The sequence below is a fragment of the Choloepus didactylus genome, chromosome 4, assembly GCF_015220235.1.
Source record: "Choloepus didactylus isolate mChoDid1 chromosome 4, mChoDid1.pri, whole genome shotgun sequence".
NCBI classification, from domain to species: Eukaryota; Metazoa; Chordata; class Mammalia; order Pilosa; family Megalonychidae; genus Choloepus; species Choloepus didactylus.
The window spans coordinates 111,696,023-111,984,380 of record NC_051310.1 but is presented as its reverse complement, the minus strand read 5'-3'; the positions used below and the strand labels follow the sequence as shown (position 1 = coordinate 111,984,380).

The 288,358-nt window shown below is 44.8% G+C and overlaps 1 protein-coding gene, 3 long non-coding RNA genes and 1 pseudogene across 9 annotated transcripts in view; 2 read left to right on the top strand and 3 right to left on the bottom strand.

Annotated features, from left to right (window-relative positions):
* Nucleotides 1–34,785: 34,785 nt before the first annotated feature.
* Nucleotides 34,786–35,632, bottom strand: LOC119532765 (annotated as a pseudogene).
* Nucleotides 35,633–71,322: 35,690 nt separating this feature from the next.
* LOC119531857 lies at nucleotides 71,323–115,083 on the top strand. Of its 4 annotated transcripts, XR_005216432.1 has the most exons (6): nucleotides 83,598–84,007; nucleotides 90,769–90,996; nucleotides 92,151–92,367; nucleotides 92,787–92,865; nucleotides 99,466–99,595; nucleotides 112,680–115,083. It is a non-coding gene; the product is annotated as an uncharacterized LOC119531857 (long non-coding RNA). The 4 variants fall into 4 exon arrangements; XR_005216430.1 differs by lacking the exons at nucleotides 83,598–84,007; nucleotides 99,466–99,595 and adding an exon at nucleotides 71,323–71,610; XR_005216429.1 differs by lacking the exon at nucleotides 99,466–99,595.
* On the bottom strand, nucleotides 86,983–190,825 carry LOC119531858. The gene is made up of 3 exons (XR_005216433.1): nucleotides 190,737–190,825; nucleotides 188,767–188,887; nucleotides 86,983–87,182 (listed from the first exon to the last, which is right to left on the bottom strand). It is a non-coding gene; the product is annotated as an uncharacterized LOC119531858 (long non-coding RNA).
* LOC119531859 lies at nucleotides 170,864–187,486 on the bottom strand. 2 transcript variants are annotated; one of them, XR_005216435.1, is made up of 3 exons: nucleotides 187,390–187,486; nucleotides 185,191–185,295; nucleotides 170,864–172,242 (listed from the first exon to the last, which is right to left on the bottom strand). It is a non-coding gene; the product is annotated as an uncharacterized LOC119531859 (long non-coding RNA). The 2 variants fall into 2 exon arrangements; XR_005216434.1 differs by lacking the exon at nucleotides 187,390–187,486 and adding an exon at nucleotides 186,087–186,138.
* Nucleotides 190,826–268,124: 77,299 nt separating the features above from the next.
* The window catches only part of SMAD3 (SMAD family member 3), a 119,065-nt gene continuing 98,831 nt past the window's right edge, over nucleotides 268,125–288,358 (top strand). The window contains exons 1-2 of one of the 2 annotated variants that reach the window (XM_037833611.1): nucleotides 268,307–268,856; nucleotides 274,744–274,808. Coding sequence is in view for 1 of the 2 variants with exons in the window: in XM_037833610.1 (XP_037689538.1) it covers nucleotides 268,651–268,856 (206 nt within the window). In the remaining variant the exon portion in view is untranslated. Of the gene's footprint in view, nucleotides 268,857–274,743; nucleotides 274,809–288,358 lie in introns of both variants that reach the window. The other variant, XM_037833610.1, reaches the window with a different exon arrangement.

Genomic DNA, 288,358 nt, shown 5'->3' with positions numbered 1-288,358 from the left:
TCTCAATTGCAAGCGCTTAGCTCTGCCGTTGTAGCACAAAGGCAGCCATGGGCAGGTGTAGCTGAATGGGCATGGCTGTGTTCCAATGGAACTTGGCTTACAAAAACAGGCTGCAGGCCAGACTTGACTTGAGGGCTGTTATTTGCAGGGAAGGAGCACACAATTCATATTCAAATTTGTGCAATTGTCCCAATAATGTTCTTGTAGAGGAATATTTTTTCCTGATCTCTGTATAGATTTTAAATGTTTACTTTCAATATATTTATGCTCTTACTCTCCTAATACAATGGAAAATTGTGCTATTCATGAGGCCATCACGGGGTTTACAAACATTTAAATTCATGATGTAACACAAGAGATATGGTCCTTGATGGATGCAGGTTTCATGTTGTGTGCTGTCCCCTTCATCTATTTTTTTAACTTTGTATTTTGAAATAATTTCAAACTAACAGGATAGCTGCAAAAACAATACAAACCCCATACATCCCTATACTCCCAGATACCCAGATGCAGCAATTTTAAAATTTTGATACCTATGCCTTATCATTCTATCTAATCTCTCTCTCATGTCCGTCTGTCTGTCCATCTGTCTCCCTCCCTCCCTATCTACCTATTTATCCATCCATCCATCCATCCATCCATCCATCCATCCATTTTCTGAACACTTGGGAGCAAATTGCATATGTCATGCTCCTTGAACACATAATAATGCCATGTACATTTCCTAAGTATAGTTATCAAGCTCAAGAAATTCAATATTGATATAAAGGTTACAGTCTATATTCCGTTTTTTATATGTCTCAATAATGTTCTTTTGAGCCTTTTTTCCTCCATTCTTAGATCCCATTGAGGATCATGTACTGCATTTAATTGTAATTATCTTTTTAGTTTCACTTTCATTTTCTTTAATTGTGGACACACATAAACAACAGAAATCTTCCCATCCCAACTCTTCCCAAGCACACCACTCAGCAGGAATGTTGCAACACACTTGCCACCATCTATTTCTGGAACTTTTATTTCACCCCAAACAGAAATCCTACACTCAGTTTGCATTACCTCCCCATTACCCCTGCCCCCCATCCCTGGCAACCTGTACTCTACTTCCTGTCTCTATAAGTCTGCACACTCTCTGATATTTTTGAAAGACAATTTTGCTGGATATAGAATTCCTATTTGGCAGCTTTTGGTTCTTGGTACTGTAAATGTGTCATCCCACTGCATTCTTGCTTCCATGGTTTCTGATGAGAAGTCAGTTTTTAATCTTTTTGAGGTTAATTGTACATGACATGTTGCTTCTCTCTTGCAGCTTTCAGAATTCTCTCTATCTTTTGACAGTTTGATTATAATATCCTGTGATGTGGGTCTATTTGGGTTTATCCTGTTTGGAGTTCGTTGAGTATCTTGGGTGTGTATATTCATTCATATCTTTCATTAAATTTGGGAAACTTTTCAGTTATTATTTCTTTGAATATTCTCTCTCCCCTTTATCTTTTTCTTCTCCTGGGATTCCGCAGTGCGTATATTGATATGTTTGATGGGTTCCACAGGTTCCTCAGGCTTTGTTCATTTTTCTGTTCAGTCTTTCTTCCTTCTTCTCCTCAGACTGGATGATTTCAGTTGCTTTATCTTCAAGTTCATGGATTCTTTCTTTTGCCAGCTCCAATCTGCTATTAAATCCCTCTAAGGAATTTTAAATTTCTATTACTGTGGTCTTCAGCTCTGTTTGATTTCTTTTCATAATTTCCAGCTCTCTATTGCTATTCTCTTTGTGTTCATCTGTTGATTTCCTGACTTTCTTAAGTTCTTTGTCCATGTTTTCCTTTAGCTCTTTGAGCATATTTAGGACTATTTTGTAAAAACTCTTTGTCTGGTATGCCCAGGTCTGATCCTCCTCATTGATGTTTCTAATGCTCTAAGTTTCTCCTTTGCCTTGGCTACCACTTCTTGCTTCTTTGTATATTTTGTAATTGTTTTTTGTTGAAACCTGGTCATTTGGATATTTTAATGTGTTATCACTGGAATTTAGACTCAGTGAGCCATCTGTTCCTTAAGCTTGATTCTAACTAGTGTTATGATAGCACCTTCCTGGAATGCCAGGAGCTAATGAAGTAGAGGAAGGAGAAGAAGGAGGAGGAGAAAGAGAAGAGGGGGAGGAGGAGGCAAAAAAGAAAACAACTTTCCTAGTCTTTGCAGATTGACCTGTGCCAGTGGTTTCCTTCAGGGCTTATCCATACAATGAGCTAAGAGAATAGCTCCAGGCCAAAGTGTAGGGGACTCCCTAATTCTTTCTGCACATGTGTCTTGTCTTGGGCATGCATGCGGCCCTAGGAATTCCCCTGTTTACACGTGTGAATGTGCCGTCTTCCCTAGGAATGCACTGTATGTCCTACAGCCAGTGATCCCTTGCCCCAGGCATCCACAACTTGATTGCTGTCCAACAGCCTTCTGTAGGGAAGCTCTGTGAATTGCCTCCTACACCACGCAGGGCAAGTGCTGAGATGGCAAGCCTGTGACGAGTGTTCTTGTTTAGTCCCTCAGGCCACTACCAGGGAGACTGGGCCAGACATCCAGGCTCCTGGTATGTGCATGAAGGTTACTCTTCTTCCTGTGGAACTGGGACCAGGGACCCCCACTGGGAGCATGGGCTGGCTGCACACTCAGCTGGTGAGGGGGTGATGGTGGGGCCAGCCAGAGCACAAGATCCTGCTGCTTTTAAGTTGCCTTTTTCTTGATTCAGTGTTCACCCTGTTACTGCAATCCTTTTACTGTTTTTTGCATCAGTAGAAACTGTTTTATCTTTTTAAGAGAGATGTTTCTGCCAGTTCTTGCTGTTTCCAAAGCTTCTGTGAGGGAACAGAGTCCTGAAGCTTCTAACTCTGCCATCTTGATTGGGGTGGGGAGCCTTTATCTCTTCTTAGATGCTCATTTGAAGGCTACAGCAAAAGCCTAAATTGGAGGTCCTTTGTGGAGGTGACCCCTCCACCGAATGGGTCTGCTGGCCTTCCCTGTGACCCAGGTCTTCTCCCTCACCGAGCCTTGTCCTAAGGCCTGGTCCAGTGGGACAGACAGACCTGGGTCTGGCTCACTGTGTGGCAAATCATTTCTCCTCTCTGGGCTCCATTCCCTCTTGTTTGTGAGGCTCTCACACCCTGGGGCACAACAGCAGAGGTAAAAAAAGAAAAAAAAATTGTTTGCAAAGAACCAGGGGGCAGAGCCAGTTGAATCAAGGGCCACATGACAGTTCGCTCCAAAAGCCCCAGAAGCTGAGCAGATTCAACAAAGAGAACTGGAGAAGGCAGGAACCACACACTAAGAATTCCAGCCCCCCTGGCCTTTCTCAGACCAAAGGCCTCACTGCTGTCCAAGACTTTTGCTTTTTCTCTCTTTGTGTTGGAACAAAGGGCTGCTGGCCACAAGTATGTGCTCCCCTTTAACTACCTCTGAGAGCTCCCCACAAGTAACAGTAGGAATGTTATGCCTCCTGGGACCCCTATGCTGGGGAAGGGATTGGAACTTTACATATATATATATAATAGGATGCATGTTATGGAATCTCTGAAAAATTCCCCTTTTTACCAGTAAGGAAACGGAGTCTCAGAGATACAGTCACTTGCCTGAGCTCTGCTTTCTACAGCCCCAAGGCTCTGGCCGTATCTGTCCCCTGCCCACAAGCTGTGGATAAAGGACCTGGGCTTCAGCCCCGGCTTTGCCACTAACTCATTGCTCTGTGATTCTGGTTACGTCTGGCCTACCCTGGGCCTCTCAGTGCCATGGGAGTCCTCTGGCCAGTCCATGGGGGCTCAGGGCTCAGCTGGGTGGTCCAGGCCTGGGATTGCAAGGCAGTAATTAGCTGAGAGCAGACCAAGCTCCTCTGGAATGTTAAGTACCCAGCGCTGGAATGCAGCTCTTGTGGGCTGCAAATTCCCTCACCATCAACCAGACTTTGCAGTGGAGATAAAGATCAGGCAGGGTGGGCAGACTCTGGGGGCCTTGTCCTAGGAGCCCACCACCGGGCAACACATTTATCTGGCCTCACCCCAGGGTTTCCCTCCATTTCCATCCGTGCTTACAGTTTTCTCAGAAGAGGCTTGGCTCATGTGGCGAGGAGCTTCTAAGATGGCTGCCAGGGACCCTGCCTTGTGGTATTAAAATACCTGCAGGTAAGCCCCTTCCCTGAGTGTGGACTGACTTAGTGACTCGCCTCTAATATCTGAACACAGCAAAGGTGATGGAACGCCACTTCTCTTGCTAGTTACAAACACACCAGGGCTTCTGCCTCGGGCACCCTCCCTTGCTCTCTCTGAAGCCGCCGGCCATGTTGTGAGCCGCCCTACGGAGCGTCCCATGTGGCAAGGAGCTGAGGGCGGCCTCTGGGGCCCTCAGTCCCACAGCCCACAAGGAAACGAATCCTGCCAGCAGCCACGCACGTGAGTTTGGAAGCCACACACCCTCAGCTGAGTCATCAGATGCCGACAGCCTTGGGCTGTGAAAGACCCTGAGACAGACTTCAGCTCAGCCAGGCCTGGATTCTTGACCCACAGAAACTGTGTAACAACAGATGTTTGTTGTTTTAGGCTGTAACTTTGGGGGTAATCTGTTAGGCAACAATAGATAATTAATACAGCATGTATCAGTCAAGCACCTACAGTGCACCCAACCCCTTTCCGATCATTTTTCCCCCTGCCATCCCTGGGAGATCAGCCCATTTCATGGACATGGAAAGTGAGGCTCAGCAGGTCCTGTGACTTGCCCAAGGTCACGTAGCTGGAGAGCAGTGAAGCCAGAATATAAACGCAGGCTCAGGCTCTTTAACCTCAACCTCCTTGGGAAACTGGGGGCATCTTACCTCAAAGTTGGCAAGGCATTTTAACCTGCCTCAGTCCCCTTGAGCTTCAAAGTCAGGAAGATATTATGATCCCATTGGCCAGATGAGGAAACTGAAGCCCAGAGAGGGAACTGATTTGTCCAAAATCTTACTGTGTATTAGCTATGAAATTGTGGCTGGAACCTGAGGTCCTGAGTTCAGGGCTCAGGAGCTTTACCTCACACAGGCTTCCTCCCCAGCCCAGATTTGCTGGGACAGAATCCTGTGGAATGCAGATCAAAAAAGGGACACGTTAGGGATTCTGAGATCCACCGTCTGGTTTCCTTAGGGCTCGGAACAGGGGAAGCACCCTTAGGGAGGGCAGAGTTTTCATCTGAGGCCTGTTCTTTGTAGTCTGAAACCTTGAGCCTGGGCCCAGCCCCTATAGAAGCCTCAGCAGTCTTGGGGTCAAGAGAGGGAGGTTATGGCTCCTATTATTCCTGGCTGGCTGAGCTGGTTGACCCCAAGGCCCTCATCCTCAGGCCAGAGGAGGACACAGCCTGGCTGTTCTCAGACATCCCAGATGAAGGAGCAGGGGATCCTGGCCAAAATGAGACGGCAGAGACAGGACAGATTTGGTGCCCTGCTATCCCTTCTTCCCAGGGGTGGGGCCTGGGACTGACAGATTTGGGAGCTTGGGCCTAGGCAGAAAGATGGGTGATGTAAACAGCCTTGCAGGGAACCCACCAGACAAATCCAGATGTGCACGAAAACTCCTCCATCCTTCTCTGACCATACAGCATCCTTGTAAGGGCAGGTCTGCACGAATTCTGCTGTGGGGAGAGAGTTCCTGTCCTCGCCCAAGGCTAAGAAACTTAAGTGGACCTTAATGTGACACCACTTTCCACATTCCAGTCATGGGAATGCTTTGGAGCAAGAGCCTCTCCTTCCAAAAAGGGCACCATTCCCTGTTTCAAGGCTCAGGTCCCACTCCCAACACACAGGTCAAGAGATCACTGACTGTCCCAGCTGGGAAAGACCATAAGGAGCCTCCAGCCCACACACAAGCTCCCAGCCTCTACCCCACTGGTTTACAACTAAGTGCGCAGAGGCCCAGGGAGGGGTGGACTTGCCCAAGGTCAGTGCCAGGTCTGGGGGTAGAACCAAGGTTTTCTGACTCTTAGCCCAGTGCCCAGTGCCCTGGACTAGTGGTTCTCAAACTTCAGTTTGCATGGGAATCATCTGGAGGGCTTGGTAAAACACTTATGGCTTGGCCTCACACCCAGCATTCCTGTTTCTGGAGAATTGAGGTGGGGCCTGAGAATTTGCATTTCTGACATGTTCCAGGGTGATGCTGATGCTACTGGTCAAGAAGCACACTTTGAGAACCACTGCTCTCGACTACCTTTCTCCCAAACCTCAATCCTAATGGTGTCCAAAGCACAGACCAAGGAAAATTTGCAGGGTTCCAAAGTGCCTGTCTAGACATCAACTCCTTTGAAGGAGTGGAGTGTGGGTGAGCCACGGCAGACAGTGTCTTATTCACTTTTGTCTCCACCAAATGCCTCATGCATAGTAGGTGTGGAAAACCTGTACAGAGGAACCAGAAGGTTGGAATGGAGGAAGGGCAATGTTCAGGAGAGAGGAAAGTGGTGGGCAAATAATACCAGAGAGTACCCTAAAAGGCCCAGCTTGGCCCACCTGCTCTGGAAGCCCTCTTGGACCTTCTCCAGCTCCCAGGGAGTTCTCTTGATTCAGAATCTCTAATTGCTTGCTCATTTGGAACTAGCATGTGCGTGCTGCTTCAATTTGCTTCAATTTAGCAACTACTTACCAAGCAGCTGCCATATTTGCTCATCCATATGACCCATAGTTATAAATGATACACCCTGATTTTATAAGGAAACATTTTTGAAACAAATTCATTCCATTTCTTTTTTTAATAAGCATAATGAAAGTAACTTAACAGTATTTTTGTAGATGAAATATTTTATTTTGTTCAGGTAAATCAAGTATGATATACAGGAATATTTTTTGTTAAGAAAACTATCAACAGACTATCAACAAGAGTGAATGAGTATCTCTGCTGAAATGGTTTCTGTTTTCCATGCTCTGCCCAGTGTATTTTACCTTTTTGGCACCAAGCTTCTTTCCTTAAAGCTGATACTTTGGATACTGCACAATTGGTGCTCTGTCTGTATAGATAAAGATGCAGATGCACATGTAGATGCAGATATAGAAAGGAATATGGATACAGCTACAGATGTAGATGTAGATACAGTTGTTTGGGGGTGGGGGGGATGGGTATTACATGCTAGCATATAGGGAATTTCTTCCCCCAGGGCTTCATGCTGCTCACAGTGAGAGATGTTTCTGCCAGTTCTTGCTGTTTCCAAAGCTTCTGTGGGGGAACAGAGTCCTGAAGCTTCTCACTCTGCCATCTTGATTGGGGTGGGGGCCTTTATGCCCCCTTCCCTCCAAGAGTTTATAAACCTAGCAAAGTGTAGGTGGAGAGGGGCTGCCTGACCTAAGGCCCACAGGGATCTCCGCTATAAGCAAGTTACCAAGGGCTCCAGATAGGGAGAGACGGGTTTTGACTAAGAGGATCACAGCCAACTTCTTGGAGGAAAGGAGCCATATAGAATGACTCAAAATGAATTTCAGAGAGCCCAGCCCTGATCACATCATCTCCTATCTCTCCTTTGCCCATAGAAAATGAAAAGTCTGCAGCCTGAAAAGCCTAAAATATTTACCATCTGGCCTTTCATGGAAAAAGTTTGCTGACCCCGTTCTTTAGTGTTAGAGAGTTTCGTTTTGTTTTGATTTTGCTCATCACATGGGCTGCCTAGTTAAAGACGACGTTTCCGAGTTCCCTCGTTCCTAAGTGTGACCCTGTGATGGAGCTGTGCCAACGGGGTGTGAGCAGAAGGGAGGTTCCCTAAGGAGAAAGGACGGGCTCTATACCTCTCCTTCCCTCCACCTAGAATGTGGATGTGGAGGGGAGCCAAACTGGACACCCCAAGATGGCAGAGCAACAAGATGGAAGGAGTCTGGGTGCTGGACAAGCTCATGGGCAATCTACTTCTAGCTTGTCATAAGAGAAGTAAATTCCACTGTAATACGACTAATTAACCATATTAATTAACTAATTTCATTAATTACACTAATACATCACACACATCTTCCCAAAGGGATAGCAAGCTCCTTGAGGGTAGAGACAGAATGTCCCCCTCTCTCTCCAGAGCTTCCAGAACAGGGGCGTTTGAGATCTGGCTCTGCTCCTTATTAGCCTGTGACCTGGGGCAAATGACATCCTGGGCTGTTTATGGGATTAGTAAAACTAATAAGTAGTCAAAAGATTGTTGTGAAACTTAGTGAGAAGTTACATGTGAAAAGCTCAGCCCTGGTCCTGACACATACTGGGAGCTAATACTTGATGGCTTCAATCAGCTATTAGTTTTCGGAAATCTGATTGTGTCACCTCCCATTCTGCTTTATACCCTTTAGTAGCTCTGGATTTCCCTCATGATAAAGTCTAAACCTCCAACTGTGAGCTCTAAGACCCTTTTATGCTCCAACCCTTGCCCCCACCTCCTCAGCCTCATCGTTCATACTTTGTACAGGGCAGACAAATGCGGAGCTGCCTTAGCATCCAGTCTTTCACTAGGGTTGTCCTGAGGTCAGAGTGAAAGGTGAGACATGTGCTGAGCCCAAATGATGCTTGGAAATTACCCAAATCCCCCAAACCCAGTGCCTCTCATTAAATCCAACACAGTATTCCCACTGAAACTCCCCTGTCCCAGCAGCTGTCCTCCCACTGTGGATCGGCTGGTTGCTTGTCCTTTTTAAAAAATCAGGCCCTTAGTTCTCTTTTATTCACTGCTGAGTCCCCAGCATTAGCACAGAATTTGGCGCCCAAGAGGTGCCCCCAATCAATGCTTTGGAATGAATGGACCCATGAGTGGACGGTGGGAATGGCCAGTGATACCTCTTCTGCCGTCGGCGAGCACCCTGGGGGAGGACGAGGGAACGTTGTGGGGGCCTCCCCTTCCCCATCGGCCTCCCAGACCCTTTCCCTGCCCAACAGGGCGCCACTGGCCTGGCCCACACCCTCTCTGCCGCCTGCCCAGTGACCTAATTATTGTTTTTTCTTCCAGCCCTGCGGAGGGGAAAACAGAAATTCCTGGTGGATGACACAGGCTCGGCGGCCGCCTGAGAGCCGAGCACGGGACCGGCCGGGCCGGCTTCGCCCGCCCTGAACCCGCCGCCCGCCCCGCCATTAGGGCCGCGGGAACCCGTCATCAGGCTAAGTACAGAGCGGGCGGGCCCGGGGAAATTGCCGGTTCCCGCCGACCCGCGGGGCCTGCGGGCGCCTCGGGTCTGGGGGCCCGGGGAGGGCGGCCCGGGGTCCGGGGGAGCCGGGGAGGCCGCGCGCAGCCTCCCGCCCCAGGCTTCGCCTGTCATTAGCGCTGAGGGCTCCGCGGGGGAACGAGCCCTTGGCAGCGCCGCGCCCGCTCCCGCGCAGTCGGAGGCGGAGGCCGGGCGGGGAGGCGCCAGGCCCGCGGGGGTGGGGAGGGAAGGAATTCCGACCCGGCTCTGCCGAGGGTGTGGCCAGCGCGGGGGAGGGCCCGCTGCGGCAGGGCTCAGAATGTGCCCAAAGGGGTCGGGGTGGGGGCTCGGGGCCCAGTGCCCTCTCTGCCCGCTGCACTTCTGCTGAATCGGCTGCTTACCATCCTTGGGCCCTTGTTGCTGGACGGAGCCTCAGTTCCCCATCTGTGAAATGGGCTGACCACAGAGGCGGACGAAGTGAGATGTGCATGGGTCCACCTTCTCCAGGCCTAGCAGATCACAGATGCTCCATTATCTTTCACTCTGTCGGGGAAAAGGCAGTCAGTCATTTCATGCCTTCAGTCAACAAATTCCTACTAAGCAGGTACTATGTATCAGACATTGCTCTAAGCCCTGGGTTACATTCTTACTACCGGAGACAGACAGGAAAATAAATGCACACGTCAGATAGTGAGTCCCACAGTGATAGGTGTTATGGGGAAAAATAAAGCAGTAAGGGGGGAAAAGTGGGGGTGGCAGTCGGCTAGGGAGCTCTGTTTTAGATTCGGGGGTTCCTGGAACAGAAGGCCTTGGTGGTCAAGCACCCTTTAAGCTGAGACTGGAGTGAAGTGTGAGGGCCAGTGAGGTGATTTTCTAGGGAAAGGCATTTTGAATAAAGCAAACAGCAGGTACAAAGGCCCTGGTTCCCCTTCTGACCACTTTCTGGCAGAATTAATGGCTCCTGGGCTCTCAACACAAGGTAGCTCCCCTTTCTCTACCTATCCCAGAGGAAGGAAGTATGCAAAGCACTAAATAGCAGATCTGGAGTCAGACAGACCTGGTTTTAAATCCTGGCCCTGCTACACACTAGCTGTGTGAACTTGTACAAGTCCCTTCCTTTCTGAGTCTTAGGTCCTGCATCTGTCAAATGGGGAGAATGATAGTATATCCCTTACAGGTTTGTGTGAGGAGCAAATGGGGTAACACTGACATGTTACAAGCACATACCGGAGCACATAGTATGTGCTCAAAGGAATGGACTATGGGGTCCCTAAGAAGACCTCAGTTTCTTCATCTTCATCTGAGGGGCCTGCTTTTTTCCTGTGACTGGGAGACAAGTAGGGGTGGAACTGTGAGCAGCCTGGGCAAACTCCAGCAGAGGGGTCCCAGCTGGAATCTAGTGTTGGTCACCCTCTGGAGCTCAGAGCCCATTTACAGGAGGAGCTCCTGCAGATTATCTGGAGTCCCTGCCAGGCATTCAGTGAGGCACAGAGAGGAAATTTCCAGCAGGTCCAGGTCAGGGCCAAGCTGTGATACTAGTGAAGTTTGTCTTCCATGTCTTCACCCTCTTCCCTCGGCTCCCTCTCTCCTGGCTAAATTTGCCCTTTCTTGGGAAAGGACAGGAGGTCAGTCACTCGCACAGTGGGAGAGTTCCTGAGGGACAATTTCAGTTCTTGGAGATCGTCCTGCCACAGCCCTTTATTTGACACATGGGAAATCTGAAGCCCACAAAGGGTGAGGCTTTGCCAGAGGCCCCACAGATTTCCTGGGGGATGAAAATTCATGCCAGCAGACCCCTTGATCTATGCCTAGTCCTCCACTGTACTTCATGGCCAAGTTCCACCCATTTTACAGAAGGAAGAAACTGAGGCCCATAGCTATAAGTGAGTTAGCAAAGGCTACTGGCTATGGGGAACAGAAAATTGTTTTAGGCAGGGGTGAGGGGGAGGTAGTAACCTTCCTGGACCCCTAAAATCATTTCCAGTCCCACCTGTTGCGAAGATGAGCCCCAAACAGGAGGAAAGGTATTTGGGGAGGTGTGTGCTCATTGGCTCCCCTTTGCTACCCAGAAATGCCAAGTTCTCCTCATCTTGCCTGGTGCCTTTTGTCTGCCTGACTCCCATGAGAGCTGGTCTTTGTTGCCCAGCTGCGGCAGTGCCTGGGGGCCACCAGGATCAGGCTGGGCACTGCCTCAGCCCTGTACCACCTCGCCCCACCTGGGCCAATGCCCTGGCTGGAACTTTGTCTTCAAACTTGGACATCAGCAGCCAGGTTTGGTACCAAAAACCTCTCCCCATCCTGCTCCAAAGGGTTGTTTTTCATGTGTTCATTCATTTATTCATTCAACAAATAGTTCTGGAGAGCCTACTAGGTGCCAGGCAGTGTCCCACACATTGGGGTTGGAGCAGCAAACAAGACAGGTGAGGCCCTGCCCTCTGGAGCTGATTTTCTAGGCAGTAAGCGCACATATGCAAAGTATAAGATCCGTGGGAGGTATGGGCCATGAAGAAGTTCTTAGTAAAGTGAGGGGACACTGCAAGATGGGGGGATGCTGTTTTAAATTAGGTGATTGAGCAGAGGCAACAAAGTGGGGGATGTTTCATGCAAATATCTGGGGCAGGAGAAGTTCAGAAAGAGGGAGCTGCAGGTACAAAGACAGTGAGGCAGGAACAGTGCTCGGCACAGCACGATGGGACCAGCAAGGACAGCAGTGAGGCTGGGGGGAGCGATGGGGAGAGAGGTCGGAAATGAGACTGCAGAGTGGAGGGGCCAGACTAGGGCCTTTTTGGTTCAGCTATGCCTTCCTGGGCAGCCTGGATGTCCCCAAGGAACAAATTACAGTGCACACTGTCAGGTTGCCCATTTGCTTCTCTCTTCTGGCTCCCTTCACCCTTGCACCCCCTTTACCTGTTCTAAATAAAGCAGGATTAAAAAGAGCAATGAGAAAGCTGGTTTTCCCTGAAAAGACTTTGGAATCAGTAGTCCCTGATTCCAGAGCAGCCTCCACTATTTGGCAGCTATATGAGTTGGATGAGCTATTTAAACTCTCTGAGCCTCCACTTCCATATCTGTAAAATGGGGCTGACCATGCCTACTGCTTAAGTACCTACAAAAGCTAAGCATGAGCCCTCCTTCTGACCCAGCAGTTACACTCCTAGATGATACCCAAGAGAAACATTGTCCAAAAGACACGGACAATGGTGTTAAAGGGGGTTGTTCATAGTGGCCCCAAACTGGGATCAACTCAAATGTCCATCAAAAGGAGAATAGCTAAATAAGCTAAGGTATATAATCATGCAGTGGAATATTACACACACACACACAAAAGAAATGACCACAGATGCATGCAACAACGTGGATGAGTATCACATGTTATTGAGCAGAAGAAGCTGGACACAAAAGTGTAGGTACTGTGTGATACCATCAATAAAAAATTCAAGAGCAGGTAAAGCCAATCCCAGGTGAGAGAGAGCAGGATAGTGGTCACTCTTGGAGGGTGCTGACTGGGAGGGGACTTGAGGGAAACTGCTGGGCTGTTGGAAATGTTTTATATGTTGATCTGGATGGTGTCCCATGGATTTATACATATGTAAAAACTCACTGACCTCTAACACTTGAGATTCTTGTACTTTATAGTTCAACGAAAAGGTTAAAAAAAAAAGCCTACTGCCTAGAGAGTTAGTGAAGAGTAAAAGAGATCCAGAATACAGATGTGCCTGCCCCCTAGTCAGCACCGGTGAACGTCCCCTGCCCACCCTGTCACTGTCAGCAGCCAGGCCTTTGCCCAGCTAGGGCTCTTCATTGACCACCATCAACTGAGCATCAGCTAGAGTCAAATGATTCTGTGCTGTTGGAATTGAGCAGTGGGACAGGCTGGGTTTGTTTTGTTTGTTGCTTTTGGTTTGTTTTATTTTTTTTTCATTTGCTTTGCTTCATGATGAGAAAGTTATAGTCTTTACCATCATTTAATGCGGCAACTCTCTGGCGTTCAGTTCCCCAGCCAGGTGTGTGGTGGAGACCCATGGAGTGGGATCTGGGGCCTGTAGAAATAGCATTAATGTGCCCCCCTCCCTTTGCAGATGGGCAGGATTCCCCAGAGAGGGGGCTTGAGGGCTGCAGGCTCACCTACCTCCCATTGGCCTACCTCCCAAATCTCCCCAAGATCAGCTGACCTGGGCTCTGATTGTTCTGCTTTCACCCCTCCACCTGCTCCAGAGTGACTGTACTAATAAACCCAGAACAGGAAAGTGACTTCCCCAAGTCCACACAGGAAGTCTGCAGCAGAGCCAGGCAAGGCCAGGGACTGTGGAGAGGGCGAGAACCTGAAGAGCTGGCTGCCTGGCACACCAACCAAGCGTTCTCCCTCATGCTCATGGGGGCCAGCCCCTTCCTGAGCAAAGGCTGGGGTGTCTGTGTGCCCCTCCTGCTCTGAAGACAGAGGACACCTGTGGTGTTAATGGGGTGGGGAGGGAGGACTTTTCTAATTAGTTTTGGCAAAGAGATTGGGCTTCTCCACCAGGCAATTTGCAGTCGAACCACCCCATCACCTTAGCCCCTCCTGCCACGGGATCCTAGTCTAGGTGGGCCTCCCCTTTTCATTACTCCTCCTGCCCCGAACAGAAATAGCACAGACTGCCCCTGTTTTCAATCTGGGTGATCTCATTTAAAGATGCCTAGCAGTGTGCTAGGTATGACGTGGTGGTGGCCTGAGGGAGAGATCCAGAAATATGAGGGAGACATCCAGAAACATGACTGAGCCCGGAAATTGAGTAAGAGTTGAGTACAGGAATTAATCCTCCCCCCCCTTCACCTGCCTCGGGGTCAGCTTCAATGTCACCTCAGAAAGGTCTCCTCTGGCTGACCTGACCTTACCCACCCTGGGGCTCTCTTCTATATCTTGTTCTGTTTCTTCATCCTCAGCCCTTACGTGTACTTATCTTTTTGTTCATGTGATACTTTGATTACAGTCTGCCTTTTCCCGCAAGATTATAAGCTCCATGAGGGCAGGAGCTGTGTCTGTTTTACTCACCACTGGACCCCTGGTACACAATAGCTGTTTGAGGAATGAACAAATGAACCAATTAGGAGGTTTTCGAGGTAACTGACTGGGGTGCGGTTTGCAGGGGAGGGCAGAAGAGCCTGGGGCCCGTCTGGTGAAACCCTAACACTTGGGGACTCCAGACCTTCCTTTATCAGCCAGAGGCCCATGTGAGAGGCCTGACTGAGACTGTGTGAGCCCCGTAGGTGAGGGAAATGGCAGCCCCGGTGCCCACAGATGCAGGAAACCTAGGTCTCCACTCTCCATCCTCCATAGGACCCTGAGCTGGAGAGATGCTCTGATGTTCTTCCTCCTTGGGGAGGGGAAACAGCCCAAGCCTTGTCCTCCAGGCCCATTGCTCCCCCCTCCCCCAACTGGGATTCTCCCTTGGGACTTCTATCCCCGGGAGGCCCCAGAGATCCTCTAGCCCGCCCCTCAGAGAGGGCCAGCAGCCTGCCTGGGTCACACAGCAAGGCAGAGGCAGAGCTGGGATTCACCCCAGGCCACGAACTTCCTGCTCCCACTGTCTGCCACAGGGCATGCAGCCCCAACCCTGGATCTCACTCTCTCTGTGGGTAAACTGGCAGCCCAGTGTCCCCACACAGTCCAGGGAAGTAGGGGCACTACTGTCAGGAGGCATCTTCCCACAGCCCACACTTGACCACAGGAACTGTGTTCAGGACACTGTGGGGCCTGGCTTCAGAAATGCCTTCTTTCTGGGTCTTTGCAAAAGTGTCTTCTGATTCCCCCATCAGACTGGATCTTCCCCTGGGCAAGACCTGTGCCTCCTCCATCAGACTGCAGACTCCTTGGATCTCAGCTCTCCAGTCCTTTGGCACTGACCCCCACCCCAGGACCCCCCAACACCCCCAAGGCTGGCTGACTACTCCTCATACATCTCTGTATGAGGTCACTCTGTAGGCTTGGCCTGGGCAGAGGAGATCTTCTAGCCCTTTCCCCAATGTTTCCCCCACCCCACCCATCCAAGCTCCTTGTGGTTATGGACCATGTCCTATTTTTCTGGTGTCCCCTGCTCCTACCACAGGACTTAGGACAGCTTGGGCTCCTGTGACATGAATGAGATGTGTGGAAGGTGCCTCGGGTGTCATTTGAGGGACCCCAGGAAGAGGCTGCAGGACACCCAAATCTCCCCACCCCACCCCCCACCAACTCCCCAGGAGCCAGAGTCTGGAATTCCACTGAAAGAGACACATTCCTTTACATTCTCTTCACAGAAATAATTCAAAGGAGTAGTTTATTCCACTCTTGGGCCTAGAGGCCTTAGGAACTTTTGAGAGCCCAGATACTGGGGTGGGGGTGGGGAGTTGCTGGGCGGGGGTCTGCAGCCTGTTCCTCAGGCTTAGTCGGAAAAGGACTGAGACCCCCCACCCCCACCTCCCAGGGAGCGGCTGACCTCTGGAGACAGGCCTGGGCGGCAGGGGCCCCTGGGACCTGTGGGAACAGAGGGCCTGTCTGGGAGGGAGTCTCTGACAGACGCTTTATCAGGCTCTGTCGCCGGTGTTATCTGTGGCTTCTCAGCAAAGGAGCCACAGTCCTCAGCCGCCCGCTCAGAGCACTCCAGGCCGGAACAAAGCGGCCGAGTCAGCTGGCGGCCCCGTGGCCCCGCGTCAGCCTCGTGGGCCTCGTGGCCCACGCAGGGTGTTGAAGGGACCCAGCCCGGCCCGGCGGCGGCGAGCACTCAGCGGGGGAGACCCAGCAGACGGGCCGTCGCCAGGACCACCTCCCTCGGGCCTGTATTCAGAATGGGGACAGGGCACAGAGTCACCCCAGCCCCTTCAGGGCCCAGCTGAAATGTCAGCCACAAAGGACGGGACACAGAGGGGCCTGTCCGGGAACAAGGGCCAAGTGTTGGTGTGGGATGAGGGCTGGGGCTGGGCTGGTCAAATGTTTACTTGGAATGGTTCGATTGTGCACCCTCAGGCCATGGGGGCAACTGGCGCCTGGCACGGGGCCCCTCCACCCACCACCACGGGGCACTGTAAGGATGCAGGCTCATCCCAGATTGGGCCTGAATTCACAGGCCCTGGAGGGGACTGCCAGCCGAGACCTTAGCGTCGATGCTACCATTCCTGCCTGCTGTTGGAACCCACTGGGGGAGCTAGGAGGGCTGCCTTGGCCCCTTATTCAGAAGGCGTCTGTTTCTTCGGTCTCCTGCAGGGCTGCCATGAATGGCTGGGCAGATTGTGTACTACCAAAATGGCACCTTGCCACTAAAGCTATTGGGCATGGGGCTGCATGGGCCTGCATTAGCCCTGGGTGGTGGTGGGGAGACATTTTTTTATCTGTCTGCTAGGAGTGGACATCTTTGTGTGCTGGGGATTGGGTAAATTAAGATGACTGTAGGGTCCTATCCATAGGCTCTCACAGTCTGTTAGGGGTAGGGTTGCCAGATAAAATACAGGCTATCCAGTTAAATTTGAATTTCAGAAAAACAACTAATAATTATTTTTTAGCGTAAGTATTTCCCATGCAGTTTTATAATGTCTGAAGTGTCCTGTTTTAGGCCTTCCCTCTGCCCCTCAACGTGTAGGGCCCTGGGATCATAGAGAAGATGGAGAAGACTGCAGAAGGACCAGGCTGGGAGGCAGAACAGGTAGGCTGGTGTGGCCAGAAAAGAGCCAGAGGGGTAACGGTGTGCAACAGAGCAGCTCTTGAAGGCTGCGGTAAGGACCCTGGCTTGTACCCTGAGTGTTTTGAGCAGGGGACTCACATTGTCACAGGCTCCCTCTGGTGGCTGCGTTGAGAATAGGCTGGAGGGGACATGGGCAGAACTGGGGAGACCTGTGAGGAGGCTGCTGCGCTGAGAGGTGATGGTGGCTGGGAAGGGTGGTGAGCGTGGCACTGAGAGAAACGGCTGATTCTGGACATATAAACCTTTTTTTTTTTTTTAATTAGAGAAAAATCATGCATGAAATACAGAGTTCCCATATACCACCTTATTAACACTGTGTATTGGTGTGGTACATTTGTTATAATTAACGAAAGCACATTTTTATACTTGTACTATTAACTATAAAGACCATGATTTAGCTTAGGAGTCACTTTTTGTATTGTAAGGTTCTACAGATTTTTTAAAAAAAATTTTATTCTAGTACCATATATACAACCTAATTTCCCATTTTATCCATATTCAAATATACAATTCAATGCTGTTAATTATGTTCATGATGTTGTGCTAACTTTTTTAATGGAATGGAAAATGTCAGACATATACTAAAGTAGAATGGTATAAAGAATTCCCATGTCCCCATCACCCACTTCCACAATCATCAATTCATGGCCCATTTTGTTTCATTTAAATCCCTCTTCCCTCCTTGCAACTGGATTATTTTGAAGCAAATCCCAGATATCATATTATTTCATCCATAAATACGTCAGTATGTATCACTGAAAGATAAGACCTGGATTTATTTTGAAGCTGGAGCCACCAGGAATTTGCTCAAAGACCTCCAGCAGCTATTAAGAAGGAGGCCCTGCGGAGCCGGGTTCCTCAGGCTTACGACTATCTCTCCTAAAGCTTTAGTTTTTCCCCTCCCTGGGATGAATCTTCCCAGGCCTCAGAGTCCTCTCCCACCCCCCCATCTGTGCCCACTGAGAGTCAGCAGGCTCACTCCCAGCCTGTGGTTTTTGGAAACTGAAAGCTGCTCCCTTCTCCAGGAGCTCACAGCAGGAAGAGACTTCTCCTCTTCCTGGTCCCTTTATAAAAGTCTTGTCCAATTTCTGGCATAAAGGCTCCCGAGGCCTTTAAAGACAACCGGAAAATGAAGGAGCTCCCATTGAAGGTAAGGGAAGCATGCAGAAAGTCACAGAACGAGGTAAACAGGACACAGATTCAGACATTGAAGCCTCAGTAAGTGCAGGGGAAGCTCTTTGCTTTCCAGAAGGCCACTGCCTCCAGGAAGCAGCCTGGCTCTGCCTCCAATTTGCTGTGAGACCTTGGGTAGGTCATTTTCCCTCTCTGGGTTGAGAGAGGAGTGGGGCAGGCAGGGCATCCTCTCAGCATCCCCCAAGCCATTCAGCCATTTCAGGTTCATGATTTGGCTACGGTCTGAGGGACCACTAATCCACCCCAGTGTCGGAGAACAAAGAACAGGCTCCCATTTCCTCTTCCCTTGGCTCTAGTCCAGGTTTTGGCAAGCAGTTCTCTTAACCTCTCCTCCTTGCCACTATTTCCCATGTCCAACCCAAGGCCAGAAATTTTTCTGGGTTGCTGGGTCACAGAGACAAAAAGATGATGATGACAGCAAATACTACTTGACTGAGTGCTGGCTTTTGCAGGGGCTATGCAGATAAGTGTAACCTCCAGGAACCCCAGGCCTGCAGGGTTCTGGTTTACAGAATCACAGGCAAAGAAGCTCACCACAATCCAAAATAATCCAAAATAATCACTTTAAGAAATGTATTACAGTAAAACTCATTTTTTGTAGACATATGTGAATTTTGACGTATGCATAGAGTTGTGTAACTACCAGTGCAATTAGGATACAAAATGGTTCTGTCACCCGCAAAAAAAAAAAAAAAAAAAAAAAAAAAAAAATTCCCTTTTGCTGCCCCTTTGTAGTCAAACTCTCTCCCAATCCCTAATGGCTGGCAACCACTGATGTGTTCTTCATCCCTATCGTTTTTTTTTTTTTTTCCCAGACTGTCGTATAAATGAAGTTATACAGTATGTAGCCTTTTAAATCTGGCTTCTTTCACTTAACACAATGCTTTTGAGAGTCACCCTTATTGTTGAATGTATCAGTAGTTTGTTCCTTTTTATTGCTGAGCAGTATTCCATTGGTGCGGGTACTATACTTTGTTTATCCATTCATCAGTTGAAGGACATCTGGGTTGTTTTCAGTTTTTGACAATTATGAATAAAACCGCTAGAAACATTCATGGACAGGTTTTGGGTGAACATAAATTTTCTTTTCTCCAAGATAAATATTCAGGAGTGGGATTGCCGGGTCATATGGCAAGTGTATGTTTATAGTAATCTGCCAAACTGTTATCCCAAATGGTGGTACCATTTCCAAAGTCATAATAACCTTTTTTCAAGTCTACCCTTTAACCTGAATGTCTTGACAAATGCCAGGAGGAATCCCGATCCTCTTCTCCTGCCACTTGCTCTCTTTCCCCATTTTCAACCACCCCACAGCCCCTCCTTCAAGCCTCTCTCTCTCCTCACCTGTCCTCCTTCCCTGCTCTACCAGTTCACCCAGCCGAGCGCCTAGCTTCTCTCCCTCCTCCTCCGATTCTCCATCTCCAAAGTCCCTGGGATGGGAGGGGCCGAGGGGCAAAAATGGACTCGGAGCAAGGCTACTAGGCACGTATTAATTTCTGACCTAGTCACACACACTAAACCGGTGGTGCACTTTGTAGGAGAGGAAGGCCAGGTCCGCACAAAGAAACTTATCTATGATCCCCCAAATTTGCAGGCAGCATATGTAGGATGTGAATCCAAGGCAAAACGCTCTGCTTCTGTGCTGAGGTGCCTTCCAGGTTTCCGAAGCTCCACCCCGGGCGGGACCCGCCGTAGGGGGCGGCACGCAGATTCCAGCCGCTCTGCCGCCAAGGATCCTCCCGAAGCCTGGAGCTCCACCAGCCTCCTCGTGCGGGCACTGGGAGTCGGCTCACCTTAATCGGTTCACTTTCACTCTCTGAGCCCCTCCTGTTAATCGACTGAGGTGTTCCCTCATTTTATAGATATTGAAACCGAAACTCAGAGAGGTGCGGTGACCTGCCCAAGGCCACACAGCTCCGCAGTGGTGGAGACAGGATTTAAACCTAAGTCCTCTGATTCCAGGACGCTCTGCTCTTTCCACCACTTTGCAAGAACTGGCTTAGAACAATAACAATCCAATGCCATTTGGTTTCCTGTCTTCACACACACACCTGTTGCAAGTAACTCTCTTGCCTTGTAGCCCTTACATGATCACACCTGATCTTTCTAATAACCACCGGAGGCAGTTACGATGGTCGTTCAGCTTTTACAGGTGAAGCGCCATAAGACCCGGGTCCGGGTTAGACTGTTTTGATACTTCCCGGATCCTTTCCAATCTTTCCCAAGGCTTCGTGCTGCTCCCGAGCCGCCCGCGGCCGCTGACGTTCTTCAGGCGCCCCCTACAGGCATTAAGTCGCCCTGCTGGGTGACTTAGAAAGTTTTTCGTGAAATTTTCCCCCACCCCACCCCACTTTTTAACCCAATTCCTCACTCAGTTGCCAAATCTGGGCCTTCCTCTCATTTGAACCCACCTTGTCCCTCCTTGCTCCACATGTTTAGCAATATAATCTCAGCTTCAAGAAACTAGGATATAATAAAGTCTCAACAAATTGGGGAGGTTGTCAAGTTTGAGAACCACAGGCATGTGTCTGTCTCCACTATCCTGGGAATTCTTTGGGGTGAGGTCTGTGTCCTCATCGGGTTAGCCTCAGGGCCTCCCAGGGAAAGGACCGTGTCTCCCCCATGGGCCCCCACCTGCTGGGGCCAGGCCTTTCAGAGCAGCGATGTGGCAGTGAGCGTGGAATACAAGAAGGCAGCTCTGGCTTCTGCCCTCCACCACGCAGCTCTGTGCTTGTAGCAGGAGGAAGGGACGCTGTGTTCCCCGATGCCCCCATGGGGTGCTAGCAATGGGCTCCTCTGCACAGACTGGCCTGCCTGGGAGCCCAGAGGAGCTTGGACTTGGGCAGCTGGGAGGCTGAGCCTTCCCGAGGGTGGGCACCTCGGTGTTTCAGGAAGCGGAGCCTAGGACTGGGTGGAGAAGGGGTACAGAGTTGGGAGAGAGGAGAAGGAGAGGCTGGCAGATGTCAAAGCCCTATGATCTCCAGGTTTCTACCCTGAATGTCCCATTGCCCACGGACCACCCCCACTCTGAGGTCCTGCCACAACCTTTTGGGTTCCCTCTCTCTCCATTTATTCACTCATCAAGCAATCAGCTGAGCACATACCATGAGCCAGATTTTTTCTCAGGAGGGGGAGTTTATTGAGGGGTAATTTACACATTATAAAATTCATCCCTTTTTAGTGTACAGTGATATGAGTTTGGACAAATGCATACAGTTAGGTAAACATGATCAGAATCAAGATACAGAATATTTTCATCAGCCTAGAAAATTCCTTCCCGCTCCTTGGTAGTCCACCTTTCCCCCCACCTCCAGCTCCTGACAACCTCTGATCAATTTTTTTGTCCCTATAGATTTGCTTTTCCAGAATATCATGTAAATGGAGCATACAGCATGTGACCTTTTGAGTGTGGCCTCTTTCAGCACAAATGCTTTGGAGAGTTGTCCATGTTGTTGCATGTATTAGTAGTTTGTTCCTTTTGCTTGTATCTCGTTGTGTGGCTCTATCACATTTATATTATCTATTCACCATTGATGGACATCTGCGTGGTCTCTGCTTTTGGGCAATTATGAATAATGCCACTGTAAACATTTGTGTGTAGGTTTTTGTGTGAACCTAAGTTTTCATTTCTCTGGGGTACATACCTAGGAATGGGATGGATCATATAGAAATATAGTTTAACTTAATAGGAATCTGCCAAACTTTTATCCAGGATGATTGTACCATTTCCAAAGTAATAGTAACCTTATAAAATCTAAACTTTAACTTGAGTGTCTTGACAAACACCAGGAGGAATTCTTTTCCTAATTGGAAGTATTACTTTTTGTGCAAACATAAGTTTTAATTTCTCTGGGGTAGGTACTTAGGGGTGGAAATTGCTGGATTGTATGCTAAGTGTATGTTTAATTTTATACAAAACTGCCAAACTGTTTTCCAAAGTGGCTTTACCATTTTGCATTCCCACCAGTAATGCCTGAGTTTAAATTGTTCCATATCCTAGACAAGTGTCAGAACTTTTTGTTTTTAAATGAAAATTTTAAACACCTACAAAAGTAGAGAGAATAGTATAGTAGATTGAATTATGAACCTCAATTTGGACATGTTCTTAATCTTACTCTGCATTCCTGTGGGTATGAGCCCATCGTAAATAGGATCACCTGAAGATGTTACTTTAAATTAGGGTGTGGCCCACCTGAATGTGGTTAGGTCTTAATGCCATCACTGGAGGCCTTATAAAGAGAAAGAAACCGGAAGCCAGAGTGAGGTAAGGTCACAGGAAGAAGCCGGAAGTCTGCGGGAACCAGGAATCCAGAAAAGAATGGAGAGGGCATCACCTTGTGGCGTGAAAGCCAAGGAGCTCCAGGGACTGCCTGCAGCCAGCACCTGGAGAAAGCAAGCCTTACTGATACCTCGATTTTGGACTTCTAGCCTCAAAACCGTGAGTCAGTAAATTCCCATTGTTTAAGCCAACCCATTGTGTGGTATTTGTCATAACGGCCTGGAAAACTAAGACAGTATAGTGAACCTCCATGCACTCATCACTGGCTCGTGGCTTCTCTCATTTTATTCCCCCCATCCCACTCTCTTCACAATGGCCAAATTATTTTTGAGGTAAATCCCAGATGTCATATCATTTCATTCATGGGTATTCCAACATTATCTCTACAAGATAAAGATCTTTAAAAAAACATGATACCATTATCTCACCTAAAATTTGTGCCAACATCATTCTTAATATCAGATATCCAGTCAGTGTTCACACTTCCCCAGTTGTCTCCTAAATGTTGTGTATGTATGGGTGTATCATATATAACAACTTGTTTGTTTGAATCAGTTTCCATATAAGGTCCACACATTGTGACTGGTTGATGAGTCTTTGCGTTATTGTACTTGAAAGTCATTTGGAATAATTCTCTTTGTGGTTGTATCACTAACTCAATGTATACATTTATTTGCTTCAATTTGCTTTGGATTTTTAGGAATTTTAAGAATTTAAAATTTTATTCTTGGTTTCAGAATAAGGTACATTCAGAAAGGTCTAACTTTTATTTGTGTCTCTTTCACCTTATACTCACTCCCCCCTTGATAACTATTAATTTTTTAAAATGTATGGTTTATCCTTATGTTTATATGTGTGTATGTGCACATGTGTATATATATCCATGTATGTATTTATCCCTTTTTAGAAAATATTAGCGTAGAATCCCTGTCATGGCCCAAGAGGGCTTTTTATAGCCGGAGTTCTAAAGAAAGCACCGGACGTGTTCTGAGACATGAGCTTTTATTATGGGGCTTACCTACAGGGTGGGGAAGTTGAGTCACGTTGCCCTGAAATCAGGAGTGTCTCTGAATGGATTCAGGAGCCGCTCTGAATGGCGGCAAGTTCAGAATACAATGAGGAAATAGTGCACACTTTGGGGGACTGAATAAGCTGATTATAAGTGCTCAACATTCCAATGGGTATGAGAGCACAAGGCAGGAAGCGGGGTCGTGCAACGTAGGGAGGGGTTGATTGTAATCAACAGGGAGGAGGGGAGAATTATAGAGATAACAGTATCTCAGGGAGTCTTAGGGAGGAGGTAGTTTCGGTTATAGATTACATTTAGCACCTGATATTACAATGCGAATAGGTCAAACCTTAACTGTCCTTGGTCAAGTAAACTGCTGTGTGCAGTCTTCAAGACACTTGGGGGGCCTGGGGCTCCCACAATCACACTTTCCTCTACGTTGCCTTTTTCACAACGCAGCCCAGCCGACTCTCCATAGCATCACATTGCGCTCCTCCTGGTTCCTTTTCACAGCTGCAGAGTCCTCCGTTGAGTGGAAGAACCCTGATTATTCAATCAGTCCCTACTGATCGATATTTACCCTGTTTCCAGTCTTTTGCTATTACGAATAGAGTTGCAGTAAAAAGCCTTGGGCTTACTTCCTTGGGTATTTTTGTTCGTGCATTTGGCGTGGATTCCAGCAGCAGGATTCCTGAGTGGAAGGTTGAATGCGCAGGCGATTCTGTTAGCTGCTGCCACCCTCCCTGCAGAGGGCTCGTGCTGTTTTGCATTCCCACCAGCAAGGCAGGACAGGGCCTGTTCCCTAAACCTCCGCAGCAGGATGCAGTGTCAAGCTTTTGGATTTTTGCCAATCTGATAGGTGGGAAGTGGTATCTCCCTGTAGTTGTAATTTGCATTTCTTTTGTTGGAGTGATCTTGATCATCTTTTCAAATGACTAAGGGCTATTTGTATTTCTCTTTCTGTGAATCATCGGTTAATATTTTTTGCCCATTTTTCTATGAGATTGTTGGTCTTTCCTTCTCTACTTTTAGAAGCTCTTTATATACTATGGATATTAATCCTTTGTTTGTGATAGAGCTTGCAGTTATTTTTCCCAGTTTGTCATTTGTTTTATTTATTTGTTTATTCATTTATTCATCAGTCTTGAGCCGCTGGACGCAGGGGATTCAGCTGTGAGCAGGGGGCCCTGAACCTTGGATCAGTCCTCCACGCCCCTCCTCCCAACCCTTTCCCCTACTGTCCTTTGTCTCCTGACCCCTCTTCTGTCACCCAGTGACTGCTCTTCCCACGTCCTGCCTTGCTCAGGCCTCAGCACCTCCCAATCTGGGCTCAGTGAGGCCCAGAAACCAGACTGATTGTCTCTGCACCCCATACATGTGCCCGGAATCTGGCCGTGACTCAGTGAAGGAGTGAATGAGTGAATGAATGAACAAATGAATGTTGTGAGGGACAAAAAGCCTCTCAGCCCAGGAAGCCAAGTCAGAGTGGAGCTCAGAGAAGCACCTTAAGGTCAAGGTTTCTTCACCCCTGCAATCTATTTCAAACCTAATTGGATCTGAATTCTTACTCTCAAATTGTTGGCAGACAATGTAGGAGGATGTAAAAGATTGCCTGCTTATTGAAGAAAATGTGGAAAATACACAGAGGTACAATGAAGAAAATAGAAAATAGCCATTAATCCATTATGTAGAGGAAACCACTGTGGACATTTGTTTTGTGTTTTCATTTATTTTTTTTCTGTATATATTCAGCATCCCCCCACCCACCCTCACCCTCACCCCCATCACATTATAACATACACATTTCCCCACGGCATTAAACTTTTACATCACCATAATTTTAAATGATTACATAATATGCCATGAAATGAAAGTAACATTCTAACCCTACCACTTAACCTCTCTGTGCCTCAGTTTCCTCCTCTGTAAAATGGGGATAAAGCTAGCACCTCCTTCATCAGTTTATTGTGAGGGTTAAATGTGATTCTATGCATAAAGCACTGTACATGGTAAACAGTGAGTATTAGACATTGTTATTATTACTGCTATTGTTTCCTAATTGGTGACATTTAAATTCTGATTTTATGTTGTTGCACATAACCCTGTAATGAGCCTTCTGTGCAGGGGAGTTTTGTGGGGCATAGAAAGCATTCTCCACCTCTACTCCAAATTAAGCACAGCCATGGTAGAGTGAGAAGGGAGTCCCTTGGCTGGAGGTTGGGATGATCGGCATTCGCCCGTGGAAGCCCAGGGAAAGGGCAGTGCAGGCGAGGGGAACAGCATCTGCAAAGGCATGAAAGATCAGGGGGGTTTCTAATGGGATTGGTAAAATAGGGCACCCTTGTCTCTATTTTACCAGTGGGGTAATTGAGGCCCAGGGAAGGGAAGCAGCTTGTCTGCTGTGGGAACCAGATCTGAGCCTCCAGGCTGCCCACCCAGTGCTCCCTACACGCCCACGGGCTGTTCTACCCTCCCACGAAATAACATGTGCTTGCTGGGAGGCAGAGGCGGAGGAGGAAAAGAGGGAGGAGGGGGAGGAGTTTGGGGCTTGTGAAGCCTGCAGGCCTGTGAGCCCCTGCCCAGTCAAGGCCCAGCTGTCCCCCAAACAAGCGAATGAGCCCTGAGAGGGTCCCGCCTCAGCTCTGCTCGCCTCCAAATCTTCACCCTGATGCCTTCCCAAATTCAGACCCTACCCTCGCCTCCCACCCATTCAACCCAGTAGCTGGGTTGCAGACAAAGGCTGGAAAGACCTCCCCCATGTCAAGTTTCCATTCTCAGTTCATAATTAGGCTGTCCTGTGGTTATTTAAAGGTGGAGTGTGACCATGGCCCCCAGTGCTTCTGCCAAGAGGGAGGTGTCTGAGAGGGCCCAGAAAGATCTGGGGGCTTGGGCAGTATGGGGATGTAGGGCCTTAAAGGCTAGGCCAGTCTGAGGCGGCACGGGTACTGACAAATGAAGTTTGAGGGTTCTCCAAAATTGTTCCCCTTCTGCTTGTTACATTTCAAGGTCTACCATTAGATCTGATTCTGCAGAATCCCAAAGAAAATGTAAACTAACACTTCTTGGAAGGAGCATCTCAACCTTTTATGGTCCGAATTGTCTGTAATAGCAGCCTCATTGCTGCACTAGTCCAAACACTCCTGTTTAGCACGCTCTCTTCTACATACTGGGGACCTCCTGCCACCACAGTGGCAGATGCTCCACACTCCAGGCCGTGTGAATTATCTACCAAGAGGACCTGACAATTCCAAATGACTGTTATGTGTTAAACCTAAGACTATGAATATAGGGGTGGGAAGGGATCCCCGAAATGGAAAGGGACTTAGCCACACCGGTTGGTGGCAGAGCTGGGCTAGAACATAGGTTTCCTGATTTCAGCCCCAACTCTCTAGGCACTGTTTGCCTCCTTCCATCAAAGAGAGAGAGATGACATTCAGTACCTGCTGTGTGCTGGGCCCTGAGCTGGGCTCCAGGGTGTGGCAGTGAAGAGCTCACAGTTCCTGCCTTTGAGGAGCTCCTGGCAGCCAAGGCCAGGGACAGAGACTCACATGAATGAGTGTGGGTGGAGGGCCATCAGGGATAGATCTCTGTGCAGAGACATCTGGAGAATTTCCAGAAGGAGTGAGCATAGGTGGTTGAAGAATGAACAGGACTTTTTCACCAGGACAGTTTCCAGGAAGAGGCATTGCAGGAAGAGGAAAGAGCAAGGGCAAAGGCAGAGGAGAAGGAGGCTGATAGTTCCTGCTCCCAGGCTGTCAGGAAGCCCCAGGGGCTGACACCAGGATCCCCAGTAACCATCTCAGGGTCCAAGGATACCCTGTAACCTTTATGGGGCATATACGTTTAAAAAGAGATTGGTTGGAGGTTGTGTATTTTAATCAAAAGGAGAGACCCCTTGATGGTGAAGATGCAGGCATTGTGACAGATGGTGAAGCAAATCCCTTTTGGAGCAGCGGTGGTATATAAACACACATGCCTGTGTTGGGGTGGGGCTGCCTCTTGATCAGTCTTGATTTTGTCCACTCAGATTGCAGCTCAGCAGCCATCTGCTCAAGTCTAACTGTTGAGGGGGCACTCCCTGCCTCACCTTGCCAGGTCACTCCCCTTGTCTGAGACTCAGTTTCCCCACATAGAAAACGAGGCGGGTGAACTTGTTTGTCTTTAAGGTCCCTTCTGCATGGGATTGGTTCTAAAGCGTGGGCTCAGGCTCTCCCTTGGCTGGGATGTGGGTGGCGCCATCTGGTGGCCAATGTTGGCCACGCAGCCTGGGAAGGGGCTCCCTGCTTGGCCCTCTGAGCGTGTGTGCGTGTTGAGTATTGGAAGTGATTACACATGACACACAAAATGCTGAGCTTCCCTGTCTCTCAGACCCTGGTGAAAATCAGAGATAGAGGCGGAAGGAACCTTACCACAAAGACAGAAACTGGAAAAATCTTCTTTCTGGGATCTGCCCAAGGTACCCATGACTGCAAAATTCCCTGGGCCACCCATCTTGCTAATATACTTTGAGAGTGTCACTCCTCTGCTCAAAATCTTTCCCTGTCACTCATCTACTGAACAGGGTAAATATCAAACTCCTGGCTGTGGCGTTTAGGGTTCTCCAGAAGCTTACCCCTGCTTAGTAACCCCTATGGCCTCATTTCTCACTCTTTTTCCCTGTTCTACTCCAGGTGAAATATCCCAAGCTCTCCCATCTCCAAGCCTCTGCCCATGCGGCCTCTTTTTCCCAGAGTGCCCTCCCCTCTCCTTTAGTCCTCATAGCATTCTTCAAGGCTTGACTGAAATGCCACCACCAGGAAGACTCCCTGGATTTTTCTAGTTGGGTATGAGTTCTCCTTCCTCTGAACCTCCCAACCCTTTGTCTGTATCTTTCTCCTGGAGTGTAGAGAATTAGTGTTTACCCAGGCCCCTTAGGCCAAAGATTTGTTGTGCCACCTCCCTAAAGACTAGCTCCATGTCTGCTTCCTATCTGGGTCCTTTCCCAAAACACTGAGCCCTCCTCATGGCATTCAGGCTGCCCTCTGCCAGGTCCTACCTCCTACTTCACTCCTCCACCTCCTTCGTGCCCTAAGACTTAGCCACAGGGGCTGCCTCCACGGAACGGGTTTGTGAAATAGAACAGAAAGTCATGAGCCTCGGACCAGACTCCTATTGGACCCTGCCCTTCAGCAGACAATAGCTGTGCAGCACTCAGGCCCCTGCTGCTGAGCTGTGTGTGGGAAACTGGCCTCTAGGTACCCAGAATATGGGGACAGACCCAAGTCACCCCTGGCTCCTTCCTTCAAAAACAGAACGAATAGCTATAGCCCTGGCAGTAATTACCCTAACCATTTGTAGACATCTGCTAGTGTCAACTCATTGTGCTGTATAACATGATTTCCTCACACAACCCATTTATAGAGGCAGAAACAGGGCTCAGAGAGGCCAAGTAACTCACTCAAGGTCACACAGCTCTGAATGTGAATGCTCAAACTCAGCCCTTGCCTTCCAGCTGTCTCCATATCCCGTGCAGTTTCTGTAATGCTCTGCTGTCACCATGTCTTGTACATAACAGGTGCTTGATGAGTTCCTGGATAATAAATACAGACATAAATGAATACCTAACTATCTCTTTCTGCTGGAGATGCTAGAATTCCAGCCTACCTCAGGGTCACACAGCCATCTTTGCATGTGGCAGGAGTCTCAGGACTAGGATTTAAGAGGGAAACAGCTCCGGCCATTGAAGGAGGAGGTGATGGCTGGGTCCTAGAAGGGGTGAATTCCCCGAGTCTGGGTGTTGCGAGGTATTGGGCTCTGGGCATGGCAAGGACCTGCAACCACTGGTGTAATATCCCACCCACGGGTGTCATATATGTGGTGCTGGGGCCCGTGGAAGTCCCACAACTTCAGGGGGGTCCTAGGGCCCGGACTGGCTTGCAAGGTGAGGACCTGTATTAATCGAAACCCCCTGAAAAACAGACACCAAGACAGGATCAGATGTACAAGAGATTTGTTAGGGGGCACATCTATGAGGGAAAATGGAGAAGGAATCGGGGAGGCTGGAGAACCATCAGACCTCAGTGTAAGTCTGACCCAAGTGAAGGAGCAAGGGAAAGAAGGAAGGAAGTTTGCATGGAAGCATCTTAGACTATAGTGCACTTCTCAGAAAGTTCAGCAAGGCCGATGGGGAACCCTTTAGTCACAGATGCCTGCTGGAAGAGTCCTGCATCTTTCAGGCATGGTGCTCCCTGGTATTTCTGCCAGGTGCCATCACTGACTGGAAGGAACCTGTGGGAGCGCAGCCTCTACAGGCACACAGAGGGTGAGGGATTTCAGAGCACGGCCGCTGGAGCCGTGGGTCAACTGTGTTTCCAGTGTCAGAGATCCGAGAGACACATTTTCATGGCCATTGGGAGCCTTCTGCCTCACTGAGCCTCAGCTCACCAGCCTGGCCTGGAGGAAGCCACATATTTCTGAGGTTCTCAAGAGTGTGGCGCCGACAAGGCACAGAGGGCTGAAGGACACAGAGGTGGAGTCCAGTGGGAGGCCCATGAGTGGGGGATGAAGACAAGGCATCCTGGGGGTGGACAGCAAGGCAGACGGTGACACTAAGGACGGATCCTGCTGATGGTCCCCTCTGCACCCTCAGCACCTCCTAATCCCTGCCCCCACCCAAGAACTGAGATGAGGCCCTAAGATGGGGCGTCCCCTGTCCCAGTGAATGGAGCTCAAAATAGAAGTGAAATTCAGTTACAGAAGGACAATTCCGTTTCTCATGCACCTGTTTATGTTCTGAGTGTCATACTGTCACCCTAGGACAGATGGAACATCATCAGGCTGACTCAGGTAAGAAGACGTGGCTTACAAAGGAAAGAGAATTGAAATAACTTTGCTCTTTATATCCGCAGCACTGGAAGCTGAAAGAGAACAAAACATCAATGAACTATTGGGGGAAAGGTTTATGATCCAAGTATCTTCATCCCAGTCAAGATTTCATTAATCCTGTCAGGATTTTGGGGGGGCACACAAAGAGCAAACAAAATACTCAAGGAAATACTCAGTATCAAATGAAAACTGGGTTAGAAGAGACATCTCAAGATATGGGATGAAAAGCACACAGGAAACAGTAGGAAGGAATGGATACACATAGTTAAATCTAAATGAATGATGAAAATGTGATTAACAATTGTGATTTTAAGAGAGATTCTTGAAATGAAGAAAACCACACTAAGAGAAACTTCTTAATAGTCAGAAATGAAAAGATCTAAATCTGCACTGTCCAGTATGGTAGCCCCTAGCCACATGTGGCTATTTAATTAAAACTAAATAAAATGTCCAGTTCAGTTCTTCAGCTGCATGAGCCACATTTCAAGTGCTCAGTGGCCACATGTTGGTGGTGACAACTGTGCTGGACAGAGCAGACACAGAACACTTCCACCATTGTAGAATGTTCTTTTGGACAGTGCTGGTCTAATGTCTGTCAGCAAATCCATGGAGGGAAAAAGGGGTTTTGGAGAGTAGAGAATAAAAGTATTCTAATGGTCTTTGAAAAGGAGAGCAGAGAAGCAAGCAGGCAAAACCAAAATTAAAAAGCATAGTAGAACTTCTAAATAAACAAGTGGTGATGGTGGTGGTGGTGAGATTTGAAATAAGAAGTAAGGACAAACTTGATTAAGCCAGAAAAGGGAAAGGAGAAAAAGAGAGAAAGAAATATAATAAACAATAAATGTGAAATCAGTTGGGAGGAAAAAAAACTACGTTTATCAGCTACCACAATGACTTCCCTATCAAAACTTCCCTATCAAAAGTCAAAGATGCAATTTCCAGCTATACGGTGGAATAGATGTGTACAGAAACCTCTGTGACAGAATACCTAAAAATGTTGGATAAAAAATTTAAAAATTCTTTAAAAAATATAGCTGAGAAGACAGAAAAGTAAGGGAAATATTCAGTGTTCAGAAGCAAAGAAATCACGAGTCCACAGGTGTAAATGCATTTTGGAGCCAGGATACGCCTTAAGGGCATGTGATGATTTGAAGCTGTATGTACCCCAGAAAAGATATGTTTTGGGGTACTTAATGTTCTTAGAGCTAATCCATTCCTGTGGGTGCAGACCAATTGTGGGTGGGATCTTTTGATTAGGTTATTTTAGTTGAGGCATAACCCAGGTGGGTCTTAATCCCTTACTGGAGTCCTTTATAAGAGGATGGAATTCAGAGAAATATACAGAAGCTGAGAAAGAAAGCCACAGATGGAGAAGCCAGAAGCTGAAAGCAACGAAGCCCAGGAGAGAAGGGAGAGACCAGCACACCCACCATGTGCTTTGCCATGTGGCAGAAGAGCCAAGGATCACTGGCAGCCTGTCTTTCAGAGACCAGGTTATCGTCTTGACGATAACTCGATTTGGACATTTTCACAGCCTCAGAACTGTAAGCTTGTCAGTTAATAAATCCCCATTGTAAAAGACAACCCATTTCTGGTATTTTGCATTTTGGCAACTTTAGCAAACTAAAACAGGACATCTGCCCATCCTTGTGACCCAAAGTCTGGGTTTTTACAGGTTGCCCAAGCTTATGGTACAGGAGATAATGCCTGGGGCCCTGGCAAGGTGGGAGATGAGTTAGAAGACCCCTGCCCAAACCAGGAGTCCCAAAGGACTATGCTCTTAGTTGGTAAACTGGAAAAAGAAAATACTCACAGGAGAGATGTCTGCTTCTGTCTTGACTGTTGTTGGAGCAGAGAAAAGAAAGGTCTCCCTTGATGATTTCTAGAACAAGCTCAGTCTCAAGTGGATGTGGGGCCAGAATTCATACCGCCTGTGTTGGTGCCCCTCCTCTGAAAAATTAACGGAAAATGTAGTTTACAGTGTTCCCCAGATGCCTGATGAAGCAATTGCAAATTGTCTCTAGAGGAACACACTTTAAATCGAGGCTTTAAAGAATTCTCACAGATAAATATCCAAGGCGCAGGAGGTCACACTAAAAAAAAAAAAAAATAATAATCATTCAACACAAGAGGAAATAAGCTATGTGAAATGAGAGTCAGCAGAAGCAGCACTGCTGAATCAGATCTATAACAACTAAAAATATTGGAATTATCTCTTATAGAATATGAAATAATTATGTTTATTTTTTAAAGAAATTAAAGAGGTGATTCAATGTATGATAAAAGAGTGAGAGACTATCAAAACTGAGCAGGTGAATTAAAAAGAACCAACTAGAATTTCTAGAGATGAAAGATGACATTGAAATTAAAACCCAGTGGATAAAGTGTTGGTTCTGGGAAAGATTGAGTCAGCTCACTCTATCTTGTATCCTACTGAATGCAATTAGACATCCTGGACTCACTACCTAATTTTAAGATTTACTATAAGGCTACAGTTATCAAGACACTGTGGTGTTAGCAAAGGGATACATACTATAATTATGGAACTGGATAGAGTTCAGAAATGGATGCAAAGACAACAAATGATGTTGAACAACTGCACATCCACATGCGAAGAAACCCATGAACTTCAACCTAAACCTCGTATCTTATATAAAAACTCAAAATGGATCATGGATCTAAATATAAATGTAAAGCGATAAAACTATTAGCAGAAAAGTCAGGAGAACATCTTTATAACCTGAGATTAGGCAGAGTACCTACATCTGATCTCAAAAGCACAATCTATAAAAGAAACAAACTGATAAACTGTGGTGGCTTCATCAATATAAAAAACTTTTGTGCAAGATACTGTTAAGGAAATGAAATGACAAGCTTCAAACTTGGAAAATATTTGTAAATCTATATCCGACAAAATACTTGTGTCCAGGAAATATTAGAAAACAAAACTCTCGATAGTAAAAAAACAAACAACCCAATTAAAAAAAAAAAATGGGTAAAAGACTTGAACATACACTTCACCGAAGAGGATATGCAGATGGCAAGTAAGCACAAGAAAAGATGCTCAACATCATTAGCCATTAGAGAACTGCAAATTGAAGCCATCTATTAGAAGGGCTAAAAAAAAATACTGACAATTCCAAGTGCTGGTGAGGATGTGAAACAACTGGAACTCTCGTCTGTTGCTGTTGGGAATGTAAATAGCATAGCCAGCCTGGAAAACAGTCTGGCGGTTTCTGATAAAGTTAAATACACACTAGGTATATGACCCAGAAATCTCACTCCTGGAGAAAGGAAAACTTAATTCATGTAAAAACCTGTACATGACTTCTCATAGCAGCTCTGTTCATAATTGCCCAAACCTGAAAACTACCTGAATATCCTTTAACCAGGTGAAGAAAGAAACAAACTTGGGGCCAGTCATACAAAGTAATAAAAAGGAACCAACTACCAATACACATAGCAACATGGATGAATATCACAGGCGTTAAACTGAGTGAAAGAAGATGGTTTCAAAAGGATACACAGTGTGTGGTTGAGTCCAAAGATACATTCTGGCAACTGTAAAACCATAGTGACTGAGAAGTAAGTTGCCATGGTTAGCTTAGAAGTAGGGTGTGACTGCACAGGGTGATGGAATTGTTCTGTGTCCTGAATGTTCTGGTGGTTACACAAATCTATGTATTTGTTAAAACTCCTAAAGCTGTACACAAAAAGGAATCAGTTTTTTTTTTTTTTTTTTTTTTTTTTTACACAAAGTCTTGAAGAGTTTTATTGCATTTTCTCCCAAGGCAGCACAGTGAGTTAACTTAAGAATGAACTAAGTGAGCTAACTTGTTTCACAGGTATCTGACCATCCTGTGAATTCAAATCATCCGGGAGCAATCCTGCAGCAGGGATCTGAGGGCAGTGGCCGCAGGCAGGGTTTGTGCCACCCTTCCCACAGCTTGGTTCAAAGGGAATGCCACCGGTTCTCTGTCTCAAGTCAGCAAACTGCAGGCCGTTCTTTACTCTGAGTGAAAGCTAAATTCCTGCTGCCAATAGTCTTGTCATCTGACAATTCAAAGCGAAAAAAGAAGTAGATAGAGGAAAACTTTCTGTATTTTCTAAAATTAATCTCATATTTGTGCCTCTAATCTAGATTGAGGAATTGCAAAGAAAAATAAAACTGTGTCCAAGCAGTTCAAACAGGCAAACGCCTTCTTAAAGTAGAAGGGAACCATAATTTTAGAGCAGAAATGAGGATGGATATGGGATTCTGGGACAGTTCTCTCCACATACAATGATAAGAAGGCTATAAATCCTCGACCCTGGGAAGACATCCCTGGTGTTGCCATGTATGTATGTGCAACCATTTATAGTTCTATTTTCAGAACTCAGATGGTCGCTTATATGGAAATAAGCAAGTTGAGGAAAAGTCTCAAGTGAAAAGCAATATACTTTATATCCATGGTGGGTTTTAGAAGCAACACTGTGGTCAAGAGACCCAAAGCAATCTCCAGGCAACTGGATCTGGAATCATAGAAAAATAAATGCACGTAACTTATAGAAACTGAAGTTCATTTTCCAGCAATCTTATTTCCACTTCTGTTTAAAAGCCATGGAAGAGCATTCACAACCACTTGGTGGTTACTCCTACCCATTCGATGGCCTGAGCAGTGGGAGCTGCAGACAGGCCTTCAGTTGCCGGCTGCGCCCTCCAGTCTTCAGTAGGGAATGGCTGAATGGGTGCAGAGGAGCTTTACGCCAGCCTGCAACCTTGGATTTAGTAGCAGTAAATTCAGGAGCTGGAGCAGTCCATTCACCCTGAAATTCCTCCTTGGTCACAGCCTTGTCAGCAGTGGCCTGCTCTTCCTTTTCAGTCTCTTCAGGATCTCTGTGAAAGTAGAGATCAGGCATCCCAGTTACTCATGCAAAATGGAGCCATGTAAGCACAGCATCTACCACATCAGACTCAGAGTGAGCCCGTTGTTGCATGGGATGGCAATGTCCGCATATTGCAGAGGCAAATCTGTGTTACACAGAGAGCGGTCAGCAGGTAACATAAGACGCCTCTGTAAGACGCTGGTGGTCAACCCTGGGATCAGTCACCACCACAAGATGCAGCTCCCAGAAGGCTGCCTGTAGCTGGTTAGTGAAGGTTCCAGGAGTGAAGCCCCAGCAATAGGAGTGGCTCCAGTGGCAGCAGTAAACTTCAGCGCAGCCTTTTGGCCAGTATTCCTGGAGGGTATGTCACAGACATCAGCTGGGTTTTCAATAGCAACAAAGGCACAAGCTGCCAGCAGAAGCCTCTCCCAGGTCCTCTTCAGATTTATGATGTAGATGCCATCACTTTTCCTTTTGTAGATGTACTCTTCCATTTGGAAGTCAAGATTGGTGCCACCAAAGTGGGCTCCTGCTGCAAGGAATTTGAGGACATCTTCCTTCTTCATCTGCAGGACATCAAGGGCTCCAGACATTGTTTCCGTTTCCCTTTAAGTTATGATGGGAATCCAGGACAATGCACGAGGGTTACTCTGCTTCCTCTGGAACCAGAACCAAGGATCTACACTGGGAGTGCAGGTTGTCTCTGCACCAAGCCAGGGAGGAGTGAGGGAAGGAGGAGCCAGCAGGGCACCAGGAGATCCCACCACTTTTAAGTAGCCTTATCTTTGATTCAGAGCTCGCCCTGTTACTGCAGTCCTTTAACTGTTTTCTGGAACTTTGAGAGAGAAGTTTCTGCCATTTCTTGCTGGTTGTTCAAAGCTTCATGGGGGTAATGGAGTCCTGAAGCATCTCACTCCACCAGCTTGATCCACTATTATTATGATTATTCATAAGGAGATCTGGGTTTTAGTCTTTCCTGGGCCACTGTGTTGTCTGACCTTGGACAAGTCACTTCTTGCTGGACTGGTGACCAAGTCGTCTTTGAAGTTCCTTTTGGCTTTAACCACGTTGGTTTTACTTGGTTTCAGTAAAGATCCTGGGACTGTAAACCTGGTGAAATGGAGTAGAAAGAGCAGGACCCTCTGGTCAGATGGACTTAAAGTCAAATACTCTCTCTGCCCCTTCCATCCATCTGTCCCTTCATCTACTGATTCCCTCACCAAATATTTGAGAAGCCCCTACATGTCAGACACAGCACTAGCTCTGTGGACACAGTGGGGAACTGAGCAGACCCAGTGTCTACCCTCAGGGAGCTGACACTCTAGCAGAAGAGGTAGACTTTCAACTAATAACCACACAATAGTGTTGTTACAAACTGTGGTAAGGGCTTTGAGGAAAGTATGCTGGATGCGCTCAGTGTAGATAGAGTTTGGGAAAGGAAGAAGCCAGGGAAGGTGACATTTGGGCTGAGAACTGAAGGGTGGAAGGAGTTATCCAGGGGCAGATTTGGAGAAGGCATCTGGGCAGAGGGGATATAATGGGCCAAGGAATCTGTGGTCAAAGGAAGCACAAACCTTTGAGGGCAATGTGGCAGGAGCTACATTGTGAGGGAGGTCGGGGCTAGTCCCCTGGTCAGGACTTTGTCTTTCTCTGACAGCAGCAGGAACACGCTGAAGAGTCTGAAACAGAGGCGTGATGATTGGAATCATGTATTAAAAAGATCATCCTGGCTGCACTGGGGAGAATGACTGGAGGGGGCAAGAAGGTATTTGCTGTGTGGCCTTGGATGTCACTCAACTTCTCTGAGCCTTAATCCTCTCCCCTATAAAATAGGGATAATAATATTAACCTACAGGGTCGCCATGATGATAAAGTGAAATCAAGGGTACAAAGTGCCTGACACAGAACAACCACGGTGGCTCCATTTTATTATTAACTTAGACAAGGTGAAGTCTCTAAAAACAGCTTCCAGTGGCCTCTTTTCCTATCCTCTCTCTCTCCCTCTTTGGGCTTTCTCTTCTCCACCCTACTTCAGGAGTGTCTATGATGGGAATTGAATGTAAACTTGAGTTTTAGCATGACAAAGTCACACTCTGGGTCAGAAACACATGCGGAAAGTGTGAGGGCCCTTGAATGGGATAGAAGTGAAATCTCTGGGATCCATGTCCCAATCCCACTGGCTCAGCAGTGTTTTTGAGGCCATAGCTCAGAGTCCAGATCTCTTAGAAGACGAACAAGAATAAAAACTTTCTCTGCAGTACTGTTGCTTTTAAAGGAAGCAATAGGTAATTTACAACAGGGATGCGTCTCTCTTTTTTCTCTCCTTTTTACTGCTTTCCATGCTGTTTCAGGAACATAAACTCATTTGATGCTCCAACTCATCGAGCCCCAAGGCAGTTAGAACCCAGCTTTGAAAAATTTCCCGAGTCTACTCACATTGTGGGAGAATGACAATTGCAACAACCATTCCTCGCATGCAAATAGTCTGCCTGGAATTTTACACAGGCTGAGAGTTTCACAAGCCTATCTTTTTTTAAATTGAGGTTTAATATACAGATGGTAAAGTGTATACCATGTGCTATAATCTTATGTACACAGCTCAATGACACTTTACAAATGTAACCACCATCCTAATCAAAATCTAGCATGTTTCCAGCACTCTAGGTTTCCTTGTGTCCTCTTCCCAGTCACTGTCACCTCTTCCCTGGAGGTCACAACTAGTTTGACTTCTATAACCATTGATTAGCTTTGTCTGTTCTTGAATTTCATATAAAGAGAATTTATAGTATGTATTCTTTAGTGTCTTGCTTCTTTTACTAATGTAATGTCTGTGAAATTCAATCATATTGTTGAATGTACTTGTAGGTTGTTTATCTTCATTGCTGTTTAGCATTCCAGTGTATGAGTATGCCACAATTCATTTATCCATCATCCTGTTGGTGGGTATGTGGGTTGTTTCCAGTTTGGGGCTGTTCGGAATAGTGCTGCTCTTAATACTCTCTAGCACACGTCTTTAGGTGTAACATATGCACATACACCCAGGAATGGAACTGCTGGATCTTAGGGCATGCTTTTTGTTCAGCTTTAGTAGATGCTGCTGAACAGTTTTTCAAAGTGGTTGGACCATATTGCATTCCCACCAGCAGCTAAGTGACAAAATACAATTCAAATGAGTTCAATCAAAAACTGTATAGACTCCCCTTGGGACAAGGGAGGGTGCAGCTGCTTCAGGGGTGGAGGAGCCAGGCCCTCTGTGCTTCTCCGTGCACACTGGCACCATTCTCTCTGACTAAAGACTGGCTTCCTCCATGTGCCAACCTGGCTTCATATCTCACAGCTCCACTATCATAGATACATGCCTCCTCCTCCTTTAATTTCAAAAAGTTCCAGGGAAGGCCACTGATTGGCCCACAGGTATACTATACCAACCTTTGAGGAACTGTGAGTGGTGGCCCCATTAAAACCACAGGGATAGAGGAGGGGAGAAGCAATTCCCCAAAAGGTAGGGAGTTCTGTCCCCCCCCATGCATGGAGCTGTCTACTGCAAAGGGCAGTGCAGTTCAGCTGACTGGTGGAGCCAGATGGTCTGGACTCGATTTCCAGCTCTGTGGTATCCTCCTCCTAGCTGTGTGACCCTGGGCAGGTCACTTAGCCCCTCTGAACCTCAGTGTCCTAATGGATAAAATGGAACAAACACCTACCTCACAAAGTTCTTTGTGTATTTAATAAGTCATTACAACTGAAACCTCATGGCCGGAGTAGATGCTTAATAAACCTCCCTCCCATCCCTGTCCAATTAGAGTAGGAGTTCCCACAGGGTTTAGATGTGAGTCCTCTTTCATCATGATTTCTAGAACTGGGTTCTGTATCTAAGGACTGCTTTTCCTTGCTGCTGGCTGAGAAAACAAATGCCTGGGGATAGAGGGTCACCACCCTGGGCTATACATGAACCTCCTGGCAGCTCTATCAGATTAGACTGCACTGGATTCAGAGGGAAAAGAGATTTGGAAACTGAATCAGGTAGGAATAATATTCTTGGTGATCTCCTAAACAGTGATTTAAACAAATGCGGATTTCTTTTTCCTTCCTTTGAGTAAAAGAAAGCTGGAGGTAGGAGATCTGTTCTGGTACAGTGGATCCTTGATGCCATCAGGAGCTTCAGTGATTTGGAGCTGCACATACCCCAGGAAAACATGTTCTTACATCTAATTCATTTGTATGGGTGTGAAGTAATCTTTTGATGAGGTTACTTCAGTTAAGAATGTGTGGCCCACCTCAATCAGGATGGGACTTAATCTTTTTACTGGAGTCCTTTATAAGTGGAATAAAATTCAGACATACAGAGAGAGAAAGCCACAGGAGACACTGCCGCCATATGCCTTGCCATGTGACAAGCATCGCCAGCAGTCAGCCCCGGAATACTGCAGTCTTCAGGGAGAAAGCATCACCTTGATGATGCCTTGATTTGGACTTTCGTTTAGCCTCAAAACCGTGAGCTATAAATTCCCATCATTTAAGCCCACCCATTTCATAGTATTTGCTTGAGCAGCCCAGGAAACCAAAACAGCAGCCCAGAATCCTTCCTGTTTCTTCTGGACCCAAGGAGGCTACTCTGCCTCTTGCAGTGTACACACAGTGCTAGAGAAGGGGGGTCAAAAGGCTTGTGATTGCTGAGCTTATCTTCTTTTAAGAGGCTTTCCTGGAAGTGTCACCTAACCGTCTCCCCTTGCATCTCACTCACTGTGTCACAGGGGACCCATGTGAAGGCTGCAGGGGGTGCTGGGAAATGTTCTGCAAGGGCTCTATAAATATTAGCTGTTATGGTCTGGAGGTGCTATCAGGACCATGTCAGCAGAGGCTGGCAGTTTCCTCCCAGTAACTTTGGAAATGTCATCTCAGGGTAGAGAAGACCTGATTACTGTGGAGGACACATTTTCCCTTCCAGGAGATCTGGCTCAGTGGACATGGAGAGCAGCTTGCAGTAATGGAGTTGAGGGTTTCGAGGTCAGATAGGCAATCAGTAGAGAGAAGAGCTGCCTGGAGGAAGAGTCACTGACCAGGCCAGGGTCACCAATCAGTGCCTGATGAGACCACACCCACAGCCTCTTCTAAGGGAAATGCCCGTGTGCTCCAGATGGCCATGTTCTGTCCCAAGTGACCCCGTGATCTCAGTTGATTGGACTAAAGGAAAGCACCCAACCCATGGGCAGCCAATCCACAGGCTGGCCAGCCACCCATGACCTGGCTGAAACAGTCATCTAGGATAGTCACATTGCCAGTTTGCAGGAACTTGACCTGACACTATGGAAGAGAACTTGCAGTTGGGAGCAGAACCAAAGGAAGCAGACATCTGGGGAATGTTCTGCCGCTGGATGCCTGAGCTTGCCTTGGATTCTGCGTTGTCTCTGTGTAGTCCAGCTCACGGGGGCTCCATGAGCTTTCCTCCTAGCTCCCAATGGAGTCAGCCCCTCCACAGACTCCCCCGACTTGGGCAGGTTAGAGAGGGTCTCTGTTCTGCAACCAAACATGCAGACCCACAGGACAGTTTGTTTTTTTTTAAATTCAGTTTTATTGAAATATATTCACATACCATACAGTCATCCATGGTGTATAATCAACTGTTCACAGTACCGTCATATAGTTATGCATTCATCACCACAATCTATTTCTGAATATTTTCCCTACATGAGAAAAAAATTTTTTTTTGTCAGAATAAGAACAAAAGATAAAAGTAAAATAGAACACCCAAATCATCCCCCCCATCCCATCCCATCCTTCATCCAGTTTTTGCCCCCATTTTTCCACTCATCCATCCATACACTAGATGAAGGGAGTGTGATCCACAAGGTTTTCACAATCACACTGTCACCCCCTATAATCTACACTCTCATACAGTTGTCTTCAGGAGTCCAGACTACTGGGTTGGAGTTTGATAGTCTCAGGTATTTACTTCTAGCTATTCCAATACATTAAAACCTAAAAGGTGTTATCTATATAGTGCATAAGAATGTCCACCAGAGTGACCTCTTGACTCCATTTGAAATCTCTCAGCCACTGAAACTATTTTGTCTCATTTTGCATCCCCCTTTTGGTCAAGAAGATATTCTCAATCCTACGATGCCAGGTCCATATTCATCCCCGGGAGTCATATCCCCCATAGGACAGTTTTAAATCAAGGTCATCATCATTGCTTCTTGGATTTTTGGCTAAGATCATGCGTGGTATCTGTTCTTACCAGTTTAAATCAAGGTTCATCAGTTGCTTCAAACAGAAAGTTAGCTGATTCCAATAATGGAATTAAAGTCAAGCTTTTGGAACTCAATCCTGATGAGGGTGAAACATCCAACATTGTTGTGAATGTTCTTGCAAGTTCAGTTAAAAAGTTCAACATTGAAGATAGAATTATCTGCATTTGCAGAGATATTATGAATATAAACTTTTGTAGAATGCAGCAGCATGGTAAAAATAATGTTCATACCCAGTTAGGAAACCCACAGAGCAGAAACAAACTTGGAATTGGTGTGCACATATAATTCAAAACTGTAATAAAACAAGATGTGATGGTCTCTCAACTGAAATAGAAATCATAGTTGCCAAGATATAGAGACATACACAGTAACTGTATTGTGATATTTTTGTGACTAAGCTGATGATGAATGTAAAACATATTTTGGTGTGGCTGTAGGGCTAGACCAGGGTGAGGAGGGTGAGGCACTTGCTACAGGTACAAAATGAAATTTAAGGGGCGCGAAAAAACGTAGTAATCAAGATAAATAAAATTTTAATGCAATATTTAAAAAATAAAAATCAATGACAAAATCCATGGTGAGCAAAATATCCAGCTTTTCAATAAAGACTTCAGCGTTATTGATAATTTCTTTACCCTCATGTTCCATCGTAGTTCAGCAGAGCCTTGCATGGCTGTATCAGTTTTCTCTTTTTGCTGTTTGTCATCAGTTGAATTACAATTGTTTTGAACCCTTAAAGAATTCCTTTGTAAATCATTTTAAGTGTCTACAATGGAATTGAACATTTTGCAAATGAGTCTTCCAAATTTTGTTCAAAAGAAATAGAAAAATCTTTAGTTACAGTGTTCCACAAGTGTGCCAAAAAATTAACTTTTGAAGCTTTTCTATAATTTCAGGTGTTGAAAACAAAGCTTTTAGGAACTTGCCATTATTGCACACTGGAAAACAATTACAGGTATCTCTCAAAAGCAAAGGAGTAGCTGAACAGACGAAGTACCATGATTTATCACTGTGATGTTGACCTTGATCACCTGGCTGAGGTAGTGTTTGTCAGCACAAAGTATTTGTTCTCCCTCTTTTGAAACTGTCCTCTTTGGAAGGAAGTCACTATGTGTAGCCCACACTTAAGGAGTGGAGAGTTATGCTCCACCTCCTTGAGGATGGAGCATCTACGTAAGTTGTTTGGAATTCTTCTGCATGGAAGATGTGTCTCTTCTCCACAATTTACTTATTTATTCAATCATTTATATCCATATGGACTCATGGATTTTTTTTATACTTTGGGTTATAATCCTATATAACCTTATTTATTTTGTTGTTCCAATTGATCCAGGTTTGGCCACAGAGAGGTCATTCAGTGGGATTCTGTGCCCCTTTGATGTATCCCTATGGATGTGGGGATTATTTTTGTGTTTTTTTGTGGTTGTTGTTGTGTTTTCTTCTTTTGAGAACTCCCTACTCTCTGGTGCTACAAGATGCTCCAGGTTCATCTTGTCTATTTCCTGCCCCAGTCCTAGAATCAGTCATTTCTCCAAGAAACCCTGGCTCCTTTAATTGGAAAATGGTATTAGAAACCAATATCTGGGTTTCTGCATGTGTTCATTGTTCTGAGGTATCATTGCTTGTAGGCACTCTCAGCTGAGAGAGTAGGGAAATATATGTGTGTATACTAACCTGTGCATATACACCTATCTATAAATATTTCTATAGGTAACCACCTATAATATATATATATATATATATATATATATTAAGCTGAACATGCATTCATACTGATAACTCCAACTCTAATGTTTTACCACATGGATCATTCTAGCTTCCTCCCCCTTGTTTATCTGTAAACTTCCACTCCAACAGTGAGAAATCTGACTCCTACTATCCATCATCCATTTACCCAATCGCTCAGTTTCAGTGTACATGTATAGTAGTGTCAGAATTCTTAACCTAGACCTCCATGGGAAAGCTTTATCAATTACAGTACAAGCTTAGGTGCAGTTCCTTTTGCCTTTAGTCTTGCAGATTCCACTCATTCCCAAAATACTTAGGCCAGCACCTCTTTTCCCCACCTCCCTCAGTGGCTGTTTCATCCATTTTTAATACAGCTATATTCTTTTGTCACAATCTGCATTCCATCCTGGGAATCCCTGATCTCCTAAGTGATTTTTTTAAAATTTGCATATATTAAGTTTCATTCTTTGTGCTAGAATGGTAAGGTCTATGGGTTGAGACAAAGGTGTAGTGTCATGTTTCCTCCCTTACAATACCTTACAGAATAGTTTCATCATCCTAATAATTCCATCCCGTGCTTCACCTATTAAACTCCTTCCCCACAATGCCCTGGCAACCTGTTCACCATGTCTATAGTTTTGCCTCTTCCAGAATATCACATAAATGGAATCATAGCATACATAGCCTTTTCTTTTTAAATTTATTTTTATTAGAGAAGTTATAGATTTACTTAAAAAAAGCATGCAGAAAATACAGAGTTCCCATATACCTCCCTTAAATACAGTTTTTCCTATTATTAATACTTTGCATTCATGTGGTACCTTTGTTACAGCTGATGAAACAATATTATCATAATTGTACTATTAACTATAGTCCATAGATTACATGAGGGTTCACTGTGTTGTACATTCCTATGGTTTTCTACAATTTTTTAAAATCCTAACATATACAAACTAAAATTAATCCTTTAACCACATTCAAATATGTAATTCAGTGGTGTTCATCACATTCACAATGTTGTGCTACCAGCACCACCATCCGTTACCAAAACTTCCATCACCCTGAACAGAAACCCTGTACCAATTAAGCATTAACTCCCTATTCCCTACCCCCAGCCCGACCTCTGGTAACCTGTATTCTAGTTTTGGACTCAATTTGCTTATTCTACTTATATCAGTGAGATCATAAAATATTGGTCCTTTTGTGTCTGGCTAATTTCACTCAACATGATGTCTTCAAGGTTCATCTAGGTTGTTGCATGTATCAGAATTTCATTTATTTTTACGGCTGAATAATATTCCATTTTGGGTATATATCACATTTTGTTTATCCATTTATCTGTTGGTGGACAATTGGGTTGCTTCCATCTTTTGGAAATTGTGAATAATTCCACTATGAACATCGGTGCACAAAATATGTGTTTGGGTCTCTCCTTTCAAATCTTTTGGGTATATACCAAGAAGTGGGATTGCCAAATCATGTGGTAGTTCTGTACTTAACTTCCTGAGGAACTGCCTAACAGACCAGAAGAATGGTGTCTTCACCATTTTATATGCCCACCAACAATGAATGAGTGTTCATATTTCTCCACATCCTTTCTAACACTTGTTATTTACTGCTTTTTAAATAGCTGCCATTCTAGTGGAATGAAATGGTATCTCATTTGTCGTTTTAATCTGTATTTCCCTAATGGCTAATATTGTTGAGCATCTTTTCATGTGCTTTGTGACCATTTGTATATCTTTGGAGAAATGCCTGTTCAAGTCTTTTGCCCATTTTCTAAGTGGGTTGTTTGTCTTTTTGTTGTTGAGTTGTAGGATTTCTTTATATATTCTGGATATTAAACTCTTATTAGATGTGTAGTTTCCAAATATTTCCTTCCATTCTGTAGTTTGTCTTTTTACTTTCATGATAAATGCTTTTGATGCCTCAAATTTTAAAGTTTTGATGAAGTCTCATTTATCAACTTTTTCTTTTGTTGCTTAGACTTTGGGTGTAAAGCCTAAGAAACCATTGTTCAACGGTAGGTCCTGAAGATGCTTCCCTATGTTTTCTTCTAAGAATTTTATAGTTCTGGTTCTTATATTTAGGCCCTTGATCCATTTTGAGTTAATTTCTGTGTCTCTTGTGAGGTAGGAGTCCACCTTTATATTTTTGCATATGGATATCCAGTTTTCCCCAGAACCATTTGTTGAAGAGACTATTCTTTCCCAGTTGGGAAGATATGGCTCCCTTGTCAAAAATCAATTGGCCGTAGATGTGAGGGTTGATGTTCAAACTCTCAATTCAATTCCATTGGTCTGTGTGCTAGTTTGGATATATTATGTCCCCCCAAAAGGCATATTCTTTAATGAAATCTTGTGGGGGCAGACTTATGAATCTTTTTGATTAGGGTGTGACCTCTTGATTGAATGTTTCCATGGATATTTGACCCCGCCCATTCAGGGTAGATCTTGATTGGTTTACTGGAGTCCTTTAAGGGGAGCTCGCACAGAGAGCAGAGAGATGAAAACGCCCCAGGATAGGCTAAGCCGGGAGACCCAGACGCTTCCTGATGCTTTGAGATTCTAGCCCAGAGTTAGCCCCAGAGAAGCTAAGAGAGACCCAGAGACATTTTGGAGAAAGCCATTTTGAAACGCAACCTGGGAGCAAAGGAACAGCAGACACCAGCCACGAGCCTTCCCAGCTGACAGAGGTGTTCTGGACACCCTCGGCCTTCCTTCAGTGAAGGTATCCTCTTGTTGATGCTTTAGTTGGAACAGTTTTATGGCCTTGGAACTGTAAATTTGTAATTTAATAAATCCCCTTTATAAAAGCCAATCCATTTCTGGTATTTTGTATAATGGCAGCATTAGCAAACCAGAACAGTCTATATGCCTGTCCTTATGTTAGTACCATGCTTTTGACATCTTAGCAATATTTAATCTTCCCATCCATGAACACAAAATGTCCTTCCATTTATTTAGGTCTTATTTGATTTCTTTTAGCAATGTTTTTAGTTTTCCATATACAAGTCATTTACATCTGTGGTTAAATTAATTCCTAGATATTTGAGTCTTTCAGGTGAAATTTTAAATGGATTTTTTCTTGATTTCTTCTACAGATTGTTCATTACTGGTGTATAGAAACACTATTGATTTTTGTGTGTTGATCTTGTCCCTTGTCACTTAGAATGTGTGTATTAGCTTTATAGCTTTGTATAGATTTTGGGGGGTGGATTTTTTGAAAAATAGGATCATGTCATCTGCAAATATGGAAAGTTTTACTTCTTCCTTTTCAATTTGGATGCCTGTTATTTCTTTTTCTTGCATAATTGCTCTGGCTAGCAATTACTCAGTGTTGAATTACAGTGGTAATTGTGTGCATTCTTGTCTTATTCCTGATCTTAGGGGGAAAGCTTTCAGCTCCACTAAGTATGATGTTAGCTGCGGGCTTTTCATATATGCTCTTTATCATGTTGAGGAAGTTTCCTTCTATTCCTAGTTTTCTGAGTGTTTTAATCAAGAAGTTGTGCTGGATTTTGTCAAATGCCTTTTCTGAATCAATTGAGAGGATTATGTATTTTTTTTCTTTGTTCTATTAATGTGGGCTATCACATTTATTGATTTTCTTATGTTGAACCACAATTGCATACCTGGGGTAAATCCCATTTTATCATGGTGTATGATTATTTTAATGTGCTCTAGGATTTGGTTTGTTAGTGCTTTGTTGAGGATTTTTGCATCTATATTCATAAGAGATATTGGTCTGTAATTTTCTTTTCTTGTGGTATCTGTATCTGGCTTTGGCATGAGGGTGATGTTGGCCTCACAGAATGAGTTAGGGACTGTTGCCTCTGCTTCAGTTTTTTGGAAGATTTTCAGCAGGATTAGTGTTAGTTGTTTTTGGAATGTTTGGTAAAATTCACCAGTGATGCATTCTGGTCCTGAGTTTTTCTTTGTTGGAAGGTTTTTATTGACTGATTCAATTTCTTTGCTCGTTATTGGTTTGTTTAGCTCTATTGCTTCTTGAGTCAGTGTAGGTAGTTTGCATGTCTAAGAATTTGTCCATTTCATCTAGGTTATCTGATTTGTTGGTGAACAGTTGTCCATAGTATCCCCTTATAGTCCTTTTTGTTTCTGTGAGGTCAGTGGTAATATCCCACCTTTCATTTCTAGATTTTTTTTTGTGTCCTCTTTCTTCTTTGTCAGTCTAGCTAAAGGTTTGTCAGTTTTATTGATCTTTTCAAATAATCAACTTTTAGTTTTGTTGATTCTCTCTATTGTTTTTTGTTCTCTATTTTATTTATCTTTGCTTTAATTTTTGTTGTTTCCTTCTTTCTGCTTGCTTTGGGTTTAGGTTTCTCTTCTTATTCTAGATCCTCCAGGTTTCTGATTTTTTTAAATTTAAGTATTTAGAGCTATAAATTTCCCTCTCATCACTGTTTTTTCTGCATCCCATAAATTTTGGAATATTGTATTTTCATTTTTGTTCCTAATCTCTTTTTATTTCTTCTTTGACCTACTGGTTATTTAAGACTGTGTTGTTTAATTTCCATGTATTTCTGAATTTTTCAGTTCTCCTGCTGTTATTTATTTCTAGCTTCCTTCTGTAGTCAGAGAAGATACATTGCATGATTTCAATATTTTTGAATTTATTGATACTTGTTTTCTGACCTAATATATGTTCTATCCTGGAGAATGACACATGTGCAGTAGAGAAAAATGTGTATCCTGCTGTTCTTAAATGAAGTGTTCTATATACATCTGTTAGTTGTAGTTGGTTTATAGTATCCTTCAAGTCTTTTGTTTCTTTATTGATCTTCTGTCCTGATGTTCTATCCATTATTGATAGTGCTGTATTGAAGTTTTTTACTATTGATGTATGTCCTAGTTTGCTAATGCTGCTGGAATGCAAAACACCAGAAATGGATTGGCTTTTATAAAGGGGGTTTATTTGGTTACAAAGTTACAGTCTTAAGGCCATGAAGTGTCCAATGTAAGTCATCAACAATCGGGTACCTTCACTGGAGGATGGCCAATGGTGTCCGGAAAACCTCTGTTAGCTGGGAGGGCACGTGGCTGGCGTCTGCTCCAAAGTTCTGGTTTCAAAATGGCTTTCTCCCAGGATATTCCTCTCTAGGTTGCAGTCCTCAAAAATGTCACTCTTAGTTGCACTTGGGATATTTGTCCTCTCTCGGCTTCTCCGGAGCAAGAGTCTGCTTTCAACGGCTGTCTTCAAACTGTCTCTCATCTGCAGCTCCTGTGCTTTCTTCAAAGTGTCCCTCTTGGCTGTAGCTCCTCTTCAAAATGTCACTCACAGCTGCACTGAGTTCCCTCTGCCCCTCAGCTCATTTATAGGGCTCCATTGATCAAGGCCCACCCTGAATGGGTGGGGCCACGCCTCCATGGAAATATCCCATCAGAGTTATCACCTACAGTTGGGTGGGGCGCATTTCCATGCAAATCTAATCAGCACCAAAACATCTGCCCCACAAAGCTGCATCAAAGAATATGGCTTTTTCTGGGGGACATAATACATTGAAACCAGCACAATGTAGAACTGTCTGTTTCTCCCTTCAAATCTGACAATATTTGCTTTCTTTTTTTCAGGGTTCTGCTATTAGGTGTATATGTATTTACAATTGCTAAGTTTTCTTGTTGAATTGATCCCTTTATCAGTATCTAGTGACCATATTTATCCCTCAAAACTGTTTGACTCAATGTCTGTTTTATCTGATATTAGTGTAGCTACCTTTTCCAGTTTGCTAATGCTGCCATTATGCAAAACACCAGAAATGGATTGGCTTTTATAAAGGGAGGTTTTTGGTTACAAAGTTACAGTCTTAAGGCTATAAAATTGTCCAAGCTAAGGTGTCAACAATAGGGTACCTTCACAGAAGAATGGCCAATGGCATGTGGAGCACCTCTGTTGTCTGGGGAGTCACATGGCTGGTGTCTTCTTCCTTTGCTCCCAGGTTGTGTTTCAAAATAGCTTTCTCCCAGGATGTTTCTCTCTAGCATATGGGGGTATTCTTTTAGTTTCTTCCAGGCATACTCTGGAGTAGCAAAAGTCTGCTTTCAATGGCTGTCTTCAAAATGTCTCTTTTGGCTGCAGCAGCAAGCTCCTTCTGTCTGAGCTCTTAGATAGGACTCCAATGATTAAATCAAGACCCACACTGAACAGGCAGGGCAACACCTCCATGGAAAATAATATAATCAATGGTGTTACCCATGGTTGGGTGGGTCACATCTCCAGGGAAAAAACCTAATCCAAAGATCCCAACCTAATCAACACTAATACGCCTGCCCCCACAAGATTGCATTAAAGAACACGGCGTTTTGGGGGACATGACACATCCAAACTGGCACACTACTCCGGTTCTCTTTTGGCTACTATTTACGTGGTATATATTTTTCCATCCTTTCATCTTCAACCTACTTGTGTCTTTGAATTTAAGTTGAGTCTCCTATACTCAGCATATAGAAGTTTAATTTTGAAATAAATTCAAACTTATAGGAACAGTTGCAAAAACACTTCAAACCCCATACATAGAACCCCAGCATACCCCAACCCCCCTCCCCTGATACCCCCATCCACCACCTTTAACATCCTGTCACACCACCATTTCTTTCTTTCCCTCCCTCTCTCCCTCCCTCCATCCCTCCCTATCCATCATCCATCATCTATTGCTCTGTCCTCTGAACATATGAGAGCAAGCTGCACATATCTTTGAACAAACACAATAATTCACATATACCTTTCCATGGACAAGAACATTCTTTTATGCAATCCCATTAAGCGCAGCTAAGAAGTTCAAGAAATTCAACATTGATACAAAGCTTACATTCTACATTTCCTTTTTTTTTTCCCTTATGTCCCACCTGTGTCCCTTTCAGCCTCCTCTCTTCCATCCTCAGATCCCATCCAGGATCATCCTTGGCATTTAATTGTCATCTATTTAGACTGTCTTTTTTTTTTTTTTTCCAATTGTGGAAACATATACGCAGCCTAAATCTTCCCATTCCACCCCCTCCCTTGTATTCCATTCGTGGGATTAATCACATTTAGAATATTGCAATGCTACCACCTTCCCACCTTTCATTACTAGAAATTTCCCTTCACTCCAAACAGAAACCCTACACTCATTTCTTTTTTTTTTTACCTGCCTCTCCTTCCCTTCCCTTGCTTTTTTTTTTTATTTTATTGAGATATATTCACATACCACGCAGTCATACAAAACAAATCGTACTTTCGATTGTTTACAGTACCATTACATAGTTGTACATTCATCACCTAAATCAATCCCTGACACCTTCATTAGCACACACACAAAAATAACAAGAATAATAATTAGAGTGAAAAAGAGCAATTGAAGTAAAAAAGAACACTGGGTACCTTTGTCTGTTTGTTTCCTTCCCCTATTTTTCTACTCATCCATCCATAAACTAGACAAAGTGGAGTGTGGTCCTTATGGCTTTCCCAATCCCATTGTCACCCCTCATAAGCTACATTTTTATACAACTGTCTTCGAGATTCATGGGTTCTGGGTTGTAGTTTGATAGTTTCAGGTATCCACCACCAGCTACCCCAATTCTTTAGAACCTAAAAAGGGTTGTCTAAAGTGTGCGTAAGAGTGCCCACCAGAGTGACCTCTTGGCTCCTTTTGGAATCTCTCTGCCACTGAAGCTTATTTCATTTCCTTTCACATCCCCCTTTTGGTCAAGAAGATGTTCTCCATCCCACGATGCCGGGTCTACATTCCTCCCCGGGAGTCATATTCCACGTTGCCAGGGAGATTCACTCCCCTGGGTGTCTGATCCCACGTAGTGGGGAGGGCAGTGATTTCACCTTTCAAGTTGGCTTAGCCAGAGAGAGAGGGCCACATCTGAGCAACAAAGAGGCATTCGGGAGGAGGCTCTTAGGCACAACCATAGGGAGGCCTAGCCTCTCCTTTGCAGCAACCGTCTTCCCAAGGGTAAAACTTATGGTAGAAGGCTCAACCCATCAAACCACCAGTCCCCTATGTCTGTGGTCATGTTAGCAACCATGGAGGTGGGGAAGGCGAATACCCCTGCATTCTCCACAGGCTTCTCAAGGGGGCACTACATCTTTTTTTTTTCCTTGTTTTTCTTTTTCTTTTTTTTTTTTTTTAACTTTCCCTTCTTTTTTAAATCAACTGTATGAAAAAAAAAGTTAAAAAGAAAACAAACATACAATAAAAGAACATTTCAAAGAGACCATAACAAGGGAGTAAGAAAAAGGCAACTAACCTAAGATAACTGCTTAACTTCCAGCATGTTCCTACTTTACCCCAAGAAAGTTACCTAATATAGCAACATTTCTGTGAACTTGTTCCTACTATATCCATCAGAAATTAACAGACCATAGTCATTTCTGGGCATCCCCAGAACGTTAAATAGCTTATCTGTTCTTCTTGGATTATTGTTCCCCCTTCCTTAATTGCTAGTTCCCCTACATTCTACATTATAAACCATTTGTTTTACATTTTTCAAAGTTCACATTAGTGGTAGCATATAATATTTCTCTTTTTGTGCCTGGCTTATTTCGCTCAGCATTATGTCTTCAAGGTTCATCCATGTTGTCATATGAAAAACCCTACACTCATTTCTTAACTCCCCATTGCCCCTTCCCCCACTTCTCGGAACCCCTACTCTACTTTTCATCTCTATGGTCATATTCTCTGATCTTTCTTTGTGTTTACCATGGGGTTTAAATTTAACAATTTAACATCTTAAATCTATAACAATCTTGTTTTTCTTTGATACCAACTTAACTTCAATATGACACATAAACTATGTTCCTTTACTCCCTCATTCCCCCACCTTTATGTAGTTCTTGTCAAAAATTACATATTTTACATTGAGTCCAAAACCACTGATTAATCATTACAGTTTATGTATTTTAGATCCTGTAGGAAGTAAATAGTGGAGTTACAAATCAAAAATACTGTAGTATTGGTATTTATATTTACCATGTGATCTTTACTGGAAATCTTTATTTCTTCATGGGGTTTCAGTCAATTGTTTAGTGACCCTTCCTTTCAGCCTGCTCAGCTCCCTTTAGTTTTCTTATAGGACTGATCTACTGGTGGTGAATTCCCTCAGCTTTTGATTATCTGGGAATGTTTTCATCTACCCCTCATTTTTACCCTCCAGGTGTTTGTGATTTCTCCAAGTCTCTGATGGTTATTGACTTCTATTTGTATTCCACTGTGGTCAGAGAATATGCTTTGAATAAACTCAATTTTTAAAAAAAATTTTATTGAGGCTTGTTTTATGTCCCAGCATATGGTCTATTCTGGAGAAAGATCTGTGATCATAGAAGAATGTGTGTCCTGGTGATTTGGGATGTAATGTTCCATATATGTCTGTCGAATTTCTCTGTATCTCTCTCTCCTTTCTTTGTTTCTCTGTCGATAGGGCTCTCTTTAGTATCGGAAGTAGGGCAGGTCTTTTATTAGCAAAATCTCTCAGCATTTGTTTGTCTGTGAAAAATTTAAGCTCTCCCTCCAATTTGAAGGAGAGTTTTGCTGGATAGAGTATTCTTGGTTGGAAATTTTTCTCTCTCAGAGTTTTAAATATGTCATGCCACTGCCTCCTTACCTCCATGGTGGCCGCTGAGTAGTCACAACTTAGTCTTACGTTGTATCCTTTGTATGTGGTGAATTGCTTTTCTCTTGCTGCTTTCAGAACTTGCTCCTTCTCCTCAGTATTTGACAGTCTGATCAGAATATGTCTTGGAGTGGGTTTATTTGGATTTATTCTATTTGGAGTTCACTGAGCATTTATGCTTTGTGTATTTGTATTGTGTAGAAGGTTTGGGAAGTTTTCCCCAACAATTTCTTTGAATACTCTTTCTAGACCTTTACCCTTCTTTTCCCCTTCTGGGACACCAATGAGTCTTAAATGTGGACATTTTATTTTATCTATCGTATCCCTGAGATCCGTTTCAGTTTTTTTCTCCATTCTTTCCTTTGTTTTTTCATTTTCTGTTCTGTGGACTTCTAGGACACTGAGACATTGTTCAACTTCCTCTAATCTTGTATTATGAGTATCCAGAGTCTTTTTAATTTGGTCAACAGTTTCTTTTATTTCCATAAGATCTTCTATTTTTTTATTTACTCTTGCAATTTCTTCTTTATGCTCTTCTAGGGTCTTTTTTATGTCCTTTATATCCTGAGCCATGCTCTTGCTGCCTGTCTGTAGTTCTTTGATTAATTGTGCCAAATACTGTGTCTTCTGATCTTTTGATTTGGGTGTTTTGGTTTGGGTTCTCCATATCGTCTGGTTTTATCATATGCTTTAAGATTTTCTGTTGTTTTTGGCTTCTTGGCATTTGCTTCACTTGATCCCTAATTTATCAGAACTACAGCTTGTTGGCATACAACCTCTCTAACCAACCAGCAGATGGCGTCTGTGAGTCACCTATTCCCCTCAAGTCAGTTCTCCCCCACTCTGTCTTTGTGGTGTGTGGGGGTCTGATTCTTGTGGGGTCCAATTGGTGCACCAAGTTTGGGTGTGCTGCTGGTGTTGTGCGCCCTGAATGTGGTGTGTGTGGCTGGGTGGTTAGGGAGACAGGGCAGCTTTAATAATCAAACCTCCCAGGTGTTCCCAGAGATTTAAGGCTGTTGCAGGAGCCTAAGACTTCATTTCAGTCTTTCTACCGATTGTCTCTGCCCTGACCCACAAATCCTTGGTATTCGCGTAGGGTCCCTGGGGTTTCCAAGCGGGTCCCCCTTCCCAGCTGTGCTCTTCCAGGACCTCTGCTGAGGGAGGGCTGTGCCACGTCACAAGTGCACGCCAGCCTCCTGGGAAGCCCTTGGTCACTGGGCCATGCAGGGGCATTCCCAGCCCACTTCAAAGATGGTTGAATGGGACGGGTTAACTTCCGCCTTTTCACACAGCTCCACTCTCCCAGCTCCGGGACAATCAGCTGTGGGTGCACTAAAGGCCACTGTACACAGCCGATATTGTGGTGTGTGTGTGGTGCTGTGGGAAAGACTCCCCGTCACACTGGGTTTCTTGGCGTGACTCTGGACTGTGGGTCTGGCCCAAGGCAGGAGTGTCCCCAGCCCACCGGGGAGATGGCTGCAAGGAATGCAGTTTTTTCTCCTTTTGGTTCCCCTTGGCTCCCCTGGTCTTGAGACAATCAGCAGTGGGTGTGGGAAGGGGTATCCTCCAAGCCAGACACTGAGGTGTTAGCCCAGCCCGCTCCTGCCATGCTTCAATGTGCGGCTCTCCCCATCGTATCTGCAGCCGTTCCCGGGCTTTTTTTTTTTAAAGAACTAGTCCATCTCCTAACGCCAGCCCACTGTTTCCCCACAGTGCAGCGTGGCCGCTGGACTTTCAGCCAGCTTACTCACTTGTTTCAGAATGCAGGCTCTTGGTTTCACCAAATGCCCATTCCCTGTGGATTTAGCAGACCTGGTCTGGCTTGTGCTATGCTGGAAGTGGTGTTCTGGGTCACTTTCTGGTTTTTATCTAGTATTTTTCACGGAGGTGTTTTTTTGCCCTGTCTCACCTAGCCGCCATCTTAGGTTCTCCCAGTCTCTGCTTTTTGACTGGAGAGTTTAATCCATTTACAGTTAAAGTAACTACTGAATATGCAGGACTTTCTTCTGCCATTTTGCTATTTGGTCTTTGTAAGTCTTATGCCTCTTTTCCCCTTCAATTCTTCCATTAATGTCTACTTTCATATTTATTTGCTTGTTTTTTGTTTGTTTGTTTTGTTTTGTTTGTAGAGTATCATTTTGAGTCCCTTCTCATTTCCTTCTGTATATATTTTCCAGATATTTTCTTTGTGGTTACTATGGGGCTTAAATTTAATGTTCTAAATCTGTAATAATCACATTTGCTTTGATACCAACTTAACTTCAGTAGAATACACGTACCCTGTTCCTATACCCCTCTGTCCCCCCACCATTAGGTTGTATTTGTTACAAATATCTTTATACTGTGTTTATCAAAACCATTGATTTATCATCACTTTTTATGCATATGTATTTTAGAAACTATAAGAAGTGAAAAGTGGAGTTACATACAAAAACAATACCACAGTCCTGGCATTTGTAGTATCCCATATGGTTACTTTTACCAAAGGTCTTAATTTCTTTTTGCTGCTTCAATCCATTGTCTAGCATTCTTTCCTTTCAGTCTGAAGAACTAAGGAGCATTGCTTGTAGGGAAGATCTAGTGGTGATGAGCTCCCTTAGCTTTTATTTATCTGGGAATGTCTTAATCTCACTCTCATTTTTGAAAGATAATCTTGCCAGATATAAAATTCTTGGCTAGTAATTTTTTTTTCAGCACTGTAAATATTTTGTCCCACTGTCTTCTTGCTTCCATGGTTTCCCATGAGAAATCGGTACTTAATCTTCTTGAGGCTCTTTTGTACATAACATGTTGCTTTTCTCTTACAGCTTCAGAACTCTCTCCTTGTCTTTGGCATTTGACAATTTTATTGCTATGTATCTTGGCTTGTTTCTCTGCAAGTTTATCCTGTTTGGGGTTTGTTGGGATTCTTGAATGTGCATACTCATGTCTTTCGTTAAATTTGGGAAGTTATCTGCCACTATTTTTTTGAATATTCCTTCTGCCCCTTTCTCTCTTTCTTCTCCTTCTGGGCCTCCTATGACATGTATATTGTTATTAATGTCCTAAATCTATAATAATCACAGAAAATTCTGGAAAATATATACAGAGAGAAGTATGCATATACGTATACATTTGATGATGTCCCACAGGTCTGTTATGCTCTGTTCACTTTTTCACTCATTTTTCCTTTTGTTTCTCAGCCTGAATCATTTTAATTGTCTTGTCTTCAAGTTCATTGATTCTTTCTTCTGCCATCTCCAATCTGCTGTTGAAACCCTCTAGGTAATTTTTAATTTCTCTTATTGTGGTCTTCAACTTCAGTATTTCTGATTGGTTCCTTTTTAAAATGTCCATCTCTTTATCAAGATTCTCATATTGTTTATTTATCTTTTTCCTGACATCCTTTGGTTCTTTCTCTGTGTTTCCTTTATCTCCTTGCATATATTGAGGATCTATTTATTTTCTTAAGTCTTTGTCTGCTATGTCTGAAGTCTGGTAGTCTTCATTGATGGTTTCTGAATTTGTATCCATTCCTTTGGATGGACCATCATTTCCGTTTTCTTTGTTGTCTTGTATCTCCTGTTGCAAACTATACATTTTAATATTTTAATGTGTTAACTCTGGGATTTAGTCCCTGAGCTGTCTATTCCTTAAGTTTGTTTCAAGGTAGTGATATGACAGAGATTTCCTTGAGTTCCAGGAGCTAACAAAACAAAGCAATGCAAAAAACACCTTTAAGTCTTTGAAAATTGGCTCTGCTTTGGCTGGTGGTCTCCTTCAGAGGTTAGTCTTCCTATCAGGAAAGTCAGTGTTAGGCTAAAGTGGAGTGCAGGGTCCTCTCTGACTTTTCTGTGCAAGTTTCTTGTCCTGGACTTGCACTGGCTCATGGCCTTAGGAATTCTCCCTTTTAGAGAAATCAGAATGTCCCCTTTACTTCCTGTGAAATAGACATCCCCACCCCAACTGTGTGCTCTATTGTATGTCTTAAAGCTGGTAATCCTTGCCCTAGGCCATTTAGAGTTAATTGTTTGTTACACCACTTGAGCTATCTACAAGCTGTTTCTGACTGCAAGGCAAGTTCTGGGAGGGCAAATCTGAGATGAGTTTCCTGGTTCAGTCTTTTAGGATGCACCAGATAGATTGGGACCGATGCCATACAGCCATCCTAGTGTGCACATAGGCTCTGCTGCCTCCAGAACAGGGCCTGGAATCCACAATGGGAGCTCAGGCTGGTTCCACAAGTGCTTTATTTTGGGGGGTGGGGGTTGGTTGGTGAGGGCACCATGAGCTTCTCGTACTATTTTAAAAACTGCTTCTTCTTGATTCAGCACTTGCTCAATTACTGTAACCCTTTAAATGTTTTCTGGAGCTTTGAGGAAGTTGGCTGGGCCAGATTTTGCTGGTTGTTCAATGATTATGTGAGGAAACAGCTCCCTGTAGCTTTTATGGCATCATCATGGTCAACTGGAACCTCCCATGTGGCCACCAGACTGGCTTCTTTTTTTAGCCATGCGCTTTCAAGATTCATCTGTGTCTTTAATTCATTCCTTTTTACTGCTAATTGGTAGTTCATTATATGGTTGTACCATAGTTTGTTTATTTATGACCTATTGAAGGATATCTTGGTTGCTTCCAGTTTTGGGCAATAATGGATAAAACTGCTACAAAGTTCATGTGCAGGTTTTTGTGCAGACATATGTTTTTTAAACCAGTCAGGTAAATGCTTTGTAGTGCAATTGCTGGATTGTAGGTAAGACTATACTTAACTTTAAGAAGCTGCCAAATGGAAAAAGTGGCAGTGTTATTTTGTAATGAATGAGTTCCTGCTGTTCCATATCATTTCTAGCAATTGGTATTGTCAGTTTTTAAAATTTTAGCCTTTCTAATAGGTGTGTAGTAGTATCTCATTATTCAAATTTGCATTTTCCTAATAACAAATGATGATGAGCATCTTTTTGTATGCTTATTTGCCATCTGTATATATTCTCTGGTGAGGTGTACAGATCTGTTACCCATTTTTTTGGATTGTCTTTTGTTTTCTTATTGTTAAGTTTTTAGAGTTCTTTGTATTTTGGATATAGGTCCTTTATCAGATATGTGTTTTGCAAATATTTTCTCCCATGTGTATCTTAGAGATATATGTTACTTCTTATATTTTAGAAACAATTTATTTTTGAGGATAGGTTCTGAATAGAAATATTTTATAGGTCCACTAATAAAAAATCTTGTCAGTCAATAAGCATATATTTCAAAAATTACATAATTTAAATTATTTTTAGCGTCCTCTGTCACCTCCTAGATTATACAACACATTATATGATCACCCTACTTTGGAGGTAGCAGCCAGGAGTAGGTCTAGCCAGGGCATTTCCTGCACAGCCTGTGGCAGATGACAGGCAGCTAGAAGGGTTGATGGAGTCAAGCATCGATCTGGTGTCAAATGACTGCAGGTTCTCATTTTCTGACTTGTCAGCCCCTGCCCTTCCTGGATAACATGGGACCTAGGTTTGATCTGCTCCCTCCAGCGGATCCCAGGAGCAGAGATGAGAGACCATATCCTCCAGCCTGGTCTCCTGGGCAGGCCTCCCTCTTAGGTCTGTTGACTCTTCCTGCCAAGCAGGCCTTGGTCCTAGTTAAACTTGTAACTCATCCACAGACCTCTACATTCCTATAGGACTTTCACCACCCAGTATCTCACAGGATCCTAAGCCCTGCGGGACAGGGGATGATGGGCCTCTGTAATAATTGCTGTGTCCCCGTGGCACTCCTCATTCTAGTACATGCTGAGAACATCCTGCTGCAAACACCCGTGTCTCCCTGCTTGAGGATTTCTTCAGCCTGTCCTGTGGGCAGGAGAAGTCCCTGAGAGCAGCTCTCACTCAGTGACGAATGGGAAATGGAGGGTAAATCATGCCCCTTCCTCTGTCCTTCAGTGGGACAACTTTGTTCTACAGTCTCCTAGGGCTCCCCAGACAGACCCGGCCCCAGGTACCCACAGCAGTAATCTGTTCATTAATACACATGTGTTGGTTTTCCTTCAGTCCCTGTCTCACTTCCCCACTCCCCTACCAGTGCCTCCTGGGGTCCCTTCCCACATAAACAGCTTGCACTCAAATGCTTGTATCAGGATCTGCTTGCCAGAGAGGAGCCCCTTTTCGCAGATGCTGGGGCGAGATTCAGAGAGGTGAAGGCCTGAGACTAAGTCACATGGCTGAGAGCAAACAGAACTAGACTTTAGGTTTCTCTCTCCTGAACTGATGCAGATATTTGTCCTTTTATATTATAAAGCGGGCTAGCTTTGTCTTGGGCTCCCTTCATTCCCCAGCTCCTAGGAAAGAGCTGAAGCTCACTCACCCTGATACCCAAGGGATCAGGAATAATCAAGATGAGACCTGCCACAGAGGAAGTTGTACTTGATCAGGGGATCTGGGCTTTGCTAAAGCAGGGATTCTCCACTTTTCCACCTGGCAGCATCTGGAGGGGAGATGTAGGCCAGGAGGTGGGGAGGCCCAGCCAAAGCAGCTTAGGAAGCACGAAATTTCTGTGAAGGCTCCTATCTCATCTTAAAAATGCATACGAAGTTTGCATTTCACTCCATAATATATCAGTCTTGAAAATATGAAAATATTTTAAGTTACCTACCAGTGAGTAAATGTGGTCTGCAGGCAAAGGGGCCTGCTTCCTGTGGCTCCACACTCTCTGTGGGAGAGGTTAGAGGTGAAGGGATGGTGTACAGATGGTAAAGGCCATACTGTGTTTATCACACCTCCTTTTCTTCACTTAACTTGCAATAATAATTTTCCCTGTGTCATTAAATATCTTTGGAAACATTTTTTCACAGCTGAACAATGGTCCATCCAGTGGCTATGTCACAGTTTGGTGAACCATTCTTTACTGTAGAACATTTGTTTCATTCCCATTATAAACACACCATGATGAACACCTTTGTATATTGGACTTTACTGAAATCTCAGATTATTATCTTAGGGTGGATTTTAGGAGAGTACAGTGGTTCAAAGCATGGACTCCAGAGCCAGACTCTGCATTTGAACACAAGCTCTGCCAAGCACTACCACCTTTGAGCTGTGTGACTGGCATGCCTTTGGGTAATTTCCCAAAGGAGCTGAGCCTTAATTTTCACTATATGGGAGAAGCCTAGGGTAGGAGACCTGGGTCCTGGGAGAGAGGCTCAGACGAGGGGAACTCAGGTAGAAACAGGAGAAGGAGAGAGAGTGAGACATTGGCTTGCTTCCCTTGGTGTATCCTTCCTTCCCCGTCTGTTTCTTCAGGCGGATGCTGTGTCAGAGGCAGAGAGGGACAGAAACATTAGCCGCTCCAACTTTCTGCTTTTATAGATGAGAAAACCGAGGCTCAAAATGACCCAAGCTAGGTCACACAAAAAGCCAACAGAAAACCCAAGTATGCAGACTCTGCAGCCCAGTCCCCTTGTTACCCTGCAGCCTGAGGACCAAAGTTTGGTCTCACCCCTCATTCTGGTTAGAGGCCTCATCGGCTTCCTTGCCCCAGGATAAAGACTCAAACTCTGGAGCCCTTCCTGATCTGGCTAGGAGATGGGCAGCCCCTGCTGGAACAGCACGTCAGCATGGGTGGAGGAGCTGTTCTCCCAAAACAGGGCAGGCTGCTTCCAGAAGAGAGGCCTCCTCACCCAGGACTGCCCTTGAAGGGGGATTTGAGTCTGGCAGACAGACTTAATGCCCTCTTCAGAAAGCTGTGGGAATGTCTTGATCCCTGGCAGGGGCCCACCCCTGTGCCTGCAGCTTGTGAGCTCCCATCCCAGATAAGATGAGGCTCGGCCCCTGTTCTCAATGATAATCCCACGAAACCTGCACCCACCCCACCCAGCCTAGCTCTACATAAGCACTTTAAACATTTAGGCCTTTCCCTGTCCCTTATCCGCATTTTACAGATGAGGAAACTGCAGCTCAAAGACATCACACAGTTGCCCAACTGTGGCGGATGCTGTTGGTGCCTCACCCACACTCCCTGGGCACTCTCTGTTCCTAAGCACACAGCGGCTTCTACCTGCTAGGAGCTGCAGCTCGGCCTGAGGACTTTCTCCGGCTGTGGGAACTTGTTCAGCCTGAGCTGGCAGCTCTAGAAAGAGCCGTCAATTAATGGAGGTCAAGAGTTGGAGGATGAATTCTCCAGCTTCTCTCCTTTAGGTGGCTGGGGCAACTCTAAGGTGTGTTCTACCCTGTCTCCCAGTGGTCCCCAATAGGACTGGTCAGCACACACCTGTACTGACCGCCTTCCCTTCCCTACCTCACTTCTCCACTCCTCTACCGGGGCTGTGTGGAGCCACCTACCAAATATATTCTTGCTCGCAAATCCTCATCTTGGGGTCTGATTCTGGGGGAGCCCAACCTGAAACACCAAGGTCACCCTACCAGGAAGTGGTGGAACCAGGATTCCAACTCCGATTTGATTTCAATACACATGCTCTTGGAACATAGGAAAGCATTTATGAACCATTTAGTGAAAAAAAGAAGTAGAGCTCTAAATTGCTCATATATTGTAATTACAGCTATGTAAAAATATGTGTTTTGCTTATGGGTGAAGGCGAGAAAACACCTGTGGATGATATTGTTGGGTTTGGGTGGTGGGATTTGGGGTGAGCATCTTCCCCTTCCCTATGAGGTACAGAGTCCTGGATTTGGAGTCATGCTGGCCTGGGCTTGAATCTTGCCTCCACCATTGTGTCCTTACTGGTTATTTTGAGGGTCAAAACATGGCAGAGTGTACAGAGAAAAGCCAGGCAGGAGATAAGTCTGAATTCTCAAGCCCTCTTTCAGCACCAGCTCACTGAGTCAAGTCCTCTTCTGCTCTCTTCCCACCCCCAGCTGCTCCCTGAATCTCTACTAGGTCCCTACCCTGGAGTAGAGGCCATGGGAGCCCAGGTCAGGGAAGGGCCTGGAGGCCTGATGAGCTAGGCTGGACACCAGGGGCTTGATCAGCCCAGGGCCATCACTCAGGGTTGTGGGGGCAGATGCTTGGAACTTAGTACTGCAGCTGCCACTGCCAGACCCTGGGCTCATTCCAGAGCTGGTGCCTGCTCTGGAATCATGAGCAGCGTCCTGCCCTTTAAATTACCCTAATTGGAGGGGGGTGGGAGCAGTGGAATTAGCTGCAGCTTGGATGTTGCCTGGTCCCACACCACTTGACACTGCCAATAATGATGGTGCCTTGTCCTTGAATGGCTCCCAACTAATGAACAAATTCATCAGTGGGACAGATGGGCACAGGAGGGGATGCACCACGTGAAGCTCTGCTTTTGTGCAGGCTCAGGGACACCAGATTCCCAAGAACTGAGGGTTGGGGAGAGGGGGCAGACTGCAGTCCAGAGCTGCCAAACTAAAGGAGGGCTAAAGGAAATGAGGTGACAAGATAGAGGAGGTCAAAGGAAATCTGGCCATGAGTCTGAAAGAAAGCACTTAGAAGTTTAAGAAAAAGTAAATTATAGAAAGACCCTGAAAAGAATTGTGTATGTGTTTTAGGTTTACAGAAAAAATTGGAAGTGAGTATAAGAGAAATAAGGCAAAGGCACTGATCACAGGAAGCCTAGAGCTGACACATAGCAGGTCCTCAAAAATAATTTGTGGAGCTGGACCACTGCTCCCTCATCTTAGAACATTGGTCCTCCCCCATTGTCAGGTGTTCAACACTACGTTTCCATCCAGGTTCTGCTAAATTGCCACCTCCAACATGAAGCCTTCCCCGATGACTATGGTTTGTTTCTTTCTCCTCAGGTTTACACTTGCCCATGTTCATGGCTTGCCTTTTCTCCTAGGCCTCATGCTCCTTATCTATGATGGATTCATCTGGATCTGACTCATTTTTAGCTCTGAACACTGTCTCTGCACATAGTGGGTCCTCAGTTAATGTTAGTTACACAAATAAAGAGAAAATGGAGCTTCACCAGGCCAGACCCACTTGGTTGGGTCCATCCATTTCTTTCTCCCGGGGCTGCTGTGATCAAAAACAGCAAGAAAACCAGAGTACACAGCAGAGCCTCATCAGACTTCTCCAGGTATCCCTAAATTCTGGAAGATAGGATGGACTTTGGTCCTGGAAATCTTCAGCATACCTCAACTTGGTGGTCACGTTTCTGTGGTCACCAACAAGACCACAGATGGGCAGGATGACAGTGGCTGACAACAGATGTTTGGGGTCATGACTGTGAAGGACGGAATCTTTTACTAGCATCCCTGGATAAGAAAGATGCTGTGGGCAAGTTGAGGGGCTGTGGCTATTCATATCTTCTACACCCTTTTACCTTGACTCATTTCTTCTGGTCTCATCCTCATCCCCCATTCTTTACTGTGGCTTCGGCTCTGCCCCCGTGTAGTTCCCAGCAGCTTTTCCTACCCACCCCCCCACAGTGTCTTCTTGACCATCCCTCTAATCCAGCCTCTGACCTCATGCCCTGAGCTCATCAATTCATTCATTGTCCATTTACTAGTCTCCATTTCTGACCTATAGGACTCAATCTCAATACTCTGCTGAGACTTGAAACAAGTTGGTAAGATTGTAACCAGTAAAAATCTAGATGGAGAAACAAGGCATACACAGGTGAAAAAGGAATCAGTGCCACCAGGCTGGTTGAATATAGAGTGGGCACCTTCAGATGATCCATCCAAACCCCAGGGACACCCCTTTCCTGGAAACTGCTTCCCAGTACCACTGAAGAGGGCTAAGGGGCCATACCGTGTTAGTGGTCTCCCTGGATGGCCATAGGTGATGGACGTGTGACCCAAGATGGGCCTATGTGATTACTTCCCAGAGATGAGGTGCTATTGGAGTGATCCTTTGGGTGACTGGGTTGGTCCCGCATAGATTTGGAGACACACTGAATTACCTCTTGAGGCTTCAACCGTTGGAGAAGAACTGCCTGTCTCCATGTAATCAGGAAACTGATAAGGGCTATGGCTAGCCCAGTTGGGGTCAAGTGTCCAGCCCTGGCTCAGTCACCTCTGGCTCGAGTGAGGCATGCAGAGTCGGGTTTTGTGAGCACCGGCAGTTGCTGCATGTTTGATAACAGCCTGAGAACAAGCCTGCCCTTTGAGGGGATGTTACCCTTAGGTTGCTCACTCCCACACAACCTTGAGAAATGGCTTGGGCAAAGAGCAGCAGGGGGCCTTGCATTTTTGGTATAGCCTGTGAGAACACGTGGGGCTGCTCAGATCCTGGGGCAGATTGCCTCTTCCAGCAGCCTTCCTCTATGGTAAAGAATTTGGCCCTACCCAAAGAGAGGTCTGGCCTTTGCCCTCGCCTTCTGGGAGGTGATCTATGTCATACCTGACGGGATGGTTTTGTGTAGAGTCGGGGCTGACCACACTGGAAAGACCAACCCTGTGACTTAGGGTGGAGGCTTTGAGTCATGTGGTATCAGTCGGCCTGGAGACTGTGATCAATCACCTGGGCAATCAATCAATCAATCAATCATGCCTACATAATGGATCCCAGTAAAGCTTCTGGGCACTGAGGCTTCAGTGAGCTTCCCTGGCTGGCCGTGGTCCATGCATATTGTCACACACTGGTGGCCAGGTCGGTAATCCTGGTTCCATGGAAGAGGACCACAGAAGCTTCAAGTTGGACTCCTCCCAGGATCTGTCTTGTGTTTTCCTTTGGCTGATTTTAATTTGTATTCTTGCACTGTAATATACCATAACCTTGAGTATAATAGCTTTCAGTGTGTTCTGTGAGTCCTTCAAGTAAATTATCGAAACTGAGAGTGGTCCTGGGAACCCCCAAACTTGCAGGTGGCATCAGAAGTGAGAGTGGTCTTGTGGAGGATGGTGCAGTTTGGCTAACCCTGGGCACCTCCCAACAACCCTATGAGGTAAGAATTCTGTTCCCTCCATGTTTCAGATCAGGAAGCCAAGGCTCAGAGCCATTAAGTGACTAGCCTGAATGTTCCCATATGGACACTGAGGCAGGAGGCCTGTACACAACTGTATTCTGTGACAAGGTTCTGGGTTGACTATTTTGGAGGTTCAAAGAAAGACCGCTGACAACTGTAGCTCAAAAAGATTTTGTCATTAATAACAAACTACTTAGAGTGTGTGTGCTGGTTTGGAACTGTTATATACCCCCAGGAAATACTATTTTCTTTAATGCAATCTTGTGGGGGCAGACTTATTATGGGTAAGATGTTTTGATTAGATTATTTCGTAACGGGGGAGGTATGACCCATTTAAGGTGGGTCTTATTTAGTTCACAAGTCCTTAAGAGAGCTCAGAGGCTGACACAGACACAGAGGCTTGGAGATGGAGACACAAAGATGTTTGGAGATGCTAAGCTAAGAGATGAAGCCCAGAGTTTGCTCCAGAGAAGGTAAGAGAGAACCACCAGAAGCTAAGAGAAAAAGGCCCTGGGAGAACAAGTGAAGATGCACAGGAGCTGAGAGAGAGAAGCTAAGAGAGACAGAAGCCTAGAGACATTTTGGGGATTTTGAAACCAGAACTCAGGAGCAAAGGACCAGCAGACACCAGCCACATGCCTTCCCAGCTGACAGAAGTGATCTGTATGCCATCAACCTTTCTTCAGTGAAGGTATCCTCTTGTTGATGCCTTAGTTTGGACACTTTCATGGCTTTGGAACTGTAAACTTGTAACCTAATAAATTCCCTTTATAAAAGCCAATCCATTTCTGGTATTTTGTATAATGGCAGCTTTAGCAAACCGGAACAGAATGTCATCTTTTTTCTTATCAGAAAAGTAATATGTGTAACAGAACCACAGGGTCTAATATATCAGACCCACTTCTAATCTTCCTCCCCAGAGATAACCACTCTCTGTGTTCAGGGAGGCCTGTTAAAGAATTTAAAGAGTCTTTAAGCAAGTAGAAATCATAATCCTTGTGTCAGACAAAATGCCAGAAAGACTGCGGAAGCATTTGAATTGTAGCATTTTTAGACAGCTTGGAAATTATTTTATATATATATTTGTTTTTAAGAAAAGAAAATTAGATGCAAGAATCTCTAGCTTGAGATTATCGTTTTTCCTTGAAAGATGGCCCAGAGACCAATCCCTCAGGCTGATTCCCTCCTCAGAGTGTTGGGCCCATGGCCCAAGGAGGGGATAGATGTGACCCCACAGCACCCCTCTAGCTGGCCACAGTCCTGCCGGACCCCTGCAGGCTCAGCCCACTGAGTCTAGCCCCCCCACTTTAGAGTGAAGGTCTGAGGTCCAGAGGGGGGCAAATTGCTTCCTCAGTGTCGCACAGCTGAGGCCCCAAGCACCCGGCCAGGGCTTCCCAAAGCCAACAGCTATGTCAGAAAACGTAACTGAAACTGAAAGACACACAGGTCTTGTTCTGAGCCAAGTAGCTGCTTTTTCTCTCCTTGCTGGTATGAGGGATGGTTTAGAGAAACTCCAGAGAAAGCCAGGTCCAAGCCAGAGGAATGGATCCATGCCATGGGGAGTCCACCCACCCACCCAGTCTCTTCCTGGAAACGTGCCTGGGAGGCCGTGTGGGGTGCCCCTAGGAGGGTTCCAGAGCAGCCAGGTCTGTTCACTCGCTGGCTCCCCTGGGCACTTGCTGCAGGACTTCGGACAAGACCCTAACCTCTCTATGCTTCAGATTCCTCATCTGTGCCATGGGAAGAGTACAAATTCCTCCCTCGTGGAGCTGGTATGAGGGTTAGAAGAGAGAATGTGTGTGAAGGGCTCAGCCCAGTGACATGGAAGTTATGGTGAGGCAATAGTGTGTTGCTACTGTGGTTTATTACTAATGAACTCTTTCCAAGGGGTACCTTGGTTTAGAAAACAAATGATGCAATCATAAAGGCAGATGGATTTGCAGTTTTTAAATCTAGCCAAACCAGAATAGAGAAAGGTTGGTGGTGCCCAGAAATGTGGCCAAATGGCTCCTTGCGAATACAGTGATGAACTTGCCTTAGCGTTATTTGCTGGAGGAGTTCGTAAAAAACCCATTGGACAGCATGATCATCGAGGGTGAGCTGCGGCTGCCTCTCTGCCCGCAGGCCATCCATCTCTCCAGCAGGGGTCCTGGGCACTGCCTGGGCCTGGGCCTGGCCCCAGCGTGGGGATGCCCCACCCTCCCCTCTATCCTGGCCCTAGTGGGGAGGGGGAAAGTGACCTGGCTGGCCGCAGCTGGGCTGTAACGGGACAGCGGCACACGGCAGCCACAAGCTTGGCCATACTGGAACGCTGTGAGTGTGGAGGAGCCTTAGTTACCAAGTAACAGCTCCACATGCTCTGTGCATGTTCATTCAAACACGCTCTCTCACACGAGCACCCATGCACTCGCAACACATTCTGGTTGACGAAATAATGGCCCCTCAAAGATGTCCACACCCTAATCCCCAGAACCTGTGAATATGCTACCTTAGTTGGCAAAAGGGACTTTGCAGGTGTGATTAAATGAAAGATTTTGAGGTGAGGAGAGTAGCCTGAGGTGTCCAGGTAGGCCCAGTGCAATCACAAGGGTCCTTATAAGGAAAAGAGGGAGGCAGGGGAGAGAGGGAGAGAGAGAAAGAGAGAGGGAGAGGGAGAGAGGGAGAAGAGAGCTGAAGATGCTAGGCCATTGGTTTTGAAGATAGAGGAAGGATCTGGGCAGCCTCCGAAAAGTGGAAAAGGCAAGGAAGCTCCTAGAGCTTCTAGAAGGAATGCAACTCTGCCAATCCATTTTGGACTTCTGACCTCCAGAACTGCAAGACGATTCATTTGTGTTGTTTTAAGCCACTAAACTTGCAGTAAATTGTTAGAGCAGCCACAGGAAACGGATACACACATGTACTCCTGTGCACCATGCTCACAAACATGGACACGTTTACATGCTTGCACACAAGCACGGGTGTGCACACCCGTCATAATAAACCTGGGATCACATGCACAGAAGACTGCTTACATGTATAGTTGCAGACCTGCCCATACCTCTGCACACAAGCAGGTACACATACATATTCCAGTATGTTTACATTCTCCCCTCATGTCTACCCAGGCACACACACCCCTTAAAGGAAACATAACCTGCACTAGCTCTGCAGAAAAGCCCCATTATTATTCTATAATTTGCTGGCAATTTATAGGGGACAAATGTTTGCAGGCAGCTGCTGAGTGGGAAAGAAGGGCCTGCTCCTCTGGGTGGAGCAGCTGCTTCCTCCAAAACCCTCTGTCCCTCACAGCATTTGCTAATCATGATTTCAAAATAAGCAGTTGGAAGTTGACCCCATTAAGAACAGAAAAGGGAGCTGTGCTTCAGTTACAACAGGAGGGATAATGGTTAGACATTAAGGTGTCCTGTGACAGGGAGGCTGGCAAGCCCAGAAGCTGTAGTATCTCTGAGCATTCTGGAAGAGAAATGAACCTCTCTCCTATCCTCAGATGCTTGGCATGGTTTTGAGGAGGTGTTTCTAGAGATACCAGAATGGTGATCATGAACTTTTAAGGTTCTTTCCAGGCTTGGTCCCTGGTCCCCTAGGACAGGTGGCCTGGGGAGGTCTGCCCAGATCTTTCCAGGTGAGGGGAGGAGACCTGGATTCTCTGGAGACAGAGGCTGGGGTGGGGAGCAGGGGCTTGGAGTAGGCTTGGAGAATCATATCTAGCACCATAGATTAATTTTGCCTGTTATTGAGCCTTTTTAAATGGAATTATGAAGGTGTCCTCTTGGATCTGTCTTCTCTCACTCAGCATAATGTTTGTGAGAATTATCCACACTGCTGCAGGGGCCAGGCAGGTGAGCAGGCCATGGCAGTCCCGGGGGAGAGGGGTGGGGGTCAGGGAGGCAGAGCAATGGGGGGCACAGCACAGGGGTGCAGAGCCAAGCTTGGGTGAAGGGGAGAGGGGTTTCTCCAAGCACTGATGTCTGAGGTGGGATGGGAGTGGGGGAGGAGCTCATAGCCACTGTAGGAGGGCAGCTCCTGCAAACACACCTGACACAAAGAGCCCCTGGCATATTTTACTCATCAGCATCAATATCTAAACATTTATGCCTATCGCAAATGTCAGCTGTCCCTCCAGCAGGAGGAGCTTCACAGTCCTCTGTTTCCCCTGTCACCATGCCCATCATGGGGGACCGTGTGAGTCCCCCATTCCTGGGGGAAGGAAGCCACGGCCCAGACGGCCCTGCCTTTTCCTTCCAGGGGATCCCAGGAGTACTGAGTACCTAGGACCCCAGGCTGAGTTTGCTCTGGAACACCCATCTGAGGTTGTGGAGAGAAGGGGAGAAGGGAGCACCTGTGTCCTCTGCAGGGGGTATAAGGTCCGAGGGGCTCCCCATTCTGGAGGGAATGGGAAGGCTTCCCAAGAGGAAGGATGGGGCAGAGGGAAGCAGGCAGTATGCATGAGCAGAGGGTGGAGCTGGGACTGTAGTGTGTGTGAAGCAGAGGCCTGGGGGGCAGGGGGCACTGTGGTCCTCAGGTCTGACACCCTGCAGCCGGAGGTGCGAAGGAGGCACCCTGATGGCCTCCTGCACTCACCCGGTGAGGCACCGCACATCCGTGTCCATGACCCTAATGTAAAAATACTTATATCTAGAGAGAGCAAGGCAGAGACAAAGAGAGCAAAGGTGAGTAATGACTTTAGGCACATGGTGCCTTTTGTATGCCTATGGGGGAAGTATTTTTATGCCCATTTCTCAGAGAGATGAAGCCACATGCCTAAGGGCACGCAGCCAAGTTGTCTGCAGAGCCCCCATGTTGCGGTAAAACCACTCAGTCCAGTCCTCATCCTGCCAGCAGAGGGACTGTCTGGATCCCAGGCTGTGTTGCAGAAGGAAGCAAGGCACCTCCGGCAGCAGCCAAGAGAGACGTCCCGGCTCCTGTCTGTTAAAGGCAGCTGCTGTGCTTTACTCCCCAGGTCATCCTTGCAGCAATCCTGGAGTATTAGCCTAACTCTTCACCTCCTTTCCTAGTCTACCCCCCTCGATTTAGCCACTAGTAGTTTACAATGATTCTAGTAAGTGGCGTGGTGTAAAGAGCACCAGTTGGTCAGAAGTCCTCAGGCAATTATGTTGACATGTCTTTTTCTCTGCCCCTACCAGGAAAATTGAGATAAATTAGGTGTTTCAGGACTGAGTCTCTCCCAGAGCAGAGGATCTTGAAATCATTAATTAATATTCTTCTTGTTATTTTTGTGTGTGGGTTAATGAAGGTGTCAGGGATTGATTAGGGTGATGAATGCACAACTGTGTAATGGTACTGTGAACAATCAAATGTACGATTTGTTTTGTATGACTGCATGGTATGTGACTATATCCCAATAAAATGAATTTTAAAAAATCATTAATTAATTAATCCCAAAATACAAAAAAAATGAGCAATTTGATGGAAGAAAATAGGACTACATATCACAGCTGCAGGATATACTGTACCTTAAAATAATGCACATTGAACTTAAAATCAAGGAAATGCCTCCTTTAGTTTTTTCCTATGTAAACTGGGAAAGTCTCTCTGAACGTTGGAAGGACACCCAGGCCCAGCTCATTCCGCAGGTGCCCAGCTTGGGACTGCTGGGCTGGAGATGGGAGACTGGTGTGCTAGTCCCTCTTGGCCACCACCCCACTGGGACGTTGGACAAGTCCCTCACCTGTTCTGGGCTTCCATTCCTCTCTAGATGCATTGGGGTGGGGATGTGGGTGGACTAAACACCTGAGGTCCTATTTAGCTCCAGCCTTCAAGAGTGGGCTCAACTCCTGCATCTCAGCATCACGTTCAGATCCCTCTGGGTGAAGTCATCTTTCCCTCCAGCCCCCATCTGTGCCTACACTCCTGCCCCATGGGAAACCCTACATGGGAGCTCTTGGCCAAGGAAACGCTTCTCCTTCCCCTCGCAAGGGACCCCATCTCCTTCTGGCTCCCCAGGCCTCAGCCTCAAGCCCCCAAACATTTGTCTGAGGGGGATCCAGGCTATTAAAGTAATTTACATGGTAATTAACAAGGTTCCATTAGCTGCCACTTGGAGCCAGAACACGCTGCCTCTATTTCCCTTTAGGGGTCCAGCGTCCCGAGCTGGGTTTGGCTGTTGGAGCGGTGAGGGGAGGAATTTTCCCTGCTCACGTGTCCCGGCTCCAGGCCCAGGGAAGAGAAACAGTGACTGTGGGAGGCCCCAGCTGGCTAGGTAATGAGGTCTGGGGCAAGGAGGCGCCGCTCGAGCACTTGGGCCTGAAACCCCAGCAAGAAATGCATGTGTCTGTTCAGCAGAGCTGGCCCTCGTGCCTCCAAGAACTCCTCTTTCAAGATGACACAGAAATTCTCACGTCCTTCTTGCCCTCCTGGCAATAAATAGTATGTGTGACCATGAGAGGGTACAAAACTATCCAGGTTATTACCTTTGAATCTCTTAGCAGTGCTGGGAAGGAGATATTGTCTTCTTTGTAAGGATGAGGAAATTGAAGCCCAGAGAGGTGAAGTGACTTGTGCAGGGTCACACAGCATGGAAGTAAGATAGTGGAGCTAGAACCTGGGTCCTTAGGCACTATACAGTTTTTTTTTTCCCACTGGGCCAGTTGTTTCTAAACAGCTCCATGGAGCCCCAGGGGACTCTAGGATACAGGATTATTGGGAGGACTGGCAACCTTTTCTCCATACATACACCCCCCACTTCAACCAGAGCCCCAAACAAACATTTGAGTGCAAGTATTTCATTTGGGAGGTGACCCCAGGGAGCACCCGCAGGAAAGTGGAGAAGTGAGATAGGGAAGGAGAGGGAACCACCCAGGCTGTGTCAATGAGCTGGACGCCACTGCGGGCACCTGGGGCTCGGTCCCACTGGGAACAGCTTGGGGGCTGTGTGAAACGCCTTCAGAGCCACCCATTCAAGGGGAGAGGAAGTGGGGTCTTCATCCCCCAACTCCTGTCTGTCTTTTATGGAGGGCTGCTCCTGGGGGTATGAACTAACTCCCCGGCATTTTCTGCCCTGCCAGCCTGTCTGAGCAGCAATCTCCTGCAACCAGAGATGTCTTCAGGCCGAGAGCGGCAGGGCCTTGCAGTAAGAAGCCATCGGCATGCAGGCAACAGTGAGTGTGCAGGGATCGGTACTTCCAAAGGGATGGTGGCGGGGTGTCGACAGAGTATGCTTCAGAAACCCTGTTTCTGGGTGTTTCTGAACTGACTTTTTCTGGGTCACATTGTGAGTCAGCAACAGCCTGAACGGAGAAGCCAGGTCTCCTGACTTGAGCAGTGCTCCTTCTGCCTTCACGCTCCTCACAGCCCCTCACAGCCCCACCGTGTTGTCCTGTCCCCAAATCATCCTCGCCCTACCTCCCTCACATGGTTCAGTAAGAACACGGCAGTAGCAAACACTACTATGTTTGGTTCAAATCTAAAGCCCTTTGCTGTGTGGGATGGGGCAATCCCTACCTCTTTTTGGATCTCAGTTTTTGCATTTGAAAACTAGGCATATAATATCTGCTCTGCCAGCTTCCTTGGGTCGTTGGTATATTTGGCATTATGTCTGGCACCTAGTAGGTGCTCAACAAACCTCTGCACCTATGAAGAGAGTTTGGGGAACTGCCCAGGGCTCTCACCCCAGAGGGAGGGGATGGCCCCCGTGGTGAGCCCACAAGAACACATTGTGAGTCAAAGGAATCCAGCCACCCCATGTCTGAGTTGGGTTTCATCTCACCTCCCCACCCCGCCCCGTACATTCCTGTGCCCCTGAAGTTCATGAGTCAGGTTTCCCGGCTCCTGTGATCTCTCAGCTCCCTGCCAGCCAAGCTGTTTTGCAGACCCAAGTCAATAATGACAGATTCTTCCCTCCTGGCCCTCCACTGGCGAAACCACGGAAAGTATGTGCAACACGCAGCCCAGGAATGTGCAAGCTTCCATTCGCTCGGCTTGGCAGGGACCAGCAATTTTGCAGCCAGCGCTTTTGACTAAGACCTCTCCAGCTCAGCTTTCCAATGAGCTTGTCAGTCAGCTCAGTTTCCTGACAGCCTTCATACCTTTTTTTTCCCCTACAGAAAATCCTAAAGCAAGTTCTGGATCATACAGTCCCCTGAAGCAGGGCTCTCTCTCTGTTAGAGACGTGGTTGCAGATGCACCTCAGGAGAGCTGGCCCTGGCCTGGGAGAGGGTGTGCTCCCCACCAAGGGCCCTGAGGATTCTTAGATGAAAGGGATACCCCTTCGCTGAGAGGTCTTCCGGTCCATCTTCTGCCTCTAGAGAGAACTGATTAACCCATTTCAGGCCTCTGAAACTTCGTCTTAAAAATATCCTCCCATGGGGATGAAAGGAGGGAGGGAAGACAGAAAGACCGTGGGTTTTGGACCCAGATAGCCTAGATGTCAGTTGCACATCTGCTCCGACTCAGTTTCCACATCTGTAAAATGGCAATAATAATGCTTACCTCCAGGTTGTTGTGAGTTTGAAGTGACAACATAGGAAAGTACCTGGTACAGTTCCTGCACACAGTACATGCACAATGGTTTTCTCTCTTCCTTATTTCTTTTTAAAAATTCTTTTTAAAATGCTGTTTTATTGAGATATATTTACATACTGTACCATCCATCCAAAGTGTATAATCAGTGACTTTTAGTATATTCACAGAGTTGGGCATTCATCATCACAATCAATTTTAGAACATTTTCATTATTACAAAAAGAAAAACCCCATACCCTTTAGCAGTTACCTCTATGTATAACCATTAATCTATTTCTGTCTATGGATTTATTTATATTTGCATTTTATGTAAATGGAGTCATACAATGTGTAGAATATTGTGTCTGGTTTCTTTCTCTTAGCATAATGTTTTTAATTTTTAAAATTATTATTGCTATTTAAATTAGAGAAGTTGTAGATCTACAGAAAAGTCATAAAAAATACAGGGTTCCCATATATGCCCCTATTGTTGACCCTTTGCATTAGTGTGGTACTGATGTAAGGATATTAAAACAGTACTATTAACCATAGTCCATAGTTTACTTTAGGTATATTTTCTCCCAAATTAACACCTTATATTAGTGTTATACATTTGTTACAATTTATAAAAGACTATTCTTATATTCTCTTCTGGTTTGCTAAAGCTGCCAAAATGCAATATAGCAGAAATGGATTGGCTTTTACAATGAGGGTTTATTAGTTCAAAAATTTGCAGTTGTGACGTCATGAAAATGTTCCAATTAAGGCATCAACAGGATGATACCTTCTCTGAGGAAAGGCCAATGGCATCTGGGATTCCTCTGTCACATGGAAAGGCACATGGCTGGAGTCTGCTGGTCCTCTCCCAGGTTTAACTTCTGGTTTCTATGGCTTTCTACAAAATGTCTCTGAGCTTCTGTTTTAGCTTCTCTCTTAGCTTCTCCTGGAGGCACACTCTGGATTACATATCTTAGTTTCTCTGAGCTCTCTTCCAAATGTCTCTGCCTTTTATCCTTTTGTAGAGAATTCCAGCAAGGGAATTACAACTCACCTTGAATGGGTGGGGTCACATCTCCATGGAAACAACCTAATCAAAAAGTTCCACCCACAAATGGTCTGCCCCCACAAGATTGGATTAAAAGAACATGGCTTTTTTGGGGTACATCATAAACTCAAACCAGCATGTACTTGTACTATTAACCCCAGTCCATCATCCACAGCAGGGTTCACTGTGTTATACAGTCCCATGTTTTATCTTCTAACTTTCATTCTAGTAACATACATGACCTAAAACTCCCCCTTTCAACCACATTCATATACATAATTCAGTGCTGTTAATTACATTCACAACAATGTGCTATCATCACCACCATCCATTTCCAAGCATTTACAATCTAAATGGAAATTCTGTACATATTAAGCATCAGCTCCCCATTCTCCATCCCTAATCTATCCCCTGATAACCTGTATTCTAGAGTTGGACTCTATGAGTTTGCTTATTATAATTAGTTCTTATCAGTGAGATTATACAATAGTTGTTCTTTTGTGTCTGGCTTATTTCACTCAGCATAATGTCCTTAAGTTTCATCCACGTTGCTGCATGTTTCAGAATTTCATTCCTTTTTTTTCAGCTGAATAATATTTCATCATATGTAAATACCACATTTTGTTTATCCATTCATTGGTTGCTGGACACTTGGGTTGCTTCCATTTTTTGGCAATTGTGAATAATGCTGCTATAAACATTGGTGTGCAAATATCTGTTTGAGTCCCTGCTTTAAAGTCTTTTCGGTATATATCTAGAAGAGGGATTTCTAGGTCATATGGTAATTCTATACTTAACTTTCTGAGGAACTGCCAAACTGTCTTCCACAGCAGCTGCACCATTCTACATTCCCACCAGCAATGAATGAGTTTTCTATTTCTCTACATCCTCACCAAATTTGTAATGTTCTGTTTTTTTAATAGCAACCATTCCAGTGGGTGTGAGATGATATCTCATTATGATTTTGATTTGCATTTCCCTAATAGCTAGTGGTGTTGAGCATCTTTTCATTGGCTTTTTAGCCATTTGTATATCCTCTTTGGAGAAATGTCTATTCAAGTGTTTTGCCCATTTTTAAACTGTCTTTTTATTGTTGAGTTGTAGGATTTCTTTGTACATTCTGCATAGTAAATCCTTATCAGATATGTGGTTTCCAAATATTATCTTCCATTGAGTAAGTTGTTTTTTTCACTTTCATTACAAAGTCCTTTGATGCACAAAAGTTGTTAATGTTGGGGAGATTCCATTTATCTATTTTATCCTTTGTTGCTTTTGCTTTGGGTGTAAAGTCTAAAAAACCATTGCCTAACACAAGATTCTGAAGATGCTTCCCTACATATCTAGGAGTTTTAAAGTCCTGGCTCTTATATTTAGGTCTTTGATCCATTTTCAGTTAATTTTTGTATATGGTGTGTTCTGGTTTGCTAATGCTGCCATTATGCAAAAATACCAGAAATAGATTGGCTTTTATAAAGGGAGGTTATTTGGTTACAAAGTTACCGTCTTACGGCCATAAAGACCATCAACAATAGAGCACCTTCACAGAAGAATGGCCAGTGGCATCAGGAGCACCTTTGTTGTCTGGGAAGACATGTGGCTGGTGTCTTCTTCCTTTGCACCCAGGTTGTGTTTCAAAATGGCGCTCTCCCAGGATGTTTCTCTCTAGGCATTTGGGGGTATTCTCTTAGTTTCTCCCAGGCAAACTCTGGAGTAGCAAAGGTCTACTTTCAATGGCCATCTTTAAAATGTCTCTCTTAGCTAAAGCAGCGAGCTCTTTCTGTCTGAGCACTTATAGGGCTCCAGTGATTTAATTAAGACCGACCCTGAATGGGTGAGGCCACACTCCTCCATGGAAATAGTCTAATCAAAGGAACTACCCACACTTGGGTGGGTCATATCTCCATGGAAACAAACTAACGCAAACATTCCAACCTAATCAACACTAATACCTCTGCCCCCACAAGATTTCATTAAAGAACATGCCACTTTGGGGGACATGATACATCCATACCGGTACATGGTGTGAGATAAGTGTCTTTTTTGCATGCTTTTGCATGTGGATATCCAGTTCTCTCAGCATCATTTGCTGAAGAGACTACTCTTTCCCAATTGAGTGGACCTGGCAGCCTTGTCAAAAATCAATTGGCCATAGGTGTAAGGGTCTATTTCTGAATTCTCAGTTTGATTCCATTGGTTGATGTATCTATCCTTGTGCCAGTACTATGCTGTTTTGACCACTATAGCTTTGTAATGTGTTTTAAAGTCAAGACGTGTGAGTCCTCCAGCTTCCTTATTGTTTTTCAAGATGTTTTTGGCTATTCGGGGCCTGTTACCCTTTCAAATAAATTTGATAACTGGCTTTTCCATTTCTGCAACATGGGCTGTTGGAGTTTTGATTGGGATTGCAATGAATCTGTAAATTGTTTTGGGTGGAACTGACATCTTAACGATATTTAATATTCCAATCTATGAATACAGAATGTCCTTCCATTTATTTAGGTCTTTGATTTCTTTTAGCAATGTTTTGTAGTTTTCTGTGTACAAGTCCTTTACATCCTTGGTTAAATTTATTCCTAAATATTTGATTCTTTTAATTGTTCATGTAAATGAAATTTTTCTTCTTCATTTCCTCCTCAGATTGCTCATTATTAAAGTACAGAAACACTACTGATTTTTGTGTGTTGATCTTTTACCCTGCCACTTGGCTGAAGTAGTTCATTAGCTCTAGTAGCTTTGTTGTTGATTTTTTGGACTTTTTATATATAGAATCATGTCATCTGCAAATAGTGAAAGTTTTATGTCTTCCTTTCCAATCTGGATGCCTTTTATTTCTTTTTCTTGTCTAATTGCTCTGGCTAGAACTTCTAGTACAATGTTGAATAACAGTGGTGACAGTGGGCATCCTTGTCTTGTTCCAGATCTTAGTAGGAAAGTTTTCAGTCTTTCCCCATTGAGTATGATGTTAGCTGTGTGTTTTTTTTTTGTTTGTTTGTTTGTTTTTTGATATATACCATTTATCATGTTGAGGAAGTTTCCTTCTATTTCTATTTTTCTAAGTGTTTTAATCAAGAAAGGATGATGTATTTTGTCAAAAGCCTTTTCTGCATCAATTGAGATCATGTGTTTTTTTTCCCCTTTTGTTTTGTTGATGTGGTATATTAATTGATTTTCCTATGTTGAAACATCCTTGAATACCTGGGATAAAATCCACGTAATCATGGTGTATAATTCTTTTGTTGTGCTGTTGTATTCAATTTGCAAGCATTTTGTTGAGGATTTTTGCATTTATATTCTTAAGAGAATGGATCTGTAATTTCCTTTTCTTGCAGTATTTTTATCTGGCTTTGGTATGAGGGTGATATTGGCTTCATTGAATGAGTGAGGTAGTGTTCCCTCGTCTTCAATTGTTTGGAAGAGTTTGAGCAGGGTTGGTTTTATTCTTCTTGGAATTATTGGCAGAATTTATCTGTGAAGCCATCTGGTCCTGGGCTTTTCTTTGTTGTCAGGTTTTGATGACTGATTCAATGTCTTTACTTGTAATTGGTCTGTTGAGGTCTTCTATTTCTTCTCCAGTCAGTGTAGGTTGTGTGTTTCTAGGAATTTGTTCCTTTCATCTAGGTTGTTTAATTTTTTAGTCTACAGTTGTTCTTAGTATCCTCTTATGATATTTTTTATTTCTGTGGGGTCAGTAGTAATGCCCCCTCCCATTTCTGACTTTATTTATTTGCATTTTCAATTTTTTCTTTGTTGCTCTAGCTAAGTGCCAATTTATTGATCTTTTCAAAGAACCAACTATTGGTTTTGTTAATTCTCTCTATTTTTTTCTTTATTTTCTATTTCATTTAATTCTGCTTTAATCTTTTTTATTTCTTTCCTTCTGCTCACTTTGGGGTTAGTTTTCTGTTCTTTTTCTAGTTCTTCCAGGTGTGCAGTTAAGTCTTTGATTTGAGCTCTTTCTTTTTATTTAATGCAGGTACTTAGGGCTATCAGTTGCCCTCTAGCACTGTCTTTGCTGCATTCTGTACATTTTGATACATCGTGTTCTTGTTTTCATTTGTCTTAAGATATTTACTGATTTCCCTTGCAATTTCTTCTTTGACCCACTGGTTGTTTAAGAGAATGTTATTTAACTTCCATATATTTGTGGATTTTCCAGTTCTTTGCCTGTTATTGATTTCCAGCTTCATTCCATTATGATCAGAGAACATGCTTTATATGATTTCAGTCTTTTAAAATTTATTAAGATTTGTTTTGTGACCCAATATGTGGTCTCTCCTGGAGAATGATCTGTATTTACTTGAGAAGTATTTATATCCTACTGTTTTGGAATGCAATGTTCTGTATATCTCTGTTAGGTCTGGTTCATTTATCATGTTATTCAAGTTCTCTGTTAGCTTATTGATCTTCCATCTTAATGGTCTATCTATTGATGGTAGTGGTGTATTGAAATCTCCAACTATTATTGTAGAGGTGTCTATTTCTTCCTTCAGTTTTGCCTCATGTATTTTGGGACACTTTGGTTAGGTGAATAAATATTTATAATTGCTGTTTCTTCTTGGTGGATTGCCCCTTTTATTAATATATAGTGTGCCGGTTTGGATATATTATGTCACCTCCACCCCAGTCAGGTGCCTCCTCAGTGCCTGACATGTGGTTGGCACTCAGTGAATGGACATTCCATGGGACATTTCTCCATCCACCTATCCATCCATCCATCAGTCCACCCATCCATCCATCCATCCATCCATCCACCCATCCATCCATCCATCCATCCATCCACCCATCCACCCATCCATCCACCCATCCATCCACCCACCCAACCATCCATCCATCCATCCATCCAACCATCCACCCATCCATCCATTCTTCCATCACAGATGCTTCAAGTGTCCACCACATTCTGAGCCCCATGCTAGGCACCACCAATGTGGCAGTGACCAGGCAGGTACAGTGCCTGCCCTCCTGAGGCTTACAGTCTAATGGGATCTTGATAAATATTTGAGAAATTAAGTGGAAGAGCTTATTTTTCATTCTGGTTCCTGGGCTGCCAAGCATCACTACCATCGAATCTTTCTGCCCCTCACTCCCAAGACCCCCACATTGTCCTTCACCTTCTTGGTGACATATTTGGCCACAGGCCACCTTTCTGCTTTTCCTATAATATTTTGAGGTCTGGGGGCTTTGACTGCAGCTACAGACTCAGGGAGATAGAAGAAATCAAAGCTGAGAGAGAAGAGAAGTTGATGAGCTGTTGTCTCCCTGGAGCAGGTGGCCAGGGTGGTAACGCCTACTCTGGCCAGACCCCCAAGGGCACCGTGGCTTATGTCAAGTGGCACAGAGAGAGCAAAGGAATTAATCTCCCTTCCATAGGTAACCTCACAATAACTTGTGGGTAAAGCACTGTTATTATTATCCCCAGTTTAACAGATGATGAACTGAAGCTAAAAAAAGAAAAAATGATGACTAGAGTAGCAGAGTTAGGTCTTGGACTGGTGAATTCCAACACCCAGTCTGTGCCCTTCCCACTATCTCCTCCCCCCCACAATACTTCACAAGCCTGGGACTGTGACTAAGCCCCTCCCCTAACGGTGGAGGCAGCTCCTGCAGATGTCCCTTGCTGAGAGGCTCTGCCCTCCTCTCCCTGCCCTGCCAATTTCAGCCATGTCTTGGTCCAGAATCTTGTTTCTTTAGATCCCCAGAAAGTCTGCATTTTCCTCTGTCAGCTGGAGAAGTGTCTCCTCTGGCCAGTTGCATGCCACCATGAAACCAGAGGGACAGCCTCATGGTCAGAATGGACACTGGACCAGGCATTGGGAGACTGTTTGAAGTCTGGTCTGACTCCAAACCCACTGCTGTCTTCCCAGTGACACATTAGTGGGACACAATACAGCCACATAAGTTTATTTTTGAAAGTAGGAATGGCTGATGTCCAACATTCACTCAGCTTTTACTGAGTGCCAACTCTGTGCCAGGTCCTGGGCTGGGCGCTGAGTACAGAGATGAGTGAGATGCTATCTCAGTCCTTAAGGGCTGGCTGTCTACTGGGATGACAGAGAGGCTGGCATAGAGTTAAACGGGCCGTGCAAGTACTGCAGTGCAGTGTCTATTGAGCAGGGACAGCCTCCTTCCAAAGTGAGTCTGGACAGGGCTGAAGAGAGAGCAGGAGAGAGTTGTGTATTGAAAGAGAAAATGGGGTGTCTCAGTCAGGTCTCTAGAAGAATACAGCCTGAGACTGGGATTTGGATGTGAGTGGTTTATGGGGGGTGTGCTCTCAGAGAAGGGAGTGAGGGAAGCAGGAGAGGGCAGCAAGGATGTCGTCTCAGCTGGGGTCCAGCTTTGGCCTGATCCCACAGGTTGCCCTGGAGCATGAACTGTGAGTTCAACACCCTCCCTTTCCATCAAGTGTGCAGTGTACCCCACTGCCATTTAGTCTGCTGGCAGAGGGGGCAGGCGGGGGTAGCCTCCCAGCTGAGAGAGAGGCTGCGAACTTTAGCAGCCACCTGGCCCTGGCCCTGGCCCTGAGTAGGAGATCCGGGTGGGGCTCCCACAGCATCCACTGCAGGGTCAAAGGAAGATCAGAAAAGAAAGCCAAGACCTTCACCAGACCTCTTCCAAGTTGGTGTACAATGCTCTGTGGATTTGTGCTCCATCTTGCTGTCTTTTGCTGAAAGTGCTCACAGGGAGGGGCAGAGGAGCTCAGCGGAAGCCACCTGCCTGTGGGTGGGAGCAAGGCCAGGTCCCTGCCTGTGGGGTCTGAGCAGGCCTGGATGACCAGGTGTGCTGGTTTAGATGTATTATGTCCCCCAAAACACCATTGTCTTTGCAGTCTTGTGTGGGCAGGAAACGTATTGGTGTTGATTGGGTTGGAGACTTTTGATTGGATGTTTCCATGGAGATATGATCACTCAACTGTGGCCGAGATCTTTCATTGGATAATTTTCATGGAGGTGTGGCCTCACCCATTCAGCATGGGCCTTGATTGGTTTACTGGAGCGCTATATAAGCTCAGACAGAAGGAGCGGGCTTGCTACAGCCCAGAGGGACACTTGTTTTTTCAATTCAATTTTATTAAGATATATTCACATATCATACATACCATGCAGTCATACAAAGTGTATAATCAATTGTTCCCAGTACCATTATACAGTTGTGCGTTCATCACCGAAATTAACTTTTGAACATTTTCATTACCACACACACACAAATAATAAGAATAAAAATTAAAGTGAAAAAGAACAATTAAAGTGAAAAATAACACTGGGTGCCTTTTCTTTTCTTTTTTTTTTTTTTGCCCCCATTTTTCTACTTATCCATCCATACACTGGACAAAGGGGAGTGTGGTCCATATGGCTTTCCCAATCACATTGTCATCCCTCATAAGCTACATTTTTATTCAATCGTCTTCAAGATTCAGGGATTCTGGGTTGTAGTTTGACAGTTTCAGGTATTTACTGTTAGCTGTTCCAATTCATTAGAACCTAAAGAGGGTTGTCTATATTGTGCGTAAGAGTGCCCACCAGAGTGACCTCTCGGCTCCTCTTGGAATCTCTCAGCCACTGAAACTTATTTCATTTCCTTTCACATCCCCCTTTTGGTCAAGAAGATGTTCTCCATCCCACAATGCCGGGTCTACATTCCTCTCGGGGAGTCATATTCCATGTTGCGAGGGGGATTTACACCCCTGGGTGTCAGATCCCCTGTAGTGGGGAGGGCAGTGATTTTACCTGCCAAGTTGGCTTAGCTAGAGAGAGAGGGCCACATCTGAACAACAAAGAGGCATTCAGGAGGAGACACTTAGGCACAATTATAAGCAGGCCTAGCCTCTCCTTAGCAGTAACAGTCTTCAGAGGGACACTTTGAAGAATGCATGTAAGCTGACAGAGGAACTGTAGTTTACAGAAGCATTTTGGAGGTGACCTTTGAAAGCAGACTTTCGCTCTGGAGAAATTAAGAGGGAACACATGCCCCAAGAGCAACTGAAAGTGACATTTTGGAGAAAAGTTGCAACCTAGAGAGGAACACCCTGGGAGAAAGCCATTTTGAAACCAGAACTTGGAGCAGACACCAGCCACGTGCCTTCCCAGCTAACAGAGGTTTTCTGGACACCATTGGCCATTCTCCAGTGAAGGTACCCAATTGCTGATGACTTACCTTGGACACCTTATGGCCTTAAGACTGTAACTGTGTAACCAAATAAACCCCCTTTATAAAAGCCAATCCATTTCTGGTGTTTTGCATTCCGGCAGCATTAGCAAACCAGAACACCAGGTATAGGCCTGAGGGGGCAACAGGCAGAGGGAGGGTGCACTCTTCACCACTAGGCTCCCAGAATGCCCCACCCTCTTTTCTCCACCTGGTGAACTGCTCAGACCACTTCTGAGCCCCCTCCTTTGTGAAGCCCTCTGTGACCCGTCTCCCCTACCCAGGCCCAGCAACCCTTCCCCACCTCTGCGTTCCCTCTGCACTTTGAACCCACAGGTCAACAAAGGTGTGAAGGTTTGCTTTACCTCCCTGACAGACTGTGAACTCTTAAAAGCAAGGCCTTTACGTCATTTTGTTTTCCAAGAGCCTTGGCATTTAATAGGTGTTCAATAAATATTATTGAGTAAATGAAATAATAGATTCTTAATTTATTTATGAAGTAGGGGAAAGGGTCAAGACCCCCTTTGATTTCACCCTTTGCTGAGGGCTGCGCTTGTGTTCAGGTGGGGCTAGGCTGTCCGTGCCCTCCTCACCCCAAGGCCCCCAGCTCCAGCCGGTCAGAGCTGTGTGGCAGCTTCAGGCCAGGGTGGCCAGTGGGACATGCAGGGACGGAGGCTCCTGCTGGCCTGGTGCACCGGCTCCTCGGCCTTAATTTATATGAAATGTGACTACATCACTCAAAGCCTAGCGCCTGGCCTTGGTTGGCGCAGGTAATGATGATATAGGCTCATTTATGCAAGATTATCCTTTTATCACATTTCCAGACTCATTTATGAGGCTCATGTTTCCCCCCGAGGGCATCATCAAGCAAGTTAAGTTGTACTATTTCCCTCCCGCGGTGAACTGGCGGGAGCCTCCCTCGTTGACGGATGAGGCCCGCTGCCTTTGCCAAATAGGGTCGGCGTGATGGATCTTTTACTTGTGAATATTATAGCTGGAAATTAGCATGTTTATTGAGGTAGAATGTGTTTGTTTACATTCCACTACCCATGGCATTACCTCTTATGACCTGACTTATTTAGTTGAGGATAAGCACAAATGATCCGCATTTTGGCACCCACAAAAAATTAATGAACTTCCAGATATAGAATCCAGCCTTAAGTAAACAGGACGGCAAGGTGGGGTGGGGGTAGAGGGGCCCCAGGGGGGTTCTGGGGTTTTGGGTGCACAAGGCAGTAGACTGGCCGGTGCTTTGACCTGACCTGGCAGGGGCAGGAGGTCGGGGGATGGAGGAAGGGCAGGAGCCGCGTGACCTGGCATCCCTGTGCAGGCCAGAAGCAGCACCCAGAGCTTCTGCTGAAGGAAGGAGGCTTCTGGTTGAGGGAGGAGCGGGGAGGGAGAGAGGGGGAGGACCAGGACTGGAAATCATTTTCCCGGGGACTCTCCTGGACTAACCTCTGCATCTTTGACATGGTGGGGGGGGGGGCAATCTGGTCCAGGTGTACAGACACAGGTGGCTAGGGAGGGTGCTCGTGCAGGTGCAGGGATGGTGAGCACCGGTCAGTGATGATGACAGGCCCCGAGAGGCCAAGTCGTCACCCCGGCTGCTCGGTCTCCTAAGCCCTCTCCTCTGCAGCAGCTTTGAAACCCAGCTTTATTCCCCAGCCCGTTTGCTGGTAGATGATGTGACCTTGGGCAAAAACACTCACTAACCCAGATCCTCGTGTTTTAGAGGAAGAAACAGAGGTCCAGAGAAGTGGAGGGTCTTGGCTGAGATCTTGGAGGCAGAGGCAGGACCAGAACCCGGGGCCCTGGACACCCTGGCTGCCTTCCTGGTGGCTTCACATCCGATGCCTGTCTTAGAAGAAGGTACAGGGGGAGGATCCTTTAGGGTGCTGCTTTAGGGACCCGGGAAAGTTGTTCCCAGGCCCACAGCAGAAGCCTGAAACTGCACCCTTAAAGCATGATGCCTTTGTGGTTAATCACCTTTAAAAAACTGATTCCCCTGGAGGGGGCCTAGTTCTCCTTTGCTACCACCTCAGGGTGCAGAAGCTGCCTGGGAGGGTCTGAGGAGAGCACAGGGTTGAGGGTCAAAACCCCCAGAATAGCATGACTGGGAGCTCCAGGACAAACTTGTCCCCCTGCATTAGTTTTCCAAGTGAGCAAACCCATTCTTACTGCCCCCCACTGTGAATCCCTAAACTCAGAGATGGGGGGATATCCTATGGGAACATCGAAATCAGACAGACCTGGGCTCCAATTGTGCTTCCTAACTCTGTGACCACTGCCACCTTGGACAAGTCACTGAAACCCTGCAATTCTGTTTGCCCATCTAGGAAACGGGAGCAGGGGGCATGAAAACACCTGCCACCCAGGTTGTTGTAAGATTAAAGAGGTCTGCATCTAACATGCTCAGCACAATGTGCAGCTCCTGGTAACTGCCCACAGATTAGTGGTCATTAACTTTACTGCTTTTCCTTCCCAAATGAGGTGCCGCAACGTACCCTAGCATTCCGACAAGTGGGAATTGGTGGAGGGAATGGAAAGAGACAGAGAGAGAGGGAGAACCGTCAACACCTCCATGTTTCCCACTGCTTTCCTCACAGTGGGTCTGGATGTGGCCCTGCAGTTCTTTCCCATGGAGCCTGTGGGGGGTCCTGTGAGGTGAAGAGGGACAGAGTGAGGCGCCAGGCCAAGGGTCAGGAGACTGGATTTTAGTCCCTCTCAGCCACAAATCCCTCTGGGATCTGGGGAAGTGCAGCAGTTCTGGACTTCAGGCTCCCAATCTGGCCTCACTGGGAACCTGGGGCGGTGCAGGGCCCTGTCCAATTTGTCTGAGTCAGCAGTGGACAGCACGGTGTCAGGCAGACATGATGATGGACAAATAGATTAGATGCTACATACAGATCAGGGATGTCTAAGCTTTTCTTGTAAAGGGTCAGGTAGTAAATATTTTAAGCTTTGTGAGCCACCTGGTCTCTGGGCAACCACTCAACTCTGCCATTGTAGTGCATAAGCGGCCACATACAGGGCATGAAAGAATAAGTGCGGCCATGGTCCAGTAAGACTTTATTTATGAAATCAGGAGGCAGCTGGAACTAGCACACAGACCATAGTTTCTGACCCCATGAAATATGTGGGTGTTCTGAAAATTTGGCCAGGCTTCTCAAAGCAGAAGCTATAGCTCCTCATCTCTGTACAATGAGGCCATGGTGGGTTCTGGAGTCAGGTTGTAGGGCTTGAATCCCAGCTCCTCCACTCTTTGGCTGTGTGACCTTGGACAAGTGTCTTAACCTCTCTGAGCCTCCATATCCTCATCAGTAAAATGGGGTGGTAATAATAGTGCCTGTTTCATCTGGTTTTGTGGGGATTAAGAAAAATAATACTCATAAAGAGCTTAGCACAAGGCCAGGCAGATAATTAATGTTGGCTATTATTATTATTATTATTTTCAGCAATATAGACCCCTGCAACATACAGTAGGAACTCAGAACATGTTCAGGGAGAAAAGGAGGAAGATGAAGCAGAGGAAGCAAGTGGTAAATAAAGCAAAGACATGATCAGAAAAAACAATATGGATATATGGACCAAGAGAGTGGATATAAACCACATGACTGCAAAGCATGCATGTTTGGGGCTTTGTCTCCAACACCATCCCTTTCCCCCAAAATAGCACTGATCACACCAGCCCTTCCTTACACACACATACCCACCAGGGCATTCCTCTCCTCTGGAGTGAGGGGACTTGGTGGGATTCTTCTGGAAGCACTGTCTCCATGATAAGCAAAATTGCTTTGGGGTCCTGAGCACAACTTGCACAGGTCCTTCCGCCCGCCCTTCTGGGGTGAGGGAAAGAGAACTCAGATGGCTGCAGAAAGTTCTTTCTCCCATCCCCCCAGCCCTAAAGCCTTGGGAGGGGCCCAACTTAGATTCTGAGCTTTGCAGAGAATCTTTTTCTGTACAGCAGAAACTGAAAACGTAATTCAGTTTAGCCTAATTAGGGAGCACCAGCTGTACACACTACTTGACTGTTGAGAATCGTCTTCTTCCGGCTCCTTGAAGGTGGGGACAGTGCCTTCTATTCTTCTGCTGATCCTTTACCATGCCCAGCACAAGTCTTGGCTCAGAGAAGGGGCTCAAGAAAGACTTGCACACTAGCTCAAAAAGGGGTCTTTGACAATAATAACATCCCCTAATGTGTGTACCATGTTTTTCCAGTTACAATGCATTTCACACATCTCAATCAAGCCTTGCCTTTCCTACAGAGTGGATACAGTGTTATTATTATGTAAATCTTCCAGACGAGAAAACCAAGGTCCAGGGAGATATAGAGACTTTCCTAACATCACACAATCGGTAAGGGACAAAACAGGGGGTTAAAATCAGAAATTTCAGCAGCAAAACATCAGATCTGTCTGAAATAAACCTCCTCCCCATCTGTCTGCCCCAACCACAGGCAATCAGCAAACAGAATTGCCGTAAGGGCCTTTGGGAAGTATGGAGGCCAGAAACCTGATCTCTCAGAGAGAAGGGGCTGCTTTTTATCTCTTCAAGTTTTGAGATTTACAGGCTAGAAACATGAGGGTCTTGGATCTGTCTGTGAAGACCTAAGTTGAGTGAGCTGATCGTGGCTGGGGGTGGGGGTGACATTGCTGCAGATTGTGGTCACCCCAGGGGATCCCTCCTGGCACAGAGAGGGGATAGGAGGGCAGTTCTGACCAGTTCAGAGATCAAGATTTCCAGATTCTGATAGAGAAGGAAACCCTGTATCAGTTAGGAATAGCATTTGGCTGCAGGTAACCACACCTGAAAGCCAAGGTTTCACAAAAAAACAGAACAACATATGAAAGATAAGGCCTATTTTTCTTTCATGTACTGTGAAATCAAGGGGTGGCCAGGGCTGTAGAAAAATGTCAAGATGTCATCAAAGATTCTGGCATCTTCTATCTTTCTGTTCTGCCATTCTCGGCAAGCGGTTTCCATTGTCAAAGTCACTTCATGAACGCAAGATAGCTGCTGGAGCTCCACCCATCAGGATCATATTCTAGGCAAAATAAAAGAGGAAAAGGGAAGGTAAGAAAGGGTGCCTGCCAGCTGGGTCAGTTCCCTTTTAAAGGAGAATTTTGGGAACCCCACCCAAGAAGGGAACAACTTCAGCTTCCAAGGCATTGACCAAAATTGATCACAGAGTCAGCCCAACCTGTAAGAGGGATTGGGATATGTATATATATATATACACATACATATATACACACACATATATATACACACACATATATATATTTTTTGAAGCTGGTACACTGCTTCCTCGGTCAGGGTTGTGCTAGTAAGGAAGAAGGAGAGATTGGATATAGAGTAGATAAACTTCAATCTGCTTCTTTCCCCTGATTTTCCAGGTGGATATACTAGGGCCCAAAGAGAGAAGTAATTTGCCCAAGGTTGCACAGCTAGTTAGGAGTATACCTGAGACCAGACCCCAAAGTTTCTGACTCTGAGACTGGTTCTTCTTCCACTGTACTGTACCCCTTTGCTCCATAGACACAAACTCCACCCCACACAATAACATTATTATTTATTAAGCATTAACTATGAGCCAGGTACTATAATAAAGGCTTTCCAAGCTCATTTCATTAATCTCACAACAACCATTTGAGGTAGGCATTACTATTACATCCATTTTACAGAGGAAGAAACTGAGGCTCAGCTAAGTTAAGTAACTACTCCAGGTCACTGACAAGTAAGTGCTGGAGTAGGCTTCAAACCCAGGTTTCTAACCCAGAAGCAGTTTAGTGCCTCCGCTTAAGATGACCCAGGGATGTCCCCAGCAAGTTGCTGAGTTGAGGGAGGTCACACTGACCCTGCGCTTCCAGGAATGCCTTCAGACCACCCAAAATGGACAGGCAGCAAGCCATCCACCAGCCGGGGGGGCTCCCAGCTCCCCACCCACCTGGCCAGCATCTCTCTCTGCGGCAACTCATTCCAGCCAATTATTCCTAATGGAGTGATATGAAATGTAACTAACTTGGGGAAATATCTGTATACTTTAATTAAATCAGTTCGCAATTAGCCATCTGAGTAATGAGTCTAAGGTGTTTTATCTCCTTGGGAGCCAGCGGGCCAGGGGAACTGAAGGCAGAGAGATTTTGTGCAAATAGTGTGGTCCCAATGTCTAAACTCCTCAGGGATGGGGAGGCAGGTGCTGGGAGCCCCAGGAGAGGGTTTGACCGAAATTTACTATGATTAAATAAATACAGCACCTCAGAGAGGAGCCACTAATTTGTGGGACTAAATTTTTAATGGCTACAGCATGTTCTTCTTATTAAAGAAATACCAGGGGCTTTAATCCAAACACCTCATGGAAAAAAGGCTAAAAATTACACATTTCCACTCTGTGACCCCCAAATCTGCAGACATGCAGGGCCGATACTAGGGTGGGAAAGGTGAGGCATTTGCCTCAGGTGCAGAATGTAAGGGGGTACCCCAAACTCAGTGATCAAATCACATTTGAATGCTACATTTGAAAAAAATCAAAATTAGTGCAAAAAACCCATGATGAACAACATTTTGGAATTTAAAAAAAAGGCAGGGATCAGTAACAATGTATGCTGAGCCCTATTGGAGTCTCAAGCAAAAGGAAAAATCAGTGATATTGATCTTGTCTTTATTTGAACTTGTGATATTTTGTTCATTGTGGATTTTTTTTTGCATTATTTTATTCTTTTAAATACTGTATTAAAATATTAATTATTACTGAATTTTTTGGTGCCACCTTGAATGGTATGCCTGAGATAAGGGCCTCTTTCCCTTCGCCCTACTCCCAGCTCTGCCAGCTGGGTTGCCCCTCAGGGTTTGTGACTTCTTTGGTAAAATGACCATCTTGCATGCCCCTCCAAGACTCAGCTGGATTATTAGGAGCTCTAAGAGCTAGACTTCCCAGTGGCTAAGAACTTGGGACCCTTGACCAATAAAGCAGAGAGCAATCTCGTGATTGCTCCAGCAAGACTCAGAGACTGGAAGCAACCGGCTTGAGGTCACATAGCTGCAGGTGGCAGAGCTAGAGCTAGGACTGCAGTCTCCTGAGTCCCTACAGGGTTACTTCTCTTCAGAGGAAAGACCCAGGGTATAAGCCTCCACAGAGCCGCCATGCACACTGGGAGGCCTTAATAAAATGACCCAGGGCAGGTGGTAGAGCCTGGTGGACTCAGCTCCCATACGAACCCACTCTAGCTGGCCGGCTTCCAGTGGTTGTTGCACAGATGACCACGTGGTCCAGTTCTGGCCACTGAGACATAAGCGGAAGTCTCAGGGTGGGGCCACTGGGGACAGGCTTGGCTGACTTCCCTTTTGTTTCCTTGCACTTCCTCTCTCCCCGTATTTCTGCCTTGGGCTCACTCTCCGTGCCCAGATGGGAGCAGCTGCCTCATGACCACAAGGACCCCTAAAATCCCTCTGTCCCAGCCCTGGACTGCCTACCCTGACTTCTTTTCCAGTGAGTTAAATTAACGCTTGCTGTTCACACCACAGTGAGCTGGATTTTCTGGTGCTCACAGCCTGACTGCAACCCCAGCAGCTCCATCACCCCTAGTGACAAGGGCAGGTTTTGGTGAAATTCATTTGGTATATCCACGACTCACTCCCTGCTTTGTTCAGGTCTTTGCTCCCTGTCAGCTCCTCAGAGAAGCCTTCCCTGACCACCCCATCTAAAACAGCAACTCCCTTCACTCTACCTCTTTATCCTGCTTTATTTTTTTTTTATGGCCCGCTTCAATCACTACCTGAGCATATGTGATTCTTTGTTTATTTGCCTCCCCCACTGGAAAGAGCTGTTTGCAGACAGGTTTGTTTCCTGTTTCATGACTGCATCCCCAGGGCTGGGAACACTGTATGACACTTATTACGTCCTCAGTACATATTTGTTGAACGAATGAGCATACTCTGAGCCTGCACTCCTGCCTCCGACTCCCACCAGCTCCTTGTCGTGGAAGTTAACTTTGTCCCTGGAATTAGGATTTCTACTTCTTCTGGCACAGGTTCTTGGTATCTAGTGAATTCCATTATTGACCCCTTTCTCCCATTTAGTGGACACAAATGGACATCCAGATCCCAGCCAGCTTGCCTGTGGGCTCTGCCACTCCCAGCCCTGGCTGACTGGATGTCCACCTCCTGTCCCTCACTAAGCCTGAGTGATTGCTGGACAGTCTCAGTCTGGGACCCCCTTCCCTCTCCTTTATCCTCACTCCCAGCGTCATCATCACTGGGATCCCAGGCTGTGATGACACCGTGTGAGGACTCCCCAGCTTTCCATGGACGATTCATCAAAAGCCATTATCTCCTGGTTCTGATTTCCAAAATGGAGCATGCCTCTAAGAAAACAAAACAAATGGGTTTGGTGTGCCAGACTCCGTTAACTGGCTACCCGAACTAATCAACAGCAGGAATTCAAGGAAATTGCTGGAGCAAATTGAGAAACCAAATTATTTGGGTTTCTTGACTGAGACTGGAAGAATAATTATTTGAGGGTTCCATTTAATAAGCTCTGTTCACTAATCCCAAATCCTGTTTTGATATTTCTGCTTTGATTAGTGGTATGACTCCACTAAAATAAATAATTTTGATGTGATTGCTGATAGGGACATCAGAGCTCATCTACCCCAAGCCTTTCATTTTATGGATGGAGGAAACGAGGACCTGAGAGGGAAAGGAACTTCTCCAAGGCCCACAGGGATTTCAGATTCCCATCCAGGATGCTTCCACTTCTGAGAAAACCAGCAAGAGGGTCGTGGAGCCTCAGAGGACGTCTTCTGAGATGGGGCTTCGGTGCCTTCTGCAGGCACCTAAAACAGTCCACTGCCTCACCAGTTAAGGAGAGGGTCGAACAGATGGGATGGGAGGAGGCAGTGTGCATCTCCAAGTACGGGGTCTTCCTTGGAATGTAAAAATGACTGCCACATAGATGCCCCCTTCTGCTAAGACTCCATCATTACCTTGTGGTTACAGACAAGGCCACAGAGCCAGAGTTTTCCAGAGCATCACCAAGTCTAAGGGATGGACCGGAGACCCTGCTATGGATCCGGAGAGGGAACAGGGATTGTGCAGGTCCCAGCAGCCAGGACTAGAATCTGGATCTCCAGAGTCCCCAGTTGGGGTGCTGTTCCCTACCCCACACTGTCCTGGTCCAGCCAGCATCAGGACGTCGGGCCAGGAGGCAGCGAGGGTAGACCCTGACAGCCGTCCTTGGAGACGCCCCTCTGCCTCTCCAGGGGAATTGGGAAAAGGACATGGAACAGGGGGCAAATTGGGGAACCAGAAGGGGCTGGGGGTATCATGGTGAATGTGGTCAGGGAGGTTTCCAGATGGAAAGGGAGGGGCTGGTGTACTTGAAGTAAGAGTCGAATTTAGTGTGCAGAGGGGTATTTGTAATCAGGGAACCTGAATGGGCAACGAGGTGCAAGAGAGGTGTTCAGAGGAAATTCATTCATTCTACACATTTTGTTGAGCCCTGATCATATGCCAGGTTCCTTACATATGTCATTTGTTCTAATCCTCCAATCCTCTACTCCTCCTATGACGGAGGCAGTAGTTTTATTTCCACTTGGCAGTTAAGGAAAGAGGTTCAGAGAAGTTAGTTATTTGCCCAAGGTCACACAGGAAGTGGGAGAGAAAGGATTTGAACCCGGTAGTGGATGTCTCTTTCCACTACAGGATATGCAAATTACTCAAAGCTCAGTCCCAAGAATGGGCTTTCATGGAAAGTTTCTTGTGTGGACCCACAGGAAGGGGGCTCAGGGTACTAAGGACACTTGAGCCTTCATCACAGTCGTGGCTCCCTTTTTCAAGTGAAAGTCCTTCTCATATTCAAAGAAAGCCTCCTGAGCTTTCATTCTCGCCACAAACATAATCAGCATCATCTCTAAATTAGGTGCCACAGTAGATACTGGTGATACAGAAACAAATGGGATGTGGTCCCTTTCCTCAAAGAGTTCAGTCGAGATCTTTCTGTTTCCTTCTCTAGCTCAAGCACTACTCATATGAATTGACTGCATCATCCCTGACTGTCTTGGTCACTTACCCTGGGCCTTTGGGCTGCAACGCCCCTACCCCAGCTGTGGTTTGGCAGACGCTATTGGCAACGGATCTTTCGCCACCATCTTCACCCTGTTCTTCCATGAATGCAATTAATGGATTCCAGGCTGGCATTATTTCTTTTAGCCACTACAACACATCTTCAGGTAGGAATTAGTTTGTGGATAAATAGGAACCTGCTGTCAAGCCAAGTATCCCCCATTCTATGCTCAGGCAATTGATTGTTTGAACCTAAATGAGGAACTTCACTTTTTTTTTTGTCTGTTAAATTTCATCTTATTGCATTCAGCCTATTTTTTGTAGCCTATTAAACCCTTTCCAATCCAGATTTTGTCACTCAAGTGCTGCTGCCATGCCTGAAAATGCAAGAAATCTGCGCTTAAAGTTTTCATTTGTGGCAATAAAATGCAGAATAGTACAGAGATAAAGATGGGCCCTTTAATGTTTCACCAGAGACCTCCTTCCACTCAATTGCTCCATATTCTTTGTGTGGGGTTGATTAACCAGCTGTGATTCTGTGTATCTGAACTCTCATCTTGCCCCATCTCTCCATTTTGTTCACAAGGCTAACAAGAGAGACTTACAAAATGCTTTGCAGAAATCGAAATACATTGTCTAAAGCATCCCACCAGAAGGGAAGTGAGGTGAGTTTGGCATGAGTTTTCTTAATGAATCCCTACAAATTCCTAGTGGTCGCCATTTCTTTCTTTCTTTTCCGAGCTATTTATAAATTCGGAGAATAATACCAACTGCAAAAGAAAGTTCTATAAAGGGAGGCAACAATTTACATGTCAAGGATGACATGATTCCATTGCAGCACGAGACTCAGCTTCCCCCACTGGCGCAGGAGGAGAAACAGACATGGAAGAAACTAGCAAATAAATTGCATCAGAGAGCATGTACTAGGAGCAAGGCCACACGAGGTTTCCCATGAGGGAACAATTTAAAAGCTGCATCTGGAAAAGATGGTAGACATAGAATTGGCCCTGCCCCATTTTGAGGCCACAGCAGAGAATGGCCCGGCGTCTACTGCTGTGGCTGAAACCTGCAGCCCGGGACTGGAGGCTGGCTATACACAAGACATAATGCAGCATTGGTTCTTGTGGGAGATAAAGGTACAAGAGGGAGCTGTAACAGCAGATAGAGCTGTGGGGCAACTTCAGGAGCCCTTACTCTTGCTGTCACTGAAAGGGGCTGGCATTTTAGGACAGGTGCATCTCTCAAATCCTGGTTAATTGCCCCTCGGTGTCCTGCCTGTAAATCTCACTACAGCCACCAGAGGTGGTCTTTGCCATAAGTGAAACAGGTTGGGTTTACCAAAATCTGCCACCTGGTGGCTGCTATTGGAATCACAGGACCAACAGAGCAGCATTGGGTAGGAGAACTCTGATGGATAATGCTCAGGACAAGTCATTCCATTTGCACGCGAGTGTGCCAATTTATTGTAGGGTTTGTTAAAGTCACAGTAGCCATAAACAATTAACAGTGGCAAGAAAGACACTTATGGAGGGAAAACAAAGAAGAAAGACCAAGGGAAAGAAATTTAATAGGAGTAGTTGTGTTTTGGGGTGGGTGGAGGGGGCATGTCCAGACAAGATAGAAGACTGAAGGCAGATGGAAATGAGATTAACTTAACGAGATCAGGGGAGTACCTGATCTGTGCCTTAGACCCTATCACTCTCAGGGACACCCCCCTCGCTTTAACACCAGCCACTATTGGATACAGAAGTGCTTCATAGGAGGTAGCTAGGCCCGAGCAATCAGGAGCAGCTTTTCTTGCCTCTTCATCAAGCTGCCCAGAGGGTCTTGTCCCTGAATTCTGTAGCCTGCTTGGGGCCTTGTGGAGGCTGTCTTCCTACCTCATGCATTCTTATGAGGAAGTGCCACCCCTCCTTAAGCCAAACACAAAGTCCTCCAAGAAAGGAGCATTGGAGTGTTCCCGAGGAGCAGCCCCAGGTGGGCAGGAAGGGCTTGGATTTTCCCAGTTTGCCCTTTTCCTTTTCTTCCTCGCAGCCCCCACCGTGAATGTGAATAGCACCCAAATATTTAAGCCAAATGTCTCTCTTCCAAGTCCAGAGCAGACAAGAGCCTCAGTTTCCACAGTAGCAGGGATTGGAGGAGGGGGAGGCCCGATAGCAAGTTGGGAGCACTGCTCTCTATCCACATGAAGCTGAATCCTCTTGCCCTGGGGGGATCTGGGGTCCACATTGAGGACCAATTAGATATGAAAGGAGTTGTTCAAGGAAAGACGCATAAAACCATTACCTCCTTCCACCTGACTTCCTCTGCCTTGCTAGAAAGAGGACAGCTCCTCTTGGAGCGAAAAGAATAGAACCCATTTCTGTCATTACTCGATGCCACCTGCAGGGGGCATCCTGGCACAGAGGAAAGTGCAGCTTTGGTATCAGAGAGACCAGGGTTTAAATCCTTCCACCGCTGCTTCCTGGTCATATGACCTTGGATGTGTCCCTCAAGTTCTTTGGGACTTACTTCAAAGTCCACAACCAACCATGATCATGTTGCCTTTTCCACTTATTGTGTAAGGCTCACACGATACAGTAGATGTAGAGTGCCAAGCACAGTGGCCAAAACTCGGTGGAACTTTCTTCCTTTCTCTTTAATCCTTTATGAATTATTGACTTTGACCATACATTCCCCCTTCCTGCCTCACCTTCCAGAGTTTTCATCTCTCCAGCTTGTCAGGTGCAATCTTTGAGGTCTGTTCTCTCCAGCAGTGGCTCCACTTTTGATTATTTTAAGTTGGATTCTTGGTCATCAGACGTAGCTCAGACATGACTTTCTCGGGCCCTCTAATTCAGTAACTGAGTGGGGGGTGGAAACCACCCCCTACTGGGGAAAATTCTGAGGCATGGCCAGTGCTCTTTGCCTTTCCATCTCTTCTGGTTGCGGACCCTGTGTGAGGAGAGGGGGCCAGCCAGGGTGGGCACAACCAGACCAGCCTGGCCTCGTCTGGCTTTTGTTAGATTTTGTCACAACCTTAACGTTACTTAACTGTAGAGGGCTTTGGGATGTGTGTACGTATGTGTGTTTGTGTGTTAATAGCAATTTGTGATAGATTCCTTTGGCGCCCACACGTTTAATAACACCCACACTCACCAAAAAAAAAAAAAAAGAAGGGGGAGGGGAGTCATTTTTATGGGAGATAACATAACTGCTTGCAATTTGGCTATTCATTGTATCTTTGGCATTTTATGTACTGCATTAGCAGAGGCAATTTCATGCATATGGATATAATGCATTAAGTGGAGGCATTTAAATATAGTGAAACTAATTTTATGATGATTAGTTGAAGGAAAACATTGCATTCGTATCATCTATATAGAAGCCAATTTGCATGAAAATGCCCAAAGTTGCTATGCCAACATTTTCTGTGCTGCTGGTCGGGGTCGTCTCTGAGTCAAGACTTTGTATTAAAAATCGGTCTCCAGTGCCCATGTCTTTTAATTCATTGCAAGCTGTAGGCCATTTGCTCACAAAGCGCTCGCAGTAAAACAAATGAATAGCTAAAATACTCATTTGCATGATTCCCATTTGAAAACGATTCCCCTGAAATTAAAAAAGCGTGTTACTCGGTTGTGAAGATGGATGGGCCAGTGAGGCGGGCAATTAATATTTTCGGCGTTCTCTTTAAAGCCCTCCCAAGACTGAGAACAGCACATGCCAGACAAATTGGGCCCCACAACAGTTTCAGGGCCTCGGCGGCAGCAGCTTGCTTCCACTGTCTCCCCTTTATTGTCTCACTTACATTATGCAGTAATTAAAACTATTTACCATTCCTACTTATCCGCCATCTGCTACCATGGAAGGTTCCTCTTCTTTAGAAAGCCTTCTTAAAGAGCAGCAAGGAGAAGAGCAGGCTTGGGGCCGACTGAGGAGGGGGCTTCAGGGGGCTTTCCCCTCCCCCTGCTGTGTCCACCTGTCCTTCCATGAAAGGAACGATGAAGGAGGGCATGGTGTGTAAAGCTGAGTTTCTGGGCAGGAGTTGGTTGTATATGGGGTGGGGGTGTTGGAGTACGGCTTCCTCCATCTTTTGGAAGGAGCCGTGACTTAGATCTGTGGTGATCCGTGTGCCTGTGGGTGCCTAGGCCTGGATCCTCTCACAGACAATGCCTGGAAAGGGTGTGGGGGCTTTGGCCAGGCAGCTGGGGTCTGCAGTAGAGCAACCAAGTATGGTTGTGCATGTTGTTCACTGCACAAGTGGGCCCAGTGCAGGGGGCCTGTGGAGGCCAAAGCCCATCCGCCAGTTTGAGGTCCTGCAAGGGGCTATGTCCATCCCAAGAGGTAACCTTTTTTCTGATTCACACAAAGGCACCCCATGGTCTAAGTGTTGTCTTGTCTGAGGGAAGCCATTTTGAAAGCAACCAACTTGCTTTTCTAAGGCAATTGGTCTCTCTCAGACTGGATCTAGTGGAACCAGCCTTATCCAGGCTTAGCATCTGCTTGCAGACACTAAGCTAGGATGTCCAAAGAACAGCCTCCTCTGTGAACAATTTTACCACCTCCTGAGCCCAGCCCCCAAAGCCAGCACAGACACATGGAAAAAGAAGCCAAACGTGGCGGGAAATGGGAACTACCTCTTTCTCCAGGCTAAGGGTGGGCTGGACCCTGCAGACTTGTGGCAGACGGAAGGCTCTGGGAGCACAGGAACTTTGTCAAGAATGCTATCTGCTTCCTCTTCTCCTCAGAATCCACACTGGTGCCGGGCAACACAGCAGGTTTCTCCAAATACTTGTTGAATTAAATCGATAGTTATACTGTCAGCCTGGAGGTGACTGCCCAGCCACAGTGCCTCCTCTGAAATTTCATCCAGCAGGCTCTCCGCTCACACCTTGCCTTCTCATCTCAATGGTCTTTTCCTGTTCAGGGCTAAAGGGTTGGACTTTGCCTAGAACTGAGCCACTTGGCCATGACTTTTCTGCTCCATTCCTCACCCAGGGCCCCTGCTGTGCCCAGCAGTGCACTGTGTCTGCCCGAGGGCTGGAATTCTCCTTCCTAACTCCTCATCTCCAACAGTGGTCTCCTCTGCCTCCTGCTTGCCCAGGTCCACAGAGACAGTTTCCTGGGCCTTACCTGCCTTGTCTGAGTATGCTTTGGTGCTTGGTGTGGCAATCATGTCCTCTCCCTCACCAGGCCTGGATCCTCCTGGCATCGGGCAGAACGGAGAGGATGCAGGGTGGCTCATCATGAAGAGACAACACTTATTCATTGGGTCCTTGGAGATGTTAAAGGCAAGATGTTAGTTCAACACAAGGGAAGATGAATTTCAAACAAGAGCTTTGTCCCACCATGGCACAGACTGTCTCTGGAGGCAGAGAGTCCTGGATCGTTGTCACCAAAGACACGTGGCATCTGGGAGCAGAATCTCCACCCCCAACACAAAGGCCCCATCCAGGCACCGAGAGCTCTGCTGCTCTCTAGGCTAACCAGGAACGCATTCCCATAGAGGGACAGAGAAGGAAAGTTCATGTACTGTGGAAACTGTGCAATTAAAATACATTCTCACGTGGGGTAAAGGCAATGCTCAATGAGAGGACAGCACTCTCAGGCCTGGCCACACAGGAAGGAATCAATGCATGTGAAGCCTCTCAGTTGCTGTCACATCAACAGTTGCTTACGCATTCCCACCCAGACCTCAGCCACCATTGTCCTGGACTCCTGTGGGCCAGCCAGGATGCCAGAGGTTGCCCGTGTGCTGGAAAATGACTTTGACCTTGGAGTCCGTAGCCCTGGTTTGGAATCTCTCCTCTGCCTTTAACCGTCTGTCTGACCCTACGTCAGTCAAAAGACTCTCTGCTAGCCTTAGTTTCCTCGTCCATTTAATGGGGGTTCATGCCTGCCTGTATCTCAGGCTTGTCATGAGTCCATTAGTTCACAAATAGTATTTCTGTGCCCACCCTGTAACCTCAGTGCAGGCTGCACCCTCCTGAGGTCTCTCTGCACAGAGAGGGGCTCTGAAGCTGTCAGAGTGCACCTGAGCAAAGCCCAGGTTGGCAATTCAGAGGGAGGTGCTTGAAAAACTGGGCAGGGCCTTGCCAATGAAGGGGAATGTGATCATACCCATATCTGACACCAACCGAGTGCCCTCCCTGTGCCAGGCACTGTGCTGAGCCCCTTATATGTGGGACCTCCTGTCACCCCAGCACCGATTCTCTGAGGTGGGCGTTATTATTGTCCTCATTCTATTTATGGAAGAATTGGGGCTTGGAGGATCTGGGTTGAGTCTGAGTCCAGTGCTCTTTTCTTAACTTACTCTGTGAACTTGGGCAAGTCACTTTCTCTCTGTCTGAGCCTTCATCGCCTCCTTTTCACCCCACATCCACTGCAGTCCCCCATTCCTCTCTGCCTTGCAAATCCTCTGCTGGCTGCTAAGGCTGCATCTCTTGGCAAATCATTATTATTATTATTATGAAGCTGTGTTATTAAGATTTGAGTGAGAGAGTCATATTCCTAGTTGCTGAAGGAGACATTAATAAAAGTAAACCAGGAAGGGATAAAAAAAAAAGAGAGAGAAAATGCTAAATCAACGCCATGGAAACCTTCACCTGCTTTGTGCCGGGAGGGATTAGCAAGAGGAAGAGAAGGGGAAAGCCAACTCACCACTTAGTAACCACCACTAAAGATCAATACTGGACCAAAATAGAATCCCAAGCAGGAACCCATTTTGCTTCACAGCCCAGGAAAAAAAAAATTTAACATAGAGAAGCCATTTAAAGCAGAAAAATATTTGTATGTAAAAGGAAATAGGTAGGAGTTGAATACCAAATGATTTTGGGTCTCTGTGGGGAGTAATGAGGCATAGCAAACACACAATTCTATATGCATGTAATATTATCATCCCACGCCTCGGAAAGCTTTTAAATCACAGAAATGCAGTTAGGGACCATTGTACAAAATAAACATCCCACTTGGTGTCTTGCCTGCCCTAAGTTCCTTGATCTAAAGCAGCACTGCCAGATTTTAACAGCTCCGTAAATTAACGTGGCGCTGATTTGATTGAGCTAAATTAATAAGACTTGTGCTTTGTTGCAAAATAACTATTACAGTATGTTGTGGGGACACACTGCCGATAAGGAAATTGCAGCCTTTAACAATCCCAGTGAAGTTTCATGGAGGATTTCAAAACCAATTTTAATTAAAACAAAAGCTGATGTGTGGCAATAATGTGGGTGTTAAGGAGAGAAAATGCAAAATGTCTTTTTAAATCCATTTTAATATGTCTTAAGGACTGGATGATGGATGTGGCAAGAGCCGGTGGCTGACACCGCGCCGGGAGACTGCCTGTGCTCCCTGCTTCAGCATCGCGGGCACGTCGGGCCCAGCCGGCAGGCCTCTGGGCTGGCTCTCGACTTCTGGGTAAGGGGCTGCCTCCCGGGTCAGGGACCCGGTGGGGGAGGCCCTCTTTTCAGGAGCTTTTTAGCCCCAGAGACCGTGGCAGAAGTGGAGACCCCGTTCTCCTGGCCCCTCGGGGTTGCCGCAGTCCCTGATCCTGGCCCCTGAGACTCCCACTCGCCTGTGACCAGCAACCCTGGGATGTCAGGGGTTTTAATTAGAAGCTGCCGGCAGGTGGTGGTGCCCCCAAGCCAGGGAACCTGAAGACAGGGCAACAGAGACCTGAGACTCGCAATGAGGGTTAGCCCTGGGGGATCAAAACTGGAACCACTGGGGGCCTTGGTGCCGAAGGACAGGGTGACCCCAGATCTGAGCAGGGGATGCCACAGGTGTGTCACAGCGTGGGCTTGGTCAGTCGGCCTGCGAGACCTGCTCTCAGTCTCCGTCTCCCACCACCTCAGTTTCCTCTGCTGTAAAATGGGAATAGTGATGGACTTGACCTCACAGAGCTGCTGTGAGGATTAAATGCTAGGTTAGGGTCTGATGCATAAGCAACCAAAAATGTCAGTTACTGTTAAAAACAGTAACAGTAATATCTTCCTTTGCACTTGTCATGTTTGTAATCAGAGACAATTCGCCCTTATGGAGGTCCTGCTAGATAGTATGAAAAATAATAATAAGTATGAACGGTACTGATATTTTGAGTTTCTGTGATGTGCCAGGGCCTGTTCTGAGTGACTGGTTCCAGGCACTGTCTCGTCAGTCCTCACAACAGCCCACAAGGCTCTGAGGGTTTCTCATCTATTAACTGGGGTTGTGTAAATGTGTCCACGTTTACACAGTATAATAAGTGATGGAGCTGGGATTTGTTCTAGACTTGTGTGATGCCAAAGCTCTGCTCTTAACCACCAGGTCAGTGGCCTTCAAACTTCTTTGAACATGACCACAGTAAAAAACAAAAACAAAAACAAAACAAAACAAAACAAAACAAAACAAAAAAACTTTTTTCCACATGACCCAGTATATATGTGTATGTATATATATATACACATGCACAAAAACTTGTAGATAAAGAAGTTTCACAAAACAATACTTACATACAATATCCTCTGATGTTTTTATTTCATTCTATTTCCTTTTTAAAAGACATTGTACATGACCCACTAAATTTTGCATCCATCTGAACCCTCAGTTTGAAAAACACTACATGTACCCACCACCACGATGGATTCTTCCTATGTGCTGTCTAATTCAACCATCTCAACCATCCCATGGGGGGTGGGCATGGGGGGCAGGGATAAAGACCCACATGAGGCAAGGATCTGCCTTCAAGATGCTGAGGGTTCAGGGAGGCAGACAGACAGCGAAGAGCTGGAGAAAGTTCTATTTGTGGATGTGGGCTCATGCTGCAGTGTGTGGCTGGGTGTCTTCCCAGGTGGCCAGCATGGACACTGACGGTCTGGGGACTTGGGGGATGGTAGCACCACACACACATACACACACACACACACACACACACACACACACACACACACACACACACACACACACACACACACACACACACACCCCTCCCTGCTGAACAGCTCTTGTTTTCTGCTTCCTTCTGTGTTCTCAAGCCTTGGAGAACTGAACCCGGCTCTTGGACCTCCAAGTTCACTGTGTCCCCAAAAAGCCACAAAACAAAGCTCCCCATTCCCCTGCTTGTTTCTGATACCTCTTCTTGTCCCAGAACATCAGAGCAGAAGGAACACTGTGGCTATCAACTGGCTCCACTCACCTAATAGAGGAGGACGCTGAGCCCTAATCGGGGAATGGCTTGCCTGCAGTCGGGCCCAGCGGGGACCCAGGAATCTCGATTCCAGCTCGGGCCTTTCCCCACCACCTCGCAGCACACTCCACTGCACCTTCTCTGCTTGCTGCAGCCAGGAGGGCTCCAGAGTGGGAGGGAGAAGGGGGTTCCTGACTCAGGAGCTCTTAGGGCCCATATCTCTAGCCTGAAATTAAATGGATTTTTATATTTTTGTTTCCTAATTTCATCTTTAAATCACCCTCTTCTGCCCCTCATTTTTAGGTTTTTATCATATACCTTATCTTTTCTTATCGCACATCCCTATTTTGACCCTCTTCATCAATCTTCCCATTTTTTTTTGCACTTTAAAAAATTATCAGTACAAGCATAAAAATTTCTTTCATGAGTTATAACAAATGTATCACACTAAAAAATTATTATTTGTTTTATTTGTTTTTTGAAATTGAACAGCTCTCAGTTGCTCTAGGAGAATGCCTCTTACTCATATATTTTTCAGCCTTTTATTTCACAGGCTCTAATCTTTTATTTTTAAAATCCAATTGATTTTATTATTTATTGACTCACTAGTGTTGACTTGAATTATTTTTAAAATTTGTTTTTTGAAAATTTTCTCATCTCAGTTCTCATTCTTAATTTTGACCTTTTATGATTCTCCTACCCTGCCTATCATCTGACTTAATCTTCTTTATTTCCCCTCCTCTTCCCCCTCTTTGAAATTCTCTTTATCTGGAGATGGGTTTTTACCTAGGGAACAGGGTGAATGGGGGAGTCATAATGGAGAAGGCCTCGTCCACCCCGGGGGATGGATGGATGCTTTGGCCCCCCACTGTCTTTGTGGTTGTCAATCTGGCATGAGGAAGGGGCTTCAGATCACTCACCCAGGGAGTCTCACAATCAGCTCTCCCCCAGGGCATATTTCTCAGTGTGGTCATGGGATTGATTCTTTGGAAACAAGATGACTCCAGCCATTCAGTCAACCGAGCCTTAAGAGAGAAGCTGCACCTTCTAAACTCTAGCCAGAGATGGAGACCTGAGGCCAGGCAGGTGCTGGAAGTGGATGTCACATGGCAGCCAAGCCAAGGTGAGTCAGGCCAGGCAAATAGTGGAAGCCAGGAATACCAGGACCATCCTCTCTCAAAAACTCTGATGAATCACTCAGGGGCATGGGCAGGTCCAGTAGATAAGGAACCCCCTTCTCCCTCCCACTCTGGAGCCCTCCTGGTTGCAGCAAGCAGAGAAGGTGCACTGGAGTGTGCTGCGACGTGGTGGGGAAAGGCCTGAGCTGGAATCGAGATTCCTGGGTCCCCGCTGGGCCTGACTGCAGGCAAGCCCTTCCCTGATTAGAGCTCAGCGTCCTTCTCTATTAAGTGAGTGGAGCCAGTTGATAGCCACAGTGTTCCTTCTGCTCTGATGTTCCGGGACAAGAAGAGGTATCAGCAGGATTTTTTGTCTAATAGCCACTACCCATCACCCCCACCATCCACTGGATTGAACTGTCCCACCTCCTCTTTTGGTTTCTCCAAATAAGAAAAGAACACTAATCTGAGGTTGTGAATAAAGCCCAGAGCAGACTTCAGTTTCTAGTTATATGACAGGTTGGGTTATTTAGATCAACCCTCATGGTAGAAACAATGGAAAATGCTGGATAAAATTTAAAATGTGATCTTAAAAGTATTAAAGATCCAACAAAATAGTAAGAAGCTATTAGGCCAGACTAAGTGAAAGCAGGAACTCTGCCACCTGTGCCATGTGGGCATTTGCTCAGCCAGCAAACTTGAGCTTTGGTTTCACATAATTGAGGGGTTTGAGGGACAGAAGATAAAGTCCAGGACCCAATAAAGATGGGGTATCTAATAGAACATCCTCTGTTATAAAGATGGACCCCAAAGGGCAAACCCTCCAAGTGAGTGTGAGCCAGAAGGAAAACTACTTCACCCTTCCCACCCCCAAGGGACGGCAGGAAAGTTGCCTTATTGCTGAGCAGAACAGGAGGGAAAAGATCCATTCATGAAAGGTGGATTTGTACTTTAAATTCACATCACCCAAATGGTCAAAACCTTAAGCATGAATATAATTTAAAGTTCTCTTGGACTGGTGATGCCTTTAGGTACCTGGCAGAAGCAAACACAGATCTTTTTATCCTAGATCTCAAATAATTACCAAAAATAATTTTCCAAGGAAAACAAACAACTCACAGACAAAAAATAACTAAATAGTCAAGGAAATAAGCTACTAAGAGTAAGAGCCAAAAGAAACAATAGCCAGTGAAATAGATCTTCAAGATTTCAGATATTGGAATTATCAGAAACAAGATATAAAACATTGATGCTTACTATTTGAAAGGAGAAAAACAGACAAGATCGATAATATGTACAGGAAACAGAAAATGTTTAAAAAAAAGACAGATTTTAAAAGAATATATTACACCTAGAAATTAAAAATATAACAATTGAAGTAAAAACTCAGTGCATGTGTATACTAGCAGATTAGACATAGTTTGAGACAGAACTGGTGAGCTAGATAAAGGCAGTGCAGAGATAAATGGCGATGGGGAATATGAAAGACAGGTTAAGAGATATGAGGGAATCAAATGAAATGACCTAATATACATCAATGTAGACTGCCAGAAGGAAAAGACAGAGAATTTGGCAGAGGCAGTAATTCAGAAAATAATGGCTAAAAATTTCCAAACCTGAAGAAAGATATTGATCCATAGTTTTAGAAACTCAACAAATACGGTGAAGGTTAAATAAAATGAAATTCACATAGATTCATTGAATCTGAATAGTGAAACTCAATAGTGAAACAGTGAAACTAAAGACAAAGAAAAGCTTTTTAAAACTTCCAGAGAAGGGGAAGAAACAGATTATGATCTATTCAAAGGGAAAGGTTACATTAGTAGTAGATGTTTTAACAGCAATAGTGGAATCTAGAACATAGTAGAATATGTTTACTATGTACTAAGAAAAAATAACCACTGACCTAGAATTCTGTAGCTACTGAAAATGTCTTTCAAATGTGAGGGTAAAATTAAGACTCTTCAGACAAAGAAAGAAAGAAGGGGCAGAGGGAGGAAAGGAAGGAAGGAAGGAGAGAAGAAACAAAGAAAATTTTCTTTTGGCAGTGCCTCATGAAACTTAATGCCTAAGATTATACTAAAGGGAGAAAAAATGTTGCCCCAGGATAAAGAGCTGAAATGCATAACCAGAAAAAGAATGCAGAAACTGGTAGCAATATAGATAAGACTAATTAAACATTAACTACTTTAAATAATAATAATTTGTGGGATTAAAAGAAAAGGTAGAATTTGAAATATGGAGACAGCAACATAGTAAGGGGTTAAATCGATTTAAAGTACTCTGAAGTCCTTGTATATTCCAAGGGGAAGGGTAAAGATATTGATTAACATTAGCCACTAATACATTTTGAATACATGTTGTAATTTCTAGGTCATCTATTTTTTAATGCATTTTTATTGTGAACTTTAACGTATATACATACAGTGATAACTTTCAAAGTACGATTTAACAAGTAGTTAGAGAACAAATTTCAAAGAATGTTATGAGTCACAGTTCCACAACTCCAGCCATTTCCATTATTTTAAAATATGACAAACATACAGAAAGGTGTTAACTTTCAATGTACAGCTCAATAAGCAGTTATATAGGTAATTTCAAAAATTGTTATGGTTTATAGTTCCACAGTTTCAGTTCTTTCCTTGTTATGCAACAGATGGTATATACAGAAAGGTGAAGACTTTCAAAGCACAATTCAATGAGTAGCTATAGAACAAATTTCAAAGGCTGTTATCCACCATGTCATTTACCTTTTCCCAGCTATTCCAACACCCCAATATCTAAAAATATATATTTATTTATATAAAGTTTCAGTATTCATAAACCTTTGTTAAATCTTATCTTGTTTGAAACTATACCTTCCTCTAACTTAATCTCCTTCTCCATCTTCAGGGGTGTCTAGGCAGTGAGCACTCCAACTTGTTCATATTGAAAGGGGGTGTCAACACTATGGGGGAGGGGCTGCATCTGATTGTTCTTCTTAAAGAGGCTGTTGCCTCTGGGTTTTAGGACTTGTCTGTTTAGGAACACTGGTGGATTTAAGTTTCTGAAAGATAAAACTTAATGAATCTTTTATAGACTCTCAGGTAGGGACCTAGGTATTTGGGGACTATTTTTGATAAGGGCATGGAATACTGGGGCCATTTGGGATGTCTAGCTGGAGCTTGCATAAGAGAAACCTCCAGGATAGCTTCTCGACTCTATTTGGAATCTCTCAGCCACTGTGACCTCAGCTTGTTACCTTTCTTTTCCCCCTTTTTTGGTCAAGTAGTCATTTTCAATCCCTCACTACCAGGGTCAGGCTCATTCCTGGGAATCATGTCCCATATCGCCAGGGAGATCCATTCCCTGGGAGCCATGTCCCTTGTGGGGGTGGGAGGCAGTTAATGAATTTATTTGCTGAGTTGGGCTTAGAGAGAGAAAGGCCAAATCTGAGCAACAAAAGTAGCTCCCTGGAGGTACCTCTTAGGCATAATTATAGGAGGGCTCAGCCTCCTATTTACAACCCTAAATTTCACAAGAGCAAGCCTCAGGTCAAGGGCTTGATTTATTAAGTAGTGGATTCCTAATTTCACATAATATATATTCTACCCCAAGATAAATGGTTGGTTTCTTACATTATCTTCACTTAGTTGTACAATCATCATCACTCTCAACTTTAAACAATTATCATAACACAATACATCCCAGAGCTCTTATCAGCTGTGAATTATTCATCCCTGGTATTAGTGTAGTGTTGGTAAGACATTCGTATTAAATATAGTCTTTAATATGTAACGGGTAGTTTTTCTGTATACCACCCTCTTGTTAACCTTCTGCACCAGTGTCATACCTTATAAGTATATCATGCTGACACTTACTTAGGTTTGTGGTGCTACTCTGTGGGTTACATGCCTCTAAACAACCATTTACGAACATGTTAGCCTTCAGTGCATCACTGATACTTATAAACCCATTAACGAACCATAGTCACACCTGACCATTCCCATACCATTAATTTAACCCTCACTATCATATCTGTACATATTAGATTGTCATTCCCCCTTCACTAACTTCTGTCTATCTCTAGGTCCCCTATATTCCACATTATAAGACACTTATTTTACATTTTTCATGGAGTTCACATTAGTAGTAACATACACTATCTCTCCTTTTGTGTCTGGATTATTTCACTCAGCATTATGTCTTCAAGGTTCATCCATGTTGTCATATGTTTCAGGACCTTGTTCCTTCTTAGTGCTGCATAGTATTCCATCGTATGTATATGCCATATTTTGTTTATCCACTCATCTGTTGAAGGACACTTGGTTTGTTTCCATCTCTTGGCAACTGTGAACAATGCCACTATGAACATTGGTGTGCAAATATATGTTCATGTCATTGCTTTCAGGTCTCCTGGGTATATACTGAAGAGTGGAATTGCTGGATCATAGGGTAACTCAATATCTAGCTTTCTGAGGAATCGCGAAACTGTCTTCCACAGTGGCTGTATACAGCTCCACCAGCAATGAATAAGAGTTCCAACTTCTCCACATCCTCTCCAGTATTTGTAGTTTCCTGTTTGTTTGATGGCAGCCATTCTTACTGGTGTGAGATGATATTTCATTGTGGTCTTGATTTGCATCTCCCTTATAGCTAGTGAAGATGAACATATTTTCATGTGTTTTTTAGGTACTTGTATTTCCTCCTCAAAGAAATGTCTTTTCATATCTTTTGCCCATTTTATAATTGGGCTGTTTGTACTATTGTTGTTGAGGTGTAGGATTTCTTTATATATGCAAGATATCAGTCTCTTATCAGATACATGGTTTCCAAATACTATCTCCCTTTGAGTTGGCTGCCTTTTCATATTTTGACAAATTCCTTTGAGGTACAGAATCTTTTGATTTTGAGGAGTTCCCATTGATCTATTCTTTTCTTTTGTTGCTTGTGCTTTGGGTGTAAGGTCTAAGAAGCAACCTCCTAATACTAGGTCTTGAAGATGTTTCCCTACATTATCTTCTAGAAGTTTTACAGTCCTATCTCTTATATTGAGCTATTTGGTCCACTTTGAGTTAATTTTTGTGTTGGGTGTGAGGTAGAGGTTCTCTTTCATTCTTTTGGATGTGGATATCCAGTCTTCACAGCCCCGTTTGTTAAAGATAACTTTCTGCCCCAGTTCAGTGGATTTGGGGACTGTACCGGTTTGTATATATTATGTCCCACAGAAAAAGCCATGTTCTTTGATGCAGTCTTGTGGGGGCAGACATATTAATGGGGATTAAGTTGGAACATTTGAATTAGGTTGTTTCCATGGAAATGCACCCCACCCAACTGTGGATGATAACTCTGATTGAATAATTTCCATGGAGGCATGGCTCTGCCCATTCATTGTGGGCCTTGATTAGTTTACTGGAGCACTGTACAAGCTCAGACAGAAGGAGTGAGCTTGCTATAGCCAAGAGGGACACTTTGAAGAATGCACAGAAGCTGAGAGAGTAGCTGCAGATGAGAGACAGTTCAAAGACAGCCGTTGAAAGCAGACTCTTGCTCCAGAGAAGCTGAGAGAGGACAAACATCACAAGAGCAACGAGTGACATTCTTGAGGAACTGCAGCCTAGAGAGGAACATCTTGGGAGAAAGCCATTTTGAAACCAGAACTTTGGAGCAGATGCCGGCCACATGCTTTCCCAGCTAACAGAGGTTTTCTGGACACCATTGGCCATCCTCCAGTGAAGGTACTGTGCTGGTTTGAATGTATTATGTCCCCCAGAAAAAGCCATATTCTTTGATGCAATCTTGTGGAGCAGACATATTAGTGGGGATTAAGTTGGAACGTTTGGATTAAGCTGTTTGCATGGAAATGTGCACCACCCAATTGTAGGTGATAACACTGATGAGATAATTTCCATGGAGGTGTGGCCCCGCCCATTGAGGGTGGGCCTTGATCAGTGGAGCCATATGAATGAGCTGACAAACAAAAGGAACTCAGTGCAGCTGAGAGTGAAATTTTGAAGAGGAGCTACAGCCAAGAGGGACACTTTGAAGAAAGCACAGGAGCTGCAGATGAGAGACAGTTTGAAAATGGCTGTTGAAAGCAGACTCTCATTCTGGAGAAGCTAAGAGAGGACAAATACCCTAAGTGCAACTAAGAGTGACATTTTTGAGGAACTGCAGCCTAGAGAGGAACGTCCTGGGAGAAAGCCATTTTGAATCCAGAACTTTGGAGCAGACGCCAGCCATGTGCCTTCCCAGCTAACAGAGGTTTTCCGGATACCATTGGCCATCCTCCAGTGAAGGTACCTGATTGCTGATGTGTTACCTTGGACACTTTATGGCCTTAAGAATGTTACTGTGTAACCAAATAAACCCCCTTTTATATAAGTCCCGTTTCTGGTGTTTTGCATTCTGGCAGCATTAGCAAACTAGAACAGGGACCTTATCAAAAATCAGTTGACCATATATCTGGACGTCTATTTCTGAATTCTCAATTCAATTCTATTGATCAATATGTCTATCTTTGTGCCAAAGCCATGCTGTTTTGACTACTGTGGCTTTATAGTAGGCTTCAAAGTCAGGAAGTGTAAGTCCTCCCACTTCGAATTCTTTTTTTAGAATGTTTTTAGCAATTCAAGCCATCTTTCCCTTCCAAATAAATTTGATAACTAGCTTTTCCAAGTCTGCAAAGTAGGTTTTTGGAATTTTGATTGGTATTGCATTAAATCTGTAGATCAGTTTGGGTAGGATTGACATCTTAACAACGTTTAGCCTTCCCATCCATGAACACGAACATTTTTCCATCTCTTTAGGTCCCCTTTATTTGTTTTAGTAAGGTTATGTAATTTTCTTTGTAGAAGTCTTTTACATCCTTGGTTAAGTTTATTCCTAGGTACTTGACTTTTTTTTAGTTGCTATTGTGAATGGAATCTTTTTCTTGAGTGTCTCCTCAGTTAGGTCATTTCTAGTGTATAGGTACACTACTGACTTATGTGCATTAATCTTGTATCTCACCACTTTTGCTGAATTTGTTTATTAGCTCAAGTATCTGCGTTGTCAGTTTCTCAGGGTTTTCCAAATATAAGATGATATCATCTGCAAATAGTGACAGTTTTACTTCTTCCTTTCCAATTTGGATACCTTTTATTTCTTTGTCTTGCCTGATTGCTCTGGCTAGAACTTCTAGCACAATATTGAGCAATAGTGATGACAGTGGACATCCTTGTCTCATTCCTGATCTTAGAGGGAAGGCTTTCAGTCTCTGACCATTGAATACTAAGCTGGCTGTGGGTTTTTCATGCATGCCCTTTATCATATTGAAGAAGTGTCCTACAAATTCTACCTTTTGAAGTGTTTTTATCAAGAAAGGATGATGAATTTTGTTGAATGCTGTTTCAGCGTCTATTGAGATGATCATTTGATTTTTCTCTTTTGATTTGTTAATGTGCCGTATTACATTTATTGATTTTCTTATGTTAAACCATCCTTGCATACTGGGATGAACCCCACTTGATCATGGTGTATGATTTTTTTAATGTGTCTTTGGTCTCGATTTGCAAGTATTTTGTTGAGAATTTTTGCATCTATATTCATTGGGGAGATTGGCCTGTTGTTTTCCTTTCTTGATGCATCTTTATTTGAGTGATGTTGGCTTCATAAAATGAGTTAGATAGTGTTCCATTTTCTCCAATTTTTTGAAAAAGTTTGAGTAGGATTGGTGTCAATTCTTTTTGGAAAGTTTGGTAAAATTTCCCTGTGAAGCCATCTGGCCCTGGGTTTTTATTTGTAGGAAGCTTTTTTATGACTGGTTGGATCTATTTACTTGCAGTCTTCTGTTTCTTCTCTGGTCAGCCTAGGTTGTTCATGTGTTTCCAGGAAATTGTCCATTTCCTCTACATTGTCTAGTTTGTTGGCATACAGTTGTTCATAGTATCTTCTTATGATTTTTTAAATTTCTTCAGGATCTGCAGTAATGTCCCCGCTCTCATTTATTGTGTTGTTTATTTGTGTCTTCTCGCTTTTTTACTTTATTAGTCTAAGGGCTTGTCAATCTTGTTGATTGTTGGTTTTATTCATTCTATTTTTTTCTCTATGTCATTTATTTCTTCTTTAATCCTTGTTATTTCTTTTCTTCTACTTGCTTTAGGATTAGTTTGCTGATCATTTGCTAGCTTCTTCAGTTGTTCCATTAGTTCTTTGATTTTAGCTCTTTCTTCCTTTTTAATGTAAGCATTTAGAGCTATAAATTTCCACCTCAATACCTCCTTCACTGCATCCCATAAGTTTTGATATATTGTGTTCTCATTTTCATTTGTCTCTAGATATTTGGCAATTTCTCTTGCAATTTCTCCTTTGACCCACTGATTGTTTAGCAGTGTGTTGTTTAACCTCCAGATATTTGTGAATGTTCTAGATCTTTCCTGGTTATTGACTTCTAGTTGCATTCCATTGTGGTCAGAGAATGTGCTTTGAATAATTTCAATCTTTTTAAATGTATTGAGGCTTGTTTTATGCCCATGCATATGAACTATCCTGGAGAAAGTTCCATGAGCACTAGAGAAGAATGTATATCCTGGTAATGTGGGATACAATGCTCTATATATGTCTATTAAGTCCAATTTGTTTATCACATTGTTTCTCAGTGTCTTTATTGGTTCTCGGTATCTTTATTGGTCCTCTGTCTGGTTGTTCTGTCTTTAGAGAGAGTGGTGTGTTGAAGTCTCCCACAATTATTGTGGAAACGTCTATTGCTTCCTTCAGTTTTGCCTGTGTTTGTCTCACATGCTTTGGAGCACCTTGATTGGGTGCATAAACATTTATGATTGTTGTTTCTTCTTAGTGAATTTTCCCTTTTATTAGTAGATAGTATCCTTCTTTGTCTCTTATGACATCCTTGCCTTTAAGGTCTATTTTATCTGAGATTAGTATTGCTCCCCCTGCTTTCTTTTGGCTGTAGCTTGTGTGGAATATTTTTTCCCATCCTTTCACTTTCAATCTTTTTGTGTCACTGGGTCTAAGATGAGTCTCTTGTACACAGCATACTGATGGTTCATATTTTTAAATCCATTCTACCAATCTGTATCTTTGAATTGAGGAGTTTAATCCATTCACATTCAATGTTATTACTGTGAAGGCAATTCTTGAATCAGCCATCTTATCCTTTGGTTTTTATTTGTCAGATCTATTTTTTCCTTCTAGGGTTAACTATTAAAAGAATCAAAACAGAGTATACATCTTGTTCTAATTGAGAGAGAAATTTGGAATGGTCAATGATATTCTATTAATTCCAAAAAAGGCAAGAGAGCAGAGTAAAAGAAACAGAAAAGGTGGGACAAATAGAAAGCACAAAATAACATAGTCAATATAAACTCAAGAGGATCAGGAATTATATTAATGTAAATGGAGTAAATGCTCATTTACTTCAGTTAAAAGCTGAAGATTATCAGACTGGATTTTTAAAAGAGATATACATGAAGATGCATCCAATAGAGGGAAAAATACATATTGTGCAAATACTTACTGAAAGAAAATTGATATATCTATATCAATATCAGGCAGAATAGACTTTAAATCAAAAAGAGTTATTAGAGATAGAGGGCTGCCATTATACAACAATGAAAATGAACAAATATGGCCACATGCAGAAACATAGATGAAAATTGCATACATAATGAAGAGTAAAAGAAGACACTAAAGAATATGTACCGTATGATTCCATTTATATAAACTTCAAATAACAGGAAAAACTAAACTATATTGTTTAGGGATTCACAATTGGTGGTAAAATTATAAAGAAAGGCAATAAAATAAAAACGACAGAAAGCAGGAGAGTGGTTACATCTTGGGGAGAAAAAGGAAGTGTGGCCAGCAAAAGGCACTCAGGAGTTCTAATTCTAGACTTGGGTAGCGATTCACTTTATAATTATGCTTTATGTAGTATATGTATATTTAAAGCATGTTTATGTATTTATTATCTATTTCACAATTGAAAAAAAAAAAATGAAGAGCACAAGGCAATGAGCTGGACCCTCTGAGTTCTAGACCCTTGTTCATCATACAGTGCCCGTAAATTCTCTGATGCTCCTCCCTGCAAGAAGTGGAGCCTAATGCTCCTCCCCTGGAGTGTGAGCCAGACTTAGAGAATCATTTCTTACAAATAGAAGTGACCACGAGTGAATTCAGAGACGAGGCCATAAAAGGCGTGACATCTTTATTGTATTCTTTTGGATCTCTTGCTCTGCAGGAAACCACTGCCATGTCATGAGGACAAGGGGAGGCCCACATGGAGAGGCACTGAGGCCTCCAGCCAACAGCTTTGTGAGCGACCCTTCTCGAAGCAGATTCTCCAGCCCCAGTCAAGACATAGATGCTGCAGACCCTGCAGCCATCCTGACTGCAAGCACGTGAGAGACCCTGAACCAGAACTACTCAGCCAATCCCAAATACTTATCCCACAGAAACTGTGAGGCAATAATGTTTGTTGTTTTAAGCTGCTAAATTTTGGTACCATTTGTTATACAGCAAGAGATAACTAATTCACACCACTAAATTACTATGTGGCCAAGTTGTATTTCCTTTCTAGGCCTCAGTTTTCTCACCTCTACTGGGGAGGTTGAACTAGATAATGGATGGAAAATAGGTTTCCTCTTGCCATGGAAATGCCAATCAATTAGTGCATTGTGTTGAGAAAGATTCTGAGATTCTGCCTAAGGCTGGGGGACAGAGCGCAGCCATTGAGTGGAGAGGGGAAGACAGGGGCACATATGTACCATGTATGTTCTGCTAAAGGTTCACTAAGTCCATGGAGGGGAAATCTCAATTTCCCTTCCCTCTTACTAGACATAACTCTATACTGTACTCAGCTTCTTAGCACAGCAGGACAAAAGCAGCCACTCCCTATACTACAGGTATTTTGGCCTCTCAAGGCCTCAGGTCTGAAATCATCCAATTAACAAGCAGTGGCTGGTGTTCTGGAGATGAACCTGGATTCAGATTTTGTCTACCACTGAATAGCTGTGTGACCTTGAGCAACTTACTTCAACTCTCTGAGCCCTAGCTTCCTTATCTATAAAATGGAGATTTCTCTAAGGATGGTAACTAGTTAATCAGTTCAGCAGGAATCACTGTCTCACACACCATCAGCCTATCCTTGAGCTAGTGGCATTTTAAGGGATATAACAAAGTAGCCCATAGTTCTTGCCCTCAAGAACTTACCATCTATTTGAGGAGACAAGACTTGGCCACAAGTCACCATCAGAGAACATTTCGAGCTAACAGGAGCACAGTGCCTAATGGTTTATGGAGTGACTGCGTATGCTTCAGTGGTTCTCAGAGTATGGTTCCCAGACCACCGTCACTGGGGAACTTGTTAGAAATGCAAATTCTCAGGCCCCAGCCAAGACCTATTGAATCAAATACTCTAGGAATGAGGTCTAGGAATCTGCCCTCCAGATGATACCAGTGTATGCTCAAGTTTGAGAATCACTGCTCTAGGAATTTAGGAGACAGAGGGACCTAATGGAGGATCTGGAATATGAGCTGAATCATAAAGAATGACTGGAATTTGGAGAGTCAGAAGAAAGGATAAAAGTGGTTTCAGATAAACGTAATGGTATGAGCAAAGGTAAAAAGATGGACAGGTTGGCATGTGCTGGGGACAGTGAAGAAACAAGCTGGATGAAACAGAATACCAGTGTTGGGGAGGAGCAGGAGCTAAGGTTAGATCGATAGGGCCTCACATGCCAGGCAAGGAGCTTGGCCTTGAAAGAATAGGCCACAAGGAGCCATTGCAGGTTTTTGAGTGGGAGAGTGACAACCACCTGGCATGTCCTTTAGACCCGCCAACCAGAGTCCTTTCCCAGCTCTCTCACTGGGCTCCTAACTCAGATGAATGCCTCCACTCATCAGCATCCTCCAAAGCCGCGAGACCCCTATATGAGGTGAGAAGGCGGGCTAGGAGCAGCAGCCCCTCAGGCCTCCCTCCCGCAGAGGACCTCCAGAGCCCCCGCCCCACGCAAGCCGGAGCCGCTCCAGCAACCACGGGCCTTGCACAGGTATTGAATTATGGATGGATGTAGCCAAGAAATAATTGCAAACATTATTGCCCCCCACACGTGTGTAATCCGCGGGGCTGCGGCAATAGCTTTTGTTGCTTTAACTCTCCAGGGTCATTATAAATTAGAGCCATCACAGGAACAGTGGGGCAGGGGACATGGGGAGAGGAAATCCTGTTTGGAAGCCCAAAAAGAGATGGGCCTCTCAACAGTGTGCATTGGTTACCCTCAAGTTTTCCTTTCGTTTGATCTATTCCACCCCTCCCTATTAAATAACTAATTATTTAACATCTTTTAAAGCTTTGTTATATATTAGAACAGGCAGGACACAAATGAGTGCTTTTAATAATATAAAAGCCCATTAGCTTCATTTACTGTTAATGTTAAAATAAACATGAGGCAATTTAGATATACTATTCCAATTTCACGGAAACTTTGATGTTTTTCTTCTCTAGTCACATAATTAAGGGAAAAACTACTAATGATATTAAGTTTGTACAGTGTTAATGACAGAATCAGGCACAAGCTGAAATTGCAGCCATTAATATGAAAAAATAAAATATTTAACAGGGGAGATAGATGAGTGCAATTTTAATAAACCAAAATGAAGAAAATTAATTTTAGAAAGTTCCACAGTCTTTCACATGCTACCATTACACAAGCTGTCTAATGTGTTATTTTTGTGGTCTGGATTATTTATTGATGGTCCAGAGGAATGGCCTGGTTTTTGCGTATGGTTTTGTGGATGATGAAGATTTTGCCTTTATTTGTTTATTTTTCTGCTTTTCCCTTCTCTCTACCTCTGGTCCTCAAATGGAAATGGCTTTATTTACAGTGTTTGCTTTGACAGAGGGCCCTTGCCAACCGGGTGTAGGTGAGACGCAAGGGATGGGGTCCAGAACCTGCTGAGGAAGTCCAGCTGTGGCCGCTGGCCACTGGCAGCTGGGTGGTCCCAGGAGCTGAGGTGGTGGGGCGGCCTCGGAGGGGACAGTTGGCGCCAGAAGGGGGAAGCTGCAGTATCTGGGTGGGGACAGCTACTGCTCTGTCTTCAGCATCCCTCTCGGATCATCAAGGAGTTTCCTGGAGGCAGGGTCCTGTTCCTTAGCTTGCCGCTCATGGTGAGTTGAATAGGGTCACTCCCAAATTCATGTCCACCTAAAACCTCAGAATGCAACCTTATTAGGAAACAGTATTGCCGATGTAATTAAGATAAGGATGAGATGAGATCATACTGGATTAGGGTGGCCCCTAAATCCAATGAATATGCCCTTATAAGGCATGGAAAAGGACACATGGGGACACAGAGAGACGACGGCCATGCGAAGACAGAGATGGACCAGAGTTAAGCAGCCACGAACCAAGGAAAGCCAGCAGCCACCAGAAGCAGGAAGTGGTAAGGAAGGACTCTTCCCTTGAGCCTTCAGAGGGAGTGCAGCCAAGCTAACACCTTGATTTGAGACTTCCAGCCTCCAGAACTGTAAGAAAATAAGTTCCCATTGTTTTCAGCCACTGATGTTGTGTGCTTTGTTATGGCAGCCCTAGGCACTAAGGCACCCCTGAAGAACAACGCAGTGGAAATGAGCATCCCCGATCTGTGTCTCCTGAAGGCCATGAGAGGGTTTGGGATGGGGGAGCAGGCCAGGCTGCAGGGATGGGAGCAGACTGCCAGAGCAGGGCCAGACCAGCTGCAGAGAAAGAAGTCCAGGCTGGAGGCAGGACCTGGCATCTGGAGCGCACAGAGCACAGGGCCACAGAAGGTGGGTCAGGCAACAAGAGGGTGTTCAGACGGATCAACGCTGAGAAACAGGGAGAAGGCAGTCCTAGGAGCTGGGAGGAGGTACTAGGCAGGTTACCGAGCCCTGGGAGGTAACACGGGGCCTGTGCAACAAGCACAGGGTGGAACTGGGTTCCCAGGAGCCAATCCAAAGTCCATGTGTCGGAACAGCAGCATGTGGGCTGATGACCCAATAGGAAAGCCTAAAGGAGTGCTGGCTGATTGTGGGGCAGGCACTGCCTCAGCTCTCTACAGGGACCTTCTCACCTAATCCAGTGAGCTAGGTGCTCTTATTATTCCCATTTCAAAGATGAGGAAAGGGAGGTGTAGGGAGGTGAAATTGGCCTGAAATCCCACGCTGGGTGAGGGAGTAGACATTCACACATGGCTCTGAATCCAGAGCCTCGGCTGCTTACAACCACACCAGCTGCACTTCACTTCAACCTGATGAAGGTTTTCCACCCGTCCTCAGCCCTGTGGGGAAAACAGAGCTGAATAAGACAAGGTACAGGCAGTAGATCAGGAACAGAAGGGCAGACCAGGAGCTGAATATACAATAGAGACATTTATTTTGTCTCGTGGCAAGAAGTTTGAGGTGAGGCGGCTCCATGGTTTTTATTTCAGTGGCTCAGTGATGTCTTCCAGGATTCAGGTACTTTCCACCTGTGTCCATTATCAGGCTATCCTTCAAGCTCCAAGCACATCCTTCTAAACCCCGCCTTGTTACGCAGGGGCTGGGACTCCAGGAATCACTTTCCTGCTTTGCCAGCTGCTCCCTGTTAAGCTCCACCAATAGGGGGCGCTGGATCCCTCCGTGAAGGCTGCGTGAGGGCTTCCTGCTCCTGCAGCATCGCTTCAGCAAAGCTGCTCCACCTGGCAGAGGCAGCGCCTTCCAGGAGCGCAGCTGAATCCAACTTGCTGGTTTTCCACCACGCCCAGATCCAGCCTCATTGCACCCCTCCTCAGAGTCTGGGTCCTCCAAGCCCAAGCCCGGAGACTTCGGTACCAGACCCCTTCTCAGAAGCCTGCACTTCAGTTCCATGAAACTCACCCTCTAAGTAAGTGCTGATGATTCCAACCTCTTCCCTTTGTCCCCCCCAGCCCTAAAAGTGGTGTTTGCTGTTCTGCAGTAACTACCTCCTTGAAACCTCAGAGTTACGTTTTTCGTCTTTCGGTGACCTTGTTAACAAAGCCTTGTGATGTATTCTCCCTGTTAACATAACTGGTATGGTTCCTGACTCCGCTGACCCTGCTTGATAACACAGCTTTGGCCCTGACATCTTAAACGTGTCGGCAATGTTGTTCCTCAAGGTCAAAAAGTGGCTGCAGTGATTCCGGTGGACAAATGTTGACTAGGTCCACAGGCAGAAAAGTATCTCTTTCCTCTTGTCCCTGTCCCATGTCTTTTTAAGCACAAAGAAACATTACTGGAAGTACACCCAGCAAATTTCTCTCACGTTTCATTGGCCAGGATTAGGTCACATGCCCCCTCCTCAGCCACTACCTGAGGGGAATGGCAAGGAGCCTGGGGTACTGTGATGGGCTGGGGCTCCCCTCACTCCTGTGGCCAGCCAGAAGGGAATCAGTTAAACAAAAGATGACTTTGCAAGCCAAGAAGAAAGAAGGGGAGTGGGTCCAAACAGTGGTGATACGCCACCATCCCACCCTCTAGCTGGAGATGCAGACAATTACAGATTTGTGTGTTGGTGCTGTGGGAATATAGCGGAGGGAGCATGGAGATTAGGGAGGCCTTACGGAGCAGCTGTAGTGGGAATGAGACTTGAAGGATGAGGCAGTGGGTAAGGCACAGAGTTTGGTAAGAATATGGCACAATCGGGAAGCAGGAGTTTTTGAGTATGATTTGTGCATAAGGGCACACACGGGAGTGGCAAGGGGCTGCTGCCTTTGAGGCAGCAGGGATGGAGCAGGGAAGACCTGCGAGGGTTCATGGAGGCCTGGGGTGTGTGGCTTCAGTGCCTGCTTCAGATTCATGGGGGACAGAGCCAGGGCTGTGGGCTGGAGGTGAGCGCCAGGGCAACAGAGAACAAGGAAGGACCCCTGCTCCCACCTCTGTCCTGGTGGACCCCTGACCCAGAGGTGCATCTCCCTCCCTCCCCCCTCCCCCTCTTTGATCACAGGCACTGCCTTTGTTAATATCACTGAACGGAAACCGAAGAAGTAGAAAAACACAGGCCTGACCTTGCCCCTAAGGAGCTCACAGCTTAGCTTTTGAGCCCAGGCACAATGACGTGAAAATGAACCAATAATAAAGCAGCTGAAACACCACCAAAAACCATGAGGTATGGAGGCAGGGACCAAGCAGGCTGTTAAAAAGAGTAGTGTATGAGGCTAGGAGGCAGCTGAGGGGGGTGTCTCTGAGACAGGAGAGCCTGGGGGAAAGCATGTCCCGGTTACTGCCTGGTGGACGGCATGGGTCTTGTGTGCCAGCGGGGAAGGCTGTGGGTTCCCAGGTGGAGCCTGGGTCCCGGGGTTTGTCCCCATGCAACAATATCCCCACCTGCGCTACTGCCCACCCCCCACCCTGTCTCCAGGGTCTTGCCTTTCTTGGCCCCCTCCCCAGCTGTCCTTCTTCCTCTCCTCCAGTGAAATTCCCAGTGCCTGACTCAGAATCTGGTGCATACCAGAACCTTAATAAACACTTGTCAAAGAAAGGATGGAGGGACAGTTGTTAGCTCCTATTTTACAGATAAGGAGACTGAGGGAGGAGTGAGATCTTATTCCTCAGAATTGCTCAGCCAAGCCTGGGTTTTCATGATGCTCACTGAGCTCTGAGCCTCACCACAGCCCAGCAGAGAGGAAACGCCACCCATTCATTTGTGTGCTGCACCAATTCTGCAGAGGAGCAGCACCCCAAACCATCATGCTTCCCCCCACTGCCCACTCCCTCAGCAGGCCCGTCGGGTTTCTGGAAGGACCTATGATTTGCCCCCCAGGCCCACGCAGGTGTTTACAGGACATAATTAGGTAAATTACTTTCACCTGCAGATAACTGCTTATTTTGGGGGGGGGGGCTCCACATTTGAGAGGGTGCGAGAGAGTGAGAGTGGAGCCCCCGGCAGCAACCATGGTGGGCACAGAGTCACCCATCTCCCCCACTGCCACTGCTGCCCGGGAATCAAGCCTTTACCTGGAAGGCAGGCTCCCGGGTGTCACCGCGGCGTTTAAGCTGTAATGGATAACAGGGCGTGCTGCCGCCCGAGCCCACAGCCGCGGAGATTGATCCGCAAGCCAAAGGGAAAGGCATTAACCAGTTTAACTGTCTGGAAATCCTGCATAATGAACATCCAAAGGTGTCTTATTATCAGGGCACTCCTTGCTTGCCCTTATTTATTTGTTAACATTTAAATTTTTCTTAAATTAATTCTTGGGTGGAAATGTCTCCACAAACGCGGGGTTAGAAAAGGGACTCAGAGTCTTTTCTGTCAGTGAAGGGCTCAAAGCCTCACAGATTTGAATCATTTGCTGTTTTTCAAAACACAGTCACATCTGCTACCAGAGCGTTCTCATTACTCCACACGAGGGAGATGAGGCCAGCACGATTTTGAGACATAACAACGTGTGGGGAGGGACTGTGAGGGGGTGGGGCAGACAGAACGCTGGCTCTTCTTTTCAGGCTGTTGGTAAGTCGCAGAGTGACCCAGGGAAAGTCACTTCACCCGCTTTGGGTCTTGGCTTCTGTCGCAGATGCTCTCAGTGCACCTACATCCCCTGGAAGTGCTGGTTCCCAGTGTACACGTTGGTGTAAGTGTTTCCCCTACACCAGGTTCTCAGCCGTGACACTACTGACATTTGAGACCGAATGAGTCTTCGCTGTGGGGGGCTGTCCTGTGCACTGCAGGATGTTCAGCAGCACCGCTGGCCTCTACCCACCAGGTGCTGGTAGCACTGCCTCCCCCCAGCCCCCATCCCAACTGCAACAATAAAAATGTCTCCAGACATTACCAAATGTCACCTGGGGGCAAAATTGCTCCCCACCCCACCCCATCCCCATCCTCTGAGAACCTCTGCTCTGGGTCCAATCCCTTATTCATTTCTCAAAGTCTTCCGTGGGCATCTAAAGCTTTCCGTGATGTCCAACACCCAACATTAGGTGAACTTCCATGAATTTCGGCACTCAGAGCCCCAGTTAGAATTCACGAGCGTGATCTGGAAGTCAAGGACAATAGGCTATTGCCACCCATGTACACCTTGGTCGGGGCAGGTCAGTGGGATGGCTCCTGTCACTCTCTGGCATCCTTCCAGGCCTAGCTGAATGGCCGCCTCCTCCACGAATGTCCCTGGAGGATTCAGCTTGAAGTGGTCTCCCCCTTCTCACCTCTCAGAGCCTAGAACAAATGAAACCTGTGAGTTATGGTGTGTGGTTGTAAGGCAAGACCTGAAGCATCTCCAGTGCTTGGAAGGAGTAGCCCAGCAGGACTGTGTCTTGAGGGCTGAATCCTGAGCAGCTGGCACATGGGAAGTCTGGCCTTGATCCTGAGAGTGCCAAAAAGGTGAGCTTGATCCAGTCATTGCTACTCAAAATGTGGCCTAGGAACCTGTAGCGTCCATTTCACCTGGGAGCTGGCTAGAAATGCAGAGTCTTAGGCCCAATGTCAGCTCTGTTTTAAAAGAATTTGCATTTAAACAACATCCCCAAGGATTTGTGCGCACTATAAAGTCTGAGAAGCACAGTTCTAGGAAATAAGAAATCTGTATTTATTTAGGGAGGCCATTTGGCCCTGCTTGTGCTGGACCTCGAAGGAGATGCAAAAAGTGGGGCAGGTACATCTCCCCATTGGTGAGGAGACGAGTCCCACAGCCACCGCCTCTGGCAGTCCCACGTCTGAAGAGTGAAGTCCAACCCCCTTTGCCATTCCCAGCCTTTGACAATCAAAACCTCACGCCTCTTTCCAGACCATTCTTCCTAATTTCCTTCCAGGTACCCTTGGCCCTTGCGAGAACAAACAAGCGATTTCCCCGACACACTCCATGCCTTCCAGATTCCGAGTCTTTGTTGTTGGAGTGGTCCTTTCTTCCTGTAACAATCCTTCCTGAGTCTAAATCTTCAAGGTTCACCTCCTCCTGGAGGTCTACCCTAGCACTGCAGCAAAAGCCCTTTTTCCTATGACCTCTCTCCAGCCTGTTGCCTGCCCCTCTCTTAAGGACCAAGTTCTCTCCCTGATCCTTAGCCATGGCCATAGCTTAGGTCAGTGGCAAGCCTGAAACCTCCCTGAGGGCAGAAGCTGAGTGCAGTCACTCCCAGATCACATGGCACAGAGGACAGACTCATAAGGGTTTGTTCACTGACTGACTGACCACAGGCAGCAACCAGCAGAGGCAGGGGTCCCTGTGGGTGTAGGAAAGTGGAGAATGGAAACTGACATTACCTATGCGACAGGCATGTAACATATATTATCCATCTTCATCCTCACGGTAATCCTTTGGGGCCTCTGTTATAATCTCATCTGATAGGAAAGCAGTGTAGGCTCAGAGATATTAAGTAACTTACCCAAGGTCAGTCAAACAGTAAGAGGTGGGGCTGGGATTCTAACATCAACCTCTCCGGCTCCAAAGTCCATGTAAAACCGTGCCAGGAATTGGTTTCAGGAAGTCTGCAGTTTTGTTTGTTCTTATATAAGTCATTGCGAAGCTAAGATTTATGCAGCTGAAGATAACTTTAAGGTCATCTAGTCCAGCTACTCGTTTTTTACTGAAGGTAAACTGAGGCCCAGAGCAGGGAAATAGCTTGCCCAAGGATGTGGCAGAGCCAGGAGGAGACCCAAGTTCTGGGTGACACCAAGGCCCAGTCCCTTTCTTCTGTACAAGGCTCGGGGAAGTCAGGGAGCTCATGGCTCAGGTAATCAGGGAAGCCATCCTGGAAGGGGAGAGCTTTGACCTGGGTCTTAAAAGAGGGAGAGAATTCAGTCAAGCAGACAGGAGTGGTGAGGACCCACAGGTAGGAGAATGACCTGACAAAGGCCTAGAGGTGGGCTGGCATCTCTATGGACTGCCTGGGGGAAGACAAGAGAGTGCTCTGCGTGAGAGTACAAAGGGGAAGCAGGGGTCCCGCTGCAAAAGTTAGGTGCTGATTTGCACGAGTTGCATATTCCCCCCCCCACACACACACTCACATTCTCACCTCACCTTGCCTCCAAGGATAAGGACATGGATTTCCACTTCATGCCAGACAATAAACATAAACACATGCCATCTCATTTAATCCTTGCAACAACGCTTTGGATCATCTCCATTTTACAATGTTAGGAAAAATCACTGGATTTCCTGAATAATGCATCTTTCTGGGATATCTGTACTTTCATTGGCTTTGAACTGCTTTACAATTCTGTTGTCAAAAACCAATAATGATGCAAATGATGCTTGTCCATAGAAATGCAAATAAATTTTGTCTGTTGGAATGCAATTGATTATTTTTTTGTTTTTCTGTTTTTTTAATATAATTTTTTTATTAGAGAAGTTGTGGGTTTACAGAAAAATCCTGTAGAAAATACAGAGTTCCCATATACCCATATAAGTAAACTGTGGGGTGCATGTGAACTGATGCCAGGGTTTTTGAATGATCCTATTGTGGAACATCTACACAGGTAGAGCAGATTGGCTGGGAGCCTGGGAAAACATGCCCCTGCCCAGCTCTGACTAGCTGGGCAATAGTGTTTTACCTTTGTTACAACTGATGAAAGAATATTATTATAATTGTAGTATTGACTATAGTCCATGGTTTACATTAAGGTTCAAAATACTGACTGTGTTGTACAGTCCTATGTTGTTTTTTTTTTAATTTTTATTCTAGTAACATATATAAGCCTGAAATTTCCACTTTAGACATATATTTGAATTTAAACACATTCAAATATATAACTCAGTACCAGTAATTATGTTTACAATGTTATGCTACCATCACCACCATCCATTATCAAAACTTGTCCATCATCCCAAATAGAAACTTGGAACCAATTAAGTATTAACTGCCATTCCCTACCCCCACCTCAGCCCCTAGTAACCTGTATTCCAGTTTCTAACTCTAGGAATTTACTTATTCTAATTATTTCATATCAGTGAGATCATTACAATATTTGTCCTTTTGTGTCTGGCTTATTTTATGCAACATGATGTCCTCAAGGTGCATATTGTCGCATGCATCGAGACTTCCTTCCTTTTTATGGCTGAGCGATATTCCGTTGTGAGTATAGGCCACATTTTGTTTATCCATTCATTGGTTGATGGACACTTGCATTGCTTCCATCTTTTGGCACTTGCGAATAATGCTATGAACATCAGTGTGCAAATATCTCTTCAAGTCCCTGCTTTCAATTCTTTTGAGTATATACCTAATGGGATTGCTGGGTCATATGATAATTCTATATTTAACTCTCTCAGGAACCACCAAACTGTATTCCACAGCAGCTGCACCATCTTATGTTCCCAACCTGGGTCCTAGTTCTCCATGTTCTCACCAACACTTGTAATTTTCCGTTTTTTGAATAGTAGCCATTCTAGTGAGTGTCAAATGGTATCTCATTGTGGTTTGCATTCCCTAATGGTTAATGACATTGAACATCTTTTCACGTGCTTTGTGGCCATTTGTATATCTTCTTTGGAGAAATGTCTATTCACATCTTTCGCCCATTTTTAATTGGGTTGTTTGTCCTTTGGTTGTTGAGTTGTGGAATGCAATCAATTATTGCCTTGCAAATATTGACCAATTTTGCAACTATGTGTAAATTCATCTCAGATTGCCTATATATGTGTGTGTGTGCTTTAAATTCACCTTTGTGTAGGTTTTTAAACACCCTACTGTTTCCCTCATTAATTGGGTTAAATAAGATCTTTGATACTTATTCATTTTTATATTTATGTAAAAGCGACTATTTACCTTTTTTTTTTTTTTAAGGTATCTTTTAATGTAGATGATGAAACTGAAGCTCCTAAAATTTAAGTACCTTGCCCAGGGTCATAGCTTGTAAGAGCCACAGTCTAATTCCAAACCTCATATTCTTTCTGCTATCCAACCCCCACCCCGTGCCCAACTTTATATCCTTCCTTCTTATAGCTTCTGATTTTCTAGGGATACAGCTGTGTGGTCACCGTAATGTCTCAGAGCCCCAGTTTCCTCAATTATCTAAAACCTGCTCTGCTTACCTCAGCTATTCAGATGGAATCATGTACTGTACGTGGAAGCACTTTGAGGAGTGCATTATAATAAAGAGGGAGGGCCCCTAGACTGTAGGCTTAGATCTGAGGGCAAGTCCTGGCTTCACCACTCACAGCTCTGTGATCTTGCTCAAGTCACTCAATTCCTTCTTGGATCCCCAGCCCCTCAGCTGCCAAATGAGGTTGCCCATTGTACAGCTCCCTGGCCTATATCATGGGTTGTTATGAGATAATGGATGTGCAAGTGTGTTGTAGACTGTCAAGTGCCATGCAGAAGCCTTGGTTATTGTTGTCACTCCAACTAAATTCACTACTGTAGGGAGGATGGGTGGGGAAATATGAATACAGGCGCTCCTGGCCCCTGTCCTCTGGTCTACTGCTCTTGGGACAAATTTGGGCTACTAGGAGCAGGGGTTCTCACCCTGGGCTATCTGCCCCTCATCCTCCTCTCTACATCCCCCAGCAAAGCAGTTGTCAGGTCCACCTTCATCTGGAGGCACTTTGCTGGTCAGAGCTGGGCAGGGGCATGTTTTCCCAGGCTCCCAGCCAATCTGCTCTACCTGTGTAGATGTTCCACAATAGGATCATTCAAAAACCCTGGCATCAGTTCACATGCACCCCACAGTTTATTTATGATGATTCTGAAGTCCTGTCCATCTAGATGTTCCCTGAATCAATATTTCACCAGTTATGAGCTGAGTCAAGGTGAGGACTCCCTACTTAGTGCTCATATGAAGAGCAGAAGGAAAGTCTGATTTCCCATCCTCCCCTACACCAGGAAAAGCATCACAGAAACTCAGGGTCAAGGGGAATCAAAGATTATTAAATTCAGGGAATTCCAAACCCAGCTGCTAGGTATCAGAATCATCTAGAGAGTTTTTAAAAATCTAGACTTGAGAACCCAGACCCTCTAAATCAGAATCTCAAAGGGTGAGGCCAACAGGCTGTATTTAAAAACTCTCCCCAGGGGCTTCTGATGCCCAGCAGCCTGGCTTGGAAACCACTCTTCTAAAACAGCCTTTTTCTATTAGCAAAGACGAGCCCAGGGGAGCACAGAGGGTCCAAGGTCACTCAGGTCACCCTATATGCACCTTTGGATGCATTGTTCCAAAAGGACAGGTTCTTAGGGGGTCAGCATTGCCTCGGAGCAAAGCTGCTTGCAGGAGCTGCTGCAGGGGGTAGAGGAGTGGGGAAGGAGCTCTTTGCTGCCTTCCAGAACAGATCTGGCTGTGAACAAACAAGAAGGAGCTTTAGTAAGCCGGGCTGAATGGATAATTAAACAGATAGCAAAATGGAATGCAGTTCCGCACACCTCCTGGGAGCTGGCTGGGGGAGATAATATGCTTTCCTGTCGTCAGAAGGCACAGGAGGAAAAACAACTGGGCCTGGCCGTTGGCCATTTAACAATATTGCTTTTGTAAACAAGTTGAAAAATCCAATAACTGTAAAACTTACGGCATGTCCTTAAAAGCCTGTCGCTGTTTTCCCTATCAATGGATGAGCGTTTCCGACTGAAGGTGTTCTAATTAAACAGTTGCATCCCCGGGGGCGACGAGGTCATCCACAGGGAGGAGGGTATGATCCCTCTGGTGGCCTCAGGATCAGGCATGGGGGAGGGCAAAGCTGAGGCATAGCCATAGCAGTTTTTTGTTTTGTCAGAAACCACGCTCTATTCCAGCTGGACAGCTCTCTTTCTTCCTGTGGTCTACAACTAGCTATACCTCCCAAGAACCATCTAGCAGAAACTCTAAGATGGACCCACAGTAGTGAGTACCCACAGTAGAGGCCCAGTGCCCTTCATGCTGGGAAGAAAGAAAAGGCTGTTCCAGCCATCCACAAAGAAACCCTTAGGAGGGGAAACCACAAAATAGTAGATCTGGTCCCCAGCCAGAGGAACTCACAGTCTTGATAGGAAGAAGATGCACATGCACTCATACCCCCACAAAAAGAAACCCAAAAGGAGGAAGCCAAGTGACAAGTGGAAAAGGCAGTAAGGTCTGTGGGTGCTGTGGGTGGGTGGGGAGTGGGGAGGGGTGGTCAGGTGCTCTGATAGCTGGGGGTAGGCGGGTCTTTCTGGAGAAATCATAGAAACTTAGGGCTGGACAGGATTCTAAAGGCCATTTGGTCCACCTTCCCATCTGAGCTTGAGTTCCTGCCACAGCTTTCTCGCCAGCTTCTGCTTGCACACCTCTAGTGATGGGGCACTCGCTACCCACCAAAGCATCTTTGCACAATACTGGCTTTTCACAACCCTCACAACTGTTAGAAATATCTGTTGAATGCTACAGTGTAACAAGGGCTTTACTTCTTTAACTCATTTATGAGGAGCAGCAATCCTATGGCACTGGCACCAGTGGGCAGCAGGTGGAAGGTGTGGGGAGGAGGAAGCAGCCCAAAGAGGCCTGTGGGGCCGTCTTCACCACACAGCCCACTGCCACCGTGGGGTTCAGGGCTGCCCTCAGGTGCTGTTTTTCTAGGCCTTTGTCCTTCTTTAGGAATGCCACCTTCCCATCATCTCCATGATACAAATAGGGAAACTGAGGCATGAAGCAGTTAGGTCCCTTTCTCAAAGATACATAGCTAACAAATGGCAAAGAAGGGAGTCTTTGAAAACAAACAGGCAAACAACAACCAAAAAAAACCCCACAACATTTCAAACAAAGCAATGGATTAAGGAAAACAAATAACCTAAAATAACTACTTTGCTTCCAATATGTTCCTACCATACCCCAAGAAAATTAATAAACCATGTCCAAACAGAGGAGTAAGAAAAACAAATAATCTAAAATAACTAGATTGCTTCCAACATGTTCCTACCATACCCCAAGAAAATTAACAACCCCTAAGAAAACAAAGGAATAAGAGAAAAAAAAAACCTAAAATAACTCTATTGCTTCCAACATGATCTTACTATATCCAAGAAAGTTTACAAACCATAATCATTCCTGAGCTTCCCCATAACATTGAGATTACCCTCCATAGTTTATCTGTTCTTATTAGATTATCATTCCCCCTCCACTAATTGGTATCTCTAGGTCCCCTACATTCTACAGTATAAAACATTGTACATTTTTCACAGAATTCACATTAGTGGTAACATACAATATCTCTCTTTTTGTGCCTGGCTTATTTTGCTCAGCATTATGTCTTTTTTTTTTTAATCTTCATTTTATTGAGATATATTCATATACCACACAGTCATACAAAACAAATCGTACTTTCGATTGTTCACAGTACCATTACATAGTTGTACATTCATCACCCAAATCAATCCCTGACACCTTCATTAGCACACACACAAAAATAACAAGAGTAATAATTAGAGTGAAAAAGAGCAATTGAAGTAAAAAAGAATACTGGGTACCTTTGTCTGTTTGTTTCCTTCCCCTATTTTTCTACTCATCCATCCATAAACTAGACGAAGTGGAGTGTGGTCCTTATGGCTTTCCCAATCCCATTGTCACCCCTCATAAGCTACATTTTTATACAACTGTCTTTGAGATTCATGGGTTCTGGGTTGTAGTTTGATAGTTTCAGGTATCCACCACCAGCTACCCCAATTCTTTGGAACCTAAAAAGGGTTGTCTAAAGTGTGCATAAGAGTGCCCACCAGAGTGACCTCTCGGCTCCTTTTGGAATCTCTCTGCCACTGAAGCTTATTTCATTTCCTTTCACATCCCCCTTTTGGTCAAGAAGCTGTTCTTCGTCCCACGATGCCAGGTCTACATTCCTCCCCGGGAGTCATATTCCACGTTGCCAGGGAGATTCACTCCCCTGGGTGTCTGATCCCACGTTCAGGGTGTTTTTATAACAGCTCACCCGATCCCACTGCCATCACCCCGGCTTCCAAAAAGGCCTCTGAACCCTGAGATGAAGTGGGAAAAGCCAGCCTGGTTTTTCTCTTAAAGGACAAGAAGTGCTAAGAAAACATGCAGCCTCTTGATAGTCATCAGCCCTTTTTGCATCAGTTACTCATCCAGTACTCTGAGTATCTTTCTGGAGGATGCCAACACTGAAGCTCAGAGGGTAAGGCTTCATGGGAGCAAGTGGGAGAGTGGGCCATGGCTGTGGGTACTGCACCTCCAAGAGCCCAGGCTGGGGATGAGCACAGACCCCTAAAATGCACCCCACTCCCACCACGGACTCTCTTTCAGGGCAGACCTAAGAGGGACTAGGAGGGAGACTAAACAGGCAAGCCAGGCAGAGGCAGAAACCAGCACCATCAACAGTGACAGGCTGTGGCCCCCACTGGTGGCAGCTTGCCCCATAAGCCTCGGCCTCTCCTTTCGGGAGAGTGGTGTGCCACGAGGTCCTTCAGTGTCCATCCAGCTCTGCACAGCCAGGTTGTTCTGGTTTGCTAATGCCGCCCTTTTGCAAAACACCAGAAATGGATTGGCTTTTATAAAGGGGGTTTGTTTGGTTACAAAGTTAGTCTTAAGGCCATAAAGTGTCCAAGGTAAGGTGTCAACAATAGGTACCTTCACTGAAGGATGGCCGATGGCATCTAGAAAACCTCTGTTAGCTGGGAACGCACACGGCTGGCATTTGCTTGCTCCCAGGTTGCGTTTCAAAATGGCGTTCTCCAAAGTGTTGCTCTTGGGGTGTTTGCCCTCTCTTAGCTTCTCTGCAGCAAAAGTCTGCTTTCAATAGCCATCTTCAAACTGTCTCTCATCTGCAGCTGCTCTCTCAGCTTCCATGCATTCTTCAAAGTGTCCCTCTTGACTGTAGCAAGCTCCCTCCTTCTGTCTGAGCTTATATAGTGCTCCAGTAAACTAATCAAGGCCTACGCTGAATGGGTGGGGCCAGGCCTCCATGGAAATGATCCAATCAGAGTTATCACCTACAGTTGGTGGGGTGCATCTCCATGGAAACAACCTAATCCAAGCCTTCCAACTTAATCAACACTAATATGTCTGCCTGCACAAGATTGCATCAAAGAACATGGCACATGGCTTTTTCTGGGGGACATAATATATACAAACAGTACACAGGTACTCAGGGAAGAGCCAGTCAGGGTAGTCCTCATCTCCTTTGCCAGCAATGGGGGGCATGTGACCCCCCCATTCCAGCCAATGAGATTTGAGAGGAGGGGTTTCCTAGCCTCTATAAAGAGATCCAGAGGAGGCCATAGTCCCTTACTGTCTCCTGAACCTTTCTGCTTGTGGCTTGGATGTGTAGTCTCTTTGTGACCTGAGAGGAGGGAGCTGGTTGGCTGAGGATGGCTGAGGACAAAAGGGGAAAGGAAAGACCTTGACTCCCTGATGGCTTTGTCCAGCAGCTGATTAACCATCCCTGGAGCTGCCCTGCCCCTGGACTTTTTACAGTGGTGATAATAAATTCCTTTTAGGAGCCTGTTGGGTTAAGATTTTCTGTTACTTGTAGCCAAGGCATCTTCACTCAGTGCTTTTCAAACATTTTTGTCCAAATTCCATAGTAAAAACATTTTATATTGTAACCCAGTGCACCTGTTCATAAAAATAACCCAAAGTAACAATTCATAAAATAGTTCCTGGGACACATTCTGATATTTTCTTTTCTATTCCAGTTTTTAAAAATTGCTGGTCACAACTCAGTAAATTGATTTCATGACCCCACAATGGTTGTAACACACATTTAGAAATGCTATACTAAACGTCCGGAAATACGGGTGCCAGAGTTAGCCAGAGAATGGATTAGAAGGAAAGAATCAAGCTGCGCCAAAGGAGAAAAACTCAACACTCAACACTGAGATGAATGGCATTGAGCACAAAGAGAGATGGAGAGGGATATGGGGAGGCAGAGGCAGAGAGAGAGAGAGAGATGGACAGGAAGAGCCAAACACAGATGCTGACATGTCACGCCACAAAGGGCAGAGGAGGAGACAGGTGAAATCAAGTGGAAAACACAGTGGTCCGGGGACAGGAAGTAGGAGAGAAAGAGACACAGGGAATTAAAATGAGCTGCAGAGACAGACACACAAACAGACTGGGAAATGGAGAGTTGAAGACTGAGACCCAAAGGAGGCACATCCCAAACAGAGCCAAAGAAAGGAAAGAGATGGGGCCTGGGCAGAGAGCACCGTCTCAGAGCCCCGAGTCCGGGTTCAGGGCTGGACTTGGCCACTAATTACCCGCATGGCTTGGCTGAGTCACTTCGCCTCTCTTGGTCTCTGTTTTTGAAAATTGGGGCTAATAGTCACTCCTTCACCTGAGTGTGGGGCAGTGGGTGGGTGTACTTCACAATCTCCAAAGTGCTGTGCTCACAGACCCTCCCTGTACGTGGGCACAGTCTGTAGCTGCCGTCCACCCATCGCCCCTTCCCCGACAGTCCCCTCCTCCCGGCTCCTCTGCCCAAAGGAGGGAAACCCATTTCCCTGGGAACAGCTGTGTTTCCTCAACAAACAAATGTTCCCTTAAAACGTTTCTGAGGAAGAGCGGATGGTAATGAGCGAACATCTGGCCGATCGGCCCACTTTCTTTTTTGGCAGCTCCGGAGCCCGCCAAGTGACTATTCCCTAATGCTTACCACACCCCAGCACCTGCTGGTCCCAATCAGGCTTGTACCACTACGCCTCAATTAAGAGCAGATGCGGGCTGAGCGAGTGCGGAGGGAAAGACGCCTTCCCCAAGATCCCCTCTGTGCTGCTCAAAACCCAGAGAACCAGCAAAGGCGCGAGCTTCTGCTGCTACACTTCATTCATTCATTCACTCACTCACTCACCCAGCTACCTGTGCTTCGGCCTTTGGGGATACAAATTTGAATAACATGACCTTGCCCTCAAGTTGTCCCTTCTCTCCTAGACAGACACACTTCCTCCTTAAAATGCAGGAATCGGCAAACTTTTTCTGTAAAGGGCTAGGTAGTAAATATCTGGCCTTGCAGGTCATACAGTGTCTCTAACGCAACTACTCAACTCCGCTGCTGTAGCGTGAGAGCAGCTGTGGACAATCACACATGGATGAGCCTAGCTAAGTTCTCATAAAATTTTATTAACCAAATCTGATGGCCAGCTGGATATAACCCACAGGTCAAGGTTTGTGGATCCCTGCTATACTGTAGCATCCTAAGTAAAGCGAGTCAGATCTTGAGCTATCTGTCTTAATTGTCCTTCCAACCCATGTACAACCTAAGCCCTATCCCCCACTCCCGACACCCCCCCAACCCTCCCCACACTATTGAACAGACCCAGGCAATGCCTGACCCAAGCTGGGGTTGGGAATTGGGCGGAGGCTTTGGGTTGATCTGGGGCTGATGCACATTGGGAGCTGAGGCGTGGCGGTTTCTTCCTCTTGCTCCCCAGACAGAGAAGCAGAGAGAGCTGGGCTGCAGAGAGAGGGGGAAGCAGCCCGTGTGGGGAGACGCTGCCTGGGATCCCAAGGGCTTTCCAGTCCCTGTCCTGTCCCTTCCTGAGCCCTGCCTACATCCCAGCCCTGAGCTCCCCGAGCTTCCCCTGGTTCCTTATTTTAAAATATGCTTTTCTGTCTATCCTGGCTCAAGTTGTTACCTATTTCAAAATAACCAAGAGAGGTGTTAGAACCACCCTCTGCCTCTGCACTCCATTCATACAGTTATTTACTGTTTGTGCCAGGACTTGCCCCATGGTTGATCTAGATGCAAATGAGATGTGTCCTTGCCCTCCAGCAGCCGACAGGTAAAGATGTGGTAGGGGAGATGGACGTCTGTGGTCTCATTCTAACACAACCTGCTGTGCGCTGCTAAGGAGTGAGGGGTGGGGAGAAGGAGGTGGGGAACTCTGAGAGGTCTTAGCAGAGTGGGTTGACTTTCATTGGCCAGAAATATAAGGAAAGGTGGCATGAGTACAAAGCAGTATTTCCCAAATCAGGCTCATAGAACGTCAATCCCAGGAGGGGTTTGTGGGAGATATTTGTTGTTCCCATACAATGTCCATCCTCTCCTTACCACAGACCTCTGATTCCATCCACGTGATAATGTGCCCCTTAAAAATACCCAGTCTCCCAGGCTCCTTTGCAGCTAGGGTGGTCCCGGGCAGCTAGGGTGGTCCTCATTCTGGCCGGTGAGATATGATCAGGTCTGCTGGGTGGAGCATCCAGGATTGAAAGGTTCTCACCCGGCTGGACCTCTCCTTTGCTGTTTGCCTTTCTCCTTCTTTCTGCTTGGAATGTGGCTGTGGTGCTTGAAATGGCTACAGTCATTTTACAACCACGAGGATGGAAGGTTCTTAGTGCCGTCTCTGAGCTGTCACATCAGTCGTTGACCACCTATTTCTGTACTTCTGATTCCTGGCTACTAGTGGGGAACATGGTTCTGTTACTTGCAGCTGAACATATTTCTAACTAATGCAATGTTATGAGGGTATTGAGGATCAAATAAATTTGGGCATACCAATTTCTACTCTCAGAGATGCACAAAACATTAGATAATTATAAAACTCTGATGAGTCTTAAAATAAAAAACATTGGTTTAAAACTCTTTAACCCAATGTTTCCCAAAATGTTTGCCCACCTACTGCCCTGCATCTTTTTCCAGGACAACAATCAACATCCCATGGAAAACACTGTGGGAAACAAGCTATAATGGAAGGAGCATGGGCTTTTGAGTTAAGGAAGATCTGGTTTGGAATGCTGTGTGACCTTGGCATGTCACTTAACCTCTCTGAACGTAAGATTCCTACTCCTTAAAATGAGGGAGGGCCATATAGATAAAGATGATCCAGGTAGAGTACCTAGTACTGTACTTCATTACTAGTCAGTCATCAATAATTCTCATTAGCTACTAGGGTCATGTTTTTGAAATAATATAGCATTAAAGACAGAAGACCCTGGCTGGAGTTCTGACTCTATTACTTTCTTCCTTCCTGTGTGATCCTGGGTGAGTCACTTCATTTCTTAGAGCCTTCATACTCTGAACTGCAGAGATTACAATGTCTGCTTGGAAGGCAGACGGGCAAGATGAGGTATGTGAAAAAGCTGGGCACAGAGAGGCTGCTCTCCTGATGTCCATGGCTCTGTCTGAGCCCAGAGCTCTGTCCACCAGACCCTGTCATGGCAGGACAGCTCATACCTCCTGAGAAAGCCATGAACACCCAAGCATTTTAGCACAGGGAGCTGGGCAGGATCTGCTTCCACATTTTCATTTTGTCAGATATGTCTTTCCTTCCAGTTCTCCTCTCTGTCTTCCCTCAGGGATCTCCATGGACCCCTCTGGGGACTCCCCAGTGCAGACCCTTCACTCCAGCCAACTCTATTGCCCTAACACCCAAGCCTGCAAAGCTCAACACAGCCTCCAGGCTTGGGTGATGCAGGGTTCCCCAATCCAGCAACACCAAGCAGCCAAACCTCGAGATTCAAAGACAAGCATAGATGTGTGCTCTGGAGACCCAGATTGGAGCCTTGATTGTGATGGTGGGGCCCTGGGGAAATCATGTCCTCTGTGAACCTCAGTCTCCTTCTCTGTCCAAGGAGGGGGCAACACCACATGGTCTTGAAAATGGGGATAAGGAGATGTTGTGACTTGCTTCCGGGTTGTGGGGAAGAGTAAGTGAAAAGAATATATAAGTGTGTTTGTAAGTGACAATGTGTGATGTTCACTGGTTATTATTATTATTTTTTTTCTTCCTAGCTTCACTTTTGAAAGGTCACTAAGACCTTCCATTGTCCTTAGGAATACTCCACCCCTTCAGAGCCCAGAACTTTTCCTTCTTTTTTAACATGTATTGAGTATTAACTATGTGCTGGGCACCCTATTTGAACTATCTCATTTCATCCTTTCCAAATTTTATGAAGTAGATTTTCTTTTTATTCCTGTTTTCCAGATGATGGCTCTGAGGCTTAGAGAGGTTAAGTCTTCAGTCCAAGGTCAAATGGTAGATTTGTGACTCAAACCCACGAATTCTAATGTTAAAGCTTGTGCTTTTCATAAACATCATTTTTTTATTGTGGTAACATATACAATGCAAAATTTCCCTTTTAAAATTGCTTTCACGTGTACCATTCAATGATATGAATTACATTTACACTTCTGCCCATTACTAAAACTTTTTGATCAACCTAAACAGAAACTCTGTGCCCATTAAGCAATAATTATCCATTTCCTCGCATTTCCTGGACCTCACTCCCCCTCCCCCAGACTCTGGTAATCCATAATCTGCTTTCTGTCTCTATGAATTTGCTTATTCTAGGTATTTCAGGTATGTGTAATCATACAATATTTGTCCTTTTGTGCCTGGCTTATTTCCCTTAACATGATGTCTTCAAGGTTTCATCCATGTTGTAGCATGTATCAAAACTTCAATCCTTTTTAGGGCTGAATGGTATTCCTTTGTATGTCTATATCACATTTCATTCATCCGTTCTTCTGTTGATGGGCACTTGGGTTGCTTCCACCTTTTTAGCTGGTATGAATATCAGTGTGCAAATATCTATTCCAATCCCTGTTTTCAGTTCTTTTGGGTGTATACCTAGAAGTGGAATTGCCGGGTCATGTGGTAGTTCTTTGTTTAGCTTTCTGGGGAACTGCCCAACTTTTTCCCACAGCAGCTGCACTGTTTTACATCCACACCAGCAGTGTATGAGGGTTCCTATTTCTCTATATCCACATCACTAGTTATTTTCTGTTTTGGTTTGTTTTTCAATACAAGTCATCCTAGTAGATGTGAAGTGGTATCTCACTGTGATTTTGATTTGTATTTCCCTATTGGCTAATGATGTTGAACATGTTTTCATGTGCTTATTGGCCATCCATATGCCCTCTTGAGAAATATCTATTCAAGTCTTTTGCCCATTTTTAAATTGGGCTGTTTTTCTTTGTGTTGTTGAGTTATAGGAGTTTTTTATATATTCTTGAAATTTATTCCTTATCAGAGATATGTTTTCCAAATATTTTTCCAATTCTATAGGTTGCCTTTTTACTTTCTTGATAATGTTTTTCTTTGCTCTTGTTTTTAAATCTATTTTTGCTTTCTATTTTTTTGTTGTTGTTGTTGCTCTTGCTTTTGGTGTCATATCTAAGAATCCATTGCCTAATACAAGGTCCTGGAGATTTTCCCTTATGTTTTCTTCTAAGAGCTTTATAGTTTTAGCCCTTTTATTTAGGTCCTTGATCTATTTTGAGTTAATTTTTGTATATGGTGAAAGGTGGGTGTCGTATTTCATTCTTTTTCACATGGATATTCAGTATTCTCTGCACCATTTGTTGAAGAAACTATTATTTCCCCATTAAGTGGGCTTGGCACGCTCATTGAAAATCAATTGGCCATAGATGTATGGGTTTATTTCTGAACTCTCAATTCTGTTCCATTGGTCTGTCATCTGTCCTTATGCTAGTACCACTCTGTTTTGATTACTGTAGCTTTGTAGCTAGTTTTGAAATCAGTTAGTGTGAGTCCTCCAACTTTATTCTTCTTTTTCAAAATGGTTTTGGCTATTTGGGACCTCATGCCATTCCATATGTATTTGATCATTGGCTTTTCCATTTCTGCAAAAAGACAGCTGGAATTTTGATCAGAATTGAGTTGAATCTATAGATCAATTTGGGTAGTATCATCATCTTAACAATATTAAGTTTTCCAATCCATGAACACAGCATGCCTTGCTATTTATTTAGGTCTTTATTTCTTCAACATTGTTTTGAAACCATGCAAGGGCTTTTACAGCCTTGGCTACATTTGTTCCTACATGTTTTATTCTTTTACATACTATTGTAAAGGGAACTGTTTTCTTGATTTCCTTTTTGGATTGTTAATTGCTGGTGTATAGAAATACAACTGGTTATTGTGTGTTGATTTTGTATCCTGCAACTTTGCTGAGTTGAAACTTGTGTTTTTAACTATGGTAGTATCTTGCTAAACCATTGTCTATCAAAATCCGTCCTCAGGAACAGAGCTTATGCCATGTTAGTCATATTTACATGTCAGTATAAACTGGCACCTACTTTCTGAAATTCTTCCCCGACCCGTCTCAAGCAGAGGTCCTGGCTGCCTCCTCTGCACTTCCATAGCTCCTTGTGGTTTCCCAGTATCTTGCATTGTGATCATGTTTCTCTGCCTCCCCTTTGCAACTGGGACTTTGTCACTGATCAAGGATTGTATTTATTCATCTCAGTACCCCCAGTGACAAATACAGCACTCAAGATTTGATGGGTGAACAAATGAAGTGAGTGAATGAAAACTAAAAATGAGTGGATCTCGGTTTTAAGAAATTTTCATTTATTGAAGTGACAGTGACAGAGATACCTGGAAGCATGACTGGTCCTACCACAAAGGGTCTATAAATTAGGAAACACTAAAAGTCCTCCTCTCCTCCCAGATATGCTCCCCCACCTAGAGCCTTTTTTCCACTAAGGGCAGATTCCCCTGCACCTGTAAAGCCCTTGCCTCTCCTTTAAGCTCCTATTCTAGTCCCACCTCCTCCCAGAAGATCTTCCAGCAAATCTGAGCCCTGATCAATCCCCCTTGCCTCTGAACTCCCGGACTCTAATGCAGTTCATTTTTAGCCAAACAATGACAGAAAACAATTATGGCTAACTTCAGCAAAAAGAGAATGTGCTAGAAGGATATTTACAGCTCCCAGGATTGATGGGAAGGCTGGAGAGCCAGGCCTAGAAAAGGGCAGCGATAAGGGAAGCTGGGTGGTGGATCCATGGTCAGAACCACATGAATAGCCTGGTCAGGGCACACTCTCACCACTCCTGGAGGCCACCCCTGGCCCTGGCCCTTGCTGTTAGGATGAGAATAAAACCGTGTATTCTTCTTTCCATCAGTCACTCATAAATCAAACTCTTGGTTGGGAGAATCAAATGGCCAAGTTTAGACCACATGTCTATGCCTTAAGGGCTGCAGAGGGGGACTCTGTCCCCACCAAGACTCCCACAAGGAAGTCCACAGATAAGGAAGGGTTCAGAGTCCACGGCCGTCCATCCCTTTTGCTGCCCAACGTTCACATTTATCCGTCTCGTGTTGTCATTATCTGCCTCTGTGTAAGAAGTGGGCAACTTCAAGAGCTCTTTAGGAGGTAAAACCAACAAGGCTTGGAGATGGATTGGCTGTGGGGATGAGGGAGAGGAACATGTTAAATCTGTTTCCTGCATTTCTGGCCTGCAGAACTAAGTGTGTGGAGGTGCCATTCCCTGAGGCGGGGACCACAAGATGGAGGCCAGGTTTTGGAAACAAATAGCTTGCTTTCCGCCTATGGGAACCCTCTAATATCCCAGACTTGTCTCTTCACCCAAAGCGTCTGTGCTGGTTTGAATGTGTTCTGTACCCAAGAAAAGACCATATTATTATTTTTTTTTCTGTTTTCATTTATTATTTTTTTTAATCTTCATTTTATTGAGATATATTCACATACCACGCAGTCATACAAAACAAATTGTACATTCGATTGTTCACAGTACCATTACATAGTTGTACATTCATCACCTAAATCAATCCCTGACACCTTCATTAGCACAGACACAAAAATAACAAGAATAATAATTAAAGTGAAAAAGAGCAATTGAAGTAAAAAAGAACACTGGGTACCTTTGTCTGTTTGTTTGTTTCCTTCCCCTATTTTTCTACTCATCCATCCATAAACTAGACAAAGTGGAGTGTGGTCCTTACGGCTTTCCCAACCCCATTGTCACCCCTCATAAGCTACGTTTTTATACAATTGTCTTCAAGATTCATGGGTTTTGGGTTTTAGTTTGATAGTTTCAGGTATCCACCACCAGCTACCCCAATTCTTTAGAACCTAAAAAGGGTTGAAAGACCATATTCTTTTAATCCATTCTTATGGGGGCAGGCAATTGTGGGTGGGACCTTTAGGTTAGGCTATTTCAGTCGAGATGTGGACCAGCCGATTCAGGGCGGGTCTTAATCCTTTACTGGAGTCCTTTGTGAAGAGGATAAAAGACAGTAAAAGACTAGAGAGCTTAGAGAGAAACTCCCAGAGACATTTGAAGACAGCCACTGAAACTAGAACCAGGAGAGAAGGACCAGCAGATGTAGCCATGTGACAGAGGATACCATCAGAGAAGGTATCTTCCTCTTGATGCTTTACTTGGGACATTTTCATGGCCTTAGAACTGCAAATTTGTAAAATTTGTAACCTAGTAAAACCCCATTGAAAAAATCAACCCGTTTCCGGTATATCGCATTCCGGCAGCTTTAGCAAACCGAAGCAGTGTCCTTCCCACAGCTCCTCTTGGTGCTTTACCTCTGGCCACGCCCCTTGCCAGCAGCACTGCCACCACTCTCCCATCGGGGGTGTTTCAGGTCTCACCCTCTTCAGGAAAACTTTGCCACCCCCAGCCCTTACAGTTTTTCCTTTCTTTTACAATACTTCTTTTCTGCATGCTACTGTGCCCCCAGCGCTGTGCCAGGGACCCTGCTCATCTCATCTGTCCTGTCAACAGGCTGGCAAGGCAGATACTACCCTGCTCATTTTGGGCAGAAACTCAAATCCAAAGCTTAGAAAGAAACTTTCCCCAAGGGGCACAGCCACCCAGAGGTCAGGGCTGGACTCCCACTTGGAGCTGTGTCTCTGGGCTCCTTGTGCTCCGGGCTGCCTCTCTCCAGGCCACTGTGGAAAGGTACTTTTTCTAATTGGCGAATTTCTTGGGGAAAGTTGGGAGGGATGTTTTAGGGCAAGTAGGGACTGGCAGCAGAGAGGCGTGATGGACTTAACTCCATTTAGGGGTCCTGAGGCCGTGATCCCTGTGATGCTGTCTCCCCAGGAAGAAAAAGCAGAAGGCTGCACTTAGCAGGCACAGCTCTCCAAAAGCAGGTGTGGAGCCGTCAGGAGTCAGCTCCAAGCCCCAAGTAGGGCCAGCACTGGGTGGGGCAGGGCAAGGGCTCCAGTCTCTGCCCCCACCCCCGGTCATCCCTACCATCATCCACATCCTCAGGCCAGGACTAGGGCTGTAGGGAAAGGAGGGCTCTCGACCTGTGGAGCACTGAGCGCCCCTTGGGATACAGGTGGAGTTGAGCAGAGGAGAGAGAGTGCACGGGGCCTGGAGCAGGAAGGAAACTTGAACACAGCGATGCCCTGAGGACACCCCCCCCCCCCCCCACCTCCCTGTGCCATGTCCCTCTTCTGGTCTCGTCTTTCTTTCTGAATGTTGGACCCACATGGATCATCACCACCTTCCCCCAGGCCGTCTGCTTTGGTTCCAGGCCCCAGGCGGGAGGGGGCAGCCAGGGCCTGCTAGGTCTGCGTCCAGTGCCTGTGAGGGCGGACAGGGGGGCAGAGGGCCAAGGAGAGGTGGTCGCTGGACATAAGCAGCTGCCAAAGTATCTTCCCCACCTCAGCTTCCTCGGGAGCCTCAAGCTCCACTGTGAGCGCTGACCCATTCGGGTGGGATGGCGAAGCTGCCTGCTGAGACGCAAAGGCTGCTTCTTTACCAAGAAGAGGGACCCTCTCAGTCAACGACATCCTCATTTGTTCTCTTTAAACTATTTTATTTAAAATAACACCCTTATGTTCTGATTCTGCTAACACGTGTTGGGCACACATCAGCTGCCAGGCTCCTTGTATATTGTAATGCGTTTGGTCTTCCCTAGGGGGCTGGACTGGCAGCCTCTGGGTCACCAAGGGGGACTGTGAGCCCCCAAAGGCAGGAGGATGCCCATGGTCACCCCAGAGGCACTGCTCTGGATTGTGATGTTGACTTGGCACCTCCGCTCCCCCTTCATACCCAGAAGTGCCTTCCCTGTAGGGTTCCAGTTGGCGAGATTTGCAAGGGGAAAAGGAAGTAATGGCCAGTGACGGACACACTCAGAGGTGCCCAGTGGGCCCCAGCTTGTCCTCGTCTTGTCCTGTTCTGTGTCCAGCCCGTCGCCCTGACTGCTGGCCTGCCGAACCCCAGGCCATCAGAGGTGCCTCCCCAGACCTCCCTGAGAGCTCCCCCCTTGCGGTCCTGGGTTGGTGGCCAGGCACGCTTAGCTTCTCAGCTTCCCCACAGCCCGGACCCACCCATCCACGCCAGAGCCTGCATCCCACAGACACACGGAGCTGAGACAGGGCTCCTCCCTGAGAGGCTGGGGCTGTGGTAGCCAGAACACAGACAAATCCAAGCCCCACACTGTAGGTAGGAAGAGTCACACCTCTCCCCCTAGCCTCGGTTTCCCCATCTGGAAACTTCCAATGATAGTCATTCTACAGGCTGGTTGTGAGGGTCTGAGATCATGTCCTCCAGAACCCCACTAAGGAGAGTGCTCTCTAAATGGTCAGTGGCACGATGGCTTGTATGAACATTCGTATTACTTTTTAAAAGAATGTATACCCTTTACAAATTAATATACATTAAACAATTAATGATGAGGACAATGAAACTTTAACTCCAAATCTCTGCTCTCTTACCCTCAGCTCCTCTGGAGCTGGACCCCTCGGAGGAGCACACTTGGCTCATGGGCCTTGGCACTGACTGGTCTGAAGTCTTCTCCGCTCTTGGGTCTAAGAAACGCCATCCCAAATCAAGCAGAACCCGTATCTTCACATCTCCTGTGCCCCGTTCACAAGGGCCAATGTTGGTATTTTATAGCACCCTACGTCCCCACACCCCAGCCGCTGGGCCTTCTCCAGCCCCTGCTGGGTGGGGCTGGCTGCTGAGACACCCTACTCTGCTGGCTGCACCAGAGCCACCGCACACCCTCGTTCAGCCCCCTGAGCCCCCCACCAGCCCATCAAGGCCCTACCCACATGGGGAGCAGGCACAGGACCCCACCTCAGAGCTCACAGGCCCCTCATCTCCCCTCCCAGCAGGGCACTGAGGGGCATCCACCATCTCCCAGGCACCAGGGTATCCCTCTCTGACCCTCAGGGCACCCAAGCCCCTGGCTATCCCCACTGGGAATAGCCAGATTCTCCCCTAGTCAGATCAAACCTGAGTGACAGCCTCTGAAACATACAAGAGCTGTTATCCCACCCACCCCTCTCTCACCTCTCAGGCCGTTATCATGTAACCCCAGAACTCAAGGCCTGGGCTTCCCTTACCAGGGAGATGGTGAAGAGAGATGCTTTCATTTCCCTCCACCATGAAAATGTGATAAAAAATATTTTTTTCAACAAGTCAACCTGGAGCCGAAACTGCCGGGCCCCTGGGTTTCTGGAGAAGGAGCTGAGTCTCTGCAGCCCAGCACCCAGCCATCTTAGTTGGACTCAGCTCCCCACACACACCCAGATTCACATTCTGTGTGCCTTTATGCCTTGAGCCTCATCTGTAAAGTGGAGAAGGGAATCTCTGTCGAGGTACAGAAAAAAAGCGATGTTCAGATGCCTCACGGATGCCCTCTGATGTGTCCTTCCCAGTTCTCCCTGCAGCCGCGCATGCTAGAAGATGGCTCATATGGGGCGTCTGCTCGCGTCAAGTCTCTGCCTCTCTCTCTCTCTCTCTCTCTCTCTCTCTCTCTCGCTTTTTTTTTGTGTGTGTGAGATTTTTTATTTACCCTTTATTAACATTTTGCATTAGTGTGGTACATCTGTTTCAATTGATGAACCGATATTATTTTAATTTTAATTATATTATTAACTAAAGTCCATAGTTCACGTTAGGGTTCACTATTTGTCAAGTCCCTTTTGATGGCAAATGACAGACCCATGTGAACGTAAAGGGGAGCTAGAGGGCATGACCCCAGCAGGACAGACATCTGCCCTTTCCCCTAAGTGTCCCCTTTGCCCTTCTCTGCCTGCTTCGCTCTTCTTTAAGGCTCACCTGGCAGGGACCACAGTCACCCAAGCCCGGAGTCACCTTGTTCCAGCTCTGGGACCTGAGCAGGTAGAGGGGCTCCTCTGCCCCAGCATCAGTGGGTGGCGGTTCCAGGGAAGAAACCTTGTTGGTCTAGATGGGTGCTAAGTCTGAGTCACTTTCCTTCCCTGGGACCAAAGGGGTGGGGCTCTGGGATGGGCAGTCACTCCAGCACCATGTGGTGGGGTTATGGTCACCTTGAGAAAGTGGGATGTGGGGTGAAGAGCTGTGGGCTGCTCACTCTGGACTGATTTGCCAAAGGTGACACTAAAATGATTTGCAGTCATTGCACTTACAAGCACCACATCCAAAATGGAAGGGGTTGGAAGAAACCACAAAGGCTCAGAATCCTAAGGACCTTCAAAAATCCATTAAGAAGAGAACCCATAGGAGACAGAGTGACCATCTAATTTATTATCCACTTGGTAGATTATCTCTACTTGGTAGAGGATAAAATGATTCATCATCTAAACTGGAACCCTTGGTTGGGGAGGGGGCATTAATAACCAGGCTGGGCAGCGGTGTAAAGCAGGCTTGCCCAGGCCACTTTGCACACACGGTCACCCCATTAATTGGAAACTGGGATCTATTACATTTTTTCTCATTAGCTTCTGTGAAAGTCTGGCAGGTTTCATCATCTCCTATACACAGATGAGGAGACTGAGGCTGAAAGCAGGGAGGTGACTTGTACGAGGTCAAGCAGCTGGAGAGGGGCAGCCTCTGCCTCCAGCTGGGCTCTGTCCTCTGCACCTCTACCACTGGCCCATCCCGGCTCACCTGTCTCTCTGTCCAGGGGTCCTACAAAAGCTCTAGTCCTCAGGGAAGTTCTCAGGGTCAGGGCCAGAAAGGGACATTTCTGGAACTTTGAAGGCAGAGGAGATTGCGGTCTTTATGGTCTGGGTGAGGAGAAACACTGACCTGTGGCAGGGGGCTGGATGACTTGACCTCTGAGGACATGTAAGTCTGTGGAAAAATAACCAAGTCCCAGACCCCATCTGGTGCCGAGTACTGCATTGTGCTATGGCAACCACAAGAGGGCACCCTCGCACCAGCAAAGACAGAGGCCTGAACCGTTCTCCCAAAGCTAGCGCCAAGAAAGGCTTTTTCGCTTTCCTTACTTGTTGTTTGTTTTAGTTTGAACTTTTCTTTTTCATTTTGAAAGAGTGACATACTTTCAGAAAAGTTGCAAGCACAGTACGAGTAAGTTTTTCTTCTGGACCATTAAGATTAAGTTACTGAGATGTTCCCTGACACCATCAAATTCTTTACAAACGAGGACAAACTCTAATCTAACCTACCCCACAACCATAAAAATCAGGAAATTAACACTGAAACATCACTGTCACTTAATTTTCAGACCCCATTCATGTTTGGTCAGCTTTCTTCATAAAGTTCTTTGCAGCAAAAGTATCCAGATTAGAATCACACTTGCATTTAGTTGTCAAGTGTCTTTAATCTCCTTCGATCTAGAACAATCCTCCATCTTCTCTGACTTTCCCACGCCCCTCAGCCTTTTGTAGGACGTCCCTCAAATTGGGATCGTCTGTTATTTCTCATGACTAGATTCCAGTCTTACATCTTTGCCAGGACAATCACAGAAATGAGGCTGAGTTCTTGATGCATCGTATCACATGGTACATGATTTTGATTTGTCCCATTCTTGATGAAGTTTGCTTTGATTACTTAATTAAGTTGGTGTGTGCCAGACTTCTCCACTGTAAAGTCCTTTTTTGTCCTCTGTAACTGATAAGTGTTCTGTAGGAGGTACTTTGGCATCATGTAACTCTCCTGTCAGTTTATTATTTATTTATGAGTGTGGATTCATGATTTCTTATTTTATTCAATGCGCTATAATCTGTTACCAACATTATATATTTTAGAGCTCAAATTGTCCCAGACTCTCCAAGCTGGAGCCCCTTTAGGGTGGCACCTATGTCCTTTGACATGTCTTCCCCATTCGTTATTTCTGGCACCACAAGGTGTTCCAGGCTCTTCTTGTACTCTCCCTGCCCCAGTCTGGGAACCAGCTATCTCATTTCTCTTGGTTCCCAAAGTGGAGAAAGGCAGTTAGAAGCCAAGATGTGGCACTAGGTGTGCTCATTGTGATTAGGGTGTCACTGCTCCCAGACCCTCAGTGGACAGAGCTAGGAAATATATAAATATATATATACACACACACATGTTTACATCTTTATCTATCTATCTATCTATCATCTATTGAAAGCCATGAGTTTAATCTGAAATTTCCAATTCCAGTCCAAAATCACATTTCAATCTAATTCTCTCCCTTTCTATGTTTGTAACTCCCTTGTCTGACAGTAAGACACTTGGCTCCCATTATCTCTATTTATCATGATTTTAATTAATTAATTAATTTTTATTTATCATGATCATTTATCATTATCATTATTTACTGGGTCAGTCCTGTAAGTAACCAAGCTCCCATCTCTGCCTCACCCCTAGCCCTCAGGGTGTCTTCCCACTCCACTCGGGCTCTGACTCCACCGCAGCCACCCTCCTCCACGGGGAGGCAGCCTCCCTGCTCAGGTTCCAAACATATCTGGCAAAACCACTCTAAATAGCGTCATTTAGACCATTGTTCTAGCTTGCTAATGCTTCTGGAATGCAAAACACCAGAAATGGATTGGCTTTTATCAAAGGGGGTTTATTTGGTTACACAGTTACAGTCTTAAGGCCACTAAGTGTCCATCAACAAAGGGTACCTTCACTGGAGAAAGGCCGTTGGCACTGGAAAATCTCTGTTAGCTGGGAAGGCACGTGGCTGGTGTCTGCCCATTCCCAGGTTGTGTTTCAAAATGGTTTTCTCCAAAATGTCTGCATCAGCTTCCAATGGCTGTCTTCAAAATGTCTCTCAGCTCCAGCTAGCTGTGAGATCCTTCTGTCTGAGCTTATATAGTGTTCCAGTAAACTAAACAAGGTCCACACTGAATGGGCGGGGCCACACCTCCACGGAAACTATCTAATCAGAGTTATCACCTACAGTTGGGTGGGTCACACTTCCATGGACACAACCTAATCCAAAGTTTCCAACCCAATACACACTAATATGTCTGCCCCCACAAGAATGCATTAAAGAATATGGCTTTTTCTGGGGGGCATAAATATACAAACTGGCACATTCTACCCCCCGGACACTAGAAAAACATATTCTTTCCAAATACAAAATACATTCATCCCATCACAATATCACAAAAAACTTAAATCATTTCAGTAACAATGGGTGAGTACAAAATCTCATCAAAATCAGTTACAAGCATGGTCTATCCAAAAGCAAAATTACCCTCTGGCTCTGTACCTGTGAAACTTAGAACAAATTATCTGCTTCCAGTATACAAAGGAGGAACAGTCATAGGGTAAACATTCCCATTGCCATAAGGAGAAACTGAAAGGAAAACAGGGTTTAAGGGACCAAAACAGTTTCTATAACCCGCAGGGCAAACTCCATTAGATTTCAAAGTCTGGGAGTCATTAACAGAACGATGTTGTATCCTTGGGGCTTGAGAGAGCAGGAGTCCAACCCTTTCCAAAGGCTTTCATGGCAGCCCTTTTCCCTCCAAATGCTGGAGTGAGTGCTCCAAAATATCCACACATTGGGGAGACCACCTTTTCAGCCACACCCTCCTCAAACATTGGGGTGCCACCCGGACTCTGCCTCTCCGAGGCAAAGGCTCTCCCCTCTCCGAACAGTGGGGTGGTGGCCAGGTTCTCCCCAATTCCCTGAGAATGTGCTCCACCCTCTTTGGGGCCTGGGGTGGCAGAACTCTTCCTAAGAATCGAGTTGGAAGGCCCACCCTCGATCTCCAGGGCAAACTCACCCTTTCTGTGCATGTGGGCCACTCTGCTCTCCCAGCCCAAGACTTCTTGACTCCAGATCTCAACTTCCACGGCTCTGTCTTTGAAGAAATTTTTCCTTCAATTTTTCCTTGTCTGTCTCCTCCAGTCCATACCAGCAGCATCTCCATCTGTGAAGATCTCGCAAAAATTCTGTTGGCTTCTAATGAAGCACACAGGGGTCAAAGCCGTCAGACAATAGGACTTTCCACAAATCCTTTCTGCTTAACTCCTTCTCCAATCTTGGCTTGTACTGAAATGGTGGCCAGGTTCCATGTTTGGTTAAATCCTCATGTGGGGCTGTAGCTTCTGGGGTTCCACCCCCTGGAAGCCCAGAATTTTGCAAACCATCAGTTTCTGGTTTCTTTGAATCCAAGAGTTCAGTTCTAAGTTTATCTTTCTCCACTCACATTTTACTATAAGCTGCAAGGAGAAGCCATGCTAGATCTACAACTTCTAGTTTCGAAATCTCATCAGCCAAGTATCCCAGCTTGTCACTTTCAAATTCTGTCTCCCATCTGACACCAGGATTCAATTTTGCCAAATTCTCTGCCACTTTAAAACAAGGATTGCCTTTCTTCCAGTTGGCAATGACACATTCATCATTTCTGCTCAAGGCCTCATCAGAAGTATCTTTAGCGTCCATATTTCTACCAACAGTCTCTTCAGAGCAGTCTAGGCCTTTTCTATCAAGCTCCTCACAATTCTTCCAGAATCTTCCCCTTATCCATTTAAAAAGCCATTACAACATGTTTGGTATTTGCAAACGCAGCAGCACCAGCACCCCACTTCTCTGGTACCAAAGTCTGTTCCAGTTTGCTAATGCTGCTGGAATGCAAAACACCAGAAATAGATTGGTTTTATAAAAGGGGGCTTATTTGGTTACACAGTTACAGTCTTAAGGCCATAAAGTGTCCATCAACAATGGGTACCTTCACTGGAGAAAGGCCATTGGCATCTGGAAAACCTCTTTTAGCTGGGGAGGCATGTGGCTGGCGTCTGCCCACTCCCAGGTTGCATTTCAAAATGGTGTTCTCCAAAATGTCTGCATCAGCTTCCAATGGCTGTCTTCAAAATGTCTCTCAGCTCCAGCTAGCTGTGAGCTCCTTCTGTCTGAGCTTATATAGTGCGCCAGTAAACTAAACAAGGCCCACGCTGAGTGGGCGGGGCCACACCTCCATGGAAATTATCCAATCAGAGTTATCACCTATGGTTGGGTGGGTCACATCTCCATAGACACTGAACCAATAGATTCCAACCCAATCCACACTAATATGTCTGCCCCCACAAGAATGAGTTAAAGCATATGGCTTTTTCTGGGGGACATAAACATACAAACCGGCACAACCATGTTGCCTTACCCCACCTGGTCTCCAGCACTTAGTAAGCTGCCACCCATTGTTCCAACCCAGCTCAGCCCCAAGACTGAAGAACATGCCAGGCATGGAGTTAGACATGAGTTTAATGGGACTCACAAACAGGACAGATGGTTCTACAGTAGTGGCCGCCTGGGAAAGATGGAAATTAGTGCTCCACAAAGAGTGGGGGATGCCAGAGGGTAGTTTTTAAGGATTAGGACAAAACATTCCATAGGGTGTGAGGACAGAGTTTTGGCAGGGTCTTGTGACACAAGGGTGTGGAGATTTGTTATCAACAGCGATCAGGGGAGGGGACTTTTAATGCTTTGTTTATGATACCATCTGTACATTCTTTCCCCCACTGGGGAGGTCTGATGACCTTCAGCGTCTGTCCTAGTCAAGTAGGCGGCTACTTGAAATAACTCACTTTCACTATGGAGGGAAGGGGTGCAGGCTCTGGGTCCCCACAGTCCACCCCCACGCAGCAGACAACATTGACCATAGGAGAGACGTTGCATCCATATTCCCAAACAACTGAATAAGAGACAGCAGAACACTAGAAGCCCCACACACAGAGCTAACAACCCCACAAAGAGATGCCACCATGTCCAAGAAAGGGAATTAAACCATTTAGACAAGGGGTCTACTGATGATTGATCAATATTATGTATGTGCTCTTGCATATGATTTAAAACTTGTGAAACGCGCAAATGATCAGGAATATACAAGCAGTATTATACATTAGTTAAGGCACAGGTGCCACTCTGTGCTGCAGTGAGGATATCTAAGGCTATTCTGTTTTTTAAAACTACTTTTCTAAGTTGTATGGTTTCTTCATTTAGCAGGGATTTTGGAATCACTAAGTGCTTGGGTGGTGTGATTAGCTAAAGATGCCACATATTTGTCAGTAACTATTGCAGCTCCAGCTGGTACAAGAATGGCTAAAGGATAATACCACCAGGGAGTGTGTTTTATTCTATATCTAGCTTTAACCATTGTCCAGTTACTAGGAGTATGGGGTAAAGAGTCATATAAGGTAGCAGGGACATAGTGATGTCCCAACATACAGCATCTTGTCCAGTTATAGGGTAAAAAGGGCCAATCATGTTGTCCACAGGTCCATAGCCATTCCTTAGGGGAAGGATATGTCCCAAATTGGTAGAAGATATTTTGTCAGTGGAAGAGACTATTGCTTTGTGGTTTAACAGTAAATTACACAATTCAGGGAGTAGCCACCCCACATCACGAATTCCTTCAAGTTGTTCCATACGGACGGGCAACATGGTCTACATTACAGCGTCTGCTGCCAACCACCCTAAGCCATCATATACAGCATACTCCAATACAGGTTGGGGCTTGGTTGCCTGTTCCTAAGCAAGGGACGAAATGTAAACCCCAGTCTCATTATATGGTGGTAGCTGGATTTCAGTCTTAACTGAGGAGATTCTTTCCCAGATTTTCCAATGCACTGACTTCTGCCAGGCCAGCAGGGTGCTCCACACAGTCCAATTCGCAGGGGTCTCAGTCCAAGGAAGGCTGGTAGCACCTGAGGATGGCAAGTCTGTGCAAACCCAACAGTGGGTTCGATTGTGGGCATGAGTTACTGCTGAAGCCCACTGTAGGAAGGTGTTTGCTAGGGTGCTATGGGTGAAAAGAAAGATGTTTATGGGGAAAAATAAGGGTTAATTCCTGTTGATATAATAATACACATGTTAGAGTTCCATTGGTTGAGAGCAAGGTACCAGGCAGAGAAACATTATGGGGAAGTTTTAAATACCAGATATTCTCCCCCTGCAAATTTTGAGAGTCCTCTACCATTGCATCAATTGTTAATCTGGGCATAAAAAGGGTCCACATAGTTATGCATAAGGTTCCCATGGGAATAGGAGGCCCTGGATTGGTGGTAAAGATTTTACCAGGAATTTTCTGTATAAACTGAGGTCTTATTACAATATTTTGGGTAACTTCTATTCCCTAGGGACTGAGGATTCCTAACCAATGTGGCTGCATAGGCCAGCACCGAGACCAGTTGACCTCGTTTTCCCCAGTTTGTATGGTCTGAGGCACAGACAACAACAAATTATTATCATTTCCCCTTTTAGGCCGTAAAGTGGCTGGTCCTTTAATTTGTATTTTCAGTGCCTGCATGGGTTCTGTCATAAGCATTTCAATAGGAGCTGGGGCTGCAGCTCATGGTGTGGAGTTTAGGTGGATTAGGGCTTGATAAAGCCTTTTAGTCCACTGCTGCAAGGACCCCTTCTCATCCTCCAGCTGTTCTTTTAATGAACCATTCATTCTTTCATTAAGGCCCACACCTGTGGGATTATACGGTACATGGAAAGTTCACATTACGTCATAGTCCGTAGCCCATGCTTAGGTCATTTGTCCAGTGAAAGGGGTTCCCTAATCACTGTCTATCTGTGTAGGCATGCCATAAAGAGAGCTCATTCCTCCCAGTGTATGGTGGACTGCTGGTTCGCCTTCCCCACTGGGAAAGCTAGCAAAAGTCCTGTAGCCATTTCCACGGCAGAAAAAGCATACCCTGCCCCCTCTGAGAGCGGAAGGGGACTGATATCCACTTGCCACTGGGTCACTAAGGTATGTGTTCTAGTTTGCTAATGCTGCTGGAATGCAAAACACCAGAGATGGGTTTGCTTTTATAAAAGGGGGTTTATTTGGTTACACAGTTACAGTCTCAAGGCCATAAAGTGTCCAAGGTAACACATCAGCAATCAGGTACCTTCACTGGAGGATGGCCAATGGTGTCCAGAAAACCTCTGTTAGCTGGGAAGGCAAGTGGCTGGCGTCTGCTCCAAAGTTCTGGTTTCAAAATGGCTTTCTCCCAGGACGTTCCTCTCTAGGCTGCAGTTCCTCACAAATGTCACTCTTAGTTGCACTTGGGGTATTTGTCCTCTCTTAGCTTCTCTGGAGCAAGAGTCTGCTTCCAACGGCTGTCTTCAAACTGTCTCTCATTTGCAGCTCCTGTGCTTTCTTCTAAGTTCCCTCTTGGCTGTAGCTCCTCTGCAAAACATTACTCACAGCTGCACTGAGTTCCTTCTCTTTGAGTCAGCTCATTTATATGGCTCCACTGATCAAGTCCCACCCTGAATGGGTGGGGCCATGCCTCCATGGGAATATCTCATCAGAGTCATCACCCACAGCTGAGTGGGGCACATTCCAAGCAAATCTAATCAGCACCAAAACAAACGTCTGCCCCACAGACTACACCAAAGATAATGGCGTTTGGGGGACACAATACATTCAAACTGCCACAGTATGTGACCAGCCGACATCTCCCATCTGGTGTGGTAGCTTATGTGGTCGACACAGGGAATACGGAGGACAGTCTCTAATGATGTTCACTAGATGCTGGTGTGTGATTGGCAGCTGGAACTTTGAGCCAAATGCCATAGGATTTGATAGATTGGTGTCTGTTTTGATGAGCCATTCCGCCACTTCCCTGGTTTCAGCTGTGCTGCTCTGAAACTGTGCAAGTGCATCTGCTTCCACATTCCCAGGTAATGTGTTGGAAGTGTGGGCAGGGATATGATAAACAGTTACCTTTCATCATTGGCAGGCATCCCAGGTACCTTTCTACAATTCTTGTCCCCAGAGGGGGTGGCCTATGATTGTCCATTGTTCCTGCTTCCAGGTTGCCATCCAGGTCGTAAGGCTTTTGTAAACAGCCCAGCTTTCAGTACAGATGGTTAGTGCATCTCCTGGTTCATACACTAGTACCATCCATACTACTTGTAATTCTGCCCATTGACTGCTTTGCATAGCGCCAGTCTCCCACCATATAGTGTCAGTATTGGGTTGCACTGCCACAGCTGCCCATGTGGGAGGCTGCCCGCTAGTGGACCCATCAGTGTACCAAGCAGACTCGGGAATGGTACCTGTGCCTTCTATAGTGGTCATTTCAACAGCTATTTCTGGTGCAGCGACTTTAGCTGTTGAATCTTCTATATAGGACACTGATCTGAGAATCTCATGCATTTCTGCACTCAGAGGGCTGGTATTGGAAATGCTACACTGTAGCAGGTAGGCTTTCCTTTTGGTCATTTGACTTAGAAGTCATGTCAGTTATCCACCCCTGAATAGGGATGGCTGTTTTCAAGGTGACTGGGCATCTCCGTGTCCCTCCACTTGCAATAAGGCATTATATGCAGCACATAATTGCTTTTCCAGGGGGCTGTATCTCAGTCCTGCCCCTTTCCATAATTGGAAAAACCAAGGGACATTCATTTAGAATGTTGCCTCTACCACAGACCCCACCCAAAGCCAATATCAGGGCTGGCTACCACCAATTCACAGAGCAGGTCTTGATCTACACCCCCCAGAGCTTGTGCCAGTGCTATCACCTTTTTGCCTTTTCAAAAGCAGTCTGTTGGGAGGCATCCCATTCCCAGGGGTGACCTTTCCTAATCAAAATATACATCTGGCCAAGTGAAGAACAAAAGGTCTCTAATACCCTAACAACCCCAAGAAAGCCATTAGTTGCTGTTCTGGTTTGCTAATGCTGCTGTTATGCAAAATACCAGAAATGGATTGGCTTTTATAAAGGGGGGTTTATTCAGTTAAAATCTTGCAGTCCTGAGGCCATAAAAGTGTCCAAACTAAGGCATCAGCAAGATGATACCTTCCCTGAAGAATGGCCGATGGCATCCAGAGCACCTCTGTCAGCTGGGAAGGCACATGGCTGGCGTCTGCTGGTCCTCTGCTCCCAGATTGCATTCCAAAATGTTCTTCTCCAAACTGGCTCTGGGCTTGTCTCTCTTAGCTTCTTCAGCTCCTGTGCATCTAAGCATCAGGGTCCTTTCTTAGCTCCTCCACAGCAAACTCGGGGCAAGCATCTCCAAACATCTCCAAGAATCTCAAAGCATCAGCAAGCATCTCTCCAAAAGTCTCTCTCAGCTGCTCTTGGGCGCTTTTGTCCTCTCTTAGTTTCTCTGGAGCAACTCTGGGCTAGCATCTCAAAGTATCAGCAGCATCCGGGTCTGCTCCTTTTGAAGGACTCCAGTAAACTAACCAAGACCCACACTGAATGGACAGGGCCACACCTCCATGGGAAATAATTTAATCAAAAGGATCACCTACGCAGTTGGGTGAGTCACATCTCCACGGAAACAACCTAATCCAAATATCCCACAAGACTGAATTAGAACATGGTTTTTGGAGGGGACATAATATATCCAAACCAGCACAGTTGCTTTGACATTTGCAGTGCAGGGAAACATTGCACTTTATCAACTACAGCAGAAGGTATAGTTTTTGTCTTACCCGACCATATCACACCCAAGAATTTGACAGAGCAGCCAGGGCCTGGCAGTTTCACCATTGACTGCCCATCCGCGACTTTCAAGGTGAGATAGCAATGAGCTGAGGCTTCTTTTAATTCCGAAAGAGTTACTGGTTAACATGTCATCCTTAATGTAGTGAAATAGAGTTATGCTTGTGGGACTTGACCACTTAGCCAAATCCTTTCCCATGAGACCACGGCAGATGGTCAGGCTATGTACACTGCCTTGGGGAAGCACAGTAGAAGTCTATTGGTGGCCTCCCCAGGAGAAGGTGAATGCAGGCCGGCTTGATTTTTCTAGGGAGATACTAAAGAAAACATAAACAAGATCCAATAGAAATACACAATTGGGTACTGATTTCTTGTAATAAACCAGCTATGTTCAGAACTATGGCATACAATGCTGGTGTTACCTTGTTTAACTCCCAGTAATCTACTTCCATGTGCCATGGTCCATCAGGCTTTCATACTGGCCATACAGGACTATTGAAAGGGCTATGGGTGGGTATTGTTATCCCCACCCACTCCAACTCTTTGATAGTGGCTGAGATTTCTTGGTGCCCTCCAAAAAGTTTATATTGTTCTGTAGCCATGATTCTCAGAGGTAGGGATACTTTTACAGGGGACCCTTCTGCCTGTCCCTTTTAGACTATTTTGATCACTCTACACTGGAAGTGGAATTCCCCTATAGTGGTCTGCAATGTGGCATTCTGTAGAAGATCAGTTCCTAAAATGTATTCCAGTATAGGGGAAATACATAATGTAAACACTGGGGGTGGAGCAGGGGGCAATCTCCCAATTTGCAAGACCAAATTATGCCATTTGGCTCTGATTGTTTTCCCCTCATAGCCATCTATGGCCAGCACGGGTCTGTTGAATCGGGTTATATTTCCATAAATTAGAGTACGTTCAGCTCCCATGTCTACTAGTGCTAATACCTGCTGCTGGTTAGTAGGGGACCAGTAAATGGTTAATTCTACATGTGGTGTCCAATCCCAGGGGTCCCAGCTATTATTTGCACCCAGGGATCTCAACCTCCCCACTAACTACGGAAGAGGGAAAGGGGCTTGCTATGCCTCTTCTGGGGGAGCAAAGGACTCTCAGGGTTGGGCTCCAAACAGCGGTTTCTTTCTCGACTTCCTTTCTTCCGCAGAGGCTTGGGAACTCATTTTAGTAAATCTCTGGCCCTTAGGCAGTTTTCTCCATCGCTTTATTAGGACTGCATTAGGTTGCTTATCTATAGCTTTTATTTCTTCGCCTGGACTGATGAGATCTTCCCACAACTGCTTGCAGGATACCCAGTTAGGGCCATCTTGCTCATAGGAGCCTTTCCCATTGCCCTTACTCCAACCCCCTTATTCCCACTCTCCAGTTCTCCAAGGTCAGCTACAGCCTGGGCAGTAAGGGAAACAGGCTGCCCTACTAGCAGACTTAGATAAACATGAGAGGCTTATAGTAATTGTTGGGGGGCAATATGTAATATTGTGTCTTTTATTACTGTGGTAAAAAGCTTCAGTTTCAGGAACTATGAAAGCTATGGCATAAATGGTGTGCTTCATTCCCAGCCCCCATAAAACATCTTATGCCTCCTCCATAGTTTGCCAATGGGGGATATTTTGTGGTATATCCCCATGCAGCCTTACACCCATCAACCAACCATACCAATGAGGAGGTGGTTTTCACATTGGCTGAGGTAGTATACAAGCATTGTTATAGTGAAGGATGGGTTGCAATACACGCCAACTTACTCATTTCCACTCCAGATAGCACTATCCCCTCTGCTCTGGTTTCCCATAACCTCAGAAGCCAATTGGGTAAGGACTCCCTAGTTTTTTATCTATACCGCTGCCATAAGTCATCCAGTTCAGCAGCAGTATAGTCTCTCATAGTAATGTGTAATTTCTGTTCAGGAGGTGGAAATTTATCTTGTGACACCTTCCATTTCTATTGTATTATGGGATGCACCAGTTGGAGCTCTTCATCCTCCTCTTCCTCCCATTCTTCCTCCCCTTCCTCTTCCAAGGAGGGGTCTACAGGGTCTCACACCTTGGGATCCCATCCCAGAGTAGCTAAAATACTCCAGACTCAAGCCCAAGGCAACTTGCTGCCTTTGACTCGGGCATATCTGCAAGCCAGTTTCTAACTGATTGTCCACTCAGAACAGTTGATTGGTCAGAGAGTCCTTCATTTCCACCTGGGCAAGGTGCATAGCTCTTTTCTAGTTTTACTTTCTCCTCTAAATTGTGCACAGTAGCTTTCGCCACTTGTTCTGCCTCAGTAGCCATCTACAAGGCTCCTAATGGGCCATGTTATGGCTGCCACTATTTGGCAGTCCCTTTTCTTCTTATTTAAATTCAGTTGTCCTGCTATTTGTTGCAAAATAGTTAGCAACCCTGCTGGAGTTTTCAGGGAATCCCCACACTCTCATGGTAGTCCCTATTCATCTGGGTGGGCAGCCACCCCTCCTCACATGTACAACACAAGCCAATTTGGGAACCCCCCATGGATTCTCCCTTCCCAGGACTCATGCTCACTATGGCCACTGGCGATTTGGTCTCCTGGCTGGCTCGCCAATTGTTCTAACCCAGCTCAGCCACATGACCGAATAACATGCCAGGCATGGAGTTAGACATGAGTTTAATGGGACTTACAAACATTGGAGATGATTCCACAGTGGTGGCTGGCTGGGTAAGATGGAAGTTAATGCTCCACAAAGAGTGGGGGATGCCAGGGGGTGGTTATAAGGATTAGGACAAAGACATTCCACAGGGTGTGAGAATACAGTTTTGGCAGGATCTTGTGACACAGGGGTGTGGAGATTTGTTATCAATGGTGATCAGGGGAGGGTATTTTTAATGCTTTGTTTATGATACCATTTGTGCATTCCCCCCACCACCACCCCCGGAGAGGTCTGATGACCTTTTTCGTGGTCAAGTAGGCAGCTACGCGCAATTACTCACTGTTGCCCTGAGTCCCCACACACCCGACACAGACACCTTCCACATACACCCCTCTTTGGGCCACTCCAGGCCCCTACCCCCAAGAGGGCGCCTTTGTTGTACAGCCCCACGAATGGCTTTTGCACAGGAGAATGAAGAGGAAAAGTCATTTTAATATTATAATTAAAATAAATAACTAACTAAATAATTTAAAAATAAATGAAACAAATCATGGGTTCTCCAGACCAGTGGTGACACACTCACCCTTTGACCTTTCTCTCTGGTTCAGTACCTATTGTTTCTCCTTTCAAATATGTGATTCTATTGGCTCTTTTCATATGAAAGAATTCTCCTTATTTAAATTAAAAAAAAAAAAGTAATAACCAAACAAACAAACAAACAAAACCACAAAAAGCTGCTCATGGTAGACCTCCCCATATTTGTAGGCAGTCCTCACCCTCCTCATGCATTTCAAAGGCTATTAGGAAGAAACATATTTCCTGGTTCCAGGGAGTTCTGGGAGGTCAGGACAGAAGGAGCCTCAGAAATCATGGGAGCTGATGCCTTCATTGTACAGATTGGGGGACGAAGGCCCAGGGAGGAGAGGGGTTTGCTGAAGGCCCCACATGCGTCCAAACTCAAAAAGCCAAAGCTTGGCTCTGAGCCCGGTGCTGTGTCCACTCCCCAGCACCATCCACACTGGACAGGTGCCCAGCACAGCGAGGCCTTGCTCCTGGTCTCCTCCCAGCCTCCTGCCTTGGTGCAGGCAAGCAAGCAAGGAGCTAACCCTGAAATTGCCCCTCTATCTGCTCTCCAAGTCTGTGTCTTAGATGTTTCTGCATCCATAAAGCCTAGTGCAGGCCTGGGCCCATAGTAGCTGCTCAGTAAATGTCTGCTGAGTGGACGAGTGATCAATATGTGGGTATGAAGATTCCAGGGCACCCCACAAGGTTACTGGGTGAACACTGTTATGACCCGGATTATATAGAAACCAGTCCCATTCTCTTACCCTTTGTGAGCCTGCCTTTGTCTTCCTCCCTAGCCTTCTTTCTCCTCACTCCCAATACCACCCTGGCCTCCTCACTGTCTCCCAACACACCTCTGCACTTCGGCCCGAGCCTGCTCTCTGCCTTCCCTCGGACCGCCTCCACCTCCAGGTCCTCAGAGCTGCTCCCTGACCTTCCCAGACCTCTGACCCAGGCTCACTGTCCGCTCCAGTCTTTCCTTTTTTCTTTTCTTTCCTTTCTATTAGAGCAGTTGTAGGTTTACAGAAAAATCATACAGGAAGTGCTAAGTTCCCATGTACCCCCACACATGTGCATGCACCTTCCCCTGTTAACATTTTGCATTAATGTGGTATCTTGGTTACAATGGAGGAAACAATGTTATTGTAATTATACTATTTAACTACAGTCCAGAGTTTATGTAAGGGTTCACTCTTTGTGTTGTATTTATTTAATATGGTATTTAAAAATTTAATATGGTATTTAAAAATTTATTTTCAAGGTTTTTTATTTTTTATTCGCTATATAGACAATGGTTTAGAGTGAAATCATCCTATAGGTTTGCTCTGGCCTCTCCCTTCCCATTCCTCCTGTGCTGCTTACACTGTGACATGCTTGAACTGTGACTTCTTCACCTTTCCCATTAGGCCTTATCTATGCGCTTGACCTTGGGGAATTCCACGATGGAGACTTGGCTCCTTCTTCCCACTGCCCCCACTGGTGACATTGTTATGACTATGCAAATGCTTATTCACAGCCATACGGTAAGCCGTGAGTACTTTTCCTTCCTGCGCACCTTTGGCTTTTCCTGGAGTTAATCATTGTTTGGGGTTTGTTTTCCTTTGCTTGGTTGTCTGTGAACCCACGTAAAGAGGCTCTACATCTCAGGGTCAAACACGCGGACTTGGGGGGCCCCGCTGCGTGGGCTGAGATCCTGGTTCTGCACCTTCCCGCTGTGTGACCCGAACCAGGCACTCTGTGTGCCACAGTCCTTCACCTGTAAAATGAAGATAGAACACCCACCTCATAGCACGGTTTTGTGGCTCAGAACACACTATAGTTTACTATTTTTATTTTTTATCTTAATTCAACCCCAACCCTTCACCATTGTCTGACTCTCCCTCAAGGCCATCAGAAAGTACTTCTCCATTTTTCTCTTCCTGAAGAAGTCTCTCCTGGGGGCTCCGGACAGGCTGCCCTTTCCACCTGGCGCACAGCTGGTGTCTTCTTCACCATCTGAGCAGGGTCACACTCCCCTTGTCTGTGAGGAATCCCCTATTTCCTGTGTGCCAGGCCTTCCCCGTGTTGGATTGACTCCCTTATTTGGGTGTAGGGCTCACTCCAATAGCTTCCTGAGACAGGGTACAGGGTGGATACTTTTTTGAGATCTTGAATATGTCTTTATTCTATCCTCATACTTGATTGACAATTTGTCTGGAGGTAGAATTCTAGGTTCAAAACTATTTTCCTTCAGAATTTTGAAGGCCGTGGTCTCCACCTTCCACTTTCCAGCATTGCCCTTGAGAGTGTAAAGTTGCTTTGATCCCGTGTTTTTTCTGTCTGGTGCTTGTGGCATCTTCTTTGTCTCCATTTTACAATAATGTGCCTTGAGGTGGGTCTGCCCTTCTCTCTTAGGCTGCCTACTTGGTGGGCCCTTTCAATCTGGAAACTCATGGTCCTCGGTCCTGGGAGATTTGTTTGAATTGTTCTTTTGGGGCCTTCTTCCCCTGCACTCTCTCTGTTTCCTCCTTTGGCTCTCCTATTGTTCAATATTGAATCTCCTGGATCAGTTCTCTTATTCTGTTTATTTAGTAACAGCTTTATTGAGATATTCACCTACCATACAATTCACCCATTTAAAGTGTCCGGTTCAATGGTTTATAGTATATTCACAGAATTGTGCATCCATCATCATTATCTATTTCCAGATCATTCTCATTATCCCAAAAAGAAACCTAGTGCCCTTTAACAGTCACTCCCCACTTCCCACATCCTCCCCCAGCCCCTAGACAACTCCTAATCTACTTTCTGGATTTGCCTATTCTGGACATTTCATAGAAATGGAATCATACAATGTGTGATCTTTTTTGGCTGTTTTCTTTCTCTGTTATTCCTTCCTTCCTTCCTTCCATCCGTCCCATCTCTTTGTCTGTTTAGTCTACTTCTTAAGAGAGTGCCTCAACTTTGTGTTCTAATCTTTTATTAAGTTTTTCTTTTCTGCTATCATATTTTTAATTTCTGAGATCTATTTTTTAGTTCTATAAATGTTATTTTTATGATATTCTGTTCTTGTTGCATGTTTGTAATTTCATTCATATATTTCTTGGGGTATTAATGATAGGTTTTGCTTGTTTGTTTTGCAAACTCTTCCCCCTGTGGGGTCTTGTTCTTTTAAATTTGTTTTCCATTTGTTTGGGCTCTGTCTCTCATGTTAGAGGCTCTCTTTAGATGTCTGGTAATCCCTAGTCTCCTGCTTGTATTTGATGGTGAGGATCTAATAAGCTAACTGGAACTCTGAGACAGTGGTGGAGCTTGTCAACTGTGAGATTTCCGGGAGGGAGATCTTCCTGGGTCATTTAGTTGGGGATACTTTAGGTCATTCCTCCTGATCTGTTCAGATTCTGCAGAAAAGGCTTTTCCCATTTCTTGCCTGGAGTGGGAAGTCTGGCTTCCGGGACTCAGGGGGCTGAATAGGGCCCGAGAGCTGGTGTGTTTAGGGTGGGGTGGGGGTGGGGGGCATTGTCAATCGGCATCAGCATGATATACTCGGTTCTCAGCAGATGATTTGGCACCCCTGCCCTCAACTTTTGCTGGTACTCACCCATCAAGTGGCCTTCTACACTACCCCCTGGAAAAATACCCCCCCTAATTCATTTGGGTGGAGAAGAATAGACACTCAGTGTTTAGAGATGGAGAGGGAATCAGGTCTTTTTCTTAAACAGACTTTCAACTAATTCTTTTTATTTTAGCCCTTTTTTTCACGGCTACTCCTAGAAGTATGTGGAGCCTTTAGTTTCTTAGTCTTCTACAGATTCTGCAGCAACCTGGGCTTTCTCCCCTGGATAAGTGTTCAATTTTGGGGGGTTTCATTTACAGTAGCCCACTTGATTTTCATCTTTCAGTATTCTATTGTCATTGTTCTCCTGTCTTCCCAATCATTATAGACACAGTTTTGTTTTGTTTTGTTTTAAAATCATCCTTTATTGGTTTTCTAGTACGGGCTGAAGAGTCAGCAAAACTATATGTGAGTATCTAATCTGCTGTCTTGACTCATTCCACTTCCAGCTCCTAACAAAGATCACCTTTTTGGATGTCATCTCTCTGTCCATCTCAACCCCCTAGCTGGACTGTGAGACTCTGGCTGGACATCTGGGAGAGGCTGAATACATTTTTGATGGGTAGATGTGTCCTTTCCACAAAGGATCTGACGAAGAGGGGTCTGTGACAACTTGTCATCCTCCATTCATGCAACACTCCACAAGTCAGAGCAATCCGCGCCCCATGTCTTTGATCCCAAGGGCCTGTGGACCTCATCCCACCCCTCAAGAACCTTCAACCAGCCCTAGGCTGCTCCTGGGCCCCAATCAGCCACTCTCAGGGGCAAGGTTGTACCAAAGAATGGGCCTGGCTTTGGAACTGTCATGATTGCATCAGAGCCCAGCCCATCAATAGCCCTACCCAAGAGGTATTCCTTTGCTTGTTCCTGGGTAGGTTCTGACCGCCAGGCCCACAAATGTAAGGTGGGACTCATTAGTACTGATTTCTCCCTGCTTCCAAATATCTCTCAGCACCTCTGTGGTTGGATGGGGCCATGTGACTATTTCTAGTCAGTGAGTTATGAGCAAAAATGATGTGTGTAATTTCTGGGCTATAATTATAGCTGCTGCAAGTAATAGTGAATACAAGACCTTCTGGAGCCCTCTTCCCTCTGCTGCAGTTATAGGCAGTGTTTCAGATGGTGGTTACTCTGACTGACTGGGTCTCACAGTGAGAACAATGATGATGTCGAAAAGAAGTCTGAGGCAATCTGCAAAGATAAGTGAGAGACTGATTTTGTGTAGACCACGGAAATGTGAGGGGCTGTTTGTTACTGCAGCATAACCTAGCTTCCCTAACTGATACAACCTCATAGAGTTGTGAGAATTCAATGGCAATATATGTGAATGTGCACAGGGCTCTGCCTGGCATACACTAGGTCTCAATATGTGTGATCTCTTTGGTAAGCAAGAGCACAGAGGTGGGACCAAGTATGGGCAAGAGTGGGCATGTAAGGACACAGGAACAGATTATGGGGACTGTGGGAGTTGAGCAGAGGACAGGCAGTATCTCCACAGCAGAAGGGTAGTGACCTAAGGAGACCTGGATGTGTGGCGGGTCCCACTTTGGGGAAGAACATGCTTCTTGTCTCCTGACCTGGAGCTCTCAGGGAGGTCATCCCTTGGATGGAGGGAATGGTAGAGACCTAGGCAGAACAGATAATTTTATCCCTACTTTAGAGATGGGGAAACTGAGGCACAGAGAAGTTAAGTGACTTATCCAAAGGTCCCACAAAGGCAGAGTTGGAGTCACATCCAGGTACTGTGAGTCTGAGTCTAGTCTCTGCTTCACCAAGTCACTTCCCTACAAAGCCCCCAAGGAAAGAAAATCCCTATGGGGCCCACCCTATTGGAAAGGACTTTCTTCAGCCCCTGGAGTCCACTGTTCTAGGAGCAAATAAGCAGGAAGGTGATATCAACTGCAAGTACAAACAGGAGGATATGCCTCTATCCAACCTGACACATTTGAGTTCAAGGAATAGAGTAGAGCCAAGGCTGGAACCTGGCGAGATGTGGCAGAGATGGTTAACTCGGCTGCACCTTCTTGCAGGTTGAGGCCCTTTCAGGTCCTGAGACAGGCCTTGCCCTCAGTTCCCTGTTCCAAGGAGCCACGTGAGTCATGGAGCCCTTGGCTTGCAGTTATTAAATATGTCATCGCTCCATATGTTCCCAAACTTGGGCCCTGCACAGCCACCTGTGACTAAACCCGCCTTCAGCTGACAGCAAGTCAACACGCTGGGGGGTTGGGTGGGTGGAAGCTGTCGAGGATGTTGGGGGGCTGTGTGTTGCTGGCACAGGAAGCAGGGTGACTAACAGAGGCATGCATATCCATGGGAACCATTCCTCCTACATATGCAGCCTGGATTATTTTCAAAACACTTTTGTCCATGCAATCTTGTTGATCCCTGCAGCTATTTGATAAACCAGGGGAGGCAGAACTATTAACCTTTGGGCACAGAGGCTTAAGAGTTTAGAGACAGCAAGCACATGGCATTCAGGCCACTCTTCCTATCCCCTTGCTCAGGGCAGATATCATGAATCAATCGCAGCACTCCTTCTAGCTCATCTGGGATGAGGCCTAGGAATCTTTCTCAATACAGTCCTTCAGGCAGCCACTGCCAATCTATTGAGGATCATCATCCCTGCTATAGTGGAAGCAATTACCTGACTGGTTGGTAATTGTGGGCAATTCCTATCACAGCCTTTCCCCATCTGAAAAGCAGGAAGTCCAGTGTTACTGTGGAATGCTCTGTTGCCAAGTCCTGCCTAATTAGCTTCTCTGCTCCCTCTGACACTATTGTATCTCAGTCTCTTATTACCTCTTGTGTGGACTCCACAACGGCCTTGTCAAGAGCTGAGCTGAGCTCCCAGGTATGGAAGACAGACAATTAAGACAACAAGCAAGCCAAAATGGAAATACCAGTCAAGCCTTTCATCCCTTACTGTGATGGTATAAGCAAGAGGTTAATCTGGAGAAAAAGCACTGGCTCCCCACCCCTCCTTCCGTTTTCCCCCTCGGAATGGCCCCATCGGGTGAGGACCAGATGGATCAGCATAGACACGGGGCTGTCTCACTGACAAGGGAGCCCCAAACAAAAGGCTCCTGTACTTTTATGGTTCTGGGGCTGGGAATTGGTGGGTGGGTGGGTGGTGGTAGAAAAGTACTGATACTGAGAGGGTCTCCCCAATAAGGAGGTCTCAGAAGAGGTGCCTGAGGAAGACCCCGGGTTAGGAATGCTGATTGGGTAAGAGCACCTGCCTTTCCCTCATGAGGCCGGGCAGGTGAAGACTCCGTCATTACCTATAGCCAGGCCTGAAAAACCACACATGGGATTTTGGCAGGAGCCTGACTCCTCCGGTCTCCTCTCTGGGCTCCAGGGCATCATGGACACTATTGCCCATGTGCTCTTCCTAAATCTCTCCACAGCGCTTCATGGCCTTCCCAAGAAAGGCCAACTATAGAGGGTCTCATCTCCAAACTCAACTCCCAGCCTCCTCTTCACCCACCTGTGTTTCAGCCAAAGGGAACACTTCTTTGTCCATGTACACAGCCCACACTATCCCATTTCCGGGCCTTTGCCTGTGCTTGTCCTGGGCCTGGGGTGCCTACTCTCACCATCATGCTCCAATCTACTTCTCTTCACCTTCTCCATCTTCTAACCCCATCTTACCAGATGCTACCACGCCCTTCACAGCTTTCATGGAATCTCCACAGGAGGGGGCAACGCTCTCCCTCTGACATATTAGTGGATGATTTTTCTTTTTCTCTTTCCATGTGTCTGTCCCTACCCCTCGCTCAACCTTGACTTACTCAGGAAATTCCAGGTGACTCATACCCAGCAATCTACACAACAAAGAGGAGCCCCACTTGGGCCCCGGTCTTTCCCCCTTCCCATCAAATGGAAGTCACAATGAAGGCATTGGCTGCTAGCTCCTAGGTACAAGGTGCTGAAGGGCCTCCTGGCAGGTGCTCTTGCCGCCAAACCCCCTCCCACCCTCATCTTCCCCCTGGAGAGAGGTGCAGGTGTCAGAGTGCTGGCTTTTGCTCCAAAAGGGAAATCTGCCTTCGAAGATATGGGCCTTGTGGTGGCCCAGAGGAAGACTAAGCTCAGTCAGGGGACATGGCTTCTCCTGTCTTCCCCTCATCACTCTTGCATGCTTACTGAGCACTTATTGCAGACACTGGTGTTGACCTGGTTCTTGTCCTACCTGTGGGGCCAAGACTGACAGACACTTGCCTGCCTCTCTGTTGTGCCCGGCTGTTTTCACCATTTGGGCTGCACGTCCCTGCCCCCAGTGCCATCTAGATCCCTCAGCCCGGTGCCACTGGGGTCACCTCGCTCTGCCTGTCAAGTCCCTCTGCCCACTAACCGTGCCTCACTTGCCCCACCTCCCACTGTGGTCCCTCCAAGTTCAGTGGGGTCTTTGAGGCCAGGGTCTGTTTCTGAGCCTCCCTGACTCCCCCAGGCCCCGACATGCTGCCACATTGGGGTTATCCGCAAATATCTGTCATATGGAGTGAATATGTATCAGTCATTAAGTGAGGACTCAGGAGAGTAAGTCATGGGATGCCTTCTTCCAAGAGTTGTCCACCCCTTGTCCCATTTCCCAAGGGAAAAAGGGCCTGGTAATGCAAGCTGGGCCTCAGGGAAAAGGCAAGAGAGATTTTGGCACCCTTCCCCCCACTGGTTGAATACCTTCGTGCCAAATTCAGGGGCGTGATAATAAAAAACAAAACCTCCTTGAGTTATTTCTGGGCCCAGAGCCAGGAGCCAGCTGGCTTCCCCCACACCTGCCTTCTCAAGCCTGTGACACTGCAGGGCTTCAGGGAGTTTTGTCTCAGGTAGAGATGACTCAAAAAGGTGCCAGATAAATCATAACAGAAGGGCTGTGAGGTCCCTTTGGGGAAAAAGGGAACCCTGATTCAAATCCTGGCTGTGACACTTACTAGCTAGTGATGGTAGGCAAGCGGCCTACTCTGAGCCTCTGTTTCTTCTTCTTTAAAATGCAACTAGTAAGAGCTCCTACCTCATGGGTTTGTGTGAGAATTAAATGAAATGATCCTCTCAATTGCTCTGAACAGTGTCTGGATTGGAGAGGACTCCTAATGAATACTGTCCCCTTCCTCCCTGTCCCTTTCCCTAAGAGGGGTGCTTTGGTTCCCGTGCATGAAGCTGCAGTAAGTGTTAGAATAATGCTCTAGTCACACTGTGAGCTGATCCCGGAGGAAGGGCTGCAGTGGGGGCAGTAAGCTCCACAGAGGACAGAGGTGGTATGAGTGGAGGCTGGGCAACCACATGCTGCTGGGCAGGTGGCCTCTGAGATGCTTGTTAACCAAGGATTTGGGCATTTCTTTTTGTTTTTCACTTTTTTTTCATACTTCAATTTCGAATTAGTGAAGTGTGGATTTACAGAAAAAACATGCAAGAAATATATAGTACCTTACAACTCCCCTCACACACACGCCGTTTACCCTAATATTAACACTTCGCATAAATATGGTAACTTTGTTACAATAGATGACGCAATATCATTATAATTATTGTAGTCTAACATTTACTTTAGAGATTATTGTGTTGTTTATGGTTTGTTTATGTTTATTTTTATTTTTATTCTAGTAATATATATACAACCTAAAATTTTCCCTTTTTTATGTATTGATTATATATACATTCAATATACAATCCTTTGCTGTTAATTACATTCACAGTATTGTGCTACCATCACCACCATCCATTTCCAAAATATTTTGATCACTGCAAACAGAAACTCTGTACCAATTAAACATCAGTTCTCCATTCCTCACCCCCACCCCATCCCCTGGTAACATGTATTCTATTTTCTGACTCTATGATTTTGCTTATTCTAATTGTTTCATATCAGTGAGATTATACAAAGATTGTCCTTTTTTATCTGGCTTATGTCATACTACATGATGTCTTCAAAATTAATCCATGTTATATATAGCATGTATTAGAACTTCATTCCATTTATGGCTGAATAATTTTTCATTATATATACACACCACATTTCATTTATCCATTCACCTGTTGATGGACACTTGGGTTGCTTCCATCTTTTGGCAACTGAATAATGCCGCTATGAATGTCGGTATGCAAATATTCTTTTGGGTATATATCTAGAAGTGGGATTGCCAGGCCATATGTTATTCTATACTTAACTTTCTGAGGAACTGCCAAACTGTCTTTCACAGTGGATGTACCATTTTACATTCCCACCAGCAATGAATGAGTGTCGCTGTTTCTCCACATCTTTTCCAGCACTTGTCATTTTCCTTGTTTCTAATAGTAGCCATTCTAGTGGAAGTGCAATATTTCATTGTGGTTTTGATTTGCATTTCCCTAAGGGCTAATGATGTTGAGCATCTTTTCATGTGCTTTGTGGCCATTTGTATATCTTCTCTGAAGAAATGTCTATTCAAGTCTTTTGCCCATTTTTCAATTGGGTTGTTTGTCTTTTTGTGATTTGAATTGTGGGCTTTCTTTATCTATTCTGGATATTACACCTTTATGGGGCATGTGGGTTTCCAAATATTTACTGTCTTTTTACTTTCATGATAAAGTCCTTAAAGTCCTTTAAATTTTGATGCAATTCCATTTACATTTCCTTTTGTTGCTCATTCTTTGGGTGTAAAGTCTAAGAAAACATTGCCTGATGCAAGGTCCTGAAGATGCTTCCCTCTGTTTTCTTCTAGAAGTTTTCTAGTTCTGGTTCTTATATTTAGGTCTTTGATCCATTTTGAGTTGATTTTTGTATATGGTGTGAGGTATGAGTCCACCTTCATTCTTTTGCATATGGACACACAGTTTTCCCAGCCCCATTTGTTGCAGAGGCTATTCCTTCTCAATTGAATGGACTTGGCACCCTTGTGAAAAATCAGTTAGCCGTTAATATGAGGGTTGATTTCTGAACTCACAATTTGATTCCATTGGTCTATATGTCTGTCTTTGTGCCAGTACAGTGCTGTTTTGATTACCATGGCTTTGTAATAAGTTTTAAAATTGGGAAACAGAAGGGTCTTCCAAATTTGTTCTTCTGTTTCAAGAAGACTTTGGCTATTCAGGCCCCTTACCCTTCCATATACATTTGATGATTGGCTTTTCCATTTCTGCTAAGTTGGCTGCTGGAATTTTGATTGGGACTGAGTTGAATCTGTAAATCACTTTGGGGAGAATTGACATCTTAACAATATTTAGTCTTCCAATCCTTGAACACAGAATGTTCTTCCATTATTTAGGTCTTCTTTGATTTCTTTTAGCAATGTTTTGTAGTTTTCTGTGCATAATTCCTTTACATCCTTGGTTAAATTTATTACCAGATAGTCAATTCTTTTAGTTGCTATTGTAAATGGAATTTTTTCTTGATTTTTTTCTTCAGATTGTTCATTACCAGTGTATAGAAACACTACTGATTTTTACATGTTGATCTTGTACCTGCCACTTTGCTGAATTTATTTGTTAGTTGTAGTAGCTTTGTTGTGTGGCTTTTTTCAGGATTTTTTGCATATAGGGTCATGTCATCCTTCAATAGGGAAAGTTTCACTTCTTCCTTTCCAATCTGGATACTTTTTATTTATTTTTTTCTTCCTTTAGCCAGAAATTCCAGTACAATGTTGAATAGTGGTAGTCACAGTGGGCATCCTTGTCTTGTTCTTGATCTTAGAGGGAAAGCTTCCAGTCTTTTACCATTGAGTATGATGTTAGCTGTGGATTTTTCATATATGCTTTTTATCATGTTGAGAAGTTCCCTTCTATTCCTAGTTTCCTAAGTCTTGTTTATTAAGAAGGATGCTAGATTTTATCAAGTGTCTTTTCTGCATCAATTGAGATGATCATGTGGTTTTTACTCTGTGTTCTGTTAATGTGGTGTTCCAGTTTGCTACTGCTGCTGGAATGCAAAACACCAGAAATGGATTGGCTTTTTTAAAAGGGGGTTTATTTGGTTACATAGTTACAGTCTTAAGGCCATGAAGTGTCCAAGGTAATGCATCAACAATCAGGTACCTTCACTGGAGGATGGCCAATGGTGTCCGGGAAACCTCTGTTAGCTGGGAAGGCACGTGGCTGGTGTCTGCTCCAAAGTTCTGATTTCAAAATGGCTTTCTCCCAGGACGTTCCTCTCTAGGCTGCAGCTCCTCTTCAAAATGTCACTCTCAGTTTCTCTTGGGGCGTTTGTCCTCTCTTAGCTTCTCTGGAGCAAGAATCTGCTTTCAACGGCTGTCTTCAAACTGTTTCTCATCTGCAGCTATTCTCTTAGCTTCTGTGCATTCTTCAAAGTGTTCCTGTTGGCTGTAGCTGTAGCTGTAGCACCTCTTCAAAATGTCACTCACAGCTGCACTGAGTGCCTTCTGTTTGTCAGCTCATTTATATGGCTCCAGTGATTTAATTTAGATCTACCCTGAATGGGTGGGGTAACACCTCCATGGAAATTATCCAATCAGAGTCATCATCCACAGTTGGGTGGGGCACATCTCCACGGAAACACTCAGAGAATTACCATCCAATCAACACTGATATCTCTGCCCACGCAAGATTACATCAAAGATAATGGAGTTTTGGGGGACATAATAAATTCAAACTGGCACATGTAGTATATAACCTTAATTGATTTTCTTGTGTTGAACCACCCTTGCATACCTGCGATAAATCGCACTTGCTCATGGTGTAGAATTCTTTTTAATGTGCTGTTGGATTCGATTTGCTAGTATTTTATTGAGAACTTTTGCATCTATATTCATAAGGGATTTTGGTCTGTAGTTTTCTTTCCTTGTGCTATCTTTATCTGACTTTGGTATGAGTGTGATGTTTTTCTATTCTCTATTTCATTTATCTCTGCTATAATCTTTGTCATTGCCTTCCTCATAGAATGAGTTAAGGATTGTTCTCTTCTCTTTAATTTTTTGGGAGACTTCAAGAAGACTGGTGTTAATTCTTGGAATGTTTGGTAAAATCACCAGTAAAGCCGTCTGGTCCTGAACTTTCTTTTGTTCAGAAGTTTTTGATTACTGGTTCAATTTCTTTACTTGCTATTGGTATGTGAAATCTTCTATTTCTTCTTGAGTCAGTGTGTTTCTAGGAATTCATCCATTTCTTCTAGGTTATTGGGGGTTTGGATCTGTTACGTGCCCCAGAAAAGACCATGTTCTTTTAATCCATTCTTGTGGGGGCAGACCTATTGTGGGTGGGAACTTTTGGTTAGGCTATTTCAATTGAGATGTGACCCAGCCCATTCAAGGTGGGTCTTAATCTTTTACTGGAGTCCTTTGTGAAGAGGATAGAAGACAGTAAAAGCCCAGAGAGCAGAAAGAAAGAAATGCCTGGAGATGTTGAGAAAGGACCCACAGATGCTCAGATTGAAAGCCACTGAAAACAGAAGCTAAACCCGAGAGAGAAGGATCAGCAGATGCCAGTCATGTGTCTTCCCAAGTGACAGAGGAAACCCAGATACAAGCAGCCTTTCCTCAGAGAAGGTATCCTATTGTTGATGCCTTAATTTGGACATTTTTCATGGCCTTAGCATTGTAGCTTGTAACTTAATAAATCCCCATTGTTAAAAGTCAAACTATTTCAGGTATATTGCATTCCAGCAGCTTTAGCCAACCAAAACATTTATCCAATTTGTTGATGTACAGTTGTTGATAGTATCCTCTTATAGTCCTTTTTATTTCTGTGGCATCAGTAGTAATGTCCCCCCTTCATTCTGATATTTTTTATTTGCGTCCTCTCTCTTTTCTTCTTTGTCAGTCTAGCTAAAAGTTTATTTAATTGATCTTTTCAAAGAGCCAACTTTTGGTTTTGGTGATTCTCTATTGTTTTTCTCTTCTCTATTTCATTTATCTCTGCTATAATCTTTGTTATTGCCTTCCTTCTGCTCATTTCTGGTTTGGTTTACTCTTCTTTTTCTAGATCCTTCGATTGTGAGGTTAGATCTCATGTTATTCATTCATTGTTTTCCTGCTATCCTTTAGTTCTTTTTCTGTATTTTCCTTTATTTCCTTGATCATACTGAGGATCATTTTTAAAAAGTCTTTTTTCCAGTATGTCTAAAGTCTGATCTTCATTGATGGTTTCTGGATTTTTATATCATTCCTTTGGATGGACCATCATTTCCTGTTTCATTGTTTGTCTTGTAATCTTTTTTTGCACACTTTTACATTTTATTACATTTTAATATTTTAATGTGCTAACTCTGGAATTTATTCCCTTAGTTGTCTGTTCTTTAAGTTTGTACCCAGCTTGTGATATGACAGAGATTAATTGAGTACAAGGAGCTAACAAAAACAAACCAATGCAAAAAACACCTCTCAAAGTCTTTGCAAATTGGCTCTGTGTTGGCTAGTTCTTCCCTCAGAGTTTAGCCTTCCTATCAAGATCATCCTGAGGTGAATGTGAAGTACCAGATCCTCTCCTTCTTTTCTGAGCCTGTGTCTTTTCTTCTTCTTGTGCTTGCTGACTGCCCTAGGAATTCTGCTGTTTATTAAATTTGAATGCCCCCTCTATCCCCTATGTAATAGACTTTCTCCCTTCCTGGGTGCTCTATTGTGTGACTCAAACCGGGTAATCCTTTGCCCTGGGCTGCTTTGACTTAATTGTTTCTTATACTGATTTAGCTGTCTGAAAACTCTTCTGTCTGCAGGGAAAGTTTTGGAGGCCTAGCCCAAGAGGAGTTTCCTGGTTCAATCTTTCAGGCTGCCACCATACAGACTGTTACCAATGAACAGGCACCCCACTATGTGCACGGGGTTTCCTCTGCTCCCTCCAGAACTGGGCCAGGAACCCACAATGGGAGCTCCGGATAGCTGCTCACATTGCCAGGGGAGGTTAGGGGAAGAGAGAGCAAGGGGAAAATAGGCTTCAACTCCTACCATTATTTTGGGTGAAAAAAATGTTGTTTTTGTTATAGTAGATGTACAGTTAAAATCATAACACATCAAAATTATAACTTTTTGCCTTGCATATATAAATGCATGTGCTTATCTCTTGGCAAACTTACATATCCCAGTTAATAAAAACAATCATTCCAAAAGACCAAAAACCATAAGCAGAAACCAAAGGGAATAAAAATTAATCTTCAGTTCTATGACGAAGGCTTTAGATTCTAGGTCACCAATTTGTCAAGTCACTTTAAAAACTTCATTTCCATTGTTATTAGATGAATTTTTATTTCCTATCCTGATTATATTCTTTGAGCTCATACTTTAAGAAACAAAGATGGTCAAAATAATTGTTTATCAGCCATAGCAATAGTGTTTTAGAATAGAATTTATCAAATACCACGAAGAGAAATAGGTCAGTCCTGCATTTTTTTTATTATTAGAGAAGTTGTAACTTTTAAGAAAAATCATGCAGAAAATACAGAGTTTCTATACGACACTATATTAACACCTTGCATTAGTGTATTACATTTGTTACAGTTGATGAAAGAATATTATTATACTCTTACACTAATATATATGCTATTATATAGTCCATGATTTACATTAAGGTTCACTGTTTGTGTTGTATAGTCCTATGGGTTTAAAAAAATTTTTTTCTTAATTAAAAATATTACCATTATTAAAGCTGTATTTTCTTGATTTGGAACTTGCCCAGCTACTGAATCCCTTTAACTGTTTTCTGGAGTTTTGAGGAAGCTGGTTCTGCCAGTTTTTGCTAGTTGTTCAAAGATTCTGAAGGGGAACCATAATTTGGAGTGTCTTTCGCCACCATCTTGGGCGACTGGCCTCTGGCTGGTTTCTCACCTGACTTTCTGGCCCTGTCCGTCCACCATCCTGCTCCACATCCTGATCATCTGCCCCCACACCAGCCCACCTCCCAGACCGCATTTCCTGAGCACTGACCACATCCCTCCGTGGGCCACGCTGCACCGTGGGGCAAGGCCCCCACCTTCCAGGAGCTTATGGCCTGGTCGACGGAAGCAAGGGAGGAAGTGAAAAGAGAAGCAGTGAAGACAGATGACAAGCTGCCACATTTACCACATCTCGGGCACATGCGAGGCCCCAGGGTGGGGGGCAGGCAAGGGAGAGGAGGAGCAAGATTAAAAGGAAGTTGACGCTTAGGGGCAAAGTTGAGGGAGGGATTAGACAGATGTGGCTCCCAATCCTGTCCTCTCTTCTCTGAGCTGGTTTGTTCCTCTGGGAGATGAACCCTCTTTCATAGGGGAGTTGGGATCATAAATAACATAATGCAGCAAAGTGCCTGGAACACCGCAATTTATATTATTTATTAGTTTTTGAGTGTTCACTGTGTGTGTGCGTGCGTGTGTGTAATCTGTGTTTTAAGAGAGAGAGAGGAAGTCCGGTGCACACCTTCCTACCTTAGGGCACCAACATCCTTCCTGGGGTGAGGCATCTTCAAATTCTCTTCTCCCACCCCTCATCCAGAGCCACTATTCCTTCCCTTGGTCAGAGCAGACAGAGCCAGGTCAAGAGCTTAAAGACCCAGACCCCAGAACCCCTGTGCTACCCACCCCGCCGGGCACCCTACCCCCCTTAGCTAGTACTCCTTCCTTGGACAGAGGCCCAGGGTGGTGGTGGCAGGGACTCCCCACGATCTCGAATCCTCAGGCTGAGAAGTGTCTGTCCAATCCCCGCACAGGGTCCTGGCTCTGGCCACAGTGCCAGATGTGGCTCGCAAGCTTGCGCCATGTCCCGACCCAGGGGAATTCACACAGCTAGGAAGCTCTCAGTAACGAGGAAACCACTGATGTTGTCAGAAAGCGCTTTAGAGGTGATTACTTCCCAGGGGTAGTCATTGGTTTTCACCGGGCAAACCACCGTCATCAGCTCTTGTCTGACTTCCCATCACCTCTCCAGAAGAGGAAGCCAAGAGGCTATGGCCCTGGGAGGGTAAAGGTTCAAGTGAGATGAGGCCAGGACAGTTCCAGAAGTTTCCCATTTGCACAATGACAATGATAATCGTAATAATCATACAGTAACAACAATTGAGATAAGAAAAAAGAACTAATATCTGTGCATCTACTATGTCACAACACTACTCTGAGTGCTTTCATGTGGATTGTCTCCCTCAATCCTTATACTGACCAATGGCATAGACACTATTATTATCCCATTTTATAGAGGAGGAAACTGAGGCTCAGAGAAGGGAAACCACAGCCATGTAGCTGACAGTTTGAGCTGGGGTTCAAACACAAGCGGAGAGGTGGGATTCTGGAGCCCGCCTCTCAGCCTCTGTGCGGGTGGCTGTCTCCGGCCCAGTGGGTGCAGAATATGACCTCCCACTTCAGATGCTTGTTGGTGGGCGGGGGGCGGGGGGTGTCCAATGAACCAGTGCATGCAAAGGTACCCAGAAAACTATAAATATGAGCTATTAATATAAAACCAGTCTCTCTCTAGATTACCTCAGAACCAAACATAGAACTAACCGTCTTTTTCTTCAAGAATTGTCAGCAAGGTCAAACTTTCCCAGAAGGAGGCCAAGGAAGAGGATAGTTTTGGTGCAACAGTTTCAAAGGAGAGGAAGGAGCAGGCCAAATTGGAACCAGCCAGGACTCATTTAAACCAGTCAGCATTGCCTTGATCTGGACAAGACTGGTTTATTCCAGTTAGATTTAGCCAGAACCAGTTGAAACCACCCAGAATCAATTTTAAAAGGTCTATGTTGGTGTGATCTGGTCAGATCATGTTAGAACCAGCTTGCATCTTGATCTAGTCCAAATCAGAATCGGTTGGAACTAGCTTGGAATGGTTAGAAGTGGTTTGAACCTGTTGTGACTGGCTTGAAGCAGCCAAAGCCTGTCTGACATAGTTATAACAACTGGCTCTGGCTTTATACAAGCAGTTTCAGTAAAGTGTTAGAAGCTGGAGTGCAGTGGCCTCCATTGTCACACGATACATAACCCTCCAGAGCACTGCACAGGCCACAGGCCTGTAAATCAGTTAGCTTCTCAACCAATGATTAACGGGAGGGAAGCTTTCATCACTTGTTCTGGGTAAATTATTGCCTACAGAAGCATATCTTTGGTTTTATGAGTTCTTGCTGAAGCATGAAATTTCCTGGAGCAGTTTCCCTGAGGAACCCAGAGTCCCTACCTCTTCTTTTCCTCTCTCACTCTCACTCCCTGCTTTCACCTTGCCTATCTCCTCCTGTCTCCCACCCAGGATGGAAGCTGAGGAGGGTGTTCTAGTTTGCTAACGCTGCCAGAATGCAAAACACCAGAAATGGATTGGCTTTTACAAAGGGGGTTTATTTGGTTACACAGTTACAGTCTTAAGGCCATAAAAGTGTCCAAGGTAACACATCAGTAATCGGGTACCATCACGGGAGGATGGCCAATGGTGTCTGGAAAACCTCTGTTAGCTGGGAAGGCACATGGCCGGCGTCTGCTCCAAAGTTCTGGTTTCAAAATGGCTTTCTCCCAGGACGTTCCTCTCTGGGCTGTAGTTCCTCAAAAAAATGTCACTCTTAGTTGCTCTTGGGGTGTTTGTCCTCTCTTAGCTTCTCTGGAGCAAGAGTCTGCTTTCAAGGGCCATCTTCAAACTGTCTCTCATCTGCAGCTCCTGTGCTTTCTTCAAAGTGTCCCTCTTGACTGTAGCTCCTCTTCAAAATGTCACTCACAGCTGCACTGAGTTCCTTCTGTCAGCTCATTTATATGGCTCCAGTGATTTAATTTAGACCCACCCTGAATGGATGAGGTAACACCTCCATGGAAATTATCCAATCAGAGTCATCACCCACAGTTGGGTGGGGCACATCTCCATGGAAACACTCAGAGAATTACAATCTAATCAACATGATACGACTGCCCACACAAGATTACATCAAAGATAATGGCATTTGGGGGGACATAATACATTCAGACCGGCACAGAGGGCTATGTGCCTGAACTCCCACTTCTTTTCTGAAGGCCCCTAAGGAGGGATCCTCCAGGGTGAGAGTTTTAGGCACAATGATGACCTCATACTGGTGGTACCCCAAGACTACAGGCTCTCAGACACACCCTCACTTTTGCTGGGGGCAGTCAAGTTTTCACAGATTACAACAAAATCATGATAGAGTGAATGTTAGGAAAGTGATGCAGCACATCATAATTGTTTGCTTTTAAGATGGCTACATAATGCAGATAATAGAGTATAGGCATTTTTTTTCTTTTGAACGTCCCTATTTGGCAAAAGAAAACACACGAAAAGCTCTGCACTCTGGGAATCCGACAGGGTGCAGATCACCCCAGGTGGTTCCCATCTGTGCCACCAATGGATAGCCCTGCCTACAGGTGGGGACACATAGCCCCACCTCTCCGTGCCTGGCCTACGCTCAGCAAACCAGCTGGTCCCCCAGGGCCCGTGACCATTGCTGGCACAGTCGGCGGCTGACTGTACTTCTCGGGGCTTCTGCCCTTCTGTGGGTTGGGCTGGAGGTAGAGGTCCCCTTGGCTACCTTTCCCACTCTAAGGTGTCCATGGTGACATTCTCAGCTCTTTACAAAGAGGAGGGACTGGTAAAGGCAAGCAGCCCCTCAGCTCCTGCCTCAGGTCCCACCAAAGGGGTTAGTGAGAGCTAGGGTGGGCCAACATCACCCCCAGAGAGCTGTGGCCCCCCATCATCACTCCTGGACTAGTCACCACCCCACCCACCATCCTGCCTGCTAGGTGCCCACCAGGTGTTCCCAGCTCTGGGGCCACCATTAACGACATGTTGCAGCAGTTTTACAACGCCTGGCTTGCGACAATTTTACACCTCATTTGATTTACGTTCCTGGATTCACTCCTCTCTTAGAGGCTCCCTCCCTCTGGAGAGTCAGGGCGGGCCATCCACCCTGGCTCCCTGTGTCCCCACAGAGCCTCAGACAGGCTCTAGGTCCTGCATGCAAACAGCGTCCAGACCTGGCCCTGCCTCCCAGGCTTTCTCCCCAGGAGGGTTCCCCAAGCCAGGATGACTCGGACTGAGACCTCCACGGTGGGCTCAGTAATGACCTAGAGCATCCTAGAGCAGGGAATGCCCTTGGGGATTGGTCACCACACCATGCCCATTTTACAGATGGGGAAACTGAGGGTTGGGAGAGAGATCTTGGGGCCCTCAAGACCTTACCAAAGGTCACATAGCCAATCTGGGGCAGAAACCAGTCCCCCTTCTCAGCAGCAGAGAGGACAGAGGCCTGCAGAGTCCCTGCTAGGCCAGCCTCCCAGGACGCGCTGGAGTGGACTCTTTGTCAGGGCAGTGACCTTGACTTAGGCTGAGGAATGGCCATGCTAAAAGACCGTTTGGCCCACCTCCCTCATGGTAGAGGGAGAGAACAGAGGTTCAGAGAAAGGAAATGATTAGCCTTAAGGCACACAAGCCAACCAGATGCAGAGTTCTAGCTGGGGCTAGACCCCCAGTTTCCAGAACCCCAGGATTTCATCAGGTTGTCCTAAGAAGGAAGATCATTTCCATGAGTAGATCCTCTCACTCATCTATTTTGGTTGCCTCCCAGAAGCCAGGCTTGGAGGATATGACAATGAACAGACAGGCCCAGTCGCTGCTCTCATGGACCATGGTTCTGTCCTGAGAGCCAATAAGCACCTGAGCTATAATGGTCCATTATGACGAAGCCGTGAAGGCAACATGCTGGCCCTAGCAATGGACCTCAGCCCCCTATGAATCTTGGTTGAAGGCCAAACTCACCTCCCACTACAGAAGCTAGAAAGGCCAGAAGCTCACTCTGGCATATAACCTAGGTTTGGCCATTAGATGTACCCATCCCCAGTTTAGACTCAGAAGCTGCAGACATGAGGAAATGGGTGACAAGGGCATTCTCTGTGGCCAGGGCTGGGGCAGCTGCAGCGAGGTTGCGTGCCCAGGGTCAGAGGCAATGCTGTGGTGTTGGAGCGTCCAGCGTTCAGCAATTGCCTCGAGATGTCCTCCCTGACCAGTTCTGGAGCTTGATGTGGGGTGATCTTTCCGGCTGTGTACCTCAGGGATGGTGCTCCAGCCTGCTGGGAGGGTCTGTGAGGCTCTCCATATCCTTATGCAAACAAAACCTTTCTATTATGGAGAGATTCCAACATACGTGAGAGTAGAGAGGAAGTACTGAGAGCGCCTATGTACCCATCACCAAGCGTCAACAATCACCAACATTCCGTCATTCTTGTTCACCTTCCTTCCTACACAGCCCCCATACACATTTGTTTTCCTCAAGCATTTTTAAAATTATGTAATAGCCTATATTTTAGAACAGTTTTAGATTTACAGAAAAATTGAGCAGGTAGGTGGAGAGTTCTCTTACAACCCTTCCCACTTGCATCCAGCTTTCTCTATATTAATATTTTCCATTAGTATGGTACATTTGTTACAATTAATTAACCAATAGTGATATATTATCATTATCTGAAGTCTTTATTTCATTCAGATTTCCTTAGTTTTTTACCGAATGTCCTTTCCCTGTTCCAGGATCCCATCCAGCACAGCATATTATGTTTAGTCGTCATGTCTCCTCAGGCTTCTCTGGGCTGTAACAGTCTCTCTGTCTTTCTTTGTTTTTGATGCCCTTGACAGTTTTGAGAAGACCTGGTGAGAAACATTGTAGGATGCTCTTCTTTTGGGAGTTGTCTGCTGTTTTTCTCATGATTAGGCTGGGCTTATGAGTTTGGGGGAGGGAGATCACAGAGCTAAGGTACCATTTTCTTCACATGGCTGAAATAGTGCTGGAAAGAAGTCGTTATGTACAGCTCACACTTCCCCTTCCCAAGGGTGGAATATCTACGTAAATTATTTCAAAGCAACTTCCAGACATCCTATCATTTCACCCAAAAATACTTCAGTGTGTATCTCTTCAAAAACAAACAAAAACTACATTTCTATTACGTCAACCAACATGATTAACAATTATTCCTTTTATTCCTTGATATAGTTTAATATCCAGCCATGTTCAGTTTTTGCTAATCATCTCAAAAAATATCTCTCTACCATTGGTTTGTTCAAATCAGGATCCAACGAAGATCTACCTATTGTATTTCATTGATGTGATCTTTTTTTTTTTTTTTTTTTTAATTCAGTTTTATTGAGATGTATTCACATACCATACAGTCATCTATGGTGTACAATCAGCTGTTCACAGTACCATCATATAGTTGTGCATTCATCACCCCGATCTATTTTTTTTTTAAGTCAGTTTTATTGAAATATATTCATAAACCATACAGTCATCCATGGTATACAATCAACTGTTCACAGTATGATCATATAGTTATGCGTTCATCACCACAATCTATTTCTGAACATTTTCCTTACAATTGATGTGATCTTAAAACTCTTTTCATCTGTAACTGTTTTCCCTCCTTTTGTTCCATCATGCCACTTGGTTCCTGAAGATTTAGGGTCATTTCTCCTGGAGAATTTCCAGCTTTCTGGTCTTGGCCAATTGCTGTCTCATGCCCTTTGGCCTCTCACCTCTGCATTTCCCAGAAACTGGTAGTTACATTGGAGGCTTGATCAGATTCAGATTCTTATTTCAGCAAGGACACCTCATAGATGGTGTATCACATCGGGAGACATAAGTGTCTCATGTCCCACTTTTCACGATCCTGAGATTCATCAGAGGTTGAGATGTTGCCGACATTTCTCCTCATGGTTTCAGCAGCCATTGATGATTGATGCCTTGACCAATATTCTCTTAATAAACATCTTTTCTTAAAGAAAGAAGTCAGTTTTTGTCATCTGCAACTAAGAACTCTGATGACTAAACCCTGGGTGCCCAGTCTGGTGCTTTTTCAATTCAACCTGGCAAATGTCTAATTAAATGCCTACTCCTGAGATGGATATGGCATAGAGGCTGAGAACTCTGGAGCCAGAGCTGCCTGAGCTGAAGTCTACCTCTACTGTGGTATATTCTAGGCTACTGACTTCAGTTTCCTCATCTGTAAAGTTATAAAAAGAATTAAAGGAGTTAATATACATAAAGTCCTTAGAACAGTGCCTACCACAAATAAGCATTCAATAATTGTTAACTATAATAATAATAATAGTTATTATTACTGCTGGGTGCGTTTTAATTCCTAGTTCTCTTTTCCTTCTCCGCATCTTCTCTTTAGGTAATTTCACCCAGTCCCATGGCTTTGGCTATCATCTTCCCCAGTACCTTAGTGCTAACTTGACTGAAGGATACATCATGGATTGAAAGATACACTATTGACAAAATAGCTTTTTTCTTGGGGTGATGATACAGTAAATGCAAACCTTGACTGTAAGATATACTTTAATCTCAGAAGTGTTAAAGTGTAGGAAAGATTTGTGCTTAGAACTGAGAAAATTTGGACTATGCTGATAGCATCTGAAGCCACACTAACCAAAACAACCCTCTACCCTGAGGTTAATGGTTTGGGGTACGGCTCTTCCTATTCATGTGGCTTGATTTGCATACACGTCTCTGGGCCCTACAGAGAAGGATGTGTGAAGTGGAATCCAGGTTTTGTGCCAAGTGCCCTGGATGTTAGAAGCTGGACATTACCAGGACAAGGAGGTGCACTTGACCATCTGACATCAGGGACCTCTCCTAGGAGCAAAAGAGCTCACTCTTATATATAAGGGGTACTCAGTAGTCATGGTTTCTGCCTTGGGATGACCAAGACATAGCTGAGAAAGCAGTCCAGTGTCTGGGTCATTGAGTGGCTATTGTCAAATACAAATCTGAGAAATTTGAGGCCCTTCCCTTCAAAAGAGTTCTGCAGCATTACAATTGCCATTGGGGAGCTTATTAGGAATCCAACAATAAGGCTATGTGGAGAGAGATCCACCTGTGAGGGACTTAAGAGCTATGCTAAGGCAAGTGGAAGACTCAATCACTATTGCTGGCAGAAGCTGAACACTCAGGGTGTCCTTGGAGAACAGTGGTGAAGGGAAATCCTCCCAGTGGGCAGAACGTTGGGCAGGTCACATGGTTGTTTGTCTTGCCTGGAAGGAAATGTGGCCAGATGTTCAGATTTATGTTGTTTCATGGTTTTGTCAGGAAACTTGGAAGGAACACAATTGGAAATTTGATGACAAGGAGATCTGGGGAAGAGATATATAGATAGACCTCTGCAAGAGGTGAAGACATTTGTGTTCCAACTAAATGCTCTTCCAAGGGAAATCTCTGCAGAGCATGGTCTTAATAATCAGATGGACAAGATGACCCATTCTGTGTACACCAGTGGATTCATAAACAAAGCAGCCATGACAGCAGGAGTAGAGATTTTGCACGGGCTTGCAACATGGACTTCCATTCACTAAGACCAACATGGGTATGGCCGTTGCTGAATACCCAACCTACCTACCAATAGCAGAGACCAACACTGAGCCTCCAATATGGCACCACTCTCCTGGGTGGGGGGGGCGGGATCAGCCATACACCTGGTGGCAGGTTGATTACTTTAGACTACTTCCATTTTGGAAGCAATAGCCCTTTTTTTTTTCCAATGGAATAGGTGCATATCCCGGCTATGGTTTTACCTTCCCTGTACACAATGCTTCTGCATCCATGGATTTACAGAATGCCTTATTTACTGTCATGGTATTTCACATAGCATTGCTTCTGACCAGGGAACTCATTTCATAGCAAATGAAGTGCAGCAATGGGCTTGTGCTCATGTAAGTTCTCCATCACTTTAAAGTATCAATCTGATAGAATGGGGGTAATGGCCATTTGAAGGCTCAATTATGGTGCCAGTTAGGTAGAACTCTTTGTAGGGATTGGGTAATATCCTTTGGAATGCAATATATGCTCTGAATCAGTGTCTAATATATGGTGTGGTTCTCCCATAGCCAAGATTCATAAGGTCCAGACATTACAAAGTGAAAATGGTAATGGCTCCTCTCACTACTACTTCTAGCAATCCACTGGAGACATTTTTGTCTCCTGTCCCTGCAACTCTGGGCTCTGCTGGTTTAGAGGTCTTAGTTCCCATGGAACTCACAAAAGAAGAAATATAAACGGCTAAAATACATGTGAAAAAATGATCAAATCACCAGTAATCAAATAAATGCAAGTTAAAGCAACAAATACCATTTCACCTCTTAAATTTGTAATTTTAAATGATAATAATACCTAATGCTGATAATGGTGAGGAGAAACAATTTCTCTTATATACTCTTTCCAGAGGAAAACATCTTACAAAGGCCTTAAAATGTACATCTCCTTGATCAAGTATTTATACCTTTGGGAATCTAGTTTAACGGTTCCAGTCTGGTTTAAAGCCCAGGATTTAGAGCCAGATAGACCTGGCTGTGAATTCTGCCTCTGACCCATACCTGTGTAGATTGAGTAAGCTGGATCACTGTTTCCAGATAAAGTGGAGTGCACAATCAAAACATGGTAGCTATTATCATCACCCTTAAGAAATAATTATAGGTGTTCCCAAAGAGTTAGTTAGTCTTTAGGGTGTTCATCATAGTGTTGTTTCTAGCAGTAAAAAACTGGAAACTACCTAAATATCCATTAATTGAGGATTGTTTAAAATTATGATGTATCAATTGACTGGTTTATGGTATATCATTAAAAATGTGATAGAAAAATATTTAATGAAATGGAAAGATATTCATGACACACTATTAGGCAAAAAAAGCAAGTTATGAAATAGTATATGCTATATGATCTAATTTTTCATTTTTTGTTTTTTTAAAGATGTAGATCATGCACAGAACCAATACTTGAATGATGGGAAGTATAATGCACAGACATTATTCTCTCTTGGAAAAGGGAAATTGGGTAGATTTTCATTTTCTCCTTTTTTCTTATCCATATTTTCCAAATTTGTGCATTTGTAACAAAAAAAAAAAAAAAAAAAAAAAAGCAAGCACAACCCAAAACCCAATGTTTTTGATATAGAATGGCAGAGTGGAGAGCTAGGCCAGCGCCCCATGCCCCATCCCAGGCAGGCTTGTCCTGCCTCTGGGAGGAGGCTGGTTGGCCGGAAGGAGACTTCAGCCATGTCATTTCTGTTACCTCCAAGTTAACGACTCTTCCTTAGCAGGACCCCACACCCTGGCCACCCCCCAGGATGCTGGGTCTGTAATGGCAGGGAGAGAATTCCCTGACCTCTCCACCGAGAGGATGGGGAGAACGTCACAACAGCCTCCACGTCCGAGGCCAGACCTGCCACATTCAGGGCACCCCATAGGAATGTGGCTGCTTGAGAGAAACAGGCCCTGACCCAGCACCCTGGGCCTGCATGTATTGGCTGACGTTCACAAACACGCCGGACTTCACTCCAGCAGACTGAAAATATTTTTCACTGGAGCACCAGTATTTGACTGGAGAAGCAATAATATTCCTTCTCTGGATGTCAAACATCCGGATAAATAGAAGCCTTTTTTCCACCTTCTCTCTTCCCCAAGCGTTACAAAGGATGCTCTGACATAGGTTTTTGGAAGAGACTCACCCATCTAGGTTGAGGGCCAGCTTGTGCCACAGGGAGTGCTTATTTTTAAAAGGAGTGGGAAATATGTGGCCCTCTGCAGGTTTGCTCAGAGGGCCTGGCTTCCTCAGGAGAGAGGGCATGGGCTAGCACAATCTGTCTTCTGCAGCCTGGAAGATTCAGAGTGTTGTGGTGGGCAGCCAAGGCACATCTGGCTTGGGCATCCAAGCCCCTCCTATGGCAGATGGTTGAGGTAGACAGGGCTGGAGAGGAGCCTGGCAGGGAGAACATAACTCGTCTGGGTCACGGGTGCAGCCAGAGTCAACGAGCATATCGGGTCAGGAGTAGAGAGGAAGATTGAGGGCAGACATTAATTCAGGAACTCCCATTATTTTCTTTGAACTGGAACACCAGGACTGCCAACCCACAGAAAGCCAATCTCACCCGGCAGTTGGGAAAATCCAGTGGATTTAGCTAAACCCCCAAATTAAACAAATTCATTCCTAACAATTCCCCATGCCTCACCAAATATAACTGGCAGTTGGGGGCTCTACTGCAGAATTTCTGGGAAAGAAGGTAGAGGGGAGAATGACTCAAAATGAATCATGAAAATCTTCCCAATTCCTTGGGCTTCTTTGACCACCATGTTAACCCAGTTCTTCCGATGACCCCTAGGCTGGGCTTCCTGACCCCTAACTCATGCCGTTCCCCACGTCAAGAGCACAGCCTGCTTCCTGACACGGGGCACTCTGCCTGGGTATCCAGACCCCTCCCCTGGACCGGGGCAAAGCACCTCATTCCAACTCATCTTCCTCTTCTGGCTCATCCTGACCCAACTGGCCACACTTTCCCTTTGATGAGACCCGGTGGCCTGATCCATCTCACCATAAAACCTTAGCTCTGTAATAGTCGACCTCACAGGCAGAATCAGCTCTCCCTGGAGTATTCTTCTATCATAGATGCTCATAATGAAGACTTCACTGATTTGACTTGATAGGGTAAACTCTGGCCTCTTGCCCAGAAGTTCTTGGAAAATCTAGTAAAGGGTCTTGTTCATACAAATTGGATTTAGTCCAAACCTCAGTAATAAATAGAAATCTCGACTCCTCTGCGAAGATTCCATCACTGAGCCCTATTGATGCTACTGCCAAATGTCACCACCAATCTGTCCCTTACTGTCCACCCTCAATGCCTCTCCTTTGGTTCAAATCACCTTTATCTCTTTGCCTGGATTTTTGCAATAGCCTCTTCTGTGCTTCCACTCTGGTCTGTATCCAATTCGTTCACCACACAAGAGCAGGTGTGATCTTTTTTTATGCATAAATCAATTCACATAGTTCCCTGTTTAAAATTCTTGGCCTACTACTGTGCTCACAATACAGTCCGACTTCTTCACCCAATGGCCCTGCAATCTGTCCATTTCTTACAGCTTGTCTTCACCTACAGTTGTTTGCATCACTGCTCCAGACACACTGGCCTTCTTTCTGTTTCTTTATGTGCAAAGCACTTTCGTGGCTCAGACCTACCCCAAGTTTGTCCAGTTTGCCTGAAACGCCCTTTCCACACTAGGCTGGCTCTTTCTTATCCTTTATCCTTCAGGTTTCAGCTTCAGAGAGGCTTTCTCTGATCATCCAAGCCAAAAAAGTCCCTCACGGCATTCTGCTCTTTCTTCCCATTGGAACCTCCCTTACTGTAGAGTGCGTATCTGATTGGGCACTCACTAGTTTAATATCCGTCTTGACACTAGTCCGTGAGTTCCATTATGGCCAAGACCATGTCTGCACTGCTCATCTCTTTGTGAGATCATCCACACAACAGGTGCTCAAAAATAATTTCCTAAGTGAGTAGATAAATAAAAGAGAAAGCCTGGGACTCAATAGGGCAAAGGGCACCAGGAGGCAGCATGATTTAATAACAAGAGGGTACACCTTGGAGTCAGACAGTCCTTGACTGGCATTTTGGCTCAACCACATTCTAGCTGTGTGACCTTGGGCAAATTACTTAACCTCAGTAAGCCTCAGTTTCCTCGTCTATAAAGTAATGATTATAATACTTTCCTTGCTAGATGGTTTTGCAAATTAAAGGTAATGTATTTAGGGAGTCTGGCCCAATGCCTGGCACCAAATAGTTTCACCCATTTATCCAAAGCACATATATTGAAAGTATATTGTGGGCCAGACCTGTGCTGGAGACTCTGGGCTACACAGACCCTGCATTCAAGGGGGCACCGTTTAGAGGATCTATAAACTGCAGCTATTCAAAGTAATAACACTATTACTACTACTAATAAACAAAATGTTAGGAAATTCTCTAGCCAGAGTGAACAAGCCAAGCCACGTGGAAGCCCGCCTGGGAAAACCAAGGAGATGAGAGAAGGGAACAGGGTGTAAAGGAAAAATACAGGAGCCAGTGTGTGGTTTACTATAAATTGTCCTTTGATCTTTCTTTCATGGTTGGCTTAGATTTTCCATTTAACCGAATCCAAGAATTCTCTGAGTGAAGCATTCATTCAATGAACGGATATTTCTTGTAGGGTGCTTTCAAGAGGGAGAAGTTCAGAGGGGAATTTGACCTGACCTCTAACCTCAAGAGGCATTCAGGGTGATAGGGGAACAAGACATGTACACACACACACACGAACACACACTAAGTTTCCCTGAGAAATACGACAGCCCTGGGACCAAGAAACACCTCTTGAGTTCTGGTGGACACACCAGGAAATCCCTCCTCCTCATTGTCCTCCCTCTGCTGTGGAAAGGAAGATTTCCTAGGCCTGGAGGGCATGTGGCTAATGATGGTGATGGGTGACAGTGGTATGGCAATGGTGTGACTCCCCTCTCTGGCTCACTGCCCCACACCACTTAACCCATCTGAGATAGGGCTGGCACTTCCCAAAATCCCAGACCACTCCCATTCCCAGCCAGGGGAATTTCAGGAGCCATAAGCTGGGAACTCAGAACCAGCATGGGCCAGACTGGGACATCAACCCAGGCTGCCAGACATACAAATGGACTGATGGCAGGCTTGGCAGAGTCTGGCTGGCTGTTCACATAACCCCTTCCTTCTCCTTCCTGGACACACAGGTCTATTACATTGACCAGCCTCCTTGTAGTTGGGTGTGGCCATGCAAAATAGATCTAATCAATGAAATGTGAGAGATATGTACTCTTCCCAGGTCTGACCAATAACATCCTCCCATGCTCTTTCTCGTGTTTAACTGAGATGGTGATCCCCAGCATGACTTTGGAAGCTGTTTTAAAGATGGTACAGCTGCCTTCAGTCAAGTTCTCTGAGTGACTGCATGGAAAAGTACACCCCCACGTTCTCCAAACCCAACCCCTAACCTAGAACTGCCCTATGCTGCTACGTGAGCAAGAAATAAATTTCCATTATGTTTATCCATTATATGTTACGTTATAGCAGCAATACCTAACTAATGCACAAGAGTAGTGGCATCTTACCTTAGGAGGGCCAAAGCTGGAAGGGCCAAAGGAACAGTTCTAAATCAGCATCCTTAGAGAAGGCAAGGTATCGTAACCAAGATGTGTAAATACCAATCACAATATCTATGGGGTGTAAATGGAATTAAGGGTTAGATCTAGTCAAGGTGAGGTTAGAAATAAAGGCAGATGGGCCACAGTTGGCTGTTGGGTCTAGTGCTGTCATGCCCAGCCTTTTCTCATGGGTCTTGGTGATTTGAGCATTGGCTCTGATACTCTTGTAGTTGGAACAGCCTCATACCTGGGATTTTACCTCCTGCCCTATATCCAACCCCTGCCTCTAACCCCAGGGCCAATAACTGGGACCCCATGTCATCCCCCTGGGCCTAGGCCCTGACTTATCTCTAATATTCAGTCAATGGTGCAACAGTGTTTTACAGATGAAGAAAATAAGACCCAGAAAAAATGAAGGGACTAATTCATAAAGCCCAAATTGATCTTTCCACCCGGTCTTGGCCAGGGAGTACAATTTCCAGCAAAATCCTGATTCTTTAATGCCCTGGCCAGAGCTTCCCCAAAAGGACCGCTTCTCTCTTCCCTCCCTCTCTTCTGGCAAGTTAGTTTTCCAAGCCTGACCATTGAGAATTAAAAGGAACCGGTTTCTTCTGGTCCCACAGAAAAACAAGCCTGGTCAATTTTCTGTCTGTCCCAAGGCAGCTACTCGCTGCCCGGAGCCAAGCAGACACTGGCCAGTCTGTGTGTATGGGCTGAGGCTGCAGCACCCTCCAGGCAGTAATGACTTCTCGGAGGGAGCTGGCCTCGGCTCAGACCGTTCTTCTGCTGGGGGGAGGGGAGGGTGGAGCTGAAGACAAAACTGTGCTTCTCGTAAAGGTCTCTTTCTAAAAATACAGAGTTACCTAGTGAGTGTCTGCAGGGATGCTTGTCTGAGCAGAGAAGGAACAGAGCAATACAGAGGTTCCTGAGAAGGGCAGCCAGGCTAAGAACAGAGAGCAAAGAGAGCCTTCTCACAATAAGATCTGTACTCCAACAAGATCAAAGATTTCAATTTCTGAAAAATCTGTTAGGATAAAGAAGGTTCTGGGGCACTGAAAACTAGTTTTAAATCTAGTTAAACAATAAAAATAAGTTATTGGTTCTTGTACCTAAAAATTTCAAAAGTGTGAGCTTCAGGCAAAGCTTGATCCAGTGGCTCACATATGTTACCAGGAATCCAGTTTCTTTCTAGCTCTGCTCTTTGCCTCCATGGAATTACTGGGTTGCCAGATTTAGCAAGAAAAAAAAAAGATGTCTAGTTAATTTTGAATTTTAGGTAAGCAACATGTAATTTTTTAGTTGTGTTTTGTTTTTAGTATGTCCTGTGCAATAAGGTGTTCTGTATTTTATTTTACAACACTGTTGTAAGACCAGTTTAATTCATTGCTGCAGGACAACTGCCAAATGAGGTTCTATGCTTCCTCATTCTTGTCCAGCAAGAAAGAGAATGCATCTCTTTATTACTTTTTTTTTTTTTTTTTTTTTTTGGTAACTCCTATATAAGAGAGAGAACAATTATTTTTCAGAACCTCAAAAAAATATTTCCTCCCATCTTCTTGGCCTCAGATGCTTATTTCTGATCCAATTTTTATTGCCAGGGCTAAGGTGCACTGATTTTCTTGGTAAGGAGGCCAGAGGACTTTGGGGAAAGGAGAAGGGAGAGAATGGGTGCTTGAGGAGGGCACCCAAAAGATTTATATGACAGTGGACTTTCCAGTATCAGTCACAGAATCCTAGCTACTCATGGTCAGATGGGACCCAAAAGTTCTCTTAGCCCAATTTGCTATATGAGCTTGAATCCCTTTTATAATATCCCAGTCTTTATTTTCATGTCTCTACTGACAGGGGCTCCCTCCCTCCCAAGGCTCATTCCATTTTTGCTCAGCCCTGACTTGTGATAGTTTGGAGCCATTTTGTACCCCAGAAAAGGCCATGTTTGTTTAATCCATTCCTGTGGATGCCAACCTATTATGGCTGGGGCCTTTGGGTTAGGTTATTTCAATTGCGATGTGACCCAGCCCATTCAAGGTGGGGCTTAATCCCCTTACTGGAGTCCTTTTTGAGTGGATAAAAAACAGAAAAAGCCAAGAGAACTTACAGAGAAAAGCCCCAAAGAAGCTAGGAGAGGACCCATAGAAGCTCAGAGGAAGCCACTGGAAACAGAACCTGAAAGCAATGAAACCCGGGAGTGAAGGACATGCAGACGCCGCTATGTGCCTTCACATGTGACAGAGGAGTCCCAGATGCCATAGGCCTTTCTTCAGCATCCAGGTGTCATCCTGTTGATGCCTTAATTTGGACAATCTCATGACCTGAGAACTGTAAATTTCAAGTTAATAAATTCCCATTATAAAAGCCTACCTATTTCTGGTATATTGCATTCCGGCCACTTTAGCAAACCAAAACATGACTGTTGGAAGATTCTGGCTGAAATCTTTTTTCCTTTTGTCTTCCAGTCATTGGTTCCAGTGCTAACTAGAGGGCAATCTTCTAAACCAACTCCAGATGAATGAGCATCGGCTCTGTGTCAGGCACTGGGCTACACGCTTTTACATTGTTCATCTCCTTTCATCTTCCCAATACCCACTGAAATGAGCTAGTCCCTTTCTAGTGGATGGTCCCAGACTCTTGAGAGTTAAGCCACTTGTCCCCAATTACACAGCTAGTGGTAGAGTTGGGATCTGAGCAAGCCCACCTATTTGTCCTTCACCAGGAAAAAGAACTAACAGTCTCTCAAATACCTGGTAACAGTGTCCCGGTTCTTTGCTCTCAGCTGAGCATTCCAGGGACCTTCACTTCTTAAAGCTGTTGCCTCAGGGGGAACGTGCTGCTCAGATGTGGTTGAGGAAACCCAAAGGAAAACTGTGGATGGGGAGACGCGAGTGGCCCAGGGAACTTCCTATACACTCAAGTCACTCATGGCTTGTATGCTTTCACTCGTCAACATAAGTTAAGCATAAAGACAGACACCGTGCGAAGTGTAGAGGATGAGGGGAGAGAGGGAGGAGTTAGGGTCTGTAAGCTGAAGGAGCTCAGGGCCCAGGAGGGGAAACGGGTGGAATCAGTCATTACAGTGCCTGAAACATAAGCTGAGCGCCTGCTCCAGGGGAGTGTGGGGAGGGCAACTCCAGCAGGGGCAACAGCCCAGGCAAAGGCCCAGAGAGATACGTCCTGGCGTTCAGGCAGCAGAGGATTAACTGAGAGTCAAGTTGTGAGGGTACTTGGTTAGGAGACGGCTGTGCACACGCACCGACAGGATTCTTCTCACTGGCGGGTGTTGCTAACAACACAGGGGCTTGGTGTCCTTAGCCCTCCCCCTGCCCCGGCCCTTCCTTCCTGAAACCCTCTCCATACACGTAGTGACTCATTCCCACAGAGGAAACGGGGTTTGGGCATTTGAAAACATCATCAATGAGCAAAGGACACAGGCAGTTCACACAAAAGGAAACATGGTTAATAAACAAACCTGAGGAAACTGTAGTCAGCCTGGCCATTAATCAAAGAAATGCAAATTAAGACAGCGAGGCACACATTTCCACCTACCAAATTGATGGCCACAACAAAAAGGGTTAGATGATTATATCCAATTCTGGTGAAGTCTGGGGGAAACCAATAGCTCCGACCACTGTTGGAGGCAGGACCAGGCTACATTACTCTGGGGCTCCTAGGACAGAATGAAAAGGGGGCAGGGGGAGAGGGACGTCTTGTTAAAATATTATTAAGAATTGCAAAACGGTGGCAGCAGAGCATTAAACCAAATGCTGGGCCCCTCTGAGCCCTGCTTGGAGGTCTGAGTAATGGATACAGCCCTGTTCCAGGAGAAGAGGCATCTCTTCTCCCCAAAGTCATTCCCTTCAGCTGTCATCAGGCTGCATTCCCTCCTGGCTGCTCAGGGACCTCGTTATTATCCATTGTCGCTTCTCTCGACATTCACTCTCCTACTCTGGACTCAAGCCTTCCCATCATCCTTCAAGATACATACAAGTCCTCCTTTCTAAAAAGACAATAAAAAAACAGAAACTCTCTCTCAAGCCCTCACCTCACCTTCTCCACTTATCCTCCCACTTGCTCTTCTCAGCCAAGCTTCTGGAAAGAACTGCATAGACTCACCATCCCCATTCCTTATCTCTCGTTCATCTTTCCACCTTGCCTGTCTCTCCATCTTCAAAGTTCTTGCCAAGGTCACTGTTCTGGTTTGCTAATGCTGCTGTCATGAAAAATACCAGAAATGGATTGGCTTTTAAAAACAGGGGTTATTTGGCTACAAAGTTACAGTCTGAAGGCCATAGTGTCCAAGGTAGCGCATCAACACAAGTATATCTTCACCAAAGGATGGCCAATGGCATCTGGAATACCTCTGTTAGCTGGGAAGGCATGTGACTGGTGTCTGCTGATCCCAGGTTGTGTTACAGCTCTTCTCTGAGCTCATGCGTTCTTCAAAATGTCTCTCTTGACTGCAGCATCTCCTTCTGTCTATGAACAGTTTATAGGACACCAGTGATTCAATTAAGACCCACCCTGAATGGGTGGGGTAATGCCTCCATGGAAATTATCCAACCAAAGGTCTTGCACACAGTTGATTGAGTCACATTTCCATGGAAACACTCAATCAATAGGTTCCAACCTAATCAACACTGATATGCTTGCCCCCACAAGATTGCATCAAAAAATGTGGCCTTTTGGGGGACATTATACATCCAAACTGGCACAGTTACCATTGATCTAGATCCATTTGTGGCAGCATCCTACACTGGTGACCACTCTCCCCTTCCCCAAATATTCTTCCCTTGGCTCTGGGCCAGCGTGTCCTCCTGGTTTTCCTCCCAAGTCTCCCTCATGCTCCTTGGCCACCTGTCTTCCCCTACTTGGCCATTAAAGTGGTAGTTGCTCACTCTCCTGGTCTGGACCCCGTTCGCCCTCAACCTCTCTCCCTAGGCAAGCTCACCAATGCCTGTAGCTTTAGTCACCACCTACACGCAGCTGACTCAGAAATCCATGGCTCCAATCCTCGAATTTTCCTCTGAGCTTCAGATTCACACCAGCTGCCCCCCGACCTCTCCGTTTGCCTATCTCAAAGACGCCTCAAATTCCTTATGCACAAAATCGCCCTGATCCTGGTCCTCATCCATTGTCCCCTTTATCTGTGGATGGCACCACCATTCATCCTGCTTCTTATGCCAAAAGTCTGAGAACCACCCTTCACATTCCCTTCTCCTCCCATTTCCCCATCCACTTAAATCACATCCACTACAAAGTCTTGTCAGTCTTTCCGCTTCAGTATTTCCTTAATGTATCCACTTAACTCCATCTCTATCCCCTCTTGTAGCCTAAGCTACTCCCATCTGTTACCTGGACCACTGCAATAGTCCCCCAAGCCCACCCCCACCAAGGGCTACCTCCTATCAATTCTCAAACCCTTCCCCCTACATATTGCAGCCAACGTGAGGGTTTGAAAACACACACCCAGTTCAAGAGGGTCACGTTGCTCTCTGGATAAAGACCAAAACCCATACCATGGCCTCCAAGGCTCTGTGCAGTCTCGCCCCATGCTTCCCCAGTTCTTGTGCTCCAGCTATCAGGGTCTCCTTCCAGTTCCTTGTACTCTGCCAAAAGGAGTTTGTACGAGCCGCTGCCTCTGCATAGAATGCTGCTCCTTCCCTCCCACCCTTGGCCTAGTTAGCGCCTACTCATCCTTAAGAAAGGCTTCCATTAACCACTAAAGTCGAGTTCCACCATTAAATACTTTCATAGCTCCATGTCTATCTCCTTAGTAACACTAACCATGGTCATAATTTTATCCATCTGCACAATGATTTGACTGAGTCTGTCTCCCTGTCTAAACGGTGGGCTCTGTGAGTGTAGACTACATATTTTCCGCACCGCTGAAACCCCGACACTTAATCAGTGTCTGGCAAGAAGAAAGTGCCCAATAAAAATTTGGTGACTGAATGAATGGAAATCTGTTGATAATATATATTGAGAGCCATAGAAATGTACATATGTCTTGATTCAATAATTCCACTCCTAGGAATTTATCCCAAAAAAAGTGATCCAAAAGAAAGAAAATATTTTGTACATGAAAGATATTAACTATAACATTTTCCTAATAGCTACATTTTTGAAAACATTCATGTCCAGCAATAAGGAAAATGTTAAAGAATGGTAGCACCTCAAAGTAAAAAAAACGTGGTCATTAAAAATAATTATGAAGACTAAGTAACAATATCAAAAACAGTATATAATATGACACTTGTTTTTTGAAAGCTGAATGCAAAGTTGAATTTTTACAGCTATATAAAAATATTTCATGCATGCACACAAGTATCAGATGCGAGCAAGGAAAAATAAATGGTGATTTGTCTAAAAAGTGGGCCAAGGTTGAATTTTCCATTTCATTTTTCTCTTAGTGTAGTTATAACACAGGTTTTGCACAAATAATACTTTAATGTAGGCTGTGAGTTTCATCTAGCAATTGTGGGTCAAAAAAAAAAAAACAGCCATGTTAAGCTAAGGGTCCATCAACTCACAGCTAGTTAAATTTGATTCCCTATACAGTGGAGTCACAAATGCCTAATAAATAACGCTATTTTAGAATGACTTTAATAACCACTTTTAAAATAGATCTCAAGATAATTATACCCTATGTCTAAATAATATTTTATGAACATTCATATGTATGTCTTTGTATGGACATATGTTTTCATTTTCCTTGGGTAAATACCCAGGAATGGAATGGCTGGACGATGTAATAGATGTATTTTTAACTTTTTAAGGAATTGTCAAACTGCTTTCCAAAGTGATTGTACCATTTCACATTTCCACCAGCAGAGTATAAATGCTGGTGGGATGTAAATGCTTTACCTTTTTGCCAGCCTGTGGTATGATCAGTCATTTTAATTTTAAACAATTTTTATGGACATGTAGTCATATCTCATTTTGGTTTGAATTTGCATTTCTCTAATGACTAATACTGCCAAGAATTTTTTCATGGGTTTATTTTATGTTTGTACATGATCTTTGGTGAAGTGTATGTTCATATCTTTTGCCTGTTTTTAAACTGAGTTGTTTTTCTTTTTAATATTGAGTTATAAGAGATGTTTACATATTCTGATATGTCCCTTATCAGATATATTTTTCAATATTTTCTCCCAGTCTGTAGTTTAGCTGTTCACTTTCTTAATATAAGATGGTCTTTGGAAAGAAATTTAAAAATTTTTGATGAAGTGCAGTTTACCAATTCTTACTTTTATAGTTTGTGCTTTCCTTAATCTAAGGTCACAAATAGTTTTCTCTGTTTTATTGTATAAGTTTTGTAGTTTTAGATCATACATTTAGGTTTCTGACCCATTTTTGAGCCAGTTTTTGTATTTGGTTTGAACCAAGGGTCAAAGGGCTTTTTTTGTTTTTTTGGTTATAGATATTCAAGTGTTCCAAAATTATTTGTTGAAAATATGATCCTTTCTTCATTGAATCATGTATTAGTCAATGTTCTACAGGGAAACATTATGGAAATACTATAAGATTTATTATAGAAATTGGTGAATACTACCATGGAGATTGGCAAGTCTGAATTCCATAGGGCAGGTTGCAAGTTGGGAACGTCACTGAAGGTTTCCATGAATTGCCCAGGAGAAGTTCGTGTACAAGTAGAGATAGAAATTCTTTCACTGCTGACATCATCAATTCTCCTTTAAGGCCTTCAACTGATTGGATGAGACTTGTCTCATTGCTGAAGGCAATCTCCTTTGTTGATTATAGATATAATCAGCCATAAATGTAATCAACTGACTAGTAATTTAAACCCACAAAATATCCTCACAGTAGCAATCAGGCCAGTGGTTGTTTGACCAAACAACTGGACACCATAACCTAGCTAAGTTGATGCATGAACTTAACCTTCACAGATTGCCCTGGAATCTTTGTCGAAAATAAATTGACATGGGGAAAGAATAGTTTTATCAAAAAATGGTGCTGAACTGCCCTACCCTCTACATGAGACATGACTTCCAGGGGTGTAAATCTCCCTGGCAAGGTGGGACATGACTCCTGGGGATGAGCCTGGACCTAGCATCACAGGATTGAGAAAGCCTTCTTGGACCAAAAGGGGGAAGCAAAATGAAACAAAATAAAGTTTCAGTGGCTGAGAGATCTCAAATAGAGTCGAGAGGTCATTCTGGAGGTTATTCTTATGTATTATATCAATATCCCTTTTTAGTTTTTATTGTATTGGAATAGCTAGAAGGAAATATTGAACCTGTTGAATCCAATAGCCTTGATTCTTGAAGATGATCATCTAACTATATAGCTTACATGGTGTGACTGTGTGATTGTGAAAACTTTGTGGCTCCCACTCCCTTTATCCAGTGTATGGACAGATGAATAGAAAAATGAGGACAAAAAGTAAATGAATAATAGGGAGGGATGGAGTATGAGATGTTTAGGTGTCCTTTTTTACTTTAACTTTTATTCTTATTCTTTTGTGTGTGTAGTAATGAAGATTCAAAAATTGTGGTGATGAATGCACAACTATATAATGGTACTATGAACAATTGATTGTATACTGTGGATTGTATGGTATGTGAATACATCTCAATAAAATTTAATTTAAAAAAATGATGTGGAATGACTAGATACACATGTGCAAAAGAAGCTGGAACTCAACACAAAAAAACCTCAAAATAGATCATGGATATAGATGTAAGAACTAAAACTATAAAACTCGTAGAAGAAAACATAGGAGTAAATCTTCATGACCTTGGGCTAGGAAATAATGTCTTAGATATAAAATCTAAAGCATAAGCAACAAAAAAAAAAAAATAAAGTGGACCATGTTAAAATTTAAAAGCTTAGTGCTGCAAATGAGGGCATCAAGAAAGTGAAAAGACAACCCACAGAATAGGAGTCTTGTATCTGACAAGGACTCTATCAACTCAATAATAGAAAGACAGCCTAATTTTAAATGCAGGCAAAGGACTTGAATAGAAATGTCTCCAAAATAGATAAACAAATGGCCAATAGGCACATGAAAAGATGCTCAGCATCATTAGTCATTAGGGAAATGCAAATCAAAACCAGAATAAGACTTCATTTCACACCTGCTATGATGGCTAAAATAAAAATGATGGTCAACAAGAAGTATTGGGGAATATGTGGGAAAATTGGAATTCTCATACATTGTTGGTGGAAACGTAAAATGGTGCATCTGCTTTAGAAAAAAACCTGGCAATTCTACAAAGAATTAAATATAGAGTCACCATATGACCCAAAAATTCTACTCCAACTTGATACCAAAGATTTTTACCCAAGGAAATGAAAACACAACTTCATGCAAAAACTTATACATGAAAGTTCATAGCAACATTACTCACAATAGCCCCAAAGTGAAAAGACCACAAATGTGCATCAACTGAAGAAAGAATAAATAAAATTTGATATATCCATGCAATGGAATATTATTCATCCATAAAAGGGCATGAAGTTCCCAAAGCCAGATAAAGATACCACAAGAAAAGAAAATTACAGACCAATACCTTATGAACACAGACGCAAAAATCCTCAGCAAAATACTAGCAAACTGAATCCAATAGCATAAAAAAAGAATTACATACTGTGATCAAATAGGATTTATCCTAGGTGTACAAGGGTGGTTCAGTGTAAGAAAATCAATTAACAAAATACCCCACATTAATAGAAAGAAGGGAAAAGAGCCACATGATCGTCTCCTTTGATGCAGAAAATGCATTTGACAAAATCCAGCACCCATTTTTTTAATTCATTTTTATTGAGATATGTTCACATACCATGCAGTCATACAAAGCATACATTCAGTTGTTCATAGTACCATTATATAGTTGTGTGTTCATCACCAAAATTAATTGTTGAACATTTTCATTACCACACACACAAAAATAATAAGAACAAAAATTAAAGCGAAAAAGAACAATTAAAGTAAAAAAGAATGCTGGGTGCCTTTTTTTTAATTTTTGTTCCCATTTTTCTACTCATTCATCCATACACTGGACAAAGGGGAGTGTGGTTCATATGGCTTTCCCAATCACAGTCACCCCTCATAAGCTACATTTTTATACAATAGTCTTCAAGATTCATGGGTTCTGGGTTGTAGTTTGATAGTTTCAGGTATTTACTGCTGGCTATTCCAATTCATTAGAACCTAAAAAGGGTTGTCTATATTGTGCATAAGAGTGACCTCTTGGCTCCTTTTGGAATCTCTCAGCCACTGAAACTTATTTCATTTCCTTTCACATCCCTCTTTTGGTCAAGAAGATGTTCTCCATCCCACGATTCCGGGTCTAGACTCCTCCCCAGGAGTCATATTCCATGTTGCCAGGGAGATTTACTCCCCTGGGTGTCAGATCCCACGTAGAGGGGAGGCCAGTGATTTCACCTGCCAAGTTGGCTTAGCTGGAGAGAGAGGGCCACAACTGAGCAACAAAGAGGCATTTGGGAGGAGGCTCCTAGGCACAATTATAGGGAGGCCTAGCCTCTCCTTTGCAGCAACAGTCTTGCCAAAGGCAAGTCCCGTGGTAGAGGGCTCAGCCCATCAAACCACCATTCCCTTATGTCTGTGAGCACATCAGCAATCATTGAGGTAGGGAAGCCCAACACCCCTGCATTCTCCACCAGCTCCTCAAGGAGCTCTGCATATTTTTTTCATTGTTTTTAAATAACTCTTTTTTTAAAAAATTAACTATATCAAAAAATAAAAATAAAAAAACATACAGTAAAAAAACATTTCAAACAAACATAACGTAACAAGGGAGTAAGAAAAAGGCAACTAACCTAAAATAACTACTTTACTTCCAACATGTTCCTACTCTACCCCAAGAAAATAACCTAATATAGCAACATTTCTGTGAACTTGTTCCTACCCTACCCTTCAGAAATTAACAAACCATAGTAATTTCTGGGCATTCCCAGAACGTTAAATTTACCCATGATAGCTTATCTGTTCTTAATGGGTTATCATTCCCCCTCCATTAATTGCTCTCTATCACTAGTTCCCCTACATTCTACATTATAAACCATTTATTTTACATTTTTCAAAGTTCACATTAGTGGTAGCATATAGTATTTCTCTTTTTGTGCCTGGCTTATTTTGCTCAGCATTATGTCTTCAAGGTTCATCCATGTTGTCATATGTTTCATGACATCGTTCCTTCTTACTGCCGTGTAGTATTCCATCGTGTGTATATACCACATTTTATTTATCCACTCATCTGCTGAAGGACATTTGGGTTGTTTCCATCTCTTGGCAATTGTGAATAATGCTGCTATGAACATCGGTGTGCAAATATCTGTTCGTGTCACTGCTTTCAGATCTTCCGAGTATACACCAAGAAGCAGCACTCATTCTTGATAAAAATACTTGGAAAACTAGGAATAGAAGGAAACTTCCTCAACATGCTAAAGGGTATATATTAAAAACCCACGGCTAACATTATACTTAATGGTGAAAGACTGAAAACTTTTCCTCTAATATCAGGAAAAAGACAAGGATGTTGTTCTTGCCAGAGTAATTAGGCAAGAAAAAGAAATAAAAATGCATCCCTTAATTAGAAAGGAAAACTTTCACTATTTGCAGGTGATATGATCCCATATGTATAGAAAATTCTGAAAAAAAAAATGCACAACAAAGCTGCTAGAGCTAATAAATGAGTTCAGCAAAGTTGCAGAGTAAAAGATCAATACCCAAAAATCAATGGGGTTTCTATACACAAGCAATGAGCAATCAGAAGAAGAAATCAGAAAAAAAAAATCCGTTTACAATAGCAACTAAGAGAATAAAAGATCCAGGAATAAATCTCACTAAGGATGTAAAGGACTTGTATACACACTCACTAGAATGGAAACTATTAAGAAATGGAAAATTACAAGTGTTGGGGAGGATATGGATAAATAGGAACACTCATCCATTGTCAGTGGGAATTTAAAATGGTGCACCTGCTGTGGAAAAGTTTGGTGGTTCCTCAGAAAGTTAATTATAGAATTACCATATGGCCTGGCAATTCCACTTCTAGGTGTAGACCCAAAAGAACCAAAAGCAGGGACTCTGACAGATATTTGCACACAGATGTTGTAGCTGCATTAGTTCCAATGCACCCCAAGTGTCCATCAACAGATGAATGGATAAATAAAATGTGAAAAGGAATGAAGTTCTGACACGTGAGACAACATGGATGAACCCTGAAGACATCATGTTGAGGGAAATTAGCCAGACAGAAAAGGACAAATATTGTATGAACTTCACTGATATGAAATAAATGGAATAAGCAAATTCATAGAGTCAGAAATTAGAATATAAGTTAGCAGGGTCTGGGGTCTGGTAGCGAATGGGGACTTAATGCTTAAATGGTAGAGTTTCTGTTTGGGTTGATGGAAAAGTTTGGGTAATGTATGGTGGTGATGGTAGCACAACATTGTGAAAGTAGTTAACAGCACTGAGTTATATATTTGAAGGTGGTTAAAAGGGAAATTTTTAGGTTGTACACATGTTATTAGAACAAAAATTTTTAAAAGCACCGTAAGAATGTACAACATAGTGAATCCTAATATAAACTATGGACTATAGTTAATATTGTAATTATAAAAATATTCTTTCATCAATTGTAACAAATGTACCATACTAAATGCAAAGTGTTCATAATAAGGTGTTATTTGGGAACTCTGTATTTTATGCATGATTTTCCTGTTAACCTACAACTTCCCTAATTAAAAAAAAAAAAAGGGAATGAAGTACTGATATATGCTGCAAGATGTAGGAACCTTGAATGTATTACTCTAAGTGAAATGCCAGTCACAAAAGGCCTCATATTATGTGATTCCTTTTATATCAAACATCCAGAATAGGCAGATCTGGAGACAGAAAATAGACTATTGGTTGCTTAGGGCAGAGGTGGAGTGGTGGTGGACAGGAATGGGAAAGACAGCTAATGGGTACAGGGTTTCTTTTAAGGGGGATGAAAATATTTTAAAATTAGATTTGATGTTTTTTGCAATCCTGTGACTGTTAAAAACCATTAATTGTATGCTTTAAGTAGGTGGATTATATGACATATAAATTATATCTTAATAAAGCTGCTAAAAAAATCAATGGACCACATATGTATGGGTCTGTTTCTGGAGTCTGGATTCTGTTCTATTCATCTATTTGCTTATCTTTTTTGTTTTTTATCTTTATTTTACTTGACTTTTTTTTTCTTTTTAATTTTTATTGGGATTGTTCAGATACCATACAATTATCCAAAGACGCAAAGTGTACAATCAGTTGCTCCTGGTACCCTCATACAGCTGTGCATCCATCACTGCACTTAATTTTTGTTAAATTTTAAGAAACTTTTCATTACTCCAGACAGGAAATAAAGTGAGAGATGAAAAAAGAAAAAGAAAAAAAAAAAAGGAAAGGAAACTCAAATCCTCCCATATCCCTAACCAACCCCCCTCAATTGTTGACTCGTAGTGTTGGTATAGTACATTTGTTACTGTTTATGAAAGAATGTTGAAATACTACTAACTGTAATATATGGTTTGCAATAGGTATATATTTCTTCCCTATATGCCCCTCTATTATTAACTTCTAGTTGTATTGTCATACATTTGTTCTGGTTCATGGAACAGTTTTCTAATATTTGTACGGTTAATCATGGACATTGCCCACCATAGGATTCAGTTTTATACATTCCCATCTTTTGACCTCAACTTTCCTTCTGGTGACATATATGATTCTGAGCTTCCCCTTTCCACCTCATTCACACACCATTCGGCACTGTTTGTTATTGTCACATCTTACTACCGACACCTCTGTTCATTTCCAAACATTTAAGTTCATCCTAGTTGAACATTCTGCTCATACTAAGCAACCACTCCCCATTCTTAAGCCTCGTCCTATATTTTGGTACCTTGTATTTCATGTCTATGAGTTTACACATTATAATTAGTTCCTATCAGTGAGGCCCTGCAATATTTGTCCTTATGTATCTGACTTATTTCACTCAGTATATTGCCCTAGAGGTTTTGTCATCAACCCATTTTTTTTTAAAGATGGTTTTGTTCACACACCGTACATTCCATCCTAAGTAAATAGTCGATGGTTCTCTGTATGGTCACATATTTATGTGTTCACCACCTTCATTACTATCTATATAAGGTCATCTACATTTCTTCCACAAGGCAGGAGGGAGAGTCAAAGAAGGTAGAGAGGCAAAAGAAAGAGGAAAAAAAATGACAGCTAGGAAGTAGCAAAAGGAAAAGTAACCTTAAATCAAAGTAGAGTAAAGAATCAGACAACACCACCAATGTCAAGTGTCTAACATGCCTCCCCTATCCACCCCTTACCTGCATTTACCTTGGTATATCGCCTTTGTTACATTAAAGGAAGCATAATACAATGATTCTGTTAGTTACAGTCTCTAGTTTATGCTGATTGCATCCCTCTCCCAATGCCTCCCCATTTTTAACACCTTGCAAGGTTGACATTTGCTTGTTCTCCCTTGTAAAAGAACATATTTATACTTTTTATCACAATTGTTGAACACTCTAGATTTCACCAAGTTATACAGTCCCATTCTTTATCTTTTCTCTTTTATTCTGGTGTCTCACATGCTCCCAACCTTCCTCTCTCAACCACATTCATAGTTATCATTGTTCAGTGTACTTACATTGCTGTGCTACCATCTCCCAAAATTTTGTTCCAAACCACGCACTCCTGTCTTCTCCTATCACTCTGTAGTGCTCCCTTTAGTATTTCCTGTAGGTCAGGTGTCTTGTTCACAAAGTCTCTCATTGTCTGTTTGTCGGAAAATATTTTGAGCTCTCCCTCATATTTGAAGGACAGCTTTGCTGGATATAGGATTCTTGGTTGGTGGTTTTTCTCTTTCAGTATGTTAAATATGTCATACCACTTCCTTCTTGCCTCCATGGTTTCTGCTGAGAGATCCGCACATAGTCTTATTAAGCTTCCTTTGTATGTGATGGATTGCTTTTCTCTTGCTGCTTTCAGGATTCTATCTTTGTCTTCAACATTTGATAATCTGATTATTAAGTGTCTTGGCGTAGGCCTATTCAGATCTCTTCTGTTTGGAGTACGCTGCGCTTCTTGGATCTGTAATTTTATGTCTTTCATAAGAGATGGGAAATTTTCATTGAACATTTCCTCTATTATTGCCTCTGCCCCTTTTCCCTTCTCTTCTCCTTCTGGGACACCAATGATACGTACATTATTGTACTTTGTTTCATCCTTAAGTTCCCAGAGCTGTTGCTCATATTTTTTCATTCTTTTCTCCATCTGCTCCTTTGCGTGCAGGCTTTCAGGTGTTTTGTTCTCCAGTTCCTGAGTGTTTTCTTCTGCCTCTTGAGATCTGCTGTTGTATGTTTCCATTGTGTCTTTCGTCTCTTGTGTTGTGCCTTTCATTTCCATAGATTCTACTGGTTGTTTTTTTGAACTTTTAATTTCTGCCTTATGTATGCCCAGTGTTTTCTTTACAGCCTCTACCTCTTTTGCAAAATATTCTCTAAACTTTTTGAATTGATTTAGCATTAGTTGTTTAAATTCCTGTATCTCAGTTGAAGTGTGCGTTTGTTCCTTTGACTGGGCCATAGGTTTGTTTTTTTTAGTGTAGGTTGTAGTTTTCTGTTGTCTAGGCATCTGACCTCCTAGGCCACCCCAGTCAGGTTTTCCCAGATAAGAACAGGCTCAGGTCACAGAAGGAGGAAATATTCAGTATCTGGTTTCCCTGATGGTTTTTCTTAGAGGATTGATACACCTGTGCTTTTCTGCCTGGCAGGTGCACCTGTCAGCCTGTCACAGCTGGTGTAAGAGGGCGTGGCCTGTGGCTCTCCTCCTCCAGGTTTTGGGGTCTGGTTCTGGAAAGGCGGGCAGTAGATCTGGGCCCCTCCCTTTCCTCTTGGGAAGCTATGCCCCCTCAAGAGAGGTCATCTGCATATCAATAAGTTCTTTGTTTCTCTGACTCTGCTGATCTAAGGGTTTTGATTTTAAAATGGCTGAGGCTGTCTTTACTGCAAAGCACTGCGGGCTGAAAACAGCTGAGGTTTTCTCCACAGAGAGAGAAAGGGACAGGAAAGCTCCCAGGTTCACCCGTCAGCCAGAGATAGCACCTGATCCTCTGGGCTCCCCGTCCTGAGACAGATATGTCCCCCAACTCTCCCAAGGTCAGTTGTCACCAAAAGCTTCTGTCTACTTGTTGAGGATTCGCTGTCTGTACTGAGCAGTTAACATTAAAACCCCACTTGGAGCTGGGCTGAGCGAGTGCTGTTCTCTAGCACCCCAAGGCTTCCGTGAGGGAGGGGCTCTTGGCTCTCAGCTCTCAGCGTGGGTCCACAGTTTTGATTACAGATTTTATGCTACGATCTCAGGCATTCCTTCCAATTCATTGGTGGATGATGAGTGGACAGTCACGTTTGTTTCCCGCAGTTATTCCAGGTTATTTACTAGTTTTTTGATCATTTATGAATTGTTCTGGGGGGGACTAACAGTCTTCCACTCCTCTCTATGCTGCCATCTTAGCTCCTCTCTCTATTTGCTTATCTTGACACCAATATTACACTGTCTTGATTACTATACTTTTATAAATTGAAAATGAGGAAGTGTAATTCTATTAGCCTTTTCCTTCTTTACAAAAATTGTTTGGCTATTCTAGGTCCTTTGCATTTCCATACACATTTTAGAATCAGCTTGTCATTTTCTCAAAAAACAGCCTGCAGATATAGCATTGTATCTATAGATCAGCTTGGGGAGAATTGACATCTTAATAATATTAAGTATTCTGATCAATGTGTATGTGTATCTCTCCATTGATTTAGGACATCTTTAATTTCTCTGAACAATGTTTGTAGTTTTCAGGCCATGCATGTCTTTTGTTAAATTCATCCCTAAGTATTTTATATTTTTATGATCCACAAAGTTTTTTTAATTCAGTTTTATTGAGATATATTCACATACCCTACAATCATTCACTGTATAAAATCAATTGTTCACAGTACTATCATATAGTTGTACATTTATCACCACAATCAATTTTTGAACATTTTCATTACTCCAAACAAAAAATAAGAATAAAAATACAAGTAAAAAAGAACACCAAAAATATCCCATGCCCCATTCCCCCCATTTTTCATTTAATTTTTGTCCTCATTTTCCTACTCATCTGTCCATATACTGGATAAAGAGAGTGTGAACCACAAGATTTTCACAATCACACGGTCACACCATGTAAGCTGTATAGTTATACAATCATCTTCAAGAATCAAGGCTACTGTGTTGCAGTTCAACAGTTTCAGGTATTTCCTTATAGCTATTCCAATACACTAAAAACTAAAAAGGGATATCTACATAATGGATAAGAATAACCTCCAGAGTGACCTCTCAACTCCATGTGACATTTCTCAGCCACTGAAGCTTTATTTCATTTCTCTTCCCCATTTTAGTCAAGAAGGCTTTCTCAATCCCATGAAGGTTGGTCCAGGCTCATCCCTAGGAGTCATGTCTCACATTGCCAGGGAGATTTACACCCCTGGGAGTCATGTCCCAAGTAGGGAGGGCATGAGATTACCTGCAGTGTTGGCTTAGAGAGAGAGGCCACATATGAGCAACAAAAGAGGTTCTCTGAGGGAGACTCTTAGGCACAATTATAAGTAGGCCTAGCCTCTCCTTTTTTTTTTTTTTTTTTTTTCATTTTTATTGAGATTGTTCAGATACTATACAATTATTCAAAGATCCAAAGTGTACAATCACTTGCCCCTGGGTACCCTCATACAGCTGTGCATCCATCACACTTAATTTTTGTTCAATTTTTAGAAACTTTTCATTACTCCAGACAAGAAATAAAGTGAAAGATGAAAAAAGAAAAAAAGAAAAGGAAACTCTAATCCTCCCCTATCCCTAACCAACCCCCCTCAATTGTTGACTCGTAGTATTGATATAGTACATTTGTTACTGTTTATGAAAAAATGTTGAAATACTACTAACTGTAGTATATAGTTTGTAATAGGTATATAGTTCTTCCCTATATGCCCCTCTATTGTTAACTTCTATTTGTATTGTCATACATTTGTTCTGGTTCCTGAAGTGATTTCTAGTATTTGTACAGTTGATCATGGACATTGCCCACCATAGGATTCAGTTGTTTTTTTTTTTTTGTTTTTGTTTTTCCAAGTTCAATTTTTTTTTTTTAATTCAGTTTTATTGAAATATATTCACAAACCATACAGTCATCCATGGTATACAATCAACTGTTCACAGTATGATCATACAGTTATGCGTTCATCACCACAATCTATTTCTGAACATTTTCCTTACATCAGAAAGAATCAGAATAAGAATAAAAAATAAAAGTGAAAAGAGAATACCCAAACCATCCCCCCATAGGATTCAGTTTTATACATTTCCATCTTTTGACCTCCAACTTTCCTTCTCGTGACATATATGACTCTGAGCTTCCCCTTTCCACCTCATTCACACACCATTCGGCGCTGTTAGTTATTCTCACATCTTGCTACCAACACCCCTGTTCATTTCCAAACATTTAAGTTCATCCTAATTGAACATTCTGCTCATACTAAGCAACCACTCCCCATTCTTAAGCCTTGTCCTATATCTTGTTACCTTATATTTCATGTCTATGAGTTTACACATTATAATTAGTTCCTATCAGTGAGACCCTGCAATAATTGTCCTAATGTGTCTGGCTTATTTCACTCAGTATATTGCCCTCGAGGTTTTGTCATCAACCCATTTTTTTTTTTTTTTTTAATATGGTTTTGTTCACTCACCATACATTCCATCCCAAGTAAATAATCGATGGTTTTCTGCATGGTCATACATTTATGTGTTCACCACCTTCACCATTATCTATATAAGAGCATCTACATTTCTTCCAAAAGGCAGGAGGGAGAGTCAAAGAAGGTAAAGAGGCAAAAGAAAGAGGAAAAAAAAAGACAGCTAGGAAGCAGCAAAAGGAAAAATAACCTTAAATCAAAGTAGAATAAAGAATCAGACAATAGCACCAATGTCAAGTGTCTAACATGCCTCCCCTATCCCCCCCTCTTATCTGCATTCACCTTAGTATATCACCTTTGTTACATTAAAGGAAGCATAATACAATGATTCTATTAGTTACAGTCTCTAGTTTATGCTGATTGCATCCCTCCCCCAATGCCTCCCCATTTTTAACACCTTGCAAGGTTGACATTTGCTTGTTCTCCCTCGTAAAACAACATACTTGTACATTTTATCACAATTGTTGGATACTCTAGATTTCACCAAGTTCCACAGTCCCAGTCTTTACCTTTCCTCCTTTCTTGTGGTGCCTCACATGCTCCCCACCTTCTTCTCTCAACCGTATTCATAGTTACCTTTGTTCAGTGTACTTACATTGTTGTGCTACCATCTCCCAAAATTGTGTTCCAAACCACACACTCCTGTCTTCTATCACCCTGTAGTGCTCCCTTTAGTATTTCCTGTAGGACAGGTGTCTTGTTCACAAAGTCTCTCATTGTCTGTCAGAAAATATTTTGAGCTCTCCCTCATATTTGAAGGACAGCTTTGCTGGATACAGGATTCTTGGTTGGTGGTTTTTCTCTTTCAGTATCTTAAATGTATCACACCACTTCCTTCTTGCCTCCATTGTTTCTGCTGAGAGATCCACATATAGTCTTATTAAGCTTCTTTTGTATGTGATGGATCGCTTTTCTCTTGCTGCTTTCAGGATTCTCTCTTTGTCTTTGACATTTGATAATCTGATTATTAAGTGTCTTGGCGTAGGCCTATTCATATCTCTTCTGTTTGGAGTACGCTGAGCTTCTCGGATGTGTAATTTTATGTCTTTCATAAGAGATGGGAAATTTTCATTAATTATTTCCTCTATTATTGCTTCTGCCCCCTTTCCCTTCTCTTCTCCTTCTGGGACACCAATGATACATACATTATTGTACTTTGTTTCATCCTTGAGTTTCCGGAGACGTTGCTCATATTTTTTCATTCTTTTCTCCATCTGCTCCTTTGCGTATAGGCTTTCAGGTGTTTTGTTCTCCAGTTCCTGAGTGTTTTCTTCTGCCTCTTGAGATCTGCTTTTGTATGTTTCCATTGTGTCTTTCATCTCTTGTGTTGTGCCTTTCATTTCCATAGATTATACTAGTTGTTTTTTTTAACTTCTGATTTCTGCCGTATACATGCCCAGTGCTTCCTTTACAGCCTCTATCTCTTTTGCAATATCTTCTCTAAACGTTTTGAATTGATTTAGCATTAGTTGTTTAAATTCCTGTATCTTAGTTGAAGTGTACATTTGTTCCTTTGACTGGGCCATAACTTTGTTTTTCTTAGTGTAGGTTGTAATTTTCTGTTGTCTAGGCATGTTTTCCTTGGTTATCCAAATCAGGGTTTCCCAGACCAGAACAGGCTCAGGTACCAGAGGGAAGAAATATTCAGTATCTGGTTTCCCTGAGGGTGTGTCTTAGAAAATTGCTCCACCCTTTAATGCCCTGGGTCACTGTGCTTTTCTGCCCAGCAGGTGACGCCTGTTAGCCTATAATTCTTGACTGGTGTGAGGAGGTATGGCTGTGTTCCCCCAGGCTCTGGGGTCTGGTTCTGAATGGAAAGGGTCCCACCACTTTCCTCCTAGAGAAGACAGAGCCCCCAGGTGGAAGTCATTAGCATTTCAATGGTCTCGCTCTCTGCTTGTGCTGTCTCCACCCTTCTCTGCTTCACAGCCCTGGAAACTGAAAATGACTGGGGCTTTCTCCACTGAGCCAAAAAAGAAACAGATAGTCCCCTTCAGACCCAGTCCAAGGCGACCCTCCGGCTCTCCCAGGTCAGTTGTCACCCATAGCCTCTGTCTGTTTTTTGGGGATGCGTACCTGTAGTGAGCAGTTCACACTCGCTACTTAAAACCCCAGTAGGAGCTCAGCTGAGCTATATTCGCTTGCTGGGAGAGAGCTTCTCTCTGGCACCACGAGGCTTTGCAGCTCGGGCTATGGGGGAGGGGGTCTCATGACTTGGATCCGCAGGTTTTACTTACAGATTTTTTGCTGTGTTCTCGGGCATTCCTCCCAATTCAGGTTGGTGTATGATGAGTGGATGGTCTCATTTGTCCCCCCGCAGTTATTCTGGATTATTTACTAGTTGTTTCTGGTTTTTTGTAGTTGTTCCAGGGGGACTACTTAGCTTCCACTCCTCTCTATGCCGCCATCTTGCCCCTCCCTCCCTAGCCTCTCCTTTGCAATAACAAGCTTCATAAGGGCAAGCCCCAAGATCTAGGACTCAGCCTTCTAAATTGGTTGTCCCCAATGCTTGTGAGAATATCAGCAATTCCCCTGGTGGGGAAGTTTAATATTTCCACATTTCCCCCCAATGCCTCAAGGGGGCTTTGCAAATATATTTTTATTCTCTGCCCAAATTATGTTGGGATTTTTGGGCTTCACACTAACTTGTACAAACCAATCAAGGCTTCACACTAACCTGTAAAAACCAATCAGATCTCACTCCTTATTCCAAGTTCCATGTAAGTATGGTGTTTGGATAAACTGACCGTACTAGTTAAATTATTTAGTGTGCTGCAGAAAATATAGATCATCTTCCTTTGGTCTCACACAGAAGTTGAAATTTTAAAATACTGTCAATATCATCCTTTACCCTTTAGTCTGATTTGCCTTAGTCCTAACCAGATCTGCTTCATTCATATCTCTAACCGAAGTCTGAACTCCTTTTCAGCTTTCTTTTAACAGTTGTTGTATGGGGTAATACTGACATTCATAGCTGCCGAACTCTAGCTCTGAATCTCAGGTGTCACACAGATATCTGAAGTTCCAGAGACCAACAAGGTTATACACAAAGAGCTCAGCATCTCAGAATTTAGAGATAACCGTTACAACTCAGGAACAGATGTGACTGCTGTAAGAGCTTACGATCTAGGGAACTTTACAGTAACACTTCCCCTGATAACCTATGCTTTCAGATTCAATTCTCAGAGTTTATACGTTATAGTTAGTCCGATTAGTGAGGCATTATAATGTTTATCTTTTCGTTTCTGGACCCACAAAGTTTTTCAAAGAATTGTATCAGCATAAATACTGCCAGCTTAGACTGAAAGGAACATAAGCAGTACAAAATGAAAAGGGGCCATTTGGACCCCTAAAATTCGGCTGGCAAGCAGCAGGCTGAGAAAGCTACTGAGCGCAAATTGTGCTACTTTTCATGAAACAATACTTTGGCTTTTTAAATTTTCAATTTCTAATAGCTTTTTGCTAGTGTATAAAATACAATTAAAATTTTAAAATATTGGTCTTATATACTGTGAAATTCTAAATTTACTTAATAATTCTAGTAGCTTTTTGTAGCTTCCTTAGAGTTTCCTACCTAGATGATCGTGTCACCTGCAAATTGAGAGTTTTATTTCTCCCTTTCCAATTTATATGCATTTTATTTCTTTCCACTACAACATTGAAAAGAAGTGGTAAAAGTACACATGACTGTCTCATCCCACGTTGTAGAGAAAGGATTCAGTCCTGCTCCTTGCAGTAACCAGTCTCCAAGATGACCCCCAGTAATCCTTACTTACTGGTGTAAGTGTCCTTGTGTAGTTCTTGTGTAACTGTATTGGTTTGCATGACTAATACAACAAAGAGGAAGTGATAGTATGTGAATTCATAGACTAGACCATAAAAAGCACTGTGGTAGCCATCTTGGTGGATCATTTGCTTTGCTGGAAGCCAGCTGCCATGCCAAGAATCCCCATGGAGAGGCCATGAGGCAAAGAACTGTGGCCTCCTGACCAAGCCAGGGAAGAACTGCACCTCCAACCAACAGCCATGGGGGAGATGCCATATTAGATGTGGATGCTCCCTCCCCACTCACATCTTCATGACCACAGCTCTGGCCAACACTTGACTGCAACCTCACAGGAGACCCTGAGCCGGAACCACTCAGCTAAGCCACTTCAGGTTCCTGACCCTCAGAAGCCACATGCAATAATAAATGTTTGTTCTTTACGCCACTAAATTTTGAGGTAATTCATTACAAAGAAATATTTAACAAATAAAGATTTTGGTATCTAGAAGTAGGGTGCTGCTATAACAAAAACTTAAAATTTGGGAAAGGCTTTGGAACTGAACAATGGGCAGGAGATGAAAAGACTTTGAGAAGACTGTAGGTAAGGGCTTGAAGGGAAGTGAGGAACACATTATTGGAAACTGGAGGAGGAAAGGAGGTTCTTGTTATGTAGCTGGAGAAAGTTTAATAACACTGTCAGCTGCATTTAGGTGGAAAGTAAAAAATGCACCTACTAAACTGGGTGAACGGGCTATGGAGGTTTCCACCCCGAGTACTGAAGATGCTTTCTGGTTTCTTCTTGCCACTTAGAGTAAAATGCTAGAGAAGAGAGTTAAGTTAAAGGAAAGACTGCTCAAGTTTTTAAAAAGAGACAGGACTTGCAGTTTATGAATACTCCCCTCTCTCCAGAAAATGAACAATGCTAAAATTAAGAAATGGCTCTGAGTGAGATAAAATCCAAGGCTCTCTCAGGAAATTGTGGTTAAGAGATGAAGCTGAGGGAGAGTATGACTGTGGAATCCTTTGTTTACACCTCAGAAAGATCAAAGTTGGTGCTGCAGAGTACTATTCAGTCAGACTGAACCGCTGATTTTAGGGGTGTGAGTTAGTGGAACATGAGCAACTAAATGAGACAAGATTCTGGAGCCAGACAGCTGGATGTCGTGGCAAGTGACACCAAGAGAGGTGTGGAACAGGGACTGCCAAGAGAGCTGAGCATTCTATAATAGAAACTCTGGTTCAAGTCCAGTTCTGCCACTTACTAGTTGTGACCTTGGACAATATACTTCATGCCTCAGTTTCATCAGCAGTAAAATGGGGATCATAATACATGTTTTATAGTTATCGCGAGAGTTAAATGGTTTAATACATGTAAGCATCCTGATATACAGACTGTGATAAATAATTGGTAGTTGTTGTTATTATTTGGGAAGGGATATTTTAAAAGCCTGCATTTCCTGGATGTGGGTCCAAGCTGTTAGAGTTTGTACAACAAAAGGAACTATGGCCTTAATTTGTTGTCAAAGGCTACTGAGGTCAAGTCATGGTAGTAACAGTAGAACAAATGTAAGACTAGATCCCAGGGCTTTTTTTCCCTCTAACTTTTTATCTTGGAATATTTCAAAGTTATAGGACAGTTGCAAAAATAATACAGAACAATACAGAGAACTCCAATATAACTCTACTCAGTTACACAGATTTACCAACTTTTAACATTTTGTCATATTTGTTATGTCATTCTCTACTCTCTTTCTCTTTTCTAAACATCTGAGAGTAAGTTGAATACCCCTTGAAAACTTAATACTTTCATGTATATTCCCCAAGAACAAGGATATTCCCTTACATAATCTCATTAAGTACAGTTGTCAAGTTAAAAAACATTTAACACCAAAACAAAGTATTTAATCTATATTCCGTTTTTTCAGTTGTCCCAATAATGTCCTTTTGGGAATTTTCTCCTCCATCATTAGACCCAGTCCAGGATTATGTATTGCATTTAATTGCCATTGTCTCTGTAGTTTCTCTCTCTTTTTCTTTTATTGTGGAAACATTATACAACGTAAAATTTCCCATCACAATTGTGCCTAAGATTAAAATTCAGTGGGATTAATCATATTCACAGTGTTGTTCTACCTTCACCACCACCATTATCAAAACTTTTCCATCACGCCAACCAGAAACCCTGCACCCATTACTCATTAACTCTCCATTTCCTCTTCTTCCCTGCTCCTAGTAACCTGTACTGTACTTTGTGTCTCTATGAATTTGCTTATTCTAGGTATTTCATCTAAGATACATCATATAATATCTGTCCTTTTGTGACTGGCTTATTTCACTCAACATGACGTCTTCAAGGTTTATCCATTCTGTAGCATATATCGGAACTTCATTCCTTTTTACAGCTGAATAATATTCTCTTGCATGTGTATACCACATTTTGTTTATCCACTCATCTGTCTATGTACACTTAGGTCACTTCCACCTTTTGGCTATTGTGAATAATACTGATGTGAACATTGTTGTATGATACCTGTTTGAATCCCTGTGTCTGATTTTATTGGGTATATATCTGGAGGTGGAATTGCTGGGTCATGTGGTATTTCTATGTTTAACATTTCTAAGAACTGCTAAACTGTCTTCCACAGTGGCTGTACCCTTTTTCATCCCCACCAACAATGTCCTACAGTTCCAATTTCTCCATCCTTCTCAGCCCTTGTTATTTTTCATTTTTAAAATAGTAGCCACTCTAGTGGTTTTAAGGTGGTATCTCATTACAGTGTTGGCTTGCATTTCCCTGATGGCTAATGATGCTGAGCAGCTTTTCATATGCTTACTGCCCATTTGTATACTGTCTATTGAGAAATGTCTATTCAAGTCCTTTGCCCATTTTTAAATTGGGTTGTTTGTCTTTTCGTTGTTGAGTTGTAGGAGTTCTTTTGTATATTCTGGATAGTAACCCATTATCAGATATATTATTTCCAGAATGGTTTTTCCTATTCTGTTGGTTGTCTTTTTACTTTCTTGATAGTGCCATTTGATGCACAGAAGTTTTAAATTTTGATGAAGTTCAGTTTATTTATTTAATTTTTCTGTTGTTGCTCTTGTTATTTTGTATAATAATCCATTCCTTAATGCAAGGTCCTGAAGATATGTCTCTATGTTTTCTCCTAATAGTTTTATATTTTTATCTGTTATATTTAGGTCATTGATCCTTTCTGAATTATTTTTTATATATGGTGTGAGATGTGGATATCCAGTTTTCCTGGCTCCATTTGTAGAAGAGACTATTCTTTCCCCATTGAATGAACTAGGCACCTTTGTGAAAAATCAGTTGGCCATAGATATTTGGGTTTATTTCTGAACTTCTAATTCTTTCCCATTAGTCTATATCTGTTCTTGTGTTTAGTTACCATACCCTTTTGATTGCTATATCTTTGTAGTAAGTTTTAAAATTAGGAAACTTGAGTCCTCTAACTTTGTTCTTCTCTTTCAGGTTGGTTTTGGCTATTTGGGGCCCCTTGCCCTTCTATGTGAATTTGATGCTTAGCTTTCCCATTTCTGCAAAGAAGGCTGTTGTAATTTGGGGGTGGGGAGTGCTGGGAGGATTATATTGACTCTCTAGATCAACTTTGGTAGCATTGACATCTTAATGATATTAAGTTTTCCAACACATGAGCAGGGAATATCATTCCACTTATTTAGGTGTTCTTTAATTTCTTTCAGTAATGATGTGTAGTTTTCCATGTACAAGTCCTTTACATCCTTGATTAAATTTATTCCTAGATATTTAATTTTTTGTTGCTATTGTCAATGGAATTGTTTTCTTGGTTGCCTTTTCAGAATGTTCATCATTGGTGTATAAGAACACCACTGCTTTGTAAGTGTTAATCTTGTACCCTGCCCTTTCCTGAATTCATTTATTAGGTCTAATAGCTTTCTTGTAGATCCTTTGGGCTTTTCTATATATAGGACAATGTTATCTTAGTATAAGGATAGTTTTATTTCTCCCTTTCTGATTGGGTCACTTTTATTTCCTTTTCTTGCCTAATTGTTCTGGCTATCACTTCCAGTACAATGTTGAATAGTAGTGGTGATAGCAGTCATCCTTTTCTTGTTCTTGATCTTAGGGGGGAAGCTTTCAATCTTTCACCATTATGCTGTTAGCTTTGAGTTTTTCATATATGCCCTTTATCATGTTGAGGAAGTTCCCATTTATTCCTAATTTTATGAGGGTTTTTATTGAGAAAGGGTGCTGGATTTTGTCAAATGCCTTTTCTGTGTATCTTAACGTCTCCCTCATTTTTGAACAACAGTTTTGACAGATACAGTATTCTTGAGGCTTTCAGAATTCTCTGTTTATCTTTGGCATTTGACAGTTTCATCATAATATGTTGAAGGGTAGGGCTATTTGAGTTTATCCTGTTTGGAGTTCATTAAGCATTTTGGATGTGTATATTCATTGTCTTTCATTAAACTTGGAAAACTTTCAGACAATATTTCTTTGAATATTCTCCCTGCCCCTTTCTCTTTTTCTTCTCCTTCTGGGAGTCCCACAGTGTGTACATTGGCATGCTTGATGGTGTCCCACAGGTTCCTCAGGCTCTGCCACTTTTCTTCATTCTTCCTTTCTTTTGCTCCTCAGAGTGGATGATTTCAGTTGTTCCTTATTCTGCTAGCCCCAATTTGCTGTTGAACCCCTCCAGGGAATTTTAAATTTCCCTTACTGTGGTCTTCAGCTCTGTTGGGTTCCTTTTTATAATTTCCATTCTCTATTGATGTTCTCTTTGTGCTCATCTATTCTTTTTCTGATCTCCTTTAGTTCTTTGTATATGTTGACTTTTAGCTCTTTGTCTGGATTGCCCCAGGTCTTCTTCACTCATGATTTCTAATGCTTTAATCTACTCTTTGCCTAGGCCGTCACTTCTTGTTTCTTTGTATGTTTTGTAATCTTCTGTTGAAACCTGGACATTTTGATATTTTAATGTGCTTTCACTGGAAATTAGAGCTGAGGTGTCAGTTCCTTAAGCTTGCCTGCTGCTAATGTTATAACAGAGCTTTTTCTGAATGCCAGGAGCTAACCAAAAAAAAGGAAAAAAGAAGTCTTTTCATATGGACCCGTGTGAGTGCTCTCCTTCCGGGCTTATCCATATAAAATATTTAGAGAATAACTCCAGGCCACAGTATAGGGGCCGCCTGATCCTTCCTGTACATACATTTTGGGCATGCATGTGTGGCCCTAGGAATTCTCCCACTTACATGGATACATATATCCCCTAGGAAACAGTTTCTTCACAGTCCTGAGCACTGCACTGTATGTCCTACAGCCAGCAATCCCTTGCCCCAGGCTGCCACAGCATTCTGTAGGAGAGCCCTATAAACTGCCTTCTACATGCAGGGTAAGTTTTGGGATGATGAAGTCCCTCAGGGCACCACCAGACAGGTTGTGTCAGACATACATGCTCCCAGTATGTGCATGAGGGTTGCTCTGCTCCCTCTGAAAGTGGGACAGGAACCCACACAGGGAGTGTAGGCTGACTCTGCTGAGCCAGTGAAGGGTTCGGGAGGGGCCAGCCAGGGCACCACAAGATCCTACTGCTTGTAAGTAGCCTTTCTCTTGATTCAGTGCTCACCCTATTTCTGTAAGCTATGAGCTGTTTTCTGGAGTTGTTGAGAAAGATGTTTCTGCTAATTCTTGCTGGTTGTTCAACGCTTCTGTGGGGGATAGAGGCCCAAAGCCTCTCACTCTACCATCTTGATTGGCATGGAGCCAAATCATATTTGTTTGGAGGTTTTTGATTATAGATTCAACCTGTTTATTTATTATTGGTCTGTTGAGCTCGTCTAATATCTTCTTGAGTCAGTTTAGGTAATCTGTGTGTTTCAATGAATTTGTCCATTTCATCTTGGTTATCTAATTTGTTGGTGTACAATTGTTCATAGTAGCCTCTTGCAATCCTTTTTATTTCTGTAAGATTGTTAGTAATCTCCCCTCTTTCATTTCTGATTTTTATTTGTGTCCTCTTTTTTTCTTTTCCAGTCTAGCTAAATGTTTATCAAGTTTACTGATCTTTTCAAAGAACCACTTTTTAGTTTTATTGAGCCTCTCTATTGTTTTACTATTTTGTATTTCATTTAATATGTTCTATTATTTATTATTCCCTTCCTTCTGCTCACTTTGGGTTTAATTTTCTCTTCTTTTTCTAGTTCCTCGAGATGTGCGGTTAGCTTATTGATTTGAGATTTTCTTCTTTGTAAAGGTAAACATTTACAGGTATAAATATAAATTTCCTTCCATGCACTGCCTTTGCTGCATGTATCCCATACATTTTGGTATGTTCTGTTTTCATTTTCATTCATTTCAAGATATTTTCTCATTTTTTCTTGTGATTTCTTCTTTGACCCTATGGTTGTTGAGGAGTATGTTGTTTTATTTCTATATCTGTGAATTTTCTTGTTCTCCCTCAGTTGTTCAACCCAACACTTACAATTTGCAATGAATGACACTGACAGAGCTGAGGAGCGAAAAGGAGAGAGAGGTTTCTGTGATCTGAGAACACTTAGAATCAGATAGTCAGAGCTGGAAGGGACTTTTTAAAATGCTTCTCCAACCTCTTCAGTTTTTTTGTCAGATAGGGAAAGAAGCTTGGAGGGGAAGCAAGATAGCTGATAGTGTTGGGGCTGCACCTGACACTAAGGAGCCTCCAGTTTCCTGGTGCCTTTAACACGGAAGTGGGCATCGTCCCAACTCCTCTCTCTACAACCAGTCTGTGCAAGGCCTGTCAGATATGACTGGTCCTCCTTCGAGTTTGTCTTTAATCAAACCTCATGCTTTGAAAGTTATATCAAGTTTGCCAACACAGTTTCAATTCTCTTTTAATAAGATGCTTTGTCTATAGCATATGCATATGATAATGTCAGTATAAGGACTGCAGTTTAGCTGTAATATATGGAGTCAAAAGAAAAGAAAAGATTGGTCTTCACTGTCAGAGAAGGGCTGAAATAACTATAAGTGTTAATGTAATGTTTTATACTTTCAGCTAGCATTTATTAAGAAGTTATGATGTGCTAGTCACAACTGTATTAGGATGACCAATTTTTGACCTATAAAAATGACAATTTCAGATAGGTCAACCTAATATATTATGTCATTTACTCATGATAAAACTCATGATATACTGTTATTATCTCCACTTTGCAGGTGAGGAAACTGAAACAAAGAGGTTAGGTGACTTATCCAAGGTCACACAGCTAGTAAGTGGTGGCATCAGTTTATGAATCCAGGGTGTCTACCTCTAGAGCCCAGGCTTATGAACCATTCTCTGTTCATGGAGACAGCTGTACCCACAGTCTTCTGAGGCTGGACCTGGAACCTACCCCACACCCCTCCTCCAACCCTAGAGTCAGGCAACTAGCTTCCCTTAGGGAATCAGATCATCCCCAAACCTTCTGGGGCCTTATCAGGAAGAGTATATGCTGGACCAGCCCTGTGATTTCATGCTGGTGGGGCTGCAAAACAATGGAACAACTTACCAGCACCAGACATTGCAGAACAGACAATGTGCTTCTCCAAACACTAGCCAGCAGAATAACAAACACCAGTGACTTCCATAGCACCAAAGTCTAAATATTGAAGTGGAGCATCCATACCTCGCCACGTGTGCTGATATTTCAGTGGAAAAAGCTGGCTGTTGCTATTGTCTGGATTCCCCAGAGGGACTATCTGAGGCTGTTTCCCTGGTTCTACAAGATTTCACCACCTCCCTCCAGCCCCCAGCCTGAAAGATGGCTTGTCTGATGTGAGCCAGACTGGGGGCCCTAAACATCTCACTGTGATCTTCACTAATCTATAGCAAACCAAGAAGATAAAGACTATGTGGAGAGTTATTCCTAAAGCTAAATGTATCTCGTTTAAAGAATCCTATTTATGTTTCCTGGTTCCTTTCTTATAGCTCTTCCCTTACTCTCTGCAAGATGGTTCCGTCCTCCTCTCTGTACTTAGCAGCATCCTCTTCTAATGCATGCTCTCTGCATTGCACATGGTCCTTGTAGCAGCTTCTCCAACCCTACAACTCTGCCTTCCATCTTTTCAGTTTCAATTTCCACTGCTCATTGCTTCATTCTCTCAATATTTCTTTGCTCACATTCCCTTGACATAATCTGATTGGTCTAACATGCCTCTTTTTATACAGGATCATGTTATATATAGCTGGTTAATCAATAAACCAGTGGCCCAAGACATGGCTGTTCTTTGAATAGGTGGTGACAGTGGGCCAGTTCCTCTTAGATGGGACTTAAAAGGCAGGTGCTAAGGTTGACATGGCTGGTATAAAATGCCAACTCTTAGATTTTGTACCAAAGTTGCATTGACATTTCTCAGCCCAGGAAGGTGTCAGAATCATGGTTCAGGGAGGTCCGCCTGAGATACACAAGGGATACGAGAGGGGTCGGGCTCTTGGGGGAGAGGTAGGTCAGTCTCACACTAAATGGTCAGCAGTCAGCTCAAGATGGTAGTTGTTGTGGCAGAGAGGAAGTCACAGATTCAGACAGATGTAGGAACTGAAATCAGGAGACCTTGGTGAATAACTGGATATCTGGGATGGACAAGAGGAAGGATAGATGGTGGCATTATTCATTGAGGAAAAACAGGAGAAGAGCAGATTTGGGGGATGAAGGAGAAAAGGCGAGTTCCTTTCTAGCATGTTGAAATATGAGACATCTTGCTAGCTTAACCAACTAGAAGTTGGCTGTTCAAGTGTGAAGTTTAGGAAAGAAGTCTAGGCTGGGATATAGATGTGGGAGTCTCCAGCATGGAGGCAGTTGAAATGACAGTGGATGGTTTCACCCTGGGAGATGTAGAGTGCATAATTGTCACTCAGCAAACACTTGTAGGATGAATGAGTGAATGAATGAACGAATAAGTGACCTGGCCAAGACTTGGGGTTTGTTTGTGTTTCATTCCTTTTCAAGAGATGAAGCCACTCATTGAGACCCTGTAGTCTGAAAAAGTAGAGTGGAGAGTAGAAAGAAATGGGCTTTGAAGGCAACACTGAGTTCAATTGCAAGGTCAGAAACTTACTAGTTATGTGCCTTTGAGCTTCATCCTACAGCCTTCATTTCCTTGTCTCAAATGGGTATGATGATATTCAATATATAGTAAAACTAGAAAGAATCCAACAATGAGGAAAGTAATTTACTGTATAATGTTCTGGAGGCAACTATAATTAATATGGATAAGAATTATGCCTTATACTATTTTCTACAATAAATTCCAGATGAGATTTTGTACATGTCTGAAAAACAAACCATAAAAAAGATATGAGAGTGGAATTCCACCTTTATCATATTGGAAGAGATTCCATCACCATAGACAAAAATGATTTTCAAATGAAAACAGAAACCTTTTGTTGAATAAAATAGAGAACAATTGCAAGAGGAAAACAACAGCCTGGAAGAAATAACAAACCACTGGTACATCTAAAACATATTCATTTCTGATACAAAAAGCTAAAACCAATGCTCATTTTCCACTCAGTAAACAAAAAAGAAGATGAACATTTACAGAAGAAGTACAGATGGTAAATCAAAACATGAAAAAGTACATAGCTCCACCAGAAATGAAAGAAATGCAAACAAACTGGCTATGAAGAATCAGCACACACTTATCAAACGAGTCAAAGTAAACTAAAATGATAAAACTCTGTATTGGTAGAGCTGTGGGAAACAGGCAGGGTAGAGAAATTCAGAGCACAGACTCTGGAGCCAAACTGTAGGATGCAATATTGGCTCCACCATACACCACTTCTAAGACCCTGAGCAAGTTCCTTAATCTCTCTGTGCTTTGGTTTCCTCATCTGTCAGATGAGGTTTAAGTGAGCTAACGTATATAAAGAGCTTGGAACAGTGCCTAACAGATAGTAAATGCTGTATAAATACTCTCTCTTATTATTTTGAGGCAGCAGGGAGTCTTCCTCACCATTTTGCTTTCAATTATAGTAGAAAGGACATGGTCTTGGGAGCCACAAGCTCATTTATTCAACAAATATTTACTAAATGCCAGATCTAGGTACAAATCCCAGTTCCGCTAATTATTAGTGATGCAACCTTGGGAAAATTGCTAGTAATTTTATGAGATATTGCATCTGTATGGGGACGGGCAAGTGGAAGGTCCTTAATGAATCTGAGATTCCTGACTCCTCCTACAACGTCAGCCTAGCCCAGTGCCCATCTTATATGTCATGGGATATGCTCTCAGCTGGCTACCAGCTTGAACCCACTGAGATCTTTAGAGGCCCCAACTCCTGAAGCCTACTTACTGTGTGATTCAGGTCCAAATTCATTAACTTCTCAGAAACATCTGCCTTTCATTAATTCAACAAATATGTACTGGGCATTTTTTAAATGTTTTATTGTAGAAATATCTATACAATCCAGAATTTCCCATTTTAACCATTTTTTCAAGTATACAATTCAACATTGTGCTTTCATCACCACCACCCATTACCCAAATCTTTTTGTCCCCTTCTGAGTATTCTGTATGTGCCAGGTTCACCTCTCTAGGCATTGGGTTTCCCCATTGGCATCTGGATACAATGGTGATGCCTGCCCGGCTCCACCCTTTCGAAAGGATGGGATGAGGTCAGAGATGGGAAAGGCCTTTGACGCGGCCTGGCCTCAGCCCTTCCCCTCCATCCACAGGGGAGTCTCGGTCCCCCTGAGCAGGCCCCTGCGGCCTAGAGGGGAAGACAAAGTGAGGCCCTTGCACGGCTGCTCCCTGCCCTCGGGAGCCCCCTCCGCCGCTGGCCCATGACCGATGACTTCACCGGCTGTGTGGTTGAAACCTGAGCTGCTCTCGTTCCCTTGCTCAGGGCCGAGCAGGAAGTTTTTTTCCTGCGGTGGAAGCTTTTGTTCTCAAAGCCTTGATCGTGCGGCAGAGGAATTTCCAGCCAGCTGACATCAGGCTGGACTGGGGCCCAAGCCCATCGGAACTGCAGGGGTGGGGGGTGGGGGTGGTGCTGAGGGTGGTGCAGGGCTTCAGGCACCAGGTGGCTGTCCCCTCCTGCCTCCTCTCCCTGCCTTACAGCCCTCCCACCCCAGAATCCTCTCCCCTCCATCCACTCAGGAAGAAGCTCATTCCCCCTGAAAGGAGATAGAAAGAAGGGTGCAGAGTGGTTTCTAATTTTGTTCCAGCCACATACTTTCAGCCTAGTGCCTTGGGCCAGGAACTTAACTTCACTGGGACTCAGTTTCCTCGTCTGTAAAATGGGAATAATAGTAGTACCCACCTCAAACCTCCTAGGAGTGGGTATCAAATGTAAAGTATGAAAAACTGCCGGGTACATAGTAAATGTGAAAGCAGTAAATACTAGCCACAATTTTTGTCCGGGCCCAGTAAAGAGTCCAGCTCAAAGCCAAAAGTTCCATGAAGGTCAGTTCCCTCCTCAGTCTCCCCCTTTACGTGCTCTTCCACTGCTGGAATCTGACTGTGCTATTCCTCCCAGGAACACAGATGGTTGTACCCAAAGATAACCTAGGGGGAGAGGCAATGCTTGAGTGAATGGGGTAGAAGGAGCACCAGATAGGGAAAGGATGGACTTTGTATTCTAGTTGGTTCACTTGCTGTGTGACCTTGGGCATGTGACCTACCTCTCTGGGTCTCGATCTCCTGAACTGTAAAATATGTTGTGCATGTGTGTGTGTGTGTACACCTGTGTGGGGAAGGAGGCGGGAGAGGGATCAGGCTCTGCTGATCCAACTGGAATGTGAAGGGCCTCCAGACAAAGCTGGCATGTCTTCTTGAATGTCAGTTTCACATGAAGCAAAGTAATTTAGAATGTAATTTTAAAACCCCCAAACACACAAGTACCTCACAGAGTAGAATGCAAAATTGTGTGAATTTTTAAGCAAAAACATGAGGCCTTAGGGAAACACTGGGCTTGCATGGTTGTTCCATATCCACCTAGACCTCTGATCCCTGGGGCGTGAGCTCTTTCCCATGCAACAACAGAACTTCTTCACTGGAAAGATGTGAGGCTTTGGACTAGGTATTCACTTAGACCCTCCAGTTGAGAGACCAGAGAGCTTTGGATTCTGAGCTCCCTTCAGCACACTGGGAATCCCAGGACATCCGCCATTCACCACCTTGTTAGAACCACCTCCCCACTGCACACACAATTGCCAACCCAGGGCAAGGGGTTTGCCCACTCAGAAAAGACGCGCTGGGAGAAGAGGTGTGCAGATGGTGGGTGTAGTGGCGGAGGAAGTGGGATTAACCGCTGGAGGAAGCAGTCTCTGGCAGCTTTGTGGGGAATCATCTTGGGGCTTCCCCCAACTTCCAATTCCTCTGCTGGTCAAAATGGCAGGAATTTGAAAGTGAGAGCCTGTCTTTCCCTCTAGCTCCAGCCCTCCCTCCTATCCTCCATCGCCAAGCCTCTCGAATGTGCTGTCTTTGGTCACCTCCCACTCACTTCTCCACCTGCGGTATTCTGGCTTCTGCCCCAGCACCCACCTGAATTTGCTCTTGATAAGGCTCTGCTCACTTCTGGCTTCTCTGCAGATACTCTGGCTCTCCTGCGGTGACTTTGAGGGCACAGCCTGCCCTTGGCCTTCCTGCTGTTTGGTTTCTCCTTCTCAGGCATCCCTGTGGCTTCGCTCTCTGGCTGCTCCCAAGGCTCCTTGCCCCAGGGTCCTTGGTCCCTGCTGCTCTTGCTCTCCCTGCCCCACTACCTGCTCCCAAAGCTCCAATCGCTCTCTTTACCGTGATGGTCTCGGACTCATCCCCACCTCAAACCCAGACTTTGCCACCTGGCTGCCCCCAAACACCTCACAGGCCTCTCAAGCTCAGCAGGGCTCAAATGGAGTCACCGCCTCCCCCTGTCCTTCCACATGTCTTCAAGGCACTGAAACCAACTTGAGAGCTGGTTAAACCAACAGTGGCACCTCCTTCCCCTCCCTCTGCCTCTCAGTTTGTCTGCAGATTAATTGACTAGCTTCAGTCTCATCTACTTAACTAGACCCCCATGGCGCTGAGGTCAGGGTTTGTGAATTGCCCCTCTGAGCCTCCCTCCCCAGGCCTGGCACCAAGTTGGGTGCACATTAAGACCTTCATGAATATGTGTGGCTTGATCCTGAAGGGAGGTCAGTGTCAGGTTCTGGAGACCCCTTTCTTCAACATTATGAGGAGAACCAGGAAGGAGATAGAGTGGGGTGACCAGAGACCCAGGGTTTTGTCTTTGTTCTTCCACTAATCATCTGTGTGATTCCGGGAAAGCCACAACCTGTCCCTCAGCCTGTTTCCTGAACAGTAAGATGGAGAAGGGAGAGCGGGTTCCTTCTCAGGGAGGGAAGCGTAGAGGGGTACCGGGCCTCACAAGGTCACATGTGGTTGGAGCCACACAGTCTGAAGTGGGAACACACAGTCCTGCTCTGCCTTGGGCCAAACTGGCCTCCAGACTCACCCGCTTCACTTGGGTCTACGGGCAGCAAGAGGAATCATTTAAAATACAAATCTCAGCAGGCTGCCTCTGCTAAAAATCTGTCAGGGGTCTCCATTGTCTCCAGAATGAAGTCTGAAGCTTGGAGAGGCCTGAAGAGAACTCGCTCTTCACGACCTGACCTCTGTTTTTGCTTTTCCCCCACAACCCCTGCCCTCCAGCCACTCCTCAGAGCTCTACCGCTCACCCTTGTGCCTGCTGTTTCTTTCTCCTGGGATGCCCACCCCTGTCAGCCTGCGGCACATCCTTCGTAGCTGGTTTCACGATGGCTGGCCCAGAGTCCTCACTGTCAGGGAAGATACACAAAGATTCCTAAAGCAAGGCAGGATAAGGCAGGGACCCTCAGTATAGATATCACTGAGGAAAACCGGCAAACAGCCCAGGGCTCAGACCCATATCACAACTGAGAAACTTCCCACCTCATCCACACTCTCCCAGCTCCTGCTCCTCTAGACTTTGGGCACCTGCCCTAGTGAATGTCCCATGTGGCTACCAGCCAGATAACGCATCTCCACCCCTTCCCTGTAGTAAATAAGCAAGCTCCGGCCTGAAGCTGGGCTGGGTGGAGTTTGTTCCCTGGGATCTGATGAATGGGATTTTTAAACCTGCAAAGCCGAGACCCTGGTGAAGACCCCCTTGTGAGCATCCACTTGCAACACCCCCTTGCGACACCCCCTTGTGAGGCCTGCTATGCGCAGCCACCCTGAGTCTCCCTCCAGGATATGTCTCAAATGCCACATCTGGCGCCATCTGTTTCAGCTCTGTTAGGCAGGGCTTAGCAGTTAAAAGCACTGGCTGTAGAGCAGGGATTCTCAACCGGGGGTGATTTAGACCCCAGGGGATATCTGGCAATGTCTGAAGACATTTTTGGATGTTATTTCTTGGGGGGGTACGTGCCACTGGCATCTAGTGCAAGCATCCTACAATGCACAGGACAGCTCTCCACAGCAAAGAATTATTCGAATTATCTGTCCCAAAATGTTGATGGCACCAAGGCTGAGAAACCCTACTATAGAGTCAGACTGTGTGGCTTCCTATCCCAGCTCTACCTGGGGCAACTCACCTACCTCCCATCTGCTTCAGTTTTCTCAGCTTTTAAGTGGGTATATTTACATCTACCCATAGGGTTGTTATAAAGAATAAATGAGATCACAAATGTAAAGCACTTAAAAGCATGCTTGGCATACAATAAGCTCTCAAGAAAGTATTATTATAGCTATTATTTGTGGGATATATGGCTCTTAACTGAACGCTTTTTAAGGCAGCTTGGAAGTTAGTCTATTTGGATGTATTATCACATTTGGCAGAATCAGGAAGTTCCCATGTCACTGTGTGGGCTTAGCCTCTGACAAACAACAGTGCTGCCCTGGGTTGTTCTGCCGGCTGATACTAGGATCACTGGGCCAAGCCTCTGAAACCCAGGGAGGCGCCCGGCTCTTCCACCCGGTGGCCTCAGCCGCTCACCTGACGGCTTCCTGGGCTTGTCTCCTTGTCAGCCTCCCTGTACTCTGATCTGAATTCGCCCTGACTCCCATGGCCTGGCTCACCTGACCCCTCCAGCAGGGTCCCCAGCTGCTCCAAATCAGCTTTTGCTTGAGCAGAGAGCCCACTCTCTGGCTGGCGTTCTGGCCTCGGCTTCCCCCAATTTTGATGCTACTGTTTGAGTGGCCTCAGTTGCTTTCCGGGCATTGGCAAGCAATGGGAAGCAGTATGTTTCTATTTTTCTACTTTTCAGTTATATCTGACCTATACCTGGAATTTTTCAAAATACTCAACAACTGAAGATAGCAATAGTGAAAAGTTTGTGAAAATGAAAAGAGGTAAGAGAAACATTTAAAATGTTATGAACTCTGCATATATGCACCTTATCATATCTATATCTATATCTATATCTATATCTATATCTATATCTATATATATATTCTCCCCTGAAACATGTTTTAATTACTTAGGAAGTAGGGTTGGTAAAGATACCTGGCAAACCAGTAAGGATGGTTACTCCTGGAGAGGGGAGTGGGAGAGGCTGAAGGGGGACTGTTATAATTTTTATTCCTGTACACTTCTGAATTTTTAAGTCTTCAATAAAAAAAATTCATACATATTTGGGTAAAAATTTAAAAAAAAGGAAAAGAAAAGAGAGTTAAGAGAAACATTTAAAAGTTTATGAACTCTGAATATACACACCCTTACTCATATCAAAATACGTATATTTTTTCCCTGAAACATGTTTTCATTATTTAGGTAGTAGGGTTGGTAGGGGAGGCAGGGAGAAAGAAGGGGAATATTAAACATTCCAGAATTTGTATAAAAGGAAAACCAGCACCTTCATGGGAAAGGGATAGAAAAAAATAACTAGACTTTCCTTTTAAGGAAAAAGGTCTGTCCTCGAAATGAAGAGAGTAAAATATGCTATCACTTAGGGAATAATTAGCTTTAAAATGGATCCCAGAGGAACTCACTGCTGGGACATTTGTGGTCAGAGGGGTGGGCAGCCTCCCCCCCCCCCCCCCAGCAGGCTGCGGCCTCTGAAGGGCTCAGCAATAAACTTAAGGAGAGCTGCGTATTCCTGCTCCAAACCTGCTCCTCCTTTTGACAAGACAGATGGACGGGAGGGTGACAGGGTTTGCTGCCTCCACCAGTTGTAAAAGGCTGGTCTGTTTTCTTCCAAACTGATGGTTCCTCTCTTTAGGAAATTGGGCATTTGAAGAGACTTCTCTCACCCCATTTGATTCTGATGACAGGCTAAGTGCCCATTTTCTCACTCGCAAGTCATTAGCGTGATGTTCAAGATGCAATCATCTGCCACATAATAGACTGACGCTCTGTTTTACCAAACTGGGGTTGAAGAATAGCCGTGGGGGGAAGAGGATGCAACTTTTCTTGGGAGGTCGCACTGTAAAAGGCCCCACTGCCTTTGCCTTTATGAGGTTGGGGTGCTGGAACTGGGGCTGGCTCTCTCAACTCTAGGATAATGGTACTAAAGGGCCCTTCCTTCATTCAGCAAATATTTATTGATCCTCAAGGATGGGTCCCAGGCACTATTCTAGGTGCTGGGAATACAGCAGAGAACAAAGCAGCATGGCCTCATGGAGCTGACATTCTAGTGGAGGGAGCCAATGATAAATAAATAAGAGATACAATCTGTCAGGTGATGGTAAGAGCTGGGGAGAAAAATAAGGCAGTGGAAGGGAAGAGGTGTTGCCATTCCAGAGAGCTCTAGGAAGTCCTCACTGAGATGCTCATGGTTGAACAAGGACCTGAGGTGTGCTGGGCTGGGGGAGAGGGGGGTTGTGCCAGGCAGACACCTGGGGAAAGAGGGCTCCAGGCAGAGGGGACAGCCGGTGCAAAAGCCCTGAGGTGGGAGTGAGCCTGGTGAGGGACCAGGGCTGGAACAGAGCACGCCGAGGCAGAGAGGGGGAGGTCAGGTCAGAGGAGTTGTGCGGAGTGAGGGGTAGATCAAGTCAGGCCTCCCAGACCCCTGCATGCACTTTAGATTTTTCTCCAACTGAGCTCAGCAGCTATTGGAGGGTTTTAAGCAGAAGAGTGACCCACTTATTTTATAAACCACCGTTAACTCATCCTCTCAATTGCATTATTATTGAGATGCATTGCCCCCATTCTAAAGGTAAGGAAACTGAGGTTCACAAAGGTTCAGACAATTGTCCACAGGCGCACAGTGTGAGCTGCCCAGACTCTAAATCCAACTCTTCTCTCTTCTAATCCAGGGCTATTTCCGCTCATGTATGTAGTTTCCAAATTTGCTAACTACTTCTCCTGCTGCAAAGCAGAGGCCAAAGCCTTAGGGCCGGGAAAGGGGCAGGCACGGACGGCTGTTCTTGAATATGGATTGCTGGGCTCATTTGAGAATGCTCTGGAAATTTTCAAATACTGCACATGACAAGGGTTATAAGAGATTATTAAGAAGCTCCCGATCTCTTCTTCCAAGTCCCCCCCTGCCTGACAGTCCTCCACTTGAACTTTGTTGGTAGCTGCTTTCATCCAGGAAGTCCTCAGTGCCAGCTCCTGTTTCTACCTTCCCTGCTTCCCACATGGGGAGCCACTGGTTTCACCTGCAGGTCCAACCTCACCTGGCTCATAGACCAATCAGCTGGAGGCAAGGAGACTTAAGTAGCTGGATATCAATCACCCTTGCTATTGGGCTGCCCAGCACCATACCTGGTGCACAGTAGGTGCCACATACCTACTAGTCCCCTTGGACACTGGGCCTTGCCCTCCTGTGTGGTCCACAGCTGTTGGCCCCTGCAGCCCGTCAGCCTTCTCATCCTGTGGGGGTTGGGGGCTGGCCCCAGAGCTGCCCTCACCCAAGGCCAGTGGGTCTTGCTGTAAGTAAACATCCCGCCTCAACAAATCCAGGAAAGAGGCCCATATAAGGAGTGTGAAGGACACAGCCATAGTGTGGGGTGTGGAAGCCCCATCTGCTTGTATCCTAACAGGCCAAGGGTATCAGGGGTGGGGGGGAGGGCAGGGTGGCAGTGGCTGGCCTGGCAGAGGGAAATGCTCCATCCATCCTGAAAAGACTGTCCTTATGGGTCAGTTCCTCACGACACCACTGCCGAAGGGTTTCCTTCCCTATGTGGATTCCATAGTGGGTGGATTTGCCAACAGAGGTGGCCAGCACTTAGAAGGCCTCGAATACCCTCTAACCCATCCCCTCAAAGAAAAAGAAAAAGGGCAAGAGAAGCAAAAAATAGAAGAAAAGAAAGACTGTAAAAGTTAAACAAAACCACCCACAAATAGCCTGGAAAAAAAAGACTGAACCATATCATAGCAATTGTGGACAGTTTGGCAGCTGAGCCAGCAATGACTCATTCCTAGGCTCTGGTTGCATAATCCTCCCCAGCCCAGGCAGGAGAATGAAACTAGGAAACTAATGCAGTGACATTTAGTAGCAAAAAGGAAGCCCACACAACATTTGTGCAAGGCCATCCAAAAATAGCCAGCTCCTCAATGCTCGGGTTTGGAAACTATGCATTTCACTTGAAATGCCTGAGTTGTGGCATATTTTTCTAGGGCTGCCCACGCCCTGATTCAGTTAATTTCAATTCAGCAAACATTTATTGAAGGCCTACTGTGTGCCACGCTCTGTGCTAAGGATTTGGGAATGGGAGATACAGGGATATGGGAGACAACGATAAGGAAAAATTGGAGGGAAGAATGAAGGGGTATTGGAGCCAGACAGGGATGGAGTCAAACCTCAGCCTAGTCCCTTTCCTACTCTGAATCTCAGTTTCCTTGTCTGGGAAGTGGGGATAGTAGTGCTCATCTCATTAAATTGTGCAAAGTTTAAATGAGATAAGGTATGCAAGTTCCCTGCATGCTGATTGGCATATGGTAGGGCTTCTCCATATGGCAGCTATTCCTGCAGCCCTGGAAAAATTCTCAGTTAACTTGTGTGTGTTTGTGTGTGTGTGTGTGCATACGTGTGTGTGTGTGTGTGTGTGTGGTGTAAACACTGAAGGACCAAAAGCACTACTGGAGAAGCTCAAGGCCATAAAGGGACTCGATGAAAGGAGCTCTCGATCTGATCCAAGCAGTCCTCCAGCAGGGAGGAGAAGTCCTTTGAAATGAGCCTTGAAAGACTGAACAGTGGCAAGTATGCCTGCAATGCCAACTGGGTGTCAGGCCTGGTGCCAGGCCCTGGGGATGCAAGAACAAAGAGACAAACTCACTACCAATTAGTAATAATTACAACAACGAAGACGGCAGTAATAATGTAGAGAAGCAGTTTAGCATAATGGTTGTGGGCACTGGTTCCCTGTGTGCAAATCCCAGTTCTGCTCACAGCTGTGTGGCTTGTGCAAGTTATTTAACCATTTTACACCTTAATTTACCTCTCTGTAAAATGGGGATAAAAATAGCAAATTCCTCATAAGGTTATGTAAAAATTAATTGAAATAATGCTTTTAAAGCATTTAGCATAGTGCCTGGTGCAAAAGAAGGGGTCAATAAAGATCAGCTACCACCATCTTCATCACCGTCATCATCCTTCATCACTGAAGAGAGGGACAGGGTTCTCTGAGAGCAGAGAAGAAACTGGAGAGTCAGGAAATGCCTCATAAATGAATAAATGGTTAGTCTTGAAATGAGTTTTTCCCCTATCTTTTTTTTTTTTTTTTTTTAATCATCATTTTATTGAGATATATTCACATACCACGCAGTCATACAAAACAAATTGTACTTTCGATTGTTTACAGTACCATTACATAGTTGTACATTCATCACCTAAATCAATCCCTGACACCTTCATTAGCACACACACAAAAATAACAAGAATAATAATTAGAGTGAAAAAGAGCAATTGAAGTAAAAAAGAACACTAGGTACCTTTGTCTGTTTGTTTGCTTCCCCTACTTTTCTACACATCCATCCATAAACTAGACAAAGTGGAGTTTGGTCCTTATGGCATTCCCAATCCCACTGTCACCCCTCATAAGCTACATTTTTATACAACTGTCTTCGAGATTCATGGGTTCTGGGTTGTAGTTTAATAGTTTCAGGTATCCACCACCAGCTACCCCAATTCTTTAGAACCTAAAAAAGGTTGTCTAAAGTGTGCGTAAGAGTGCCCACCAGAGTGATCTCTCGGCTCGTTTTGGAATCTCTCTGCCACTGAAGCTTATTTCATTTCCTTTCACATCCCCCTTTTGGTCAAGAAGATGTTCTCCATCCCACGATGCCGGGTCTACATTCCTCCCCGGGAGTCATATTCCATGTTGCCAGGGAGATTCACTTCCCTGGGTGTCTGATCCCACGTAGGGGGGAGGGCAGTGATTTCACCTTTCAAGTTGGCTTAGCCAGAGAGAGAGGGCCACATCTGAGCAACAAAGAGGCATTCAGGAGGAGACTCTTAGGCACAAATACAGGGAGGCCTAGCCTCTCCTTTGCAGCAACCGTCTTCCCAAGGGTAAAACTTATGGTAGAGGGCTCAACCCATCAAACCACCAGTCCCCTATGTCTGTGGTCATGTTAGCAACCATGGAGGTGGGGTAGGCGAATACCCCTGCATTCTCCACAGGCTCCTCAAGGGGGCACTACATCTTTTTTTTTTTTTTTCCTTGTTTGTCTTTTTTCTTTCTTTTTTTTTTTTTAACTTTCCCTTCTTTTTTCAAATCAACTGTATGAAAAAAAAAGTTAAAAAGAAAACAAACATACAATAAAAGAACATTTCAAAGAGACCATAGCAAGGGAGTAAGAAAAAGACAACTAACCTAAGATAACTGCTTAACTTCCAACATGTTCCTACTTTACCCCAAGAAAGTTACATAATATAGCAACATTTCAGTGAACTTGTTCCTACTACATCCATCAGAAATTAACAGACCATAGTCATTTCTGGGCATCCCCAGAACGTTAAATAGCTTATCTGTTCTTCTTGGATTATTGTTCCCCCTTCCTTAATTGCTCTCTACTGCTAGTTCCCCTACATTCTACATTATAAACCATTTGTTTTACATTTTTCAAAGTTCACATTAGTGGTAGCATATAATATTTCTCTTTTTGTGCCTGGCTTATTTCGCTCAGCATTATGTCTTCAAGGTTCATCCATGTTGTCATATGTTTCACCAGATCGTTCCTTCTTACTGCCGCGTAGTATTCCATCGTGTGTATATACCACATTTTATTTATCCTCTCATCTGTTGAAGGACATTTGGGTTGTTTCCATCTCTTGGCAATTGTGAATAATGCTGCTATGAACATTGGCGTGCAGATATCTGTTCGTGTCACTGCTTTCCGATCTTCCGGGTATATACCGAGAAGTGCAATCGCTGGATCGAATGGTAGCTCTATATCTAGTTTTCTAAGGAACTGCCAGACTGACTTCCAGAGTGGCTGAACCATTATACAGTCCCACCAACAATGAATAAGAGTTCCAATTTCTCCACATCCCCTCCAGCATTTGTAGTTTCCTGTTTGTTTAATGGCAGCCATTCTAACCGGTGTTAGATGGTATCTCATTGTGGTCTTAATTTGCATCTCTCTAATAGCTAGTGAAGCTGAACATTTTTTCATGTGTTTCTTGGCCATTTGTATTTCCTCTTCAGAGAACTGTCTTTTCATATCTTTTGCCCATTTTATAATTGGGCTGTCTGTACTATTGTCATTGAGTTGTAGGATTTCTTTATATATGCAAGATATCAGTCTTTTGTCAGATACATGGTTTCCAAAAATTTTTTCCCATTGAGTTGGCTGCCTCTTTACCTTTTTGAGAAATTCCTTTGAGGTGCAGAAACTTCTAAGCTTGAGGAGTTCCCATTTATCTATTTTCTCTTTTGTTGCTTGTGCTTTGGGTGTAAAGTCTAGGAAGTGGCCTCCTAATACAAGGTCTTGAAGATGTTTTCCTACATTATCTTCTAGGAGTTTTATGATACTTTCTTTTATATTGAGATCTTTGGTCCATTTTGAGTTAATTTTTGTGTAGGGGGTGAGGTAGGGGTCCTCTTTCATTCTTTTGGATATGGATATCCAACTCTCCCAGCCCCATTTGTTGAAAAGACCATTATGGCTCAGTTCGGTGACTTTGGGGGCCTTATCAAAGATCAGTCGGCCATAGATCTGAGGGTCTATCTCTGAATTCTCAATTCGATTCCATTGATCTATATGTCTATCTTTGTGCCAGTACCATGCTGTTTTGGCAACTGTGGCTTTATAATAAGCTTCAAAGTCAGGGAGTGTAAGTCCTCCCACTTCGTTTTTCTTTTTTAGAGTGTCTTTAGCAATTCGAGGCATCTTCCCTTTCCAAATAAATTTGATAACTAGCTTTTCCAAGTCTGCAAAGTAGGTTGTTGGAATTTTGATTGGGATTGCATTGAATCTGTAGATGAGTTTGGGTAGAATTGACATCTTAATGACATTTAGCCTTCCTATCCATGAACATGGAATATTTTTCCATCTTTTAAGGTCCCCTTCTATTTCTTTTAGTAGAGTTATGTAGTTTTCTTTGTATAGGTCTTTTACATCTTTGGTTAAGTTGATTCCTAGGTACTTGATTTTTTTAGTTGCTATTGAAAATGGTATCTTTTTCTTGAGTGTCTCTTCAGTTTGTTCATTTCTAGCATATAGAAACATTACTGACTTATGTGCATTAATCTTGTATCCCGCTACTTTGCTAAATTTGTTTATTAGCTCTAGTAGGTGTATCGTCGATTTCTCAGGGTTTTCTAGATATAAGATCATATCATCTGCAAACAATGACAGTTTTACTTCTTCTTTTCCAATTTGGATGCCTTTTATTTCTTTGTCTTGCCGGATTGCCCTGGCTAGCACTTCCAGCACAATGTTGAATAACAGTGGTGACAGCGGGCATCCTTGTCTTGTTCCTGATCTTAGAGAGAAGGCTTTCAGTCTCTCACCATTGAGTACTATGCTGGCTGTGGGTTTTTCATATATGCTCTTTATCATGTTGAGGAAGTTTCCTTCAATTCCTACCTTTTGAAGTGTTTTTATCAAAAAGGGATGTTGGATTTTGTCAAATGCTTTTTCAGCATCTATTGAGATGATCAATTGATTTTTCCCTTTCGAGTTTTTAATGTGTTGTAATACATTGATTGTTTTTCTGATGTTGAACCATCCTTGCATGCCTGGAATGAACCCCACTTGGTCATGGTGTATGATTTTTTTAATGTGTCTTTGGATTCGGTTTGCAAGTATTTTGTTGAGGATTTTTGCATCTATATTCATTAGGGAGATTGGCCGGTAGTTTTCCTTTTTTGTAGCATCTTTGCCTGGTTTTGGTATTAGATTGATGTTAGCTTCATAAAATGAGTTAGGTAGTGTTCCATTTTTTTCAATGTTTTGAAAGAGTTTGAGTAAGATTGGTGTCAGTTCTTTCTGGAAAGTTTGGTAGAATTCCCCTGTGAAGCCATCTGGCCCTGGGCATTTATTTGTGGGAAGATTTTTGATGACTGATTGGATCTCTTTGCTTGTGATGGGTTGGTTGAGGTCTTCTATTTCTTCTCTGGTCAGTCTAGGTTGTTCATATGTTTCCAGGAAATTGTCCATTTCTTCTACATTATCCAGTTTGTTGCCATACAGTTGTTCATAATATCCTCTTATAATTTTTTTAATTTCTTCAGGATCTGCAGTTATGTCACCTTTTTCATTCATTATTTTGTTTATATGGGTCTTCTCTCTTTTTGATTTTGTCAGTCTAGCTAGGGGCTTGTCAATCTTGTTGATCTTCTCAAAGAACCAACTTTTGGTGATATTTATCCTTTCTATTGTTTTTTTGTTCTCTATGTCATTTATTTCTGCTTTAATCCTTGTTATTTCTTTTCTTGTACTTGGTTTAGGATTGGTTTGCTGTTCATTTTCTAGCTTCTTCAGTTGATCCATTAGTTCTTTGATTTTGGCTCTTTCTTCCTTTTTAATATATGCGTTTAGTGCTATAAATTTCCCCCTTAGCACTGCTTTTGCTGCATCCCATAGGTTTTGGTATGTTGTGTTCTCATTTTCATTCGTCTCTATATATTTAGCAATTTCTCTTGCTATTTCTTCTTTAACCCACTGATTGTTTAGGAGTGTGTTGTTTAACCTCCAGGTATTTGTGAATTTTCTAAGTCTCTGATGGTTATTGACTTCTAATTGTATTCCATTGTGGTCAGAGAATGTGCTTTGAATGATTTCAATCTTTTTAAATTTATTGAGGCTTGTTTTATGTCCCAGCATATGATCTATTCTGGAGAAAGTTCCGTGAGCACTAGAAAAGTATGTGTATCCTGGTGATTTGGGATGTAATGTCCTGTAGATGTCTGTTAAATCTAATTCATTTATCAGATTGTTTAGGTTTTCAATTTCCTTATTGGTCTTCTGTCTGTTTGATCTATCTATAGGAGAGAGTGATGTGTTGAAGTCTCCCACAATTATTGTGGAAACATCAATTGCTTCCTTTAGTTTTGCCAATGTTTCTCTCATGTATTTTGTGGCACCTTGATTGGGTGCATAGACATTTACGATTGTTATTTCTTCTTGCTGAATTGCCCCTTTTATTAGTATGTAGTGGCCTTCTTTGTCTCTCAAAACATCCCTGCATTTGAAGTCTATTTTATCTGAGATTAATATTGCTACATCTGCTTTCTTTTGGCTGTAGCTTGCATGAAATATTTTTTTCCATCCTTTCACTTTCAGTTTCTTTGTGTCCCTGTGTCTAAGATGAGTCTCTTGTATGCAACATATTGATGGTTCATTTTTTTTGATCCATTCTGCGAATCTATATCTTTTAATTGGGGAGTTTAATCCATTTACATTCAACGTTTAAAACCGTGAAGGCATTTCTTGAATCGGCCATCTTATCCTTTGGATTATGTTTGCCATATTTTTCCCTCTCTCTATTAATATCCTTTATTGTACCCATACCGAATCTCTTTAGTACTGAACCTTTCTCCAAGTCTCTCTGTCCTGTCTTTGTTTCTCTGTCTGTAGGGCTCCCTTTAGTATCTCCAGTAGGGCAGGTCTCTTGTTAGCAAATTCTCTCAGCATTTCTTTGTCTGTGAAAAATTTAAGCTCTCCCTCAAATTTGAAGGAGAGCTTTGCTGGATAAAGTATTCTTGGCTGGAAATTCCTCTCTCTCAGAATTTTAAATATATCGTGCCATTGCCTTCTCGCCTCCATGGTGGCTGCTGAGTAGTCACTACTTAGTCTTATGCTGTTTCCTTTGTATGTGGTGAATTGCTTTTCTCTTGCTGCTTTCAGAACTTGCTCCTTCTCTTCTATGTTTGACAGTGTGATCAGTATATGTCTCGGAGTGGGTTTTTTTGGATTTATTCTATTTGGAGTTCGCTGAGCATTTATGATTTGTGTATTTATGTTGTTTAGAAGATTTGGGAAGTTTTCCCCAACAATTTCTTTGAATACTCTTCCTAGACCTTTACCCTTTTCTTCCCCTTCTGGGACACCAATGAGTCTTATATTCGGACGTTTCATATTATCTATCATATCCCTGAGGTCCATTTCGAGTTTTTCAATTTTTTTCCCCATTCTTTCTTTTATGCTTTCATTTTCCATTCTGTCATCTTCCAGGTCACTGATTCGTTGTTCAACTTCCTCTAGTCTTGTACTATGAGTGTCCAGAATCTTTTTAATTTGGTCAACAGTTTCTTTAATTTCCATAAGATCATCCATTTTTTTATTTAGTCTTGCAATGTCTTCTTTATGCTCTTCTAGGGTCTTCTTGATTTCCTTCATATCCCGTACTATGGTCTCATTGTTCATCTTTAGTTCTTTGAGTAGCTGCTCTAGGTGTGTCTCTTCTGGTCTTTTGATTTGGGTGCTTGGGCTTGGGTTATCCGTATCGTCTGGTTTTTTCATATGCTTTATAATTTTCTGTTGTTTTTGGCCTCGTGGCATTTGCTGAACTTGATAGGGTTCTTTTAGGGTTTGTAGACCAGTTGAAGTCCTTATCTCTAATTTATCAGATCTACAGCTTCGTGGAGTACACTTTCTCTAACTAACCAGCAGGTGGCGTCCACGAGCCACCTGTTCTCCACAAGCCAGATCTCCCCTGCTTAGCCTTTTTGGTGAGTGGGGGAGTGAGTCTTGTGGGGCCCAATTGGTGTACCAAGCTTGCGTGTGTAGTTGGTGTTGCCTGCCCTGTATGTGGGGCGTGTTTCTGGGCAGTCGGGGAGGGGGGGTGGCCCTAACAATCAAATCTCCCTGATGATCCTAGAGTTTTAAAGCTACTGCAATAGTCTAATCCTTCAGTTCAGTCCTGCCACAGTTTGTCTCTGCCACTGACCCACAAGTCTTTGGTATTGGCGTATGGCTCCTGAGACTTGCAAGTGGGCCCCTCTTCCAGGCTGTGCACCCCGGGTCCTCTGTTGAGGGATGACTGTGCTATGTCACAGGTGAGTGCCGTCCCCCCAGGGCAGTTCTGGGCTGCTGGGCTGTGTTGGGAGGCTCCCAGTCTGCTCAAATGATGGCTGAATGGGGCTCTGTTAATTCACACTGCTCCCCCTTCCCAGCTCTGGGACATTCAGCTGAGGTTGCAGGGAAGGCTAATGTCCACGCCCAGTTTTGTGGTGTGTGCCTGTTATTTGAAGCACTTCCGTCACACTGGGTTGTCTGGGGCAGCTCTGGGCTATGGGGCTGGCGATGGGCAGGAGTGTTTCCTGTCCACCAGGATGGTGGCTGTGAGCGGACACCCCCGTTTTCTTGGGAAGTTGTGTTGTTTAGTGAATTTTCTCAGCCACTGGATTATTGCCTTTTGTCTCAGAGCTCTCTTAGTTCTGCTCTTGACTTGACGTGCCCAAATTTCAATTCTTTGAAGCTTTCTGTATTGAGCTTCTTAGAGTAATTGTTTTAGAAAAAGCAAAAAGGATTTAAAAAAAAAAAAAAAAAAAAAAAAAAACGGCCCTCCTCAGAGATCTAATGGGTTATTGAAATGCTAATAGACAAAGCAACCAGGGCCATTAAGGAAAGGTGCACAGGGCAGAGAGATCAGCCTTGCTTCGGGATTTGCATATGCGCCTCAAGGCCTGATCTCCGCCCTTCCCCTTTCTGTGTTCACCAGAACTCCAAAAATCCTCTGCTTTTATTTTGGAGTTTTTCGTGTTGTTTTTTTTCTATGCCTGTCTCCTCTCTGCTGGGCTGGCTGCTCTCAGAGTCTTTGGTGTCTGGTCTCAGTCTATCTATGGTTGGAGTTTGAATCAGTAGAATGAGTTTCCGATAAGAGCAGCCACTGCAATTCTCCCTTCTCCTTCCTGGAGCTGACAGCCCCTCCTCCCCCGGGACTGAGCCTGGCAGGGAGGGGCGCGGGTCCCCTGGCCGCAAAAACTTACAGATTTCGCTGATCTCAGCAGTTCCACGTTTTCATGAGTGTTGTATGAAGTATGCCCAAAGACAGATTGCTCTGTGGTGTCCAGTCCACGCAGTTCCTGGCTTTTTACCTACTTTCCTGGAGGAGTAACTAAAACATACAGCTCACCAGTCTGCCATCTTCCCCCTATCTTTTTAATTAAACAATTTTTTTATTAGAGAAGTTACAGGACAGAAAAAACATGCAGAAAATACAGTTCCCATATATTGCCCCCCCCCCATACACACATGCATAGTTTTCCCTACTATTGACTCTTTGTATTATTATAATTGTACTATTGACTTCAGTCCATGGATTACATTAGGGTTTACTATTTGTTTTGCACAGTTTGTTGTTTTTTAAATTTTTATTCTAGTAGCATATCTACAACCTGAAATTTTCCCTTTTAAGCACATTCAAAATATATAATTCGGTAGTGTTCATTACATTCACAATGTTCTGCTACCATCACCACAGATTACCAAAATTTTTCCATCTCTCCAAACAGAAACTCTATACCAATTAAGCATAAACTCCCCATTCCCTAACCCCACCTCAGCCCCCGGTAAACTGTATTCTAGTTTCTGACTCTACGATTTTGCTTATTCTAATTATTTCATATCAGTGAGATCATACAATATTTGTCTTTTTGTATTTGGCGAATTTCACTCATCATGATGTCTTTAAGGTTTCTTGTCATGTGAATCAGGACTTCATTCCTCTTTATAGCCGAATAATATTCCATCACATGTATATGCCACATTTTGTTTATCCATTCATTGGTTGATGGCCCGTTGGGTTCTTCCATCTTCTGGCAATTGTGAATAATGCAGCAATGAACATCTGTGCAAATATCTGTTTGAGTCCCTGCTTTTGATTCTTTTGGGTCTATACCTAGAAGTGGGATTGGGTCTATACCTAGAAGTGGGATTGCTGGGTCATATGGTAATTCTATACTTATCTTTCTGAGAAACCACCACACCATTTTCCACAGAGGCAACACCATTCTACATTCCCACTAACAATGAACAAGTGTTCCTATTTCTCCACATCCTCTCTAATACTCACTGTGGTTTTGATTTGCATTTCCCTAAAGGCTAATAATGTTAAGTAACTTTTCGTGTGCTTTTTGGCCATTCATATATCTTCTTTGAAGAAATGTCTATTTAAGTCTTTTGCCCATTATTTAATTGGGTTGCTTGTCTTTTTGTTTTTGAGTTGTAGGATTTCTTTATATATTCTAGATATTCTGGATGTATATTCTGGAAGGACATGTAGTAGTTTGCCAGGAGGAATCTGGAAGGAAAAGACATTCCAGGCAAGGGGAAGATATGAGAAAAAATCGTGAAAGTGCAGGAGATAAATGTTCAGGAAACAGGAAACGGTATTGGCAGAAAGCCAGGCTGAGGAGCTGACCTGTACAGATGGAAAGGGCAAGCAGGAAGGGAGTAAAAACCCTTCTTTTCTCAGCTTTTTTCAAGGCATTTTCCTGGCACATATCAGGCAGTCAGGAAGTTGCAGGCCTGGACGTGAGCATGGCTCCTCTGAGAGCCCTTTGCTTGCCCTTGGCTTCTTTCCAGAGGGAGGTAAGCCTTATGGAGAATGCAGCCATGGTTACTGTCACGTTTTTATTTAGAATGCTCTCCCTTTTGTTGCTCAGAACTCCTTGTGTAAGGACCCTCAAGAAAAATTCATTTTAGAACTCAGAAAAAAAATCTTTTGATAAAAATAATATCTAATATTTACTATGTGCCAGACTCTAAGTGCTTTACATATGTTAGCTTATTTAATTCTCATAACAATCCTATGAAGTAAGCATTATTATTTCCCCTGTTTTACAAATAAAGAAACTGAAATCACAAGAGATTAATTTGCCAAACCATATAGCTAGTAAGTAGCAGAGCAGGGACTCAAATCCTGGGAGTTTGGCTCCAGAGGATGTGCTCCTAACTCCCTTGTGATAGGGAAAACTCTGTTCCTTTTTGTATTTCTCTTTTTTCCTTGGCTACCAGGAAGCTCAGCTAAGTTTTATGGTAAAGTTCATTAACTTTCTTTAGCCCAGATTGGCTGGCATAATTATTTTTTCCTTTAAGATCTTCCAGTCTCCAGATCCAAACAGCCACTCCAGTTTTTCTTTCCACTTTGTAATTAGGAGTCCAGATAGACATCTCACTTTTTTCAGGCTTGTTGTGCATTGTCATCTCTCCATGCCTTTGTTTATGCCAATCTTCCTACCTGGGATAACCTTCTAACCTCATTCTCTGCTTAGTCAAACACTAGATCTTTCCAGGAATAGAGCAATTTCCACCTTCTGCTTACAGCTCTCCCTGCCCCCAACCCAACCCCTGAGCAGAAATGATGGCTCCTCCCTTTTCACTCCCTCACTACAGGGGCTTCTATGTGTCACTAATGTCATTCTGCTGTAGCAGTCAAGTGAATGATCTTTAGAGCCTTCGAATCCCACGTTGACACTTGCTGGCTGTGTAACCTGGGGCAAGTCACTTAAACCTATCTGTGTCTCAGTTTCCTCACCATTGAAAATGGAGATTATTCTCCTTTCACAGATGAGGAAACTGAAGCTTACAAAGATTAAGAAGCTTACACAAGATGACAAATCTGCTAAGTGGTGGAGCATGTTTAAAGCAAGCAGTATAACCCTGGAAAGCACATGCTTAACCACTGTATCATACTGTCTCCCTAAATAATAACCACAACTACTACTTATTGATCACATATTATGTGACAGGCTCTAAGCTAGGCACCTGATGTGATAACCCATTTGATCTTCATGATTAGCCCCAGAGGAAAGTTTATTATTATCCCATTTCACGATGCAGGAACTGAGGTCCAGAGAGATGAAGTCATTTGCCTAAGTCCCTCAGCAGAGCCAGGATTTGATGATTCTAAAGAATGCCTTCTAATTCACTTTACTTTGCAAAACTTTTTTAATTTTTAAAGTTTATAATTAAGGGCTAAAAAGTTAAGTGCAAATTGTACTTATGACAGAAAGGAACAAGACTTTAAGAGTTCATGGAAGGGGGCTGCAGCAAGGACTTGAGAGTATGGAGAAACCTCCATAGAAGAGGTGAGGCTGCACTGAGCCCTGAAGACTGGCAGTGGTGGAGAGCTGATCCTACCTCGGGAAATGGGGTTGGGGCCTGGGTCTACTGCCCAGGAGAGGAGACATATGGCCAAAGCCTAGCCAGAGATGGCCAGTGTTAAAAATGAGCTCCATCCAGGAGAGGCCAAATCATAGTTGGGAGGACACCAGAGTCAGGGTCCAGAGGCACACCCGGTAGGTGTTTGACCAGGCGGTGGGGGTGTGTGGGGGTCAAGGGCAGTGTGCGATGATCCCACACAGGACTTACAGGAGGCCTCCCTCGTGGAGTCACAAGGCCTCTCTCCTGAAAGCCTTAAGCCCCTTCCCCTGTGGGCACCCTGATGGTGGCTTTAGTGGCAACTCAGGTCTCCCATCGGGTGAGATAAAGGGACACATTCCGGGAGCCAAAGGCTAAGGGGTGAGCGAGGCTGTAACATGCAAAGAGTGAGAGACCAAGAGGGAAGGAAGGAAAGCAGCTGAGAGTACAGAACAGGGATGGGGAAAGCAGTTGTTTATTTACAGGAAGTCAGCATCACCTCTGCCTAAAGCAGGTTCTCCAGGTCCTGCTTGTCAAAGCTTTGACGGTCTGGTTCAGATTGTGTGCTTGAAAATAAGGTTGCTGCCCTTTTAAGGTAATGTTTGGTAACTCGGGGCCGTCTGCATAAAAAAGCCTGGCCTTCCCCCTCTACTATCCCCTCTTTCTAACCCCCAGGGTTCTCCTGGGGTCAGCTCTCCGATGAGCGGTCACTGGTTTCCACACACTGTCATGTGTTCCACAAGAGCCCTCTACAACTAGCACTAGGATTTTGGTTTTTTTTCCCAGAGGGAAGAGGAGTGGTCACAAATAACAGCATCTACTTCTATCAACTTTTAAGCCTTACACTAATCCAGGACTGGCCCCAACGAATTCTCACAACAACCCCATGAAGTAGGTATGATTATTAACTCATTTTATAGCTAAGAATTGGCTGAGCTGGATTTGAGCCCAGGCCTTCCTGATTCCAAAACTGTTACTTCCAAAACTTGGGGGACTGGGCAGGGAGTGGGATGGGGCATTGTCTTTACTGGAGAAATCCTAAGATTTCCACTGGTGATTTATCCCATCATTCCACTTGTACTTTAAGCCCTGAACTTTACCAAGTCCTGGAGATGTAGAGAAGCTAAAAAATAGACAAACATAATGCCATGTGGTGACAGGGTGCTATGGGAGCTCCAAGGAGGGGTACTGGGTCCAGGCTGAGGGGAGGACTTTAGAGGTTTCTTGAAGGATGGAAAATCTAAGCTGGAACTTGAAGGATAAGCAAGAGCTTACCAGGTAAATAAAGTGAAAAAGGTATTTAAGCAGAGATTACAGTCTGTGCAAAGTGAGCTGTGGGATACTGGGACCTGTCCAGGGACAAGCTAGTGATTTTGTATGGGTAAAGCTTTGGGAGTGGTAGGCGATGTAGTTTGTGAAGGCAGCATGGATTTATCTGCCACTCTAAGGAAACTGTACTTACCATGATGCAGTGACAGGGAACCACTGAAGGATTTCAGACAGGAGAGTGACAAGGTTAGAATTCTGTGAGTTGAGCATTGCTCTCCCTACTTTCAAAAAGGCAGCTGTGACATCATAGACAGTGCATGGACTAAGCCACAGAAGCCCTGAAGCTTAATACCAAATGTGAAGTTGGGCAAGTCCCTTTCTCTCTTGGGATTCAGTTTCCCCCTTTGTAAAAATTGAGGAGGTAGACCAGATGGCTACCAGGATCCCTTCCAGCAATCACACACACATACAAAAAACTTCCTGGGGAGGTGATAAGGTTACCAGGTCTCTTTTCAGCTTTCTGATTCCTCCAGGGTGCCCTACAGAACCCAGAAGGCAGTAGGCTATAAGAGATTGGAGCTCTGGAGAGAAATCTGGTTGAAGAGAGAAATTTGGGAGCTCTCCAATATAGAGATTTAAAGCCATGGGACTGAAGTGGCCAAGGGAGTGACTGTTGTCACTTTACAAATCCTCTCTGAAGTGCCTCAAGCAGAATAATAGGACAGTCATAACAGATGAGATCTGTTGGATTCTGTTCTGCCTCAGGGCCTTGCCACTTGCTGCTTTCTCTGTCTGAAATACTCTTACCAGGGTAACTATGTGGCCCGCTCCCTAACTCCCTTTGGGTTTTTGTCCAGTGTCAGCTTGTCAAAAAGGCCTTCCACAATCAACCTGACTAAAATAGCACCCCCACCCCACCCTCGCCGATACTTTCTGTCCCTTTACTCTGCTACATTCTTCATCTTAACATTTATCCACATCTGATGAATAAATTTATTGTCTATTTCCCCATCGAGAATATCAGTTCTCTCATTACATGGACCTTGTCTTTTTGTTTCCTGTTTTACTTCCGATGCCAAGAACATGGTAGGTTCTCAGTAAGTGTTTTCATATGAATAAAGCAACAACTTGCCAAGGTCACATGTCTAGAAGGTATAGTGTACGGATCTGAGCACAGGAACAATCTGCTTAAAGGTTATTTGTGGAAGCACTGTGCTGATCTGCCTGAGGGGGCTGAGCCAGGTGACTTCTGGGGGCCCTTCCAGCTCTTCATTCCTATTGTTAGAAAACAAGCAGTGGGAAGCCAGGGCAGGAGACAAAATTCCCCAATGTGGCTATTCCCAGGCCCTTCCTCTGCTCTTCGTGGGGCGTGCTTGGTTTTAATGGAGCGGGCCATGGGCTCACGGAGGAGGGGAAGCAGCCTTCCGGAAAAATAGGGAGAAACAAAATGGAGAAGGGGAAGGGGTAAATATGAAGGGGTTTTTCTCTTTCCTGAGACCCTTTAAATTAAACCAAAGACTCTCTGCAAAGAAAGGCACGGTGGGGCGGGGGTCCCCAGCTCTTTGCCCAGCCTCTTCCTCAGAGAAACTTCCAAGCTGGGAATCTGGGCCGTGGAACCCTAATGGGGCACCCCCGGGAGGAGGGAGAACCAATGAGAAATCAAGAAGGAATAAAGAAACAGAGCGAGAAAATCGATGGCTGGGCCTCCCCACATGTTTTCCGTAGAGGAAGCGTGCACTGGAGGAAGAGACCAAGCAGCCGGGCCCACGCGGGGGCAGCGGCTCTGAGTCGGCTCCCGCTCTGCTTCTGGCGAACGTGCCCCGAGCTCATCTCCTGGCGTCGTTCCGTCCCGGCCTCTGCAGGCCACGCTTTCCCGCCGTCGCTCTCGCCCCTTGCTTAACGCCGGGCTCCTTCACGGTTGTGACGGCGAGCCGGCTTCTCCCGCAACAACCAGCCTCCGCATCCACACTCCCGCGCCCCGGTCGGTCGTGCTCTCTACTGGGCATACGCGCCGGGCCCCACCCTCGCGCGTTGCTCGCGCTCTCACCTGCGCACCCTGCGCTGCCGCTCGCCTACAGGCCCTGTGCGCTCTGGGATCTGTGACCATGGCCTGGCAGGTTGTGGAGCATCCACCCCAGCCAAGATTCCATTATTCTAGGGGTCTCCTCCGTGGTTGTAGCGTCAGATGACCTTGCCAGTCTTCATAAAAGGCCATCTGCTGGCTGGGGACACTGAAGACTGAACCATCTAACCTCTTGGCAGGAGTGGATGCCTCTCTGTGTCCTGGGGAATCAGCAGGGAAGACAGCCTGCTTTCTTTGCTCCTGGATGACGAAGTACGGGCATGTGGAGCTGGGGAACGGCTCCAGCCTGGAAGTTGGGCACCCGGGATTCCTGTCCCAAAGCTTCTTCCCACTTGCCGTGTGACCTTGGGCGAGTTACTCACCATCGCAGATTCCCTAGCTTTAAGGAGAGGGGTGTAGATGAGATGATCTCTAGACAGGGATTGTGTATTATTTCTTGCTTCCCGTGGCCCCTGAATTGAGAGGTAGGAGAGTGCATTCAGTTTAAGGGTGATTGTCTGTATTGTAATGTATTCGGTTGGGATGTGCATGTGTGTGTTATTTGAACCAGATGTTCTCATTCCACGTGCAAAGTTATAAATGGCCCCTATTGTCCTGCAGCTGGGGACACAGAACAGAGATTTCACACAGATGCCAAATGCATCTTAAGGTTCGGTTAAACCCCAAGCTCAAGGGGCCAAACCGCAACCCTCTTGGCCAAAGTAAAGCTCCCTCCAAGTCCTACTTACCGCAAACTTCCCTGCTCCTTTAAGGAGAGATAATATACCAAAGTCATGGATCTACTCCACCTCCTCATGAGAACAGAATGGATGAGCCTCAAGGTCAAAGGGAGGAGGAGTGAAGAGCAGGCTGTGTGGGAGTCAGGGTGGACTTGAATGAGACCCAGATTCTAAAGACAGAGTCTGCATAGTGGAGGGTGCAGGGAAAATAGGTTTTCAGAGCTCTAGATAGAAGCCATCTGGAAAACAGTACACTTCACAGCTTCACCTGCAGCTGGCATTTGTAAGTACTCCTCCAAATGCCAGGCGTTGTCCAATATAAGGGTCTACTGTTAAAGTCATCACTGTGGGCAAAACACAGGCTCAACTCAGCCAGAAACCCCTGAGAAGTAGACAGATGGCCTCCCAGCCTGAAACTCCCAGTCTGAAACTGAGGTTCAGAGAAGTTAAATAACTTGCCCAGTGTCACACAGCTGGTGAGTCATTGGCCCAGCAGGGCTTAGAACCCTCTGTTTTCAGAGCCCAAGTTTTCCCCACAATACTAGGAACCAATGTCTAGTTAGGGCTCTGATTTGCCTAGGGCTTTGGGTCCATCACGTAACTTCTTTCTGAATGTGGCTCGGTTTCTCATTTGAACAGGGAATGAAGATCTCAGTTTGCTTCCCTGCCAGGGGTGTCCAGAAGATCCAGGGAGAAGAATCACAGACGGGATTTTTCAGTGGGTGCTCAGTGAGTGAGCATGAGCTTGAGGGCAGGGTAGGGTGGCCCTGCTGGATGCAGAGACTGAGGGAGAAGTATAGGGCCCAGCCTGAAGGGAAACATTGGGAGGCCAGGCTACTCACCTACTCCAAACACCCCCAGCCCCCAGATGCACATCTTCCCAGGCCCCCTTCCCTCGAGTCTGATTACACCAACACCTGGTTTGCATCATGAAGTTCCTGACTGCTAGGGGGAGCCTCTCATAGAACTTACCCCTCCCAATTACACAGGACTTACACCTTACCAAGTTTTCCCATTCGCTTTTTATTTTGATCTCCCCACACCTCATTGAGGTGAGCAGAAAAGGTGTTACTATCCTAATTTTACAGTTGCATGGAAGAGATCCTGCAGATCACAGCCCACCCCCCCACCCCCCCCCTTTATAGAGGAAGACAGTGAGGCCCAGAGAGGAGAAGGCACTTGCCCAAGGCTACACAGGTAATGAATGGCAGAGCTGGCAAGAAATCAGCTCTTCCAGCTCACAGGCCTCACAGGGTCTTGCTAATACACTGTTTGACCCAGATGTCCTGAGCTCTGGGATCTCCCTGGAAGTTGCCATTTAAAACAAATCCCTTAACAGTATTCCCCCACCCCCAACACCTGTCTATTTCTCATGAAAGTCAGGAGAAGATCAGGCAAGAAAATAGATTGTGCCATGATTCTTACCCTCTTCCTGCACTGGGCAGTGTGAGGGGAGGGGGCGTAAGGCAGGTGAATGAGCGGTATGGCAGTGGCCCGTCCTCGGTTCCCACAGTGCCCTGCGGCCACGTGGCTGGTGGTGGTTGACTCGTGTCCTTCTCCTTTTCCGTTCCCGTCTCCAGCCCCCGCCTGTGGTTATCGGTGACCGCAGTGCTCCTCTGTGGCCTGCAAGAATCCTATTCAGCAAGGGCCCATTTAATCACAATTGGAGGAGAAAAAGTGGACTCAGACATTTTTTAATAACTAGCAGCCACAAAGAGGACTGAAACAAATTGAGTTTTATCAACAGAAACTTCCATTACCCAGAAAATTTCATTACCTTGCATCTCCCACTCCCTGAGCTTTCTGCTTAATAGAGTACTGACTGGAACATACATTTCCAAGGTCTGGTCTCAGAGGAGTAGAAAGGGAAAAACCCAAATAATTCAGAAATGCAGAAACCTCTTGTTTTCTTTTCCTTGCTGAAGTTTTATTCCCTCTGATAGATTTTGGAGGGATCCTGGAAAAACAAATCAATTAAGCAAGTAACAGGCTGAGGTCCAGCCTGAAGCAAAAATGTGGCTGAGCTATAAAAATGTTAAGTGTTTAAGAGTTTATCATGGACAACCCAGCGGAATTTTAACTAGCAGCTCAAATGGGTGCTGCTACAATTCAATGGTTCTCGCCAGACCTGGGAAGCTGCTGGGTCTTGATTCCCAGCTGGGAGAGTGCTTCCTCACTCTCTGATCCAGTTGAGAAATTCCTCTTCCACTTTGTAATTGGAAATCTTTTAACATCTCACCCCCTTCGTCTCACTGGCCGTATGTGAGAATGGACTTCATAACTGACTCATCACATCAACTCCATATTAAGAATGTTAATCACTCCCCTTTGGGATAACTAGGCAACCATATTGAGCTCAGTTTTCCTCCCCAGTATGATCCCGAGCATTCAGTAGCTCCCTATTTGCCTTTAGGAAAAAGCTTAGATTCATTTAATTTTTTTTTTAGAGAAGTTATAGGTTTACAGAAAACTCATGCAGAAAATACAGAGTTCCCATATATTCCCACCTATTATTAAGGGTGATATAACCTTGCATTAGGGTGATATATTTGTTACAATTGATGAAAGAATATTATTGTAATTGTACAATTAACTATAGTCCATGATTTACATTAGGGTTCACTATGTGGTACGGTCCTATGGTGTTTGTTTTTTTAAAATTTTTATTCTAGTATTATATAGACAACCTAAAATTTGCCCTTTTAGCCACTTTCAAATATATAATTCAGTGCTGTTAATTACATTCACAATATTGTGCTACCATCACCACCACCCATTACCAAAACTTTTCCATCACCCCAAGTAGAAATTCAGTACAATTTAGGCATTCCCTACCCCCACCCTGGCCCCTGGTAACCTGTATTCTAGTTTCTGACTCTAAGAGTTTGAAAAACTTAAGGCTTCTTAGCATAACATCTGGGATCCTCTGAAGTTAGGATCCAAGTTATCTTTCCAACCTCATCTCCATCAATGCCACATCGTGTACAAGCTGCTGAGTCTTCCTCATCTCCTTATTCAAATGGGGCCAGAGGGCCACAGGAAAAAGCACTCAATCTCGGCAAATCCCTCCCTTTCCTTCCCCAGCTCACAGTGCTTTTAGCACTGATGCTCTGGGTCACCTTGTCTGACCTTTACATAATTACAGAACTGACCAATTTAATCCATCATCTATGTATATCTGATTTCTCCAGTCAGGTGGTAAAACTACTGAACTTGCTGAATGAATGGATGAGTAAATGAATTTGTAATTAGCCCTTCATGAACACTCCATGGAAAGTTGGGAACAAAATGATTTGCTCAAAGGGTCCATGGTGCAGCGTTCCACACACAGGAAGGCAAACTGTCTTAATCTATTAGTAGCCTAGAAGTTAGCGCATTTAACTCACCAGCTTCATTAGGGGTTGTTAGCACATCAAAGCAATGTTTATTGAACCTGGCAGAGTGTCAAATTGTGCTAAGGTTCCTCCAACTTCTCCAGAGCTAGGTGATAACATCTGCTTTTCAGGGTAAAAATAGTTTCCTTTCCCTGAACACACAATATCTTTGTTCCCTCTGTTGACTAAGATGTCAAGCTGCCTTGAGTTATTTAAAGAGACAGAAAATGTCTTTGTTCCTCCATGATATTCCTCTTAGATTCCTTTCACTGACAATAAACAGCTTCCCCATTATACGATGTATTTGCTTGCTTTTAAAAGGACACCACTCTGTCCATCTAAACTCCGTTTTCTGGTTGCAGTCTTTACATGAGAATACACTGGCTCCCTTAAAGGTGTTTCCATGTCTACTGTACTTCTTTAATATTGATAGGGAAAGACCCCAAGCTTCATGTCCGTCTCTCTGAGAAAAAAAAACACCCTCCTCCTCTTTTTTAAGGGCAAATGACTCCATTTTGCAAACATGCCATTTAATGCTCAGCAGTTGGAAACCAAAAGATGCGGCTGCTTTGCTGAAATCAGATAAATGGGGCGGCTGCCCTGGTAACCGTGGAGACAAAAGTGCACTTTCCCGGATAATGAGAGCCACATCTGGGAGCTCAGACCCTCGCCCCTTCCCCCTTGCTGAGGCCTCTTGCTTTCTGTTCAAATAGGAGTGGAGGGAGAATAGTTTCTGCTGCTGACTTATAACTTTGTGGAGCCTCAGAGGGGGTGAGAGGCGATGGCTCACTAATCTAAGACACGTCTGGTCTAGTGGGTAGGGTCCTGGGTTGGGGCCTGGAGGTGCGGGCTCTCAGCCTGACTCAGCTTGGTTTGGAGACCATGATCAAACCATCTTCCCCTCTCTGGGTCTCAGTCTTCCCTGTTTTAAATGAGGAGGTGCATTAACTACTTGGTTTTAGTTTTTCCAGAAGATGACCTTGGGTCAAAGATTCAAGTATAGGTAGTTTATTTGGGAGATGATCCCTGGAAACCCAGGTCAAGGGGTATAGAAGGAAGACAGAGAAGGGAAGGAAGCCAATTCAGGGCGTGTTGTCAGGCAGGTCATCTTGGTGGGTAAAGGGAAACCAGTCACACTGGGGGCTCTGGAAAACAGTATAGAGCACACCTCAGGGTTATTCTGCCTGGGGGTGAGGAAGCTGGGGGTTTATCCACTGGATCCTCTTCTCTCATTAATAGAGGGCTGTTTCCAGGAGCATGATCTCTCGGTCACTTTGGGCTCTGCCCATGCTGCCCACCGTCCTTGCAGGTGCTGGAATTAAGCAGCAGCTGTTGGTGTGGAGGTGAGTGCTGAGGGGATCGGGGCAGACCCAGACAGTATCTGCTGTACTAAGTGACCTCTAAACTCCCTCGAGCCCCAAAAAGCTGTGAGTGTACACCTAGGCAAAGGAAGCGGATTTAGTGCCTTGGTGTGAAATGCAGAGTGAAAGGACTACATCCTCTCAGTCAATGACAGCTTCCTATCTCCTTCCCCCTGATCCAGGATCTCTAGGCTGTTCCCAGAGGCTCATTCCAGAGTTCATCTCTAACTACTCTCAGTGGTGAATTCACCCATGGACCAGGGAGAAAGTGATGTTCTATGGACTCCATCCCACCTTCCTCCCACCGCATCCAGGATGATGACCCACTTCCTCAGATTGGCTTCCAAAGCTTTTCAGAGTCTGGTTCCAAGATACCTTGCAAGCCTTATTTTCCTTTGCTTCCCAACACAAACCACTTATTACCATCAGATACCCCTGGAGTATCTTTCATCTTATCGGCCAGTCAAAATTCTAAACATCCTTCAAGGCCCAACCCAAATTTCATCTCCTCCAAGAAGTTCTCCATCCTAGGGTTAGATATCCTCTTCTTGAGCTTCTACTGCCTGTGGCACTCATCTAGACCTTACCAAAAGAGACTCTGGCATTACTTGGAGACATACCTAGACTGCCTCAGAGGGAGGGCAATCTTCTTTATACTACTTGGGTGTTTGTCTTTCCAGACCTAGCAAGTATCCTAGAGATGAGAGATATTAAGAGAAAGAGTGAGCCAATTAATTTGGCTCAGCAAGGATTTATCGAGCAGCTGAGTTTACAGACACCATACAAGGAGCAATGAGGTAACTCAAAGATGAATAAGATCCCATCCTGGACCTCAAGAATTTTAGAGTCAAAGTTGTCCTAAGTAATAGAAAATCAGAATTGGAAAAGATGGCCCATGGAATCACCAAGTCCAAATCCCACATTTCACAGGTGGGGAATCATAGAAGAGAACTGACTTACCTAAGATCACCCAGCTAGTGAATAGTTTTACAGTTATTTATTAATGCTAGAGGGGCCTAGACTTTCTTTCCCATTTGTGCAAGCTTAGAGACCATCTTTCTTTTCCTTTGTCTTTTTTTTTCCATTTTGAAGGAAAATGAAATTTAACTGCTTCTCTTTCTGAAGAGAAGGGGCAAGGAATAAAAATACCAGTTACATAATCATCATTTGCCTTAGTCATGCAGCCCTGCTGGAGTGCCATTAGAACAGAAAGATGATTAAGTTAAACTCTGTGTATTTATTCCCCCGTGGTCACCCTAATTGATTCTGCTGCTGTAATTGACTTGACAGGTTATTTTTACTCAGAATGAGCTGCGTTTCTCTGCTAGCTGGTAGATTTGCTATTGTTCCCAGAGTCCAGGCCGGCAATTGTCCAGATGCCACAGATGTGGGATGGTGTCCTCTGAAGGATGAGAAATGTATTTGCAGTGCAGTGTGAGAGTGTGTGTGCCTGTGTGTGTGCTTAGAGGGCGTAGGGGGTGGGAGGTACAGGGAGGGGTGGTGGGCAGAAGATGGGGAAGCTCAACGTAATGTTTCAAAGGCAGCCAACTGAGGAGGAGCTAGGAAAAATTTTAACCTAATATAATCCTAGGTTAAGGACTTTATCCTGAGGCCAGAGGGAGCCTTGAACGGCTTGGAGCAGAGCATGGAGACCATGTGGAGGAGACCTTTTTGCTTAGAGAGCCGTCTATACTTTTTATCTATTCCGAGCAGCCACCTCTTCCCACCCCTGCAAACTGTCCTCCAAAGTACAAAGAACATAGAACCAGCATTCTTTGGTAGACTGCAGCCCTGGCCACCTACACATCCTTCTTCATCTTTGCACACGGCTCAGCACCTCCCCCTGTATGTGCTCTATGAGGAGGGAAGAGTGTGGGCAAATGCTCAGAGACCCCAGGGTTGTCTCCAGGGCTCATGGTGGAACTGGGGTGCTGCAGGAGACACAGGCCAGGGATTGGGGCCACTTCAGTGAGCACAAGTGTGACCTTGGAGATCATCAAACCTTTGAACCTCAGAGTCCTATCATCTATGTGTCAACATGGGGTAACCATAATCTCTGCCCAGCCCCTCACTAACTTGTGATAAGAGTAATCACAAGTAATAACAACTCAGCACATACAATTTGCTGAATTCTGGACTCAATGCTTTCCAAGCATGATCACATGTCGTCTTCACAGTGCTATGGAGAAAGTGCTGTTAGTGTTGTCAAACCTTACAGATAAGGAAAGCGAGGCTCAGAGAAGTTAAATAACTCTTCTGTGGGCACAGCTCTCAAACGGTAGAATTCAGGCAGGCTGACTCGAGCCTTTGTCTCGTAACACTATGAAAGAACATGTTGAAAAGGCACTTGCTAGTTATTTAACTTCTGACAACCTCCTTCTCATCTATAAAATGGGAATAATAATATCCATAATAACATCTCATGCAGTTGTTCTCAGGAATCAGTAAGACAGCATGTGTGAGACACTGAGCACAGGGCCTACTATACTGTAGGCATTCAATAAATGTCAGCTCCTTTCCACACTTTCACTTATCCAGAAAGCTGAGCCAAGCTCTCTGGAATGGGAAACTTCCTCTGCGGGTTTATCTCTGAACAAGGACACGGGTGTCTGACTCAAAGAAGGGAAGGGGTGATGGCCATGGACTAATCAAGGTTGCACTCGGCAGCCCAGGTCTGGAGCCAGGCCCCCGCGAGCCCACGCTGCTGCCCTCCTTTCCACGGAGCGCTCAGGTGGCTGAGGAGGCGCACGTTGGAAGCGGGCTGAGGAAGTGAGGTCATAGCCTCTGACAGCAATTCGGAAGTTGGGAGAGGCCTGCCAGTCCCTGCCAGTCGCGGGGCCTTCACAGAGCAATTGTTTCATATGGTTCGGCTGGAATTTCAGGCAGGAATGTTCAGCAGACGGCGGTGGGGCAAGTGTAAATTCCGGAGGCTGAAGAAACATTTTGCAGAGGAGCTTTCTCCCTGTCAGCCTCTGGGCTTAAGCAAGGCCTTGCGGGGAGTTGGAAGTGCCTCGAGCTTGGAGCAGGGCCAGGAATGCTTGGGGAGCAGCTTCTCCCATGGCCAAGGTGAAACGATAGGCACACCTATTGTGTGCCAGGCACTTTTACACAGATGTAACCAATTCAGCGTGCAAACAGAAGTCTACTTTACTTCTTTGTGTGTCCCTTTGAACCTGCTCTCTGGACTTGTCCGACCCTCGCCCCCACACCCCCAGTAAAATTTCAGGCAGGTCTTGTAGCTTTTCTGGACCCTTTCTATCTCCAAGACAGTCTCACTTCAGTAAATAGGAAATCTACTCTAGTTTAATATCAAAACTCCAAGCTCTTATTCAATTACAGCTTTTCTTCTCCTCTAGCTCAGGCCTGCTCTAGGCTTAAGACCCAGAAGAGGAGGCCATGGCTGCTACTTTGCTTTCTTTACTCCACCTCCAACCCCACTGGTTGGAGGCTTCATCCCCTGCAGGACTGGCATAGAGGTAGGGGACAGGCGAGGGACAGCAGAGGTGTTCTGTGACCGGTGGGGTGGCACTCTGGCGTTGTGCCTAATTTCCTATCACAACCCCTTTTGTGGCCCCCTGCTGAGGGGCCCCTCTCCCAGCAGCTCCTGACGGCCTCCTTCAGCTCTGGGCTTTCAGCTGGACACTGCTCTGTTGGAGTCCCTGTCCCCTTCCAGGTGTCTTCTGCAATGGAATCCAGTTTGGGCGACCCCAGCATCTGTCCTTGACAGACAACACTGTGGTGCTCCCTGCTGTAGCCCATCCAACCGGCTTCTCCCCTTTAGATTTCTCAGCTTATGCTGGACACCTATTCTGTGTCCCTTAAGCTCTAGGGTCGCATATCAGGTCTCCAAGTGGCCTCTTGGAGCACCTCCTCCTCTCCCTTGCTTGTGTGGGGAGCATATGACATGCTTGCCACTCGCTTCAAAGAATGTCTCACAACTGTCCTCTTTCACTTCCACACTTTGTTACTCTGGAGATGCTGGCAGAATGTTCCACAATCTATTAGCATGTCCCACACAGATGGCCCAGACCCTAGCTTTATGATGTGGGGGTCCTTGACACTTGTATTGTTCTAGGGTCTTGGGACTGTCAGCTAAGATAAAGACAGCAAGAGCCCCATTGTAGCATCTTGTTGCAAGAGTTCCTAAGTAATTATGATGATGGGGCACTCATGTTTCTTGAGTGCTGTGTCCTATATGCCAGCCACTACAAAAGGAAGCTCAGATGCATTATTTCAGATGCATTTTACAGAAAGGGGACTCTGAGAGGTTAAATGACTGTCCTCAAGGCTACAGAATAGTTGGTTGGTAGAGTTAGAATTTGAACCTGGACCCCTAGTCCCCAGTCCAAACCTTTTCCACCTCATCACTGATGTTCCTTTCCTCTTTTGCCCTTACCTGACATGAATTCTCTGCTTCAGCCACAACCTCTTTCTCTCTGTCACCTGAGCACATCTTGTGCTCTTGGAACAATCCCTACCCCCTCCAAAATATGTATTAAGTCCAGTTAAAAACCAACCTTCCCTAGAAAGTTTAATATCATCCCTTTATAAGGCAATTTCTCCCTACTGGCGTAACAAACATTCCTGAATTTAGTCATTATCCTGAACTTGGTAATTTTCGTTCTCATGCATGTCTTATTGTTTTGTAATTTTTAAACAAGATATCACTTGCATAAAGTAAACTGCAGAAACCTTAAGTATACAGCTTGGTAAATTTTATAGGTGAATATACATATGTAACCACCACGCTATTAAGATATGGAACATTTTCAGAAATCCATAAGGCTCTTTCATGCTCCCTCCCAGTCATACCACCCCACAGTACCACTGTAGATTAGTTTTGCTAGCTTTTGACCTTCATATGAATGAAATTATACAGTATTTCCTTTTATGTATCTGCCTTATTTCAACTATACAATGTGTAGCAGTAGTTCATTCTTTTTCACTGCTGTGTGATATTCCATTGTGTGAATATGCCATAATTTATCCAGTCTACTAATGACAGACATTTGGGTCATTTCCAGTTTGAGAATACTTTGACTACATGAATATACAAACATTCTTGTATGTGTATTTTGGTAGATTTAATCACTCATTTCTGTTGGATATATACCAGGGAGTAGAATTTCTGGGTGATGTTTACATACGTTCAATAGAATATGTAGTTAAACAGTTTTTCAAGGTGGTTGTACCAATTTACATTCCCACAAGCCAAGTATGGGAGCTCTGGGTGATCCACATACTTGGTAATACTTGGTGTTCTCAGCCTTTTAAATTTTAGCTATTCTAATGAATGTGTAATAGTATGGCATCGTGTTTTCATTTTAATTTTCTTGATAATTTATGATGTTGAACACTTTTATATGCTTATTGGTCTTTAGATATCCTCTTTTTGAAAATGCCATTCAAGTGTTTTACCTATTTTTAAAAATCAAATTCTCTTTTTCTTCTTGATTTGTAGAAGTTTCTTTTATATTCTAGATAAGGTCTTCAGTTGGATATGTGTACTGCAAATATCCTTTCCCACTCTCTGTCTTGCTTGCTTTTTATCTCTTTCATGGTCTTTTCTCTTTTTTTCATAAACAGTTCTTAATTTTAATGAAGATCAACTTATCACTCTTTTTGTTGTTGTTGTTGTTAGTGCTTTTTGTGACCTGTTTAAGAAATCTTTGCCTACTTCAAGGTCATGAAGATAGTCTTCCATGCTCTCTTCTAGAAGCTTTATTGTTTCCCATGCACATCTTCATACTCTATGTATATGTATCAATAAACATATATAGTATTATTCTGTGTATTTTAAGTTTTATACAAATGATCTGTAGGGCATATTCTGCAACTTGCTTTTTGCACTCAATATTATATTTATGTGATTAATCTTTTTTTAAAAATTAAATTCAGATTTATTGAAATATATTCACATACCATACAATCCTCCATGGTGTACAATCAACTGTTCACAGCACCATCATACAGCTATGCATTCATCACCACAATCCATTTCCGAATACCTTCCTTACATCAGAAAGAATCAGAATAAGAATAAAAAATAAAAGTAAAAAAGAACACCCAAATCATCCCTGCTATCCCACCCTATTTTTCATTTAGTTTTTGTCCCCATCTTTCTACTCATCCATCCATACACTAGACAAAGGGAGTGTGATCCACAAGGTTCTCACAATCTATGTGATTAATCTTTATTGATATGTATGGTTTTTTCTCATTCACTTTCACTTTAATAAAGTTAATTACAATATATAAATACATCACAGTCTATTTACTCTTTCTCCTGCTGATGGACATTTAGGTTGTTTCCAGGTTTCCTCATTACAAACAGTGCTTTTTGAACACATCTGCACGTGCCCCCTTGTGCGAGGATGCCTCTGAGGTGTGTACCTCACAAAGAAGGCTGTGGTTTTAGGTCTTTAGAAACTCGGGACTCTGAGGAGCTGCCTTGGGGGGCTGCTGAGGAACAGTGGGGAGGAGTGGGGAGGGAGACTGGGGCGTGCCAGGCTGGTCCTGGCTCGGGGCCCCCACTCCTGTTTCAGCCGAAGCAGATTTGCTTTCATGTTTTATGACCTGGGGCTTTGTTTAGCTCTTTGTTTGAAAAATGGATTCTGCTTGAAAAAAAAAAAGAAGTTTAAAAATAAGTAACTGGCTTAAGGCATTGTTCACACAGTGTTATAGGTAAGATAGGGCTGTGTGAGATGGTGGTAAGATAGCTCTGGGAGGCCTGAGTGATTCACCCATTAGCTCTAGTCTGCTTGGGGCTACTAGTTCACATTGTTAATTAACTCTTCCTGTGCAGCCCCCTCCCTTTTTTCCCCAAGCTAGACTGTTTATTTCTATATCAACTGTCCAGCTCAATAAGCATTTGTTGATGGATTGACTGATGAATAACCTTTGGAATAACTTTGTCATCTCATATTTGTACGTTTTAAAGTCCTATCTATCCTGCCCTTCAAACCAGCCCATGATGGGCCTTGAGGATCATGCAGTAGAGGAGTTACTCTCCCCAGTTCACGGAGGGGAATCCTGAGGCTCAGGGAGGTGAACCGACTGGCAGATGTCAGAATCGGGACTTGGACCCAGGCCTTTGAATCCTGGCATTAGGCTGATTCCATCCTGTGTGTGGCCTGAAAATAGGGCCTCAACCCGGATCCAATTATTAACTAATTAATTAAAAACATTTGCATTGCTCTTTGCAGTTTACAAAGTGGTTTCCCTTACATCCTCTCTTTTAATCTTCACAAGCCTTCTGTGGCTATCTCCTCCTCTGCCTCCTCCTCCTCCTTCTCCTCCTCCCCCCTCCCCTCCCCTCCCCCTCCTCTCCCCCTCCCCTCCTCCTTCTTCTCCATCATTATTATCATCACATCATCATCATCATCATCATCATCATCATCATCATCCCCACACCCCTTTTCATGGGGGTGGGGGGGAGCTAGTGCTCAGAAGGCTGAAGTGTCTTAGCCAAGTTCTTGCAACTGCAGAGTGGCAGAGCTGGCCCCCACTGCCTCATCAGCCATCTGGCTCCTTCCCTGGCCTTTCCCCCCCTGTGGCAGGCTGACCCTGAGCTGTCCAGAGCAGACGGGCTTCTTGGTGGCCCTCCAAGCCCACAGGCCATCAGCCTGAGGGTCTGGCCCTTCTGGACAGGCCCAGGAACTGGAATTGGAACTGAGCAGCCCCTCCCATGAGGCCTGGGGTTGTTCTTCTTATCTAAATAAATTCTGCACAAACATGGCCATATTACTCATGTATGAGTTATTTGCGATAACATGGCCCGGAGTGGGGGAAATTAGTTCACACTCAAACTGTGTCCCTCAACCTGGTAAAATGAATTGGGAAATGGAGTTTTAGACCCAGGTCAGCAAAATCCAAAGCCTACTTTCCTTGCATGGCTCCCTCTCCTCTCAATCTCAAGCCTTGGGAAAACTTCTGCTCCTTGTCACATACCCTATGGGCCCCGCTGGAGGAAGGACAGGCTCCACCTCTGCCTGGGGAGGTGGGGTGAGTGATCTCCAAGGGACAGGGACTCTCTTCCTTGCTCCACCTTCCCTCGTTCTCACTGGCACACTTGAGAAAGAAGGCAGAGAGAACCACGGAGGAAGGCAGTTCTGTTTTACTCTTTACTCAGGCCTTTTGAAAACCAAGTGCTGAAATCCATACCTGGTTCTTCTCCCCACATTTAACCAAATTCCTTCAACTTCTGGAGTGTAATCTTTCCTAGGAAATCCCTGGGATCGGGGGAGAGTTTTCAGGAAATGTTATGTAACTGAGGATATGTATAATTTAGCTCAGTGCCTGGCATATTATGGTTATTAGAATTATTGTTGAAGAGGTAGGTATTTAGGTGTGTTGTTAAAAAATAAAAAGAGAATGCTAAAAGTTTATCTTGGTGAACTATCATGTAAATTTTCAAAGGCTTTCACATCTAGTCTCTCAGGTGTGTTTATTACCATGGTTTACAGGTGAGACTGTAACTGACTCTCAGGGAATGTCTATGATGCACTTGAGACACCAACAGTGAGTTGATCATAAACTACAGAAAGTGGAGTTTGGGTTTCCAAAGGAATCAAACATAAGATCTTGATGGAATTCCTGGCAGAGCTGGGAAAAGAGCCTTAGTCCCCTGACTCTTAGATCAGCAGATTCTGGTTCCAGCGGGATCCCTCCAGGATGCCCAATTCTAGTCCCTGAATGGAATTCATGTAGGTCCCAAGGAACATGGACACTACCCATGACTTGTGTTGCAGAGCTCTGGAACTGTGGTATCCAGGGTTTTTGTGGTCTCAGGGATTACTTGCTTCTCTTTAGCAGCCTTAGACCAACAGAATCAAGATTAGAGAGGCTATGGTTATTGCCCTGCATGGGTCTTGCTCCGGAGACCTTGTCTGATTCATCTCTGTGCAACCCCCCCTCAGGGCCTGCCACTAGGACAGGGCTGGGCTAAGACTTTAGATGCTCTGAGCCCTGAAAGATAGAGCCTCCTTCATGTGAAATTCAAACTAAAACAGTTCTAACTCTGGAAAAGTATCACCCATCCATGCATACTGAACTCACAATAGCTTCATTCTAGAGATTCTGATTGCAAAATCCTGGATGAGTGCAATGAAGCAGAACTTTTCTCCTTGGGCTGGGTGTGGGGCAAGAGGGGAGGGGCTTTGTCATTGGCCTAAGCCCCTGCTTTGCTCTGCCTGCTGGATCACCCAGTCTGCCAAGGGGGCCTTGCAGACAGTGGGGACCTAGCCCAGGTCTTCTAATTGAATGAGGTGTGCTCACTTCCCAGAAGATGACTTAGTCCTGTACAAGCAGTATTGTGTTGAGGTAAGGGTGGGGAGTCTGAGCCAGCAGAGAGAGAGAGAAAGAGAGAATACATGTGGACTCAGTAACCTTCCTTGGTTCCACAGTGAAGGGACAGCAAAATAAAAACGTGTTTTTCCTGCTCATAATTAATATATATGTTTGGATTTTCCACAGCTGGCCAGGCCCCTTCTAATGCTGACTGGTCCTTTTTGGATGAGGTTCCCACAGAAGGATCAGCTACTAAGCTTGAATCGAATGGCTGGAATGCTGGGCCTGGAACCCCAACTTCACAGAAGATGCAATTCCACAAAGGGATTTTAGAATTTCCTGATGCAGCCCCCAACAGATGTCTTTGTATGAGTTTTGCATTCCCACCTAAAACAGCCTAGATGTGCTTAAAAAATAACAACAATGGCAAAATTCATTCAGTAATGAATGTGTAACATATACCCAAACCACAGAAAGTGGGGTTTGGGTTTGAGAGGAAGTGTATAATTGTGTATGTTTTAGATATTAAGTTAAGGTAACATGGCCTCATTTGGAAAAATCTGAGGGGAGGAAGGAGGGAGCTGTGAAAATATAGTTCCATGCTGGCTGTGAGCTCAATTCCACCCTACCCAGCTAAGCTTCAAGGATGGAGAGTGTTTGTTTATTGGTGTGTATGGACATTCGTTTTCCACTCATTCATTCAAATATTTACTGAGAAACTACTTTGTCCCGGGCACTGTTCTGGACACTTGGCAAGACAGATATTATTTACATAGGTGAGTTTCCCACTGCATCTACTCAAGTCAGTGGGAACAGAACTCACATTTTCTGCCTCGTGCATTAAACTGCATGCTACTCAAGGGCAGGAAGCCAGACTATTCTCTTGTGGCATTCCTTCTACAAAGTGCCCTGAACAGGTGTGTCCATGGTGGATGTTCAGGCAACCATCCAACGGACTCACAAATGAAAGTAAATTCGTGTGTCCTGATGCCCTGGTGGGAGCTGGGCTTTCCTTCCTTCTATAACCTCCTTTTCTGCATTTCTCTCCTGGGCTTCCTGGTGGCTCTGGTGGGATCAGGCCCTGAGAGTGCGGCTGTTGATTTAAGCTAACAAGAGCTTGAGGTGTCATTCTCCCACCTGCCTCGGCTTAGGGGATTCCCAGAGGCCAGAGGAATGTGACTTTGTCAGTGGAATTAGAAAGTCAGTGCTAGAAGAGTCTCAAAGACAAAGTGATTTCAGCTAGAAGAATGCTGGCTCCCTGACAGAGTTTAAAGAAGGATTCCAAGGCAGGCAAAAATGCTAATTGATTAGCAATGTCTGCCGTGGGTACTGCACGGGAGAGTAGTGGTACTTGAGTCATGTATTTACAGTACCCAAGGCCAGTCCAATCCCTCAATTTTACAGATGGAAAACAGACTTAGATGTAAATAACATGCAAGTCGGGAGCAGGTTCACTGTAGAACCAGACCTTCCAGACCTCCCGGGCACTCCAGTTAGTTAATTCTCCTGCCACTTAACCAGGCTTCAAACACTTCAGATACTTTGCAGGCAGAAGGAATTCTTCACCAGCTCTCAATCACCCTCTTCATCTGTGAGGAAGGTCAGCCCTGAGGGAGAGCTGCATATCATCCTGCACCATGCTCCTGAGTTTATTTTGGTCTCTCATTTCATGGTAATTATTTGAGGGCAGTAAAATATGGTGCAACTAATGCTGCATCCAGACATGTGGATGCAGCACAGGTCTTTTTTGGTTCGGTTGTCTGAATTTTAGCAACTGCCATCCCAAACCAATCTTCATTTAAATCCTCTGTGCACATGCTGCAGTTTAGGCTTTCTGACATGCCCTAACCCAGAGGCCAAATGAGCACTGGATTGAGAGCCTGGAATGTAAGTGTGCTGGTTTGGATATATTACAACCCCCAAAATGACATGTTCTTTGATGCAATCTTGTGGGGGCAGATGTATTAGTGTTGTTTAGATTGGAATCCTTTGAGTGTTTCCATGGAAATTTCACTCAATCAACTGTGGGCGAGACCTTTGATTGGATAATTTCCATGAAGGTGTTACCCCACCCATTCAGGGTGGGTCTTAATTGAATCATCAGAGTACTAAAAAACTTCACGGACAGAAGGAGTTGCTGCAGCCAACAGAGACATTTTGCAGACACCACTGAAAGCAGACTTTTGCTACTCCAGAATTTGCCTGGGAGAAACTAAGAGAATACCCCCAGATGCCTAGAGAGAAATGTCCTGGGAGAAAGCCATTTTGAAGCACAACCTGGGAGCAAAGGAAGAAGATGCCAGCCACGTGCCTCCCCAGACAACAGAGGTGTTCCGGATGTTACTCATGTTTATACCTTGGACAATTTTATGGCTTTAAGACTGTAACTTTGTAGCCAAATAAACCCCCTTTATAAAAGCCAATCCATTTCTGGTATTTTGCAAAGTGGCAGCATTAGCAAACCGGAACAGTAAGTCAAGATGCTATATTTTAGTTATGAGACCTAGTACAAGTCACTTCATCTCTCTGGGTCTCAGTTTCCTCATTATTGGTTGCATTCACCCTTCAAACATTTCTAAAGCACCTTTGCTATGCTTGGGATTGTGGTGGGTTTGGGGATAGAAAAACAAAACAAAGTCCTTGACCTTAAAGGGCTTGAAATCTAGTAACGGAGCAGTTAAGCAAACAAATAGATGCACTGATGGGTCTGAACAGCGTGGAGTGGGAGCTAGTTCTACCTTAGGAGTCAGGGAAGGAAAGACTTCATGAAAGGGGTGATGCGTCAACCTAGTAATGAACGAAGAGTTAGTGTTCACTTAGGTGAAGAGGTGGGATGTGGGGATTGAAGGGATGGAAAGGGCATGAAAGGCCGGAGGGAGTGGCATGACCAGAAGCACAGTGGGATGAAAGAATCAGGAATATTTGTGATTTGTCTGGAGCAGAAGGTGTGACGGAGGCATAGGGAGAGAGAGATGAGGCCAGAGACAGGCCAGCTCACATCACTCGGTGACTTCTGTCCCCCATTGAGAACTATGGACTCTCTTTTCTAGACATGTGCTGCCCAACATGGTAGCCACTAGCCACATGAATTGAGACACAAGTGTGTAATATACACTGGATTTCAAAGGCTTTATACAAAAAAAAGAATGAAAATATTGATAATTTAAAAATATTGATCACATGTTGAAATGAAAATATACTGGATATATTGGATTAAATAAAATATTTTATTAAAATTAATTTCACCTGTTTGTTTCCTTTTTTTAAATATGGCCTCCAAAAAATTTAAAATTACATATGTGGTTCACATTATATTTCTATTTAACAGTGCTGCTGTAGTCAATGGCAAATCACTGACAGGGTTTTTTAAAAACAGAGGAGCTGCAGATTAGATTTGTACTTTAGAACACTTACACTGGCAGCAAGTAGAGAATGGCGATAATTAGAAAATTACTGTAATAATTGGTGGTAAGTGATGATGGGGGCCTGAATTAGAGGCTGGAGTGTTGAGGAGGTAGATTCTACAGGGTTCAATGGCTTATTAGATATGGGAATGAGGGAAGGGAGAAGTCTCCAGGTGGCAGGCTTGCAGGATGGTAGACGGGGTAATGTCCTGGAGGATGGAGGACGAAGGAGCAGGTTCTTGGGAGAAGCTTATGAGTTCAGTTCCAAACGTGGACTTTGAGGTGTCCTTCTGGATGGGGAGGCCCAGGGGACAGTTGGATGTGTGAGACGAACTCTAGAGAAAGGTTTGGGCTGGATTCCGTAGATTTTGGGGTCAGTTTTTAAAGGTTAGGAGAAACTCAAGGGTGCAAGTCACTGGCCCTGGGTAAAACCAACACCTATGGGAAGGCAGGGAAAGAGGTCTGAAAAAATATATCCTATGCTTCCTGCCAACAGCAATGCCCTATGACTCCTTGGCTGAAGGCAGGCAGCTCTCTGTTCCATGCTGAGAGGTTGTTCTAGTTTGCTAATGCTGCAGAATGCAAAACACCAGAGATGGATAGGCTTTTATAAAACGGGGGTTTATTTCGCTACACAGTTACAGTCTCAAGGCCACAAAGCGTCCAAGGTAACACCTCAGCAATCGGGTACCTTCACCGGAGGATGGCCAATGGCGTCCGGAAAACCTCTGCTAGCTAGGAAGGCAGCCGGCGTCTGCTCCAAAGCTCCGGCCTCAAAACGGCTTTCTCCCAGGACATTCCTCTCCAGCAAGCTTGCTCCTCTTCAAAACATCACTCCCAGCTGCACTCAGTGAGTTCCCTCTCTCTGAGTCAGCTCATTTATATAAGCCCCACTGATCAAGGCCCACCCTGAATGGGCGGAGCCACACCTCCATGGGAACATCTCATCAAAATCATCTCCCACAGCTGGGTGGGGCACACTCCAAGCAAATCCAACCAACACCAAAACGTCTGTCCCACAAGACCACAAAGATAACAGCATTTGGGGGACACAATACACTCAAACCAGCACAGAGGTCTTTCCCCAAAAACCCTTTTTCATTTGTTGGTTTCAGAAGAAAATTTAAAAAGTCACAGCTAATGCTGAAGCCCTTTGGTCCTGTTGGATGGAGCTAGGGATGACTAAATGAGATGGTAAGAAAACAAGGTGCCCCAGGTGCAGTCTTACTAATAAAGCTGGTATGGAAAGCATATGCTTTTCAGGGGGCAATTTGGTAATGGAAAAAAAAAATAGCAATTCTCTTTCTAGAAATGTATTCTAAGAAAATAATCAGAGATATACACAAATGTGTATACATGAGTAGCACTTTTAAAAATATCAAATAAAATTGGAAGCAACTTAATGTCCAATTGTGGGAAACTGGTTTAATAAATTATGGTAGCTGCATGCAACAGAATGCCTTGCAGTCATTAAGCATAATGTAGTAAAAGAATATTTATTGACGTAGAAAGATGTTCATAATATAGTAAAAGAAAAAGCTGGTAACTATAGTATAATTATTTCTTGTGAGCGGTTGTTGTGTGTCCTCCTCGTTGGTTAAGAGCAAGAACTGTCTAGCAAATTGCCTGGTTGTCTGCACAGAGCCACTCTTGTACTTCACGCCATGTCTCCAGGTCCTCTGCTGTGAGAAGGGGATGATTGTAACACCTGCCGCAGACAGTTGTAAAAACAAAATGAGTTTATCTAATCCATGGAAAGTGCTTCGAACATGGCCGGGAGGACACGAGTAAGACTGCAATATGTGTCAGCTTTTATTATCATTTATAAAAACAACTTCATTGCGATGTAATTCACATATTGTCTTAGTTTCCTAGGCCTGCAGTAACAAAGTACCGCAAACAAGGAGGCTTCAAACAACAGAAAGTTATTGTCTCTCGGTTCTGGAGGCCAAAAATCCGAAATCAAGTTGTCAGCAGGGCTACTCCCCTTCTGAAACGTGTAGGGGAGAAACCTTTCTTGTCTCTTCCCAGCTTCCGGTGGTTTGTCAGCACTGCTTGGTGCTCCTTGGCTTGCAGCTGCAGTGCTTCCATCTCTGCTCCGTCATCACGGGGCCTTCTCTCGCGTCTGTCTGTGTCCAAATTTCCCCTTCTTGTAATGACAGCAGTCATATTGCATTAGGGTGCACTCCAGTCCAGCTTGGCCTCATCTTAACTAATCACATTTTCTAAGACCCCTGTGTCCAAACAGGGTCACATTCATGGGACTGGGAATCTGGACTTGAACATATCTTTTTGTGGGACACAATTCAACTGTAACAGATACCATACAATGCACCTATTCAAAGTGTACAATCCAGTGGGTTTAGTATACACAAAAGGTTATGTAATCATCTCCAGAATCAATTGTAGAACATTTTCATCACCCCAGAAAGAAACCTCGTACCTATTAGAAGAAGTCATTCCCATCTTCCCTTCCCCAAGCCCCTGGCAACCACTAATCTACTTTCTGTCTCTATGCTCTTACCTGTGTTGGACATTTTATAGAAATGGAATCATACAATATGGGCCTTATGTCTCTGGCTTCTTTCACTTAGCATAATGTTTTTGAGGGTCATCCCTGCCAGAGCATGTATCAGTACTTCGTTACTTTTTATTGCCAAAAGACTTTATTATTGATATCATTATAAAATTTTAAAAAATTGAAAACATTTTGCTTTTATAACAACAGCTACTACCACTAAAGTTATCTATTATCTATCTTTAAGCTAGGGTCCCTCCTTTTGGTTAGGCTGAAATCAGCCTTCTCTTGTTTTCTTAATTTTTATTTTATTCTCTCAAAATCTGAGTCAACGCAGGATGTTTCTATGGGCAGCAGATGCCTCGATATATAGAAGATGCAAAACTATCTATACATGTGTGCTATTTTAAGAGATGGGGACTCCCACTCCTTCCCTGCCACACACCCAGGGCCTGACTACACAGAGGTAAAACAGGCCTCTCTTTGAGGGTGAGCAATCGCTCAGACCTGGCCACACAGTCCAGATGCCCATTGCCCATCCGCTTCCACTCTCCACAGTCCACATTCCCCACACCAGAGAGGCCTAACTCCACTTTCACCTGACACATTGTTTTCTTTAAAATCTATTTTAAAATTGAGGTATAACATTATACAGCATGCTCTATTCATTTTTAATGTAAAAATAACATACCAATAAATTAAAAATAATTTAAAAGTATACAATCTCACTGGTGTTATAAGCAATTTTTAAAAATTTTGGTGTACCAATTTTTGGTGGCCATCCATATGCGTGTGTTTTTAAAAATAAATGCAACAATAATGACCAGCAGTTTTCCAATTGTTATTTTTAGGCCCATAATGCAAACTGAATTCTGGACGGAAGGAGATTCTGGGCCTGAGTCACAGCTGCATTTGTGACTCTTATTATTCCAGAAAATGGGCGAGGGAAAACACAATGACCTTTATAAACAGACATACATAAGACAAAAACACAAAAACATATGGACTTACTTAAACAAGTAGGGCTGGGCTCAGTGGAAGAATGAGATTTGAACAAGATAGATCTCAGAGTCGTGGACAGAGACATCTCACACACAGATAGAACATACGCAGAGAACACACACCTGATCCCAACAATGCTCTTGTATAGAGACAGTGACCTCCACATCAGAACACACACACACACACACACACCACGTAGCATGATCCCCTCCTAGCTCCCGGCTCCCAGACCTGCAATTCCTGAAGGCTGAGAAGGAGCTCCTGCGGGAGAAGGCAAAATAGCCCTGTGAATCCTGCCCTGGGCCCATCTTGTCCTCCCTCTGTAGTCCTGGCCACACCCTGTGGGTGGCTGCACCCAATCCCAAATCCAATCCCCTGCCCCAAACCCTCATCCCAAGTCAGTCCTGGCCCCTCTTGATACCTTCTTTGGATAGAACCTACAACCTGCTCCTTCTGCCATAGCCCCCCCCCCCCCCCCCCACCCAGGGATGCTGTGTAATCAACACTGGAAACCCCGCTGCTGGGCTCTGGGGCCTGGGTTGGCAGCCAGGGGTTAGCAGTCCATGGAACACTTCAGGTTCGCCCACAACAGCTGAACTCTTTGCATCTCTGGTTCCTCCTCTATGAAATGACAATAAGAACAACCATCTTACAAAGCCTGTGCAAACTTTAAACAAGATCATAGCCCTAAAATTCCTGGCCCATAGCCTGGCATAGAGCAGACCCACAGATGGTGCTAGTGCCCTGCCACTCCATTCCCTAAGCTTTCAGGTGGGGGTAACACCTATTATAGGTATAGAGGCTGCTGGGAGGCAGGCATTTTAAATAATTTCAACTGGTTCCTCCACATACAAGATATGATCGCCAGCTATAAGCTGCTGGAAGGCAAAGGCTCTGTCTTTTGAGCAAGCTAGAGAACAATTGGTATATTGACTGATGTTTTGAGCACTTGTTAGTACTGCTGTTCTGGAGGAGAGGGTTAAGTTAATCATACCCCTCAGTACATAGCACATCATCAATATAGATCCAGGAATTCATTTATTTATATTCCCCTTTTAACCTCGCCCCCCCCCCATTCCCAGACACCTACATGCAAATACCTATTGTGTTCAATGTGTATCGTTTTGCTTGTATGAGTTCTTTCAAAGTGTATACTATACTTTTCTGAGCATGTATTTTTTTTTACATAAGTAGCATTATATTACTTCATTGTATCTTATTTTTTTCCACTGGAACAGTTTTTAAGATCCATCCATTTGCTTTGTGTACACTAAATCTGTTGCTTCTAACTTTTGCCTTGTAGTCCATGATAGGCATCAAACACATCTATGTTTACTGAGTACCTACTATGTGCTTGTGCCAAGCTCTCTACATGGGTTATTTCATGGGCTTCTTACAGCAATCCTCCAGAGATAGGTGTTATTACTGCCATTTTATGGAAGAAGAAACCGAGACACAAAGTTAAGAAACGTGCCCAAAATCACACAGTTGGAAGTGATAGAACTGGAAGTTTAGTCCAGATTTGTCTGGTGCTACAGGAGAGCTCACAGAGTGCTACAAAAGGCTGTAGAGAGAGGTCAGGCTGGGACAGAGGGCTCTCTCTTAGGTGAGGATCTAGCAGCTTGACGAAAGTTCTAGTCCTGACGCGGCTACTTACCTCCACAGTGCAAATCACCTCCCTTCACCAGATGTCAGTTTTCATCTGTGTAAAATGAGGGGCTTGCACTAGAGGAGAATGATTTTAATGTTCTTTCTAGATTCAACATTTGTTGATTAAATATCCTTTAGCTAGTGGAAAAATAATCAGCATTGAAGGCAGTATTTCTTCCCAATATTCCACCTGGGAGCCACTCCAAATACATGAAAACCCTTTGGCACGTCTACTTACGAGGCTCCTCCCTGTTAGGAATAATCATTCCCAGGGAAACAGAGTCTCTGCCTCCGCCCCCATCCCACCTCTCTTGAACTTTGCACTTACCACGATGAAAAATTAACTGGGCTAATGGGCCTCTCCAAGGACAACCTTTGCAAAAGCAGGCCTGGCTAGGGCCCAAGAGACCAGGCGCCAGAACAGAGTCTGCATCCATCCAACCAGAGCCACCCACCCATTCCCCACCAAAAGTAAGAGAGGGCATGCAAGGTCCTCTCAGCAATAGGAGGAATCAATTTTTCATTCCTTCTCAGCACTTTGTGAAACGGGGCTTATTCTCCCAACTCCTCAGATGGCAAACCTGAGGCCAGGGCAGAAAGAACTAGCCCAGAAACCTCCCCTGGACTCACATATGAATCCAGGACTGTTTTCCTGCATGCACAGCTGCCTCTATCACATGGATGCCGGCATGGTGAGGGAAGAAACACAGGAAAGCATGGTTCAGCCATACTCACCAGCTATCGACTAGTTATTTCCTCCTCTCAGGAAAATGAAAGGGCTGAACGAGGGCCCCTTCTGATGCCATGATTTTAGAGGGAGCTCCCAGAAGGGGTAGGTGCACATTAGGCCCTTCCACCACATTCAATCCTCAAACCACTCCGCATGGTAAGTACCATTTGCTCCATTCTTACAGCTGAGAGAATGGATGCTCAGCAAGGTGAAGGGAGGGAGAAAGCCAGAATTCAAAGCCAGGTCAGCCACTGATGGAGCCTGGGCTCTTTTTACTTTATCTGGCTGCCTCAACAGTTGGACTTGTTTGATTTGATGTCAGGTTAAAATTAACATTTTACTGGGAGATGGTTACTGCAAAGGCCTCTCTTTTGCCCATCCTTGCTCACTTCCCATGCTCCTCTAGACCACGAGCTCCTTGAGGTTAAGGACCTTTGCCTTTCATTTCGGCCTTCTGGAACTGAGGAGGAGGACTGCAACATAGAGGTGCCCAATAGATGCTTATCTAACTGAACTGAGCTCCCTCATCTGCACCACTCTTCCGGCTTTAGCAACGGCCCCAAGATGTTGTTTCTACTCCTTTAAAACATTTGACCATTTGCAAACCTTTTCACATTAGATTCCTACAACCTTCCTATGAGGTTGAGATGAAAGCTATTTCTAGCCTCATTTTCTAGGCGAGCAAACATTTCCTGTAGTGTCACAATAGTGCACCTGTGTAAAGAACTTTTGTTTTGCAAAGAGCTCTATCACTGATGCCATCTTTGCCTTCCACAACTGTATAAGGCAGCCCAGGAATGTGGACTGAGGCCTTTCAAAGCGGTGGCTTCAAATCCCAGCTCTGTAGCTTGGAACCCTGTGTAAGCAATGCAATCCCTCTGTGCTTCGGTAAATTGTGAAGATTATTAAATCAGAGGGCAGCTCTTGAGTCACCTGGAATGAAGAAAGCAATCAATAAAGGTTGTTTGCCTTCTTTCCTGAGAAACTGAGGGCTGGGAAAGAGGGAGTGAAATCGAAGAGTACACTCGGTGGGTTAGCAGGAGGGCCAGCCAGGAATGTGAACCGGGTTGCGAAGCCTCAGTTGGGTGTTCAGGGCTTTTCCTTTAAAGTGCAGGCAGGTAAGGAGTTGGGCAGAGGGGAGGGCAAGAGTGCAGTGCTCAGGAGCAGCAGCTGACAGTCCTGTGGGGTCTGCAGCTTCTGGGCTGACTTTGAGGATTCGGCCACACCTCACTGGGCTTTGTAACTCCCCACCTGCTTGAGGGTTTGCAGCTAACATTTTTCTCACCACGGGGGTTTCCTGCTGTTAAAAACAAACAAAGGCTTTAGACACCCAGCTAGGGGACTGATGGGGGAGGCAAAGAAGGAAGACAGGCCTTGGGGGACTGGGGCAAGTCCTAAAAGCAGCTGAGATTGTCTGTGGGCAGCCGCCCCTGAATTCTGCGGGCAGGGAGAAAAGCCCTAGGGCTCCCCCAATACCGCCAGTGTTTCTTTGCTTTCCACAAAGGCTAACTTGGAATATATAGACTTCCGAGTACTCCCCACTTGCCCCACTTTTTGCGAGTTCATGCTTTGGAAGCAAAGCTCTCTCAGCCTCCATTTCTTGGGTGTCAAATTTCGGAGCTTTCTGTATCAAAAGATCTCACAACGCCCTGCAATGTGTACTTTTTTTTTTTTTTTACCAAAGGCGAATTTAAAAGCGACCCTATTCATTCCTTCATGTACTCAACAAATGTCTTTGAGACCCACTTTCTGTCTGGCACTTGGTTCACAAGGCCCAAGTGACCCCTGGCTCCGGACAGAGTGCAGTGAGTCAAGGGGATCCCCAAATCTTCGCTTCTAAGCGTCCTCTTCTTCCCCCTCCCAACTCCCGCCTCCGCACACAAGGCTTAGGGATCTCTCCCGGGTGATCTAACCGATGAGAGAATTAAAACAGTCCCTGGGTTGCCGGCGCCGGCCGAGGTCCCTAACCGTGATCAGCGAGTCTCTTCAAGTGCGCGCCCTGACTTCCTGGGCCTCGGGTTTAGGTGCACCCCCTCTCGGGCCCGGGTCTCCAGGGGTGCACCGCCAGCCCCGGGCTAGACGGCACTAACTTGCTGCGAGTCTAACCCTCCCCCGGCCGCAACTCCAACTGAGCTTCCCCAGAGAGTGTTCCAAGAACCGAACGCCTTGGGCATGGCCCTCCAGCCCGGGGCCCCTCTTGTCGCTCTTTTCCCATGACTTCCTTCCCGCGCCCGTCCGACTTCGGGTCGGAGCCGCGGTATCCCGCACGCTCCAGCCACGGCCGCCACCGTCCCCGGTCGCCCACGTGGGCATGCTCTACTCGGGGCGGGGGAAGGCCGGCCGCCCTCCCGGAGCAAGGGGCGGGTAGGGCGCCCGGGGGAGGAGGCGGCGGGGCGCGGAGGAGGAGGCGGGGAGCCCCAGCAGCAAGGGGGCGGTGACAGCGTTTGGAAAGGAGGCTGCACGCGGATTTGCATGAAACACAGACTGGGAGCGGGCGGGAGCGGGAGCTCCGCGCACGCACCGGGTCGGCCCAGCGAGCGAGCGAGGAGGAGGGAAACTTGGGAGGCGAGGCGCAGAGGCGGAGGGATTTGCGCATCAAAGCGAGCGAGGAGAGCAAAGTTTGGATCAGGGGTTGGACTTTCCTTCCCAGCAGCGGCACCCAAATAGCTACCCCGCGCGGAAACCCAAACTTTTCTCTGCCACTCGACTCACCCGGCCGATACCTCCGCCCGGCGTTCCGGGCCTGCCCGACCCGGCGCCGCTGTCGTCCTCCTGCCCGTCTCCCTCGCCTTCTCCCAGCCGTGGGAGCCGCTTGGGGCGCAGGGCCGCGCGCCGAGCCCCGCAGGCTGCAGCGCCGCGGCCCGGCCCGGCGCGCGAGAAAGTTCGCCCAGAGTTGAGGCGAAGTTTGGGCGGCCGCGGCCGGCCTCGGCAGAGCTCCCCTCTGCGCCCCCGGCGTACCGCCGCGCCCAGCCCCGCCGGGGGCGCCCCTCGCCGCGCCCGCGCGCCCTCCCCAGCCATGTCGTCCATCCTGCCCTTCACCCCCCCGATCGTGAAACGCCTGCTGGGCTGGAAGAAGGGCGAGCAGAACGGGCAGGAGGAGAAGTGGTGCGAGAAGGCGGTCAAGAGCTTAGTCAAGAAGCTCAAGAAGACGGGGCAGCTGGACGAGCTGGAGAAGGCCATCACCACGCAGAACGTCAACACCAAGTGCATCACCATCCCCAGGTGGGGGTTCCGGGGACCTGGGGGGCGTCCCAGGCCCAGTGCCCTGGAGCGGAGGGGCCGGCTTGGTGGGTTTCGAAAGGCATTGTGTGTGTGTGTGTGTGTGTGTGTGTGTGTGTGCGTGTGTAAATGGTGGGGGGCGTGAGAGCGCGGACAAAACCCTCTCTGATTTGCAAATATTCAGAGCCTGGAGCTTCCATGCGGCACTCTCGCTTCCAGACTTCGTTAAAAAAAGGGGGGGGGGTTGCTGGAATTGACCGCCCCCGCCCTGGGCTGCTGCGGACTGGAAGTTGAGGCCCGCTTTGTTTGGCCCCGCGGTCCGGAGCCCCTCCTCCGCCGCCACCGCCGCCTCCCGCCCCCGGCCCCGGCCCCGGCCCGCGCTCATGGAGCTGGTGGTGTCTCTCCCTTTCTTTTCTTCAGTCCTGTCCCCCCTCTTCTTTCCTTCTTAACAGGAATGTAGTCCGTACAGCTAGAGCTGTGGGTGAGGAGCGGGAGCCTGGTGATTGACAGATTCCTTCTTCGTTCTCTCTTTGCCTTCGGGATTAGCATTTTTATCGAGTATTTTTAGACTTGGTTGTGCCAGCCTCCCGCCTCCTCCACAAGCATGCACTTTAAGTTGCATTGCAATGCTGTGACTTTAAAATGGAAGAGATAAGCGGCAGAGAGTAGAGTCTTCCTGCCCTCTCCTCTCCTCATCCACGACTGTTTTTGCTCTCCTTTCACAGTCTGAGATTGAGGGTTGAAGCAGACAGGGGTGGCTCGAGCCGGTCAGATAATAGAACGCACCCCGAAGTGGGCCTCCGTCGGCCCTCACATTCCTGCAGAGCCCTCCTTCCCAAAGCGTTTTGCCATCTGTCTGGACCTCCTTTATCCCCCCTGCATCACGCTAGCTAGGTCGGGAGGGAGCTCCCAGATGGCTGATAGAAGGGGGTCAGTGACTTCTCTCCTCTGGGGTCTTCACTTAGCTTCAGCTGTGCCTGGCTGGGAATTGGGATGGGGCCAAGGGGGGCACCTTGGCCTCCTGTCTCTCCCTCCCAGCCCCCCTTGAAGTCTCGTTCTGAACCAAGGCCAAGGGAGTGTAGAGGAACAAGTTAGGGGCCCCAGGGCCTGAGTCCCGGAGGGATTTTCATCCTTGCTACTGGGCCAGAAGTGGAGTCCATCCTTGGCCACCTGCTTGGGGCAGCTGTGCGAGGGCTGCCAGCTGTGTCAGGCAGGCACAAAGCAACATCTGTCCACGGGAACCTGGAACAGGCCTCCTCTGGAAATAAATGCCACATATGGTGGGAGTGCTGACTTAAAAAAAAATAATAAAAAAAAAACTGGGTGGATCCAGTGAGTAAAGGGTGAGGAAAGGTGGTGTGCTGTCTGGGAGTGCTCTCTGGGTGCATGATTGGGATTCAGAGTTGACTTCTGAGGAGGTGGTGTGATGTGATGGTCAGAGAGACCTGGGTTCTGACCCCAGCTCTGGTTCTTAATCTTCTTTATTCCTTTGGTAGGGGTTAGATATCATACTTCCCCCATCTAGAGAGGGGTCTGCAAAACCTGCCTTCTCCTTGCTTGCTGGGGTACATCAAGAACAAATACTTTATGGGCTATAACAGAGAAATGATGTCAGTTGTAACAATGAGCAGCTACATGAAGTGTTTCACAAGCTACAAAGCACTTTCACATGGTTTTATGAGATTTGTAAAGAAAGAACCCTCTGGAAAATAGATAAAGCAATTGTGCTTAGGATGGTCTCATTTTTTTTAAAGTTGAGAAAACTTCAGACGAGAGGGGTGAAAAGGTTTGACATAGTGAGCATAGGAATCTGGTGCTCTTGCTACTATCCCATGCTGCCTTGTACTTTGAGGGTTCTGAATAAATTCTTTGCTGAATGCTTAAAGCACTGTTAGCTGGGAGGTGGGGGGAGGATGAATCTGGGGTGTGTAGCTCTTCCTTTGCTTCCTATAGTAAAGTTGCTCTGCTTAATCTTTGGGCTGGTGACAGTTTGGAGAAGGCTGGCTTTCTCTTGCCTCTTTGGAGGCATAGCTCTGGTCTGCCTTTTCCAAAGTCCTCTGAAGCTGAGCCATGTGAACACTTGGGATGTTTCTGGTAGTTCAGGCTAACCTGCCCCGTGGCCTTCTCATGACTCTTTACGACTGGGGGCATCTTCTACCTGCCTGGCAAGGACCTAATGCTAAGTAACTTTTTTTCATCCTTTCCTAGTAAGGGAAACCCAGTTGCTTGGTTGGATCCAGACAGAATGGATTTCCATCCCCGGATTTTGTGCCCACATCTCTGGGTCACCTTGTTTCCCTTGGCAACAGCTGCTGCTGTTTTGGCCGTGGGCAGAAAACTAAAGGCCACGTCCTGGGTAGGTGGCTGGCCAGCCTCATGTTAGGACACTGGTGCGTCTGCTCAGCCCCTTCGATTATGGTGCTGCTTGTCCAATTGTCTGTTTTCTCGGTATATTTTCAAACCAAGGCTTTGGAACCTAGACAAGGGGGACTGTTTAACTTAGTCCTCCCACTGTGTTGGGGGCACACTCTATGAGATCTGAGCCCTGGGGTTGAAGGAGCACTCAGACTAAAGAGATTATGATAAGCATGTTTTGGCTAATATGTAATCGCAAGCAGCAACAGCAACATTTGGCAATTGTATGCTAGAGACTTCTAGACCATACACTCACTTCTCTGTTAACACCAGCTCTAACCTGTTTCGGTTATCAGGAGAGCTGGAGTGATTCAGGCTTACTAGATGTCAGGAATATAAAAGAGATCAGTGCAAGGAAGTGGTAAGAGCTCGATTTGGATACACCCACAAAGAGGCTATCAGGATACCCTGCGGCCTGGCAGGATGGGCAGAATTTAGACAAGTTTTATAACCACCTCTCACTCCTCACCAGTTGGAGGACCTGTGTAAAGCTGCAGGTATCTTCATTTCCAGTTTATAAGAAGGGAGTCATAGCATTTGACACTGAAAGGAAGAGAGGGGTGTGCACGTTATGTCAGTAATCAGCAGCCAAGCAGACCTAAAAGCAACTTCACTGATAATCCCGTTGATGGGACTCATGTGTGGGCCCAGTTGTGGGTAGCTGGGCCAAAGTTTAAGGCCTTGTTTGTTTGGAAGGGAATGTGGGCCGCCTTGTGTCTGAGCACCAATCCAGGGGGAAATGCGAGAATTGGACCAAACCCCAGGTGTGAACACAGCATCTCCTTGCTTTCCATGCATCTGATATTTTATTATAGGTTTCTCCTGGTGTTCATCTGAACTTGGCCAGGCTACCCTCACCCTTGGGAGAAAGGAAAAATCCTCATCATTAACACTCCTCTCTCAGCCTTCTGGAGGCAGAACTATTCCTAAGGCTGCAGGAGTGGCCTCTACTACCCTTTAAACCTCAGCTCTTCTGTCCCTCCACCTCTCTCAGCTGCTGCTCAGAGCACCATTCTCATGTGGCTCTTCTGAATCTAGCCCACTCCTGGCTGCCAGGGGTGGTCCATCTTCTTCCTGCTCTCGTTGACCTTGGTTAGGTGAGCTCCACACAGGGACAGGGGAGAGGGGGGCCTGCAGGGCGATCACTAGCTATTTAGGCAGCTGGCTCAGAGCTGTGGCTGAAACCAGGAGCTATTTGACGTGCCTTTGACATTTAGAACCAAGGGGGTTTACTGCTTGCACCCGAGTTGAGTGTTTGGGCTGATGGTGTTGCAGGCAGCCCCGTGATCGTCATTTCCAGGCAGAGCTGGATTTTGTTCATTCACCGATATTTATTGGGCCCTTCCCATGTGTGAGTCCATAGTCTGGGCACCATTGGAGGGATGCAGAGATAAATCGGAGTGACTCCTGTCTGTGAAGAGCTTACATTTCTGTCAGGGAAGTATGAATGGTGTGTTATTTGAGCATCTGAATGCTATTTCTTATTCCCAGCCATTAGAAGAAATATGAGATTTAGTATGGTGAGTTTTTTTGTTTTTTTGAGGGGAGGAGGAAACTATATGATGTGTCTTTTAAATGTTGTAAAAGTCATGATATTAGAAAATAAAATAATGGCAGCCGTCTGTTTTTTTCTGGAGAAAGCACAGAATTCAGGTCCCGGATCTGCCATTTTACTACCTGGATGGATTTGGAGGGCCCTTAGTGTCTCAGAGCCTTCATGTGTGAAATCAGGATGAGGTAAGGCCCATGGAAGAGCTTTTGTGAACCTGAGTGCTTGATAGATTGTGTGTAGTCCTCTGCCTTCTTCATTCATTCATTACAGGGTTACCCGCTTGTTTATTGGTGACCAAGACCAATTCAGGGCACCTGTATTCAGTGAGCTCACTGTCTAGCGTGGACAACAGACTTGCACACAGGTGCAGGGTGTGAGCTGCAGCCGAGGGGTGTACAAGTGCCCAGGAAGACGGGGTGGACAGTTGGCTCTGTGGGAGGAGGTGAGGAGAGGACGGGGGTCAGTGTGAGGTGAAAAACCAAAGCGGGACAGGAGTTACTGTCCGAAGGAAGGTTTTGGACTGCAAAATGAGCCTGGGAACTTTCTGGTATGTGGTGATAGTTGTCTACAAGAATGAGGACATCTTTATCTTTTGCAGCCCCGTGACGGTCATTCCCAGGCAGAGCTGGATTTTGTTCGTTTCTGAAGCAAGTGTGGCTATGAATTTGTCACCTTACAGTTTGCATGGAGAAGGCTAGAGACCTGTGCAGTGTTTTTCTCCACTGTAAAATGTTCTGTCTTTGAAGTTAAAAGTACTTTGATGCTGCAAACCTGAAATTCAGGTTTCCTTGGTGGAAACAGAGATGTTAGAAATATTAGCGCACACTATGACAGAGTATTGATAAAAAGTGGACAATTTGGAGATGATTGTTGATGCTTAGAATTTCAGGGTTTTGATGTGACTTAACTTTTCACTTCTCTGGTTAATACTGACTGAATATAAATTCTGCAAACTTGAGTTTTTGAGTGGACATAAGAGCTTTTAGTAATTTTTAAAAAAGTCTTTGCGAGGATGTAAAGTTTTCAGTAGCAATTTTAACAATGGAAAAAAGTCAGTGAATATGGTAGTCATTTTGTTCTTATGAGAAATGTCAAGAAGTTGATGAAATCAAGAGCATTTGGTTCAAGTTTATCACATCAGGAATCCAATTAAAATGAGTTTTAAAAAAATAAGTATTGGTTTAATAATGTAAACTTGTGATGGCTGTATTATTATAATGGAAATAAAATTAACAAGATGTAATGGGTTGAATGGCCCTTAATTTTTACTCATTAGTATATTAGGAGATTTTAATACCATTTGATGCACTGTGCAACCATTATTCTTCATGAGCTCCTTTATGAAATAAAGAAGACCAAGCAGGCTTGCTTTAAATTGAAATCAGATTTTATTCCTGTTACGTTGTTCTCCCACCTCTTTGTACAGTCCAATCCCTCTCCCCCAAGCTTCCTATAAGTTCAATTAAGTTCTCTAAGGTTGTAATGCAGCTTTCTCAATCAACGAGGCTCATGAATAGTCTCAATTATCTTTTGTCTTTGTCTCCTTTGATATACTGCCCTATTTGAAAAAAAAGAAAAATTCACTCTGCACCCTTCCCAAAATCCACATCTCATGGTATTGCTTGGCTGGGGAGAGAACTGCCTAAAAAGACTGCTTTGGAGGCAGCCAGCTGGGCATGCAGCGGGACTGGGGTTTTACCAGCCTTTTGCGGAAGAGATTTCTGGTGCAGTGTCGGATGGGGCTAGCTTCTCCCTGAGGAGGGCTGGGAATCTTCTCTTGGTGAGTGACAGATGCCTGGGCCATGGAACTTTTCAGTCTCCGCATCTTGAAGCCTAATGATTTCTGACAACAGTTGGAAGCTGATATACCAACCCCACTCTGCAGAAGTTGGGTTTCTAATTTTATTCTGTTCCAAGTTTTAGAACAAAGAAGATCCCAGGAGAACTTGTGGAGTTCATTTTCTGCTTTTCTTCAATGCACCTACCAGGTAGGTGCCAAGCCCTGTGTTATGTAACAGAGACAAAATAGTGAACCAGGCAGACGCAGGCCCAGGTCTGCCCTTCTGTGGCTTCTAGTTTGCTGGCTTGTTAAACTTTGGTTTTTAGATTTATAATAATAGTGTCTGTAATCACTACAGCTAATTTATAAATACTGCTGCTTGGGGCTAGAAAACTAAATCCCCCAAGCTCTGCAGTTTATTGATTCTGACAAGGGTAACAATTGTGTGTGTGTGTATGTGTGTGTGTGTGTAACATTGTTCTTTGTTTTGAGTTAATCAACAGTTTTAGAAATAACAAATCTATGGCACAATTCACCCTATCCACTGTTGATTATCTGAGGCCCCTGCTGTAAACAGTAGCCTGTGAAAGTGGCACACTGATGCAGAATGTTTTGACAGTGAGCCTCAGTTTGAAATGAAAACACAGTAGAAGCCTATTAATTAAGAAGTTAGGCTAATTCTAAACTAGGGTAAAGTTTGCTCAGCAAACTGTTTCTCCCCATTAATCCTGTCAAAAGAAAAATTAGTAATAAACAAGGTTTTGGGGGACATTTTGGAAGTAGGAGGCAGCTGTCCAGAGTAGATTTTAGACCTGGCTCTGCTTCTGATTAGCTGTGTGACTGGGGCAAGTTGCCTAACTTCTCTGGGACTAAGATGTTCTCACCTGAAAAATGGGCTCCCATTTTCATGCATCCAGTTGCTCAGTGAATCACAGATCTTTCTTAATCATTAATGTCCTGGTGCCAAATAATTTATATAAGTAATAGAACTACAATTCAGTCCTTAATTTGGGTTCTTTTCCCTTTCTCTCTTCGCCTTGACCCGTGAGTCTAAATCATTGACGTTTAACTACAAAGGAATATGAAAACAACTGAATACTAGGATGAGGACTTGGAGGCTGTGTGTCTTGAGATGCACTGACAAATTTTCTTCTTTTGTTGCTGTTTTTGGCTACTCAGAGCAGGAAGTTTACTTCAACTAATGACCACAAAGACCTAAAAATGGTTAAATGTAAGAGGTAGGCATTATAAAGGATACCTGTGGAAAATGTTTGCTCATATGTCAGAGTTTACCCAGAAAGCTTCCTTTATTTATTTTCAATCATCTATATAAAGAAAGGCTGCACTCAGTTGCGTAAGCACGAGCCTTTTGTTAGGCACTGTAGAGGTTACAAGTTTAAACCTCAGCTAGGAAATGAAAAGTGAGTTTCCCCCAGAATAGCACTTCTGTGTCACATGGCTCTCCCTGCTTACATCTGGCAGATTTTTGTCCTGAATGCTTTGCAGGAAGTTCAGTTCTAGAGTATTGTTTAAGAAACACTGTGTGAGGGCTTGCCTTTGAAACCTACAGAGTTACAAATCGGGTTGCTTTTGCTGCTATGTATTGCATCATAAACTGCCAAGCCAAGTTGTAGCTTTGAGATGTCACCATTAAAAAAAAAAATTTGAACTGGACTTTTGAAAATAGTAATGCATTTCGGGTGTGTGTTTTTTTTTAAAGGTCTGTTTTTACGCTGTCACAGCTCAAAAATGCCAAAAGGCATTTTTTCCTTAAAAAATCACCTCTGGGCTAAGCCCAAATGTGGAGTAATGGATCCAGAGAGGACTTTTTGAGTAGTTACAAGTGGCTGAAAGCAGACACAGATGATGGAAATTGGGTTTTTCCTTTTGCTTCAAATCTTCCCTGTTGTAAACTTTCTCTTACCTTCATTGAATTCAGACTCAAGGTGTGCCTTGTTTCTCTGTATGCGTGGTAGGGAGGAAGGACTAAGATTTTTTTTAAATTTTGTGTGTAGCCATTTCTCTCTGCCCAAACAGATCAGAGTATTATTTGGGGAGCACAGGGGGAGGCGGGAAGCACAAGAGAGCAAAGGGCTCTGGAGTCCGAGAGACCTGGTTTCAAGTCTTCAGTTACTAGCCATGTGGCAACCTAGGGTACATTTGTTTCAACTTGGTGAGCCCCCATTTCCTCATCTGTAAAATTGGGGATGGGACCATCTGCCTACCTTGGATAGATCAGCGTAAAGGAGAAAACAGATCAAGCACTTGGCCAATATTTGTAGCTCACAACACATAGTAAGTGCTCAGTAAACTCTTATTTTCCCTTTCAAGGGGGGGATTTCACTGATGGTGTCAAAGGATTCCAGTAGAGGACCCCCTTCTCCCAACCCTCACTGTCAGAGTTCAACATTTGGAGAACCTTGGTTTATATAGTGAAAGAACCCACCTCCAACACATGCACACGAAGAGCACACGGCCATCCCACTAGTCGGTTTAGAGCTTGGAGGGTTGTTGAAAGAGACACAATTCATAGATGGTACTGCTCCCCACCCCCACCCCCAACCTTCTCAGTCATCATTTTAAAAAATTGTTTGGCCAACTAAAAATAATAGTATTGAAAACAAACTTTGATGAATCAGTGCTCCTGGGGTGGGGGATGGGTAAGATCCTGAAGAAGAAATGCCATGACTCATTCACTTGTCACGGATACCTACACGTAGGGGTGTGGAAGTGTGTGATGTTTATTGTTGCTGGTGTTTTTTGAGGCCCTGCTGGGAGACAGTTCTGGCTCTCCATGAAGTACCTCCTCATCAGTTGGCTTGCCTCCGGTAAGAATGGTCAGCTCCAGAAATCCATAGTTCCAGAATGACCTGGACGTGGGTGATGGTGCCCTGTACTGCCCTTAAACACAAGAAAGAAGGGCCCATGCTTAGAGGACCCTGTGTTGGTCCTCCTCTGGCCACACTCTGCCTCGTGGGGCAAGAAGTCTGTAGGGCTAAGGGACGGGTCCACTTAGAGTTTGCACTGCCTTCTTCCAGTCTACCCTTTGTGTCCCTGACCCTGCAGTTCTCTGTCCCAGTGGGCTGGGACCTGCTTCCAAGGCCTGCCTGCATGGGCCTCTTCCCTGTGTCTGTCTGCCTGTGGGCAGGCTGCATTGGCAGTGGACGGTGTGTGCACTTCTGGGCCTAAGGCCTGGGCAAGGGATGCAGGGACTCTGGGGGACTCAGTGGAGCTCGAACTTGTGGCCTGGGGTGTCCACATGGTGTGGGATGGCCCTGGGAATCAGCAGAGACCCAGGGGCAGTGCTCCCTGGGCCTTTGCCTTCCAGTGTTGAACCACTGTTGTTGTATTCAAGTGTTTCTCAAGGTAGGAGTATAGAACACATTCTATTTAACAGTTTGTTACCTTGATTTCTATCTTTTAAATGTGACGTATGGTCTGTGGACCTTCATGTGTACTTGTATGTGTAACACAAATGTTACAGAAGTAGAACTATTTTTAGCAACATTCTCCCCGTGGCCACAACTTGAGGCTCAACTCAGGGAGCACCATTATATGGACAGGATTGTGGGGACCTCCACTGGAATTGATTTCCTGCACCCTGAGCTCAGGTCAGAGTGGATTAAATGCAGATCACAGAGAAGATGATACATACCACAGCTGTCCATGCAGCAAATGGAGCAGAAAGCAGGACAGATTTGTTTGCTGGACAGATTTATTGAGCACTGACTTTGTGCTGGGCATCAGGGGTGTAGAGGTGAAGTCCTGTCTTTGAACAGCTTGGAGTCAAAAAGGGACACCAATAAAAACAGTTACCCTGGGCTCATGGGAGAGACACTTTAGTCAAGGTTGTTTGGGAGCCCAAAAGAGCAGTGTTCTTTCTAGGGGAGTCGGAAGGCTTCACGGAGGAGGTAATGCTTGAGCGGGACCTTGAAGGATGGATGGGAGTGGGGGAGTGGGGTGGGAGGCTGCACGGAGAACAGACCAGCCAGAGCATGGAGCCTGGGGGTCAGAAGAAGCAGGACAGTGCCAGACAGCCAGAGTATGGAAGAGGGGAGTAGCCAGAGAGGAGCTGGTGAAACAAGTTGCCAAGGGCCAGACTTGGCTTTTGGACCTGGCTTAGTAGGTGTCCCAGAGGTTTTTAAGTAGGGGAGTGACATGGCTGAAGACATTCATATTTCATTTCCTTCCCCCAGCCGGTGGCCGGCAATAGCAGGTTTTCTGACTGAATTATCCAGGTCAGAGTCATAAGCCCTTACACCACCATGTGGACAGCTTTAGGCTATGTCTGCACCAGGGAGAAAATGGTGTTTTGTTCACTGGCAGGGGAGAAGACGGGTTGTACAGCCAGGAGGGCTCTGGAGCCCAAGTGTTCAGGTAATTAGCCAGTGAGTCATGGAAGCCTCGACACGGATTCCTTGGGAAATGAAGCGGAGTATTGCTGGGCTCCATGTATAGGCCCTGTCGCCCCCAAGCAAAGTCCTCGAGATCAGGTCTCGGCATCTCTCTGGGTCTTGCCAGGGCCTAGCACGGTTGCCTTTATGAGGAAAGGCTTTGGTCAGTGGTTTTCATTTCTTCATGATGATCACCTGGACCAGGCTCTCCAATTTCAGCCCTGTAATCAGAGGGAATCCCCCAATTTTCTGCTACAGACCCATAGAACGGTAAAGGTGTGTTAAAAATGTTCTATTCCTAAATAACAGTGTAAAATAGTTCATTAAAATCTGTCTTGTTCCATTATTTTAATCACTGAAATCAAGCAAAAATCATGTTGACCGTTTAGAGATTCACCTCATCTGTTTAGATTCAGGGTTTTTTGTTGTTGTTAATATAAGTTTATAAGTTTTAAAAGATAACGTTGTATGTCCATGGACTGATTCAAGTACACAGACCTTCTTTTTTCCTTTTCAAAAATCTGTTTTAAACAGCTTTACTGAGACACAATTCTATATGATTTGCCCATTTAAAGTATACAATTGAATGCTTTGGGGTATATTCACAGATATGTGCAACTGTCACCACAGTCTATTTTAGGACATTTTCATAATCTCTAAAAGAAATCCAAAACCTTTAGCTATTACAGTCTGTCTCCCCCTGGCCCTAAGCAACCACTAATCTACTTTCTGTCTCTATAGATTTCCCTTTTCTGGCCTTTCGTACGAATGGAACCATATAATATGTAGACTTTTGTGACTGGCTTCTTTGACTTAGCATAATGTTTTCAAGGTACGTCCAAATTGTAGCACATATCAGCACTGCATTCCTATTTATGGCCGAATAATATCACAGATCGTTTTAGAAACACTGATAGAGACCTGATGTGAAGATGAAAAGAAGGGGCAGCATACTGCGATGGAGATCCCTGGCTTTACATTCCGGAGCCCTGGGTTCAAATTCCTGCTCCCTCACTTACTGCTTGGGTGACCTGGTTAAGTCACTTAACTTCTTTGAGCCACCCTTTCCTCATCAGTAAAATGGGAAAAATAATATCTCCCTCAGTAGTATTGAAGTTCTTTATTTAGATGAGCTATGCATTAAAATCACTTTGCAAACTTTAAGTTGCTCTGTGTGATTTACAGTTTTTTTTTTAGAAGCACAACTGTATGGTATTGCTAAAAACCTTTTCCTACAGAGGTGAAGTGAAGGCTTCCAAATTCACATCCAGATTTTCACACAGAGAATCCTAAATAATGTGTACAATTCACTAGCAATGCTATCTCAGGACACTTGCTGTGAGAGAGGCTGCCCACGGCTCACACAGGAAGCTCAGGTGAGCTGATGCTCTCAGCTTTGCCTGAGGATCGACCAGAAGTCAGAGGATGATCGAGTCAGCCGTGGGAACTGTGGAGGGATCACCCAAGCCTCTGTGGGGGGTGATCCTGGTACCTGCCAGGTGGACTGAGTGCTGGCTGTATGCTAGACACCGGAGTGGGTGACTTACTGCTTGTCTTACTTACCTGTCTTCTGTACTCTGAGAGGGATGGTGATGCACATTTACAGAGGAGGAGACTGAAGCTTTGAGGGGTCAGCAGCAGGAATCTGATCTTGGGTCTCTGACCCTAGTTCTCTGCACCCTGCCCTACTGTCCTCCCCACCAAGAAAGGGCTGCCATCCTCATCCTCATAAGAAAATTCATGAAATTGGTAGTATTGTACTTGTTTTATAAATGAGATAAACAGGCTCAGATTGCTTAGGCAAGCTGCTTTAGGTCTTACAGAAATAGGTGGTGCTAATTTGCCTCCAAAGCACTACCCCTTCTGTAATTTGGGGCAACTGGATAATTTATTGAACAAACCAGCATATTCTGAGAGTGAAAAGGGGTGGCTCTATTAAGATATTACACCCAGACAGTGGGCATAAACCTGGGCTGTCTGGGCAAACCCAGGTAGACAGTTGACCTAAGTTGCACTGCGTCTGTGCCAAGGACTGTGATCCCTGACCTGCCCACCTCCAAGGTTGCTGGGAGGATTGGACCAGCCAGTTGACGTGTGAGTGTAAGGGACTGTCTGCATTAGTTACTCCCGTTCTACGAAAGTGATTTGTCTAAGGCCATACGGCAAGTTGGCAACATAAATATTTTAAAACTAGGTGAGGTTTAGAGATAACATAGTAGTCAGTGCTGTGAGTACTAGAGCTTAATTAACTGGATTTGGAGGTAGGGAACATTTAGCTGTGCTGATGGCTTCTCTGAAGAGGGGGGTTGAAGTGGGGGTGGAGGTGGGGACAATAGGGCCTTTAACTGGCTCTAGAGTGTCTGCATGCTCATCAGGCCATGTCTCTTTGAAACCCAGGAGATGCCACTTCTAGGTCCTCTGTGCAACTTGGATGACTTGATGGCCAGGAGCGGAGACTGCTTCTGTAAGCTGACCTTCCCTGCACCCCTGCTCCATTTTAGCCAGAGCCTCAAAGAGACTACTGGCTGGGAGCTGGTGAGAGTTTAGTGGATAATCCTTCTGCTGAAGAATTTTGGAAGGCATTGAGGAAGGAATAAAAAATAACAGTGGGCATGCCTTTTCTTTCTCTTTGATTGGGATAAATGAATGGAATGTGCGAGGGCACTGTGGAGCAGGTGGCCCCACATAACTCCTCTGCTAATTGCATTCTGTAGAGAACAGATCAAGATTTTGCGCTTGTTTTGCTCCTGCTTGGTGCTGTAAGGATTTGTTTTTCTGATTGTTCGAGCCCCATCCTTCCTTCTTCTCTTGCCCAAATAATTTATTGGAAGTCTGGAGAGGGGCTTGGATTCTCTAATCTCTCCAACCAAACTGTTGCCGTGGGTGAGGCCCTGTCTGTTGAGCCTCTAGGAGAGTAGCTGGAGTGACAAAGAGGAAGTTAGGGGCTGAGAAAGCGAAATGTAAATTCAAACCAAACTTGGCACCCAGCTGGAGAACTTCAGCTGATACTCTGGTACTCCGGTCATCAGCTTTTGTTTCCCTGCTGCATTTTATAAATAGAACAAGATGCATTTCCCCTCTTTTTCTTACCCCACAGACACAAGTAGGCCTGTATGTGGGTGGGTATGGGCATGGAGTATTAATGATTTATGTTTCAGTTCATCTGATAGTCATCTTGGGAACTGAGCTCTGGGCTTCTCGGGGATGACTGGGCCATCTTGTGGGTAAGACTGGAATGTGCTTTTGTGTCTCTTGAATTCCAGTTCACACCGTTGCCTCCCCCTCCTCCGTAGCTGAGGCCCTCAGTCCCTCATGCCTGGATTACTACGGTGAGCTAGTTGGCCCCTTCCTTCTCTGACCCATCCCACGCTCTGTATTAGGGGCCAGACTTGCTTTATCAGGATGCTTTTGGCTGCAAGTAACTGAAACCCAACTAACAGCTTAAACAGTATAAGAGATCTGGAGGCAGGGAGGTTTCAGGCATCAGCAGGGACTCAGGAGCTCTCCAACTTGGGCCCTCCCTTCTTCAGCCTGATGGCTTTTTGTCTTCAAGCTTGTCTTTTCACGCTCAAAGATGACCACAGCTACTCCAGGTGGTAGCTCTTCACATGGTTGCATCTGGAGCAGAAAATGACCACTTCTCCTTGGTGGTCTCTTTATCCAGGAAGAAAACCTTTTCTAGAGGCCTCCTGGTGTCTCACAGGCCAATGATGGGTCACAGGCTCATTTTGAAAGCCGTCAATGGCAGAGATAACTGATTATAATATGGCTTTTGAGGTCAAGGACCCAAGGCTAGTTCTTTGACTCATTATGGTACTTAGAACAGTGCTAGGCACTCAGTAAATTTTAATAAACACTTGTTGTTTGTAGTTTTCTCTCCACCTCCTCTGAGTGAGACCCCTGCACACTTACCTGATGTCTTGCTGATTTTTAGGACATGGTGGTAAACCAGAGGCCAGTTCCTGCCCTCAGAGAGCTTATAGTCTAGGCAGAAAGATAATTATGTAGTTATGTTTGAAGTATCTCAAGGGGGTAGACTGTGGCAGTCTGCCTTGGAGCAGCTTTGGAAGAAGTGCCCAGGGAGACAGATGGAAGTGAGAACGACAGAGAGGGGTGCTTAGGGCCTCTGAATACTTTGCCTGAGGACAATATATCTTGTGACCCAAGCCAAGTTGTCTGAATTAGTTCACATTTCTGACTCCACCCCTCCACCAGGCTTGTTTTCCTGTTCACAAAATGAAGATTAAAAACTTGCCCTTGAGTATAGAGTGGGGGCGGGGTACAGCTCTAAGAGCCTCCTTCCCCTAGGGGAAATTTTCTAAAGGTTCTTGTGGTATTCTAGCTTCAAAACCGTAGGCAATTTAGCGGCATGTTTAGTGTCTTTTTTGTGTCTTACTTGATTTGAATCGGCTGGAAACTTTCTCTGAAAGCATACAGATGAACTAATAAGAATTCTATTACTGTTGAGTGGTTAAAAACAAAGTGCTGGCTGATTTATGTAATTTTTTGCCATTTTCTGGTGGGACTTTCTGCAGACACGGAGTACCCTGGAGTCTTCCTGTCACCGTGAGCTAATAACTGCCTTCAGGTCTGCAAATGCTTTTTCATTCCATTCAGAGAAAACGGAGCCGGTCCCAAGGCCTCATGTTTTATTTTGCTATTGATCTAGGAACTAGGGTAACTCAGGACCCCAGGGAACATCTCAAAGCTAATTAAAGATGTTTGTTTGAGGTGTGCCTCTTTTTCCTGTTTGATTGAAAGGGTTGCAGTTTATGCTTTGTTGACAAAAAACAAGTCCATCCCCACTACCTACGGGGCGAAGGGTAGGGGATTGCTTGCTTCAGTCAACATGCACGGTTGTGGCCCGGCATAGAGAGGCACCTTTGGGCACTGGGCCTGGACCCAAAGCAGCTGCTTTCCTTGAAAATTCTTGAATTTCCAGGAGTAGTGGCCAGGTGAGCCTGGCCGAGAAACCGAGCCTAGTGTTCCCAGTATGAGTCTGGCTCTCTTTGGGCAGCTTCAGTTCTGAAGTTACTGTGCAAGTTCTCCATTCCTGGAGGGGGAGTCAGCCTGTGGGGGAGCTGGGGGCCCTGCAGCCATTCCAGGGCGCCCCCAGCCCTTTGTTTAACCACAGCTGTGGCCAGTGGTCTCGGATGTTTACCGTCGCCTGTTTATAAGCGGGAAGTGTGGTCATATTTCTATCTCTCTTGTGGGCTGTACAGCTGCCTTCCTGGGGCTGGTGTGGGCAGTGGTTACCATTAGGAGGAGGAGGAAATAACAGTCCCACGGAGGGGCTTTTATCCAAGGAGTCTGGGAAGGTCACCTTCTTTACAGAAAGCTCTCCTTTTTGCCTATCTGCCTTGACGTCAGAGATGAGAAAATGGAACCAGCAGGGCTGAGTCAAAAATCACAGTTCAACTTTGAATAGGAAGTGAGATGTGGTAGGTTTGTATAGGTTAGAGTGAAACAGTGACACATCGCAAAGTAGTTTGGACAGAGGATAAAAATATATTTACAGGTCCCCCTGAGGAGCTGGGGGAAAATGGTGGAAGATTTGGACTTCCTCACCTGGACTGATGCTGATGTTGTCACAGACATTATATTGCATATAATTGTGCCTAAGAGTCTCCCCCTGAGTGCCTCTTTGTTGCTCAGATGTGGCCCCCCCCTCCCCCCAATTAAGCCACCTCGGCAGGTGAACTCACTGCCCTCCCCGCTACGTGGGACCTGACTCCCAGGGGTGTAAATCTCCCTGGAAATGCAGGATATGACTCCCAGGGATGAATCTGGACCTGGCATCATGGGATTGAGAACATCTTCTTGACGAAAAAGGGGATGCGAAATGAAACGAAATAAAGCTTCCGTGGCTGAGAGGTTTCAAATGGAGTTGAGAGGACACTCTGGTGAACATTCTTACACACTATATAGATAACACTTTTTAGGTTTTAGTGTATTGGAATAGCTAGAAGTAAATGTCTGAAGCTGCCAAACTCCACCCAGTAGCCTTGACTCTTGAAGACTATTGTATAACAGTGTAGCTTACAAGGGGTGACAGTGTGATTATGAAAACCTTGTGGATCACACTCCCTTTATTTAGTGTATGGATGGATAAGTAGAAAAATGGGGACAAAAACTGAATGAAAAATAGGGTGGGATGGGGGGGATGATGGTGTTCTTTTGTACTTTTTTTATTCTTATTCTGATTCTGGTGTAAGGAAAATGTTCAAAAATAGACTGGGGTGATGAATGCATGACTATATGATGGTACTGTGAACAGTTGATTGTATACCATGGATGATTGTATGATATGTGAATATATTTCAAAAAAACTGAGTTTAATTTAAAAAAAAATCAAAGTTCAAACTCCTTCCTCTCTCGGTGGGTTTCATATATAGCCATTGTATAGGTGGGGTGAGGGGCTTCCAAATCTGTAGTTCTCCAGAGCTGGAGGCCCTCAGCCCCAGCTGCTCTCTGGACATCAGTCATCCCAGAAACTCCTCAAATTCTGCATTTGAAACTGAGGTTGTATCTTTCTTCTTGTCCCTCCTCTCCCAACTTGCTCTAGTCTTCATGTTCACCATAACTGGAATGCCCAAGTTCATTAAAGTGTGGAATCAGGAAACAAGCAAACCCATGATACATGAAAGAACTGTGATTTTGTGTCTTGTTTTTCTTCTGAGGCTGGAACTCCTTGGCCTCACTCTAGCTGGTGGAGATTGGCTTTGTGGACTTTGGGAAAGTCAACTTGACTTCTCTGGCTATCGGTCTTCTCATTGACAATGAGAAAGTTGAAGAGAGAATCTCAGAGGTCTATATCATTTCTAATGTTTCATGACACCTCTCTGTCCCCTCCTCCTTTGTTTCTTGCCTTTTGTTTTCTCAATGCAACCAAATTGAGACCAACCTAAATTTTGTGGAACAAATCTAAATTTTCATCTGATGCTCCACCCTCAGAGGTTGCCTATTCCTTTATGAACTTGTTCATTCCATTATAGTCATTGTTTAATTTGTAGATCTTTACTGAGCATCTTTAATTGTTGTTGATGGTGGTGCTGCCAGGTTCTGTGCTCAAAGAGCTGCAGATGCCCTGGTGGTTTGGACAGATAGAGCCCTGCTCTCATGGAGCTTGCAGGCTCCCAGTGAAATGGGGCCTCATGTGAGAACCTGTTCCCCCATCCAGGGGATACCAATCTGCAAGCAAGGAGGAATCTTCACTTGGCCTAAAGCACAGACTTCCCATGCTTCCAGGTACCAGCTGTGTTCCAACTGTGGTGCCATAAAAATAGGGGAAGTAAGGGAAACGTGTTCACAGATTGGTTAGAGATTTTGAAACCAACAATCAACTCTGTCTTGTCCACAAAAAACCAGAATCCACTGCTGACTTTCCATCTCTCAGACCTGCAGCGCACAGAGCGCCCTTTCAAAACTGGGTTAGACTTTCTGTGCTAAAGGCTTTTTCCGTGAACCTCAGCCAGCCAGCAAGTATATTCTTTGATGGTTATGACTTGACCAGTGCATTCAGGAATCTTTTAAGAGAAGCACCATCCTTGCCCTCAGTTGTTTTAAGGCCAGTGGGGAGATGGAGACATTCAGAGATGAAGCAATTAGAAGATGATGTCTGAAAGTATGCAGATAAGTCAGCAACTGGCAGTTCCTTTCATGCTGTGTTTGTGGGAGGTCAGTCACCATCAGGGCCTCCTCTGTGATATGGAGGAGAGAGAATTAGGGGCAGAGGACCCGAGTTCTGGGTCTGGCACATGGTGGATCAGCTTCGTGATCTTGAGTGTGAGCTTCTTTGCTCCCCTGGCCCCTGGTTTTCCTCTTCTTAACCAAAGGGGTTGGCTTAGCAAAATTTTCAAGTTTCTTCTACCTAAAACATTCTACTTCCTGCATTTGCATTCAAAGAAACAACTCTGTTACTCATTCGGGTAGTTTCATAATCACTGTACGATCACTTTGGGGGCTAGAAATTGGGGCCTGTAGTTGAGGGCAGGATGGAAAGAGGTTTGGGGTTCAAGGTAAGCTGTGTTAGCTGAGACTCCTGCTTCCTAATGATTCACATTTGGTTGGGGTCCCCACAGAAGGTTTTCAATCTTGGTTGCTTATAAAAATTCTGATGCCCAGACTATGCCTCAAACCAATTAATTTAAAACTTCTGCAGGCATGGCCAGACGGTGGGGGTAGGGGTGGGGGATTGGGGGGGGGTCAGTATTTTTAAAGCATCCCAGGTGATTCTAGTGTGTAGCAGGATTGAGAATCACAGCCATAGAGACTTATGTAAAGCTGTGGTTCAGTGTTATGGCATCTGCTATGGTGGAAAGTGATAGTGGTTGGTTTAAAAATACACACACACATGCATACAGAAATAACAAGTTCTAGATTCTAAAAGTGTGATGATTTGGTAATCACAGTTGCCGTTGGGGAATAGTTGCCCTGAGGTTTGGAGCCCTAGTTCTCTCCTATCTCTGGGTCAGTGGTTTTTCAACATCCTTTAAGTAGTGGAAGCTTCAGTAGTTGGTTATTTCTTCTCAAGAAACTCAGAGTACTAAGTGAGGGGTGGAGCAGGGGTGGGGTGGAGCAGGAGTGGATTAAAACAGGCCATTACACACACATTCACGCTTTTTCATGAAACTAAGTAAGAGACTTCAATCAATCGATGATGCTGGCATACCTTAGCAGCAGAGCCTTGACTAATCTCTGGCGGATTCTGGGGGCTGTGAAGGGGTGTAAGAGAGTGTACTGTGCCCTGCATGTTGGCAAAAGTGTTCCTGCCGGTAGCTGAGAGTGTCTTGCCACTTCATCAGCTGCAGCATTGAAACTCTCCTCGTGTCTTGTTGGTCGGGGTCCCCTGCAGACAATCAGTTCCTAAGGCCTGTGAATTCCAGTGGGGCAACAGCTGTCTGTAGTAGAAGAGGAATGGAAATGGCCAAAATGGGAAAGGGCTGCAAAGTTCGGCCATCTCATTCAGGTGGAGGGCGGGCAGGTTTCAGTGGCAGGAATGCAAAGGCGAGTAGTTAACTAGCATGAACCGAGCTTTAGAGTGGAGGGAACTCGTCAATTCTGATCAGCCCGGAAGGGTTTCACAGGTGGAAGGTTTGAGGAGCTTTGAAAAGGGCAAGGTTTGGGATGCAGGTGGAGACATGCACGCCAGACGTAGGTTGCTTTTGGTGGGACGAATGAGGAACCCCTCAGTCAACATTTATGAAGCTGACCAAGGCATTCAGAGAAATGGAATATACAGCCCCTGCCCTCTGAGAGCTTACAGTCTTACTGGGGGTTTGAATACCCAAGTAAGGAACCATAGCGAGGAAGTCTGTGTCCTTCCGTGCCGCATGCACCTGGTGAGTACCACAGAGGTTCAGAA